This window comes from Myiozetetes cayanensis, unplaced genomic scaffold (genome assembly GCF_022539395.1).
Source record: "Myiozetetes cayanensis isolate MyiCay16 unplaced genomic scaffold, myiCay2020 scf1, whole genome shotgun sequence".
Classification (NCBI taxonomy): domain Eukaryota; kingdom Metazoa; phylum Chordata; class Aves; order Passeriformes; family Tyrannidae; genus Myiozetetes; species Myiozetetes cayanensis.
Genome location: NW_026086604.1, coordinates 73,743,593 through 73,987,385, shown reverse-complemented (window position 1 = coordinate 73,987,385; position 243,793 = coordinate 73,743,593). Strand labels below are relative to the sequence as shown.

The 243,793-nt window shown below is 39.6% G+C and overlaps 1 protein-coding gene across 1 annotated transcript; it reads right to left on the bottom strand.

Moving 5' to 3' along the window:
- Positions 1–6,992: 6,992 nt before the first annotated feature.
- Positions 6,993–183,939, bottom strand: FBXL7 (F-box and leucine rich repeat protein 7). The gene is made up of 4 exons (XM_050319658.1): positions 183,467–183,939; positions 141,805–141,894; positions 14,010–14,621; positions 6,993–9,472 (listed from the first exon to the last, which is right to left on the bottom strand). Exons 1-4 carry the CDS (start codon positions 183,501–183,503, stop codon positions 8,736–8,738), a joined length of 1,476 nt encoding a protein of 491 aa, XP_050175615.1. The 5' UTR covers positions 183,504–183,939; the 3' UTR covers positions 6,993–8,735.
- Between the last annotated feature and the right edge of the window lie 59,854 nt (positions 183,940–243,793).

Here is a 243,793-nt window from a genome sequence, read left to right as displayed (position 1 = left end):
ACCACCCAAGCAATCAAACAGGTCTGTTAGTCTCGAAAAATGGTAAGAAAATAGTGAGAAAAAGACATGATGTTTTCTTAGCTCTACTTTTAACTTAGATTGATAATGGTCTTGCTTTTCCTATTTTTCTCGTGGTTTCCCTAAAAACAATGTTGAAGAAAGAGTTAAGTTTTCTAACACTCGTGTCTTGGTTCAGCTGTGCACTTTTGGGGCATTTGTCTGAAAACCTGGGTGTACCTTGACATCCAGCCATGAAGAGAATGGACTAATTTTTTCCAATCTTGGCAAGACGAGCACTCTTAAATCAAAACAACTTAGTCATATTATGAAAGCTGAGACCCTTGAAAATTTATATTCCTTGCTGTGTTCGGGTATTTGTGTGGGCCCAGGGCCAGAAGCAGGCAAAGGGTTTGAAGAAGAAGAGAAGGAACTTTGCATTGCTGATTTGGACAGCATTTCTGCCTCCTCCAGATGATTCTGGGAATCACATATGAACTGGCACTTGTTGACGGTATAATTTCTATCAAGTCTATATTCACTGATGGTGCCCTGCCTTCCAGGCATCTAAAGGAAATTTAATTTCGATGCCAAGCATCTCAGCCAGTTGTTTAATCTGACTGAGCAGTCAACTGCCCTTCCATAGCTGCTTGCATCTGACACCTGGTAGGCCTTGTTAAAAATTAATAAAGGGAAGCAGAGATGTTTAAATTTCTTTGACTGATCAGAGGCTTCAGGCAAATTCTGGTCTTGGTTACAAAGATGTAGTACAGTCGTCTAACAGAAATCAAGAGGTTTCTTGACTTCCAGAATTCTCCCTGTAGAAGAGAGGAGCGAGAGAGACCTGGAAAAGAAGTGTGTCAAGCGACCAGCTTCCCAACTTGCAGGCATTTAAAGGAGCACAAAATTCTCTATTTCCCCTGCTGTCTCTTCCAAATAGAGATATACTTTTGTTGCAGTCTGCAGCAATAGGGCCTGAATATGCAGGGTACCAAGCCCCCAGCAAAGTTTCAAGTGCCTACTCCCATGACAGTGAAGAGATGAGGATGTTCGCTCCTGAGTAGATTGGATTTTCCGCTCTGAAGGATAAGGATTTCAGAAAAGAGGGTGCTGAAAACATTCGAGTTGGACAATCTTGAGCAACTCTAAATAATGGCATTGCAAGCAAGAAATGAGTATGTGCTCCATGTCAGGGACCTGCTGAGACAAATACCAAAATATGAAAACAGTTGCTGACAAAAGGTCCATGTAGGTGAACAGTCTGTCTGGCTGTAGCCAAAACCAGATGCCTAGAGAGAAGCACAAGAATAGAGCAAGCGTATTTTCCCAGCATAGACTGCCAGGCTCCAACACTTGGTGCCTCAGGCATTTCCTGAGCCAGAGGTTGTCTGTTGCATTTAATAGCTGCACACAGACTTTTCCTCCACAGCCCAGTCCTGTCCTTTCTCAAATGATGTGAACATCTAGCATCCACAACATGCTGTGGCAAGGGTCCAAGGCTTTAACACATTGCAAACAAAAAACTACTTTAATTTGTTATGGATCTGTTACCTACTGGTTTCACTTGATGCTCCCAACCATTTTTTTTCTTTTAAATTATTAGTCATGGTAAACATTCAGTCCCTTCATCCATTAAGCCATCCATGATTACATGACCTTTGTCATATGTGTCATATCTCACCTTAGTAAACTCTTTTCCAGATGAAGCATCCTAGGCCACCCTATGATGCCAGACACAGAAGCCATTCTCAAGCTTTCTCTGATGTCCTTGGTACCCCAGCCTGACAGGTCCCCCCAGGGATTTACTGACCCTTTGGATTTCTTGTAGAAAAAGTGTGTTGATTCTTCCCTATAGCCACATTTATCCATGTTCTCACTAGAGGTAATCTTTATGATAACTTTAATTTTACCATCCAGCTTCACAAAAGCACATTTTAGTCCCATGGCAAAAATTCTCTTATAAGCAAGAGATTACACATTATCACTTGCAGTTCAGCTTTCAGTCCTGAATTCCTTTACTCTCTTTATTGGGTATTTTGATGCAATTTTCACTTTTTTTTTTTTTTTTTTTAGTAGAAAGGAAGACTGCTTTATCATGCTTTTAAATTTAACCTGCCAGAAGTTTATGAACTCCAAAGTTCAGGCTGCAAGGCTGTCTTTTGTCTTCATCAATTTATCTTACAAAAAATAGACCAATGCTCAGAAATTAGGCACCCCTCTGATCTGAAGATAATCCAGTCTCAGTCCTTTTGAATGAGGTTGATGGTTGAATGAGGAGATGGTAAATACCAAGCAACTCTAAAAGACTATTATTTAAAAAAAAAACAAGCCATCAAAAAAACCACGCTCCCTTCTCATTTTACAAAAACAGGCTGAAGAGCCTGGAGTCTCTTCACACGTACCTGGGTGTATCTTCAAACAACCTCCCCTCAACTTATCAGGACACAGTCACCTCTGCCCCGTCACAGCTCCCTTTTCTGCTTCTGAGGAGTCCCTTCCCCAAAGCGGGTGTAGTAGTTAAGAGTTTGTTCCTGTAATCAATACTAAAGCAAACAGAAGACGATTCATGCAGTTAAGGTATAAATCACTACAAAAGTACCACAAAAGACCCACAGCAGCCACTCACCCATTAGATTCAGGCTCTGACAACTGTCATGTGTCACATACATTATGTGTTAGGCAATTCTATTTTCATGCTGAAATGCAGGTAATCACTCTGCAGTGTCATGTCACAAAACACACATCAACAACTGTAATACCATAAGAGATACATGACCATAAAGTATCAAAGAGAGTGTAATTCAAGTCCAAAAATAAGTCTTATTCTTGGAAGTATTTACACAGCATATAATAGACCAGACAACTAGAGCAAAACTGGGGTGTCAGAAAAATATAATTTGCTCTTAATAAGCATATAGAAATTTTTTTTCAGTTGTCCTGATAATGACTTAGGATATATCCTTTATATGACACATGATTAAGATGTGAAAACACTTGATAAGGCTTAAATTAAATTAAATTATAACCAATACATTAGCTACACTTATTTTTTATAGCTTTAAATTCAGTTTTTCTACAGCTTTGATGTCTGTCTACTGAGGCAATCCTGCGAACGGAGTATATTCAGGAAGTAACAGAAACTTTTCAAGAATGGTCATATACTTGATTTAAAAAAAATATTTTAAGAGCCATCGAAGGCAGACAATGCAACACGAAACTGTTAAAAATATTCATTCCTTTTGGCACAAGTCCCTCTCTGCATTCTCTCTTCTCTTTATAAGATGACATTTTCCATCCCTACCATTTATGTGAGCTTGAGGCTACAGCATGCAATGTTTCTTTAAAAAACAAAGAAAAACTAATCTATTCTAACCCAAAGAACACAGTAGCTTTAGTGCTAGAAAAAACAGCTAAGATTTCTGTTCTGCATTAAAGTATCAGGGTCATTTATAAAAGCTTGGGGGGGGGGCAGTATTTGTTTTAAAAGATCCCTCCTTCTGGTCCCTCTGGTTCTTTCTCTGGTGCCTATTTAGTAATTTTTATATTGTCTTAATTTGATGTATCTGTGGCCAACTGGCTTGTTGCACTCATAATATTTTTCAAATTTGTATTAGCAGAGCCTGCTTGGAAAAGATTTCTATGAACTCTTTAAATCTCAGTCGCGCCTCTATGATCATCCAGAGGACAAGGGAAAAATGACCTGATGTTTTTATCCGGTTTTCACAGAAGCAAAAACAAAGGAAAAACCTGGTCTGAATATTTACAGCAGGGGTGCATGAAAATAAACGTCCCTCAGCCATTTTACAGAGAAAACTGATTTAATCTGTTTAATAGCATGCAGTAATGCTGTTTAGTTAAATGAATTCTGGTGTCTACTGCTGGCAGTAACTTAAACCTACGATTATTATGCCCTTTAACAGTCATCAAAATGGCATGAATTCGGCTCCACACCGATGCCTGCACCTTAGCAAAGCCAAGCAGCTGGTGTTGCTGAAATACAATGTCAAAGAATCAGTGTTTCAAACCTGTCTCGCCTTGTTCTTCTCACTAGGCTACCTCACACAAAGGTGTAAAGGCTGGAACAAGACGCTGAGGCTCACAATCTCTCCGACCTCCACACACATTTGGTGGCAAAGGCAGAAGTTCTGCCCGTGAAGATTTCCTGGCTTCTCAAAATATGTATATATAAAAAAGGTAGATATTGGATGTATTAGACGCAAAATTACTATTTCATTTTTGGAAGGCTGTTTCAAAGTTGAGGCACTCACTCTGAAACAGTTTCTCAGCCTTTATCAGAGACTGTGCCAAGGAAGTATACTGTATTTACATGATGTTCAGTTAATTTTCTTCATGTTTCTGTTCCTACCCCAAACTTCATTCTTCAATATTTACACTTCCTCTGGACCAACTCTCCCTGCTCAACATGTCATATAAACCCATCTCTTTTAACCACAGTGACTTTGCTGAAAATCATTCAATCTTTTATCATCTCAGTCCAAGTCCCCCTTGCCCAGGAAATCTCCTTCATCCTTCGTTTTCCAGTTCTCAAAACTCCATCTTTCAACTCTGCCCTGACTTTCCAGGCAGCTTCCGTATAATTCAGGTCATTTCCTCCTTCACACTGCCAGAATGATAAACAGCTTTTAGCTTTGCCAAATTTCAGCCTTTCCAGACTACAAGCTCCAGAAGACCAGAGCGTGCCCTTTTGTCCTTGGTCACAGAGTTGGAGATGTTCAAAGACATGAAATGTAGCTTAATTTGGGTGAAATTTACTGGGAGATCAGTAAGACACATCCTTGTCCCAGAGCTGACCTCCTGGCAAGGCTCACACTTTCACTCTGAAGGCCTTAGAGGAGATGAAGAGCAATGGACCGTTTTCAAAGGAAAGGTCACCTGGAGTTTAACATGAGCAAAATGACATTTCCTCCAGCTTTATTTACAGAACCAGATGAACTATTTCAACTAACATTTTCAAAGCCCAGCATGGGAAGTTTCAGCATGAATAGCTAAACTGACAAAATTATAAAAAACTGAGGGCAGGTTACTTTCCTGGGGAATGCTGGGGGAAGAGGAGCCATGCACCAACTCTGTCAGAGAACTTTTCACCTCTAAACTAACACTGGCAGCTGAGGGGCAGCCAGCCTGCAGTCCAAATGATCACTGTGTTTCTTTTTAATAAAAGCTTGGACCTGCTTCAAGCCTAGGGCTAAAATTAGGTATTTTACTTGCTTTTTAATTTTTCAGTTCAAAGTCCAGAAGTTTTGAGAAACCACATAAGCCACTACTGAAGGTTTCTGTCTGGACCACGGTTCTGAGTCCAAGACATCCAACAGAAGCTGTTTTGCATTTTGTAAGAAGCCATATAAGCATAGCTCAAAGAGGCAAAAGTGTTGCACTTCACATCAATCTCATGCTGCTAACGGGGAAAATACAGTTCCACTTTTTAAAAAAGTCAAGGTAAGGATGAATACTCAGATATAGAGCTTTGGCTATAATCAGGGTAGTTTCAATATGTCTTTTCTAAGAGACCTCTCTCTACAGGACACAAATTATTCCAAAGACACAAACAACGTGCCAGCCTGAGTGATGTGATTCATCACTGCTTTTGTTTGATGAGATCACCATATGCTATTGCAAAGCAGAAGAAGCCTCAGTGCCTGTGGCCGAATTTTATGGTTCAAGAATCACCTCTGTTTTCACTCAGGAAATTTATGGTCTTTGCCAACCCTAAACTAGAAGACCCATCAGTCACATGTTGCAACCTTTCCAGCAAACTCAGCTCCACATACACTACTTCAGTTTCTTTTCTGGTCCTCTCATTTTGCAAGTAGAAATAGGAAAAAGGTTAGAAGTCAAAATAGGCAAGCTGCATCAATGAGTTAAATTCAAATTTTCGTGAAATAAGTAGCAGCCTCAGAGTGCCAATTCAGATCATGTAAGACTATGCATTTAAAGTTTGGCTAAGAAAAATTACCTTTATTCATTTTCCACCCAGACTAGGTTTTTTAGAGCATTCAAAAGGTAACACTGTACCAGGAAGTGCTCTATCCCATCACTAATTCCCTTTTACTTTTCACATCAAATATGTTAACTTGCCTTTAAACCAATGCAGAGGCTCTCCTGAAATTTTGTACATGTGCTTTTTATATACTGTTTTTGCTTTTACTTACACTTGCAGTTTCTGATTATGTTTCAGGGTCAAGAAGAACCACATGAGGGAAATCAAATTTTAAAGCAAGGTCATAATCTATAACAATGTTTTTTCCTTTTCTGATATAGTCATCCGCCTACCTGTTGGGCCGATGTGCTCATTCACCCATCTACCTCTCAAGGAAAGTTTTACAATTATTTACTGTTTTCTTTTTCAGTAGCAGTTATTAAATTAGTGCAAATAACGATGCATGCTCATCAGTTACCAATATACTGCTTTATTTCTTGGTAGCAAATTAAGGCTTTATAGTGAGATTTGTACAGTACAGGCCAATTTAAACATTAGAAACTTCAAAAACCATGTAGCACTATTCACTCAATTTAACATAGCCAGAAAAAGTAGCCTTTTTTTTTTTAATAAACAATTAAATGTTACTAGTGAGGCCTTATATTTCATGAGTGCAAATGGCTCAAAATCCCACCATCCTCAGGAATGGGCTCAATATTTAAATTCCTTGAGGCCATTTTTAGATAAAGGATAAACAAAGAGTATAGCTGGCTCAAATAAAATATACTGTATTATTTGCTGGAAAAGAATCTCTTATTTTAAAAATATGGAGAGGAAAACCAAAGTGAAATTAACTGTCCAAGGGATGGTACCGCCCCCTGTTAGTCACTGACCAGTAACAGTAGCAATGACAAATTCATTTTCCCTGTCCCTCTTTGCTTTAGTACAATTTGATTTATAATTCAGAGCTGATGATATCCTCCATATATACATAAGCTACAGGAATTTTGCAGCAGTAGGACAAGTTCCCTCTGCAGGGACATGTTCAAACCATTGCTTTCTTTTTTTTTTTTTTTTTTTTTTTCAATTTGAGAGAGCAGAGCATCACTGTAAGTATTTCCTCGGTGGTTATGTATTTTTCTCGAGCATATTGATTTTCACTTCATACCAATGATTTTATTAGTGTTGTCTGGAGTTGATGGAACTACTGCTTATGAAAACCAGACACAGTGCTTCCCTTCTTATGAGACACTTACAGCGTTTGAGCTGAATGTATGAATTCACCTGTCAGTCAGGCACAGGGGGCCTGCCTGAAAATATCATCACCCCTCACGTGTCTGGCTTTCAGATCTGAGCATTACACGTGAAAATGCAGAGAAACAGCTGCCAGAAAATTGTGAAGAAAGTAACCATGAATCAACCACACACTCAGGGGAAGGAGGCAATGAGATGGGGGACCTTCAAAACACTCCTGCTCATGCAAGAACAAGAGCAACCATGAGAGTACCAGGAGCTCCCAGGGTCACAGGGCAATGCTGGTGTTTAATTATTTGTTGAACCGCAACTGTATCTCCAGCCTAAGGGAACACACACAGACTAAGTTTCAAAAAAATCTAAATCTAATCTGAATAATACTGGAAACCCTTTGTCCCCAGGGGTGTTATTTAACATCAGGCTAATGTCTTAGAAGTTTTGAGATCAGCTATCTATCCTTTGAACTGGAAGGCCACAGAAAAAGTTTGGGTTTTTAAGTGTAATAAGGCACATACTGACTTTGCCTTAATGCACATGCCTGGTTTGCTCAGGGAGCATCAACTGCAGTGGTGCCACAGCTGCTGAAAAGATACAGTGAAGGAACAAAGACAGACTTTCTGTGACAACCACACAGCACAGTGATTGGGACTGCCCTGAGCAAGCTGCTCCACAATGCCTCAGACTCGCCCCAGTGTCCTACAGAACTATCTCAGATTGTTGCAGAATTACAGCAGCTTCTCAGGCTGGTTTGCCGGCTTTTCCTTTTGCCAGGCCACCAACATCCCACTTGTTCTCCTTCACTCAGGTGATACGTCATTGCTTATCAGAGCCAGAAATCCCTATCTACTACCAGGGGGTTGTACTATACATGCACAAGAGGGCAAATTTAGAAATGAAGGCAAGTAGCGATGATGCACGAGTGACTTTCCCAGAGAATCCATGCATGGGCACAATCTCCAGATTCACTCAGTAAAAGTGCTCAGCAATGGCCAGCAGGTCTTATTCTGCCTCAGTTGAGTATGTTTAAGAACATTACCTAGTATTTCCTGAGGGATTACAATGGATGACTACCAAAAGGAAACTACTTGGAGAGAAGAGGATGCGTTACCAGCCGTATCGGAAAAAGTTGGGGAACAGAGACACATATTGCATAGTCAGCTTACACGAGAACAGCTGGAATTCAGATGTATTTGACACAGTTCAGCAGCATTTCCAAAGGAGGGATTATGTGCTATTTCCTTTGGAGGCAGCTACTGTAGCCTGGGACAAGATCATGGCTCTTATGGAAATGGCACTCCAGTGGGGATGCTGAGCACTCACTGCTTTTGCATTAAGGCTACCTCTCCACAGAGACCCACGGCACCTTAAAAAGTGATCATACAAAAAGCAAACAAAACAGTCCTCTAGAAACCCCCTCACCCACAATGTACAAGAAAAGCTGACTCCCGAGAGCGACAGAAAAGACAGCATTACTGAATATGGGAGCATGTATTTATACATCAGTGTTTTTAATACTGCATTGTAATGACAGGTGTGGGGTGTCCTTTCAGAAGAAAGCAGGGTTGGTGTGCTCTATAATACAGCGCTTGCAGTGTCGTTTAACAAATCGCAGAGCATCGACAGAGACATCGCAGTCCTGCACATTCAACATCTGCAGGTCAAAACAGTTGGCAGCTACAATCTGCAGGCCCTGCCCAGTGATGCTCTCACAAGATTTCAGGCTCAGGCGCTTCAGGTTGAAGCAGTTAAGGGCTAGAAACTCCAGGCCGGTGTCTGAGACCAGAGGGCACTTGCCAATATCTAGCGATTTGAGTTTTGTGCAATTTTTGGCGAGGTACTCCACGCCGTGGTCCGTGATGCCCTCGCAGCCCCGCGCGTTGAGGTAGCGCAGCTTGCTGCAGTACTTGGCGATGTAGCGGATGCCCACGTCCGTGATCCGGCCGCAGTGAGCGATGCTAAGGTATCGGAGACGCGACTCCAGCTTGGCAATCTCCCGCATGCCGAAGTCACTGACAAAGCGACAGTCGCTCACGCTCAGTTCCTTAATGGACGTGCAGTAAATCATCAGGTAGCGGAGACCCTCGTCGGTGATGCGGACGCAGCGGCGCAGGTACAGGTGGGTCAGCTGAGTGCAGTGCGCGGCAATGGTGTGCAGTCCTTCGTCCTCCAGGACGAAGCAGTCTGTCATGTCCAAGTAGCGAATGGAGATTTGTTTCCCGTGTAAGGGAGACAGCTTGATGGAGGCTTCGCGTGTCAAACTGATGCATGTTACTTTGGAGCAGCCTAAGTGGAAAAACACAGGGAATTTAAGCAAGCAGTAAAAACAAATCACGTGGCGAGGCCAGAAAGTTGGGTGTGAAATGGCGTGTTGGATTGTGATGAAGGCGCCTTCATGCTGTAAGAGCAGAATCATCCTGACTGACTAGTCTGGATTTGCTGTGGTGAGTCCCTACACCACGGGAAAGAATAAACTCCACTGGAGTCAGTGAGGTTACTTTGAGATTTTGAACACTGGGAAAGAAAAGGACTGATTTTCTCCATATCCCAAATGTAAAGTAGTGCTCCTATGTTTATCTACAGACAGTCTGTAATGTGTTACTGCAATACAGACCCAGTGACAATTAGAGAAAATGACACTACGTGACAACCAATGCAGTTTTTGATCAGAGTCAGTCTCACTGCTGACTGCCTGAGTTTGCAAACCGACATCTGAGGCTCTTTCACCATCCAACCTCATTAAGACAACCTCGCCCACCCTCCTAGAAGCACTTGGAGAACAGATGTGAATCCAGCCCTGCAACATGGAAAGGATGCAAAACTACGGCAGGACTGTGTGCTTGCAGAAGGGTGGAGATTCAGATAACCTAAGAAGAATGGGGACATTTGGCAGGAGCCAACACTGGTAAGGTCATGGGAGGATATGGACAGATGCAGAAAAGGACTGTGTCAAGTGAGAAAGTCTGGTCATGGAGGTAATTAGACTAGAGGAGAAACACCAGACCTTGCAAGGAAAGCCAAAGAGCTAGATGAAAGGGAAAAACACGCTCACAGACTTTCCCCATTTTTAACCTCCGCTCCATACATGGTGCTGAGTAAAAGCTTTTTTTGGAAAGTGCGGTTTCTGCTGCAATGCAAACTGGCAGTCTCAGGCTCCTGAGGGAAATTTTTAGCTGTGCCAAGTTCAGCTGGGCACACTGCATTAGCATAGCTAGGAACAGCTGCAAGAAAGAAGGGAGGTTCTACCCGTTACTGACCAAAGCCCAACAGTTTTAGCCATAAATGTCCATTCAGACAAATTCTGTCAGTTATGCCTAAAGAGGTGCTCTCAGGTACAGAAAAAAATACCTTTTCTGTATTGCTGAAACACTGGTCAACCAGTTTGAAGTGATGCATAAAAATCAATGACCTTAGAATTCCATGTATCAGAAATCCTGCACAAATCCTGTAGTGCAGAAGTAAAGAGCAGTGTATGAAGACCACCTCAAAAACTTAAATGACCCAAACCTACACCAACAGGTTCTCATTCAGAGGCTTAGTAGAAGGTATGAATATGCTTCAGTTCTTAAAAAGGGAAAAAAAAAATCCCTTGAAATAACCCCGCAGACTCATAAAAATGCTGTGAGAAGTATGGGATATGAACTTGAAACAGTTTGCCACCTGCAATTAGATTTCTACATTCATCATTTGAATTTGCGCTGGACCTTTAATTTAGGCTTCAAATTTAGTTGAACAGAGGCAAATTTTACCTTAGGCCTCACACAATGAAATGGGCAAAGTGTCCACAGGTCATGAAGAAGCAAAACTTTGAAACAAAACACTGTTTAACAAACATCTTAAAACTGAATACTGTGGTGCAGTCTCTGAAAATACTTTTGTCCTCAGATAAGTACTACATACATGCTCAGTAAAGTAAAGTGATTTTTCTAAAGGGAAGCACTACAATACTAATGGTGTGAAAACTTCACCCTTATATATTCTTTGGAGCAGATGATACAAAATACACTACAGGAGTCCCCATCCTTGAGCCTTTTCCACAGAATAAGCTGGCACACAGGCAGAGCTCTGCTGAACCTGACGTAGTTGTTGCTATTGCATTTGGCCAAGGAGGTTGCTGGATTAAGGAGTCAGTCTGGATATTTTATATTCTGACCAGAATTCAAATTTAAAATTTGGCTAAGTGAGAATGATGGGTCCACGAGGCCAAGGAGAACATTCTGTCTGCTGAGAATCCAAGAAGCTTTAATGACCGTAATTAGAAAGTGAATGGGTCAGAAGTCTCACAGCAGGGCTGGAGTCACATACATCACAGTGTGATCACTGTTTTGAAAAGCTCAGCATTGCCTTGTCTACTTACTTTGGCTACACTGTAAAATATTTAATGGAAAGGATATTCAAAATGGTTTCACCAGAAAAAGAGTCCATGCTGATATAGAACTGCCTGATTTTTAGGCAAAATGACAGGTTCCTGGGTCCACAACAATTTTTCTGTCCTAAATAATACAACATGTAAAAACAAAGCTCTTGTAACAGGATTTTTCATAAAGTAAGTATAACTGATTTTTAAAAGGGAGAAGGAACTTCCAAACAGACTGAAAAAAATGTTGGCTAGTGTGTTAGATAATAACTTGCAGTCAAGCTCAAGCAACTTCTAGAGATATCTCAGACCTGCCCACAAAGTGACTACTGAGAGTGACAGAACTTACATTGTGTAAAGCTCTTAAAGTTAATATGAACATCTGGTTTTAACAGCAAAGATTTTGGTGCGTTTTTGCTGCCAAGTAGCCATCCAAGGGGGAAAGGGATTTAGCTAGATGTACAACTGTTAACTGGGATTTAATTAACTAGGAACTAGAGTCCCACCTAGCACACGTACCCTACTTCTCTTGTTCAGTATGAAACCAAACTGGTGAACCGCTTCAGTCCTCAGAATTGCTTGAGCATGTAGGTGCAAGCCTTGTCCTCACAACTACAGACAGAAGGAGGGGAAAACAATCCTGCTTTGAAAACATCCTCCAAAACTACACACACTGTAATGAAAAAAGTGGACTCAAAAATAAGAGCCCAGAGATCAATTATCCTCAGTTCATATGCAGGTGCATGCAGCTAAAGCTATATCTGAACCCAAACACCCTGACTTCTGAGCGTGTTCAAAACCAGGAATTTTTCCTTCACATGCTCCAAACAGAAAGAACAACTTAGATAAAAGTGAGATTAAAATTATTTTCCTATCCCATCAATAAGACAAAATTCAAGAAAGACAGGTATTTTATTTGCCCCCTACACACTTTGTATCAAACTGATGAGCTCTTAGGGACAGACACCGTCTTCTAGGTCTGAAAATAACAGGCTTGGAAAAACCACAAACGAAGACAAATCCCAAAAGAACCTATTTCAAGACTTGTTATCATCTTTACCTTTTCCCTGGTTTTGAAAAAGCCACCTTTGACCTACAGCATATCTATCAATAGAAGCCACCTACAAGCTCCTAGGTGCAGTCAGAGTGTGAGGTTCAAAGTTTTAGGTCTAAATCACATAGGTACATACATTTTCTCCTGGTGTTGGAGATGCTTCAACCTGAATGTGTGGTTAGCAATCCAGAACTAATGTCAGTATGTACCAACAATAAGTAATTCATATCTGAGGTCATTGCAAACAGACTCCCTGGGACAGGACTCCTGTGGAGTCCCACAGGGACTCCTTATCACCTGGTGGTTTCAGAGACCGATCACAAAAAGTGAATAATTCTGATTTGCTGCTATTTGTTTTGATGCCTTCCATGACATTCTGCCATCCTAGGAATGAGGTGAGAGAGCTGGATAAAGCAGCTTAAAAAAAAAAAAAAAAGGCAGAGAAAAGAAAGCAAATCAGTGTACTCCAGACAGGTAGCCTTGGAAAATTCAGTTTATCTGGGTACCAATGACTCAGTAGCATTGCTTTCTATCCCCACTTCATCCTGCTTATTGCCACTGGTACCCCTGCAATGGCAAATCTGTTCTGGATGATTAATAATGGCATTAGACTGATAACGAATAAGATCATAAAATAGATGTTGAACAGTAAATTTACTTCAGTTCTCTGCTTGACTTCCTCCTTTCCATTAAGTGCCAACTTATCTGCAGAGAGGAAGTTCTGTGCAGCTGACCTTGGGAAAAAACATTTTGTTTCCCCAGAGCAGGTCGGAGGAAAATTGTCTGAAACATTTCTGCTGATCTAAACTGCTGCAACTGTAGGGGTTTTTTTTGTAAAAAAAAAAAAAAAAAAAAAAAAGAAGTCCAAGCTATCTAAATCTTATTAAAATAGCAGTGGAAACAAGGGAACCTCAAAGACTAGCTCGGGATGACAATGAATATTAATACCCAGAAAAAAAGCCTAGCACTTATTCTAAGCTCCTCCTCCATTCACTTATAAGATTACAGATATATATATTACAAATATATAACCTACATATAATTATACATATGTGTGTGTGTGTGTGTGAAAGATAAATTTTGCTGAAGTAACTAGCTTTCACCACATGATGTAGCACTGACTGCAACATGGGCCCTTGTACAGGTGTTTTGCACAAAAATCTATGAAAAGTGCTCATGCTGTTTGAACAGGCCATCTCTGCTACTTCGCCTCCTTCGGAGGAGGCCTGGCCACTCCAGAGGCACTTATGGCACTGAGAATCTAGTGGTGCCTGTCTCACAGGCACTGTGCTGGGAGACAGGCATTACTACTTGGAAAGACAACAGGGAAAGGGAAAGTGTGCAGTTGTGGGGTTTGGGAAGCACGATGCTTTCAGAGTCAGAGGTATCTGTACTGAAACATTTCGTGTTACCTGACACATCAAGGTGTTCCAGGTTTGGGCACAGTGACACGACATCAAAGACTGCCTCATTGGAGATGTTGTAACACCCAGACACCTCCAGCCTCCTCAGTTCTGGACAGCACTGGGCAATGGTGTAGAGTCCTCTGTCTGTGAGCCGCCTGCAGCCACTAACAATTACCGTCTCCAACATGAGACATACGTTGGGAGTATCCTGACAAAGCCTCCGGGTCAGCACTTTAAGAGCCCTGTCTACGTTGATTGTCTCGCCAGTCAGGCGAATAGTCCTCCAAAGCCGCGGGTCCCAGGCAAGGTTGTACCAGCGGCGGCACACACGGGCACAGCGGCACAGCTGGTTGGTGGGCAGGAAGGAGAATATCTGGATCATGGAGTGGTCGGGCAGCCGGTCTATGTTGGCTTGTTCCTTCTGGTGCTTGGACGCCAGCCGGATGAGAGGATGGGTGAGGCGGGTTGGAGGTGGCGAGTGGACCATGGCAACAGTTTCCCCAGTGACTGAGGACGAAGACGTAGATGAACCTCTGCCATTTTGGAAACCAGTGGAATTCGGTGGAAATATTAATGCTGGACTGGGTGTACTGAGTGTCCGCATGCTCAGGTCGGAATCTGGAAGAATGAACACATAGTTTCAGTAAGTGGTGGACAGATGCAGAGCTCTCTTCACAGCACAACATCCCACCAGCCCATTTACTAATGGAGTATGGTGGACTTCAGCATTTGTTGAGGATTAAGCAGCCATTTTTACCAGTAAGAGTGAGGAAACATGTATTTCAAAAGCCATGTGAGCAAGGCAGAGGCTGCAGTTCTGAGTGCTGTAATGAAGAAGAGATGGCAATAGAAGTCCAGGGATTTTAATTCTTTATGCTCTCAACTAAACACTGCAAGAAATGAGTATATCTGAATCACAGGCTTTTTTTTAACAGAGTAACTGCCCATAACCTTGGCACAGCTGTGAGCTGTTAGGGGCAGAATACTGTGGTCCTTTGCCTCTCAGCTCCTTCAGCCATTCAGCAGGAGGCCAAAGAAGAGCTCACAAGGCAAATGCTGCTTCCTTTGCCACACCTGGGCAGATGAGAGAAGCACAACTCCATACAATTATTTTTATTGTGTTATTAAAGAAGTTCATGCAAACTACAATTCAGGAGTTTAACCAAGAGCCCAAGTGATTAGTTCTTCATGTGCACACAGAAAGCACTCCTTTCCAGTGGACTAAAGTGCACTTCAGTTGGAAAAAACAAGCCCAGAAAAGTAATTGACAAAGAAACAACATGTCTGGAAACTTGTCAGCCAGCTGCTGCTGCACATTTACACGCACTTACTGCTAGGCCTAATTGTCACACTAAAAGAAGTCAACCCAATTCCTGTCCCCAGAACAATTTGCTACTTATTTATTTTCTTCATTTCACTCTACTGTCAAATATCAGGCACAAAAATCAAGATCCTCTGCTACTAAGAAAGGTTACCTTTGCTGTAAGATTATTTAAACTGTTTTCCCTGTGTGCTGATATTGCTGCCTACAAGTCACTTCCACTCCTGCTTCCAGTTCTTCAAGCAAACCAAGTAAAAGACTAGAAGACTACTGGGATATCATTTTGATAGTCAAGCAAATGTCATAGGCAATACATTTAGAGACTCAGTTATTTCAGCAATACACTGCACAAGATACAAGCAGTGTATGAGACAAATGCTGCTGTTGAGCACACCCCTTCCATCTCTGACCTCTCAGATCTCAACAAAACTCTTTATAAAGGAAAGCACCACTCAGAGATGAATACAGGAACCACAATTCAGTGATGAGCAGAATAACAAATTTCACTTAATAGAGTAAGAACAGTGGTTTTAGAGCACCAAGCTTTTCTCCACATCACATCTCCTCCTCTCACGTCAGCGTTCAGGCATTTCAGGGAAGTATACAAAGGCATGTCCCTAAGTAACACCAACTGCAGCTCTGTGACTGTGACGGCACATATAAGGGCTAAGCAACAGACACCCCAGAAATGCATTCAACAAACCTGCCCAAACCTGGGTTTAGGCAGAGTTTTTAAATTAAGTCCTTTTTAGATGAATTGGATCATTACACATAAACTCCCCCATCAAGCTTTTTCCTAGTCCAGCACAGGCCTGCTCTGACCTCACTACCTACAACAGTAGCAACCACAGGCCTGCATTTTCAGCATGTCTGCAGGGGAAAGAGACACAACTATTTGGCTGAAGAGACCCAAGACACAACAAAGTCTAGCAGCTTGCTCAAGATCACCTAGATGAGTTGCAGAGAGATCAAAATCATCTTCTCACACTATGGAGGAAAAGCCTATGCTACCTAGCTCCTTCCCTCTTCCTCTTCTGCATCTTGTTTTACTTAGAAACTCATTGTTTCAGCAAGTGACAGGAAAAAAACATTTTTTCCAAGGCTTCTGAGTCTGTGCTATGGCTCCATGGTCCTAACACAAAGATTTGTGTATTTAGGAGCAAGAGCCATATCTTCATGCAGAGTGCATTTTGCAGACACTCTACTCCCTCTGAGATCTCCTAATACCCCCCTGGAAACTATTGCAAATAATTGCATAGAGGAGTGTTATTTGGAAAGCGTCTGGTATATGCTGGTATTTTAAAAATGAGATTTACAGCTGGAGAGAAAAAACCCAAAACACCAGCAGCAGCCAGGTTCCTGCAGACAAGCACTGACTCCACAGACCGGTTAGGCAACAGTCCCCAAGATAAATTTTCACAAGGACTTACCATATGTTTGACCTCCCTCACATTACCATCAAAACCAGTGAAAGTGCCTGAAGTTAAATATGCAGAAGATTGTGGCAGACTTGGAGTTTTTGCTCTTTTCTTGAGGTTTTAAGACAAGAACGTTCCTAATATAAAAGAACATGCACTTTTTTTCAAGTGCTGGATGTATCTTCTGCTATTACATATATTTGATATAGTCAGTTCCTCTCCTTTCTTTTTTCTTCTTCATTAGCTTTGGGCTCTTTGGTTGGTTGATTGTTGTTTGATTGTTTTTACACAAACAAGCCCAAAAGGAAGACAAAATTGTATAAATAAAAACACAGAACAAACATGTGCTTCTATTCCACAAAAAAGAACTAAAATCAAAAGCAAAAAGCTTAAATTTTTAACATCTGCTATAAACAATTTTTACTACTGTGGCAGCGATTACCTTCTGTAAGACCCAGAATATTTTGAAAACATACGTTTTTAATCAGTTACTGTTGAAAACACCTAAGAATTTCTGCAGGGTTACAGTTTTGCCTAGTCTTCATTTCTACCTAAGCATAAAAAAAGCACTTAATACTCCATGATTTTCCCCACTTCCCCAGTGAGCAACACACCAAGCTAATACGGCTAATCTCCGCTCCTTCTGGATCAGAAGTGGCATTCCTTCATCACTCCTGGGCACTGTGAATAATCAATACCTTAGACCTGCTGGGTGCATAATGAATTACTAAAATGTGGTTTTTAACTTAGACCTAGAGCTAAAAAAGGTCTGACCTTTTGTTTTATGGGAATGCTCCATGCTTGCTCCGTGCTGTCTTAATTCTCTCATTAGTATAGCAGTTCCAGATGTGCATCCTGTATTTCTTTTACCTTCAATCCTGAAGGTGCATCATGTGAAACTTGCTCCCTCCACCTTCAGGGCATGGGCTTCCAGACAGACACACATACATACATATGCACCCTGTCTCCCCACCACAAAGTATTTTGGAAAAAGACTGTAGTGTTGTCACTGTGTTTAAATAAGAGAGTTGAGAACACATTACTGGTCTGTTGAGCCTGTAATGCAATATGCTCTCAGACAGGAATTTTGCTGGTAGCTCAGCTGAACTTGGTAGAGATGTATTCCTGCTTACTGTTCATTGTACACCCCTAAGGGGAAAAGAAAAAAATAGCAGGTGAGTCCAGGAGCCTTTCTGCCAGGAAAAACTTGGAAAGCTTTTTGCTAGCATTTAAATCTTCAGCAAAACACTTGGTCTACTATACATTCTCCAGGCTTTTCAAGTGTTTTTGGGAGGGGCTTCCTATAGCACTATCTGAACCTCAGAGTTTCCTTCAACTTTTGTTCTTCACCATTTACTGACTGCTAGTTAACAGGCTGGGTCAGTCTGAGAAAGAGCAACTTAATGACAGTGTAACATTAATAAACACAACACTGCTAGCACAAATGAAGTTCCTGGTTACAGTTCTCAGTACACACTTTTACACACACAGGCCCTATACAAACATTCAACTTCCTGAAAAAGCACAACTGTTTACAAGACTGAAATGCAGCTTTACATTTTGGTCATCTTAGAAAGTAAAAATAAATTAGAAAGCAGCCCTGCACTTCCCTCCCTACAACCTCTTTTGTTTCCTTAGCCTCCAATGTTCTGTCCAAGATGGCTTTTATTAAAGCTTTGATTGGGCTCTGAAAGTTGCTTTTTGATGCAAGAGAAAATTTCTTAACAATCTTTAAAGAAATCTCAAAATATGTGTGCCAGAAACAGAACTATAAAAGCTGACACAAAGGGAGAAAATGCACTAGAGGAGTTTTCTTACCCCATTAGGAATCTGGTTTATTTCAAAGATTTTTTTTCCCCAGTTTGTTTCCTAATTAATACATACATCTGGGGACAAAAAACTTTTAAATATATATATTTAAATCAAGACCTAGTCTCTGTTCCTTCTGGCATTGACAACAACATGCAGTCTCTGATTTCAGAACCAGAGATGTTGTATTTTCATCACTCCAGCAATATGCACTAACACAGGATACTTGATGTCTGGATTCCAGCGTGGACTTTTTAAGATTGGACCATTTTCCATGCTTAAGGTGTGACTCCATTTATCCCCACCTTCCACTATGGTATTGCAAGTGAGTCTTTTTTAAAGTGAATCCTATATTGAGTTCTTCAAGTTAACAAAATTAAAATGCGAATTTTTATAAATATCAATGAAACTTCAGATTCTTATCCGAAAGCTAAAAAGGATCCTTTGAGTTGATCTGCTGGTACCACTGAGGTTTTTAGCAAAACTAAGGCAAGAAATAAACCAAACTGTGTTCAAGCTCTGAAAAGTCAGTATAGCTGAGAAAAATACAAAACAATTGTCATTTTTGTAAACATTACATGCAAAGCAATGCGTGCCAGAAGCATTTACTCAGAGTACCAAAACATCACTTGCTTAGCATCTCTTCAGTAAGTATTGCATAACTATTACATATTTTACTAAGTGCAATGTGGGCATAGATTTCACATTTTTACTGTGATACCATCAACTTCATGCATGCCAAGGAAGTACTCCTCTTACGGAGAGAGCGGAAAGTAATGACATGGGGAACTTAATGGTTGTAGCAGCTACAGCCAACAGGGCAAAGGGGAATAGAAGCAGCTGACAGGCTTCTACAGAGGGAACAATGCAGGCTGATTCAGGGAGAGACTTGTGAATTTGACAGACAGATTTCAAATATGGCTGTGTGCCCTTAGATGAGAGGAGGGAAAGGAGTTAGCTGGGACAGCAGGCTACAACACAGCTGTTTTCTTTCTAAGGCTGTGGGCATGGACAAAGTTCCAGAAAAAGTGATACCTACAAAAAAAAAAAAAAAGAGCATCATCCACATCAAAAACATCCTCAGGCATTTTTCTCAGGCTAAGCTACCCTACTGACCTCGGTTCCTCCCAGTCCCAGGAGGCTGGGAGGAACTGGACAGCCTGAGATAGCAAAGAGGCAGCTGGAACATAACTCACTGTGCAAACTTGTGCTGGGCTGCAGTGGTCAACCATGCCAGAAGGAAAGGGTTGCTCAGTGGGGATACCTATAGAATTGTGCATCCTTTTACAGATGAAGAATATATAGAATCAGAAATAAAGTTGGATGAGCTCTCTCATCTCTCTTCAAGAACACCAAGTACACTTAAACCATCTCCACTGTGCATGCCTGCCCTGTTCTTAACTGCCAGGGACAGCTATTACTCAGCTCACTGAGGTGCCTGGTTCAGCATTGCCACTGTATCAAGTTTCTAAGGTTTTCCTTTTATTTGGCTCATGTAAGAAGCTGTTTCTTGCCCCCTCTTCTAGAGAACGCAAAGAACGAGACATCTCCATTCTTTCTGTAAGGATTTATCACATGCATTTGCCTTTCTTCCTAGTCGTGTTACTAATATTCACAGTTTCTCTTAGTTTTTCCTTTAAATTTTCTCCAATCTGTGTGTTTTTCTCTTAAAGCACAATGCTCCAAGCTGAGCAGCACACACCACCCAACCTCACCAGCAGTGGCCACAGAGGAGTCCTTCCCACCTGTATTTCAAGGAAACGACACTGTCAACTTTCCAGATTTCAACAGCCTCAGAAGGCTGATGTATTCACTATGGATTCCATGTATTGTCTGAATTCCCAAGTGCCATACAGGTAGTTGCCTGGACATTTATTTTTTTCATCCATGTTTATAGAATCCATTCATCTTCCCTACACCTTGCCTCCTTAGAGAATGCTATGTTTTCTCTCTCTTTAATCTCCTACTTTTTCAAGAGTATTTTGAGTACTGAGCAAACTTCTCAAATTGTGTTCATTTTCAGTTTTCCAAATATACTGCAGCTCCAGTGTCATAAATTTTAACCCATTCCTCCACATGTTGGTAATTTTGGGTCTCTCAATTCAGTACAAACAGATGGCTCCTAGAGAGAAGGGGGAAGTCTAGCAACCTGTTAATGAATACTGTAAGGTATGATGAGTTCAGTTTATTGGAGGATGGTCCTAATAACACCAAGGTTGCAGGTCCAATCCCCATATGGGCCATTCACTTAATAGCTGGACTTGATGATCCTTGATGATCCCTTCCAACACACAATATTCTGTTATTCCTAAAGGGTCCTTCTTGAACCATCATCATAGTTGACAAACATTCACAATGATAATTACACAACATGCTATTCCCCTTCAGTGGCCACCTTATGATGATTTCATTTAGTCTGTATGTCACCAGCTTGTTTCCAATACACACATGCAACAGCCTAAATAAAACCGAGGTAGGTTACAGCTGCTGCTTCCCTCTCACCAGACAATTTATTCTTGCCAGTGAAGAAAATCAGACTGAAAACTGAGGTCAAAGGAATGAAAACACTTTGACAAAGGTGAAAACTAACTTCTTATCCTGTGATATCTTTTAGGTCATGCAACGTTCTTTTTGAGAGAAGAGACCTGTGACAAAGCTCGATCTGTCACTGTAAGAATGAGCAGCCTTGGACCTTATGAAGTAATCACATCCACATGCTCTTGGAAGGAACTTAAAATAACCTTTTATAGTTTTTAAAAACCTTCTATACAATGTAATAAGACTAGAGGCATTGTGGGATATGTTAACCTAAATTTGAAGCCATTTCATAGTAGTTTCTGTGTAAGATTTTAGACCTTGGATTATACTGGTGTAACTTCCCTGTGATGTCAAGCTCCAGTGTTCTTTAGCCTATAAACTCCTCCAAATACACTTGGAGACCTGATCTTGCATTCCTGGCATATTCACACTAGATACTCAAAGTCAAACAGCACTGCAACTGAAGTAAGCAAATAATTCTTCCTTACAATGTATTTGTCAAAAGCTGGAACTAATTTCCCCCTACTGACTCTGTCCCCTGCCACATGGCAAGAATTAATTTTAATCCTCATATTTTTGAATGGAGCTAAAAATACAAAGACTGAAGGGGAAAAAAGTAAAAAAGTCATTCACCATTAGTTTAGGAAGTCAAGGCATCTTAATTTTGCCATCAGTATCACTGATGATACTAGCACATCAGCTCTGAGAAAAGGGTTTTGAAGTGCATAATTTCTGGGAAATTACATAGAGATAGATTGTAAGATACATTTTTTCCATGTTCAGTAAATATGTAACCCCAAAATGAATTCCATACATGCCTGAGTACAAACTCAAACCCTTCAAGTCAGATCCTCTCCCAACTCCTAGTGGTACGCCAGGGAGCTCCTCCAGCTGAGTTAGTTTTTATTTATATTAGCAAAGAGTACAGCCCAGAAAGAGGAGCTCTGTGGAGCAAAACTAATACTGCTGAAAACCCAACATTCCCAGGCCTGGGAAGTGGGTGTTATTTTTTTAGCCAATATTTAATTTAATCCCCAAACCTGAATGCTCAGTTGCAGTTGCCTTTAGTACTTTAGGTGTCCTGCCAGAACATATTTTTTGGCTTTAGTTTTGCCTGGGGGTAAATGGGTTCATATGCATCAAGGTAGTAATTAAAACAGGGTAAGCAGGAGAGGCATTTCAAAAGTGAGCTTTGAACAAAAATGCTAATGTAGATGAACCCACTGGTGAGTGGAGAATCCCCTGTCCGTCTCCTCCAACGCAAGAGTTACCACCTCCCAACCTAATCCACACCACTTTGAGGAGAAGCACCCTGTGCCCTGCTGGGTTCTCAGGGCTGGATTATCAATGGACCGGACACATTGCATTTCATCATTCCCCATTTTCAGGATTATCACACCTATGGGAATCCATTGCAGCTTAATGCATTGCTCTGAAATGTGCAAACCAAATGTGGTTAAAAAATGAAAAAAAGCATTTACAAGATGCTTAAGTAAGACAACAAAAAGATAGCAAGTTTGCTTAATTTCCATATATTAAAAAGCCTGACATCATCTTTCCATCTTCTCTTGATAAGCTTTTAGAAGTCTTAATTAACCCAGGAGCCCCATCCTGCTGAATACAAAAAACATTCCCAGTTCATCCAAAGAATGACTTGTTTCACTGAAACAGGCTTACAACTACATTCTGCCTTTCCTTTGAGTTACTCTAACATGCTCCAAGATCAAAATTTTGTCAGGTAAAACACTTTTCCACCTTACTAGGTAACATTTACATTTCTGTGGTCCATTTTTTTTAACCTATTGTTCTTTATTTTTCATTGAATACCAACTTGACATAAACGTAGCAAAGATAACTGCATACTGCTTGATACTGGCTCTCAAGGTATACACACATGGCCAGAACCAGTCACTTAGAGTGACACTGAGCTGGGGCAAACAGATCCTACTCTGCCTTTGAATGACAGGTTGACATTAGGCTTGTGTTGACACAAATGCATCTTTGCAATTTATATAGAAAACTGGAACAAACGCCTAATGGCTCCCAACTTCAAAATGGAGAAATCCAGTCAGCTGTTCTGATCAAATGTAGATGTTCCGCTACTTCACCTCGCAAAAATGGAAGAATTTGGAATAAAAGATGCGTCAGTTTACATTATCATAGAACTTCAAGACAAGTTACTGGAACAAATTTATGGGAGGGAAGCATTTTCAAAATTTCCCGTTCACGTGGATCAAACCCAAGAGGACCCTCAGAACTCTGAAATGGAGTTCTGCTAGATGTGTGTGACTCTAAACGGAAAATAATAATATACAAAGCAGAGGAATGCTTGCCTCTGGGAAAAGCTAACAAAATAATCACTTTGTTGTGTAATCAAGATGACTCGCATCCAGTTGGTAGCAAATGCTACAGCAGACAAATAGTTCCCCCAAGAATGACTGTTTCCAGCATATTCACCATAAGTAAGTAAAAGAACATTGTTTTTCATAATCAACTGTTGGCATATTAAAAGCATGAAACTCTCAGAAATTACTGACTTTTAAATAAACAGGGGATCCAAGATTTGATCTCCAAAATTGGAGAAACAAATGGTAAGCAAATGCTAAACAGAAGAAGAAACAGTTATGAGACTTAAAGCCACAAAATTGTGCTTCTCTCTTAACACTGAAGTTTAGAACACAGAATCACAGAATGGCCTGGGTTGGAAGGGACCTTAAAGATCATCTAATTCCAATACCCCTGCTGTGAGCAGAGGCACCTTCCACTAGACCAGGTTGCTCAGAGTTCCATCCAACCTGATCTTAAACACTTCCAGGGATGGGCAATTCATAACTTCTCCGGACAACCTGTTCCAGTGCCTCACCATCCTCAAGGATGGTATTTGTTCTGTATATCTAATCTAAACCCACTCTTTCAGTCTGAAGCCATTCCCCTTGCCCTGTCATTACAAGCCCTTGCAAATAGTTTCTCTCCATATTCTAATGATTTAATATAATTTAGAATAGTCCAAATACCCTTCCTAAAATGAATGGAGGCTTTGGAAAACTAGTCTTTGCTGATAATCTGGGAAGAGATAAACCTCCAAATTATGGGGTGGAGTTGTACACAGCACAAGAAGAGGCCTCTAGATTAAAAAAAAAAACACAAAAAGCAAAACAGAAAACCAAATGAAAAGGTAAAGCCAATCCCAACTCAACTTGGTTCAGGAGGAGAGAATCTCTTTCTGGATTGTCCTGTGAGATACTTGCAAGTGCCCACCCCATGTCCCAGTTGATGAGTCCGATGTCAAAGCAGAAGACACACCCCTCTACCATCTAAGTTATCAGTAAGGGAGTGAAAATGAAACAAAACCAAAAAAATTCTGTCATTAGACAAGAGTGTATAACCTTCTTCTAAAAAAACTGCTTAATAAGTTACCATGTCATACCATGCTCCAGGGTGTGTTCAGTGAGAATTACAATGAGGCAATAACAATTTTCCTGACTTTGCAAAGGAGAAGTGTTTACTAAAAGACTAATGCTTTTGCAGACTAGAAGGGAGTCTCTCCAACAAGAGCCCTGCCTTCATCTGTAAGATGGCCATGGATGACAGAAAATCAGTAGAACTGTGCAAAGCATAACTAAAGGCCAATCTGCAACACCTGTTCCCAATCAGCTTAAATCCGTTTACACTTCAGTCTCCAAAGTTTATTTTCCTTTCCAGGAATGAGATTCCTTCAAAAGCACCTGCTAGCATCCTGGCAAGCATTCTTGTGTTTTGAGGGCAAATATCTCATTTCTAGGGTTGCATCCCTCCTCCCTTCTGACACATGGCCAAACTTAGAAAAGCAAAGCTGGTCTCCAGAGCTTTTTGAAGAAATAGTAGAAAACTTCACTTAATCCACAGTTTTACATTTCTTACAAGCCCACAGTGTTACCACTACACAGATAGACAAAAGAATGCATTCAGCCAAGAGCTGGTCAAAGCCAATTCCCTAGCGAATCACCTTTGGGACCTGGGCGATAGGAACACTCTGGAGAGGATGAAAGAAAAGAAACATAGGCCTCCAAAGCAGAAACCCAGGACACCAGCACAATCTAACTTACCCAACATCTCTCCAACAAAGATACATAAACCCAGGATTTTTCATAATAAACACTTCACGTCATGAGAGCCCTGGAGTGACAGTCAGCAGTCCCCTCTTGTTACACACACACAATATACATACAACAACACACTGAGCAAGCATGTAGTGCTTATTCAGAACCACAAGGATTAAAATTTTGTTTATGGGAAATTTGGGAGTTAAGCTGGGAAAGAGACATGGCCACTGGCAGCTTTCTCCTACTAGAAAAATGTAACTGGCTCAAGCCCAAGTGCACTAAGTTACATGGATTCCTGACCACCAGTGTGAAGCAGTCCCAGACTGTGTCAAAACAGATGGTACTTACAACTGCAAAAGCAGTGCATTAGCCACCCTCTGAAACCCAGCCCGGCCGTCTGAGGCCTCACTTGATGTGTCTGTGACTTGTGATGTATAAATTGCAGATTGGTATTTATATGGAACAGCATATGGTACTCTGACATTTGAGGAGTATCAGATGTACATACATGCAAGTAAATCAAGAATTCAGCACTCTGTATTTATGGTAACTTCAATAACTTCCCAATCTACTGAATGCCACAATAAATAATTGCCTTATTGCACATAAAATATGAACTGACTTTAATTATTCCTTTTCAATTCATTGTGATTTCAATTTACTGAAATGTGATAAACAAAATTATTTACTGTTTTGATGTCATTTTAATTTCATTAACTTAAAATCATTATTAAAAAAAAAAGAAAAGATGATGATTACATCTACACAACCACTGAGTTATTCAAAGCAAGAATGATGGCACTACCTAAATCTTTCAGCCTCTTATTTTTCATGTTAACCTAAGCTAATTATGTAAAACACCATCACTAGCTCTATATGGAATTTTACATTTATCCTCAGATTTCATATTACCAGCTTATGGCAATATCTTACGGAGTAGACTTAAAGACAGGACAGCAGGAGAAGCAGCATTTGGAACCAAGAGATATTGGGCATCTTGACAAAGAAAGAGGAATATGAAGAGAAAGGCTCTTTTCTTCACAAAGGCCAAGAGAAAATGGTAGATTGTCAGGGTGTTCTCATGAATACATATATATATATATATATACATATACACACTTGATGGGAGGTGTATAGGAGATGGAGATAGGCTTTGTTCGGTGGTGCCCAAGAACAGGACCAGAGGCAATGGGAACAAATTGAAACACAGGAGGTTTCACCTGAACACTATCAGGAAAAACTTCACGCTGTGAGAAGTGGCAGTGGTACAGGTGTCCCAAATAAGTTGTGGAGTCTCCATACTTGGAGAAACACAAAAGCCGTCTGGACGTAGTCAAAGTCAACCAGCTCTAGGTAGACCTGCTTGAGCAGGACGTTTGGACCAGATGGCCTCCAGAGGTCCCTGCCTACCTCAACCACTCTGTGATTCTATGAGATAACTCTAACACACCTCCTGCAAAGAGCACATGAAGCTTAAGTCCCACTTTCAAACAGGCATCTTCTGTATGAACTTCGCACTGTGGTTCCAGGTATCTTCAAATCTGTTCTCCCATCAAGATTCTGTCCAATTCTGGCCTCCCCAGTACAAGGCAGACATGGACATACTGGAGAGAAATGCCACAGAAATGATCAAGGGATTAGACCATCTGACATAAGAGAAGAGAATGAGAGAGCTGGGATTGGTAACCTTGGAGAGGAGAAGACTCAGGCAGCCCTCACCATTATGTATAAATACCTGAAGGGAGGGTATAAAGATGATGGAGCCAGGCTCGTCTCAGTGGTTATCCAGTGAATGGACAAGAGAATGTAGGCTCAAACTGAAATACTGGAAATTCCTATCTAAACAACATTTTTAATGGTGAGAGTGGTCAAGCATGGGATCAGGTTGCCCAGAGAGGTGGAGGGTCTCCATCTTTGAAGAAAGTGTCCTGGGCAACATGCTGTATTTGGCCCTGCTTTGAGATGCAGGTTGGATAAACTCCAAATGTCCCTTCTAAACTTGATTATTCTGTAATTACCAAGTCAATGGAACTTAACAAGACTCTCCTCTTTGAGGCCTTGTATAGAACTACAAAGTATGCCTAATTAGAGTAAATCAAACTCTTGTGAAAATGTCATAATAAATGTACTAATTCACAAACTTTGAGTGGAAAGGCTAAGTAATCTTGACCTGTGCAGATGAAGATCGAAAAAGATATGCTAATATGTAGCATTACCTCCCATGTACGTAGACAGAAGACAGAGGTGATGGAAAGGTTACTTGAAAGGTGCTTGCAAAGCTATCTAAGAAGGAGAAGCAGCCAAGTTTGACTTAGAGAAAACAAGTAGTTGAGGGCTAAAAATTATCACACAGCACACAAACAGGTCAAGGCATATGCTGAGTGAGTTGGGATTGACATCTAGAGCTTTCTAGGAAGCAGTGAGATTAAGAAAAACACAAATCCTAAACACAACAATAGAGGAATTAATCTATGAAGAAAATTCCTCTTTAAGCTGTTGTTTAAACAGGATGACTCAAGAACTTTCCCACCCTTTATCATCAGCCAGCCCTATATTGTCAGCCATCCATCTTTCTAAAACAGAGAAGTAAAACTCTTACTGAAAGAATTTGTCAGGGGGCACGAAAAATGAAGGACAGAATAGCATTGAGTAACTGATGCTTATTTTCATCAGCCACTCTTTTCCATCAGGTTGACAAAGATACACACTTTAGGCTGAGAAGAAATGCCCTTCCTGCAACTTTTTCAAGGTTGTTTCAGTACACACTTTTATAGATTTTGTACTCCTGACTTCATAACATGTAGGCCATTCTCCATTTTGAGAGAAAAAGGGATGAAGTTCACTGCAATGCACATGATCCACAGGAACATATTAAACTCAGCTCATGCAGACTCTGCTAAGACTGATGAGCTTCAGTGAAAATTTCTCCAGACACTCTTTTTTCAAACTTACATCTTGAGTTTGAGAGACAGCATTCGCTGGCCTCAGTTCTGAGACTCCTGAGGAGTCTCCATTGCCAGTCTTCCTCCTTGGCGTGGAAAAATTAGCATGTGCTCTCCTTCTTAGCAGAGTTGAGGCTACAGGTTTCTTGGTTGGATGCACTATGATAAGCTTGTAGACAACAACTACCTGAACTACTAAATTGGTACTGAAATTGCAGTGAATCCACACTCAGACAGCCTTCAGTTGAACTGACACTTATAAGTCCAGCTTCAGAAGCAAGGCTGATGGACACAAAGCACAGGAGAAAGTTGTGCTCTGTTAAGCTACAGAGAGAGCAAGGCAGTGTCCAACTGCTATACTACTATACTACTATTATATTTAAGCAGTGAAGTGATGACAAGATTGTGTTTACAGGATGTGTGACGTAAATTAAGGTACATGTAATGAGGCTCAGGTTCTAGAAAAGACACTTAACTCTGCGCTATAGTTTCACAAGGTACTGAAGCTTCAGGTGGAGAAATTATAGTAATGACTTCATCGTCTCCTTCCTGATTGCAAAAGACTTCAAGCAGAAGACTAATCCAAAAAAGAAATTTATAAAAATGTATTTCTAGCATTCCTCAGTACAATCTGGAAACATGGAACACAGCCAATAAAGAGATCACAAAGTCACATTTAAAAACTTCTAATGAGAAAGTGAAAAGAATTTTTATGAGGAAACATTTTGGAAACATTTTAGAAACATGCAGTGACTTCACATTTTCCAACTCACTGGATTTACAAGCAAAGAGGCTGATGCTGCAGAACCTGGACGCCAAGTACTTCCTGGGATGTGCAGAGTACCAATGGCTACTGCTAGTTCTGAGCAGTCAGGATCTCACAGGATCACAACTCCTTTCACTACACATTGAATCTGAAACACTGCCAGGTTAGTTCACTTTCTCTTTTCTACTTGTGGCAAAAGACATTCATAACATCAGTAATTGCGTGGAAAGTATTGTCCTCATTTCGTTATACTGAACCACACTTCACTCATGCTGTATTCATGACTATTTATAGCATGAACCATGTACAGGAAGGAATGTGACACTGCAAAAGTGTCACTATGAGAAATGCCTAAGTAAGAAGTGAGATGAGATTACAAACATTGGGCCACTAATCTACTATAATCCAGTTATACACTTAGTTGTTCTGTCATTTTAATTTCATTTACAGAATGCGTGAGCAGTGTGCAAGGCAGTGATAACACTGGTATTACACACGATTCAGGAAAATACTTTTGTAGCCCTGAGGGTGATTCAAAAACTAGTACAAAATGTTGAAGCTTTCACTATTTAATATCTTATCCAGATTGGAAGACAGTAAAATGCGTTGCCAATTCTTGATCATCCTTTAGTTTGTGGGACTGTGTCTATCACAGGACATTCCTCTTGTCCAGTTTGGACTGTTTTGACACGAGACATGGAAGGAAACAGAGGTGACAAAAGCACTGATGCAGGACATTTTCAATGACAGGAGTGCATGTGGCAGCTTAGGTTTTACAGAGGTCTCTCTAGTATTAGAGGACTGAAGTCCTTCCATTTGAATCTCAGGAGTTAACAGTTCTCTCTAGAAGCATCTCCATACCACATGAAATGGATCTTTTGATCACTACAGACTGAGATGGGATGTCTGTACATCAACCTGGAGATGGAAAACGAGGTATCCTTGATACCTGTCTCTCCACCAAGCTTCTTTCCATGTGACTTTTGCAGTATTTGAATTCTGCTACTATAGCTTCAGGCTGTGATTTAACTGCATAAAATCCCAGCACAAAAGTAGCTCATACCTTACAGAAAGGTGTCTGTTCAAGGTTCTGCTTTAGCAGAGCACAAGGACAGACTGTACAGTTCACGTGGAGTGTCATGTCTTATTGAACAAACCCTGGTCTTGACCATCCTACATTTTTAAGGGAAGGCCTTATAAAGCTTTGAGTTTACTGAAATGATGTAACAAACACATATACTGTTGAAGTGATATTTGACTCACAAGGCTTTTATGTTGAATGGCCTCTGCTGATCTAGAAAACTCTTTTTCATGAGCTCTGGAAGGTGAGAATATATTCCCAAGTGATCTGCTACGTTATGAAACAGCCAGAAGCCATCTGAACACCACACAATAAGAAAAGGTTTCAGAGAGGCAGGCAGTGCCTCCACCCATGAGGGCTCATCATTAGGCACGGACATCAGATCTTCCTTGCTCCAAAACACAGGTGGAATGCCTGACTTGGGACTGAGCCATGGTTTCTGCACACTCCAGTCTATCAGTCACTTCTCTTTATTACTTTCTATATCTACAGCACCTCACCAGTGATGCTACTGAGTCTTCTTTACTGAGTATAATGAGTCTCATGCAAGTGAAGCCATGTCTGGGGAACAATTCAGACAGAATACGTTATTTTAGCTGAGACTACAGCTGGCAGAGCCTGCTCCTTAGGCAAACTGCCTTGTAACACAACAAAACCTCATCTGTCTGCAGTACACTGCAGCAAGCTCATCAGCCTCTCTGTGAACACATATTTGTTCCTTGAAGGGAATTCAGATATTTCTTTATAGAAAAACTCCAAACTGTCAAGAGCAGAAAGCAATCCCATCACAATTTAACAGCGATTAGCAGTCTTGCTGTACACAAAGGTATGGGTGGAGGGTGTGCTTCTACACCTTGCCCATGCAGCAGAAGATTACTGATGACAACAACCTGAGATCCAGGAACAGAGGATGATGGCATGGCCCAACCTTGGCAAATGGTCGGGTAACACTACCTTTTAAGAAAGGAGTGTGAGTGAAGCGTTTGTGATGTGCATGTGTAAAAAAATGCATAAAACCAGCATGTGCTTCCCCAGATTAATCATGTTAAAATGCAAGAAAATCATCATCCTCTAACCACTCGCCTTAAGAAAGAAGAAAATCATCATCCAGACAGAGCAGCCTCCCAGTCAAAGGCCTGCATTCAGGCAGGCTGCTGCAGGCAGAGACTCACACCTCATGGGGTGTACCTGAGCTTGTGGGTGCTGCCTCACCATCTGCAGGGAGCAGCATTGTGTCCCACGAGGTGAGAGCACCCACATCTCAAGCAGGATGGGAGCGATACTTAGACAGGTGGAGAGGGACTGTAATCCACATATTCTGGTAGAGTATTTGTGTGTATTTTGAAAGACAGACTGTAACTCTTGGGCATTAGTTAAAGTTCTGTGAGTGCTTATTAATTCAGTGTTCAGTGTTGTGATTTATCTGTGGCATTACGGGTACTGATCCCAAATGAGCAGTTCATTGATTACTGATTAATTTAATGTCATTATTAAAATGCTTTGATCTTTATGTTGGCTTAAGTTATGTGAAATGAATATTACTCCACTGCAGTGAATGGCTGTGATTCATCACTCGCTGCTGTTTGTTTCTGTTATATTCTTAAGGATGAGAAAACTGATTTATATCAGGTGTTGACAAGAATTTCAAAATAAAGCTAGGGATTAAAGAGTGTTGTTTAACCAGCTGCAACAAGCCATTGCTTAAAAAAGGTGTGGACAAACTCCAAAAGCAACCTAGATGTCACTGTGGATTTGTGGAGCACTGGTAGTGCTGCATAGTGGAGCAACAGGGAGATCCTGAACACCTGCACTGAGGGATCGTGTTCTGCTTTGGCAAGGACTGCAGCTGATTCAGACTCTGGTTTCTCCTGAAGGGAATCACAACCTTGGTATAATCTAATTATCTCTGTGCATATATATATATATATATATATATGTGTGTGTGTATTATTTCCATATATGGCTATATTTGGCTATATCTATAGGCAGTTTACTATAATTACAAATGATCAGAAATGAAACAGCGGCTCTGAATTTTCTTACTAAGTATGGAAAGTACAGAAGTGGAAACCACAGAAGTGCTGTGACTGAATAAAAAGCTGATCTTTTATTTATAAAAGTGTGTGTCAGGGAAAACTTAATGCTACACACCTAATATAATTAGGAAACCAAATTAAAGACAATTAAGTAATTTAAACCATTTTTCTAGGGAAAGGTGTCAAATTCCTTATGAGAATACTCTAATCCCACAATTAAGCCAGAATGATTTTACCCTATTAACTTTCTTTCTTTTCTTTGTCTTAAAATATGTAACATCAGGAATTGGCATGCTACAACAGATGAGAATGAAAAAAAACCAAACATCACTGGTAATGACTATTTTTTAAGCCAAGTTAAATTTAGCTTATTATGCTAAAATGATTGAAAAATTAATTAGACAAGCCACATAGTATTTTTCTGACAAATATTTGATGTAACTTTACAATAAGGGGCACTTGCAGAGTTTTCATCTACTTTGTTTAAAATGGAGACACTTTGTGATAGCACTGCTCAGAAAACAGATAGATGTGGGCTGTAAACTTTAAGACAAGCTACCAAAATATTGTAACTATACATTTACACTGCAAGGAAAAGAGCTTTTAGTGTGTGTCCAGTGCATCCTTGTAACTCAGTGAGGCCATGGCCCTTCTCACTGTGCTGGGAGTAATGCTATTTGGAGCTGTAGTAACCTATGAGAGGCACAACTATACTACGGTTTTCTTCAGGCTCCTACCCATGTTTTAACCAAATTCTCCCTTATTAAACGTCTCCCCTTTCGACAGAGTGGCACAAGCACAGATAAACCATGAGAATGATTTTGGGTTGTATCAGGTCTTCAGGCAAGCTCCAGTGTAGCCTGTGAGATGATGCAGTGTGGGGATGCACTAACGCAGGGCCCAAACTCCCAACCGTGGAAAATGCAGAGCTTGGCCCAGAGCCGGGGGCAGCTGCAGCTGTGGGAGACATGCTGTGGAAAGGGGACATGTACCCAAATTATGGGAAGCACAGTGGTTTCTGAGGATACCATGTACATCAAGCTAGCTTCAGTATGATGGTGTAAAAAGATCTGCTGTTTCACTCTTTTCCCTTTTGTGTGCCCTCTGTTAAAACCCATAACTTCAATGCACAATATGTCAAAAATATCATACAGATAATGATGAGTGCAGCCAGAGGATAAAGCCAGACATTTATTATGTGTTTTAACGAGACATTTATTATGTGTTTTAACCAATATAAACTGGATTAGGAAATTCAGTTCATATTTAATTGTGCATTTTAAAATAAGCCATTATAACTATTGCACTAACCTACAAGGAATTCAGAAGCTGTTGGATGTCTTGGCAACTTTGATGCAAATTCGTATTCTGCTTCTTTTAAAAGACTGTATCCAAAAGAAACAGTGCATCAAATGTATTGTTAAGACTTTCCTTAGCACATGTTTTGACATCTAGGCAAATCTTATGAGTCAGGGTGGTTGAGAAGCTTAAGCAACAGACCTGACGCTACTGCATCTGACAGATTCATCACTGGGAGAAAGTAAGTTGCCTGTCTACTTTTGATAGCTGAACAGGACATGTCAGCCACTTGGCTCTGTGTTCCCCATCAGTACTCTCCAAGCTCTCCAACTTCAGTGCATGGCCAGCCAGGGGATACAGGAGGGCTGTGCAATCTCCTCTGCAGCTGGTGCTAAGGCGTTCCTGGTGACACAGACAGACCACCGAAGAAGCTTCAGGGCACTTTGAGACACCCATGCTCCCAAAGCAGCTGACAGGCACCTAAATTACATCAGTTATCTGTGAGCATGCCACAGTATTAACTGCCCTCTCTGCTCCCCAACAAAGCATTGGTAGTTTACTTCTATCACATCCAGTTAGGCACCAGGAGTCATTCAGCAGCCTCAGAGGCAGCTCTCAGACAATCCAACCTGGTCATAGAAGAGGTCTGTCTGTTTCTTTGCAATTGCACATTCTTGTACCAGAGCATTAGAGGCAAGTGAGGTTCACAAAGACACACAGATTTCTTTCTTCACAGGAATATTATATTCTGGCATCGTGGTGCCACCAACCTGTCTTAGGTATCCCCATGAAGATCATGCAGACTGTGACATACTGCAGCACATCTAACATTTGTGCTCACCCTGCCATGCATCTTTCTCTGTCCTGAGGTCCCTCTACTACTCTGAACATTCAGGTACAGTTGCTAAAATGCAATCTGTTGTTTTTTCCCAGTATTAGTAGTAAAAGCCATGCAGCCAGAGCCAGGCGTAACTTATCCACCATCACAGGCAGTAATTGCAGCAGACAAAATCTGAATACACAGATACAAAGTGTTCTATTTTAAAGGGAAAAAAAGCAAAAGAAAAAGCAAGCAGATTGCAGGGGCTCAGGAAAGAAGCCAGTGTATAATACAACAAAAATTTCACTAACACCTTCAGTTAGAGGTGATAGTAGACTTGAAATACTCTGGACACACCACTGTAAACAGTGTAGAATCATCAGATTCTTGCAAGCAACCCCGAAAAGCCTGGCAACCCTAAAGTTCATTATTTGCAATAGTTTCAGGTTTCAGTTCAAGTTTTGTTTGCTTGTATGACAGAATATATTCAAGCTAAGACATGCTATGAGGATTTTGCTAGTAAGTCAATAACTAGAACAAAAGTCTGTTCAAGAGGAATACTGTTTCATATTCACTAATTGTTTTGAAATCTTATGAAAAAATGTAAAAAAAAAACAAAACAAAAGAAAGAGAAAAAAAGGAGAGAAATCAAGTCAGGTAAATTAACCAGCTTCCCTTAAAACACAGAATTACCTATTGTTAGAGGCCTGTGGTGGTTAGAGCCTTTGTCACTGGTTTCTACCATCTGGCCAATACATGACACATTTTTGTTTTCTATGTACTGTACTATAAACACATACTAGGTTTAAGGCTTCCACCTGCAAACTCCAAAATGTCATGTTGCACACCACAACAGACATTTGCCATTCACAGGATGGTTTGGTTTTACCTCTACCTTCTCTCAGTGACAGCACTCTCCCACTCCTAGGAGGCTTTGCAGAGAACTCCCAGAGCTTGCTCCTCTGTGCATCTATCAGCACAAAGCACAGCCCTGCTTGCAAGGAAACTTGGCAGAGGCTCACAAAATACACAACTTAACAATCAAGAGCCTTGTTGAGTTGGACCTTTTATTGAACACAACTCTGGCCCTTGTCTCCTCTCTCTGTTTATAAGGCTTACCAAGTACATAAACTATTGCTCTTAAATTATGAGGACCCACATTTATGAGAGCAATTATCCTTTGTTTGTTTAGAAAGGCTATTTGTCTTTCTCCTGTCTTTTACATGCCTCCCTGCCTCCCTTACCCAAAACAAAGCAAAATGTTTGGATTTTTATTTGAGGGTGGGCTCCATCTGAAGTTCACTTAATGAGAGGAAATCTCTGCTATAACCATTGGCTAGGGGGAGGAGCAGGAGGAAGAGATCAAGCCTAGCTTCAGTTCAAATGAAAGCTAGGCAGGGGAATTGTTTGGAGAAATAAAGTTTTTGTTTTTATAACTCTATAAAATTAATTATAAAGTTGGGGTGATTTAGCTTTAAAGAATAATTTAAAAATCATAGTACATATAATAAGTACCTCCTTGACACCGTGCACTAGAGCAGGGTAAGGTTTGAACACTGGATTGGCCCTTCTGTAGTCTGTTCAGATAAGATGGAAAGTAAAAACTCACAGCTGGAGGTTTAAGAATACCATGTTATCCCTGGAGAATAGATTAAACTAAAACTTCCAAAAGAATAACATATGCCTTTGTAACACTGTTCTATTCAGAATTAATACTGCCAACAAAATACACATATGAGCTCTGCAAGTGAGCACACTTGGCTGTCTGACAGTGCTTCCCAGTGAGTTGTCAAGTACCAAGCATAGATGGATTTCCTTTAACAGTTTCAGAAAAATGATCCTACATATAAGCTCTGTCATTCCTGTAATTCCAACAAGAATTTAAGACCTGAACAGTCCTGTGGCCTGCAGACAAATGGCTATTACCCTGAGGACCGCTGTTCTTCCTTCCTCTTCAGAATTTGCAACATGCACCCTCTGCTACACAAGGCAACACCCAGACTGAGCCTTTGAAGTCATTTACCTAATGAAAAAGAAAGCTTAGTTGCTTGGAAAGCCACAATAGCAGTAGGGAAAGGAAACAGACACATGATGTAGCTCCTCATTTCCTCAGGCACAGACCTCCTCACCATCAGTAACAAGTGAAACTTTTCTTGCCTTCCAGGAAAGTGGCTGTTGCTCTATTCAACAGTCTGATGAGAAGATACTACAGAAGTGAAATGCATTTTCTAAATTAGAGATTCTTAATTCTATGACAGGGAAAACTCATGGCTTTGAGAAAAAAGTGGTTGCTTTGCTCTCCAGGCACTCATCCCCTAGGTGACTTTTATTCACTGGTATTTAATGGTTCAATGCAGAAAGCAGAAGCACCAGTCACTTGCAGGCTGGAAGTACATTTTTCTCTTTAGAAGCCAAAGTCACCAACATTCCCTAATACAGTTTCCATGTCAAAATATGATTAGCAGGGATCCTGAACTGGGACTTCATGTCCCTTGCCAAGTTTATAACAAAGGAGGTTATCTTGCATGATGCCGGATGCATTACACAACACACCTATGAAATAAGATCACGAGTTCCCCTTCTTATAGAACCTGCTTTCAAGGTTAAATGAATACAGTCATCTTTAGGTAGAAATATGAAGTACCATAGAATCACAGAATCATTTAGGTTGGAAAAGACCTCTAAGGTCATCAAGCTGAACCAGAAACCTAACACTTCTAAGTCCACCACTACAGGTCTTTTAAATACCACTAGGGATGGTGACTCCACTACCTCCCTGGGTAGCAGTGCTTGACAACCCTTTTGATGAAGAAATTTTTCCTAATACCCAATATCCCCTGGTGCAACTTGATGCTATTTCCTGTTTTCCTATTGCTTGCTACCTGGGAGAAGAGACTGACCCTAACCCAGCTACAACCTCCTTTCAGGCAGTTGTAGGGAGCAATAAAGTCCCCTTGAGACTCCTTTTCTCCAGGCTAAACAACCCCAGCTCCCTCAACCACTCCTCATAAGACTCATTCTCTTAATTAATCATGAAAAGCACAAAGATGAGCTCATGCAAGAGCTAAATCCCTTTCTACTTTCCAGAAGCAGTCTTTTTTCTCCCCAATTCCCTTTTTTTTTAATTGTTTTGTTTCAAACCATCAGCAACCATTTTTATGGAGTAACTTTGTACCATGTCTTAAATATGTATTTTATAGAAAGCTTTTGCTGTAAAAGAGTTGTCTGGTTTGATTAATAGTCATCTTGAACAGGAAATACTTGCATAATGTGAATACATCTTGGACACAGATCTGGCTCACAGTAGGTCTTTTGTGCTGCAGAGACTAACCTGGAACTGTTCCCACTGATACTGCTTTAAACAATCCTGCTGGACTGCAGAATATGGACACCAGCATCTCCTTCTGCAGGTTTTAAGCTATCCAGCTGGAGAGGGGAATTTATTCAAGTTCCACCAGATACAGATGAATAAGAGAAATCACCTGATTACTGAGCTGTACAAACTGGCCTTTCAGTCAGAAAGCCTCTGATCACCATCACACGGCTCAGAATTGAGCACTCAGAGAGCTCTGAATAGAGGGTCAAAATACGGAAAATCTAAGGTTACTTGTAACTGGCAAACAAAACCACTGCAGGCAGCAGTCTCAACCAAAAGAATAGTACCAAAGGACAGAGAAAGGTCTGGTAGCCATAGTCCACTCATGTTTCCAGAAGTTGCTCAATGAAGGTCGTGAAAGAAACTGGGCAGCCAAAACTAGTGGGAAGATCTCAAAGATAAACTCCTCATTTATTTATGAGAATGGGAAATAAAATAAGAGTTACCAGTTGCTTCTTGCCATTAAAGGAAGGACTCTGGACAGTTCGATATGCTCCTATGTAATCTAGATGATGTGTTTAATAGGAAAACAATAAATATCACTGTTGATAGATTGAACTGTTCAAGAAGGTGAAGACGAGGGCTTGCTCTGAAGAACTGCAGAAAAGTCTTAATCACACTCTTATTGGACATTATGTTGCCTAATAATTTAATGTAGATATGAACAAAACTCGTTTGGATAAACTTTCAGGCATGCACTCATAAATACATAATTTTCTACACAAAGTGAAGGAGTTTGAGCACCCCATTATTATTGACAAGTAAGATCTTGGGATTGCAAAAGACAGTTATGCACTGTAGTCCCAAATAAATATAGCCTCAAACAAACAAAAAAAGGTGAAATCAAAACTCTCACAAAGGAATAATGAATAGAAAAAAAGCAATCATCATCACAGAGGAAAAATACAACTCAAGTGCTGCATGCTGTCCTGGTCTTTTCCTCTCAATACACTTTGGTATAAGCAGAAGCAGTTCAGAGGAGGGTGCTGAGGAAAAGGAAAAATAAGGAATAGCTTTTGCATGAAAAAGAACTAAAGATTCTTCAGTCAGAAGAAGAGAGATTCAAAACATAATATGATGGAGATCTGTACAGTCACAAGTGGCAATAAAAAGCTACACCTCACTTATTTTCTTTTACTGGAGAACAGATGAGAGAAATCAAACTAATCAGTGACAGGTTCAAAACAGACAGACACAAGAGGGGTAACAATCTGTAGCTGGAGGACGGCAACATTTGCAAAAATCACTTCTTCTCCTATCATATTTGTACTGCTTATACTCCTTGCTCAGCTCCATCACTGTTTTAAATCTCACTCCTTTCTCTCCACATGGTTTTTCAAATCCTGTAAGAATGCCATATAAGCACTTCCAATAAGTATAGGACTGAAAACACATTATACTGCAAAGTGTTAAGAGCTGCTGTCTCTTCTACACAGAGCATTGCAAACATGATTAAAACTGATGAGTGTTCTCAAGCCCTAAGGCTGACTAGAAGGTGCAATTAAATACCTCTTTTTATATGAACAGCTGGAGCCAAATGGTGGTGAAAAACTAGTGAGGGCCATAAGTCAAGAAAGTAACTGTGAACCAGGTCAAGAAAAGGTTAAGTTGTAAACAGGCAATCTGGCATTTAGGACTAAAAAAAATTAATGTGCAGCCAATTCCTTAAGCGGGTAAATATTAGGCTTCCTAATAAACATGTCTGAGAACAAGGGAAAGAAAAAACATAGCAGGAGATGGGCATTTTCTATCAACAGCCTTACAAAGGTGAGGTAGACCTAGACGCACAGAAACGAGCAATTTTAGCCAGAAGACTGGTGGGTGTAGTGTGTAAGCAAGCTCCTCAGCTTGCTTATATTATAACTCTCTACAGTTCTCTCCACAATTACCTGAAAGGAGGTTGTAGCCAGGTCAGCCTCTTCTCCCAGACAACTAGTGAAAGTACAAGAGGACATAGTAGCAAGTTGTGCCAGGGAATGTTTAGATTGAACACTAGGAGGAATTTCTTCACAGAAGAGGTGGTTAGACATTGGAATGGGTTGCCCAGCGAGGTGGGGAGTCACCATCCCTGGAGGTGTTTAAGAAAAGACTGGATGTGGCACCCAGTGCCATGGTCTAGTTGACGTGATGGTGCTCAGTCATAGGTTGGACCTGACAATCTCAGAGGTCTTTTCCAACCTAATTGATTCCATAATTCTGCGATAATTGCTTTCCTGAAGTTCAGAGAACCATGAGAATAATTCTTAGATTAATTTTTGGAAACAATTGTCCCAGTTCCTATACATTGGTCAATGCTCAAGCTAGCATTACTCCAAGTAAATTTTTGAGTTTTGCAAAGTTGACAGAATTTTCTTGTCAGTTTTTTTAAATTTCAAAGACCATATGCAAAAAATCATACAGGAGAATTGTGATCCATGACTGACCACCTGTAGTGTCATACATGAACTCCAGTGATAACAAGGAAAATTTTATTTCCCCAGGAAGTTCTCCAGGACAAAAATATCCAGAAAATAGTTGGGTTTTGACAATACTTTTACTAAAATCTAGTCAAGGAAGAAAGGAGAATACTTTCCCAGCTATCCAAATCTCAAGATGAGTAAACAGAAGTATAATAACATATGGCAAGGAAAGACAAGGCTTAATACTATCAGGATCTAAAAGTTATTGTTTGTTATTGTCAGAGAAAACCAAACAAACAAACAGTAATACAAAAGAAACAGCTCCCCTCTGGGGCATAAGAGGCAACAGAAACTCACACAACAGGTACACACAAGCAGCTCATGTACAGAAATCCCAACCTGGGAATGACTGATGTGGATAAAGCAATTCATTTCCAGCAAAAGCTGCTGCTTTCACCTAAGGGAAAGGGAACAGGGTACTGCAGTGGGAAGGAAGAGTGATTCTCTAGTTGAGTCACCACATCTGCTCCAGGACTGCAGACAGCCATCCGGCAGCCTAAGACACAGTTGTGGTGCTTCTGCACAGTTTACAGAATAATTGTACAGTGTCATTTTTTCTGAAATATATTTTTCCCCCTTCAGCATCTCTCCACTCATGCACACACCTGAGTTTCTGCAGTAATCAGAGACACTGCTGCCACGGCCCAGAATACCATGGAAAGGCTCCCTGATATTTCCGTGCCTTGTAGCACACACCAAAACATTGCCCAGCCAGCGAGTGATTAATCTTCCTTCAGTGTACTTATGTGATGGTGTCCCTTTAGTCGAATGTAGTTACAACATCAAACAGTGCTCAAGTGCAGCAGCAACAGCTTTTGCTGCTTCACAGCTGTGAGTAGTGCTTTGGAGTGGAGCTGGATTGCTGATAAAGCAGCATAAGCGACTGAGGACGTGCTGAGAGGCAAGGGAGTGCACGCCTGTACAGGTGCTTTAATCCCAGGAAGGGAGAAGTCAGCTTGAAGTGAAGTTCAATGACTTGTTCATGCTGGGCTTTGAGACTGCCCTAATTTTGCCAGTGCAGAAAGGTCATTTCTGCAATAATGAGCAACTGTATCAAAAACATTATTTTAACAGTAGTGCTGAGAACACAGTGGGTCTGTAATTGATAAAACAAGGAAACTCCACCAAGGTGTTTTTAAAGGGTTTGGTTAGAGGAAGAAGGTAAGAAAGCAACCTAATGAAAAAGCAGCAAAACAATAGACATAATGCACAGAGGTCACTGGAGTTCAGTTTTCATATATTTAATACATTTTTTCCAACACTATTGCTGTTTCTGAAATGGTCTGCTGTATTTCAGGAACAATGAAGAGCCATATAAACAAATAAAGTAAGAACTAGGTTCCCTTTACGCTCTTTGAAAAGGAACAGGTATCATCTGACAACTTTATTCCAGGTTCATAAGAAATAGCTGTAGGGAACAGGATGAGCATTAAGAAAAGGTGGAAGAGAACTAAGCAGGAAAAAAGACATTCATGACTCAGTATCAGAAAAGGAATTACGAGTATGTTTGGATGCTCAGTCTAAATCACTAGATATACAGTACATGTAGTAAGAAGGCACACTGCCCTGACACAAAAAAACCCCCAAACTCACTCCCTTCAATGATTTATATGATAAAGTATCAGTGAGGCAAAGCACCATGATTGGGCTGACAACTGCAGTATTACCAACACACAAAGAACAGCTGTCATTGAGGGAAATCCAATGCTGCTGTCAGGAGAGGTATATTGAGCATGAAAATGTTATTCATTGACTTTTCTGCAAGAAAAGATAAAGGTAGCTTTATAGAATCCTCATCTTTTCTCACGCAAGCCTTTGGAAGGAAAGCTTCACCACCATGATTTTAGAAGCTGCAGCAGGCAGCCACCAAACACATTCAGCTGCCTAGTAGAGCAGGCAGAACCTGGCCAGCCTCATCCTCTACGTTAACGCTGCTCAGTTGCAAGGGTAGTTATAACCCATGCAGTCCCACATGCAATAGCCAAAGACACACCAGAAGTATGAGCACAAAGTCATATAAGCACGCCTCAGAGAAGAGCTTTACAAGTCTACCTGCCATTACTTAATTACAGAAAAAAAAAAAAAATCAATACTGACAAATTCCCTCTCATCTATGAGTCACTGCTTGCCTTTAGCCTCGCCCCTTCAGTTTAAGGCAATGGTCATCTTCATTCTGCATGGCTATTTAAAAATAGTTTCCTAATCAGTCTTTTTATCTTGTCTTGCTTCCTTTGACTAGCTTCGTCTTTTGAGCTTCATGCTACTTTTTCTGGTAGTTCTTTCTGAAAGACTCCTGTCATACTGTTCACCGTTGACCATCCAGCTTAAAAGTCTGTGCAAGAGAGTACTCTAATGGTATGCTTACTAATAAAATTACTCAATACCATTGTTTGATTTCCATCCCCTCTTCTCCCTGACCAGTACACCTTTTGAAAGATCTCGCACTAAGCAATTCTTGCTTATTGTCTTAATCTTCTGTAGTGTTTTCCACAATATTCCTTACTTTTCATAGCACCACCTAACACCACTTCTTCAGAATATGTATTTGATATTCTTATCATACCTTTAGTTCCCTATTGCGGAAAGATTATAGAATAGGCACAGCACTGTCTAATCTCTTTTAAGAGTTATAGATACTAAATACCACTGCTACTGCACTAGTCTTATCACTGACGCACCTCTGATTCTTTCCCAAATAAACCTCTTCCATCAGGCATAGGGGACACACTTTAGTGATGGAATTGCAGTGCTGGGTTAATGGTTGGACCTGGTGATCTGAGAGGTCTTTTCGAACCTAAATGATTCTGGGATGCTAGGAATGTGCCTTTTTCTGGGACAGGATTCTGTCATTTCATTTTCTAGCCCAGGATTTTAGTTTATGCACTGCAGGGCAGCCTCACAATCCTCATTAGGTCCAAATACCTTAGAGTACAGTCAGAAGCCAGTGACCTCAAAAAAAACTCCACCACAAATTCATGTCTTCAAATAGTTTAAGTCACCCAGAACACCAGATAAAAACCCCTGTGTTACCAACCGCTGTTTCCAAGAGCTCACAGCCCTTTTGCAGTTGCTTTCCACCCCAGTGGAGAAGAGGTAAGAATTTAAAATTTTATATATATATATATTTTTTTTTTTATTTTTTTTTTGTAGAAAGGTCAGAGACTTAGAAGGAGAAGCTCACAAACTTATCAACAGCTCAAAATTTAGACGTTATTGTGCTGGTTTACAGATTTATTTTCAAATGATTCAGGCTCAACCTTCATGTGATAAGCTAAAATTGCATAGAAATATTTAATAAGGGTTTTTTTAAATTTTATATATTTGCACAAGAGCCACTCAGTGCCAACGTAGTGCATGTTTTAATCTGGATCTCAGTATTTACAATAGCAACTTCAGTTTCTGAAATTTACATTCATACTGCAGAGCATTCTGAAAGCATTGCTTGTACTAAAGAGTGGCAAGATTCTTCCATTTTCAGTCTAATTTGATGTGACTACAAAGTTTTTCTGAACGTAGGCCTTCACTCCAATACAGAAACTTTTGATCTTCGTAAAAATGCAATGAGGAAAGGAAAGGACTCTAACATATAACCACCTTAATCCAGCCAGACGGGCATTTAACTTTTTATGTATTTTACTTAAACAAAATATAAGCAACCCTAGGGAAAGCAACATTAATAAACATGATCATATAAACTTTACAGTGAAAATTCAATTTTACCTTTAACAGTAAACTTTATTTTAAGACCAATAACTTCATCAGATCATAGCACCAAACTCAGGTGTTTCATTTTCAATTTATAATGTTTGTCCAATTGCTTCTTGGAATATTTCATGCCCTAAATAAGATAAAAAATGCCAATGAAAATGTCAGATTCTGCTGGAAACTGGACCGATGCCTCCACTCTCCTCAGTTCCAGGAAAATTTTTCTTGACCAAGAAAAGCATTCCTCTTTGGTTACTGCAAGATTCCATATCTGAGAAGCAGATATATTAATGTAAGAGATGAAATACCAAAATTTGTCTGGAAAGCTATTCTGAAATTTGGGTTAGTGGCAATTTCAGAGTCACACTACTCCCAGATGATAATTTGGTCCAAATTATGTCCAATGACAACAGGAAAGTAATTATGACACAAGCTGATCATAGGTATTTGTATTTCTTGTTTGGTTGAAGTCTCCGTAATGCTCTACACTGTTCTACACACTATCATCCTCAGCACTTATTCCTAATATTTCCATTTGAAATTTCCAGAAATGCTCCAAGGTATTTTTGCTCTGCCCTCATTGCAGCATTTGCAGCACACAAATATGCACAGCCTGGACTGTCCCATAAGTACATTTTCTGTTTTAAGATACTATTGTTCTTTACATGCAAACATATCATTTGCCAGACACTAATTTCTTTCTCAAGCCATAATGTCTTTAGCATATTTAAGGGCAACTCTACAAACTTTATATGCTAAGCTAGCGCATCATTAACTTTTTCAGGGATGCTATTTACATCTCTTTCCCAAGAACACATGGAAGAGCTTTTGCCCATTTGGAAATTCTGTGTGGAGCCAAGCTTGGCATACTTAGTGCAAGAATTCCAGTTTCTGGGAGCCTCCTGTTCTGCATTCATTCAGTTTGAGTGACTACATCCAGACTTGCAATAAACAGTTGCTTCTGCTTCTGCAATGGGGCATAGGGAAGAGAAGGAAGATGCAAGCATAACCTGCGCTAGCATTGTAACATTTCCACCAAACAGTGAAGAAAAAAAAAAAAAGACTTCCAACTGCAACTTTGTGTGGCTGAAGAATGTCTTGAAAAACAGCAATCTATTGTCTGCAAGTGCAGTTTGAAGTTAATTTTGCTGTAAAAGCAAAAAGAACACCTCTGCCCCTGCAGAGTCCAGGCTGATCATGAGCACTACCTATACAGTACAAGGAAAGAGGTGCTTCAGTTCTTCATGGTTAAGAATTTGCTAAAATACAGTAAAAGTTAATCTTTGCAGTCCTATGTACTGTCATTAAATTATGATGGGCAAGAAATTCACTGGGAACATAATTTTGTTATTACTGAATCTTCTGCACTTTTGCCTCACTACTTGCTCTGTTAGTGTTGACAGAGTCTTACAGACTGGTGTTGGTGTAGCTGCATACAAGAGCCTGCCCTAAATTCAGTACCTATCCTATGGAAATCCTAATTTATTTGCAAAGATGTGTGGTGGCTATAAAATACGTACACTTCGGTACTGTCATAAAATTATCCTATCATGTACATTTTACCCAGCCACAACAGCTATTGAAAAATTTTAATTACTGTAATGAATTTTGTACCTATTAAGGGGAAAAAATGCAAAGCTACTGCATCCTCTTTCTCTAAAAATTAAAGCTCTAAAACTTGTGCACGAAGTAATGTATTGATGGGTTTATCTCTGAAGTATATTACATCACCCATTGGCTCAAACAAACTTTTTTCACATTCTCTGGAAACAAAAACTTGAACAGCTCTTGAGAAATTCCTCCACTACCTGAGATTCCACTGCATTACCTGAGATTCTGGATGACTCACACATAGGCTTCCACTGCTTCCAATCATTTGACAGGCTCACAGGTTTCTGCATTCTCTTAAGATTACTCAGACTAGAGAAACTATATGACAAGCTGAAGGAATTACAACAGCATTACTTTGGCACACATGGGGACAGGAAGGCTCTCCAAAATCAGGAGCATTAAGGAACAGAAACGAATTACTCTTAGAGAAAGAGATTCTATAGGAATTAATCCAAGTTACTCGTTAGCCCTTAAAGGCAACCCACCTACGTCCTAAGGACCTCGCTGCCACCGTCCAAGCTCGCTTGGCCCCGGCAGATGAACCTTAGGATTAAAGGGTGGGCTCAGTTCCGTGCACACTGTGTCTCACCTAAAAAATCCAATGCGCAGGCTGGAAGGTGGAAAGACCTTCCCCGGATCTTCGCTTGCGAAGACTGGCCATTAATCCAAGTTCCTAGGGACAGACAAAGTGAAATGTTCCAGGGGATTTCTCACTATTTGCAGAACACTTAATTACTTCAAGGACAGCTTGTTTCTGCTCTTCTGGATACTGCAAACCTGTCACACCACAGGACAGATTTACAAGATATATTTCTTTCAGTGCCAAGCCAGATGCAGGAGGTCCCACCCTGTCAGCTGGGTTGATTCGACTCCACATGGAGCCGCATCATTTACTGGATTGCCAAAATGCTCTAGTTGTAAGAGCATCTTATTGTGTCACAGCACTGCATGACTCGCACAGCTGAGCCCTGCCTCTCCAAAGTTTGGCTCTAGCTCACATTTTGGGAAGGCAGCACCACAGTCTCTTCTCTTACATGCCAGAAGAAATGGATCACTAAACCCCAGGTGGGATGTGCTGTGCTGCAGCCAAAATGAGGCCAGTTTTAAGAGGCCAAAAGCAGCCCTTTGAAGTGTCAATAGATGTAGTGCTCTGCATCATCTCACATACTGGGGAGTTTTCTGCCAGGGGTCACAATGAAACCCAAGGTTTGCTGCAGAGAGATGTGATCTGTAACCCTCCTGCCATGAGTTCAAGCAAGCTGTGACAGCCACAGTGCCTTCATCATTAGTGAGGCATATTGCAGTTGGGATATATGCAACAAGAATGAAAAAGGATACAAGACCAGACCCACAAATCAAGTACCTGAAGAGACCTATGGAAAGCTAACTTATGACAATGAAACTGTAACATGAAGGTACTTACAGATATCTGGCAAAGGATTTCCAGTGTTTAACCTTTGCTTTCAAAAACAGAATATCCAGACACTGGGAAAGAGATGAAGGTGTAGGTTTTGAACCACTCTCAGCCTCTGCAGGCTTGTTAGATATATGAAATAATATATTTTTGTTCCCAAGCAAATGTCTTTTAAATGAATAGTGTTGAACCACTGTAAACTATCCACTGGGAGAAATACCTAAGAGCTCATGCCGTTGCCATATAACTACTCCAGACACTATCCTTGCTACTCATAGACAAATTCAATCGGTTAGTGAGTTTAGATGACTGTTAGAAGCAATCATTTCTGCCATCTTATTCTTAATATTAATAAAGTCTTTTTCCCTCACGTCCCATTTTCATTTTAATATAAAATATGCTCCCATGTTGAATGTGATTGCAAAGAAAATTACATGGTTTACAACAGAATTCAAGTTATATTCATAATTTTTAAATTCCGTGTCTTGAAACATGGTATATAGAATCCCAATTGCTTCCGAGAATCAAAAGGGAAAATGTGCATAAAATGCTTAGCACAAAGTGCTTAAATCCAGACTTATTTAGCAAGCACATATTCTACCCTGTTGAATGGGTTCCAGAATGAAGCTTCACATTATTTCCAAATAATCTTCACTGCCCTATAAATTGGTCCATTGTAGGAACTTTCTGGATTGGACACATAAGCAGGTAACACAGACACATTTATTTGATGCTGTAACTGAAATCAGGCATATATTCAGCACAAAACTTATCCCAAGGATGAAGGATTTCCAAATGCCTAGGTCAATGTAGTGTGAAAATGGGGTAAAATGTTGGGATTCCTGGGAAACTAGACCCAAAGGCTCCCACCCCACAAGGCACAGGATGTACCAAACTACATCTTATCACCAACTCTTCCAGCTCTGAGGGGGGCTTTAAGACATCAAATTACATTTTGTCCTGCTACTGATGGGGCATCTCACCAGCCTTTCTTAAAGATGCTGTAGAATAAATCAGAAACAGTTCCAAACAGTGACATGTGTTTGATGTTGTGAAGAAGGATGGCCTAGTTTGCTCACCAAAGTACTGACATCATCCCTGCACAGTTTCTGCATAACCCAAGGGTGACGGTGGCCAAGCAGAAGCAGACTGAACGTTTCACCCCCGACTGGCAAAGTGGTGATGTGCCACCAGTTCACTTCAGCTAAGTTCATCTGCAACCCACAAACCATACAGGCCTCAAAGGAAGGTCTTGCTAGAAACCTTTCCCCATCTCTAATTACACTTTTAAACAAGGCTTCAGTTTGCTAAATTCATACAATATCAGAAATGTATTAATGCTTTTAAACTCCACGCGTCAAAAGGAACTAAACAGTGCTTGGGCTAACATGTTTTTCTGACACACTTTTACAACCATGGTGGTAAATCCCACTTGTGATATAATCAGAAACATGACGGAAGCAGAGGTTTACACCTCCTAATAAGAAATACCTGTCATCTGGTGGGCAAAATGCCCTCAGGGAAACTATGGGTAGAAAACCACAGCCACTGGATGCCAGAACGAACTCACAGTTGATAAAGGTCAGAAATATTCAGTTACCAGAGGCAAAACCCCCTAACAACCCAGTGACTGCTCAGTCTGGATCCTTTAAGGAAATGTATAAGATCCCTTCATGTAGGTTCCACTGAACACCAAAACAAAAAGTAAAAAACATTACAGACTCAACAGGAATACTGGTCTTAAGGTATTTCCAACTCTCCTCCCTCCTCCCAGACAGCCTCTCTACAATCCACAGGCAGTATAAGTTTCAGGTCATGCTGTTTCCCACAAGAGTTTAGGATTTGTCCACCTTGCTTTATAGTCACCCATCACTCCTGCTGTCAGATGGCTGGACCAACACACTTCATCTATGCTCCAAAGAGTTGTTAAACTGTTAACGAGCTGTGAAGACTGCTGCAGCTATTTTGGATCAGCAGAACAGCTTGTGCGTCCAAAAACATGTACTCCTCCCACCCATTAATATTTTATTATTTGCTCCAACAAATAAACTACCTCTCCTCACAAATCCCACCTGTGAACCTTGAAGCACAATGCCCACAGTAAAGTGGGATGTTGCAAAGCTGCATCAAGAAGACACTGCCCAGTGTTGCCCTCCAAGCCAGCAGCAGGCTTACCTCCATCTGCTAACAGTCACTTCTAATTGTTTTCCATTCCTGATGACTTAATGCTGCCAGGCAGGGCCTCCTCAACTCCATGTGATTTACTTAGGCAAGGCTATGATTCATGCTGCACAAGATCTTTAAGGAATGTGAGTTATTTGCCATGCTTGTATTGACACTAAAACTTTCTCTACAGCTTGTATTTCCTTTCACAGACCCCAGACTGTTTATTAAGGAACGAAATAGTAACAATGTCCTCCAGGTTGGTGATGCTCTTGGCTAATCATACTAATCAGACCATGGCCAAACTGTGACTGAACTGTCAAATAAGTCTGTGGTAAGAAAGATTTTAAATCCCTTTGGGAGATATAGCTTATTCAAAAAATGCAATAAATATGGGGGTTTATTTTTATTTTTTAAAAATTTATTATGTGGTTGCTTGGTTTCACTTAACCTTAAAAAAACACAAACCAAACAATTTGATGGTTTAAGGGAAGAAAAAGTGATGTATTCTGCCAATCCTCTCTCCCTCATTCATCTATTTCCACGTTCTATTGTGCTCCAAGTGTCTGTTTTGCTTCTTAGCAATAAAGCTCAGAATTTCTATGTTTTTAGATGCCTGTGCACTGAGGTAGCATCCACATATGCCAGGAGAGAGTTAATTGTACTGTGAAATCAAGAATGGCAGTTCTCACCTGGTAAAGCTAATTCAACTCATTTCTCAGGTGCTTCAGATCCTTCTACACGTAAGTGAGGTACAGCTGAGGTGCTGCCACTGATCCACCTCAGGAACCTTTGCTCCACTCTTAGGCTTACCTCTGTCCTGGAGTCCTTGCAGTGTAGATGCAAATGAGTGCCAAGATACTGTCTATTCCAGTTGATCAAAACCAAAAACATTCTTAAAAGGTGTAAGGGAAATTAAGTGCTGCCTGCAGTTGCCTTCAGATGCTCAGATGGGATGTGGAAGCATCACATACCAGCATCCTCTCTGACATGTAGGAAAAATACTGATTCGAATTCTGAAAGTTCCCCATCTCTGTCATCAGACAAGACAGCAGTTGTTGGAAGTGGCCTTGTAAGGACTCAAGCTACACTACCTCTCACAAATCCTAATACCCTTCTCAGGATGCCCATGGAATACACCAGTAAGGAAATTCTACAAATATCCCTACATGATACATACTAAACAAGCATCTTTTCCATACTCCAACTCAGGGGATCTGCTGTTCAACCGGAAGGCAATTGAAACATTCTAGATTTTTCTCTCTTTGTTTTGTGGGGGAAAATAGTATATAATACAATATTATCATCTTTCATGAATAACCACAACAGAGTTATGGTTTGGTATGCAGATAAGGGAATAGCAAGCAGGAAGATAACACTGTCTCTACTGGCACTAACGTAACCTCAGCTAGCATACCGCTCTGTTCCGCTGTCCACAACACAAACAGGATGGTAAAAAGCAAAGAGATCAATTGGAGCCACAAGAATGACTAAAGCATATTTCAGCAGACTAGGAAATTCAAGCAGCTGAGGATATTTATCTTACAGAGAAGGTCCAGGATAACTGTTTGTAAGTGCCAGTAGGAAAAGACAATTTGATACAGGGCCACTCAACTTTGGATATAAAACATATAATTATGTATAACATTTGGAAATTGCAGTAGACATTCTTATTGGAAATAAGATTTTTTTTTTTTTAACATCAAGTCCAATGAAGGTCTGGAACAACTTATAAGATGGATTCTCTCTACCCATTTCTTTTAGCTTATTTTTAGAGTTCTAAGAAAAACATGCTGTTATGTAAGGAACCCTGTCCATGCAGGAGGTAATAAGCACTCATGACAGTTCCTTCTGCAGTGAGAAATTACTAAATTCATAGAAACTTGAAAGATATTTTGCAACATCTTCAAAGAGTTTATTCTTCTTTTAGAATCACCACCAGTCAGGTCTGGAAATAATTACCATTATGCTGAAATTTGGTTTCAAGTTTTTAAGAAAAATTATTCTGCCACCATCTTTGCAACCACTTAAGCAATATCCCTGAGTAACTACAAAGAATGAAAGAGGAATGAAGGAGGGAAAAAAAGCAATATATTACCTTGTTATTCAATTGCCTAATGCAAGAGCTAGTATAAAAGGAGGGCATCTCCCATGTCCTTAAATCATTTAATTTGCTAACTTTTTGTAAAAAGGAACGAGTACCATTTATTTTGCATTATAGTTCAGTAATATCTGGAGCCTTCGGTTGCAGGAATCAAACTATCCCCAATGCAGATCATAGAACTACAGAATCATTTAGGTTGGAAAAGATCTCAAAGATCATAAAAAGTCCAGCCTTTGACCTAATATCACCATGTCCCCTAAACCATACCATTGGGGGTCATATCTACTTGTTTTTTGAACACTTCCAGGGCTGGCAACTTCACCACTTTCCTGTGCAGCCTGTTCCAATGCTTAAACCCCACCTCGCCACAACCTCCTTTCAGGGGGCTGTAGAGGGAGATAAGGTCTCCCCTGAGCCTCCTCTTCTCCAGGCTAAACAACCCTACTACCCTCAGACACTTGTAGAACTTACGTTCAAGATCCTTCACCAGCTCCATTGCCCTTCTCTGGACACACTGCAGCACTTCACTGTCTTTCCTGCAGTGAGGGGCCCAGAACTGAACACAGGATTTGAGGTGAAGCCTCACCAGTGCTGAGTACAGGGGGACAGTCATTGCTGTGGTCCTGCTGGCCACCGTATTTCTGACACAAGCCAGGATTCCATTGGCCTTCTTGACCACCTGGACACACTGCTGGCTTATGTTTTAGATGATTGTCAATAAGCATCCCCAGGTCTTTTTCCACTGGGCCACTTTCCAGCTACTCTTCCCCAAGCCTGTAGCACTGCATAGGGTTGTTGTGACAGAACCCAACATTTGTCCTTGTTAAGCCTCATACAGTTGGCCTTGGTCCATCGATCCAGCCTGTTCAGATCCCTCTGGGAGGCCCTACTGTCCTCCAGCAGGTCAACACTCTCACCCAACTTTGCATTGTCTATGAACTCGATCCCCTCATCCAGATCATTGATAAAGGTATTAAACAGGACTGGCCCCAAAACTGAGTCCTAGGGAACACCACTTGTGACAGGCCACCAACTGCATCTAACTCCACTGACCCCAACTCTCTGGGCTCAGCCACCCAGCCAGTTTTTCACCCAGAGAAGAATACACCACATGCTCTGCAGCCAGTATCCATCCTCTCATCTCATCTTGGAGAGCACTGCCTTCCCTTCTGTGAGTTCAAAGTTGTTACTCTGGATTATCTGAAGAGTTGTGGCTGCTCACATACCCTGCACTTACCCAAGGCCATGCAATGTCACCAGCTGGTGACTCACACACAGAAAAGGAGTCTGCTCTTCTGCATTGTTCTCCTTCAACCACACCGCAGACTGCCAGTGGATCTCCCTCCTCCACATCCCAAGATGCCACGACATGTGCGGCACACGAGCCGCATTACCACAGCCTCTGGCGGGGAAGGGAACCAGGCTGCTGCTAAAAAAGGTGCCTGGGGACTGTGGGGCTGTGAGCCAGCAGATCCTGAGAGGCAGCCTGCTGCCACAGCTACAGTGCCGGCCTCACTCAGCCCCGTGGGACACCAAAAGGGGTCCCTGCTTCAAACGTTTCCTTACTGAGGGGGAAACTGCTGAGCATTTTAGTCATAGGTAAATGGTTCAGAGGCACTGTCAACAGCTGAAACCTGTTTCCAGCTCAAGGGGAAAATAAGTCCACGAGCAAACGCAGAAACTCCAGCCCCTATGGCTAGCAACCACTGAAAGGAAGTCGTTGTCATATGGTACCTCATCAGTCTCATGTCAGATCTCAACAGAATATACTGGCAAAAACCAGAGGGGTCATCAACAGGCTGGAGAGTTGCTTTTTATTAAATTTATTTTTATATATTTTCATATTGTTAAATTATTAAATATATAAATATATTATTACACAACTGGGAAACACATTTTTCATTAATTCTTATCACAAAAGTTACTGAAATAAAATGAAATAGACAAATATCTAAGTATCTCTAGATTGCACGAGGTTTTGCTTGGTTTTTAATTAAAAGTGAAGTTTGAAGTGAAGTGGATTTTATAAATTGTATGTATAAAATATTAAATCATACATTATAAAATCATGTATAATAAACATATTAAGTAGTAAATTTATATTATAAAATTAAATGTATTCCTTATAAACTTTAAAAATAATGGCGAGTGGACTTCTTTTACAGCAACAAATTTGTTAATAACAGTACCCAAGACAGCAAACTAACCCAATGAAAATTTTGAAATCCATTTATGACAGAAAGGAGTACAGGAAAGAAAAGTGTAGATGATGAAGGCTTTCCTTTACATCATGCATGTTCCCAGACAGCTGCAACTGCTACCTGCATTCTCCCTGACACCTGGAGAAAGCACCCAGCTTGGCACCCCTTTTCAGTCTCGGGAGCTCTTTGTTCACGTACAAGAAAGGATAGGCTGGCCTGCCTTTGAAGACATGCAGAGTTATAAAAACTAAAAGGAGAATCCACTAGTGACATACAAAGCCAGAAGAAGCCATGTGAAGCCAGCTCTCTGCCAGCACAATGTGGAGCACAACCCAACACCGCCGACAGAGCCAAGCAGGAGTCTGGAAGGGACCAGAGAGGCTGAGCATGCTGCTGGCTAGTCACTGGCTTATAGCTTCACTTGTTAATTTACTTGTAGGAATCCAGAAGGGAAAAGCAGGCTCATATATGGAGGCATGAACCATCTGCATGTGGAAATTACTTCACCTATTCAGAATCCAGGAGACAGTTCGAAGAATACAAACTTTATTTCAAAAAAAAAAAAAAAAAAAAAAAGACTGAAATAATCTGGCAGCTTTCTGCTCAGGAAAGAGCTGGGGGAAACATATCCCTGCTGATTATGTGTGTAATAACTACAAAAGCTGTGTTTTGTATCAAACAAATCTGTATAGCTCAAGCCTGTTTGCAAAAGGGAGGGCAGGCCTTTAATTGACCAGTTTCAGAATGATGAAAGAGTTTTACAAAGGAGCAAGAATAAAGAAAAAACAACACAGCCAAATTGATGAAATTAAGACATATGCATTGCAGTTCATAATATAAAAATATACACATGCTGTTAAAATCTAGACTGTTCCTGTACCACAGCACTTACACATGCCAAAGTGTGAGACAGCATGTGATACTGTTGGGCCATGTAAGAAAAAACACTGTGCCACCAAAATAAAAAATACGGAAAGCACAATAGATGTTTGCCTATTACTGCCCAACAGACTGCAATATTAATAAAATTACTGACCAAGGTCAAGGCTTCAGAATTTACTTTGATGGTAGAATCAGCAAGAAGCCAGAAACATTTATTCTAATACCAGATCTGACAAAGCCCACTTTGTAACTTGGCTTGGCATTTATGTAGCTTGTCTAGCATTACACTATCTAAAGCCTGGGTGATGAGTCAGAATTTACCTCCTATATATATATCTAGATTTGTCTTAGAAATCAGGCATAAACACCTAACCTTTGAATATATAATGGTGCTCATCTTTTTAATCCTAGTGACTCTCAAAATACAGAATTTTATTACAGAAAGTTCATGTCTTTGAAAAATATGTGGTGAAACAAAGACAAATTTTTAAGAGTTTAAACTTCAGCTTTGTTTCATATTTTAACAAAACATAAAAATATTCTCTAAAGAAAGTGGTTTGAAGAGGGTTTTTTTATAGGCTTAATTTTGATTTTGATAATTTATAAGAGCATAGAATAGTGAAAGCCATATAGATTCTTTGAAACTTAACCGATTTTGTGTGGGGTAAATATTGTTAAAAAATACATTTTCCAGTGTTGTTAGAAACTTATTTACATTTGCTTCCCAAATCAAAGTGCGATGTGGAAGAGTGTCAGCACTTTGTGCTGCACCTTGATTTAAAGGGAGCAGCATTCTCAGACAGAGAAGGGGGTCTATCTGTAGGAGCAGCACTTCAGGAACGTGCCAGGATAAGGAGGCCTCACAGCTCATTATAGGCAGAGCAGCACTGCTGCTCATCTCAGTGCACTTGCTCACAGTTACGCTCTATGTCTGTGCATTATCAGCTGCTGAAATAGGCCTGACTAAGGGTTCTAGAAGTTAAAAAACTGGGCCTTTGCAAATAAATGCACATCGCCTACAGCCCTTGGAGAATCAGTAAGTTTCTGAAGTCAGTCAGACCTGTGGTTCTGCTCCAGGTGAACTTTGGCCAGCTGAAATGAGATGGGACATTTTCATCTGGATCCCTATCTCAGCTGACAGGGAGGCACAACTCAAAATGTTAGAGCAACTGAGGTGATAGTCTTTCCTTGGTGCTACTACTGAGTTGCAAAAAAAAAAAAAAAAAAAATCAAAGTACAAGCTGAATAAAAGCTTTTACTTTATTTTTGTGCCCTGCAGCCTACATATACACTATCTGATGTTGGTATCTACAGACACGATGCAGGGGCTGTCCGAGCTATGTAGTGGCATGGTGCATTTCATACATAACACTGGTATAGACAAGTATGTGAGAGGAGCAGATGTCAGCTCTTAGCTTCCCTCTCCTCTGTAGCTTCCACCAGCTTTGGATGTGATTCAGGAGACCAGTGTTTCAAACAAATTTCAAGACCAGCCTGATGAATGGCACTCACAAACTGGACAAATGTAACCATCAACCTGCATGTGGGCAGTGCTACAGAGAAAGGGTGCTCTGATGTAACAAAACAAGGGAACTTCAGCAGGCGGGCCCCAGGACTAAAACTGAAATAATGGACAGCCCTAAGAAAGATCTGTATGTCTGTTGACCACCAACTCTTTGATGAATGAGGACCAAGACCTCCATGTTTTCAATTCAATATTTCCATGATCAAGCCTGTAGTTAAACTATGCTAAATGCAGTGACTACAGTTAAGAGTTCTACTAAATATTTTGTGTCTACTTTAAAGAAGTCTTGAAGACAAAAGGAAAAAAAATAATGTTTTTTTCATACTTAACGTTAAATACATCTTAACTGGTATCCAGAAAAAAAGGTTAAAAGCCTTGTAACAACCAATGCAACTTTTCATTTAACAACTTTCTTTAGTCATGGAGACAACCGTTTCTAAAACCAGATGATAAAAAGGGGTTTGATCCTTTATTTTAAGAACAAAGGCAGTGTAATCTAGTCATTAAATATCTGATGATGTAGTTTAATGACATGTGAAAAAGTGCCTTGGAACAGGCTGGGGAACATATGCTAGTAAGAGCAGAGATTTCCATCTTGTTGTGATGGAATAAAAGCCATGCCAGTCCACTAAGAGGCACTTGTAAAAATTAAGCCGTTAGCAACAGAGAGAGATCAGATGGTAAAATATCCTAAATTACAGAATCTATATTAGCAACAAAAGTATTTGTGGTAAGTTGTTAGAGAGGAAAAAACCCCCAACCAAGCAAGGCAAAGAGACATCATAAATACACAGTCATCTGAGACTTTTCTCTCCAATTTTGTGTTAACTGAAGTTACTGAAAATGAGGGATATACATGAAAAGAAAAGCTGTTGGTAACCTAATAAGCAGAGTGGTATCTACAAGCTCTATTCTTCAACACTGTATTATGTAACAGTGAAAATGCTAACACTTGGCTGGTAAAAAAAAGTGAGCAAGAAAACAAAGAAAGATATTGGGAACTAAACCATAGATGGAGATTCTATTTAATTAGAAAAATCTGAAGGAAATCTTCTAGTCACTGATCACACAGCTATACTTTCTATTGCAGCTGCAGCTTCACCAGTTGAGTCATTGTGAAAGTGGTAATTTTGGTGTTGTACTAAAAACATGATCAGAAATGTAAGCAGCAACCTTATATGACTCTGTACACACACACACACACATATACACACACACACACACATTTAGGTTTGGTAAATGTGAATTTACCAAATATATCTGCTAAAATGCAGAAGTATTTAGATAATAGAGCAGGGGAAGGAGTATTTGATTGCAAAGAAACAGCATTCCCCAGAAGATGCATTTGTTGATTGAAACCTGTCTAAACACAAATGTCCACCTGTATCTGAAATAAATAAACCATTACAATTTCAGCCTTTTATGATATTCTGCCTCCCCTCTCCATATTAAAAATTTAAAGGACATCCAAGGGAAGCATTTAGAAAGGTTTTAGATACAAAAAAATCAGTCTCTTATAGGTATTAAAACATGCACAATAAAATTATCCATAATACTAAAACTAACACTGATGAGGTTTTTTGTTTGTTTGCTCGTTTGTTTTTTTAAGTCAGCCACAAGAGGGAGTCAATAGTACTTGAATGCCATCACAACTCCCTTCCCCCAACAAAACCAAAGCATGAAGTGAAAAACAGCAGTTTAAATAAAACACATTCTAAAGATGCCAGTGAGATACTTCATATGCATATCATGAAGATTAGGAGCCCTAGCTAAAGTATAAATGGAAAGCTTCAGTTTCTTCATATGTGAATTCCTATTCACTTCTTCATACGTGAATAAGAAGGTGAAAGGTATGTTTATAGTGCACAACATAATGATCCAGACAGCACAGAAAGAACTTGCTGCAAAGTTCCAGTCACTTCACGGCACCATCCCACTCACAGCCTTCATCAGTGGTACCTCCACTGTGAACAATCCAACCTTCAGCCCTTCCACTGACTCCCAGGACTTGTGCCCAAGAGCCCTGCACAACACGGAACACCTGGCACAGAGTAACGCGCCTTTGCTCAGTCCCCTGCCATGTAAAAGCTGTGCGTGCTTGTCCTGGCATGACCAGGCAAGCAGGCAGGCCCCAAGCAGGGGAGCAGCAGGCATACTTACCAGGCTCCTCTGGCACAAGAGGAAATTCCGCTCTTTGAGTTGCACAAAGAGTAGGGGGCCTCCCTAAGAGTCAGGCTGGGACACCTCAAAAAACTTTACAGTCCCCTCTCTGTCCACACCTTCAGAGGCTGAGCAACCCGGAGGCTGATTACAAGCTGTAGATCTGGCATCCATTTCTATAAAGTAGCAATATGTTAGAAGAAAATAAAATAAAATTAATTGAAGTGTCTGAAAATCAGGTCTCTTTCTGAAAGTAAGGTAACGCCAGAAGTACTTGGCTATTTAGCCTCTTTACCACCTCTTTTTCTTGTACTTTTGCCTTACACATCAATCCTAATGAGATGTAATTGGCCTTATTAAAATAATTTCAATCCTAAGAAGAATTGAATTCTGTGGATAGCTGCTTTAAGCTGGAAACAGCACTCCAGCAAAGCAGATTTAGTATATTCTTCTCTTCAGAATTTGCCTACAGAAACAAATTTTTGTTTTGTCCATTCCTACAGTTAACTCAGGAGCTCCTAAAACAGAGAACCAAATTACAAATACCAACCTCTTTTTCAGTGACTCTTCATTTCTTACATTTTGCTTTTCTCATATTCTGTCTCCCCCACAACATTTGTGAGAAGGGTAAAACCACCACTCTTATTATGAAGTGTATTTATATTCATCTGACAAAACAACCTGCTTTCTCAGGATGTCACTCAGGATCACGTTTCATTTTCATGTTCTGCTTTTCTATCCAGATGTTCATTTTGTCCTATGAGTACGCAAATGGCTACTGACACCAGCCCTGAAGATGAGTTTGCTTTAAATGTACCAAAAAAACCTAAACAAAGAAGTCAAACAATCTCTCTCACACACAAAACAAACAAAAACCCATTGAGAGTTTCTGCTGGCTGAGGCAATGGAGGAATTTTAGCACTAATACCATTACAGTACCCAAAATAATTCTGGACAGAATTGGTACTTTGAGTTGTCTACTAGCCTGGTGATTTATGATACTGGATGGTTTTAAGTCCAGATCCCATTGAAAGACTGCTTTCATAATCATGATTTTTGTTGTGAAACTTCCTAAGTTCTCCCAGCTACAGTGTAGCTACAATAGAAGCCTTTAAAAAGTGAAGATTCATCAGTCATTGTTAAGAAGTTTTCACAAAAGATCTTTCCACTGCATAGAAGGCCACACGACATAGCCCACAATGAGTCTTAGGAGGACAGTGAAGAGGAAAGAACAGCTGGGTATGCACATCAGAGTATCCACTGCATTTAGAAATTCCCTGACAAACTATTCACACAGGAGAGGACCAAACATGTATGAGGCAAGATGCAGACAGCACCCTTTCCACCTACATTTTTCACACTAGGCTTGTTTCAGCTTTGAGTAACCTTTGAACCACCTACACACTGTGAACACGAAAGGGATCCTCTATCACTAGAGCTTAGTCCTTCTGGGAATGAACTTACCTACCCATTAATGTATTCCTAACACTTAAAGATGAAGACTACAAAAAAATCTACTAAATCTTATGCTTGATGACATCAAATGTTCCACTGCCTCAGCCAGAAACAGCTTTTTCCCCAGATCACAGCTAAGTGTACATACTGGGCACATTCCACCCCTCTTACCCGAACCTGCCAGAACACGCCAAGGCTGGGGATAAACACACACTCTGCGCTGGGGACAGAAAATCCTTTTACTCATGTGCCTGGATAGCGCCCTCTGCTTATATAGTCATGGTTACAGCTCCAAGACACTTCCACTCCTGTGTCTTGTGATGCTGGAGGACACATAGTGCAACAGACAGCACTGCCAGTGGGATGGTCAACCCATTGTCCTCCCCTGGAAAATACGCCCTGAGTTCACTCTCCCGCTTGACCTGTGTTCTGAAATAATGCCCCAAAATGCCGAATAAAGACTACAATTACAGATGTCTGTCTTTTGTGCCATATAGATTAGTGATGAGTGTTGTCCTCTTCTTCACTATACAAGGCACTGGAACCTAAATCAGCTCAGGCAAGGAGGCAGGATTATGGAGGCACAACGCAGGAAGCAGGCCACTCACTTTAGCTGTCCTGCTCACTTGGACCTCAGTGCAACTTTGTATTTTTGTATGGCTAAAAAGCTGAAACTGCATAAAACCATCAAGTTTTACGTGTTTCCATCCACCAAAAAAAAAAAAAAAAACCAAAACTGACCTAGATTCTCTCATTCTTAGATTCCCTCACAGTCCTGGCCAGGTTTTCAGAGGGTTGCTAACCTTGGCTGAGTTAAGGGTTTATAATGAAACACTAAAAACCAAGTATGTTTGAGCTGGTTTGGATTTTATTATGAATGTTTTGGATGGCTGTAATGTTAAGAGTCAATTCAGATATTCTGGGTACTTTTCATCCACAAAAAATTGCTTCTTGGAAAAAAAATCCCATGTTTACAATAAATTAAAATCAATCATTATTTTGGGCCTGATTCTCCACTTCACCGTTCCAGCACAGCATCTGGTTTAAGAGTAGGCTTCTGAACTTGCAGTGGATGTACACTGTTTTTATCTCTTCTTACTAATTAATATAAAATATTTGTGGAAAAATTTACTTGCAACTTCAAAAAAAATCAAAAATATAAGGTGACAGACATGAAGGAGATGAGTAAAGTATATCAAAAGTAGTGGAACAAGAGCCTACAGTTTAAAAGACATCATCTTTGAGCTTGTGAAATGACCCACTGTCTTGAGACACATATCAAGATGCCCCATCAAGGTAAGGCTCAAGGTAATGGCTTCTCATTCAACTGAGAGCTTCAACCTGAAAATGTTTAAGCAGCAACATACAGCTCTGGAAGAAATTGAAACAAAGAAAACTTATCTGAGGTACAGGCAATGCAAAGCAGCACTTCTAATATGCAGTACAGGCACTTCTCAGAAGGCTCAGAGTAACCGGACGTTGAGAGTATGAAGGCAAACGAAAGCTACCATGAGGACACCGTGCCATAGGCTAAGTAATGCAATGAGTATTTTCAACACCTGAAGTATTTTCATACTTTGCTTGACAGGCTCTCAGGTTCCGTTTGCATGTAACATAGACTGATTTTCACCCTTCAGTCAGAACAGTGACTTCAAGTAAGGATGCCATAGGACAGAGGGGGGGGAGGAAAAGGGTGAATGATGCTGTTAAAACACACTTTGGTGTTCTTCAGGCATCAGACCATGCACATGCTACTTTCAAAGCCTTTTCACACTTACTTTGATTGTTCTTTTTAAAGCAATATTCTTTCTCCTAAAAAAAGACCTAAACCCACTTTTTTATGTTAAACTCCCCAAAAATGAGGTTGTAAAAAGCAGTTCTAGAGCACAAATAAAATACTCTATACTATGCAAATACTGTGCATACCTTAACAATAAAGCATTAAGAGATGCCTGTTTTCATTTACAAATAGGGACAGAGTAATCCTTCGGTAATTTTGTCTGAGCTTTATTGAAATAGTTATGAAGGGAGGAGGAAAAAGCATGCTTCAAGTTTTGCCAATATCCAAACAAAACAAACAGCAGCAGGGTTTTGTTTTCACTTAAGTTTCATTATACTTCATATATAGAGAATTAGTCCAACTTAAAACTGGTTTGTATTTAAACCCATGTGTATGACAAGAGAACCCAACATGCTCATTTGGTAGTGGAAAAGTCTTATTCCTGTGTAACATATTCTTATATATTCTGGGAATCTTTTTCCTAAAATAAAAGTAGATCGTAACAAATTATCAGATTAGACCTGAACCAAAAGCCCAGTCCAGAAACCTGAACCTTCACGAATTAGCAACTGGCTTTACAATTGTATGGCTAACATTCTTCCACTATGTAACTGCACTTAGGGTGGTGAGAGAACACCAGTCACACAATCTCACTCTGGAACAGAGCAAGAGAAACAACTTTGTCAAGGTTTTTCCAGCACTCTGAAAGTCAAAAGACACAGACAAGAGCAAACTATGTTTTCCCCAAGTCAGCAGAGGTTACTCAACTGAAACCTCTTTCTATTTCACGTGCTGCTTGTGCAGTTTGGCAACTGAGCCCTTTCCAATTAATTCAAGTTATGGCCTGCTGCAGGCATCCAACATATACAACCTTAATGACAATCAGCAAGAGAAAATATTTAAATTCAGCAAAACATGACAACTGTAGGTAGCTCAGATGAAAACAACTCCCAGCCAATATGTTACTGGTGCACTGCATAAAACATCTGTGAGGGTATGGAAGCTGTCTAGAAAACATGCAGACAGACAGACAGACTTTGCAAATGTTAGCCCTACATGAGGATTCAAGGTGTCCAGTCATTTAAGAGTGATGTTCAGCACTTCAAATAAGCAGCTTAAAAAGAAATAGCATTACATGAAGGAGCTAATTAACAGTCTTCAGACGATTCATGATGGAAAATGCATGTTCAAATGCTGTGTTTCAATTCCTCGCTACCTGCTCTAGTTGCATGATCATTCCAGTTTTACACTATCCAGAGGAAGATGCTAAGGAGGAAGGTGAATGAAAGGGCAATTGGCTTCCAGTTAGCAGGAGTGACAGGATTTCATACTGAAGTGGAAAATACAGTAGAGCTTTCCTGAGTCAGTTTTCTGTTCTGTGTATATGTTGTGGTTTAGGAATGGTATTGCCCAATTTAGTGTTCCCACAGAAACACTCCGAAGTACAAACCAATAGCACACTCCCCCTTTCCCCTCTCCCTGTGGTGGGATGGAGAGGAGAACTGGAGGCACAAAAGGTAAAGATCATGAGTTGAGATAAGAACAATTTATTAGAGACAGCAACAATATTAGTAAGAATGTACAAGGGAGGCAAACGATTTGCACATGAGTGCTCACCACCAGGAATCTGGCACTGCCCTGACCCCCATACTCGGTCACCAGCCTGGTCAGAAGGGACCCTCCCCCCTCTGCATGTCATGACATGGTATAGAATAACCTCAGGGTCCTGGCCATGCTCCCCCTGGCTACTGCAAAAATTAACCCTGTCCTGGCCAGAACCAGGACAGTATATTAACAATTATTTAAGAACTTTCAAGAGCAAATCAGTCAAGAAGCCTCTATAAAGTAGCTATGACCTCAGGTAATATGACTTAGCAAGGAATCAGAGGACAGATTACAACAGTTTATCTTGATATTCCTCACTGGTATTTGTGCCATAAATTCATTGTTGAGTCATCCAACAAATATTAGATCTCTGTTCCTAAAGTTTTCATGTCAATTTTCAAAGAAAGTAAAATACTTCTCAATCTTTCTTCACACTCTGGACATCTTTCCACCAGAAATCAGACAGCAGAGAGCATAGCCAACTACTATGGTAGGCAACACATGTGACACTAATCATCAGTTTTGATCATCAGCCTAAAAGGCAAAAGGGTCCATGTTTCAACAACACTCCTACAGCACTTGCTTCCTGCCTGATTGATTAGCTTTAAAAAGAGAAACAATAGCAATCTGGGAAGGACCTTCCATGGGCAGAGTTCACCACAAAATTTACAACACACACATGATTCAAAATGATGTCTCCCTCCTCCGGTTAAAAGAAAAATCTTGGGAGCATAACATAAACCAGAAAATTACCCTATTTTATTTCCCCCAGGACTAGTGTGGTGGGAACTCCAGAGCCTTTGGGAGGACTAATAACAAAAGATGCCTTCCACTTTGGAAGCAACAGATATGCTATGAAGGGGATGGATATCAGAACAGACATGAAAGGGGCAAAGTGTTAAGACAGAAGAATCGATCAAAACTGCCAGAACATTCACAAGGCTTTTCAGAGATGGGAATAAAAATGTAATAAAATCAGAAGGGCTCTTAAGGACTATTGGAAGCAAAATACGGTGAAAAATATTGCTTAGAGTCCTGGCACTTAAAATAAAACATTCAAAACAAGAACAAAATCATCACTTTCAAGATACTAACAAACCTTTAAGAGAAAGCAAACTCCAACTAAAGGAACATGCAGGTGACATTCTCTAGATGACAGCATGCGCTATTGCAGTCTATAAATATTTGGAAAAAGCAATTTGATCTCATTTGTTCCAGCTCATTTAATCTCTAAACAGAGAAGCTTATCTTTTCAAGCCAAAACTAATGAAGAAAGAATGTCTTCAACCTAATAGGTCAAATGTAAACAGGTTTAAAATTAAACCACTTCCAATACATTAGAAATGACCTTACCCACAGGACTGTTCACACTCATCTTCCTCATGTGGAAGAGGAAATCCAGACCTGCCTCCAAGTTTACTGCCCTGAGTTTTGTTCCTCCCCAAAGCAATCACTGTTCATATGAGTTTGTGCAATCAATTAACTTGAAAGATTTAATAACACTCAGTAGTATCACTGTGACTGAAAAAGAAGTTTATAGTTGTGTGTTTTTTGGAGAGCCTTAGATAGCAAGATTCTCTTTCTTGAGAACTGAATGCTCACTCTGCTATTAATACTGTTTCCAGCCCTATGCCTGCTGCTCCATTCGATTCTACTCCACAGATTTCTGCAGTTTTACTAAGGGCTGGGTAAAAAGCTATTTTGCTTGTAGGTCCTCCAAATATTTATGTTTAGATGTTGTTTCTCCTCCCCAATCTTCTTCATTCTTTTTTCTATAACTATACAACAGAAGCACATTGTTAGAACAGGAACTGAAATGAAAATTCTTGCAATAAAATCTATAAACCCCTCACCCTAGCGTCCCAAAAACACACACAACCCCCCAGTCAGAAACCTCACAAACCCATCCCTCTTCCCCACAACCCACCCAGATAGTTACTGCAATAAATACTGAATCAGAATCAAACCACATAAGCTCTTGGTTATAGGAATGAAAAGTATTTCACAAGGAAATTTATTGAACTGGACAACAGCAGAAACAAGCTAGTTTTTGAACTAAGTTTTAGCCGAAAACTTTCCCTCTGTATCTTCTAATTTTGTACAGTCTGATATACAAGTACTTGGGTCATACTATTGCTACCAGAGATTCAAACCCTGCAAATTTCACGGCTGCTGAGCTCATTGAACAGCACAAGCCATGAGGTGCCAAATCCCTTCTGGGAAGCAATGAAGGATATCAGATTTTTCCTGAATAGTCACTGTACATTCAGTGTGTTGCTGGATAAGACCTTCTATTGCTGGCTTCAGCAAGCTTAGCTACAAGAATGAGCTGTATGCAAATAGCCCAATTATTTTCCTCTATCCATTACATCTAACCTAACCTGAATAAGGACTGATCAATTATAACTTCTTTCCGTGTTTCCAGAGGACTCCTGTTTCTAAAGAAGATTTTATATTAGAGCTATCCTTTCATGCCACAAGTGTACCTTTCATGCCACCAGTGTAAAACATTTTTTCACTCAAATTCCAAAAGTTAAAAGCTTACTAGATCATCAACTGAATCTGCAAAATCCCACTTGAATAGTGTTAAAATATCAGAAGATGTTATATAGCAGCTACCTTTATGACTGTATCACTGGATATACCTTTTGGTATAGCTCAAAGTACTTCTGGGGTAGTCAGCACTACACATGTAGTGGAAATAGTGATGGAAAGTTGGGCAGTACGATTTAACTTCAGCTACTGAGGAAAAGCAGTAGAGCCAAACACGCTCATGAGACAGCATGCTGGACAACAGTAAGTGAGGTTAACCCACCTTACTTAGTATGGCCAGAAGAGACTAGCTCCATCTCATCTTTACTCATTAAAGTAACTGTAGACAGCAACAGGACCTCCACAAGACTGCTCTGCAAGCAAAACAAGCCCTGTTCCCTGAGCCTTTGCTTACAGCCCTTGATCATCTTTGATGATGCTTCATTTGGCTGGCTTCATTAGGCCAATGTCTTTCCTGGACTGAGATACTCAAACCAAACACAGTACAGCAGGTGTGGCTTCACGGGTGCCAAATGAGGGGAAAGAACTACTTTGCTCAGTTTGTTGGCGACACTTTTGCTAATACAGCCCAACCTCAGGCCATTTTTTCCAGCCAGCTGATATTCCCCCTGACTTCAAGTAGATCAGTCACTCCACTTAGTCTGGTATTATCCATAAACTTGCTGAGAACACACTCTATACTATCCGTGTTACTAATTTGGATTTTAAATAGTGTTGGCCCCAGTATCAGTGCCCAAGGGATACCACTGGCAGTTGGCTGCTAGTTGAAATTTGTGCAGCTGTTCACCTGCTGATTCATATTGCAACCAATAATCTCACTTCTGAAATGCATTTTATAGTGTGAAAAAATAATAATAAAAAAAGAGTTAATTAAAAACCTTTTATATGAAAACACTTCCCAGTGTCTATCCTAACAGAGGCTTGTTTCCTTGAACTACAAGTCCATGTAGCACAAGTTCAGGACTTTGTGTTGCTGTAAGTTAACCAGGAAGCACCACATACTTTCAGTGATGCCACAGCTCAGGAAATTATTTACACCGAGAGCTGTTTGGAGTTGCTTTGTCCAAAGGGCAAGCTTTAGAACAGTCTGTAAAGCTTACCACAGAAAGATGGACACTTTGTCCTACCTTCAGCTCGGATAGAGGTAATTTTCTTCCTGGTAGTTGGTACAGTGCTGTGTTTTGGATTTAGGATGAGAATAATGCTGGTAACACACTGACATTATAGTTATTCCTGAGCAGTGCTTGCCCTAATTCTAAGATTTCTCAGTGTCTCATGCTCTGCCAGTGAGGAGGTGCACAAGAAGCCAGGAGGGAGTATGGCCAGGTCAGCTGACCCAGACTGGCCAAAGGGATATTCCATACCATAGAACACGGTGCCTAGTATATAAACTGAGGTGACTTGGCCAGGAGGGGATGATCGCTGCTCGAGAATGAGATGGGCATTGGTCAGCAGGTGGTGAGCAATGATGTTGTGCATCACTTGTTTTTCTTGGGCTTTATTACTCCCTCTTTTTGTTACTTCCCTTTCACAATTATTATTATTATATACTTCAATTATTAAACTGTACTTAAGCCCCAGGTTTTATCTTTTTCTGATTCTCTTTCCCAATCCACCAGGGGCGATGGGGAGAGGTGTGAGCAGCTGTGTGGTACTTAGTTGCTGTCTCAGCTTAAATCATGATAACAGCTTCACAGTCATCCCCCAATATCGTTTGAGTACGTTAAGACAGGAAGCCTGACTGCCCAGATTCCCAACTGAAGCTTGCTTTTTCTCCACAAGTAGAATGCTGCATATGCAGAACTTCTGCTGTTAGTTCCATTTGCCATTGAATATTGCTTGGGAGACCGATGATTGATGTCAAATATGGGAATTTCTTCCCAAGAAAAAACTAATTTAATAATGCTTAATCTTCAAAATTTTAATCTTCAAAAATTGATAGACCATGCCTGCAGGGGGTAGAGAGAATTTATGAATTACCTGGTTAGAATGCAAAGCCATTCCACTTCATTATTAAATTAAATTTTCTAATCTAGCCCCTCATATATTTATTCTGCTTGAGAGCTTCTTGATATGATGAAAAGCTATTAACTTTGATTATTACTTGTAGTGGATGTTTCTGCTGAAATACACTTCCACCATGTACAAACAACATTAGTTTCAGAATTTGTGCTATTAGCAAACTGTTTCAAACTGCAAAGAACGACTTCTTTGCAGTTCTTCTTTCAGAGGCCTGTGCCTTCAGCAGCAGAAAACATGAAACGTGTTTGTCTCTGTGGCTCTTAGGGCTATGAAACAGCAGACGGAAGCTTCAAGGAAGTCAGCTTTCCCTGGAGAGTTGGTCACCTTTGGGCAGTCAGCAGTCACTGTTTTTATCGGTTAAATGAATTTGGGCATCACCACAGCTCAGGGCAGCGCTGAAACAGATCAAGGCTCAGCTCCACTGTGCAGTGCTGCATCTCCTGGGCACCACAGAGCGAGGTGGCTTAGCTCCACTGCAGATCCACATCTGCAGCACTGCTGCAAATCCTCTGTCAAATGTCAAACACACACAACATGGCCCTGGCTGAGGCATTTAGTGGTGCCTGTTTTCCTGCAAGGTGCTCTTTCTGTCATTGATACTGAGTAGTCACAGCAAACTGCTCATTCAACAGAATATTATTCTACTTCACATCAGGATAAAAACACACCTCTTCAAAGACGTTTTCCTGAAAACTGAGACTGGCCTTACTCAAGGAGAGACTGGATTTGGCTGCATGTCCCCCATGTCTCAGACAAATCTTAGTAACTGAACTTCTGGCCATTCCAAAAACAGATAGTACCTCTGCTTCCCCAGACACATGCATACCTATTAAAAAGTTTTGATTCCAAAAAGTCATCATTTTCCAAAGAAAAAAATTCTCTTATCAGAAAGAGATTCTAAGTGTCATAGACAGAATAGTGCCTTTGACATCCGTCTGTGAAAATATTAGGCTACTTAAGTCCTTTATCTTCCCTCATGAAATTTCAAATGATTAAAAGAAATGCAAAAACTAGAGCTTGGTCCAGTTCTCTGACATGTCTCTTCAGACATCCTCTCTGAATCAAGATGCTTGGCTTTATCTGCACCCATGCCTTTGAGTTAAGCCCAAGGATCAAGTACCGGAACTTTGCATCCATATCTTGTATTGTTAAACCCATCCAGAAGGGAGGCGGTACTTCAATGTGAACCTTCTGCTCTCTCTCATCTCCAGTTCCACAGTATATTACTGACAAGTCTTACTGATGAATTTTCATAGCATAGGTAATTAATGTATTTAGTGTGTGTGCATAAATTATTTATTCTAAATATACATACAGGTATGCAGAGAGTTTAAAAAAGTCACTGCAGAAACAGGGAGAAGGGAAAATAGAATACACAACATTTGTAAAGAGCATGTACACTTACACAGTGTGAGACTGGACTATACAGAAGGTTTTGAATTCATTACCTCTATCAATCTGTGCCATGGCAGACAAAGAGAGGGCAATGGGAACAGCATTTGCAAGCACCTTAAGGTCATTGCCTGCTGTAAACAGATGAACTGTGGCAACCACCCGACTTCCATGAAAATAATGATTGACAGAGAAATATTAATGCTCAGAATTTAGAAAAAAAGAGGAAAATAAAAATAAAAATAAAAAAATACACCTTTGCAGAACTGTAGGAAGACCTGGGCCAAGCTTAAACACCAGACCAAACTTCCCAGAGAATTCAAGCAAACTGGAGATCATCAGACTTTGGAGCAGATGCATTACATGCTTTGTGAAGCCTGAGAGAAGGTAGAGCAGTACATGCACACCTTACCAAGCAGTGCCCAAAATGCTGGGAAAGGAGGTAAGCATGAAGAATCAGTTTTGAAGAATCAGAAGAATCAGATCTGGCCCTACTTTCTCTTCTCACTAGTGACTATCTTAAAGGTAAACATTCCCATGCTCACCTACACTAAGTTCATATCCTTCATCACAAACTCTTTTTATTTCTTCATTTATTTTCATCTTAGCTGCTGGCAGGTGACAAAATACACTAAATTGATAAACCCATTTACCATATGCTTAGCTAACAGAAGTTTGCAAGCTCTTTGTACAGCTCAGGAGATATGACCATATTTCTGTAGTCACAGCAAAATACAGGATCTGTAATAAGTCTCCAACTGCTTCTATAGCCTCCATTGTCCTTTTTATTATCCATGAGATTTAACTCCCAGGCTTCTACAATAAGTTATGCTAATAGCATATCTTACTGCTACTCAATAGAGGAACCCTCCCTCACATACCAGATTTCCAGGTAAAGAGAGATTAATCAACTTCCTGCTTTGCTTAAAACATGCATTTAACATGCAACAGCCACATGAGCATTGTTAACTGATTTAATAAATACACCAGGGTCTCCTTCTCTCATCTACTAGGATCCTTAATGCCTCCTGCAAGCAAGCAACACCTGCTGTGACGCTCCATGACTTCCATAGCAATGCACAGCATCAGGCATCTCACAGGCTCGAGCCTTTTAAAGAGCTTAACAAGTTTGCATATATAATGAGGCTAGTGAGGAATGCTATTTCCATGGAGCAAAGTTATTCCACATCTGAAAAGAGCTTAGTGTTGTTAATGTTTTCTTGCCTCTAAAGGTCATCTCACATTCACTTCTATTCATTCACACAAGCGAAGTAGCTGCAGTAATTCTCAGTGCCAAGAAAGACAAGATGTTGTCTTGAGAACTGAGAGGGGAAAAGACCCAGTGAGGGTATAAGAATGGAAAGGCCACATCAGCACCACTAGCAAAAAGATGTTGCAACGACAAACTGCACACAGATTTTCTGTATAAGTCTACACAGTGGTGCAAACTATAGACACATATAATATATACTCCTATTTGCTGTCTAAGATCAAAAGTCATCCAGTAGAGTAGACTACACCACAGGCATATTCAGAGGTTACTCCACCTCTGGGAATGCAGCACAGGAACAGAGCACCATGCCCACACAATTGTGAGATGTGGCAGGCTAGGGGTCAGGGTGGTTTGGTTTTATTTTGGTTTGGGCCGTTGGGGATTTTTCTTAGAAACGATTGACAGAAGTTGCAGAAGAGAAGCAGGATCCTGTAACAGACTTTAGGGAAGATTAGAGGGAAAGAACAATAGCTCAGGGAGAACAGAAGAACTGTTTTGTCTGATGCTCTGCCAAGCTTGTGCTAAATAACAAAACAGTGTCCTAAAAGAATTTGTTAATATGGCAACAAGTCTGTCCCAGACTGATGAAAGATAAGGCTATGTAAAGCATTGCTAACCTATTTGAACACTGGTTTCTGCTACTCAGGTTAAAGCTATAGATCTTGGCTGTTGGAAGCCTGCTGATTTGTCAGGGTCTCCCTCTCCAGTGCCAGTGATCCAGCAGTAGTCCTTGACGTCCTCCAAGTTCAGCCAAGTAATTTTTCAAAACTTTTCAGAGGACCAACTCTTTCTAAAGTCGCAAATAATTATCTGCAGCAGCTCCAGCCTCCCAAACAAACAATGACAAAAAAAATACTAGCTAACTACAGAAATCAAGATATACCTAATTAACATAGTAATTTTTTTTGGAAGAGCTCTCAACTTGTTCTGATCCTATTAAAACCAATCAAGCAATTCAAAACATTCCTTTATTGAAAGGCTCCTTTGTCCTATAAGCTATCCATCCATACCTACCCTTTCGATTCAGTATTTATGTTATTTTATGGCACTTTTTAGTGCAGTAGACAAACACAGACTCTGGACCCCAGAATTTATCCTCTTATTTTAGGCAAGACACAATGAAGTGAGATGGGGAAGGATAACTGGGAATGTGACAATAAAGCTATATGGTTATGAGAAGGAGTAAAGTTATGGATGGTAGAAAGCTGGTAAATAATTTGTTGGAGAGTGCTGCTTTACACAAGATATTGTGATATTCTAGATTGAAAAGATGGACACAATTTGGGTATGCCACAGATGAGAAACGGGCAATTTATGCTCCTTGGCTGGATTATGATGACTTGACTTTATGGATCAAAACAAAGAGAAAATCCAAGCTTGAGCAAAGCTATGCAGTTAAATCAGTGCCATGCAAAGATGCATTTTAAGTTTCCATGAACTGTCAAGAAAATGGATTAAATACAACTTCAGAGCAGTGCCTAATGAAGGATTTTTACATGCAATTGCTTTTCATGATCTTCAACATATGGTTATTGAAAATCAGATTGTTTTGTTCCCTTCCTATAACACAGATTTCTGATTACATTTGTTTTCCTTTCTCTTCTAGAACAGAACTTTTAATGCAAAAAAAACATGAAAAAAGAATCATTGCAATTAGACTTCTACATGCTCAAAGCAGCCACTCCCTTCTCTCCTGCAAGCATCCCAGGACAGCTTGTACTTATCTCAATCATCAATGTACATATGTAGCTCAAATCAAGGCTGTGAGGAACTTGGCAGCATTTATCTTCACAAGCTTGCTATTCTCAGAATTTTGTTGCTTTCTGACCTGCATTACAACACAAAAGAAGCAGCCAGAAATACCTAGTTTTGCCTTAAGGATCACAACGATGTGGAAATGCATGAGTTTGTATGGTTAAGGTGGAAACTGAATCAGTTACCTTATTTCTCAGAGCTGACTGAGACCCAGATCCCATAAAATCATTTTGGAGAAATGGGGATTTTCTGTTCCTAGGCCAAGTTTCAGGTAAGGATTGGATACCAGGCTGATGTTTGTATTCACTCCCCTGACTGCAGCTCCTTTCAAGCACAAGGAGGGAAAAAACCCACACAGTACTACCATATTTAAGTAACCTTAGCAGAATTTGGATCTTCAGTGCTTATAGTTTATGAAATAAAGCTACAAATTGAAAAGGCTATCTCATTTTTATTCTTTTTTTTTTTTTTCACCAGATTTTATGATTTCACAGAACTGTTTCTCATTTCACAGAATATTCTGAGTTGGAAGATATGTGGGACAAAGATAATTACAGGATTTCAGTTTTAGCACTTGTAAACTTTTTGTGCTGTTGCATGCAAGTTCTTCAAAATTCTAACAACTAAAGAAATTTTAAAAAAGAAAAAAGAATATAAAATTGTGGTCAGTGTTTTACAGAACCACTGCTATTACAGGTCACTAAAGGCTCTTAAAACTTTCCAAGAAAGCAGAGATGCTGGGAAAACATTAAAAAATAACAAACCTGGCCCCAAAATAAAAACAGCAGCACTTGATTAGGACTGAACCAATGCAGATATTTTCAATGTCTGTTATCTGCACAAAAAAAGAATAGGCAATTATAAACAGAGCTAGGACGGGAATATGGCAGGATGAAAAGAAGCATAAAACCAAGGAGCTCCTATTCTAAACTGTCCCTCTACGAAAAGAGAGGAAATGTGTTAAGGCAGAAGTGAGTGTATGTGAATTCTGGCTACATCTATTGCCGTGTGCTGCAGCATACAGACTCTTGGGGACCTGCCATCACAAATAAAATGAGCAGTTTGCCAACAACATACCAAACATTAGTGGTGTCTAACATACCTACAGGTTTTGCTCACAACAGCATTGCCAAAGGACAGCAGGGTTTTTGTTCAACTGCTTGCTTCACTGTCACATTGCAGAACAACTGCCTGCCTAGCTATTGAAAATTAAACTAATAAATATCCTATAAATATGTTTGTTATATGCATACTGAAAACCCACAAGGTTTTAGTCATTAGTACGCCACTCCCGGGCTTTTAATCACACAGCCATTTGTCAGAACAATTTCTGTGTGAAAAGCAGAAAAAAAATGCTATGATTTCTTGCAACATAATACTAACCAACCCAAAACTGGAGTAAAGAGTTCCACAGTAATATTCAAAGCATGTTAAAACGGAAGTTTCAAATCTAGCAGCTCTTCAGTTTCACTGGCTGGCTTTGGTTATCATTTTACGAGCCATGAACTCTTAGGTTAAGTATGGTCTTTTTGTTTCCATGTGGTCATCAAGATGTAAAGGATCAGTTAAAAATAAATACTCAAGGGCAACGAAAAGGAAAAATGGCTATAGTTCTGGTTAAATTAAGGACAACAAAATACCACCCTTTACCTGTCCAGGACTGTATCAAAGTTCATGTGAAAGCAGATGAATTTTTCCATTAAAGCACACAAAGCAGAAAAAAGAATGCCTTCTTTAGTCAGATAATGCATGCCATAAACCTTTTTAAATGCCAACTGATGTAAGAGCACAGTAAGGTCAAACTTTCTTTTGGGGCAGAAGAGCACATTAGCATCAGCGTGGAGTCTGTTTAATCACAAAATGTAAATGGTCTCCTGAAAACCACTAACAAAGAAAACTCAAGGCCAATTCAGCCTACAGATAAGGTTCAGTAGTCTAAATCCAAACTAAAAGAACTTGGCAGGACAAAATATTAGCATTTTGCCTTTGTAATTTCCAAGACAGTTGAAAACAAAACCTTTGCCATAAAGCAGTGTAAAATTATCCAAGAAACTGCTTTCCAACTACCCTGCACAAACTAGTCAGTTGTTAAAAAACACAAAAAACAAATCAAAACAAATAAAATCGATAACAAAGCTCCTCCCACGAAACTCAGCTGTAGGAGATGTTCTTTCAGAATTACTAGAAAGTGTAGAAAGTGTTGTAACAACTTTTTTCCCCAAATGAGACTGCAACTGCCTGTCATATCTGCGTTTCAGCAGGTGAGATAACCTCTGAGGATGCACCAAACTTTGCTGTTCTTGAAATGAAACTTAACTGTGGCTGGAGAAGTAAAGGATCAAAAATTGAAAGTTAAAAGAAAACAAACCAACAAACAAACAAACAAAAATTTGAGAACTTAAATAGCAAGAAAGGAAGCAACTGATACTTGACAGTTGCTTCACTGCTCTTTAACTGACTAGGCAGGGTTTTTTGGACTGTGTCCTGTGGGCCATTCTTCTCTCTCTGTGTATCTCTTCCAGACATCCGGATATCTCACTAAAATGACAGTGCTTGTCTGCACTGGAGTTGTATTCACATGTGCCTATGTCCTCGTTACAGGGGCTGGGACCAGTTTATCACTATGTTGGTATAACCAAAACTGTGTATTCTACGCCCTCTATGTCATTTCTGAGGGACTGTTAATAAATGGATCGTTTGCAGCAGCTGTCCAGGGCACACCTGACACCTCAGGCTACAAGCTGGGTGTTAAAGAAACTCTTCGAGGCAGGGGAGCGTTCTTTTGTTTTCACACCAATGACTCAGCTATGGTAACTCACCTCTGGAAAGGCATTAACACCTTCACATCAAGCCTGAGGGGTCATCTCTGCTAATGAGACACCTAGGACTTGGCGTAATAGGCAGCTGCAACACCTAGACCATCACAGATTCCAAAAACATTCCATTGTGAAACTCCCCGCCCTGGGGGAAGTACTGGGCATTGCCACCTGAACTTGAGCATGTATAAACTTCGGGTTTTGGGACTTCTGGTACCACTCGTCGGATTGTGAGGAGGACCAGAACTTCAACAGGACCGCGAGCATCATCTGGACCAAGAGGTTTTCCTTTCCTTTTACTTTGCACCCAGGGGGACGACGGGGTGCTCAGCACAAAGGCCAACAAACATGGTTCCATTCTTATCCCAGGGTGCTGGCTTATACATCTGCCTTCGGGTGTTAAAACCAGTCTTCTCTGTATAGCTGTATTTATTGTAATCTTTTCAGTAAATTGTAACTCTGACTTGTAATCTCTCGAGTTTGGTTCATTTCTCCCGCCAGTTTACTCATAGTCCAGTCCCCGCCAAAGATGTTTGAGGACCAGATTAAAAATTCACATTTGAAAACTTTCAAAAACTATTAGCAAAAACCATAAAAATCATGATTCATTAAGTTAGAATAACCAGCTCAATCTCCTAGCCATGTTAATAATCAGCACACTCAAAGAAACAAACAGAAAACCCGCTTAAGCAGCAGTGAGATGAGGCCCAACCTGTTTATATTTTCCTTCATGAAAAATATATTTATGCAAAACTGTCACAGTTGTTTTTCAAACCTAATAGGCAATGTTAATGCAGTGCTTGCTGTGGTGACACAACTCTAATGCCAAGTAAAAAGAATTTGCTTCTAGACATCACACCGGTGGGAGTTGGATGCTCTTCTTGTGGTTTAACCCCAGATGGCAGCTAAGTACCACACAGCAACTTTCACATCTCCCATATCCACACCCTGCTGGTGGGGAGGACAGTTGGAAAGAAAAGGTAAACCTCATGTACTGAGATAAGAACAGTTTAATAACTGAAACAAAACAAAATAATAACATACTACTAATAATAATAATGGCCAGTCTTCGTGAGCGAAGATCCGGGGAAGGTCTTTACACCTTCCAGCCTGCGCATTGGATTTTTTAGGTGAGACACAGTGTGCGCGGAACTGAGTCCACCCTTTAATCCTAAGGTTCATCTGCCGGGGCCAAGCGAGCTTGGACGGTGGCAGAGAGGTCCTTAGGACGTAGGTGGGTTGCCTTTTTAAGGGCTAACGAGCTCCATCTGCTCGGGGAGTGTCCCTGACCGGGAATTGAACCCGGGCCTCGGCGGTGACAGCGCCGCGCCCTTAACCACTAGACCACCAGGGGCTCAATATACTAATAGTAATAAATAGAATGAAAAAGAGAGAGAAATAAAACCAAAGAAAGACAAGTGATGCACAGTACCATTGCTCACCACCCACTGACCGATGACCAACCCATTCCTGTGCAGTGATCGACCCCTCCTGGCCAACTCCCCAGTTTATATACTGAGCGTGACCATATTCTATGGAACATCCCTTTGGCCAGTTTAGGTCAGCTGTCCTGGCTATGCTCCCTCCCAGATTCTTGTGCACCTCCTTATGGCAGAGCACAGGAAAATGAAAAGTGCTTGACCTAGGGTAAGCTCTGCTCAACAACAACTAAAACAGCAGTGTGCAATCAACATTATTCTCATCCTTAATCCAAAACACAGCACTGTACCAGCTTCTATGAAAAAATGAACTCTATCCCAGCTGAAACCAGCACAATGTAAAATTAAGGGCATCACCTAAATTGACACACCTTTTTCCATCAGTAATTCAGCACTGCTGAAAGTCTGCCCGGTCTCCCCCTATGGGGCAAAGGGAAGGCTGTCCTATTGTCTCCCTCAGTCCACAGGGAAACTGCCAGGAACGTTATCCCTATCCTGATTCTGCCTCTCTTGAACAGTCAGCAGGGCTGATGGCACAGACCAGTCACTCTAAAGCTAAGAGTGGAAGTGGCACTAGAACTAACTGTTCATCTGTATAAACCTCTCCAGCAGTCCAGCAAGGCAACAGCTGCCACATCAAGATATCAGCCAACTTGACCTCCTACTTATGAAGAGAAGTTAATCAATACCTCGGTGAGTTCTACTTCCAGAAAACAGCACTGACAGGTATCCATCAACACTTGGCTTATCACAACCCAAGAGGGACAGACTGTGGACTCTCTGGCAGCTCATTTCAGTAAGGCAGCCACAGCACCCTCCGTTTGCCTCCAGGGTGCTTACTGTTCTCCAGCTGGGCTGGAAATTACATTTCAGCAAGCTGAGAAGCAATCATGGTTCCTTGCAGAAGAAAAACCCTACTCTTCCTTCTGGTATACCTCTTATTTCAGAAGAACTTTCCTTTTCTCTCTGCACTATCTCAAGTGAATCTCTACCTCAAATTCCTTTTGAACAAAAAAAAAAATCCTTTTGGGTTTTCAGACTACTTCCTAGAATGGATCTAACTTTTCTGCTTACAAGTTTACAGTGCTTGAATATAAATTTCAGCATAAATTTTATCCCTGTCTTCACTACTTGTTCTCCTTCTTCTGGAGCATGCCACTGATTACCTAAAAAACCCCCAGCTTTACTGTATTTGGTAGCCTGCAAAGATTAGGGAGTCCAAACCCACTCCTCTTCTCCAAAACCTAGGAAGAGGAGATTTCTTAAGTTGATATGGGGGAAAAAGAGAGAAAGTTGAAACTGGGAGAATTGGAACACTGGAAAAATTGTTCTGAAAGATTTCACATTTAAAAAAGCTAAAACACAAAGTGTGGTGGTAAAACTTTGTTACATACAACAGGACACTTTATCGAAGGTATTAATAAAGTGTTCTAATTAAGTATTATCACCACCATCATTATGTACAAGAAGGCATATCCACTTTACAAGTTTTCCTCTAGAAATTCAAATTTCTCCATTATTATGCCATTATAACATTGACTCTAGCATCTCTGAGCCTTGTGGATATAATGATATAATGTTCATTTACCTAGAACTAAAATGAATACTTTCTATTTTTCCATTAGAGAAACCAACAAGGAAAAACAACTAACATGTTTCTAGCTCACTTGAAAATGCAAGATCATTTGCAATATTCAGTATGTTTGATAGCATTTAAAAGAAAAAAAAACCTCTCCCTTATTTACTAAACCTATTATTTTCTATCTGGTAATTAAATATTACTAAGTTTTCTCACTCTAGAAGTAGTCAAGTCTAGTTTCACTAAGGAATAACTGATTATTGCAGACTCCCCATAAAGTTGTTATTATTCCCGATGAAGTAGTATTTTTCTTATGCTTTCAATATAGTACTTCTCTAGGAACAAGACACCTCTTACCAAGTTAGTGCAAACCATTCAATAAAATTTAGGTTGTGCCAGAAGGTAGATTGTTAACAGCTGTTAAACACAGGCTCTGCTGAAGATCGTATTACCTGTTGAGCAGTTGATCAAAGCCACAAGAGATCTCCTCTAGAAAGGCAAGTGTCTACATGCAAACAATACAAGTGCTTCCATGAGAAACTTCTGAATAATTATTTCATAATTTTATCCCTTATTTTGTATGTGTGTATCTATCCACCCATATGTATATTGACAGTAACATATATTTGCATTTTGCTAGTACAAGCTCTGGGTGAACACCAGATAATGCTACTGACAGGAGAGGAAGACAGAGTCCAAACTAGCAATGGCAGAAGGTCAGATGTAGGAATTTTCTGTATCTGCTTCCTCCAACATGTGGATCAATAGTGAAGATGCAATCCCACCACTTGGAGTTGACCCTAGAAGTCACCATACCACGAAGTACATCTTCCCATACATATTCAACCCTGCTACACAGCCTCTTTGAACAGAGATGGAGGTGAGGAAAAATCTGACATTAGACAGAAAAAAAAAAAAATGGAGGCCAGACACTCTTTTTCTGAGTTGTGCTGACTCAAGAAAATTAGATTTGAGGTATTTTGTTCCATCAATACCTTTCAGGAGTGGATTTTCCAAGAAAAGGTCTTCATAACCGAATTTACTTAAGGAGAACCTGCCTCCCAGAAAGGACTAATGTGTACTATTTATTCTACTTTGGCAAGTCATTAGGTATTTTCTTACTCATGTACACTGTTCCTAACAAGTGTCTAAAGCCCCCTCAGTCTGACAGGGCAATGCACATACACAGAGGCATGGTTGCTCCTCCACTAGGATTTAATGATTCTAAAAACTGAACTGTAACACAGCCTGAAAAAAAAGGTCACCAATTTCCAGTGCTAGATTACTCATATCATCACCTTCCAGTCAGAAATCTACCCCACCTGATTTTGCAGTTCTATCTTCCCCAGCCACCAGTAAAACAAAATGAAACAAAAACGCAAACTGTAGAAGGCATTTCCAGCAGATAAACTCCTTGCTAGCTCTCTCCCGCCTGTTGTTAAGTCAGCCTTCTAACTAGAGGAAAGACCTTTGTGATTTTTTTCCTGCTTTATTATTATGCTGGAAACAATAGGCTTTTTGTTCTATGGCAAGAATACAGGAGCCGAAGCTCCGTGCACAATTGTGTGATCATCGCGCGGCCCTGTGTCCCAACCTTTCTGAAACATGGCAGGCACAAAGCTATCCAGCTGACTAATGAGAAGATAAAGGACAGTCCAAGGGAAACAATGAACAAAATTGTCACTTCCAACAATGCAGAAGGCCACTTCAGTATTCCCACAATCTCCTGCCAATTTTTCTTTCCTTATGCGATTTCCTCCATCAAATAACTGCTGTCACTTTTGACTGCTTAAATGATTAATTATTCTGACCATAAACATTTTTAGGAGAAATGAGAACAGTGACCTAGACCTGAAACATTTATTTGCTATAATAATCATAACTTTATACCCCTTACATGAAGGAGAGTCTGAGACACTAAGCAGTTTACTTGCTAAGCTCCAAAACCCAGATGCTGCCCTGCTTGGCATCTCTGAGGTAGGTCCAACCTACAGGGCCCAGCTCCAGATCACAGAGTCCACATGGAGGACACCTGCGTAACAAAACTACTCTACAAGCCAGGGCAGAAGTATCATTCCAGAAATGGAGAGACTTTCCTGAAAATGTTTTTGGCTGGTTACAATATAACTAGGGCCTTCTGGGTGTGCAGCAGTAGTGGCTGTGCAGATTTTCAGCTGTTTTACAGCTGTGCCTTTTCTCTGCAGCATCAAAGGATTTCAGTTTGCTGCTTCACCCTGCCACACTAACAGATATCATGGTAATATACTGTGCTCGTGTTTCATGTTTTCAGAAGGTCAGAGACCCACAAGCAAATAAGAAATTTTTGTGGTGTCCATTCATAAGAGCAAGTTGTCCCACTTGGGAAAAAATAAAAGGAGAACTAGATGATACTTCTTACTATCTCTGCAATTCTGCAACTAATTGAACAAAGGTAGCAGCAGGGCTGGAAAGTGCTGCTAGAAGCCCTATTCCTTCACTTTGCTTAAGCAAATTACACACCAAGCTTAGCGGTTAAACTTTTCACCACAATTACAAGCCTTTGCCGAAAAGTGCATCTGTTACTTCTAGATAAATTCTATGATCATTTTAGTCGTGGTCTGTTTTGCACATGGTGACCAATCATGCTAAACACCGTATATTCTATTCAGCAAAGCCATACAGATTAAGTGGCCACTGAGAACCCCAAATATACTATGAAAAGAAGCAGCTTGCTTTAACTCACACTGCTCTAACTTGACAGCTCAGCTCCTTGCCATCCAAAGCAGTCTCTGACTCACATGCTGGGCAAGAGAAGATTCATCCTAAATTGACTGCAGCTCTAAGACACACGTCGCGTGACCTCAGTCTCACTATTCTTCTTTGACCTCCATATTGTATTAAAAAAGAGGAACCAGCTAGTATTTTAGTATTTTCTTCACATCTCACTTCTTCACGTTGCAGTACTCCGCCTGGCAGACACTGGTGGAATTTTTACCTCTCGTATTGTTCATGTTCAGCTATTGAGTTATATCACATATAAAGTGTACTACTGATCTGGTACACAATACAATACATCACACACCAAAAGTATATTAAAAGCAGGCTTAACACACCTCTGTTCTTCAGACAAAAATCTTCCTCTAAGCACAGAGGTGAAAATAAATAGTCCATATTCAGAAGAAGTTCCTTGATTTCCTTCAGATCATGATAAAATGATAGAAGGATGTCCTGCTATGCATTTACTCTACTGAAAATAGACTTGAACCACATGGTAAACTAACAACAGCAGAAGAAAGCCCCAAATATTGTTAAAGAAAAATATTTTTACATAATAATGTATTTCAAGTTATTATATAATACTACATAACAATATATTTTAATGTGTTAGAATAACAGATATTATGATACTATAATGATATATCAGAATGATAATTAAGGAAATGGTAAAATACTTTATTTTTAAAATTTAACATCCAGTTCTTTTCTAGGCAACATACAGCAGCATTGACAGCATTATGGTAGATATTAGCTATCGCACCTTAAACATCAAGTATAGAATGCATGTGAAAAACTAAAGAAAGCATGTTAATGTTTTTAATGATTCAAATGTTTGTGTTTTTCTGTAATTTGCATAAGCAACTGCTTTGCCAATAGGCCCAAAGACTGCAGATGCCTCTTGCATCAGATAACATTTTCTTGGTTCAGTTGTGCATGGGTATCTTCTTAGTCTAGTGTGGTTGCACTAACTGTACCACAGAGTCAATAAAATCTCTTTTCCTTAAAAGGCAGTGCATGTTTAAGAAAGGTAATACCTCAAGGAATGGTACACTGCACAGAGAGGTTCTTCATAACTTCTACACAAACAGCCCTGGTGAATCTTTGCTTAACTTGTGGCATAACAGCACGATGAATTGCATCCAGTTCTATCAAGTAATCTTTACCACCACACGGCACAGCACACGGGAGCGTTGTGAAAACAGACAAAAGGGAAACGATCAAAAGGACAAAGCTGCCAATAGGAAAAAATCATATTTGCTGATCACTGCATTTTTCCCATTCACAAAGAGAAGGTGGAATATGCATTATATTGTGGCAAAGTCCTAACGGGACTGGCACAGGGAAATCTACAGAGAAATAAGCATGCTAACCATAGCAACTTATGTATCAATAACAGCTGAAAGTGAGACGATGACTTCATTACCTAAGCAGAATAAGCTCACTGTCATTCACTCCTTGACAGTTCAACTAGAGTTATCAGTACATCGCTCATATGAACACTGGTGAAAATCAAGAAAGTTTAACAAAAAGATGCTATTTTTTTCTCGTCCTGTCAATCCATATTAAATTTAAATCCTACTATACAAGTGTAGCCTGATCCTCACTACCAGACTACCTGTGCAGGTGGGCACAATCAAGTAAAAACTGCTGCAGACACAGCTAAGGCCACAACACAGCACAGAAAGATCTGCAGCTGAAGTGTTCAAAATGTAAATGTGGAAGAAAAGACAACAAAGTATGTGCATCAAAAAGGCATTGCAAGCCAATGCAAAACTAAGCAAAAGTTTTACACTGCTCTTCTAGAGACGAAAGAATCAGAACAGCTTGAGCTGGAAGGGACCTCCAAAGATCCCCTAGTCCAATCCCCCTGCAATGAGCAGGGACATCTTCAAACAAATCTGGTTGCTCAGAGCCCCATCCAACCTGACCTTGAATGTTCCCAAGGATGGGGCATCCACCACCTTTCTAGGTAACCTGTTACGGGTGTTTAACCACCCTTACAAGTAAAGAATTTTTTCCTCCTATCTACTCTAAATCTATACTCCTTTAGTTTAAAACCATTACCCTTTGTCCTAACACAACAGGCCTTTCTAAAAAGTCTGTCCCCATCAGAGAAAAAGTAGAATGTAGAAACAGATGTAGAGATGTATGTGACAGAAAGCAGCAGAAGGCCACACAAACTGAATCCTGAGTCTAAGGATGCCAGTTCACAGAGTCCTTCATCACACATTTTAGTGAAGTCTAAACACACCACATAACTGTGGTGACAGAAAGGTTTACTAATAAACAAAAGTTGTAGGCTCAGAGAATGAAGAGATGAGAAAACTGGAGTACATTAAACATGATCTTTCACTTCAGGGTCTTCTCCCCATCTCACTACCCCTGGGTTACAAACAGTAGTGATTTTGTTAGGCTGTGGTTGCTAGAGATGTGCTGCACAGTATTTGTAGTGCTCGCGATGTCAGCCTGTGCTGATACCAGGGGACACATAGTTCTCAAAACAGCATAAAATAATTTTGACAATTCATGACATTCTTTTAATTGTACGATCAAATTGCAAGGGTTTCTTTCAGGCTCATCAGCCTAAAATTTAGCGGTTTGACTGTTCTGCATTGGACCACTAAGCACACCAGCTGTAGCACTTACCACTGCAGCCTAATAGACAAAGCAATAGAAGAGAGTTGGCAGGCAAAAACAAAAATGTGATTTTATGGGCTAGCATATACCCACAAAAACAGTGGTGGAACACAAGCCCAATCAATATAGGACCATGGGGACCCCTGTTTATGTAACGTGAAGCCAGAACACATTAAACTCTCAAGTTCTTTCCAGTGTTAGAGGTTTGCAGCATGCTTTGTACAGACTTTGGAACAGTATCTGACTTACTCTGCCAGCAAAAACATTACAGATGGAACCGTCAAATCTTCTTGTTTAGTGGCGCCTGCTTTTCTAACACGTGACTTTTTTAAATAACAACCGTCACTCATCGGGTAAACTCAATGTCTTTTCCAGCACCTGCGAAAATGTTTTGAGGACAAAGAATAGATTTCAAAAACTGACAGTCTACAAACTGCCCTTCAAAAAGCCATTCTAGGCTATTTTAAAATATATGCTTTTCACTGTTATAATTCTGGTCTACTGTTGATGTGCAGGACTGTATCTGCCAGTTACTTACAATATATTTTGCTGTATCTTTCTTTTTTTCACAGTTAAGCAAACTGTGGGTGTGTGCTAGGTAAGATCACGCTAGAGACAAATTGGGTATGTACATGGTGTAAAAATGGCTGCAACAAACTTAAGACTCCTGTCCTACAAGCACTGCAAGGGTAACTGTGGGGAAATGAACTCCAGCTCAGCTAGACCCAATACAAAGTCTCATGCATAATTTATTTCCCCATACCAATCAGGAACCAGAGAAGGCTCAAGGGTATTTTCAGTCATGTCAATAGGAAAGCAGGAAAACCAGCATAAGGTGTATTTGAAAGGCAGCCTTGGAAGCAGGACTTCATGAAATTTCACTGGGATCAAATCCCAAAACCAGATGCTGAAAATGAGTTTGAAGTTAAAAGTCAGAGTCCGGCTCCTGCTTCTTTCGTTTCTTGTCCTTAGAAGTGAGGACTAAAAAATCATTACTATATAGTATTACATGAAGCAGTCTTTTTTTTTTAAATACAATGTTATTACAAAAAAACCCCAAACCAAACCAAAAACAAACTCCAAACAAATTTCATAACAAAGAACACTTTTTATTATTTCATAATAAACCATAAAAAAATGCTGCAGTCATACAAGTAGAGAAAGAGTTAATGAATACAGCAAAATCAAGTGGTTTTGAGGCCTCCCAAAATTATGTGGGAAGTTGCAGAAAATCATTGCTACCAAATAAAATCAGCTAACAATTAATTTTAGACCATAAACTTCCCATTATGAAAACATCACTAATAAACGCTGTAAAAAAAATCCCTCCCCAAAAAACCTAGGAGCACTGTAGTTAATCAGAATACCAGGAAGGGAATAAGCAAACTTGGAAGACTGACACTGGCACAACCCTTGCTGCTAAAAAGGAAGAAGCAGGAAGCCGACAGCTCGTGTGATACGGCTTAAGCCATACGTATGCAAAGACTTAAAGATCTGCAAGCAGAAGAAGTATTTTGTGTTTTTTATTATTTAGTTGATTGTTTCTGTGGAAGACATGTTTTTGCTAACTTAGCCTGGTTGAACTACAGGAAACTATTTCACAGTTCCTGCTTCGTTGCAGGTGCAGAATCAAGATGGGAAACATTATTTTTCTTGTAAACTTAGAAATACTCAAAGAGCAACACAAAGAAGCTGTGTATTACAAGGTAATTTCTTTAAAAAGCTTTTCTATTGCCAAGTTACATTGACTGTTCACACTAAATTTAGGGTGGGATATTAAAAAGAATCCTTGTGAAAGATGATGTTACTTGCTCAGGCTGGGAGCACTTCAGACTCTCCATGTCCCATCTAGACTTGAACGCATTAGGAAAACCATGACCATTTGCCAAAAACACCAGTGGCATTCACTGTAGTTATTATTAGAAACAACTAAAACAAACTTTATACCATCCACTTCTCTCAAAACAGGTAGCATTTAGAAATACAGACCTGAAATTTACTAAACAAATATAGTTTTAATATATATTTATTCTAGCTCTAGCATTGAAAGAAAACTGTATCAACATGGTTCTGTAACAGAGATAACCATTTACTAGGAAGAAACTGCTGACATGGTTCATTAGATTCTTACATCTAATTAACTACACACACTAGTCAACACTTTGCTCAAGTGCTCAATATTAATCTGAGTTGTTAGCTAATAAGGTCCTATATGCATATATATCCACATTTATATAAACATATGGTGTTAAACATGATACTGTCAGTCTCCTTTAAAAGAAGATTTTACATTTGTCAGTTCACTCCATGTTTCTTGCAGATGTTTTTGAGTAAGTGGGGTTTATCATATTTTGGAGGGGGTTGTCTTTGTTTCTTAGGGGTGGTTGTTTGCTTCATTTTTTAAGACTCTTCATTCCATCAAGATAATGTTGAGAAACTCCGTTCTATGGAAAATGTGCACGACAACCTGAACAGAAAAAGACTGATCTCCCATCTTTCCTACAGCAAAAAGATGGCAACAATAACAAAACACCTGTTACTCAACCTGAATGATGGGTTTCCATTCTAATCTTCAATCAGCAACACAAAATATATGTTTTCTTGCAATACTACATTGTATAAACTCATAGAGCTTCCTTGATTCCCCTGAGGTCAAATGTAGCATGTACCTGAGGAGATTCCTATAAGATTTTCATTTTAAGTAACTGGATTTGTTGCCTTTACTTTTCGCAAAGGAAGTGGTTCAAAAGTTTCAGTAACCCACAAAGCATTTCCTGAAGGCCCAAAATACTGTAGCTTTATCAATTATACCTGTCAGATCTAAAATATTCATTAACATTGCAGTTTGACAGTGTGGCAAAATGAGTGATTACATGCCTAAGAAGGCATGCAGCTCTGCCAAGTCATAAGTATTCCTCATGATGCCATGGGAAGGTGATGCTCTTAGTCAACCTAGTGCCTAATTTTGCTGTAAGAACACAAACACAGGACAAAGTCACAGAAGAGAAAGGAAGGACAGCACAGACCTAATCCTTCAGCTGCATAAAGGGCAGTAGAGGCAGTGAAAATGGAAATACACCTGAAGCCACTGCTGCCTCCACAGGAGGCTGGAAATCTGCCAGCCAAGAGGCTTGGAGTGCCTGTCCTGGTTATCTTGCTGAAGATCTGAGTAGGAATCAAACATGAATAGTGGCTGGCTTCTGCAACTGCCTTCCCTAAAGAACACAGATTTCTAACATGCTCCTGTGCCAAAGCATCTCTGATTAAAGTGAGGGTTTGAGGGTGGGCTTTATGGGTGAGGGTTTCTTGCTTGTTTAGGTTGGGTTTTTTGCATGGACATTTTTTTGTTTGTTTCGAACTTGTTTAGTAGGTTTGGTGGGGGTGTATTTTGTTGCTGTTATGAGTCTTGGAAGGTAGGCCTATAGTCAAGAAGAAAAGCAAGGAGTCTTAGGGTCAGTCTAGATGATACTTCGTAAAGAAAATACTGAAAAGAATCTGTCATCCTATGAAAAAACAGAAATTAAAGTGATGTTTTCAAGCTGTCATCACAGTACAGATTTCTATGTGTATCAGCAGAGGCTAACATCCTATGAGAGATTTAAATTCTCATACTCTTTCCCATATGAAAAGAAGTAGCAAAGTTGTCCTTTTAAATACAGAGATGATTCTTGGGGTATGGGTATGTTTTTATTTATGCAAACAACAGATTTTACACCTATGGAAAACAGATATATGTAACACTCGATTTTTGCCTCATTAGTTTTGTTTTCTTTTCTCCTGTTCTGGTAGGAACCAATTTCTCACTCCTTGCATTGGGTCAGAAGAAGACAGGAAGATCAGCCAATCATTCAACTACCAGAAAACTAACTTACTGGAAGATGTTTGAGGTTTTTTCTTCCTTTATAAATGGTTTGAGAACCATTGAGTCACAGATACCTGGCTTACCCTGTTCTGTGTCAAAGGAAGGAGAGAAAAATGTCTTTTCAACATGTGTGTTTACATGAGACATTCGCAAGAGGGAGACGTGTTAATTCCTCTCCCTCCCCTCTTGGTCTCATTGTCTTGGCCACTGCCTGATAAAAAAACATACGAAAGAAGCAATGCAACAACAAAAAATTTTCACATTCCAAGCATTAGCATCACATATGCTGAGCACCAGACTCAATTACAGTTTTAAAATTCATTACAGATGTATCTTAAACCAAATGGCTGCAAGATGTATAGTCAGATATGAGTTTACAGACCAGTGTTAGGAAATAGCTGGCAGAAGACAGGCAGTGTTGTTTGCATTTTGCCAGCCCAAATCTTCTCCCCTTTCCTCTTCTCTCTCCCTTTAGGCATTTTGGCAGCTGTGTCTCAATCTCTCCAAATTACTCTTCTGATTGGGTGTTTCTATGGAAACACACTAGAAGACACAGCACCTCTCCTTTAAAAAACTATAAAAACAAGAGGTGCAGCATGAGAAAACAAAAAGGATGAAGAAGAGTAATACAATGGGAAAAGTTCTTACCAAAAATGAGAAACTGTACAGCCTTTAAACAGTTTAACAGTACATGGCAAACCAGGACCACACTGATGCTGCCCAGTTACCACACAACCAGCCACGATTCTGCAGGGATGGCTTTTGACTGAAATAGTTAATGTTGTGCTGTTTTTCAAATAAAATCTCTCCAGGCCTCAAGTACCTGTGCCAGTGGCCTGATGTAGTCTGTGTCTGACCATACTTTTCTACAACACAAGATAAAATTATCTTACAACTTCATTATCTGCTACCATTTACTTTGACAGCCAGGGTACTTTGCAAAATTTCAGAAGGGAGATTTCGTGATACATTATAACATTAAAAGTAGAGGAGCAGAGGATGCCAGTGCACCTAGACTGTACATCATAATTTAATAAGGTTGCATAGATTAGCTCTTTGATTGGTATTTGTCTTGTATACTTACGTGGTGTTTGCAAACTGTCAGGAAAGTTTACTAAATTCAGTCTCCAACCAGAACTGGCTGTGTATGCTGTAATGACAACCACCAAGAAGCTGCAGCACCATTTTGAGAAAACACGAGGTGCTGATACCCAACAAGATGGAGCAGGTATGCTTCACACATTGCCTGGGTCTTGCAGAGGCAAGACCTGGCATTGCCTAATCTCTTAAGGACTGCAGTGGGCTGACCCTGGCTGCATGCCAGGTGCCCACCAAAGCCACTCTACCACTCCCTCCTCAGCCAGGCAGGGGAGAAAAATATAATGAAAGGCTCGTGGGTCAAGACAGGGAGAAACCACTCACCAACTACTGTAAAGGGCAAAACAGACTGACTTGGAGAAATTAGTTTAATTTATTACCAGTCAAATCATAGTAGGATAAAGAAAAATAAAGCCAAACATCCTTGACAAACTTCTGAAGTACCTTCTCCCCTTCCTTTACTAATCTTGGTGTCTGCAGAGCTACATCTCTCACACCTACTCACTCCTTTCTCCTGGCTGCTGTTGTGCAGTACCTTTTTCCCTTAAATACATTACCCCAGAGTTGCTACCACCATCAGTGATGGGCTTGGCCTTGGCCAGCTGCAGGTCTGTGTTGGAGCTGGCTGGCATTGTCTCAGTCAGACATGGAGGAAGTTTCTAGCAGCTTCTCAAAGAAGCCACTCTGGTAGCCACCTGGCTACCAAAATTTGCCACACAAACCCAATACAAGCAGTTCACTTCAAAGAATTTACACTTAGTTTAGGTATGTCCAGTCACTGATACTGAAAAAAAATTTATGTTTAGTAATTATAAAGAAACTCTACAACCCAGCAATGTGAGGTCATGGGGTCTGATCATCGAGCCCACCACTTTAGCCCACAATGAATCAGAGAATCAGCAACAGAATTTCCACCACTTCAAATCCTGCCTATTGTGAATCAGTTAAAAGGCACTGCCTGCTAGTGAAGGAATGCCACAGCAGCCTTAGCTGAAAAAGAGAGAGCATTCGAGATTTAATTAAACTGCAACATTCCCTTAATCCATAACCCATAGCAGGAAGACGGACTACATGGGAAAAAAAGACAGTTCAGAAGCATAATGGAAAATTAAAAATTAAGGACTAGGGAGGGGGAAGAAGGGAAAAGGACTTAATGCTTCTTTATTCAAGATGTCTGTTTGGCTGAATTTTTTAGGGCGAGGCTAGGAGGACTCAGTTTTGCCAACCTGAGCTTTCTGCAAACTGAAGTTGTCACTACAACATCAAGTCTCTATCAACAGCCTTTAGTGTATTCAAGCCTTGGTCACAGAACTTGGTAAAGGCTTTTATTTGTTTATTTTTTAAATGAGTCTTCAAACATTATTCTCTGTTTTAGTGATGCTGAAGGCACTAACACTTGGTAAAAATTTCTCCCAAACTGTAAAATGCAGTTATCATTTACATTATAATAAGTTTATTAACTTCTTCCCTCCAGATTATTGACTAACTTTTCCAAAAGTGCTGCTGGAAATCCAGGGAATCACCAACAACCCAACAACTGCTGTGACCCAGGTTCTGCTCTCAGCTACACTGAGGCTATGGAACCCTGTAACTGCACTGGAGTAACAAAACAATCTGTCAATATATTTTGGGAGGGTTAACAAAGAATTACACTTGTATTCCATGCAAGTTAGTAATTTATGGTACCTTCTTAGAAAGGAACATATTTGTTTCCAGGAATCAACAAAATAAAGTTAGAATTTATTAAGTCCTTGACATTAACAAGTGGTGCTTAGGACTAAACAGAGGGGTTTAACCTTGAAAAATAAATCTGAAATCCAATTATAGTTTTATGCTGTTGTAGCAATGAAGAGTGAAACAATGAAGTATTTTTCTTCAAGATCATCCTTCAGGTTGGTTTTTGGTTGAAAATCTTGTTAGAAAGCTACACCGAAGACTGCTTTATTTATCAGCCTACTGTTTTTTAAACAATATAGTAGTTAACCTAATCTGATCTCACTGTTGCCAGGCCCTAAAAGCTCAAACAGAGACCAGGGCAGACAACAATAGGTCATGAAGGAAATAAAACATTAAATAAGGTGGCCAGCTGCCAACTGTTGCCTTGGCATCAGGAGCTTATTCTTCACCTCCATGTTACTCCACCTTTCCCAAATAATTCTCTTACAGAGGACAGAGAAATCTGACCCATAATCAGAGTCGATAAGCCACCCCATAATTACAGCGCTGTCCGGACCGGTTTTCCTCCAAACTGCAACTACTGATACCTGTTCCCTCTCCCACAAAATTTCTTCACTACATTCAAAAATACAGCAACACAGGTATTTGGTAGTTTTTCTGTGAACCCCCTACTTAGATGAGCACCAGTTTGTTTCCCTGAAGGGGACAGTTATCCCTGTCTGCCTGAAGTGCAAAATACTGTAACAATTGCCCTGGTAGCAGCAAGCAGTATCCTCTAGATGCATCCAGCTAGCAGAAGATCCACATACAGAGGTATGTAAGTAAATGCTTACACTAAGTTGGGAGCAAACCCTTTACCCTCAATTCTTGTTTTCCTTCTGCTGCCCTAGGAGCACAGAAAGAACAACAAATATTTTTTTTAATCTCCTTTTAGAGCTCATATGAGCATAAACAAAGATACATAAGAACATTGTAATCTGCCACCTCAGCCCTTCAGCCACTCTTGCTTTGGGAGAGGCTTACTTATACAGCCTTTCAATAAAGAAATGCAGAGTGCTTTGGGGAACAAAAATAATTCAAACGAACCTTTACAGAGATCTGCACACTCACCTCTCATGTTAGGAAAAGGATTCACCAAATTTCAGGACAGAGAGAACTTTCACAATTAGGAAATGCTTCTTTTATTCCCCAACTAAATACATTATGTGTGACCAGATGATTTCATCTTTTATGACAGTGCTACAAAGAGCCCTTATTTTCATCGGTTTCTTGATCACTTATCCTAATTTCCCCAGTGTACTGAGAATTCAAGTTCTTAACATCTGGAGTTCTTGTCTTCATACTACAATCTGTTTGGTAAGAAAAAAGCTGAAAACAAAACCCCAAATAAGACACCTAATTACTCATTTTTAAAATCATTATATTGTTCCTCTAAGTCTGAGAATATTCTCCCTCCGTGCTCAGGAAAGTCAGTAGCACAAAAAAAAAAGTGTGTATCAATGAAAAATTTTCTGGTTCTCATTAACATGAGGAAAACCACCTGGAATTACAACAGAAATAAGAAAGTGATATCCATTTCCATGTTACTTGCAGAAGAGGAGCTTGATGTAGACTCATTCCTTACTTGAAATTACTTTTAACAGCCTGTAAGCTTGCTTCTGAGCATGGCAACATAATTTTATGAAGCTTTGTGCAGCCTCTCAAAGATGAGAGAAACAACAGGAGCTCACAGTGCTCAGTGCACACATAAATTGAAGTGTTCCAGGACTCTCACTCAGGCAGTGGGCCAAAGTCATACCTAAATACAACATGGTGTAGGCTACTGATTTACTATGAAGTCAACTGGGTTCACTGTCTAGAAAAACAAATGTTTGCATGCATGTTCCAGAAAATATGAGCTATTTTTAATGGAGAAAGTAGTCCCCATATTACCCAAGTCTCATTTACGCACAGTAATTTTTGCTGCCTCTGTGCTGGTCAGCTGCAGTATGTTATTGCCATTTTCCATCTCAATCCTAGACAGAAAGCAGAAATACTTTCAGTGCACACACTGCTACACTTATTTCAAAAAGGAGACAAAAGGACATTACCTACATAATAAATTAATGCCACATATTACTCAGCAGTCTACTGGAACAAAGGAGAGGAAACAGAAGAATCATATTATTTCCAACATCAGTGCACCTCTCATAACATCAAATTCCCTCCATGTGCACCTTCTTCTGTACCTGCCCAAAACACTACACAAAGTGGGACAGTTTTCAATTCCAGTATTTTGAAGGAGATATATAGTTACATATAAAGAGACCCTATTTGCCTGCTTGCATGATTTGCAGTTATGTACTTTACATTTTCTCATGACATCTCTGCATATCTACCCACTTCCTTAGGAAAAAAATGAAAGGGGAACAAGCAACAGAAAGTTATGTTTGTCCAGGTGAGTGCTCATTAAGCCAACAATAAGGCAGCTTCTTGGACAATTCCAGCTCTGGAGTAGGATTTGAGACTACTTGTTGCCTCCACACAATGTTCCCAGATAAGTCATTAATTCTGGTCTATTGTTTAAGACAATATTTAATATTCTTAAACATCTTGCAACAGATGAGATGTTTTTAGCAAATACTTAATAAACAAGTTAACAGAGAAATTAAATCAATACATGCAAATTTTAAACACCCACCTTTACAGTTTATTGAAAGTTGCTTGATTCATCAGGTCTACCAGATCATGACGGCTGTTTTTAAACTGCCATGAAGTTTGACAGCCCATGCCTTTTTAAGTGCTAGAATTCATTTGCTTGTAACTCTTGTGCACTGAGATGTTTTACATCTGTACCACAGAACTGAAGAGTACTTGGCATGCTACACAGTATGTTTATTTGTTTCTAAAATGCATCCCTGATATACTGCATGCATTCCAAGCCCTATAGAGTTGTCATTCAGAGCAGTGTCTTAATCCAGCCTGACAAAAATGAAGAGAATTCAGGCTTTCTAATAAGCTGCAGCTATTGCTGAGGCAATGCACATGAAGAGAACTGAATACCATTTATTACCATGTAATACCATGTATTATTTCATTCCAGATATGTATCACTGCATTTCTCTTACACCAACTGATGTAATTAATTAACTGTATAAACTTTTGAGTAAGCTTTTTGAATCACATGAAACTGTGGCTGAGGAGGTATTAAAAAAAAATATAAATCTCACTGCAACTGTCCCAAGGGTTTATATTGCCTGGAAATACTGTGGACATACCAAACCAGACTGAGAGCACCTTTCATGGAACTGTTTCCGTCAGTACAAGTGCAGGCATATCCCCTCTGAGAGATGGCTATCTACCTACCACTTACGCCTTACACTTCTTATAAGCCACAAACCTGAGCAATCCTGAATACATGCAAGAAAAAATTTACTCACAGTTCTACTCAGCATTTAGTATTTTCCTCTGGATAAAAGAAGCTTTTTTTCTCAAAAACTGTGTAGGAATTGGATTTCACAATTTGATAATCTCAAGAGCAGAATGTTAAAAATCCAAGGTAGTGGTGAAGAATTAAACAAATCCACTATTACGTGCCTACACCTGCAGGGTTCCTATCAATTTTTTTCCTTTTTATAATTTCCTTGCATTGCAGCCCTTTTGATTCCTTATTTTCTGGTCAATTTATGACAGTTTAAGAACTCCCTACACTTCTCCCAGTCTTTGGTTAAGCTAAAAAGACAAATTAGTATTTGTTCACCACAGTGGGGAGAACAGAGAACAAAACAAAAACACCTGTACATAAGCAGGTTGAGGAGAATTTGTCACTTAAAAATTAACTCTCAGTTTCATACCCATTTTCCTTGTTGGTGGCAAAATTTGCCCACAAGAATGGGTAAGCAGCTGGGTAGTTATTTTATCTTTGGCTCCTGAGAATGGTGCTGGTGTTGCTACAAAATTTACTCAGCATGGGGTTGTTTGGTGCCATCCAATACTAATTTGGTTTATAAAAGGAAAAGAAAGCATATCATCTGCAGACAACACACCATAGTCTTAAATACATCACAAATCATGTGGTTTACCTTAAAATACAACAAAATTGCTTAGATTTCACTAAGATTTTTACATGGGGGATTGTTCCTATAGGCAAAATGGGCACTGAGGTTGGACAGGGCTTAACCAGCAGCATTTCTAGAGAAAAGGTTGTGAGAACAGTTGCAGCTCCATTTGTGTCCAATGCTAAATATCAAGCTTGAAGCTCACATAAATAATTCATGGAAATGGGCGGAGGGATTTCCTATTAAAGAATTTTACAGAGAACAAAAGTAGCTTACTTGCTTAAAACAACTACATTTTTAAAGCCTGCAATTATTTTGTTTGATTGTGTGTGTGTGCAGAACAGTGCCATTTCAACCCTCTAAGTAACTTTGAATGATTTAGCCTGGTATCTTGGGCAACAAGTTGTCGCCTAACATCTTAAAGGACTGTGTGCTTTCCAAGAGAAAGAAAAATGGCTGGGCAGGGTGGGGATGAACAGTTTCCTTCATTTCCTCAGAAGGCAGTAAAGAACAGCTTCAAGCACATGGCACCCTATCAAATTCAATTTCATACCTTCCAAGTAAGGAAGGTCACAGTTTATCTGACGGAGCAGCAACTATAAACCAGTACCTGCCACATTTTAAGTGATTTCTCTAAACACTTATTGCTGCAGTGGTCACTAAAAATGTGATGATATTTTGGCAACCAGTTGGCTCTGATTGATGGCATCATGCAGTTTAATTGCTCAATTCATATTAATCTTATGCTTCACCTCTACTTACATGGTGCATATCAATTACTCATCTTAAACCAGCTAAATAATTTAAGATTAAAACTTCCAAGGGTCAATACTAACATTAATACTGCTTAACATCTTCACTAATGACTTGAATGATGGGAGTGAGTTCATCTTTCAGCAACTCTCGACAGAAGCTGGCCAGGGTTAAATGCAGAGAATAAGACTGGTATGCAGAAGGATCTTGACAGGTTGGGAAAAAAAATGGGGCAAAGCAAATCCCTTCAAGGGCAAACATAAAGGTTCTGCCCTAGGGACGATATCACACACGGCCAGGAAATCAGCTTCAGAGACACACGGTTACAGGAAGATCTGTGATGGGCACAATTAACAAAACATAAAATTCCAAATAGAAAAAGAAATATTACTTCTTCCACTATAAGGGTGGTCAGACCACTGGGTGACAATGTGCTCCCTGCCACCTCAAGCCAACCTGTATTTCCCCTAACCCTGCTCAAGTGCTAACTACCCACAGTGACTGTAATGCACATGTAGTGATGGCTGCATCCAACTCAAAGTGGATTTAAGGGAGACAAATAACAACACAACAGCCAAGGGTTAATCTGAGCAACCTGCCTGCCTAACCATACTGATGGTCAAGATCCACTTCAAGCCAAGCCTGGAAGAAATAAACATCTGTAGTTGGTATGTAAATATGACCATAATTCAGTCCCCTTACTCTATAAATACTGGACAACTTAGGGCCCACTGCGCTTGAAACTAATGTCCAGTCTATAGCAGGATTCTGCTGAAAATCCCAGTGAATCTGCACCTTCTCACAAAGCTCTGACAGTACAGCTCACCAGGAAAGCGATACCATTTACACTAGAGATAACTCCCTCTACACTTCAGCCACCCAAGGAAAAGTCACATGTCATGAGTAAACCTGGAAGGAGAGTGCTCAGTCTGAAAAGGCACAAACACTGATACAATTAAAGAACTACTTAAAGACAGTTAATGGAGCAGAAGGGCTGGCTCAGTTACAGAAGTGCTTGAACTCAGGAAGTTTTCCCACATGAGGAGTGCCCTGGAAGGAAGGAAGTCTCTAAGAAGGGACAACTGATTTCCTTGAAAGATGACATCTAGGCATCTGCTTAGAAAACAGGAGAGTGCTGTTAAGAAATAAAAAAAAAAACAAAGGAAACACTGGTCACAGTCAAGGAGGATAGGAATAAGATAGGCACTGCCAAAAAGTTAAGTTCAACTAGACCTCAAAAGATTAAAACATCTAGTATAAAATTCTTGAGCTATATTAAAAAAAAGAAAAAAGTAATATCGAAGGTAAGTACTAGAGATGTTATCCAGAAATAAATGTAGATGAAGATCATTTTGGAGCAGTCTGATAATTAGGATACAACAGTAAGAGAAGAGCTGTTTTAACTAAAGTGTTGCTTAAGAACAAGTAGGCATTTTGCCCTAGAACAATTTTAGGCTTTGAATGAAAGAAATATTCTAGATCCTTTGAGAAATAAAGCTTTGAAATTATCTCCCATAGAAGCAGAGGGGAGGGGACAAAGTGCTTTAAAGAAGAGCTCAGCAAGTTAATGAAAAGGATTGCATGAGGCAGTTGCTCCCAGAGCAGAGCAGCTGGTCCCAGTGTCCCAAGACATCCTTCAATTTTGTTGTCCTCCAGAAAAAGCCAGTAAAGTTCTTGCCTACCTTTATTACAATAGTTTGTATGATACTTACACACTGTAATGATTTGCAAACCATTGCTAAATAAAGAAAAACCATTGCTAAATAAAGAAAAAAAAAATCCAGCTGAAGAAATAACAAGTGCTAGTGCTAAAGGACAAAAGTCTTAAAGCATTTTTCTACAAAGCTCTTTCTCCTCAACACAAAGTGAATCCATCTCCAAATATCGACTGATCTATATGGGAATAAATCAAGACTGCTAAAATCCCAAAGTTACTCTACAAGTCATGAGACACAGAAAAGCATTTCCTCCATCCCTAATGACATTGGTCCCACTTCTAAGACATGCTCAGGGCACAATTTGTTAACATTTGTTAATGTTAGCTCAGTTTTACAGAAAAATGGCTGGAAAAGCTTCAGTGCAAGCGCTTCGGTGAGATGTGATTCACTTGACATGAGTGTCTTTCAGAAAAGTGGTATAATGGCTAATCACTTGCCCAGCTTTAGGAAGAAGTCAACACAATAATTGAAGATTTCCAGAAATAAATCACTTATTTTTCATTGTAAAATGAGTGCTTTCTCTTGTATCGAGTAATAGGAAAACAGTATTAAAAGTGAAAAGTGACAGGAAGAAACTGAAAATTCTGACAATCAAATGAAAATATTTTCCTGTTTGGAATAGTCTTACACTGTAAACTATCTTTACGGCAAATCTTGGCTTCTGCCTCACTGTATGTTCCCAGACCTTATAAAACCCCACACTTTTCTAACCTGGTACACTATCCTTCACCTCTTTGCAAAAAAGACAGAAGTTTTCTTTTATAAAAATTTACTAGACGTATTAGAATGGGAATATTAATTATATAAATTGAACAGAGGGAAGAAGTTGTCCCTCATAGTAAAAAAAAAACTTGACTCTCTCAGTCAATTAAATACAGACTTAAATTAGTAAACTCAAAACAGAATTTTGAAGAAAAGCAGAAATGGAGTAAGTCTTCAGGAATGTACTACTTTTTCTATGCTACCAGGCATATGTAGCTATGATGCAAGTTTAGAGGCAGAAGGAAGAGGGTTTAGGGCTTTGCAGCATGTAAAGGGCTTCTTTTCATGTGCTGGGGTGAAAAAAAGGAACAACGTAACTGAAGCCTCGATAAATTAAATACTATTTTAAACTGCAACTAAGTTGTTCTCCGCTACCAGTTTAATAGTCCCTCCTTGGTTTCATCTTCAGCTTTCTGTGGCTTACATTCCTTGCAGGGATACGTCAATCTGTATAAACCACAGCAAAAATTGTTAAAACTGCAGTGTCTAGGCAGCTGCATATACCCAGCCAACGGCAATCAAAAGCATAAAAAAATTAAGCCTTCTCCTCCTTGTATGTTTTAAAAGAACAACAGACTTTACAGGACCTCTAGAGGAGTCAAATGAAGTAAATCACTCATCTCTGCTGGAAATATTAAGTCCCACTTTGGGCACATGAGCACTATTGTGTAAACTGGCATGAGCCTTCAGTCCCAATTGACAGAGCAGATGGAAAGAGGCAGCAATGCTGTTGTGGGTTTTGAGGGCATCATCTTTGTGGAGAAGCCTAAGGGCTTGAGGGGCTGCCAGGTGCCACAGCTGAATGGGAATGACATGCCATGATGGCATGCAGCTAATGCACAGGCAACTGGGGAGAGGGCCTGTGAGGATGGAGCTTCTAAGCAGCCAAAATCTATTGTTTCCAGGACCTTGTGCTGCATTTAAAATGCAAGGATACTAACAGGAGAGGGAATACTACCCCTTTCTAAGTGCTGCTGGAACAAAGCCATAGGGGACCACTGAGGGAGGTCTTGGCAGAAGCTGCAGTGAGCCTGGATGCCTTTGCAGAAAAACAGTCTCCATGCAAGCAAGCGGTGGGGTTAGATCTAGCAGAGGTGAACAAAGCCGACAAAGCCAGGCACTGACTTTAAGTAAAAGCAACAGTGATTGCTGAGGAAATTCTTCATGCCTCCTGAACTGCAGTAGAAACATGTCTGCCAGATATTTAACACCTTCTTAGCCGTTAGGAAACCATCAGGCAATTCAATAGTTGCTTTGAAAGCTCACCAAAAGACTGTTTCTTGCACCCACCACACAAAGCATCTTCTAATGTGACACTCCATTGAATGCTTCCATCAACCTAGGGTCTGGTACTGGAACTAAGATGTGTTTCAAAACAATTTGCCTGTTCAGTATTCATTCTTACTGTGCTGTTAATCTGTATTAACTATGGGAAGCAGGAAAATTCATGGAGTTTTCACCTCTGTTGATCCATAAGAAAATCTTTACATGGCAAAGTTCTTGGTATTAGAAACTGCAGTAGAATAATTGTCCTGGAGCAAGTAACAACTCCTTGAACTGGGTCCATTCAGATACTATTCAAGCAACCTCTCCCATCTGAGACATGACTCATGTTTCAGAGTTCAAGTGGATCTCATCTAGGAAACCATTTCTGGGCACACATATGAGATTTGAAACAGTCAGCAAAGCTTTACCAATAGGAAAACATGTTTGACCCACCTGACTGCCTTCAGTGACTCAGTGACCTTTACCTTTCTAAGCCTTTTGCTATCTTCCTCAATATTTTTGTAACCAAATTGGTATATCAAGGTCTGGATGGTTGGACTAACAGATGGGCAAAAAAATGGTTCGATGATTGGTCCCAGAGGGTAGCTATTTCTTGGTTGTACTCTACCAGGCTAGTAACAAGCATCAGAGTGCTCAAGCCTGGAATCTTTCCTGTTTAACATCTTTATCAATGATCTGGAGAAACTAAGAGACTGCAGGGTCACCAAGTTTGCAGATCACACCAAACTAGGGAGAACTATCAACACAAATGAGGGCAGGACTGCTATCCTTCAGGACCTAGACAGACAGGAAGAATGGGCCAACAGGAACCTCATGACATTCATCAGTGACAAGTATAAAATCCTGCACTGAGTAGGAGTAACACCACACAGTGGTACAGGCTGGAGGCTGCCCAGGTACAAATGCTCTACTGAGCAGTCAGACTGCATCTTCCATACTTCCAAGTTTTAGACTCCCTGCTATCAGACCAACATTGAAAAACTGGAGCGAGTCCAGTAGGAAGCTCCCAGGGCTGTCAGGCTACACTTTCCCTGTGAGGATAGGCTGAGGGGTCTGGACTTCAGCCTGGAGAAAAAACATCTGAGGAAGTGGCAGGAGGAAAGGGCTAACTGCACTCTCCCATTCCTACAAAAAGGTTGTCAAGAAGAGAGAAGCAGGCTCTTCACAGAGCATGGTGTGAGGACAAGAGGCAGTGAGCATAAGTTGAAATGAGGAGTTCAGATGCTATAAAAGGGAAGGTCTTATTTACTCTAAGGAAAGTCAGTGGAAGAGGGTTCTCAGCCACTGTCCTTGGAGGTTTACAAAACCCAACTGGATAAAGACCTGGAAACCTGGTATGACATAGCAGGCAGTTGGACTTTTCCACCAAAGTTGCCTTCCAAACTGAAATATTCCATAATTTTGGAAAATGTTATTTGATTTTTTTTAATAGGAAAACAACACTGTACGATGTTATACTCAGAGACCTAATGAAGTAGACCTTCATTAATTATATGTACACAAACTTTTGCAAAGTAGCTCTTACCAGCATGGACAATCTATATCCAATCCAATGAAAAAAATACCACCTAAGTTTCACAGTATGAACTACAACCAAATCTCGAGAGTGCCTCGTGACATTAAATCCTTCATACTTTTACTCCATATAAAATTTAATTTTGTCATGGGAACAAACCATCCCAATCACTCTGTAGATCAAAAACTGCGACTGAGGTCTGTCCCCTGTGATGCCCCAGATTCCACCCTTTATGCTGCATTGAAATTAGCTTGTCCAAAGGCTTCTTATTGGCAGAAGTAATTACGAGATCTCCCTCTTATCTGCTTTTATTAACAAGGTCAAGGCTAGGCAACTACTACTTCATGTATGCAGCACTGGACTCTTAGTAATTCATTCTGCTCATATGGAATATTGAGGTTCCACAAGATATTCCCTGTAACAAACTTCGTACTGCAAGGCTTAAAGCATCCATTAATTAAATCTGCTTATTAAGATTAAATACAAAGTCATTAAGGACAAGTCTACACTCTGGAATTTAACTAGGAATATGTAAGGTGTTGACCAAATGAGTCTAGAAGAGACTAAAACAGGTTATAGCATTTTTTCCAGGTATCATCCTACAAATACTATTACATGCTTCTCTGAGTGCCTACAACCTTCAGCAACAGACTTATTCTATAGCATTTGCTGATACACTAATGCAATCATAAATGTAGGGAACCATTTCTTACTGTCATGATGAAAACTGTTGTCTTTTGGGGACAGAACAGTGTTTTACTGGAAATGGGAGGAGGGAAGAAGCTTCAGACCAAGGACTTCCAAAAGATTCCCAAATCCACCAATTTTCCACTTCCATCATTTGCAATCTTTGAACAGTCACTACAGTTTGGGAGCTATTTAGATAAATGACTCACTTTTGGAGTATTCCAGCTGTCACTGCTATCCCAGCAAGATGTCTGAACAAATGAAAACACTTCAGCAATTTTATCTGCAGCCAGAAAAATCCCACTCTAGTAACTCAGTTTTATTGTAAGTCTCAAGATACTGCTAGTATAAATGCACTTTGTCCCTTGGCTAAAAGAATCAGTGTGTCTCAATTTTTGAAAAGACTTCAACTTGCTGTACCTAACAATAAGAATTAATAGAAATTCAAACAGCTGATACTGCTCAATGTTACAGTTGAACACATCTCCACCAGTGGTTTCTAGAACCCCAACAGTGCTTTTGGAATCAGGGTTCTGAAAGCCAGTCTCCAGATTTCTATTCTGCAAGAGAACTTGACTTGCACTTCCAAGTGCAGGTGTGAGTGGTAACAGCTTTTTTTGCCATGACTGCATTCGTGCTTAATACTCTACAGCTGAAGTTCTGAAGCAACATTTAACTATTTTGTAAGGTGACAACGTGTCTTTATTTCAGAGCTGCCTACTCTGTGCAAAAAAACATTGAAAAAGCATTACTTCCATCACATGGGAGGGAGAAGGAAGCTTTCAATCATTTGTAGATTCAAGTTACTGCAGATAGTTAAACACCTGATTTATGTGTACAGGCACTGTTTGCCTCTGCATATTATGGTAGGAGGACTTCACATTTTGTTTTTTGTGGCTCCAATTTTGCTTCCACAAGTCAATTGTGGGTGGAAGTAACCAAACAGCATGGAAGATGCCAAGTAGAGGCCTCTGCAAACTTGGCCCACAGTGTGCATACTTGTTAGTCTTAAATTCGCTGTTCTCATTTTAATCCCCTGTGCTTCTAGCATCTGCAAATTGTTTAGCAAATTTAAGTCCTTCATTTATCCACTTATAATCTAGTCTGCTTTCTTACAATATTTTACCATCAGATTTGTGGAGCTGCCATTGTTTCACTTTGTATTTAATGAAGTTGGATAGTAAATGTTGCTAATCTTTAAGCAATTACCACCAAGAAGGTGCAGGTACCAATCACAGCGTGCTGGGTATTTAAAATATTGCTGACACAAAAGAACGGGCAATAGGAAATGCTAACAGCAAGTTTGAAAGAAAGTTAAATACAGACAGATATTTCAACTCCACCATATCTCCAATCACACTATTTTATTATTTTATCCTTGCAAGTTACATTGTCACAATGGGCAAACCTGTGCTAGCGAGATGTTAACAACCCAAATGATTTATGATACCTATATTACTTATCTTCAGTAGGTTTTTTTAACACAAAATTAATATCTTGGTATGTTCTTTACCAAATTTTCTGGGACACACAAGGTATCTTTCTGGTATCTTTCTTTTTCTATGATCTTTTTCTTATGATCATTTGACCTATCCTTCAATTCACAGTGATATATTAGTGGATGGAATTATCAATACATTGAAACACCAGCAATATGATAATTTCTCCCTGTAGAAAGAAACAAAGAATAAGAAGGTATTACAACAGTGTAGACAATGGTATTTTTCTGGAAAACATGATAGAAAACTATCATTAGTAAAAAGCCACACAAGCCCTAAATAAATAAGAAAAAGTGAGATAAATAAATACCAAGGGTCTGGCAAGCAGTGAAGCAAAAAGAATCTTTCCCTCACTTCAGATTTCAATGAGTTGCACGTTTCCAGAACAGCTGTTTTATTTCAAACAAACAGGCAAGGTCTGCGTCAGGATACGAAAGCTTTCTATCAATATCTTTTTGACTAGATAGGGGCAATCTGGCACAGAGTACCTATATCTGTATATCCTAATGAACTAGGATTATGTCTCCCATAACACTAAAAAGAAAAACAACAAAAAAACAAGACAACCAAAAGAACACCAACAACCAAAAAAAAAAAACAACCCTAACAACAAAAGAACCCCACACACAAAGAAACCAAAAACACAGAAATCACCAAATCACAAATTTTTAGGGAAAAAAAATGCTATTTTTAAGCAAAAAATGCTACAGGTAACTTTATTGTCATGGCATAGTATTGTTCCTCAAGAGTCTTGGCCTGCTCTGAAAGTTTCTCTTGCCTTACAGATTTGATTTCCAGTTTCTAGATGAATTGCAAAAATTAGTCCCATGGAGTTCTGGGTAATTCACTTGGCTGCTCTTCTAACCCTTCCAGGACTGCAGCCATTCCAAGGCAAGCACAAAAACCCAAGCATATTTGCCATTTGATGTACTATGTAAGCAAATAACATGCCTTTCTTCTGGAAAGAGACACAAGTCTGACAACTTATTTCATGCTGCTTAATTTATTTCAGACCTGAACAGCTAAATGACTTAATCGGTCTCAGCAGCTGACCACTATGATTTGACAAACACATATGGTCAAACCCTGAGGGGAAAAGAATGCTGTAGTTAGCATGGCAGCCAGAACTTTTAAATGCACAAACAACAGGTGAGAATACAAAATCATCTGGTTACCCAAGACAGGCAGCTGCAGACACAGAAGAAGTGAGACAGCTGCTTGCAGTTGGTAGCACTGACTGTTAGAAAGCCAGTTATCCTTACAAACTTAACATATCTGCAATAGATATCCCCAGGAAGACATCTGGAAAGGCGCATAGGGATATTAATTTCCCTTAAAAACAAAGTTTCATCGTTATTCAGCCTATCTGTAACAGATGTTCATTTTTAGAAGAAGAAAACCCAACAACGCCATGGGATTCCCCATCAAAACTCAATTAAAAGTTTTGAATGAAAAAATTATAATAATGTGTAATTTACAGCATCTTGGCCACTCAAACAGCACAGAAGAACATGCTGCTCAACACAGATGCCAGCTGAATACTGCCACCTGACAAGAAACTTGGGAATTTAAATTCACATAAAAATCTGTGCTTTAAGACTTGAATTCTGCATTTGTTTTGGACAAAGAACTACCCTCTTTCCAGGAAAAACGCATGCTACTAGTAAGAGAAAGTGTTCATATCTAACAAAAAGAACAGTAGCTGACTAGTGGGAGAGTTGGTTATTGATGTCTGAGAAATAGAAAGCAGTTTAGATATAGAAAACAAACAGCTGCAAAATTACTGTAAGACTTATTTCACTTGGTTTTGCCAGAACCAACTTTCCAATACTGAATTTCAGATCTACTTTTTTTTTTTCCTGAAGAGTGAAAGAAAATAGAAAACTAGCAAAAGACTTTAAGAGATTCACCAAAGGGATTTAAAATAACAAATAATGGCAGAGTGAACAAATGACTTAACTATGGTAACAGGCTGGAGAGATAATTTTTTGTCAACCATGAACTGTAATTTGACATGAATGTTATTTCTGGCAATAGGCATCCATAAATAGCATCATCAAGAGCATGCTAGTGTGCCAGAGAAAGTCAATGCTAGTTAAACAAATTCAGTCCTTCCTTCTTCCCTATTCCCTCACTACATTCACCAGCTCTGCAGCAGGAACACAGTGCTGTATTTTAACCAGCAGCAACATACTCAGAGAGCACCTTACTGAAACCTCCTTAAGCACAGGGCAAGTAAAAAAGCTGAGGTCTATCTTTCAGCTCATCCATGACACCTTTTAAGTGAGACAGGCACATGGAATTTCTTTCAGTTTCATTCATCCTGCTCCACAGTTCCATCCTTACGGGTGGTACCCTTCCAGGTACCACAACAATAACACAGAACTTAAGATTTCATTACAACTACAGTATCTTAAAAGAGCAGTGTTTGCCAGCTGCAGAAGTACACCCACCTCACCTGAACTAGATTTAAAATAGGCAACAGAACAGAATCAGAACATCTCACACAGAAATAAAACACACTCCCTTAAAGGCCATGGGCATCAAAAATATGAGTGAGAATCCTTCCTTCCAGTCTGCTTCCCATATTCCTACAATGCTCTGCCTAGATGCACAAATAGGGTTAGCTTCTGATGGGTCAAAACAGAAAGGATAAATTTTCTAGGATAAATAAAAATGGGAGTACTGGGGGTTAGAAGAAACCATATTTTCATATTTGAGAACAGTAGGTGCTTTTAAAACATGAATTAATTCCACACAGAAGCAGCACAGTTAGTTTAGAACTTTCAAAGCAATCTAAAGTCTTTAAGCAGCCAAATTCTGCAATGAAACACGGCCTCAGGTGAATTATTGTCATCTGACCTTTAAACAGACTAATTGGAAGCTTAATGCTCGTAAAGATGTTTTTATAACATTTAACAAACAGGGGCAAAAATTTTAAGTGATGCTTGGATGCTTGAGTTTAAAACATATGTCAAGGACTTAATTTTTGGCTCAGGTAAGTGAACCAAGTATTCTGAAACTCAGTGTCAAGCCTAACAACTGACCAGTTTAAATGTATTCAAATGGAACATACTGGCACCGTAAGAGCTCATTTACTTTTTTGCTGCTTCTTTTACCAGAGTAGAAGAAAGGGTCTGGACTTTGAACTTCATTCATTATGGCTGAGAAGCTAACACTGAAAAGAAATAGTCCAGCGTAAGGAAACCATTGATCATAACAATATTTGCTAGGTCATAAAAATCTGATTATACTGCAATAAGCCTGTTCTAAATCAATACTAAGTGTTGGGGTTTAATACTGTTTATGCAGTAAACATATTGAGAATTATGATCTACTTTGTTTATGCTAATTTTGAATGTTTATGATCTACAGTTTTATTTCTCTTTCAAGGCTCAGTTCCTAGAATTCTTAAACTGCTCCAACGTAGCCGTTTCCAGATCATCCATTAGTTGTTTCATTAATGTTGTGATCTTAAAGTGCACGCTCAGCATCATATCTCTGACTCATTTTCACATCAGCAAAAAAGTTGTGACCAGTACCTCTTTCATCCCAAAACTGAGGTCTGCATAAGGCAACCTGCCAGCATGCATGCCGGCACCAACTGTGTGTCTGGTTTTTAACCCCTTCCAGAGGCCACTTTTAGATTTATTTGGAGATTCCAGCATTTAGTCAGGCTTAGTCCTGCAGTCCTCAAGTATTCAGTCTCCTTGAAATCTCACATCAATTGGACAATACCAGGAGTGCAGGTAATACCTCTGTCTTCCTTCACATTTCCTCCTAACTTATGCAAAATATCTCCTGCCTTCAGGCAGCCTTGGAAAATCCACTCCTCCTAGAGTCAGGGAGAACTTGGAAACACTAAGCACACTCAACCTGAGAGAGACTGAATTAGATTATGTTAGTGGCATTACCACCTTGAAAACAACACTGAAAAGGGATTCCATGGTACTGCTTTCTTAACTGGCTATCACAACTGAGCAGTTTGTAAAAGGGTCACTTAAATGTTTTTTGTGTACATCACAGTTACTATAGGAAGAAAACAAACAAACTAACAACCTTGCTAGAATCACAGCTCTTTTTTCCTCAAACTTTTTATACTCTTGCCTAGAGAGTTCTTCACCAATGTGTCCAGAATATCTAACTACTGCTTTAAATTCAGGTGTTAGTTTCCAGCAGTCACTGCCTTTTAGTTTGCTAAAGACATGCTGCAGTTGCAACTGTTGCTTTTAAATTAACTTTTGTAATTTGCTATAATTTCTATTACTGTTTTCTTACACTTAAAGTCTTATATCTATTGTAAGAAAAAAAATATCAAGATGCATGTTATATTCATATAAGAAATACATAGGCTTGGACACAGGCTTCCTCACTTGAAGATGTGCTAGATGGATTTGAGCTATGATTATAAAAATCCACTGATCCCCCAATATGCTAGCAATGCACTGCTCAGCCACTTCAAAACACAGCAAAACAAACTGCATCAGATGGTGAGCACAGACTGATATCAGGGAAATTCCTGGGTTCACAAAGCAATGCAGTCAGACTCCTCCTCTTGACCATACTGCCTCTGAGAATAAGTTATCTATCATTGTTGAATAAATCACAGCTCATTACTAAGTCGTATAATTCACCTTCATGAGAAACAACAAAAATGTCATGTACAACAAAGAATAAATCTCTCTGCCTAACAGTACTTTTCTTCTGCATTACTGTATTTATGATTCATGGTTCCCCCCTAATACTTATTTCATACAGTCATTAAATTCATAGCTCATGTTTAGCTATGTCTTAATTCTTGCAGAGTGAGCACCATCGCCCTGAAGATAAAGGTCAAATTTTGCTCCCACATCAAAATGATGTCTTGGAAGTCCTGAGTTAAACTGACATAATCTGAACAAAACTGCACCAAATAATTTCATTTATTGGTAATCAGCCAATAGTCTACCAGCTGTGCCACTGAAACAAAGTAAATAATCTGGCAATTTTTGAGCAGGTATGCACTGTCAGTATGAAGAACCAAGGCTCTTGAAGCCAGAGGGTTATGTTTAGAAAGCTTCCATACTACCTTCACTAAAGTACATTTTCTCAGGCAGACTATATATGGTCAGAGAGAATTATCTGGCTGATGCACATTTAGCAACACAGATCTCCACATTAAGACAAAAAGAGTTTTTGTTAGAAGCAGCACTAACCGAAACCAATGAATTTACAGGCACACTTCATTCCAAGTATGACTGAACCTTACATGACAGGTCTTTGTGAGGTTAGTGCCTTGTACAACAATTTCTATAAAACACTGTACATTGCTCTGCAAGCAGTGGGTGAGAAAGGAGTTCACAACTTCTAGGTGATCTCAGATCAAAAAGCAATCACCAGTCAATGAAATTTTCTTTCACGTTTCCAACTAAGACATTATTTCAAAACTCACATGCAATGCCCTGAGTGAGTTGGCAGCTTTTATGTACACAGCCTGCTTTGAAATCTGACATGAGACAAATGCTCATGAATAAAATTTGTCACATAAGACATTTTTGCAATGTAATTTTGTACCGTTGGAATTCCTTGGTTTTTTACCCTGCACTCATTGACAGTTCTATTCAATTTGATGAATATGATAATTTCCATTATATGTCAGTTTCTAGTGCAACATGCCACTTTCCAGTGGTTCAAGAACTTTAGCTGTCAACTATATTTATAATTTAAACTGTACTCAAGTAGTGATACAATATTACTTCAGTATTTCAAAGATATCTTAAAACAAGATTTCTTAATTAAAAACAAAAAAAAAAACCACAAAACAACTCTTTGCATGACCAAAGTTCCATTAGAAACTCCCACTAATTAATAAATTATATTCTTAAATGAATTTTTTTAAAGTCTCAAATTTCAGACTCAGAATTGAGATAAAGCCCCAGAGGCAAACCGCAGGTTTAATCCACTGTAAGAGAGTCTCATCATCATTTTCATTAAGCATGTTATCTGGGGAGATGTTTGAGAGACAACTGACAACTTCCAGACTACTAAGCACTTGACTCTCCAGAACCTACTGTTCTGTCAAATCGCTTAGTATCACCTAGGAAAGACATAAGAGCAGGATAGATTATTGTTCCATGTCAGGGCTGCTCAAAATTTTCACTTCTCCTGGCATGCATATTTCCTCCCTACTGAATCTATTCTGAATAGGAAGCACAATTCAAGCTGACAGTGTAATTTCCTAATTATTGCAGTCTGCTTACCTTCCAAAACAAACTACTCCAAAAGAAATCAGAGGAAAACAGAAAGCAACCAATTGCATTTCATGAGTCAGAGCATCGAAAACAGCAGAATAACACAAATAAGATAATGATAAAATGATATTTTTCTAGTAGTATCAACCAGTGCCATAGAATTTATAAAATCTTAAAATTAACTTTCAGATTAGCATTTGGCAGTTTGTGCTCACGTCTTCTGCCCCCTCCTCCTCCCCCCATCTTACTCTGCAGCAATGCTGGTCTGGTAAAATTTAATCAACCATAGGTGTATACTGTATAGAAACTAATGGTGTGAATGAAAGTATTCCTAGACAACCTGAGTTAATAATAGTCACTACGGTTCTCCTGCAAGTCTTTGACCACAGCAGAACAAATCAGGAACAGTATCTTTGGTTCCATCCTGCAAGGGAAACTCCATCTAACCAACACTATCCCAGTGAGGCTGAATCCAGGTCAAATGAGATTCTTTTGTCTAGTGCTTCAGGAAGAATACACTCTACTCACTCACCATTTTTGGCCAAGTGCTGCTGTTTGCAGAATCATTCTCATTTAACCTTTTACTGAAGCTTCTGAAGAGAGGGACCATGCTGAGTAATTCTCCATTTTCTTATCACACACATAGGTTTAAGCTTTTCAAACAGTCAACTCTGCAAACTAAACTGGTCCGAACACGAAACTGCATTTGATTTTTATTGTACAACCTTCAGGAAAGGCTGAGCAAGGTAACACTATGCTCCAAGCAGTCCTCCTGCAACTCTTCTGAAAGTCACAGTAATTGGCTACTTATTAAATAAATTTCTGCAAAAATTCTTCATTTGACTAGTATAATAAAAAACTGGTAGCACATGCTTGATTAAAACATCTTTCACGCAATAGTTTAACTAACCGGTACTTCAGCGTGAGACATTATTTTTGAAAAACACACTCATCTTTCTTTAAAGCAATGCCACTAACACCACCACCCAGCAACAGGCACATGGCATAATACCTATTTGTTCTAGGTCAAAACCGCCTCCACATCAAGACATTTCCATCTCTACTGCCCAAAACAATCACAAAAACAAGTAACACTAGACCTTCTCCCTCCGAACCCCTTCTCCCAAGTGGGACAGAGGATTTACAGGCTTCAGTGTGAGGGAACTACAGGTAACACTTCTTTTAGAGCAAGGCACTCAGTGACAGTCTCAGACTGGATTGGACCCATTTCTGTGGAGAGTGGGAGAATTTGAAGAGACCAGGCAAATGGTATTCGACCTTTGCTCTTAAAGGAAAGAGAAAAAAACCCCAAAGGCCTGAAACTCACTGGGTGGCACACCTAGACCCCCTGTGCAAAGCTTTGTTTTTCTTCTTCAGTAATGCCTGAATGGTCAAAGCATGCCAGCAGGAAGTTTTATTGTCCAGCTATCCAATACTGTGCACTCGCTGGAGGCTTACACTCAGATTACCATGTCATGCTTTGTTGGGTCACAACAAGTTTGTGTAAAATATTTGACTATACTTGGGAAAAAGAGCCTTAACAGCAGTTGTTCTTGTCTCAGAGAAAAATCACCATGGTTACTTTCCCTAAAAAGTGGCAGAAATGAAATGAACCTGATAGGCAGCGTTAGAAATGCCCCATTATCGGCTAGACTGGCAGCTCTTGAGTCAAACACAGCAAATCTCTTCAAGCACTCTGCAGTTAGAGAGCCCTGAGATAATTATTACTGCTAGATTATGTCAGTGCAACCAATAAAAGAACTTTACTTGAAGCTTCTGTTTACATACAGTCCCTAAGGTATTTTCTTTTTGAAGAGGTTGCTCAAAAGTGGTGTCAGTACAGCTTCAGCATTAACATTAAGAGATACATTTTCAAGCAGGACTCCTCTGACCTGACCTAATAAAATGACTTATCCACAATGCAAGCAATATTTATAGAATCCCTATGCGATCTTAAGACAAGAGTCATTATTTCTCCATATTTGCAAAAGAGAACTGATGTTTATTTTAAATACTTAAATGCATCCTCCCTCTTCTTCTTCTCTACAGGAAAAGACTGTTATTTTCACAGCTGAAAGCAATAATTTCTAAATGGGAAAACATTTCAAAATGAGAAACTTCTGATTATCACCAAAATGCCCAATTGTTATTTTGTTTGGGTTTTTTGTTCCCCTCCTCCACAAACAACCATCTGTGAAAAGGGTGAAATTTAAGTGTGTGTAAGAACACACATTTACGAAAAACACCATTAATACAGTTAACATTTGGCACCACAAGCGTTCTTAGGACAAGAACTCTTCTAGCACTTACAAGAGGAATGTGAACATCTTTCAAAGTCTTACCTATTGAGTCATAGTAATGATCATACTGTTCTTCATGAAAGACAGAAATCAGAGGCTAGTTTCTAAAAAAAAAAACAAAACATCTTTTCCCTAAATGTTCTTAAAGGCCAAATTTTGCTAACTGAAAATAGTAGTGCTGGTTTTGTACAGCGCTTCTTCTCTGCTGGTCCCAGAGCTGTTCTTATAAGCAACCACCAAGTAGCAGCCATACAGTCAAAGATTACCTAGAATAAGCCAAACCTCTGTTCACAAATCTTTTGCCTACACAGATAAAAATATTCTGAACAGCATTCATGTCAGAGCAATGGCAAAGGATTCCTGTACTAGAATATTATTGAAAAGCTTGAGTAACTTGGCTAAGATGTATCAGAGGCAAAGGCTTGAAGGATAGAAACAAGTTAGATTGAGCACATAATGTCATAAAATATACATCCATTAATATCATGGGACAAGCAGAACACTGTCCAGAAAATAATCAGGAGGTTACATTAATTACAGCCCTCTTCTCTGCTTGACATTTCACTACAATGCAATGACTACTTTTTAAACCACTAGTAGAACCTAGATTAGATTTTCCTAAATTGAACAAAATGATAGCAAAAGTGAATTCAGCTAAGAGACTATATAACCACTTCACTTGATGTCAAGGAAGAACATGACCCCATTTTCACAAAAGATGTTCCAGGCACAACTTTCCAGGTGCAGCCAGCTAGAAAACCAGGATGGGCTGTTATCTCTTTACTTTCTAGGAGCAAGTGAGGAAAAACATTGAAGGCATTAACCCCATTAGAAAGCATCATGGCAAGCTGGTGGACTAAATCCTTCTGTTTAAGTCCTAGTCTCCTCAAAAGTAGCAGAATTGACTACGACTAAGAAAAATGCAGCCTACTATTTTTCCTGTCAGCTCAGTTTTATGGGTAACACTACCATCTACAAGTCCTGCCTGGCTAAAGTCTTTCAGTGCTTTTGTCCCTTTTCCCTGATTGCTATAAAATGGTTATTGTACAAGAGCATGTATTATTTTAGCGTAACAGTCAGAAGAGTAACATCTCCAGACTAATAACTATAATATAATCCTTATCAGATCAGAAGTCCTTCTCCTACAATATGCAGCCTTCACAGAGGAAACTGTCCAAAGAGAGTATAAACAGAGTAGAGAAAAGCTCAAGAGTTGCTATTCCTGAGAAAATGTCATTTCTTGGCTTTATCTGAAACAAATCTACCCAGAATGAAATTTCACAAACTGGATTCTTAAGACACCAGCGCACACTTGCAGGCCATTAAGTAGGTTCATGGCCTCAGTTCTAACAGACAAAAGAGGGTATTTCAAAAGCTTAACCACAACCACTTCTCAATAACTCTAACTATCACTAAGAAATGCCTGGTGACCCTCCATTCTGAAGTACACCCATTTCAAAATCCTATTCCATGACAACTGGCCACAAGGAAAAGGAATAGGATGCGTATTCTATATAGCTGGCCCAAATACACATCACCACTGGAGGAAGAACATTCAATTTTTCTACATCTACAGACATTTGGGGTGTCATTGTGGCCATGAAAGTGTCACGAGTTTATGTGGAGTATGCTTCAGTCTACCATGAAAATTAAGAGAAGAAACAGACAAATGAAAACACCCAGTTATGCTATAGAACCTGCACTACTGAAAAAATAGTTTTACCCCGAGGTCCCCTGTAAAATCCCACTGAACTGCCACCTCCAAAAGAAACCAAGTAAAACCACAGCTCGTCCTTTTGCCAAGAAATGCAGCTCTATGTAGCTTCACAAATTCCTGCACAAAGAAAGATGGATGAAGAAGGAGAGGCAAGGAGCAGGAACACCACAGAGGAGACTCCCTCTGCTCAAGCACCAGTTTTGACTTTAAAAGTTAAAAAGCAATCTTTGTTCTTGAACGTTAGATCACAGTTAACCGCTTAACTGTCTGCTAAAGAAGGGTTGTTTTTTGGGGGTAGAAGGAATTGGGTGATGGGGACTAATCATTTTGGAGATTAAGCCCCCTCTACTTCCTAAATTTTCTCAAAGCCTCACAACAAAGAACAATGAGAAACAGCACAAAGTTGCAGATTGGGGAAAGAAACAAAAAGGAGGGGCGGAGGTAGGTATGCACAGCAAATGAAATTAATTTCTACGGGTATAAGACAGAATGCAGACAAGAACAAATAAAGTTTGGGGTTTTAAGGATTCAAAAGGGCACAACTGAGTACAGTAAACATATAAGACCTATGGGAGGGAAAAACAGGCAGTGAAGACAGAGAAAAGAATGTTACATTCTATTTCTCAACACCAAGCCTAAATACCTGAAAGCAGGTATATGCTTGTCAGAGAGAATGTTTGGGGGTCATGTGAATGGCAGGGGAAAGGAAATTCAACATGTGCAACCACTCAGTAGTTTTTACACAGTTACTAACAGTCTTCCCCACCCTAAGTACTCTGTGTAGAGACCAGTAGAATTAATTCCAGCATATTTACAAGCAGGTTACTAGCCAGAGGACACATCCTACCTGAGTTAGGATAAAAGCTAGACTTTGGGAGAATTACAAGTAAATCTCCTCCACTACACCCTATAATAAATTTTCTGGAGGGTTTTGGAGCACAGCAGGAGCAGCTCCATTCTCTTCAGCTTCATATTCCTGAGTCCTGAAGGTGATCCTCACTCCTTTTCTTTCCCTGCATACTGAACAGGCAAACAGGTTTGCCAGTGGGTACCTAGCCATACATTCTGTGGCACAGTTATAGTGGTACACCACCGAAGAAACACTCTTCTGTAGATAAGAGTTTGATTCAATGACCCACCCTGAGACATAACCATAAAATGGGATGTTCCCACACAAGGGTTGACCCTCATATTACTGACTAGGTTTGATTAAACTTATGACAGCAATATCCATGCTTTACACTGAGCCAAGAATCTTGTATCTATCACAGACTATGTTGAGCTGTAAGGGACCTGTCAGGATCAAGTCCGACTCCTGGCCCTGTGCAGGACACTCCAACAAGTGTTAGTCAAATGCTTCTTGAACTCAAGACAGGCTTGGTGCTGTGACCACTTCCCTGGGGAACTGATGCTTCTGGCAGAAGAACCTTTTCCTGATATCTAACCTAAACCTTCCCAGATTCAGCTTCATGCCATTTCCTCAAGTTCTGTCACTAGTCACAAGACTGAAGAGATTGGTACTTGCTCCTCCACTTGCCCCTGTCATGAGGATGCTGAAGACCACAATGAGGTCTCCCCTCAGACTCCTCTTCTCTGGGCTGAACAAACTCAAGTGATCTCAGCTGCTCCTCATAAGGCCTCCCCCTCCAGACCCTTCACCATCTTTGTTACCCTCCTTTGGACACTCTCTAACAGCTTAATATCTTTCTTATATTGCAGTGCCCAAAACTGCACACAATATTCAAGGTGAGGCCACACCAGTGCAGAGCAGAAGGGGACAATCCCCTCCCTCAACTGGCTGGCGATGCTTTGCCTGATGTTCCCTAGGACACAGTTGGCCCTGCTGGCTGCCAGGACACTACTGACTCATATTCAACTTGCCATTGTCCAGGACCCCCAGGTGCCCTTCCATGGCACTGTTTATCAGCATCTCATTCCCCAGTCTATACATACAGCCAGGGTTGCCCCACTCCAGGTGCAGAATTCAGCACTTGCCCTTATTGAAGTTCATATGGCTGGTGACTGCCCATCTCTCTCCAAATGAGTTGGTACTAGTGCCTTTTTCATTTCCTCATGAGTCTATGTAGGAAGTAATATTTTCTCAAGAAGGGCAAATCCTCTAGGTGGAAATGAAGCCCTGACCTTACTGTTTACTGCTTACCTACTACCACCAATGAGACCTCCTTCAGACTGCATAATGTGTAGAGGGACCAATTAATTAAAAAGACTACACACATGTACATGTGTACACACACACATGACACTCCCTCCAGTCCCTCTTTCTCAAACAAAGCCATCATCAATTCATTTCTGTGGACCCTAATGACACTAAAACATGTATACACAGGAACTCTGAAGTTAGAATACAAGAAAGTATTGGATACACTCAATGCCAGAAAAATTATTCAACTGGAGCAACACAGCTAAACATCTCTGGTCAGGTCTTATTACAGAAAGGTGCTGCTTCAGTCAGTAAGTTTGTCTGTTCAAACAACATGTTGCATTTATTCAAGGTTTCACTGGTGAGAAGTCATCTTTGTCAGATAAGGAAAGGTAGCAAGGGAAGCATGAAGTGCTCTCCTTTTTGGTACAGGAGGAGATCCTCTCATTTTCCTCAGGGGTTAAAAGAGGAGTGATAAGTTAGTGCTACCCATGCTCTTAGTGCACTTAATTTATATGAAATGTCAAGCTCACAAAGAATTTTAAAAATTTTAATAGGCATTGTGAAGTAGTTTTCTATATTCAGTTCAAAAACCTAAATCTGCAGTGCTAAGGATATGAACAAATGAGACGAATTTATAAAAAAGGAGTATGTGAGTAAGTCCTAATACTGGATACTTATGTTGCATTATTGTGGTGGGGCAATTGTATTTTCCAGTGTCCAAATAAAACTGTTACATTTAAGGCTTTATAATAAAAGCTTACAAATATTACTTTTTCCTGACATTAACTCACATTTGTATTTTGCAGATTATTAAATATAAGCATAAAAATATTGAGATTAATGCTGCTGTAACAAACATTTTTGTGTATACCAGAAACTTCTAATTATTTTTATCTACATAAGTAATAAACATAGCCTACAGCAAAGTCAGTATTATCTAAAGCATTGCTGCAGTAGAATAATTCTGAATTTGGTGAACCAGCAATCCTGTGTACTGATAGTCATGTTTACAAAGATTAATCACAGCAATATATTTAAGGCATCAGTTTACAGCTGAAAAAGCAGGCCCAAAACATTTGACAAAGGTGCAAAGAGTAAGACAAGTTCACCACTTACCACTAACATGAGGGAACAGGAGAAGTCAAGCTTTATAAGCTTGACTTTTTGTAAGCTTTTTAAATAAGCTTATTTGTTTTACCAAATATGTAATTATTTTCCACAAGTGTACACCCATCTTAACATTGACCAGGTAATTATTACTATTGCAATATTTCTTCTGCACTGTCTATGATTGAGATTGAACCACACATTTCTGAAAAGAAAACTCTGCACCAGTGTTAAGAAAGTGTTGGCATGGCTTACAACCTTAACTAATTATCCATGCTTCAAGATTCAACTCTCAAAATAATGACTGCATTTCCATTTCATGTACGTGAAGATCAGGAAAACTATTTACTTACAGACACTACACAAGTAAGAAGATAGAAAATCTTTTTTCTTCACAGTGAGAAGTTAACTTTAGACCCTACACCACGAATACCAGCTTTTACCATAGCATGACTATACGTCTCTCAACTGTCAGCCCTGAAGATCAAAATGGACAAAGCTAACTCACAGCAATAGTAAATCTGAAGTACAGGTGTCAAGCTATGAACTGCTTAGCAGTTTTTCATTTGAGGGGGGTGGTGCAGGTTGGGTGGGGGAGGGGAGCAGGAATTACCACAAGCAGATTTTAATCACAGTTTAGGAACTGCATTTTCTGTTTTGCACCTCCATAAACTTCCTAATTTGGACAAGGCCACAGTTATTTTTAGCAGCTAATTCCCTACCCTTAAGTCTGACCTGATGCTACCGAAGGTCTGTAACCAGATGAAGGAAGGATGGAAGGAAGGACAGAATGAAAGAAAGACCAACCTTGAAAACTGAACTGATTAAATACTCCTTGACAGTGAAGACACTGTATTCAATCAAAATTTTTTCCCAGTTAAAACCAGAATTGTATTCAGAGTCTATGCAAAGTGGTTATTTCACATTTAAGAAATAATTAGTCCGCAACCAATTTTGGTTTTTTTAACTTAATTTTAACTTTTGAAGCCTTCAGTATTTAAGCAGTACATAACACAGGGAGGAAAGCAACACATATGTTTCACTATGTAAAATATATTTCAAATTCAACTCTGCATTCTGCATCTATATCATAAATCTCAGGTTTGCATACTTACATACCCATAAAATTATTACAGTGCAATAGTTCGTCAGTGTATCGTGATACCAATGAACAACACAATATCTGCAGCAGAGAAAAAGAAATAATTTTTTTTCTTTGAAAGATTTTAGCACTCCTTTCTCACCAAGTGATTTTAGGTTAATAAAATACTATGGAAGATCAAAACTTTGCTTGTATGTATCCTCTCAGTTATTCTTTTAGTTAAGGAGGTTTATTACTTTGTAGTTTTAAACTGTTGCTTATTGATCCTAGAGTGAAAATATACTGAAAAGTAAGTTTTAAACCATTTTGGTTTTATTGAGCAAATATAATTCAAGTCAAATTAACAGATGGTGTAATATCGCATTCAGGATTTCTGCATTTATTTTTTGTGCTTGTTAAAAAAAACCAAAAGCTTATTATTTGAAACATTTAAATGTCATGGAAAGTGATTTTGATTTGAAAAAAACCCAAAATAGTATCTTAAGATTGCCAAAAATTTATAGGTAACTGTACATTCTAGTACACTGGTGTCCCACAATCTTCAAGTTGCTTCCCAAATTAATGCGAAGAAAATAATTGGCATTAATAATTTAGGTTTGCTTCTCGCACATTTTCAGGGACGTGTTCATTCTTAAAGGAGTTGTTTCTGAACTGAAATGCGGTGATATTATGGCAATGCAATTGAACCAAATGAAGGTGGCTTACATTTGCCTAATTAAGAGTGACAGATAATCTTAGTATTCAGTATAAGCCTAAATCACACAGAGCTATCCAACAGAGTCACCCCTGCTTCTGCCTTTGACTAAGAGTGATTCCTTTAAAGGAAACATTTCACCTCAGATTTTAACAGGAACAGCTAATTCTTCAGAGTCAACTTGGTACTTCACTTTTCAGAAAGAAACTCCCACATCCTCTTTTCCTCTTCCCTCCAGTGGAATCCTCACAAGGAATGACACTGGGTATCCAAAAATGCTGCTGTTCATCTTCCCCCACTTAGCATATTTGGAGATAACAAAAAGCTCATGAGCAAATTATTTCAGAAAATTTAAGCTCTGACCTTCCATCACTCCAGGGCTGGAAGCTGGGCAATAGTCAAGTGGGGAAAGGCTTTTGCTGTCCACAACTGTGAAGTTTTACAGGTCAACTGACCATAAGACCTTAAAGCTGACAAATTTACCATCTTGCATAAAGCTGTAATATACAGGTAAGGAGAGACTGTAAAGGTTATGTAACAAAAAGATAGAATACTGGAATTAAGGGAAAGCATCTCACACCTACCTATATGTCCTTAGGAAGCTCATGTAAGCCTAGCTCCTGGGAGACAATTATCTGAAGAAATGATTATATGGATAAATGTTGCTTTAGAGACCTCATGATGGATGAGCAAAGAACCAAAATGTAGCATGTTCAGGTAATATGTAAAAATATTACACATACTCTCTTGGAAAGCTTAATGTTTTCCAAACTTGCTCTTGTTCCCAGAACCCTAAAGGCAGGCATCCACATTCTGCATGAAACAGCGCTGTTGCTGATGCTTAAACTCTCTTGTTAAATCTCTCCCATTTTATAGCTAATCACATTTTTATAGCAGGCACGAAGCACTCTACAAGGCCCTTGCTGAGCTGTTCCTGTAAATCAAAACCTTATTCCATCATTCTGCTTGCTGGCAGCAGAGCAAGGTTACTTTTACCATTTATGGTTGTAAAACCCATCCAACTTTTTCCCCCCTTCAGTTGCTGCCTTTTTTCCACTATTCTTTCCTTCTCTGTCTTGCTCCGAGAAAGATATTTCAAGTTCAGCTAAACAAGTTCAGAACTCATCTATAAGCTTTTTCTTGTCTTCCAATACACTTACAACCTCATGAAAACATCTAAGGAGAAGAAAAGTGAAACATTAATACAGTATATTTAGGTCAAGAGCCCCCTTCCCACCTTAAATTGCACAAAACACGCCAAAGCCACACAAGAACAGCAGTAACTCAGAAGCTCTTTGCATTAAGTTATTGCTATGTGGCCCATACATATGCTAGCTCATAAAATAAGGCCCAGATCAGACTGGAGGTGCTCAGAATGACAGTTTAACACTGATAGAAACACTCAATTCAATATATGAGCAAGAATGAAGAACCATAGTTAAATCTTACTATTTGACCCACCTATAAGCAGCCACCACGTTCTGCAACAAAGCAAGCTTAAGAATGAGGGAGGAAAAAAAGATATGTTGTCCCATTACAAGCACCCTTCCTGGCACGTAGGTTACTAAACTGAAACAGTCTCTATTTACAATGACCTCTATTTAAACTGACCACAGATTCAGTTTCCTGTCAGGTCTGGTTCTGTTCTTGCCCTTTCCAACTCAGAGCTGGAGCATCCTACCACAGAAACAGTCTCTACCCTTCCACACGCCTCTGCAGGGCACATGATCAACAGAGCCCTCCCTGTAAGAAGCTTGGAAGAATAAGGATGTACACTGGAAACTCCTGAATTTCCAGCTAGAAAGGACTCTAGCCCACAATGCATATGGGATCAGTCAGCACACACGCACATCATTACAGGGATGTTATAACAGGAGAACACATGCCTAGTTACAAAAGCAAAGCAACTCTGCTGCTTAGAAATGACGTTTAAGTGCTCTAGTGCTTTTTCCAACCGACTTGAAATTCATGCTGCTTCACAGAGATATGGATACATTGTAGGGACTTAATCAGATTTATCTTAACATCAATAACAGCCTCTATTTGGTTTAAAATTATCCTTTAAAAGTGTCAGCCTATTGTTTAAAATTTGATGTTCAAAAGAAATTCAAGTATAGCTCATTCTCACATTTAAGTCCTACAGTCATCACAGCATGGGATTTGCTGCAACAGAAATATCAGCACTGAAAGCTACTGGCCTTTAAGCTTAACACTTCCTGAGTCTTATAGGTGAAATGAACAAACTACACAGACCATGATGTACACATGCTCAAAGAAAGGCTTTCTAGGAGCTACTCACACATTAACTGGGTGGTTCATGACAACAAACTGGTTTGTGAACCCACATCACTCCATTCTTTTGCCTCAAGCAGAAATCTGCAAGCAATCAGTAAAAATGATGCAACCACCTGCTTATCAAGTGGGTTTGGTTCTTCTGATTTCTGGAAGCATGCCCTAAATAATGCTGCTCACTTAAAAGATGTTTGATTTTGTGCATAATTTATTGTACATATTCTATGCAGATGTGAGCATAACTAACTGTTGTTACTATTTTCCACCTGGATATTCACAAGGACTGTACTGATTAATGGTTCCATAACTATTACATCATTCCTGACTTCATCCCTCATAGTTAAGCATATTTCATGAACAATAGAACAGAGGGTAATCAAAAGAAACCAATTTTCAAGGTCATAAGTTCTCAACACACAGACCACCTGCATGAGGTGCTCAAAATATCTTTGTTTCCTGAACTCAGGGGCAGGATGAGGGAACTTAAGCGTTTGGAGTAAGAGCTGGGTGCTGGGCATTAAGGAAATGGTTGTACATTTGTACATTGTACAGAGAGAAAGGGAGGGAGAGGAGCCATGCAAAACCTCATTCTGTTTGCAGAAATTGCCTCATTCCCCTGAGCCCAGCAGGACAAGGTACTAAGAAGTGAAGCTTCCTTTCATCCAAAGAGTGAGTCCCTGGGGAAGAGCTGTAAAGATCAATGCCTATGAGGATACCTCCCTGCTTGCATTCTTTGTGGGGTTTTTTTTGCAGAACTTATAATGCTAAAGTCACTACAACAATCTTCTGCTCACTGGCTATCCAACACAGAGGTTCTCACAACTGCTACCTTTACCACTCTGCCAGGGAGAGAAGGTGGAACATCCACTGAAGCACAAGAACAGAAGAAATCAGGCTGCTTGCACTTTCTGGTAAGGAACTTCACCACAGTCATCCTCACTCATGCATGCTTAATATAATTAACTACAGATGAATGCCTTTGAGAGCTCATCAACAAAGGCAAAGAAGGAACTTGCTATAACCTTCCAGCCCTCCTATCCCAACGGCAAACCAAATCAAACACGGGTTGTTTGGTCTTCAAAAAAGAGGTCAGATTACAATTCCATGGTAAGATGAATAAGTATCTGGAGTAACACTATTAAGTCAATGGAGATACCCTGGATTTGCACACAAAACCTGGCTCTTTGTATTCCAAATTGCTAAAAATGTGGCTGACATCACAACATAGCACAGTAGCTGGAAGATTCGAAGAAAACTGTACTTGGATATGTTTTTCTGAGCAAAAAGAACAGAAGGCCAGATTCAAATCCTACTGTCAACATAGCAAGGGTCAACATTAATATTTTTTTCTCATGTAATGAATTGTCAGAACTCAGTTACACTGCTGTCCTATTATCTCCTGGGAGGAAGGATAAATTGGTTAATAAAGTTGTTTCCAAAAAAAGCCTTCAAAAGGAGAAACATCTACTATGTTCATTAGTCACTATTTGGCCTGAGTTCAGTAGTAATGCAAACTACAAACCCATTCCCTTTCTCTTACCTAGAGAAGTCATAGCAAATGGGACCCTACATTCATGGAAATCATAGCTAATTGAAAGGAAGATGGCTGTGAAGTTTACAGATACACTTTGTTTCCTATTTATTCACAACAGAACGAGAATACATTCACACACACAATCATCTAATTACCACAGAAACCAATACGATTTACAGGAGACACAGAGGTTCAGGTAGGCCAAAATACTTTTAAAAGTGGCACTTAAGAAACTCAGCACATATACATTTTTATTTAAAGTATGTTAACAATTAGTTCAAAAATTTAGGCACATAACCATGCGAAAACTAGAAAGAGATACAGAAATCAGGAAATGTGAATTAGTGCGAAACAAAGCTGGGAGCTGAAGCCACATGCAAGAAGTTTGGGTTTAACTCTTCCAGTCAGTCATCTGTGCAACTGGACTGACCACTACTGGAATCATACACTTCTTTTGCATTTAAATATACCAGTATAGTTGTAAATTCAAGCCCTCCAGAGTTGGAAAATAAACATCAAAGCCCTGTTGGATTTTCTCCTTTTCCCCCACGCTGGACCATACTAAACAGTAGCCATTTACAAGACAAAAAAATTGGTTTTTTCACCCTTCATTTAAGAGAGAGAAGTACACATAACATGCATGAGGCACATCACCCAAAAAGAGCTGTGTGATGAGATTATTAATGGGCTGGTTTAATCATAGTAAAATCCACAATAGGAGTCTGCTGTTGTGATGCTCAGTATTCTAAGACCAGGAGTCTAGATATCCCCTAAGAAAGTCCCTAAAGACTGTGGACCACCTTTCTGCACACATGTAATGTGTTTTCACACTGAATTTAAGGCAAAATTAAGGTAAAATGTAGGACACTTGAAAATGTCAAAGTTACTTATCTGTTATGTCATCGCATCACCTCCAACAACTCTTAGGCAACTGAAGAATGCTTACATGCAACCTGCCCCAAAGCTGTCCTGATACATCAAAATACAGTTCTATCTAAAATATGCTGTGAGGACTACACCTGAAATAGTGGTACCACAACTGGAGTGACTGCAAAATATAAACGGTAGCTCCTTGAACAAGCACCATCTGGTTTTAATATCAGCTAAGACAGAAAAGCTCCAAAATGAAGATTTTTAGAAGACACTACATCTAACTGGGAGGTTTCCTATCCTGTTCCACTCTTCCTGACTGGGCAAGGACTCTCACCATTCAGATTTTTACTCTTATCTTCCTTCCCCCTTCAGATACCTGTTCAGGTTCCTCTTCATGGATGGTTGTAAAACACAAACACTTCCCCATACAGTGTCTTCTTTTAAGTGTTTGGAGGTTTGGGATGTGAATGTGGGGAGGGTGAGATTTTTGTGTTGTGGTTTTTTTATTTCTTCACATGTTGTTCACCCTTGCTTGCTTATTTTCTCTGCTTTCTCAGTCCAAACCACAGCATCTGTGCAAGCAGTAGAGGGATGACACTGGGGAATTAGGAAGCAGTTTTTTGATAAGATCTAGTACTTCTGCAAACAATCCTAGGTTGTGTTCATGGTGACACTGAAGGTTTTAAAGGCACAGTTCTCATTAAACACAGTCAAAGTGAATGCTATAGGGTTTATAATTCAACATAATCTGGATCAGGCCCCTCAAGGACACAAAAAAAAAAAAAAAAAAAAAAAGCTGCAACAAGATAGCAATCAACATCAAAAAAAATGCAAAGACAAATGTACAGTAAACCACAGACAATCTTCCGTTTCCCATTCCTACATAGATTATTCTCTCATCCTAAGGTTTAACAAGTATTCTAATGTAACGGAGAACGAAATTATGACATTCAGCATCTAAAATTTGGAAGTAAATTCTAATTCTACTGAACTTTACAGTGAGGTTAATGTCCTGAGACATACACTATTTTAGTCAGAGCTCACAAACTTTGATAAGCTCATTTTACTAACTGGAGACTCTAATAGGGTATCTCCTGACCTTCATATCTATAGCAAATAGTGATCCCTTTTACTTACATGTATTTGCTCTAGCAAAATAGTTTATTCATTTAATATGCATCATACTTTCAATGAACTCTGTGACACGTTCACTACTTCCCACATACAGGAGAACGTCTAAGTTCCATTTTATGTCTCACGTTTCTACAAAGAGAAGGCCAAGTAATTTTTTTCCCCATGTGCCCTTCTGCTAAATTTTACTAGAGTTTTAATGCCTATAAAAGTTGACCCAACAACAGAACAGGTAGAACAAAAGAAGGCTTCCTAGAGACCCTTTTCCAAAAACTCTCAGCCATTTCAAGAAAACTACCTTGGCAGTTACATTGCCAGAGATGCTTTTCCAGCCTGTGAGGTAATTCAAATCCCAGTTTTCTTTAGGCTACTATTCTCTAAAGGGAAAATCCAGAATTTTGTCGTAAAACTGAAATGATGTTCTCTTTCACATAGGCAGGCATAGTCTGAGTCTGTCCACAGTATGACTACACTCAATTTATAAATGACAATCAATTTCCAATTTACAGGTTATAACTATAATAATAATAATAATAATAATGGCCAGTCTTCGCGAGCGAAGATCCGGGGAAGGTCTTTCCACCTTCCAGCCTGCGCATTGGATTTTTTAGGTGAGACACAGTGTGCGCGGAACTGAGCCCACCCTTTAATCCTAAGGTTCATCTGCCGGGGCCAAGCGAGCTTGGACGGTGGCAGTGAGGTCCTTAGGACGTAGGTGGGTTGCCTTTAAGGGCTGACGAGCCCCACCTACCCGGGAGTGGCCCTGACCGGGAATCGAACCCGGGTCTCCGCGGTGACAGCGCGGCGCCTTTCCATTAGACCACCAGGGGCTCTAGGTTATAACTAGCACTATATGAAAAATGTTCATTTGTGAACAAGTCCAGTGAGACAGCAGACAAGGGATAGAGTCTGTAAAATTCCCTTTTCATTTTTAGTTATTCTATTTCACAGCAGTGTAGCTGTTAGTTGTAAGTATATATAAGACTTAAATATTAGTCCCACAAATGTCTAGGCCAATCTTTCTTTCCTTCAAGACTCAGCAGAGACACCAGAACTTAGGACAGTCTAGCTCACAGGAAAATGTGATCTAATATTAAAATCTAATTATCTCATTCATAGCAAGCATGGACTAGATTTTAATACTTTCTCTTTGCAGTAATTTCTGTCTGTATTCCAAGACACTTGTTTCTTCTTCCTTTCCCAACCTTATCCTAGACTAAGGAAATACAAATCTCTCAGTGACTTCCCTTATAGGTCAGGTTTTCTGGACTTCAGTCTTGTATTGCCTTGAACTTACTCAAATCATTACACTTCTAATGAAACACACTCAAACCCTCAAAACTACTACCAAGATGCTGCTTAAAGGTAAATAGACAGCCTAAAGTGCAAAGTACTTCAAATTCAATCTAGGGAGGAGCTCATATATTATACTTTGGTGCTTTGAAAATGAAGGAAAGATGAAGACATTTGAAATGCCAGTGTGAAAGAACTCTGAAATACCTTTGTTTACATGAGCTTGCTTTCTTAAGACACTGTAATACTTGTTGCCACCTCTATACAAAATGGCAGATTTTACTTCAAATACCAGAAGCTTTGTGTGTCAACCAGGACGGCTGGGCCTAGCTTGGCCCCTTCTTCCTTAGCAAGATGACTGAAATGTCACCTAAGTGTTGTGGAAATGGACTTCACTGATTATAAAGGTACTTGCTTCTCATGACACCCGATGGAGTACATCTATCTGAGGGTAGAAATACCTTTAAAAAACCCCATGGTGTTGGAAAGTGCAGCACAGGACAAACTAAGCTATTTCACTCAAGTTTGTTTTGGCAGATTTTCAACTCCTTGCCTTGTTTTCACACACAAGACTTGGAGCAATTCCATTTATCAAGTCTACTTAGGTGGAGCATAAGTTGGCCCCTAAAATAAGACAGAGAAAAAGGAAAATGAACGCAATTCAATACTGTTAATAATTTTCTCACTATATTTTATGTATGCAGGACAAAAATGCAAGGTAGGTGGGGAACAAAAAAATACCATGTGAAATCTGAATACACAAGCCATACTACTTGGAATAAGACAATGTTAGCCAAATATGAAAACCTCTTTTTGTGAAAAAGTCACCACAATATCTATGATTAATTTTCAATTGAGCTAGAAAAGGCAAATAAACTTATTTCCCATAGTCTGAACCAGACTGGTGCTAGCCCTTCTTATAAGACTGAAGAGCTTCCAGTCACATACATTATATTTATATATATTAGCAGAATAGCTATAATTACATATACGCTGTATATCCAGCATATATCCACTAGATAAAAATTACTAATTAAATTACTAATAAAATTACTCTGCATTTCAAGCAAAAGCTACACTTCAGTTTACACTGTCTTTCAAGGGAAGCTTCTTTTTTACAGTTTGTGCTTGCTTTAGATACTACCAGGAAACAGTTACCATATATGTACACTTGGTGTACCTATTCATATAGCTTTCCAATTGAAGAACTTTTGTAATAGCTTAGGAAAAAAAAAAAAAAAGAAGACAAAATTGGCTAACCGCTGTCATGCAATGAACTTGAAAAATTAAAGCAAAATCCTTACTCTATTTTAGAATTTAACTTGGACAAAACTCAGCTTCCATTTTATTCTCAGACATTTCTGTAAACCATAACCAAGCTATGATCAGTTTTAATTAAGTTAATGGATTATAATAAAGTACTTAAAATTAGTTTAGTTTGGCAGACACTTATATCTACTAAATGGGAACAGCAAGAATAAAAAAGTAATGAGAATGATGATTTTTTATAACTTAAAATTATCTCCATTAATAAACATACCATGCAATACTTTTAATGGTGTACTTTACAAACCTTTAAGGAGGAAATTGCATTCTTATGATCATGAAATTCCTGAAGTAACTTTGTTGAGCATTTTTAAGTACTACCACAAAGCACATACCACCCATCCTGTTGTATTTTTTCTTTGCTACCCAGCTATCAAACAGAGCACATGCTCTAAGTCAATCTTGTGCTCCAAGCTTTTGAAGTATAATACAATCTAAGGCAGAGCCTTAACTTGATTCAGATTATCAAGCTGATGGATACCTGTTTATTCAAACTATAAGGTTATTACATATAGAACAAAACAAGTTTAGATAAACAAGCCATTAAAAATACAACTTAATATTCACCACTTGAACAAAAAAAACCCTCATCATTTTACATCTTGTTAATTTGCCTTCAATGGTAGACAGTTGCCTGCTTCATTCATGGGTGATGAAATGGACTGAAATGATAAATAACAGCTTCAAAGAATGGTTTCTAAGACTTACAAATTCCTTGATTTTCCCCAGAACAAGCCTTTTTCAGTGAAGATGTCACTATATGAGAAGTTTCTACCTGAGGTTTCAGAACTTTTACTATCAATATCAGAAAAAAAAAGAAAGTCCATTGTCAGCAAGCTCAAGTTCACTAGACTCTGTGCTTCATGGAAAAATTTCAAGGTCTGCAGATCAACAAGTTGATATTCACAGTACATTACTTCAACTCTGTTAACTGCTTTGGCAAGCAGTTAGTCCTTGTACAGTCATCAAAAAGTACAGACAATAATTCTTACACTCTCCCTTCTCGGTCTACACTATTTGCTTGATTAATGACTGACTCATTTCACCAGTAACATAAATCGACATATCTAGCAGGAAAGCCACGGAAAATTGTTTGCCTATCAGTGGAAATGAAACATACAGGATTTGTACAAAGATTAAGCTTATAAAAGATGGGACAGATAATTTGCAGCAGGACAACACACCAGTCCCTTCCCACCACAGGAGGTCTTCTGGAAAAGCTCTACTACTCTCCACAAATATCAGCTTGAACAACAGGGAGTAATAGCAAAGTCTCAGTAACAGATAGTATTGCAAGACTGCAATCAGATGCTTTTCCCTATGTTAGAGGGATAAACAGCACATTTTCAACACCTAAACTCATCTACTTGTGGTGTACTCATTTTCAAGGTTTTTCACCCACAACAGCTCAAGATTAAGCTACTCAGTTACAGCTTTACTTCTCAAAACAATTTAACCAGACATTTAAATTGTCCAAGATAGAAGTTTAACTGCTCCTAATAATTTAATAAGCTTCAGAGCACACACCAGGTAGATCATGGTGATCACTGATGGCATTCTACATTAGATCTACAATGCTGAAGTCTTTTTATGCTTATAGAAAAAACAAACAAGGTTTTTATTTCATTCTTCCCATGCACAGTATTTGGTGAAGAACAGTCACGGTTGTTACTCCCACAATCAAGCCTACTTTTTTGCTTGTGGAAGTAGATTAATTAATTTACGACTGCCATTGCTTGTTAAGGCATTTCTTTCTGAGTAAGTGTACAATATGGGCTATAATTTCATTCCAGGTGAGACTATCAAAACCCAAAGCCCATGGTTCCAGAAAAAAAGGGAAAAGTAAACAAACAAACAAAAAAGGCTTTTTTTTTTAATGAAATAACTTTCAAGTCTGATTTGCAATTGCACAAAGTTCTGCCAAGCAGTTCCATTTAATTTTCATCTCCTGCAGGCAGTCCTAACTCCTTGCTTTCATCCATGTGAAAATGGAGTAGGATAGCCAGTAGGTGGGTTTTTTTCAGAGAAAGACATCAGTGACTACTTCACACCTCCAACCCTCATGTCATCAACGCCTCCAAGATCACTGATTTCTTCTGCTGGCCAGCCAAAACCCAGCAGTACAATAGAACTAAGCACAGTCCCTAAACCAGTCCTCTCAACCAAGCAGAGCAGACAGTAGGTCTCCAACCTAACCTTCGTACTGTGTCCAAAACTGAAGACTCCAGAGCTTTGCTCAGTCTCAGCTTAAGAAGTTTTGACTGTATTACATGAAGCACATGAACAGCTCTGAGGGCTCCAAAGCAACTGGTGACTCATTTGCCTTTAATCCTATGAATGCAAACTGCCAAGAACGACCTATGGTTCTATAATTAACCATGGTTTAGCAAAGTCATTTGTCTAGCTATGATTAAAAAAATCAAGGTCTTCACACTAAGCAACTCCAGGCCAGACAAGCAATGCAACAGAACAGGGTTGTGCACACCAGTGGCTTCTGACTCCCACACAACCGATGGTCCCTCTCACTCTCAACACGTAAAACTCGGTGCAGCCATACTTTATACATCCTTGGAGAGGATTAATTTAATTTTGATTTCCTCCCTGTGTTTGCTTTGGAAGTTTGCAGCTTGAGCAATATATATACGACTGAAGTTTGGCAGCAAGCAGCATGTACTATGATGTATATCATTTCAGCCTGGCAAGCACGTTCAGGAAAATAACACGCTGGCAGTGAGGACAGCTTCATCTCACATTCAGAAAGTGGAAGACTGGTGTAGGAATAAGAAAAGGCAAGACATTTCCAGAAGGTGAATTTAAGAGGGATGGAGTCTGGTATCACCCATGTGACCAAGGGAACATCGTGCTCAGCAAAACAAGATGTCATTGTGACACAGGAGCCAGTGGCAGGCATACAGGTCTTTCAACCCATGGCCTTTCCATCATCAGACAGGTTTCAAGTACATTGGTTACTGGTATCTTCCAAAGCTTGCCAGAACAATGGTAAAACCAGGGCCATGCAAAGAGGTATTATTGCCACAGGAAAGCAGACAGAAATAAAAGAATTTTGCTGGTCTGACTCCTATGTTTTTACACAACTGAAATACATCTGCTCAGCTGAGTTCTGTGGTACATCCGTACAGTCATAAGCTCCAACTTATTCATTAAGAAGGCATTATTGCCTGGAACAAAATCATCCATTTGTCCTGACACAGACCTTGTACCAAGGATTTTCCAGCACACAAGGATTCTTCAGTGTGTACAAACTCAAAATTATCCAAAAAGTAAACCTATTACTGTTTCAGTAGTGTACCAATCTTTTGGCATTTCCAGATTTCCATGCACCTAGAATTGGCAAGGTTCCTTTTATTAGACCTCTATATTAGCTAATCAAGATTATGTTGTTGCTTCCACCAGAAGCTTTCTGTAAAGTAACACAAGTGCTAGAATGCAATGGCCTACATTTACCTTATAGTCTTGTTATCACTGCGAAGCAGTGATATGAAACCTAAACCCACACCTCTCTTTTAAATATTATACAGCACAGAAGCTTTATTTTTAAACTTCAGGTTTACTATCTTTGCTATCTTTTGTCATCGTTGTTTCCTTTGTCCAGTCTAAATTCAGTATCTTTAGTTTGAGGAGTCTCTTCCCTCCCCAAAATAAAATTCAGTTTGGCATTTCCATGATATAGAACCCAAATAACTTGTGGCAGAAGTGGCAAAAAAATTAAATCACAGTTCATTGAAACTCAACAGTCACAAGCTCAATACCAGAGCTAAGTGTGACTGTTCCATTAAAGTTAAAATTTTAGACACAAGAGAATGGGAGTTATCAGGTTCAACTCCACATTTCAGAAGCTCATTAAAAAAAAAGGGGGGGGGAAGGGGGGGATAAAATCTGTTTAAGACCATTGTAAGTTTCCTATATAGTATTTCAACACAAGATACAACATGCAATGTTCAACACAGAGAATAAGACCACGTATTTCAATATCTATATAAAAACTTATTTTTTACTTTTAAGCCTTTGCCATCAAATGATTCGTGGTTTGAATACTTGAATCTGAAGGCTATCCTACTCTGGATGTGTAAGACAGCATCATTTACAAGATGGTGCAACATAGCAAAACACCTAGTTTTCCCTGGCCTTGTTCCATCAGTGTACAATTCTTTCCTCAAGGAAAAAGAGAAAATGCTGATTTTTCAGCTACTTCCAGATGTTTAATGGCAGTCAGTCTGACCACTGCCTGATAGCTTCAAAAGCTTCAGCTAACTTGTACAATTCCCTAAGAAGAATCATCTTAAATGCATCTGACATGCTAAGCAAAGGTATTATCATATCACCCTTCCAGAGTTCTGTATAGGATGCCCCAAAATGTGGGGGCAGGAGTGTCCTTCATTTGGATCAAGTTAACACAAACATAATGTACAAACGAGGAAGTTAAACTAGCATGGTAATAAAACAGCACAGGAGCCTAATCACTTCCAAGCCTAGTAGAAGATCTAATTCTGAGCTGAGCAAGCCATTAACAGACCACAAGATTTGCCCACAAAACTGGGTCAGAACTGAAAAGATTATCCAAGGAGAAGCAAATTTTTTCCATGGATATTTGAACCACATTAGTATTAAAACATATTCAAAGTCAGAACAAAATTGATGTTACTTGTTTAATTTTCAAGAAGCAACCAAGGCAACAAAATCTTTCTAGCTTTTGAGTAAACCCATACACACCACGAACTACTGCAATATAGTGTGTAATGAGGTGAGGATTGGCAACATGTTCACAGTTTAGCATTCTCCCATGCCAAATTTCTTGAAAATTCCAATACATGCACAGATGGGAATAGTTGAAGCTCATCCAAATCTTGAATTTAGTTTCCTGGACACAAGTAAATGAACACGAACACAAATAAATAAACCCCCAACACACAAATAGCATCTTAGCACCTAAAATACACACATTTTTCTTGCTACAGAGAAATGTGTCGGGACATAAATGGAGACAAATATCACTGACAGCAGTGTATTCATATCAAAGATGATCTTGGTCCTGAGGTTAAAAGGAGCTGACAAACATACCTCAGATTTTCACCTAATTTTCAGCTATTTTCCTTTCATGGAGGCTTTGCACAATGGTTTATTACTAACACTAGGGATGTTATTTTACTATATCTCTTTAACAAAGGAATAACTTTTTTATTTTAGTCCAGTAACAGCTTCTTAAGAAAATGGGTGAAGTTTTAAACCTTACAGAGCCTCTTTTCTAGTGTGAGTTCTTTCCAAGAACAGCTCAAGAAGTTGGAAACTTCTTGATGGGATATATCTGCAAGGTTCAATGACTTCCTTGGACATTGACTGAATTCCTTCAAAGCTTTGAAGGAATATGGCCTCTCTTAGAACTTGAAATTAATGACATTCTTGAATTTGGAGTAAAAGTACAATTTAATTCAAGACAATAAGCAACATTTTCAGACTGACATGTGAACTATTTTTTAGAATCACACTCGCAATCCCAAGATAAATACCATCAAGTTTCACATAGAGTTAATGACAGCTTTTGGATCAAGGAAGCCTATCTGGTTATCCAAGTAACATCGGTTTTCCAGGCATACATCAGATTCCAAATATTCACTGTGATTACATTTGTTGTTAACTAAATCATCTACAACAAAATGCTTGCGTCTCTGACCTGACCTGGCTAACCATTCAGGCAAAGAGACAGTTTCCACAAGGGGCCCAAAGGAAACCCTTTGTCCTTTCCACAGTATCTGAGTCTGCAAAGTTTATAAGCATAGTAGATCATATTGAGCAATAGACAGTAGAATACAAAGGTTTGGTCACTCATACTTTCAACCACATTCTTTTTTTTTTTTTAATGACTTTGCAAATAATATGATATGTTTTTCAGTTTCTGTCACCTAGTTTTACTGCTTGCAGTTCCAACTACAGTCCTCTTTTCTCCACTTAGGCAAATAGTTTAGTTACTATTTAATTATGAGTTTATTATTTTTCCTTTAAAAATAGTCCAGAATGTCACATATTTAAACATGGTTGCTTCAATTTAGAACCCAGCAACCTTAAATAGCAACAAGGTCATGGCATATTGTCCTTCCACGCTTATTGTGTTTCCAAGATAAATGAGAAAAGATCTTTCTCTCAGACAGGGATATATAAGGAGTTGCTCTAGTATCGTATGTTCCAATTTCTACAAAATTAGCAAATTCAAAATATAAGCAGCTTAGAAGTAATTAAAGTTCTGAGTTAAAGCATAAAGAAAGATAATAAAAAGTTAATCAAATAGTTTTGGCATTAATTTAATACCAAATTTAAGAGGCCACCCTTGTGTTTCTTTGGCTTTAGGCTCCTGTCCATACCAGAAAAACCAATAACAGAAATTAGGACATGAGATAAATTACAGCAGTTCTGAGCTTTGTTTTTTCAGTTCACACCAGCATTTGTCTGCTGTCTAATTCAAAATGGACATCTATCAATAAACATGACAAGTAGTTTTGCAGAACCAAATCTGCGTTTTGCTGCCTTTGTTTCTGAATCCTCCTAGACTTATGAGCAATATTTTTAAAAACAACTGGTATCATCACAGCAACACATGCAAATATTAGGTGGGGGTGAGTATTTCCTGTGTGGCTTTGGGTTGGGGGTTTTTTTGTGTGTTTGTTTGGGGTTTTTTCCTCCTATATACAAAGCCACATTCTAAACAAAATTAAAAGTATGTGAAAGTGAAAACACATCAAGATAAGTAGATATCAATTCTCCTTCATCCCAAATAGCTATTTAACATGATCGGTGAAATCTGAACCCAGTGACTGAATGGTACTGCTATTATTTTGAGTTGGATACACTTTCACTGGGGGTGACATTCTCAGCATAGTCCAGCAAATATTTAGATTCCAGTAAATGCTACAGGAGTCTGTCTTCCTTATTTAGACAGTAACAGAAGTGATCTTTACAAAACATTCAAGAGTATAAGCAGATTTATCATTCATCTAATGCCATATCAGAAGAAAGAAAAATCTTCCTTGAGAATTGTTTTTCCTCAAAACGTATTTGTCAAGTAGTCTGCCAAATTAAGAGCACCAACTGACACTTACTGATGTCAGTTCTTTTAACTGGAAATAGCAAAAGTATATTCAGAATATTGTGAATTTTAGCCAGGTGCAGAATAATTTTCCATTAAAACTAGGCACATCAGCTTCTTGATTAGTGTCACATGCTTTACATGACAAAAACTTTCAAAATACAAAAGCAAGGCTGGATAGAAAATGTGTAGTACAACTGAATCTGAGGTACAAGGGTTTAAAAGAAATTTGAGAAAGTTAAATCTACAGAAACAATAAAAGGAAAATACACTCACAGTTAAAATCAGATTGAATTGTAATTTTGCCTCAGATTACAAGAAGTTACTAAAATCTTGTTTCAGAAGCAAAAGAAAAGCAAGAGTAAGAGAGCATAATGGTTTCAGAAAGCAGAGTTCAAGCTAATGATTTATCTCAGCCCACAATAAAGAAAGGTCAAAAAGCCATATTTTTCCAAGCCACAGCCCACAAAAGGCATCCTATTACAATTTTATCATTTAGACAACATTTATATCTGTTCTATAAGGAAAACTGCTATACAAGTCCTTCATTGATCAAGGTGAATGACTGCTCTGCACAGTGAACGGTTTCTGAAGTTCTCGGTGTGCCACGCTAAGGTTTTATTGCTCAAATAGGAGAACAAAACCTGTCTGACATGGCTTATATATGTTTATCTTCATAGGGTGGGGGGAACATGATTGTGTCTAATAAATAAACAAATAATCAATGCTTACACATGTCTACATGAACATATAAATACCTTCAGATTAAGCAAACATCACAGCTGGGAAGAATTTGCTGCTATTTGAGATCCCAATCCTTGAGATCTCTTAATGTTAGTCTTTCAGAGATTCCCACACAGCACTATTTACTTATAATGAACAACATAAAAAACTTTCCACAAACAACGAATACCTTATAGTGCTATAGAATTTCACTCTCTTGGATACACAAGACAGAAATGGACTTCATGTTAGGCAAAACCAAAAGCACTAAAGACTAGATTAGGAACTGGTACAACCCCAAATTTCATTATGGTAACCCTGATAAAAATTTACAATGGAGATTTATATCTAATTCATTGCAAGCAGCATGACAGGTTACAGTCATCCAGTAAAGCCAAACTTCTTCCCACCCATGCATTCACATTTGCAAGGCAGCATAAACACACCAAAGGTAGGTTACATGTCCATGAAAAGTCGCTGTACTTCACTTCATTGGAGGCTAACAAACTAGCTGATTTAAACTGACTAAAATCTTACAAACAAACATTTATAATGCATCTCTAAGGAAATCCTGCCTGCCTCCTGACAAACCTATGTACACCCAAGAGGCCAGAGTAAGCGAGTAGAAATCTCCTAGCTCAGTATGGCTGATAGGCTATGAGCACTTGTTTTCATCTACTCTGGGGGGGGGTGGTGGTGGAATCTTTTATTTAAACCATTAATATGGTAATTTTACTTCGAGGTTCAAGAGATACAACTTCCAAACCCATCACAGTTCAAGATGAAAACTACCCTTAAATATGAAAGGAAGTATCACAATGTGCAGTTGGTGAACATGCATCAGGCATACCACCACCACACTAGTTATATGTTCAAGTGTAGCTGATTAAGGCTAGAGGAATATGTGGATGGCTAATCATCAGATTATACTCAATGCTCATAACTTTTGTTTATGTTTCCTTCCAGCCTAGTCTGCTGTAACTGCCTAAACCAATGATGATCCTGCAGTCGGAATTAAGCATAAGAATTATCCATTCTTGAACTGCCATTTTCATCAGCCAATCTCAGTACATATTTCTCAAAGGAAATCTGAGGAATGCTGGCAGAAACACAGAGATGCCAAACTTGAGTAACTTGAAAAAGCATAGTAGCATCCACTGTGGTACCATAGCCAGAAAACAAGAACAGAATGAGTCAGCAACTCTTAAGCAGATATTACTCAAGCATGCTGCTAGTTTTGGCACTATCAGTCAAAAATTATGCAGTCATTTGACAAGCTGACATAAAAAGATAAGATACAGTAAAATAAGGCAGGATATTTTGTGCAATAAACTTAAACCACAGCATCTTAACAGGGATTGTCAAGCTAAAGTAAAAAAAAAAAAAATGCTGTTACAATTTTATTTCATTATTTCAATCAACTAATCTGGACAAACTTGCTAGTCTCAGTTCATAAATTCTGAAAAATGGATAAACCAAACATATTTCAGTATGTATTATCAGGTTGTATATATTCTTCAAGCAATCTTTGGAGACAGTCTAGCATTCAAGAAGGATGGGTTTTAGACTAAAAAATGCTGGGCAATCAACGGATATTTCAAGATGACTCTACACTTTTCAGAGAGGGAAACTACTTTATATTGCTGCCATAGGCAATAACAGAAGGAACAGCTAAGTGTAAGAACCTTCCTGTGATAACAGTATTTAAGTAGTTTGGTACAGCATTTTACCCAAAGAATTACATTTGGGATCTTGGATTCCTTAAAATCAGATTTACAGGTAATTGAATAAGCTGTAATCACTACCACCAAGCATCAGACCTCACTTAGAAAAGCTAGTGCCAGGTTTTTAAATTGGGATCATTTCTCTTTAACTGTACTATAAGTGCATTTGCTCTGGTAGGTCTCACATTTCAGGCAGCAGATCAAATAAGACTGCAGTTTTATGTACCTTTCCAATTTGTTCTTAGTATTGTTTGGGCAAGTCTTAAACATTTGGCTACAGCATTTCAGTACAAATTAGCCAGAATAACGTAAGGTTTCAATTTGCAGCTTTAACCTTGCCAATGTCCCAACTACTTTTGCCTCATATTTGAACTCTGATTTAAATGCTGATTGCAATTGTATTGTTATAATTAGCAGAATAGTTTTGCAGGAACACTGCCTATTAGATAGTAAACGCATACCAAAATATGCTTAAACACAAAAAAAACCCAGTGCCTAACAGCAATGTCTATACTACTTCGTACTTCCACATACTGTTTGAGGTGATTATATTTACATATGTATTCAGATATGTTGGTTAAAGGAATTTAAATAGTGAGCTCTGTCTATTCTGCCAAAGTGTTTATAGTTTTGGATTTATTGACTGTCACGCTTCTCACCCCTCTCTTATTCTTCCCCAGGTTTTTTGGCTTCAAATGATTCTGTTTTGGCACATTCAGTAGTGCAACATTTCACTTTTCTATAAAACTCTCCTGCTAGAAAAGTAACACAAAACCCCAGGAAACTTACCTGGTCTCCAGTTTCACTACCAACTCAAAACAGCCACAGTTCTCTCCAAGCCAACTGGATCTCTGCCCAGTTGCAAGCAAGCAAGGGCAAATTCAGGCATTCATATCACCTTCAGACACAGTTTAGTGTACAGAAAACCTACTCAGACAGTACTTCAGCCGTAGAACCAAAAGCCCAAATACCCAATAAGAGAGGCTGCAAAGACATGAGGACAGAGATAAAAAGAAAGAGAACTGCCATCAAAAGAATAGAAACTACACATGTTTAAAATTCATCCAGAAAGAACATCTCTCATAGGTTTTCATTTCTGATACTGGGTTAGTAAGCTTCTAATGTAAAAGAGAAAATGAAAGGAAAAATGGTAAAGAACTAAAGTGAGAAAAGATTTCTTAAGTGGATCAAAAGAGCTCTTTCCACCAAAGGGATCATCAAGAAAATCTAGGGGAAAAACTTTTCAGGAACAGTCTTTTGCCACAATACTTAGCTCAGTGCCCCAAGAGGGTACACGAACCCCTCAAAAGCTTCAGTGAAACTCCAGCATACTAAACATAGGTACCTACCTGTTTATGTAAATCATAACACACAGAAAGGATGTCTATTTGCAAACTGGTTCTCTGAGATTTTTGTCTCTCTTCAGAAAAAGATCAGTATTGCAATCACCTGAATCTCAGTTTGAGCTGATTCTCTATCAGGAACAATTTTAAATACCAAAATCATTGAGTAGCAAAGAACCTGTTCCATCTTCCCAAATTTTTCATAGTGTCCATCTTCAATGCAAGAACTCCTCCTCTTAAATTGAATAAATAAAGAATTACTCGGAGATCCAGAAGATACCCTGTCTTTTTAAAGAATGTGATTATGAAGCCAAGAGAAATTAAGAGAATTACATCCTTCCTGAAAATATCCTATAGCATGTACTTTGTTCCCTCACTTGTAAGGTGAAATGAAAGGCACACAACCCAAATAAATCTGTGTTCAAGAAATATATATTCCCAAGTAGAGCGGTGATAAATGATTTCTGATACAGAAGTCAATTTTTTCTGGAAAAAGTAATTTTTCTCTATAGACACTTCACTGGCTAGGTCCCTCAATAAAAGGATGGCTGATGGCCACAGAAACACAGTCTGACCAATCTTAGCCAAGTATCTTCTTGCACAGGGTATAAAGTAGTATTTTTACATGAGTAATTAAAGCATTACATAGTTTCGAAGTGCTACATTTTCACACAGTTGCCCCCCCAACTGATTTAATGGAGGGAATGGCTCTTAATGAACATAATTATTCCTGCCAGGCTATAGGTCTTGCTTCTCCAAGAATCATAGAATCATTTAGGTTGGAAAAGACCCTTACAACCATAAACCCAGCAGCATCAAGTCCACCAGAATCACTAAAAAGCCCAAACAAAACAGAAAGGAGGATATAACTATTAGAGTGGGGGACTTTTCTAGTACACACCTAAACTAATCTCCTCTTGAGATGCATACAAATAGGTACTGCCAAAATAAATGCATTTGATCTCCATACTAAATATATATTGCAGTGTACTCTCGAATTCTCAGAGTACTGCAGACAGAAAAAAAGACAGGGCCTTCTTGAAGGCCCCTAAAAGTCAACAACACTAAAAGCAGATAAAGTTTTAACTTCTTCAGAATACAGCAGCTGGCTTCACTGTATTTTTGCAAAATTCAAAATACAAAGATTTAACGGGATATATTCAGAGATATTTCTGCACTGAGCTGCTCTGCTAAAACAGTGTTTTGCTTCAGGCCTAATACTTCAATTTGATTTTATAGTAACTGAGAAATAAATTAGAACTTATACATGGAGCCCATACATGAGCTCTCAGTTTAAAGCTGCCTCTGGATTACTGCTTAACAGGCCTACACATGAAGTGCAAACAGGATTGATTTTTTTATTTGAAAAACAGTCAGTCAAGTTAATATGAAGCATTCAGCTTGGACATAACATTCCACGCCCTGCAGGTAAGTGTTAGAAGAAAACTCCCTGATTAAGGTAAACCCATACAAAAACAGTCGTTTAGTCTAATCTTCTAAATCAAGTTCTAGACAATAATATTCCAGCTGAGACTGTGTCTAGCAAATTGCATTTAAATAGCCCACAAAAATCCATTTAGTCTTTCACTTGCCAGAAGAGCAATGGGGGGTAGCAAAAACTCATGTGTTCTCAAGTTTCTAACTATAATTGATTGATAGGGTAAAGAATTGCAGACTATGTCCAAGAATGGAAAAGTAAAAGGCAGGGTGTATATTCAAAGGTAAAGAAAAACGTATCCTCAGAAGAGGAGACTGTGTGGAGGTATCAGTGTGCATGCACACCCAGAGGCTATCGTGCTTCCTTCTGAGCCAAGCTGTAGACAAACAAATAGTCTCTACAGTCCTTACTCTGTGATTTACAGAGAGTACCAGACATCTGTTTTTTGCCACCTGCCCTTCACGGAAGTTCACAAAGTGAGGGCCACAAGAAGAGCAACTGGACTCCAGTTTCAGCGCCAGTACATCCTCACCTTTGCACCCCTCTCAAGTGCATCACTGATATCTCACAGTTTGAATTTAGGAAGGCATGTCATCTGCCAGGTACTGTGTGCTTTCCTCTACACCTCTCCAAGGCATCACTGAGTGAAGCTTGTTTGGCTAAGGATACTAACACATACCTGTCCTTCTCAGGTGGAGGATGTGCAGGTCACTCAGGCACATTTGATAGCATGACAAACATTTTGTCTCTTTGAAACACAAAATATTCCACAACTCTACAGATGCTCTTAATCCACAGTGTGAAGCAGGGTACCATTATTTTGGCCATAACTACACCTCCTATTCCCACCAAGAAATTTAACTGATGTGGCCTTAACAGCATATCTAAGACCAGAAGAACAAATAAGTCATTTTGAGCATCTTGTTACTCATTTCTGGCACCCATTCCATAGAGAAACACCACAGCACTGAAACTTTACAAACAACATGGTTGCAGTAGTCAAGATGAAGAGTGTGGTTCATTTGATTGCCTGAACTGATGTCAAGATAACAGCTGCTGTCAGATACTTCCTGAAATGGTTTGCTCTTTCAAGTAAGAGTCCTGCTTGTCACCTTCTTGCAGTCCTTGGGAATCTGTAGCTGCCTAAGTAGTACTTTGCACAACTGCTTCTCTGCTGTAGAGTACCATAAAGCTTGAATGAATCAGTCCCACAAATTTCCTTTCTAGTTTTTTCAAGGCATTCCATTGATTCAGTTTCAACAAATGTTGTGTCAACTGCCTTACAGAAACATAAGACAAGCTGTGCAGAAATGGAAAGAGTTAGGTCTGTTTGAAAAGTTGGAAAGCTCCTACCTTGCTGTGAAAGGCCTGCAGCCCCAAACAAATTCCATGCTCTTCACAGAGCTGGGCACTTAAAAATTCAGTTGGCAATAGAAATTCAAAGGATGCAAAGAAGCTGTCTACCACTTGTTCAATTAGGATCATTTCCCATGACAACGCAGAAGAAGAAGAGTTCATCTGCAACGTTTCATAGACCTTTTCATTCCATAGCTCTGATGCACACAGCTCGCCACATACAACACATGGTGCATTCACAGGATCATAGGACAGCACACAGTGCAATGAATTTGCAGTATAGGCAGAATTGAAGCATTCTGTCCCTGCAGTAAACTGGTCTCATGGTGAAAGGCAAGATACATTTACCAATCTCTGAGGCGGGCAGATACTACTGTATCATGGCAAGTCAATACTAGAGTGGAATAGGTTAAGTTTAGCTAACAGTTAAAACAACATTAAACAAACACCCCAAAATACATAAGTGTCATTGCTCATACAGCATCTAACACAATCAGACTCGTGTACTTAGCTGGCATTACTCCATAACTGAACAGTACAAAAGCATTCAGTCTTGTAAGCACAGAACTCTAGTCATCTTGCAGAAGTTATGAGTCTTTCCGATCAGCTGAATCCTCCCTCAGCATAAGTCTACCGTTCATGGCGGAAAAGAGGCAGCATTAGTAAAGAAAACAGACATATAACAGCTGATAAATGTGCCTTACAGTAAAAGCACTAGTTTCAACAGTGCTGGTTCTCCCCCAGCATTACTTCCATGTCTCAGGTCTCACTTGCCTTTACAGAGTTCTTATGCTCCCTGGCTATGACATTCAAAATATCCACCCGATTATGCAGCAATCCATATCAAGGTAATTTATGTTAAACTGACCCACATCAGTAATTCCTCAGGAGGAAAAAAATAATTGTAGGAAAGTAGTAGTAGCACTGGCTGAGGAAGAAGCTACTTCTGCTGTTGTCAAAATTATGTTTATTGAATCCCACTCTTCTAGGGCACAGAAATGTTCAGATCATATCTGAAATTGCCTCCAGGTATAGAATACACAATTCCACAGCCCTGAACTCTTTCCGAATCTTCATGAGAACTCACAAAAACATGTCCACTACAGCATCTGCTGGTCTGCATTAAAGCCTCCCTCACTAATGAATTCTTCATCTGCAAACCAGTGAAGATTTCAGGGTCAACACTGGTATCCACTGGCTCTACAATGGGCTACAATAAGAACATAAATCTTAGAGATTAGTAAAGGATTATTTTGCATTATCTGATTTGAGAGTAAGGAAAAAAACATGCTTTACAGACTGAAGTAGAATAGAAATTTAAAGTAATTGTTACATGCTAACTTTGAATTTCTACTGTTCCTTTGTGTTTTCTTTCCCTTTTCATTCCTGGCTGTCATACAGAGAATACATTTCCTAAATTCATTTAGTGTCTTGGCAATTCACCTTTTCCAGGTACCTCAAAACTTTTGAATCAAAGGCTTAGAGAATCATGAAGTCTACTACTCAACATTACTAACCATTTCTTTATTTATTGTTAAATGTATTGCCTGAGATTCTAAAAACAGAGATTGTAAACCAGTATCTCTCATGATTCACAGGTACCAGATATTCATTCTTGGTGTGGGATTATGCATGCCTAACAATAAAACTCTGGTGATTTATATGTGGTCATTTATTACTTACATGAACTGCTTTTGCTGAACAGATTCTATAGTCATAGTCAAGACTTGTCAAACTAGAACTATTCAACAGTCTATGGTTTCTTTTAGCCATAAGAAATAAAGGTAGACTGAGAACAATCATCTTGTAAGTTCATTTTTAGTGAGAGCATTGTAAGAAATCAGAACTATTACTTGAAACCAACCAAGTATAACAAAATCATCATGACAGACTTGAGCAGAAATACTAGTTAAGGTCCATCATTATAAAAATACCAAAAAAAAATCTAAAAAATCCTTTCAGCTTACCTCACTAAAATATATATAATTATTTCCTCTCTTCCTTAGAAGACACATTTGTGAAAACTAAGGCCAAAAGACTTCTATTGAACAGAGCATACCTATTCACATATAAGAAGGCAGCAAGGAAGAATCAGCATTTCTCTGTTCATAGGCCAGTTAGTACAACATCGTACTGACACGGAAGATGTCTCCTTCCCCTCGACATTAAAAATCTAGTTGTGGGTGACAACTGTAATAACTGTAGGTGAGGTGTGTTGATCTAATTAAAGCTGTGTCAGCTCTTCATGTTCATAGATACACTTTTTTGAAAAACTTGGATCAAACAACTCATATTTTCATGGTGCTCACAGTATAAAGAGAGTGATAATTGACCTAGAATTGACCTACTGTGTTAAAAAACCTCCATTAAGTATATTCTACAAAAAACCCTGCAAAAATCAGATTATATAAAATCTTTCAGCCTTTGCTGAAAAAGTGACATGCAAAATTACTCTCAGCCCTCTATATTTGGATTCCACAGAAGTATCTTCCATCCTTTGTCACAAGCTTAAATCAGAAACTACATCAGATAGGAGTGAAAACTGTTCAAAGGAAGAACTGTTTTTAAATTTCTAGTGGACCAATGGTAATGTACACAAAAGGAATAAGGAGGAGGGGTTCCTCTTCTGAAAACTACAAAGATTCTGTTGGGAGGCCTGACCTGGGTAATAAGTACCAGCTGCCTACCTTCACTGGTAGCTGCATTCTTCTGGGCTTTGGTGGGTGTGTGATCCGTACTTGAACTCACGTCGGATGAGATGCTTGAGCTGCCCTTGCCTGCAAAGGGAGAAGAAGGTATAGAGGGTGGGAGGGAGAGAGAACAAACATGAGTATCAGCAGTGAGATAGAAAGACCTTCAATATCTGAACCTGGAACAATTCCAGGAAGCTTTAAACTATGTTTAAAGCAGCTCATGTTCATTTTGTACACACCAGCGTAGGAGTTAACTGCACTATAACTTTTAGCATGTGTATCTTCACATGTATTAAGCCTGCAAATAGCCTCCTGTGCCAAAGGGGCTCTCATTACTTATTTGCTAAGCTCCATTGTAAATGAAAAGTTTGTGATTAACAGCATTAGGGGAACCTTCACATTCAGTTTATTTATTCAAATACCTCTAACAAAGATCAGAACAAATTATTAAGTTAAATAACTTTAGATTTATGTGTTCACATCATCTATTCAAGTCATTGGGTCACATGAAAATGAAAGCAAGCTGTTATTTTCTCCTGCATCGTGCTCACTGCTTGATGTAATACACCATTTCAAAACTAACTTCTGATTGTGGGGGGGAGGGTGTTAACTGTAAATCATAATGCATGGATGTTTCTTCTCTTATTTTCTTTCTTTTTTTTTCCCCTGCAGTGTCCTCAGACCTATATGTGAGATGTCAAACCAGGTACAATTTACCAACAAAAGAAATCCAAATACAAAGAGAATATTAACCAAGATAGATACTACAGAGTTTGCTACACCAAAACTGTCCTTTTATTTACCTGTGAGGATTTAAGAAGGAGTCACTTTATTTCCCTTTACTCACTCCACTCAATCTCAGTGATTACTAACAGGGAATACATTCTACTCTGCAGCAGGAACCAGACCAACCACCCAATCAGCAATTCTAGAGAGAAGAAATGCAGTGAATACTGTTACATTTTAAGAAGTTATCTATCCCCACAAACATTGCATCAGTGAAGCCTTTAAGAGCTATGTTAGCTTTTTGACCAAAATTAGGCTATATGCAGAAAGCAAGCTGACACCATGTTTCTGTCACTTGAGTAAATCTATAATCATAGGAATGTTAGCAAGAGACTTTTCTGATCTGTTATTTCAATCAAGCATTCCTTAGGGTTCTGGGTTACAGTATGCCTGGTTTTCATAACATTTAGATGTAAGGGAGAGGTCTGCTTTTTAAAGGTGCCACAACAGAACAAGGATTTAAGTTTTAATGGGAAACGACTGGAGAATGTGCAAATGTAGGTTGCTTCACAACCAAGGTACTGCCACTTAATCCATCAGCCAGCCCTAGAGAATCATTCTCCACATAAAGCTGCTTAAGTTAACATGCTTACATTAGAGAGATGATTGTGAATTGAATTGGAGAGAAAGGATATTAAAATGGCCAGAAGGAAGTAAAAAAATAAATGGCTAAAGCTAGTAGTTGGGTGGGGTGAAGAGAAAGAAAAAAGTGTACTTTCAGAGATTCGCTAACTGCTTTTTACATTCCTTTAAGAAGTCAAGCAAAATCAAGCAGCAGTGCCTCTAAAATATCACTTCAGTTGCTCTCAAGCCATGACATGAGTCGGAATAATGGACTGTGGTCTTTACAGAAATTACTGCCCCAAAAATAGCTCTCCAGTTAAGATAATTAGGTTTGTGGTAAAAGAAAGGCAGATGAGAAAAGGATAGATGTAAAATGCTCTTTCCCAGGAAGAGGCCAGAGAACATGAAACGTCTGCAACAGCTGATAATCAAACCATTACTGATAAGAAAGATATTTAGATGGTATTGCCACTACCGGCAACTACTCATGTATCAAAAGCAGCAACTGCAGAGGCAGGAAACAAAATTCCAAGGAGTATCAGCCCTTCCTAACACATTAATAGAAAGAACACAAAAGAGAATAACTGGAAAAAATTATTTCCTCAAATCAAATAAACAGGATTTCCTCTAAAAAAGGTTTTCTTTTTTTTTGGGGGGGGGGAGGGGGGGGAAGGAAGTCAAGGATACCAAATAACAGCAGAGTTGCTAGTTGGTCATCTGTGGCATAGGTTGCTCTTTAAAAAGTGAACATTTCTCAGTCTCCATACCTCCCCCTGCTACTAAAATCAATAGTAGTTCTGTTTACTCCACATATAAGCAAGTCTTCAAGAGCACAACAGAAATATTTCATCCACTGTAGGCTGCTAATTGCCAGTACACCTAGTAGTAACGTATTTACAATTACACACTTCTGTAGAAACTGTGAAATTCAAAATATGTCTAGATATTTACCATTTAAATCTACCTGGAGTTTAAAATATTTTCACTCACTGCAAGAAGTGTATTTCATTTCCTTTTTATCACAGATGGTTATACTGACTAAAACATTAGGTTTGTTTTCTAAAAGCATTTGCATCTTTAGTTTTGCTATCAGAACAGAATAAATACCTATGATAATAAAAGAGATGCTATGTACTAACTAATGAAACACCACCAGAAGGTTGTGCATGAAACTGGATGGTCTTACTCCCCATTTCAATACCGCTGAAATAAAGCAACAGCTTTTCACTGCTGCTTGTATAGAAAGTTATAATATTTATTTCAAAGGCATACTAATTAGAGCCTGAAACACCTCTATCAATATATTTCAGGCTGTCAAAACTTGCAGGACAGAAGTAAAACAGAACACACAAGGAATCTTAGCAAAATGGAAGCAGTTGATAAATAATGGAAAGGAAACAGCATGAACTTGTGAAGAGCAAATTGAATTCTGCTGGTCACATTCACTGTTGAGAAGTGTCAAAGACTTCATAAGTCAGTCAGGACATAAAGCAATTTAAACTTACCTGGGAAAACACAGTCTACAGCTGTATGAGAGTGAAAAACCATTTTCAGAAGCACATTTGCAAAGCATATTTTGGACAGTGTTTCTGACTGTATGACTGCCACCTCTTCTGGTGCTTTTTATCATTTTCCTCATTTACTGCACTTCCAGCCAGCATAAACACGAAGCTGCTTGAGTTATGTGATGAAAATCATAAGATACACAAGGCGCACTGGCCTACATGACAGATGAAAATGTGCCCCAGCAGCAAGCCACAGAATCACAGAATACATGGAGTTGGAAGGGATGCACAAGGACCATTAAATCCAACTCCTGGCTCTGCATAAGACCATCCACAAGAGGCACACCATGTGCCTGAGAGTATCTTCCAAACACTTCTTGAACTCTGTCAGGCTTGGTGCTGTGACCACTTCCCTAGGCAGTCTGCTCCAGTGCCCAACCACCCTCTGAATGAAGAAACTCTTTCTAGTATCCAACCTAAATCTCCCCTAACACAACCCTCAGGTCCTGTCATCAGTCACCACAGAGATCATGTCTACCCATCCTCTTCCCCTCCCAAGGAAGTGTAGACTGCAATAGGTCTCTCCTCAGTCTCCTTTACTCCAGGCTGAACAGACCAAATGACCTCAGCCGCTCCTCATACAGCTTCCCCTCCAGGTCCTTCACCATCTCTGTTGCCCTCCTTTTAACACTAACAGCTTAATATCTTTCTTAGGTTGCAGTGCCCAAAACTGCACACAATATTCAAGGTGAGGCCACATCAGTGCAGAGCAGAGCAGGGCAAATCCCCTCCCTTGACCTGCTGGCGATGCTTTGCCTGATGCCACCCAGGACACGGTTGGCCCTCCTGGCTGCCAGGGCACTGCTGACTCACATTCAACTTGCTATCAACCAGGACCCCAGGTCCCTTTCTGCAGTGCTGCTTTCCAGCATCTCATTCCCCAGTCTATACATACAGCCAGGGTTGCTCCATTCCAGGTGTAGAATCCAGCACCTTCCCTTGTTGAACTTGATATGGTTGCCGATTGGCCAACCCTCTGATTTGTTGAGGTCTCTCTGCAGGGCCTGCCTGCCTTTGAGGGAGACAACAGCTCCTCCCAGTTTTGTGTCACCTGCAAACTTGCTCAGTTTCCCTTCCAGTCCTGCATCCAAGTAATCTATGAAGATGTTGAAGAGCACAGGGCCTAAGGAGGAGCCCTGTGGAACCCCACGAGTGACAGCTCACCAGTCTGATGTTACTCCATTCAGTATTGCCCTCTGTGCTTGACCCTTGAGCCACTTGCTTGCCCACCACATGATGTGTTCATCCAGCTGTGTGCTGGACAGTTTGTCCCAAAGGATCCTGTGAGAGACGGTATTGAAAGCTTTACTGAAATCCAAAAAGATTACATCAACTGGCTTCCCTTGATCATCTAGGTGGGTTACCTTGTCACAGAAGGAAATCAGGTTTGATAAGTAGGACTTTCCTCTCATGAAGCCATGTTGGCTGTGACCAGTGTCTCTATTGTCTTTCAGATGTTTTTCAATACTTCCCAGAATAATCTTCTCCGTAACGGTACCAGGCACTGAAATGAGACTGACAGGCCTGTAGTTTCTGGGATTCTCCTTCTTGCTCTTCTTGAAAATTAGGACAGTATTTGCCAGCTTCCAGTCAGCTGGGACCTCTCCAGATTCCCAAGACTGCTCAAAAAATGGTCAAGAGAGGTTTTGCAATAAAACCAGCTAGCTCTCTGAGGATTCTTGGATGAATCCCATCAGTCCCCATAGATTTATTTGGAGGGATCCAGTTAGAACAGCAGATGCCACGCAATTTCATGGTTGACCCTTCCACTTACTCTGGAATAATTTTACTAGGTTTTTTGCAGTATATTTGCTCTTGGATTCTGGTGTATGGGCATTTTTGTGTGTATTTTACACACCCTTCTAAGATCTCATACAAACAGGTTGACCTGACATTGGTTCTTACATGTCACCCTGGAAAAAAACTGCAGTATTACTCTTGACAGTAAGTTTTAATGTGATGACACCTGCCTTCAGCAAGCAGTAACAGGTACTTCAAGAGTTAATGGATAATAGGACCAAATCTACTGTTTGCCATGCTGAAGTAAAACATTAGACAAAATGCCAAAACAGAAAAACAATATAATCATTAAGAAAAAAAGAACAAAAAGCAATTAAGTCCAGAATAATAGCCATTAATCTTTTTAACTGTCCAAAAGTGTTATCCTACAATGACTTTGAAGTAAAAAAATCTGAAAATTTTGTTTATTTAAGCCATCAATTTTTATACAAATGACATTATTCAAATTAAACTTCTCAACATGGAAGGGCATATGCTCATGGTTTTCCTACCAGATGATCGTTACTCTCTTTTATATCTTCAGACAAGTTATTTTTTAAATCAAATATATGCCAACTACATCAAGAAGAGATCCAGAAAAAAAGCAGTCCAAACCTCAAAGCATCAGGGATCATGCAAAAGGAAAGAAAAATCTCTTTTCCTTCTCTTGTTTCCATGACACGCATTATGCTAGTCCAAGTCTCCAAAACCTCAAGTGTATCTCTTTTCAATCTGCACCTCCAGAGACTGCAGACTCCTACCATGTTTCCAAGTATCCCCACAGAAATCAGCAGCTCACTGCAAGACTTAGCCTTTGTGGATATACAGCATTCTTTAACGATGCAATAAATTAATTCATTTATCCAAAGTAAAAGTGAAGTTGGACTACACACTTTGGACAATCATTTTCCTTGGACTTTATATTTGTACCAATGGAAATTATATGTCATAAAACTGGTTTCCACCTATTAATTCTAAACTGCTGAGAAAACTATCACTGTTTCACTGTTGAAGTTACCTACCTACAAGCACTGTCACTGACTGAACTGCTTTCAGGATGAAATATGTTCATTTACAAATGCACATTGACCTTCTGCCCTAAAATCTTAGAAGTAGGGTTCTCAAGAGATTTTGGGGGTTCTTCCAAATCAAATTAAAATGTGTCAACATAACACATGGGCTCCAAATTTCATTCCACCCAACATTTGTCAGGATATGATAAAGCAAACAGTAATCTGCACAAACTCCAATCCCAAGGAAAGGAAATAAACTGAATGTTTCACAGGAAGTATACTGAAGTATATTTGAAGAGTTTGTAGATATTGTTCCCTTTGGGACAATATTTCCTAAAACTTCCACAAGTGAAATCTCCACAAGCATTTTATACTATCTTTTTTATTTTTAAATCACAACTCCAGCTTCCAGGATTGTGAAATTTGGCTGTGAGATTTGGCATAACTTAGCTATGAAATAGTACACTTAGTTCTGCAGCATTTCTGTAAGGTTTAAGCTAAATTTCAACTCTGGTCAAATTCACTTGTGTGACCTTCGCTGTTCTTCCAGTCAGTGCCTGCTTCAACTTTTCAAGCACCACAGGGCACTACAAAACCTCCTGCAACAGCTAACAGACTATACTAAAGTATCTCTGGTAGGGAGGCAGTCACTTTAATCAATTTTTATTTCTGTACTGGGTGCAGGTACCAGCCAGCTCCAATTGCCACCAGCCAAGGCACAGTTGACTCTCTCAGCCATGGGTGAGTGGGCACTTTGGAGTAATGAAGCCTTGAGGCACAGCCTCTTAGTATCACCTTTTTTAATTTGTGTTACAAGATACAAGCCACTTGAAAGGTGAAGCTATAACACCGAGGGCAATAAGCATTGTTCAATTCTGATGTAAATCTGACTGTGGAAGTTCTGCAGCTAGCAAGACACAATGGTTTCTCCACTATACTGTAAAAGGTTTGAATTTGAAGAACATACATAAAAGTGCAGGTGTCAGATTATATTTTTCAGAACCATTTAGCAGAATGATGTTTATTATGAGCAAGGCAAGACTATTCAGAAAGGCTGGATTAAAATGGTGAAGCTTAAGTAAAATTGTTCATACAAGCACAGATTCTAGTTGCTGTGCCTTGCTAGAAGTCTACTGGGTTTGTAGTCAGGACACCCGTAACTCACATCTTTGTGCTAAGTAACCCACTATGAGTTCAAACTGGCTAAAGGATTTATTTAATGAAGTCTTCAAGTGGACTCATCTAATAACTAAAAAGAGGCAGGGCACATATTTTACATCTCATTCTTTCGCCTCCATGTAACAGATGATAATATCAATTCCTTTTCTAGAGAACTTCAGCCCTGACTGATAAGGTTTTTAACCAAGAACTGTTAACTGGGACTTATAAAGTCACCATTATTTTTGAAGACAGTACATCTCTGGTTATAAAAGCATTTCAAAATATGGAGGAACAAACAGCATACACCACTACCGAGTTTATAAAGAAGCCATCATGTCAAATACTTTGGTACAGGGCCTCTCTGAAATGTACTAAGCAGCCTGCATGCCAGAAGGTAATGCTAATTTGCAATCAAACTTCACACCATCTCACTTGGTAGCCAAACTTTGCTCTACATCTCACACACTGACAAAAGCCTATGAACTGTTTAGTCTCGGAGGTAAATATCATTTAACTAACATTGCCTGAGAAGGAAAGAATGCAAGTACTTTTCTTACTTGAACTCAAAGTGAGAAAACATGATGAGATATCTGTAATATCCTCTTTAATACTTAACTGGACTAGTAGGTCTCATGAGTAAGTATTAAAATACTGGTTTTCATTGAAATGGCTTAGCCTGTACTCCAAAAGTGGTTCCTACTCTGTAGCGCTCTACTTTGACTAAGAAACAGGGAAATAAAACTTTAGCCTTCCTACCAATGACAGAATTTTCTTAGAAACCATTACATGAATTAAATATTGGACTTTTCATTATAAATTATCTTCCAATCATCAACATGTTTTAAAAGACACATTTACTCAAGATACAATGTTCTAACATTAAGGTAGAAACAACACTTTCTTACTATATATATTACCTAACCTTAACTACTACTTTAATCTGATAGAAAAAATAATTATTAAACCAACACAAGAAATTAATAAATACAATTGAGTCAAAACAAAATCCTTTTTCTGGCCTTATACTTTCTCTGAGAATGTCACTTCATTGCCAAGTTCTCCACTAATTGCTGCTTCAAATTTGTTTTTCCCCAATTCCACTGTAATTTAAACAAAATGCTAATCCTCTATATTCAGAAAAGCCAGTGGCTATTCAGGTCAATACCAAATATAAATTGGTAAAGACTTCATTTGCATGTCATCACATGAGCCATGCCAGAGAATGGAGGTAGCCTGAGAGCATAAACTCCAGTATAGATTCTGAAGTGGCTGCAAAACTGCCCTTGCATTGGAGTGCATCAGGTATTTGGTACAGATCTGAATTTCATTATATAGTAACATACTGTCCAAAATCAAAACAACCAAATATATTTTTGTCTTCCACAAAATACCATTAACTCTTAAGATCTCTGTTTAGATTTTCACAACAATTAGTTCCAACATCCGAACAAAAAAGGTTAATATTAAACTTAAATTATCAATTTAACTGCTCATTTTACTTTAAGCACAAAAGCTACAGTATTCTCAATGATAATTTTCATCTATTTTTTACAAATGCATCCAGTACTTGCACCAATATTCCTGTGTTCACAGTCAAAAGTAGTTGTGAATATTCTAAAATCAGGGCCCAGCTATCCTGCTTACAGCTCATGAAACATGATCAATCTCACAGATGGAGTTTTAATCAGCACTTAAAGAGGTAACTGCAGGGCTTTGCAGAACCTTTTCTTGAATAGTGTTTAGTCCTCAGTCATGTCTTCTCTCTCCATCCAAAAGGAAGTCTAAAAGCAAAATCATCCAGTCTTGCTTATCCATGAGGAGGATTCAAAACAAGTCCTGGTCACAATCCACTCCCCAGCTCCCAACCTCTATTCAGTAGTCAACTTTCATCTCTTCTCCCCACTTCTATGTCTTCTACTGCAATCCTAGTACACACTACTCTGTTAACTTCGCCAGACCTTTCCCTGGCTGGCTAAGCTTTCACTGGTCCCTGCTTTTAGCCTACCTTGTGGACTTTGTATGACTAGTTTGCACTTGGCAGAGGCTGACAAGTGAAGGCAAATTCTCCAATTCAGCAAAACGAGCACAGCAGCAGCACAGAGCATGAAGGCAACAGGTATGACATCTGTCAAGCTTGACTCAAGACTAGATTTTTACAGAAGTACAGAAGTCTTTCCACTCAAATAGAAGTTTCTACTCTGCATGTGCCAAAACCTCTCCCATGGTATCAGGATTCCCACAGACTACTTTTGACGCTATTATCTGAAATCTTGCAAAGTTTGGCTGTGATACTGAGAATATTCACACAATTTTATACTAAAGGTGTTTTACTTTCCTAGTCTGATATTAAATTGGCACAAGGTATAGCATACATTGCAGATCTGATTAAAAAAAGTAATTCCTTCAGAAAAACAGTTTCTTCCTATAACTGTAAAGGTGCTAAATTAGGTACAATGGAAGCAGGAGCAACCTGTAGTTGGAGGTGGATGCTCTTTTAGTGTAGTACATAGTAACACCGCAATAACCAACCTCACAGTAGCTCCCACATTTTAAGCTTGAATATTGACAGCTCGTTAAGTCAGAGTAAAGACACGAGGAAGTGAAATACCTTTATCAAGACATCATACAAAGTACTCTGGTATCAATGTACACTGCGAAAAGCAATGCAAAAATCTTTCACGTGGCAATACAGATCTGAAAGCCTAAGACGACTTCTTTAAGTAAAGAAGTACAAAATCTGACAGCTAAGGAAAACTAAACAAGGATCACTTTACTCCTTTAGATAAGAACAGCCACTTCCAGCTTTTCTTTACTGATAGATACAAGGAGGTGGAAAGAGGGAAGGGGGAAAGCGAAGGGTCTGACTCAAGGATGCAAGTAAACGGAGACTCTGAAAAATTGTGGGATTACAAAAACTAAATAAAACAGATTTGTAAAAAAGGCATATAGTGATAGAAGGTGGTATCTTAAAGACAATTAAAAAGAGAGAAACTACACACTTGAGAAGTATCTCTACTTTTTCAACTGACAATCAAGCTTGACAGAATTACAAGCCACATACTAGCAAGCTCAGAAGTCAAGCTCATCAGCACATGTAAGAGTATGAAAGAAGCCATACTTACAAAAGAAAATTGAATCAAACTAAGGCTTCACACTGTATATTTGACAATCAACTTTAGATTTCTTAATCCTTTTTCTCTGAAATCTGTGAAATCCAAATTTCTAACACTGCATCAGCCAAAGATGTCTGGCAATGATAGCAAGCAAAATTAAAACAAAACAAAACAAAACAACAAACACAAACCTACAAAACAAACAAGAAAAAAACAGTATCCATCTGATAAAAAAAACCAAACAAACAAAACAAAAAAGCAAACACACAATTTTATCAGATCCCTTTAGTATAAAATTCCATTGTTCCTATTGAAAACTCTGTAGTTTCAAATGTATAAATTAACCATCTTCTAGTCTTAACTCTGTACAGAGACTATGCACAGTGCTACAATTTGCTGCTGCAGTCACTGCCTAAACACTGAGAATAAGGTTTATCTGAAACAACACAGTGGCTCCCCAGAATATGAGGAGGATAGTAATTCTCCATAGAAATAATGTGACTTTCAGTGCCAATTCAGCACTTTTATTTCTTCTCCACTATTATCTATATTTCAGCTCTTTTCCACATGAAACCCTCCTTTCAGACAACATGAAAACATTGCATGGAAACTCAGAAGAGTTAAATATAAATGCATATGCCTCAAGACACTAGAATTTCCTCATCTATTTTCAGCATAACGTACTCCAAGGTATCCCAACAGACCAGCAACAAAAAGACAAAGGACACTTTTTTAGCCTACTGAAAAAGTTTTTCCATTCTCACTATTCAGTAGTATGTGTGCCACTCGCATAAAAACTGTTTATATATATATATATATAAACAAATATATATATTTGTTTTGATGATTTAAAAATCCCTTCTAAAGTATATCTGCAAAGCTTAGACTGAACTGAGGAATTCTGGAAAAAAAAAAATCAAAATGTCACAGCTTCCAAAAGTATTTTATCTAATATCTTTGTGAAAAGACATGCTTCCTTTCCTGCAGAACAAACAAGAAATAATTCTAGTCTTAGGTATAACTCATTCTTGTAGTATTCAGTATTAGCACCTCATTAAAGAAAAGCATTGAAACTAGGGTACGTCTGCAGCAGAGGTAAAGAGAGCAGAAACAACTGAAACACGATGGGTATGTGTCAATGACCATTACACATGACAGTTCAAAAAATCTCTTGCTCATGATGTTTTTGTCTGGATGGTTTCTGGAAACTCAGAAGCATACCAGGGGAAAGTCACTACCCTGATGGACTGGAGGACACTGTCAGCCCCATCTGTCCATGCCTGCTCCCCCTTCCACTGGGCCTCCCCCCACTTGCCCACAGCCTCGTGACAGACCCTCTGCCTCCAAGGGCCAGTCTCCAGCTCCAAATCATCCTGCTCTGCATCGCACCGATTCTTGCCATGTTCATTTCTTCATGCTCAGTTTCTTCCTCTGACCCAACTCATTACCTTCACAGCAGGGAGGACAGATGAAGACATGATGGTTGCATTAATACTCTGTCATTTGACACCAAATTTTCACCACACTTACTACAATGTCATGTGAGTACCCTAAAATACTCCGTGTAACCTCAGTAAATCATCTGCTTCTTGATCCCACTTTTACACATATGTTTTAACAAATCAGTACAGGTGAAAAACTAACAGAAGTCACACCAAAGAAGCACGTATCTTTTCAGAGGGTCGGGGTTTTTTTTTCCCAACAAAAAACCCCAACTAACCATTCAATCATTATTAAGCTTTGTAATAATTGAAGTAATTGTTAAAAGCTGAGAGCGGGCATATAAAGCGGTACAATTGCCTGTGGCAATGTAACAGAAATAATTACAGAAGAAACACTTTATTATAAAAAAAACCCTGCTGTCAAGAATCAGGTTGGTAACATGACAATGAAACTAGAAATCCACATGGGGCTGTCAGCTGGTCTGAGGTTAATGGTAATGCAGACCAGGCTCTGTGGTCAATAGGAGAAGGTCTAAGTACACTGCACACAAGCTCCTTCTGCTTCTCTCCTTGCATACACTTCCACTCAATTTGTAATTTTAATGGCTTTCGTATCACCCTAAAGCCAGCTAAGCTACCTATGCAGTGCAATGAAGGGAGATGGCCCAAGTAGCTCTACTAATTCCTAGTGACTTTGAAAGATGTGGCCTGATGAACCAAATTAAATTAAGCAACGCACAGAACAGCAGCCTTTATGGTAGACATGTTAGGCAAGAGTAGCCAAAAATAAGTGAATACTTCTGCCATTAAACAATGCAACTCAACTTTTTCCAGTTCTTTCAGTCTCTCTGGTTAGCTTCATTTTGCTGAAAGCAGTCACTACCACTAACTCATTTCTATGAGAACTATTCCAACTCCTTGACCACAATCTGTCTGACAAGAAACATTCTCCAAGTGTCTTTCAAGTGTGGAGTAGTGATGTTTGACAAATTATCCATTTGGGATTTATTTTGCATCTTCCTGCATTTGCTCCAACCTGTCTGATGATTTCTAGCAACTAAGTTTAATAAAATTTACAATCACGTAAGTACATTTTTGCTAGCAGACAGAGCAAGTCTGGACTTTGGCATGCAGAAGCAGAGAATGGAACAGACAAGTTATGTCCCGGGAACTTACAACATTTCCTCACGCTTCCTCCTCTTTGAAAAATCTTGTCTAGTGCCATTTGGCACCTCTCATACCCAAGCACTTCCTTAACTAGTAAGCATCTACTTTTGTAGTTGTAGGTAATAACAAGTTGCATTTTACTTCCAGGGAAGTATGCAGTTTACACGAGCCAGAGGGAAACACCTGCATCTCTCTGGTCTTGGCATGTCAACGGCTGCATATCAGATAAAAACACAGTGGATGTCAAAGAGACACAGGTGCAGGAAGCTTGCTCCAGTGCTCATTTCCACAATATCCTTTTAAAAGGATAGCTTATCCTTTGCTAACTACACTTAAGAGAGCTGCTAACTGCTCATATGATTTTTTTCCCAACATATGTTTTAACTAAATGCCACTATAAAATTACAGTTTGAGAAATACACCATGCCATGCCAAGAACCTGACTTGCTTCTCTTAAAATTTAGTCTTCAGAAACCATCTGTACTGTGACAACAGGAGCAGTACTGCTTGTCCAACCCAGTTAGAAGTTTTGTTTTGTCTCTTTTTCCACTAGGTTTTTCAAAGTCTATGAGTTGATTTATTGCTCTAACACAGAAAGGGCCTTCAGAAGGTTTTGAGATACTCCTCTACCAGTTCGTCAGTATGCAGTGCAAAATATAATTGAGTTGAAATGCAAACAATAATTCCATCTGTCAAGGAATTATTGCCAATTAATACTGAAACCCAATCACTCATTTACTAAAGCTGAATTCTCCAAAACTAAAAAACATACTGAAACTAATATTGAAGCAGTGATTTCTCATGTGACTATTTCTCATGCATTATTTCCTAGGGTACTCCTTCATTAAAGGAAATCAAAGGCTAACATTCTTCTGAACATAAGTACCAACACTATGGTGGCAGAAAGACCATCACAGTCCTGTATCAGCGTGGAAGAAGCAAACTCAGTAACTGTCCAAGGAGCACACTGAGTACCCCAGACCAGGTCCCAGCACAGCACAGTCTGTGTTACAAATACCCTCCCTTCAGCTACTGCCTCACCTGCACCAGTAGTGAGCGATACTTGCCACAAGCAGAGCAGAGCAGATCAGAGTCTTGTACACTAAGTGCCTCAGTGCAAAGTTCTCATGTTAGCTCAGGCCAACCTCAGAGGCATTTTAAACTGAACAGGCTGATTTTTCCCACTTCCACCAATAGCCGAGTGTTCAACCACTACCAGAGGGCCTGAAAGAAGGCATGAACGGTTAAAATCATCACACCTGTTTTTCCACTGCTTGTCATAACCTCTGTCAAAATAAGCAGAAAACTTTATTAGAAGTTACTGGCTCAAAACATACGCAGTGCCGGTCTGTAGGGGAAGGAGGGAAGGAAGGAAGGAAGTGAAGAATACAAAAGAAACTTGTCCTCTATGTCAGAAAACAAGTAGAAAGATATGTAAAATGTTGGGTAGGAAAGGTAAAAAATATCCTATGCTTCCAACAGTGTGGGACAGATACCTGTACTACAAAATGATTATACTACACCTCTAAAATAAAAATCAATAGCTACCAAAAGGAACTTGCCACAGGGAAATAAGTTTTAGACAGATTCCTGCTGCAACAGATCACCATTGCACAACTAGTAATTCACAATTTAACCAGAAGAATAAATGCTATTTGAACATCCATGCTGACTTAAAAACTCAGTGAGGTACCTCATTTCTGTATATAAATGCACACACAAACACATATAATCAAGAAATGTAATAGTGTGTGCATTTTTAAGATCACTTCAGAAATGGAAGGTGTACAATGCAACAACTGAACCAGTATTACTACTTTGAAATTCATGATGTGTATTTCAGATGTCAGTGAACACCTCACAGCAAACTTTCTTCATGGTTACTTCTTCATCCACAGCATTCCTTGGCAATACAGCATACTTGAACTGAAGTAAAAAACAGTCTAATTTGAGCAATAGTAGTAAAACAACTTCAGAAAGCATCACCACAAAATCTTAAGCTGTAGATAGAGGCATTTATTAATAACAAACATTTGCAGTAAGTCCACTCACAAACAACAAAATACATTTTAAATCTAATATCTAAAACATTTAAAATATACATAAGAACCTTTGCCAAAGTGGTTTTGGCACACAAGAGAAGAGATGGATGTTGAGCATGCGTCTACTGTTCTAGGTCAGACAGAAAGGTTGATACATCCCCAAGCTCTGGTTGATAATGCCAGACAGCAGACACCTTTCTGGCACAGTTATCATATCTGACTGAAGAAAAGCAGAGTCCTTTCCTCTCAGAAAGGACTACTATGACACCCTTTTCATTTTCTTTTATCTTAAAATCATATAACAACCATTAGTAAATACCTGTTTGAAAAGGAACTTTTTTTTTTTTTAAGGAAACAATCATACAGAGCTAAACCTGTCACCAGGGTGACCTTCCACTATGTAAGACTATCCCTATTTCAGAGGGATAAATCACAACCTCAGTTTTCATTATCCCACTCCACTGGTATACAACAGTGCAGAGAAACCTTTCTTAAGCACTTTGGCAGTTTCCCTTTCCAAAACAGGCATCTCTGATGAAAAACACCTTATGACAAGAACTCACATTGTGTGCACTGCTCACTTTAAAAATTAAGACAAGGAAAACTATCCCCAGGCAGTACCTCACGGAAAGGAGGTACAACTGTTGGATTCAGAATTATTCACTGTTTACTGTACCCTATCCTGCCAACTGGAAACAGCCAAACATGTCTTCCTTCACAGTCTTCCATTCCATCTACTCTCTAGCAACATCTCCAGGCACTTTCCCCATGTGTTTTTCAAGAAAATGAGATCTCTTTAAAGATATCTTGCACTTTGAGCCTCTCAGCTGAAGTTCTTCATGACTTAAGAAGTCTACTGGTAGGTAGGCAAATTTCTTTCAAGGCAAATAGCACTAAATTTTAGTTGTTTCCTTAAATCTGCCTTTCCTATATCCAACTGAGTCTTTTAACACACAAGATACGCTCTGCAGGACTGAAATTTTACTCTATTGCTGCAGTCCAGCAGCAGCAACAACCAACCCAACCAATGATTCAATTCTGGAAGAGTCCAGGGAAAACTATTTCTCCTATTCCTGGCAAGACCAAGCAGTTAATCTTCTAATTTTCACTGAAAAGAACAGCAGAGAATAAAATCTTTGCAAGTTGATCAAGTACCCACCACAGTGGGTAAAACAAACTGCCAAGTGACACATAACAGGATCCCCACAAAGGAATGTAGGGTCATGACACATGATCTTCCAATGATTTATTCTTTTAAAAAGTTGTAAAAATCAGGGGATAAAGTAGGTGGTCATGTCATTCTTGATTTAACAAGTCTGCACTGATACAGTGCACTGAACTAGATACACTTATGATCATAACAACATTGTCAAAATTCACAAAAATATCAGTAACTGATGGATGATTGACCTGTGTGCTTGCAAATGGCTATTTACTGCTTCTGCAGAGGCAGGAAAAGATTCAGTTCACTGCAAACTTTACAGTTCTGCAGATGAGCTTGTTTGCTCCCCATCTGTTCATCCCCTTTTGGTCTCTGTTCAAACTAGAACAACACCCTCTGGAGAACACAATCCCCAGGGTGCATCAGGTTTCTGATCCACACTGAATGCTTGGTCAGAGTTTGCCTGTGGAGAATGTTTTAATTACATCATGCTGGAATTTGGCAAGAGTCCTGGCATTTAATTAAACAACCACTTTTTGAAGCAAAGCTCACAGCAGGGCAGACCAGGAGACACAGAGGCCTGATGATGTGCTCCATAGGAGTGCTTTCCCTACGGCCCAGTGCCTACTTTGTAAGCAGCCCTGATCTACCAGGAATACAACATTTCACATCACTAGATGCCTAAAATCAGGCCAAATGGAGGAGTAGGAAAACCACTTATAGTTTCCAAGGACAGTCAAAATCATAGCTGACTAATTTCAGGCGCATGAAAGCTGTATAGCTAGTATTAGGAAAAGACGATTAGGGTCCTTCCCAATTGCTTTCTCCTGTGAGCAAAGGTCCACGGAGCAGCCATGCCACCATATTTCTGTAAACACTTACAAAGGTAAGGTCTAACAGGAAGATAAAAAATAGCAAGCATGATGGTTAGGATTTTTTTGGTATTTTTTTTTACCTAGAAAGTGACTTTTTCCTGATATTACCAAAGAAAGGCCAGAACCATTATAACAGTTTAAAGAACTCTTGCTTTCAAATAGAATTCCCTCCTCTGCCTCCAGTTCTAAAGGATAATTTTAGACCTTCATTCCTGGGATCAAGCATTCCAACTTCTAGTTTCAGTTGTCTTCTTTTTTTTACTCATGGGTGATTTACAACCCTCTGAACATTTGTAGAAGAACCAAGGATGACTCCCCAGAAGCACGCAGTAAGCACATCCGCCCAGAACATCTGTTCTACCCCTGGGAAACAAGACCTGTTTCGAGTTTCACAGTCCTGAACTTAACAGTTTTAAAGGAAGTCTAACATGGAAGGTAGAGTTCCCACTTCCTCCAAGTACTCTAATAGCAATTTCCTACATATGTTCTGGTTTAGATCAATATTGCCATTCTGGTCCATTTTCAAAGGTCTTCTCTACCTTACAAAATTGATTTCAATTCAGCCTAAAAAAAAAAAAAGTGTAAGAGTTGCCAACAAGAACACAAAGTCAATTGAAGTCTCATATGGTTGAGTTATGGTAAAACCCCATCAAAATTAACTTGAACTTCTAAGTTAGTCAACTAAGATTCATACTTGCACATGTAAAAATTGAAAGCTAAGCACCAAAAAAACCACCCAAACAAACAAATCCCAACAACCAAAAAAAAAAAAAAGACCCACAAACCAGTAACAGCAATAATACCTGCAGCTAAAATAATTGAAATGCCATGACTTGCTTTAAGTCTTACTCACATTTTCAAGAACACCTGATCATAGTATACAAGCCTTGCAGTGCTTCAAATTTATGATAAACTTTACGTTTGAGAAACCCTTAAATTGAACAGTTTCCAAAGCATCTTAAAGGGAAGATGTGAGGTTGGATTGTCAAGCACGCTGCACGTTCAATCAAAAGTTTATGAGAATTTGGAAGTTTTTAAAAGTTTCTATGCTGTATACAGCATGAGTTTTTCTCATTATAAGATTTTATTTCTCTAAGATATGATAGCAAACACTAAATTTCAAATTTAATCTGATATGACACACAAGTTTCTAAGTTCTTATATGCATAGTCATTTTGACTATGAATAGACAGACATTTTTAACAAGTTGAGGATAAAATTCTCCACAGAAATCCTACTGCCTGCAGGTTGTCAAAAGTCATATGACTGTAATGATTTCAACTAAGGACACCATGAAAGGACACATTGTGAAATCAATTACTCCTGTCACAATTAATAACAGCAGATTATTTTTCCCCATCTGTTTGAAAACTATACTAACTGTACTCCTAGGTCATTAGGCCAGTAATTTCCATTCTACCTCAGGGAGAGGTAAAAGGGGTGCCCTGATAACCTCAAGCAAACACTTGTTTCTGTACACCACACTGCATTTTACATAAGCCTTCTGGAACATGTTTCCAACAAAGACCACTATTAACTTGCTACCGTGGCAGGCAAGACAGCACAATGCTGAAGTAAACAGACAAATACACCTGCTTATACAAAAACCTACACCACTTAGTGCCAGGAGAGTAGAGGTGTCAGATCTCATCTCAAAAGGTCCTCCTCTCAGTCACCTTCTATTAAAGAAGTATGTAGCTACATATGTACTGATAAATGACATGCATTGGTTGGCTACCAGATATATTCTTTTGCTTAGTACTTACATTTGAGTCAGAATTCCTAAAGAAACATTGAAAGTTTTAACTACCATCTGACTTCATAATGGGTTACAGTATAGGTTTAATGTTACACATTCCTTACCTGGCTTACAAAATCAGAACCAATCACAGTGCCTGTATGCATTCCAGCGTCAAATTTTATTTTTAACATGGAGAATCTATATGCTCATATTTCTCTCATTTCAAAGGTTCAATAGTTTCATTAAAGGATAGCAACTTTTAAGCAGACTTTTTTTAAACCATAAATGGGTTACTATACGCCAATTAAGTGTTAGTAATACTAACCCTTCACAGTCTACATATCTGTCAGGAACCCAGTAATGCTATTTGCATTAAAACCTGCCCAAGAACATCTGTATAGAAAACTGTTACAATGAATGCTAATTGTTCCCTTTAACTAGTCTGACTGCCTTCAGAAAAACATACCAGTAAGATGGAGCTCTTCACTGTATTTGTAAATACTCGGGTCCATGTAGTTATCCATATCACCATAGAATCACAGAATCATTTAAGCTGGAAAAGAACCTTAAGATAACCAAGTCCAACCCTGAATCTAATGCTGCCAAGCCCACCACTAAACCATGTCCCCAACCACCACATCTATGTGTCTTTTAAATATCTCCAGGAATGGTGACTCACCACTTCCTTGGGCAGCCTGTCCCTATGATGGGCAACTCTTTCTATGAAGAAGTTTTTCCTAATATCCCATCTAAACCTCCCCTGGCATAATTTGAGGTCATCTCCTCTCATCCTGTCACTTATTACCTGGGAGAAGAGACCAACACTCACTCCACTACACCCTCCTTTCAGGCAGTTGCAGAGAGTGTTATGGTCACCCCTAAGCCTCCTTTTCTCCAGGCTGATTAATCCCAACTCCCTCAGCTGGTTCTCATAAGACTAGTGCTCCAGACCCTTCACACCAGCTCTTATTAACCTTCTCTGGACTTGCTCCAGCACCTTCATGTCTGTCTTGTAGTGAGGGGACCAGAACTGAACACCAGATTCAAGGTGTGGCCTCACCAGCACTGAGCACAGGGGGACAATCCCTACCCTGGTCCTGCTGGCCACCCTATCTTTGGTAGAGGCCAGGATGTCACTGGCCTTCTTGGCCACCTTCAGACAAAACCATACTAAAAAAAAAGCGAACCAGCCACGATTACTAGACAATATTTGTTGTGTTGGTCAATTGTGCAATGGAATAAGCAAATCCCTGGGAAAAGGGCAACTTACTCTCAGGACTTAACACAGACTCTGTTAGCTCAAATAGCAGAGGTCTTAAATAGCCCAGAAAGACTGCTTAAGATTCTGGGTCCTGTGTCTGCTATAGATGATTTGAACAAGAATATCAACAGAAGCAGAAAGATCACGACAAAAACAAGCCTCAATGCATGCACCCTCTAACAGAAGTCATAACTGAGCAGAAAAAAAAAAATTATGATTTGTTGTTAAAACCAAGTAAAATACTTTGATTTTCTCATGGCAGGAAGTGTTTGAATACCTGCTTGAAAAAAATTTCTGAAGACCTATCCACACCAGGAGCACACTGCCATATCTACTGTAGGGTGTCATTTTCCACAGGCTTTATAGAATATTCTGGATTGAAAGGGACCCACAAGAATATCAGCCCAGCTCCTGGCCCTGAACAGGACCATCCCCAAGAATCACACCATGTGCCTAGAGCACTGTTCCAATGCTTCCTGACCTCCCTCAGGATTGGTGCTGTGACCCCTGCCCTGGGGGGCCTGTTCCAGTGCACAACCACCCTTTGTGTGAAAAACCTTTTTCCAATATCTAACCTAAACTTACCCTGACAAAGATCCATGCCACTCCCTCAGGTCACTGTTCACCAGAGAGAAGAGATCAGTACCTGCCCCTTCGCTTCCCTTTATTAGGATATTGAAGGTCTCCTCTCAGTCTCCTCCAGGCTGAGCAAGCCCAGTGACCTCAATCCCTCCTCCAATTGTTTCTTAGCAATTTTGAATTTATGTATGAAGTGAGAACCATATCTTACTATTACATTTTTTGAACTTATTCTGGCAATTCTCATATTGATTTTTATTAAAACTTTATTTTCTATATGAATCAATCAATGACTGGCAAATCATGCAAGTACTTTAGCTTTTAATAAAGACCTGACATTTAATTAAAAAGTTGTTGGATTGCTTCTGTATTTCCAGAATTACAAAATCAACAGCATACCTACAATTCAACATACGTAGATGAAAAACTCCTCATGCCTAAGCTTCCTCTCTTTTTACCCTGAACAAGTTTCTCTGAAGTAAGTTTCCCCCAATTTGAATCAGCTTTTACAGCTGTTTGCCAATTTAAGATGAGGGCCATGGCACACAGAACAGTCAGTGTTTCCATGTCCAAGCTGCTCCATTTAATACAGAGCACTAACACTGATTGCCTGACATAGGAAGCTGAGCCATGTTGACGTGTCTGCGTGTATTTGACATCCAGCTACCAGAAGCTGTTACTGCCAGTAGACACAAAACATGAACAAACAGGTCAATAACAAGAACTCTCCTTGAGTAAGAAGAGCAGATGCTGACAGTATTCATCTTTTAGTAAAGTAACTAAAATATCTCGAGTACTTAGCATTCTTCTTTTAAGAGAATAGACCAGAAGACAGCAACAGTCCTCATTAGGCCCAAAGAGGAATACAAACTGAAGAATAAGTCAGAAGAAACTTAGCCATTACTACCAGACATTTGTTTAGATATGGAGCATCCTACCTTGTGATGGGAAAGGACCTCAGTTTTTGTATTAGTCCTCTATTGCAGGAAATGCTCACCATACAAAAAACAGTATTCAGGAAAAGCAAGCCTAAGCAGGATTAGATAATTACAAACAGAGAGACATGCAAGTTAGGCAGCTTTGAGTCAGAGATGTTATCAAGCTACAAAATCTGCTTTTTGCAGAATTCTGCCAATAATCACAGACAGTAAATGTATCCATTTGCCTGTCTTCTATCCTTACCAAGGAGGAAACAGACCCTGCAATTTTTTAAACCCCTGGAATGGCTTCAAGTCCATAAAGGAATTCTGCACAAGTTATTTGAAATTCACAGGCCAGATCAACTTTAGAAACTTGCTGAAAAAGCAATGTCCATGAGCAACAGAATTTTTTCCCATGTAAAGATTCTATAAGGATGAGTATCACAGTTCAGACAGTTATACTAGCAACAAATGGATTTTCCAATGGTACTTCACCTGATCTGAGGAATCCATTACAGACTACATTTGAAAATGTCCTTTCCTCTGTATAAACCAAACTAAGAGTAAGGGGGCTTACAGCTATATCCAGCAAGTAGATTAGCTCTCACTATATGTTCACCCTCAGTTTTAAAGGTAGTCTCTGAAATAGAGATTGTTCTGAAATTGTTCTGAAATAGAGACTTCCAGAAGAACAAGCAAGCTTTCTGCATGCAAACAGAGGTTTAGACTTGTAAAGTCATTCTCAGTGAAAGTCATCCCAGTTGGACCCACCAAGTCAGGCTTAGCAATCCCATGTAATATGAGCAAAGTATTTGAGAAAAGGCTATTTCAGGGTAAGATGAACTCAAATAACTATATGCTTCAAAGCTTTTACTGTAAAAATGTTTATAAAACCCATCCCTTATTGAGAGCTATTGAAAACAGATGAACAATAAAAATGCTTATGCAGGAAAACTGAAGAGCTTGGAAAAGAGCAGCTTTATTTCTTATGGTCCATAAATCCAACAGTTAGAGTGTACTATACATATGACAAAATTCCAAACCCCTAGAATAGTCAATAGTTCAATGCAATTTCATGGAGTTTCAGTTCATTTTATCATCTTGAGAGGAGTTCACACAATAGGTTCATCCATTGTCACACAACAAGGCTGCACTACTGGATGGGGCTAGCAACACTGTCTGTCTAACAGTCCATCTGTCAAATCAAAAGGCTAAGGGAACAGGGTTTGTTCAGCCTGGAAAAGAGAAGGCTTTGGGGTGACCTAGTTGTGGTCTTCTACTACTTCAAGGGAGCCTACAAGAAAGATAGAGACTGTTTACAAGGGCATGTAGTGACAGGACATGGGGAAATGGTTTCAAACTGAGAGTAGGTTTAGATTAGATATTAGGGAAGAAATTCTTAATGCAAGGCACTGGAACAGGCTGACAGGACAAGCTGTGGATGCCGCATCCCCAGAAGTGTTCAAGGTCAGGTTGGATGGAGCTGTGAACAATCTGGTCTAGTAAAAGGTGTCCCTGTCCACAGCGAGGGGTTGGAAATAGATGATCTTTAAGCTTCCTTCCAAACCAGGCCATTCTGATCATACAGCAAGGAAAAAACAGACTCATCCTCTGAAACAAAACTTTGCATATTGCTGCTGCTCTAAGGCTCAACCACAAGGTGTCAGAAACAAACATTTTCAGCTCACTGTAGTGATGAATGATTAAAATTTGCAGGATTTAACTTTTAAACACAAAACATGACTGCAGCTTTTCACATCTACTGATTAGCATAGCCAGGAGAATTGTAGTATTTTGAATAAGGTGCAGTGAAGACCTAGTAAGAAAAGCACATCCACGTATCTCTCCTTCCTATTTCAGATACCAGTCATGACCACAAAGTATAGCTCACAGGTTCTGTCGATCAGCTCTTCACGTGATTGCATTAAACTTTTCTATCTTCATAAGTCACTATGGTTTACTGCGAAGCATGGGACACCAGGCTACAGGGATCTCGTTTCAGCCAGTTCGTGTATTTTTGGCTATGCACAAATGTACTCCGAAGGAATATCTTTGGAGAGAGTGATCTTGCCCATACAGCCCCTTTCTTCCAACTCCTACTTCTGCCACTGTTGATAACTGCCATTAAGATTTTAATTTAAATCAGGGCAGACACAAAGAAGTACTGTACAAACCGTGAGTTCTGAGCCTATAGAGATGATCATCATCTGCACAATCAATAAATAACATTTGTTAGGACAGGAGCAAAGCATTAGTGTTTACCTCTATGACAGAAATACAACAAGACAACATGCAGAGTCTCCCTCTGATGAGAGCCCATACAAAAAAGCTCTGCTCTGAAGGACAAAAACTCAGATGCTCACATGTTACAGAGGAAGGCAAGTAGTCTCAAAGCAGCAAACTCTCACAGGTCGAGTACCGTCTTGGGTTAGCAGAAAACATGCCAATGAATCCCAAGGAATCAATCACCATTTGAGTTCAATATCAAATCAAGAATAAAAATGTTCAAGTCTAAATAGCATTTTTATATCACATGTGCAAACACCATTTTAAAATAAAGGTAGTACTTTGCTGTAAATGAGGCATAAAGTACTTTGCAACAATTTATTTTATTGTCATTAAACATTCAAAGAAGCAGCAATTCTGGTTTGTTTATTATGGCCAAATGCCCAGATTTATTTTTTTTTTCACACATCTGTTTAACCTAAAATTTGGACAGTTTAGGCTGCAAGAAAACAGAATGCTGAAAATGCGAACAACTTTGCCTTGAGGAGAGGGAAGTTTCAAACCTGGCAGGTAATTTATCTCTACAGAAACATAGAAGTTTTGCCAAGACTGGAGATTCCCAATTAGTTGAGATAATATGGGATTGTCCAGTATTTTACATCAATTTTCTCACAGTTAGAGAGCATATCTGTGCTTAGCATCCTCCACCATCATTTGCAACTCTAACTAGCACAAGGAAATCAAGACCATTTATTCTACTAAGTGAAAGTGGAAAAAAATTCCTGCCTAGAAATTTGCCTGCAGCTTTTGTACCTACTTGAGAAACTCACCTACATAGTTTGGAGATTTTGGGAGAGAGAAGCAGAGGTTTCTCCCTTTTCTAGTTGATAAACTGGCTTTGAAACTCTGGCTTCACTTCCCCCTCAGCTTTTCTGGAACGAAACAGCCTTGATCCAGTTCTCTCACTAGATTTATGGGGAATGTGCAACACAGACCCAGTGGGCAGCAAGGCCCAGTTCTGTTACTCCTAAATTTTCCTTTGCTTCAGAGGAGTTTGCTGGCTGCTATAATTTAGTTGGCCTTTCCTATTTCCTGTGCCTCTCACAGACAATAAACAGAAATATTCCAGACATTACTTTTTGTCTGGATCCCAAGAAGCATTTTCAAAACAACATAAGCATTTCTTATGCACAGTGCCCACTCTCCCACACTTCTCCTCAAAAATCACACACCAGAAGAGAAATACTCATCTGAAGAGACAACCGTGCCACTAAACAAGGGAAGAATAGCTTCTTAATTTACTCAAAAGTGATTAGGACATGTAATAGAAAACTCTTCAGGACATTAAAAACTTCTGGACACTATGAACTACACCAATACAGAAAAAACTGTAGCTGAGCTGCACAGTGTCAAGCAGCAGTGGCTACCAACCATCTCCACGAGGGAGCATACCCAAGGTTTTATTGGTTTTGCAGACAGTTATTGAACTGTGAGGAATTGTTGTCAGACTTTACAAGAAGGCATCAGGCAACTGGATTAACTGACTACAAGGATCAGAGAATCAGACACACCCAACTATATTCATCTCTCAGAACACATTAAGGTGAATCCAGACTGATCTTAGATTGAAGTTGGCTTTCAGCTGCAGAGAAACAATCTGCAAAGCAACTCTTGAAGGAATAATACCAGATTTGACACAAATTTACAAACAAATTCCTTTGGTAGCTTCTAAATGTATTCCTTATCTATTTTGTTTTCAACTTCATTCAAACATTCAAAGCCCTACCTGGAAAAACATCTTTGTTACCTATCCTTAAATGTCCCTAACACTGTCCCAGAGCTTCATAGCAGTTCACAGTGCAAGATAGCACAGGAAGTAATTGAAGTGGCAAGCTTTCTTTAAAAAAATTTTGAAAGCCTTTGTGCCATTCATGTAAATGGCATTATCTATCCTTACAACGTTACTACATCATAAATCCATCACTCTTCAATATAAATCTTTGTATGACAAAGCAATGACAAAACATCAGATAGGAAGAGTTGTCCATTTACTGTTCACAACTGATGCCATCTCTTCAGAGAAGTTTTCTTATGTCTACAGCAAAGAGTCAATCTTCAAAAAAAAAAAAATCAAACCAGTAATAATCTTTCCAACTTAGTTGGAAAGCACTGTAGAATGACCTGATATGCCAAGTCCTTGAGATGCCTTGGACTATTGCCAAACAGGAAAGATAATATTCAGCTACTGAACACCTTTTTACCTATTGGGAAAGGGAAAGAAGTCTTTTAATAAATGGAAGACAGCAACAAATCTGTTAAAGTTCACAAAAGTCATCATTGCACCGCTCTTCTTTATGGGAGTTACTCTGCCACTGCTCAGATGCAGCATCCCTATCTCCTCCATCACAGAACATTCCACAAAAAGTTCCAGGGGAATACTCAGCTTATTGCATCTGGTAAGCAGCAAACTAAGAACACATTATATCAGTAAAAGAATTTTAATTCACCAACTTTCCAAAGAGCATAGCCTTACCAAAAAAGAAGAGTAGCGTTGTTACATTTCACTGGGTCAATTCAATGCACTACATTAATACATATTGACACAAAGTGTTACTGTTACAGTAAATAGTTTATAAAAAATACCATTAGTTGATTTCTGGTCTGCTGGCAACTAGAATTATCAGGAGTCAGCTGATGCATTTCAGAAGATAGCCAGGATTTAATGACTTTCCTGTGTAACCGATGTGGCTAGACAGTTTCAAGTAAAGTACAGTGATCTGGTTTCCAGACTCTCACATCACTTGGGCTGGGTTGTTTGTATCATCTTCTTAAGACACAATAGTACATTGGACTGTCCTTATCCAAACACCGCATTTTAGTTTAAAATAATTAACAAAAATAGAGTTCAATTACTCAAAGGAAGTATTTCAGAAATAAGCCATAGATCACAAAGTCAGTGCTGGTCACAGAACACTGAAATTCATTTTCTTAGCCTTAACTCTTCAAAGCCATTTTACTAGAACCAGATTGACAAACTCTTTGAAGATTCTTAAAGGAATTCTAGAGCTTAAAATGTTAGAAATTCCACTAACCTGGCACATATACTAAGAAGAACTAGATGTTTGAAGAAAGTTGTGAATGCCTTTTTTTTTTTTAATACACTATGCTTGTAAACAAGAAGGCCAAAATATCAACAATATCATGTAGTATGAGTACATAATATATCTAATATATGTATAGAAATTAAAATTAAGGCCAGTTTCCTAAAGAATTCTGCTGTTCACGTTTTTTTATTCTCATCATACATTTTGGATTTCTGCAAAGCGGTTTTACTTGTGTTGCAATCTTGGTATCATTAACACAGGATCAGTATCATCAACTGCTTGGCAGGCAAACTCAAAACCTGAATGCAAGAATTAGCATATTAAGATCCAACTCCCCCAACAAATCCTCCCATGAAGGAAGATTTAAACAAAAAGATACTAAGTCCTTATTAAAAAAAGATCCAAATTTAAAAAGCAGTAACTCTGGTTCCAGAGGCAATAAGCTCAGCCACAGCACATAAGCTTCATTTCTCAAAACTCAAACAAACTTAATTTTGATATTGATGCAGAAGAGAACATTAGAGAAAACTTCATATGTTGTTACAATCAAATAAATGCTGTGAAGGAGCAATCTTCATTTTCAAATCAGCCTAGAGCGCCTGCCATTTGTAGAGCAGAGGAGAAGAGGTAGAACAATTTTATTGTCTTAATTTTGACATCCATTGCTACCAGCTAAAGAGCAGTCCCCAATTCCCCTACAACCCTACTTTATTCAAGTAGTAATAATCTGTACTGGCAACACACATCCAAACATATGAGGATGGAAAATGGATAGCAGCAGTTCTTGCTCACAACAAAAAGATTTTTCACTGAACACTAGAGAACCTCAAAGAGATCAAATGCCAGGCAGGAGAAGAACCTGCTAGAACTAAGATGAAACTATGCATACTTTTTACTCCTGTGGAAAGGTAAAAGCTCTAGAGAGATGGAAGTTGCAAAGGGCTTATGGAACAGTTGTAAAAAGCTGACTGCAAAAGTACTGCAGAGCAGCATTGCAACATTATCACACAGTATCTGGAGAGCATGATAAATCAAAGGAGAATAGAAAGCAATGGAAATCCCAAGAATTCTTTGCATTTGCCCTTGTGCTCTCATGTTGCTCATCCTGTACCTTCAGCAAGTTGCAAACATGAAAAGCAAAAGCAGATTTGTCATGTAAAAGTGAAAAAACCCCAAAACAAAACACAGCACACTTGTTAAAGTGTGGTCATCTTCCTATTAGTTAAAGATTTGTGAGAAAGACTGAGGAACTCCAGGGACACCTCCCTCTTTCTTCCCTATCCTGCCCTTCCTTACCTTATACACAAATACACAAAGGAGCAAAAAATACACAAAATATACCTTATACACTTATACACAAAGGAGCCTCCCTCATCAGCCATCTAGGACTACAGGGTTAGATTACTACATACCAATAGGTGAGCTTGATCTATTCTATTCATTACAGAGAGTTTTTATACTCCAACATGTTCATTATTTCTGGACAATGCCATCCACTTGAACACTTCACCATGCACGATAAAAGAACTCACCTTGTACTAAACAGATGCTTTGGGTATAAGCCAGCAGACTTCAGGGCTCTCCTTACAGGCCTGCCCAGTAGCCATGTACCACCACTTTCAGATCTTAGTATATACAAAATTTATTCAGCTAAAAGAAAAACTTGGAAGAATGAGTTCTACTGATTTTACAGGGATTTCATTCACACCCCACTTCCTACCCATAAGCCAGAATGTACAGGTTAAAGCACAGTTGTGTGAAGATTCTTCTTCTCCCAAGTGCATAGTTAGAGACCTGGCCTTGGCTTGAAAATACCTCCTAAATTTACAGAATCCTTCAGAATTTGTTTTAGGTTTTCTCAAAACCATGGATGGTTAAGTATTAGAAACAAGGCTGTTACCAGTACGACTCAATTAACACCAACCACATTCCTTTGAGCCGAGTGCCAATACCTCAATTAGGAAGAAAACAGAGAAAAACAGGGGTAGGATTAATCGGTGCTTAAAAGGCACAAACAGACAAACCACACAACCACTAACAGCCAACTGCTGCATGAAAGGCTTCTGCATCTGACTAGACTTGTTCTGGTTTAGATCCTAATCCTGGGGAAGCTAAACTTCACTTTCTAGGAATGTTTTTGCTCATGTAGAGTCTTCATGAAGAAACACTTCAGTGACAAACATGGTGAGGGAAGGGCAGGAGAACCTCTTATTCACAGAAGAGCAAGAATTTATTTTCTACAGAAGATGAGGTCTGGCAAAATGAAAGCAGGAAACCCAGAAAGGAATAGGTGTGCGACATTCACTGTGTACAACTTCTGCTGCCAACTCTGTGCTCAAAAAATGGTAAGTGATAAGGTTGTTCAATTCCACTTTGTTACCTGATCCACACTACAGAAACATGTACCATTTTTAGGATGCTGGGCAGTCATTAGAGTTCAGCTCTTGGAGACACAAATACAGCTTGACACCCTATGTACTTTCATGATGAGAAGCAAATTACATTATCATCAAAGCCCTAAATCAAAACAATACTTGAATCAATAAATTCCTGGACAACATTTCTGTACTACCTCTTGATAAACTGTAAGGCCACTCACAGTTGGACAGTTTCTCAGATAGGTTCTCACATAGAGCCTCTTAAAACCAGAGTCAAAGTGGGAAAAATGTAATTGTAATTGAGGGAGAGGAAGTCTCACATTCACCTTTGTTCCAGTAGTTCCTGGCAAGAGAAATAAATACTCACAACAAGTATTCATGTTTATCCATAAAGACAACCACGCAGTGCAACAAAAGATACACCCACAGGGGAGTAAAGAGCAATAATTTCCCAAGAGAAATGAAGACATAAGCAAAGTATTTTGCTCATGCCTAATGAATGCCAAAGAAAACTTCAAACTGGACTATGCTGTCTAGTCTATACATACAAACGGAAAGAAAAACCTTTTAAAAATGGCCCCTAAAATCTTATGTTGGAATGTTTTAATTCAGGCACTGTGGATATAGCTCTGATCTCAAAATCTTTCATAGACCTAATATGTCACAGGACATTTAATCTTCCACCCTTCTAGAAAGCTACCTCCTGTCCCACACAGAACAAATGTCAACAACTGAATTAACCTAAAGATAGCTTTTTGGTACTGAAACCAAAGCATAAATTCAACTGCCAAGCAGCATAAGACACAGCAATACCCCAAACCCATTGTGTTGTACATGACTTTAGCTTTATATAGAAGATTCTATACTGAGAAGGATCCATTAGCACTTTAGAGAATTAAAAATTAACCATGTCATCTAACAGTGATTGCCTTAAATTTCTTCTGAAAGCAATCACATTTCATTATTTCTTTTAGAAAAACTAAGCCATTTCTTCTAAACCTGAATACTAACCTATCCCTTGTACCATAATTTAAATGAGGGTTTTAAGTCCTTTTTTATCTCATTCTCGAGCACATGGAAAGAAGTAAATAATTACATTAAGCAGAATAAGGATTATTGTATATTCTACCAGTCATGGTTACATCAGTATGAAAATGGCAGAAATTATTTCTTATGATAACTAATACAATTTCTTTATTAATTAAAGCAACAATCTTCATTTTCCAGGAGAGAAAAAAAAAATGTGATACTGAAACAAGCAAAACTCCACTGAAGAAGCTTTTCATAAGAGTACAGGCCATTGCTGCTGCCAGAAACAGCAACAGAAAACCCAGAGCCAGATTCTACCACCACAACTCTTAGGAGGATTCTTCTATTTTATCTGTTCTCTGCCAAGAGAAAGTGCAGCCATTGAGAAAGAGCGAGTTTCTTTACACAGTGGAAATGAAGACTTTTAGCATTAATAATATAAGGTAAAAATAAATTACAGTTGAAAAACTCCAAACCAGTTGCAGACACAAGTTTAGAGAGCACTGTTTAGAGATACTCAACTACTGTAATACAGCCTTAACAACTGCCAGAACTTGCTACAGCTGAACTCTATTGCTTCTGAAAGCCTGGTAGTACTTTTTCTAAACTTAAGTAATCAGTAGAAGTACAGGAAGATCAAGTTAGAGAACATTTAAACAAACTGGACAGACAAATTCATGAGACATAATGGGATGCACTTCTAAGGGCTGTGTGATCTGGCCAATGCCATGGTAAGGTCACCCAATTATCTCAGCAAGCTCATGGCAATCAGAAGAGGTTCCCGAGAAGTGGACAAAAGCAAATCACGTCCCTATCATTAGAAGGGCTTGGAGGACAATCTAGGGACCCACAGGTCGGTCAGCCTCACTTCAATCCAAGAAAAATTGACAGAGCTTCCCAGTAAACATTTCCAAGCCAAGAAGGGGATCAGAAGTCAAGAGCGCAGATTTATAAGTGGAAGTCATGCTTGACCAACCTGACAGACATTGATAATGAAACAACAGGCTCAGTGAATGATGGGAGTACAGCAGATGTGGTCTGTCCTGACTTCAGGAAGACTTTCCAACTCTTGTTTTCCATCGCACCTTCACAGGCAGACAGAGGAAGCACAGAGAAGCTAACTGGACAGTGAAACAAAACTGAAAACTGACTAACCTGCCAGGCAGGAAGATACTTAAGAGAGCTAGGAGAGTTTACTTTGGAGAAGAGAGGGCTCAGATGGAATCTTTTCAATGTGTAAAAATACCAGGAGAGAAGAGAGAGTGGAGTAAAGAAGACAAACTCTTCTCAGCACCAGCCAGTGAACAGACAAGAGGGAATGGGCACAAAATTAAATGCAAGCATTTCCATCTTAGCACACTAAAGCTTTGGGTTTTTTACTTTTAAAATCTACAGGTGACTGAAACAGGCTGCACAGGGACACTGTAATATCTTCATCTTTGGAGGTGCTAAAAGGTCTGACTGCACAATGTTCTGGGCAACCTGCTCTGGTTGGCCTCGTTTTGAGCAGTGGGTTGGTTTGGAGATCTCCAGAGGTGCCTCTTCCAACATGTGTACTTCAGGCTCTATAAGAGACATTGAGATATGGCCAGGAGTTAACTGGAAGATGTTCTAATGTAATTTTACTGTCTCTACAGATCTCCACTGGCAATCTAGTATTCCAGAACAAGAAAAATTCTCAGCAAGAGGCTCTGCAGTAAGAGCACCTATGTTCTCAAACCCTGCTAAAAGAAGATGAGAACCTCCAAGTTTGTTGCCTACAAAAGAGTACAATCATACATGAACTTGAGAAGAAAGGTCAGCTACTAGATCTTCTTCACATAAAGAGCACACTCTTAGCTTCAGCTTAGCACGCATAATTGGAATTGAAATCCTCATGCTTCGAGGCTTTTTTTTATGCCTCTTAGTATATCCCAAAGTTCCAAAAATTCTGAAAGCATGAGTTGTAACAGTAAATCAATAATTTTCACCACATATTTCAGCAATAGCTTATTGTTTCCATCATCTTAGTGCATGACCACACCTGTACTACTGCGTCCAGCTCTGGAGACCACAGCACAGAAAAGAAGCAAGTCCATAGAAGAACCACAGAAATTATCAGGGTGCTGGAGCAGCTCTCTTATGAAGGCAGGCTGAAAGAGTTGGGGTTATTCAGCCTGGAGAAGGGTCCAGGAAGACCTTTGCAGCCTTTCATTACTTAAAAGGAGGCTTATAAGAAAGATGGGGACAGACTTCCTAGCAGGGCATGTTGCAATAGCACCAGGGTTAATGGTTTTAAACTAAAAGATTTAGACTAGATATAAAGAAAAAATTTTTTACAATGACAGTGGTGAAACACCTGGAGCAGGTTGCCCAGGGAGGTGGTGGATACCACATCCCTGCAAACACTGAAGATCAGATTGGACAGAGTTCTGAGTAACCTGATCTAGTTGAACATGTCCTTGCTCATTGCAGCAGAGTTGGAGTAAATGACATTTAAAAGGTCCTCCCCCAGCCCAAACTACTCTATGATCCCATGTCAATGTCACGAGCAAAATCCTTATAAAATGTCAGAAAAAAGGCAAATGGCAAACGGAGAATAGAAATACGTTTTACCAGGTACTACAGGAAAGAATAACAGATCTATTCAGTACTTCTCTTGGTACCGGCTGTTGCCTTTTGTCTTGCCCTACTGGGGAACTAGATCAAGTACTACCCTGATTGCACCAGTGACAACAACAACATATTTCATTTTAAGCACCATAAGAAACTCTCAAATACATGCACTTTCTGTTCATGAGTTCCCACAATAGCATTACGATCTCTCAAGGACAGGATTTAAGCAAAATACTCATGGTAAGTAATTATTATACAATTTAAGAAAAAAATCCCTCCAAGTATTCTCTATTCCATGCAGTCTTACATAGAAAGAGGATTGTGTGCAATCTGGCAACAAAATATTATCAGAGCTTTAAATAGATGGCCTGCTTCTCCACAATGCATGCAGTCATACAAGCAATAAAAGTCTGGGCTCCCCACAAACTGACAAGATTATACCTATAATATGACAGCTAGGCTTGATCCAAATTCTCCTTTTACTGTCAAACAAGGCTGTGTGACTCTTTATCAAAAGAGGTTCTTTCTAATTAATTATCAATGATATTATTCCAGTGTTTCTGGCATCTCTTCTTTCTTTTAAAAACTGACATCCTGACCTCGTAACTGATCCTTTTATAATACCACCTGCAAATTTAATGTGTTTTTTGTTTTTTTTTTTTTAATGGGAACAAAGAAGGAAATTGAGGAAGATAATTTTAAAATAGATTCACTGAAAAGAGTATTTAAACACCTTCCTCCAAGTTAGTATGCTGCTTGGGAAGACTTCAGTATAGCATTCCTGCAGCTATTACACTCGTTTGTACACAAATCCCTGGGAAAGAAAAGTGTCACATAATTTAAGGTATTGATATGACAAATTTATGTGTTGCAGACAGGAATTTCCTGATTCAAAACATGGGCATGAAAGAGAGCTTCCTGTTGCTTGCTTTACTCCAAGCAGGGTAAAAGAGGGTAAAAAAAACTCCAAGTGGTACAATTTTTCCCAATTTACTTGTTTAAGGCCAAGGTCACAAAAGTGTATAGCGTGAAGAGACCTACTTTGCCAGGAAACTACTTTTGTTGAGTTTGGATACTGGCACAGAGTTGGAAACCTTTCCTTAAATACCTGTTCAAACACAGCCAACTGAAACATAACATCAGGATGATAACACCTCCTTTATGTTTCAACTCCTCTCAGGAGGTCTCACATAAAACTGTCCTCAATGCAAAGTCTACGCTAGAAGGCACACAGGTAGACTTGGAACTAAAATGAGGGGTATTATCAGACAGAACTACTAGCTTTTCCCACAAGATCGGGAACAACACTACTAGCACTCAATCTAAATGCTACTTAAATAACAAAGTCCTGCAGCTCGTCTATCCAATCACAAGTTGCACACCTATACATACAGAAAATGTTGCATATTTCTTTTTCTTATCATTAAATAACAGATATTACTGGCAGCCCACCACTCATTTTTCAGCTTTTGAAGGTTTGTACTCCTTAATGAAATAGCTGCCCTAATTTAGCAAAGCACATGTCCTGTATTAAAAAATACAGGCATAGCTGACTATAAGACAAAGAGCAGAAATAAACCACTCATGCATTTCAACCTTCAAATGTCATCCACTGCCTTCTGCCAATCACTTTCCTAAAACAAACAAGACCCACAAAGAAGCAAACCAATTCCTAGTTAGGAATTGTTCACAGAAGTGAGGAATCCAGAAGTGGTCAAAGGACTGAAACTGCCAGAAAACCAAATTCGCTCAGGAGTTTTTTTGGGTTAACAGTTTAGACCTAAAACCACACATCCAATTCTGAATACATTTTGATTCCCCAGCCCCCAAAGAATGATACAGTATCCACTTCGTAAAATCCGTACTGAAGCCCAATTTAGTCTGAGAATGTCCAAGAAAAAAAACCTACTTGTTTCAGTTTAGGAAACCTACCAAAGCAATCTCATGTCCTTCCATGCCTATGGGGTGTGTGTAAAAGAAGGACTAGGATGTGCAAGTCCTGGACTCCTACTGAGATGGGTCTGCTGGAAACTTTCCCTGTCACGCATCCCCAGCAAAGTTTATTCAGGCTCCTGACTGGCACCAAGTTAACAATTTTTTAAAATGTACAGAAGAGTACCCAGTTAATGTTGCACCAAGCAAAGCTACCATCCAAGTCAACGAAAACTTCTTAGAGTACAGTTAGTTAGCTTCTATCTATTAACAAAATAGTAAAATAATTAGAGACTCTCCCTTACCCCAGAACTGTGTGATGAAAGAATAGCATTTTATGAAATAACATGCACCTTAGCCACTAAGTTATTGTCTAAAAAGCTATCAATAACATTAGCAACTTCTTAAAGCTTAAATCCCCCACAAATCTGTAGCTTCGTGTGTGTATAAACACGCATGTTTGAATACACACACAGGCAGTTCACTTTTCAGAAAAGAAAATTCTGTATTATGACCAGCACAGCAGCTCAGTTAAGTGCTGTGTCCAACCCTCCTCCTGCCACTGCCATGTGATCTGGACAACAACATGCAACATAAGCACTGAGCTTAGAGTAAATTTACTTTTTGGAGACAAACTGAGTAAACACACAGACACACAATCATATTGCATTGCTCAGCTGACAGTTACACAAAAAATGAGTATTATAAGCAGCATTTCTGAAGATTACTTTCCATTAACAGCAGTTGGCCGCTGTCAAAGTACAAACCCACTTCTAAAAAAAAAAAGACATTGCTTGAAGGATTGACACTTTGAATATTGCCATACTTCCTGTCCCAATCTTATTGTTAAGAGGCAAGTCTCAATGCTCTGAATGTAGGAGAGTGAAATCCAGCCACAGGTAAAATGCAAGAACCAACCCTGGCCAAGCACCAAAATGCAGAACACAATCACATAAATGGCAAGAGCAACACACAAAGCACCATTGAGTAGCACCACGTTATTTACAGTAGTCCTGCAGCATGTGCTAAGGTTCAACTGCAGCTCTCACACACTAGGGAGGTGTATGAAAGAAGACTAGCCCTGCCAGAACAAAAAAAAAAAAAAAAAAAGATACTTGTGTGAGAGCAGTAAGATACATTACCTAAACAGATCACCTAAGAGAAGATCAGAATAGTAGAGACACCAGGGTTTAACATGTCAAACAGTAATGTGTAAATACAACCCAGACATCAAAACAAAGTGAGGAAAAAAAAGCACAGCCCAGGAACTGTTTAGAACCCAACTTGATGAGACTCTTCACTTGACTCTGGAAAAGTTATGGGGTAGAAAAAAATTAATACCAAAGTGATAAACTGTCCTTGCTAATGAAGATGCAGTACACAGGGACATGTCCAGGACATGTCACAATTTTGTAATTAAATAATGCAGTAAAAGTTAATTTGCTGCCATTCCCACCCCCTCATCCTCATTAAAATGTCCTGTGAGGCTTCACAGATTCTAACAACCAGTGTAAATAACTGGTAAATGATTATGATTCAACTCTTTGAACAAATTAGCTTACCTATCACTAATACTGTTTCTCTAGTGCAAGACTAGCATGTTATATCATTCTTCACAGCTGACACAAGCACTACAAGTGAAGTAAATCCAGCAATACTTTATAGGGAAACAAATCCTAACATATGCAAAAATCTATAGGTCCTGAATGACAGGACTTTCGGATTTAAAAGATTTCCAGACACAACATCAGATGGGTCAGAACACGTCTTCACTGGATTAGCAGAGATCTAGTTTGAAACGAAAGGCAGCATTCACAAGGAGTTACCGTCCAATGGCACCTTCAAGAAAAAGGACACAAGTTTGAAAGCTTAGGTCTATAATGTAGACCTCAACCATTTTCCCGTGCTGAAGGAAGGGATTTAAGAGAGTAACATACTCCAAAATGAACACAGACTGACCTATTTCTCCACAGTGCAATATGCTGGCAATCCCTAGATAGTTTTAGCTACTGTACACCATGTCACACATAATTAAAGCTACCTTTGTGAACCATGTTGCCTGTGCTTTGTAGAACTATATCCCATGACAGAGGCAGGTTTCCCTGCTGGTGCTTACTTTACAGGACACTGGGATCTACACAGGAATTTTCCTTCGAAGTGGTTTGTGAACAGAAACCACCACAAATAAAAATCTGGAGAAGGAATATTTTCAAAACAAGAACTGAGTTTAAGTTATTCCTAAAGAGTTTGCTTTAAACTCTTACCAAATTAAATATTGAGATTCAAAGAGGAAAAAAAAGAAAAAAGTTTCTCAGCAAGGCTTATGATACAGAAAGGATGTTGATTTCCTTGTCTAAGCTGCCATTTCATCTATTTCTCCCTTGCCATCCCCTGTTCTCCACAGCACCAGGCTGCTGTACTACATCAAGTCTTTCACGATACATTTCAGATCAACTGGAGCTGCTGCACTGTCACCAATCCTCTCTAGACCAGCTTCTGGAAGAAGTAAGTGCAGCAAATATCCAAAGAAAGTTTCATCAACAACTACAGGATTCTGGACAACTAACTTACTAAAAAAGATATCCCTTCATAAGATCTGAACATTGGTACTATCAAAATTTTGTACCATTATTTAGCTCCTCTCAAATTTGACTGGTTCTCCTGTCTCAATTTAATGAAGAAGTCACTTGGGAAGAAGACAACTATTGAAAAGTTATGGTTGTTTTGCAAAGCAGCATTTGCACCCCAATGCTACAGATTCCCCTCATACAAATGAACACAGGTTGTTCCTCCAACCCACATCACAAAGCCAATTTCCTTATAATACAGAAGCCTGCAGTTTTAAAGTCCTCCCCTTGTGGATGAGAAACTTCCTCAGGTGCTAAGAGGGACAGCATCCACTTACCTTTTCACAGAATATGCTGCGTTGGAAGAGACCCACAAGGATCATCGAGTCCAGCTCCTGGCCCTCCACAGGACCATCTGCAAGAGCCACAGCATGTGCCTGAGAGCATCATCTAAACACTTCTTGAACTCTATCAGGCTTGGTGCTGTGACCACTTCCCTGGGAAGCATGTTGCACTGCCCAGCCACCCTCTGAGTGAAGAACCTTTTTCTCATGTCAAACCTAAACCTCCCCTGACACAACCACAGGCCATTTCCTCAGGTCCTGTCACTGGTCACCAGAGAGAAGAGATCAGTGCCTATCCCTCCTCTTCCCTTCACAAGGAAATCGTAGACTGCAATGAGGTCTCCCCTCAGTCTCCTCCAGGTTGAACAGGCCAACTGACTCAGTCACTCCTCATGTGGCTTCCCCTCAAGACCCTTCACCATCCTTTTGCCCTCCTTTGGACACTCTCCAGTAGCTTTATATCTTTTTTATATTGTGGGGCCCAAAACTGCACACAATATCCAAAGTGAGGCTGCACCAGTGCAAAGCAGAGTGGGACAATCCCTTCACTTGACTGGCTGGCAATGCTGTGCCTGGACACAGTTGCCCCCCAGGACACGGTTGGCCCTCCTGGGTGCCAGGGCACTGCTGACTCAGATTCAACTTGCTGTTGACCAGGACCCCCAGGTCCCCTTCCATGGCACTGCTTTTCAGCATCTCATTCCCCAGTATGTACAAACATCCAGGGTTGCCCCATCCCAGGTGCAGAATCCAGTACTTTCCCAAAGAAAGTTGGCAGATGTCAGCTGGTCCCCGTCCCACCAGCTGGCACTACAGTCAGCTCCCGCCCAGCCTTGTGCCCAGGTAATAAGGTTATTCTGGGCAGAAGCATTACAGAAACAGCACCCAGCAAAGTACAAACAGCAACTGCCAAGGTGGCTGATCAGCTTGGCAGTAGTTAAAGGGCAACATATCTCAACTCAGTCCCCTTACCTGTGATGATGAAAAGTGTCTTGTTGGGTCAGCTGCAACAGCACTGCATTTTAAGAGAGGTCCTTAAACAAACACCTGACTTTTGATAGGTTCTACAACAAAAAGCTGTTCCTTCCACTATCAGACACAAGGCCTCCCCTTATTTAAAAACAAGCAAAGAACTAAAGCAGTGACAGAAAGGTGAATGATTTATCCCCATGGTAAGAAAGGAAAGGACAGCAATAAGCACTCTTTCTAAGGTAACTGATGATACATTTCCAGTGCTTTAGAAATACTATTTCCATGATAAAATAGATTTCTTGCTCCAGTGATCTATTAGCATTGGTAGTGCTACTGAAACACAACCGCTGAAACACATTCAGAAAGACTAATTTCAAGCTTAAACACTTCAGTCTGTACCTACTGCATACTACAACAAGCCTGAAATCTCAAGTTCCATATTTTTTTTAGGAAAAAGAAAATTCCAGAAAAAAATCTGCCTTAGAAAAAGTATTTTAAAAGTCCAAATGAAAACTAGTAAATTTATACTGAGTATTTTACTTTTTAAAAGAGGTAAGCTCCTGTAAACAAAATATGGTATGTTGTATTTTTTTAAAAAAGAGTGTTATGTTCATATCCCATTTGCATGACATGATTTTTCAGATAAGCAATGTTATTCACATTTAAACTTCATTCAGAGTAAGTTTTAGCCTGCATTAGAAAATTAAATTAATGGAAAACAAATATATTCAAAGGTGCAGGAAATGATTCATCAGACTCTGTAAACAAATTTTGGACTCCTCAAACATCAACTTTCCTGTGCATCTTGACAATTGTAACTTCCAATAAAATTCTATTCAATAAAGCCTTGGACAAGGAAATAAATAAACTACACTGTACTGCCTTTATGTGGTAAGTCCCACTTAGCTGTCTGAGATTACTACGTATGTCAATTTCAAAAAAAAAAAAAACACAAACAAACCCTGTTTAGTGATTCATCAGTGTAACAATGCAGCAATTCATGTAACACCCAATTTCCTAGTAATAAAGGTTATTTCCTGATTTAAAAGTTTTATCTTAAGCAGGAGCTCTCCTTGCCCTATCTCTTCAGCTTTGAGATGAGAAAAAATTTGGGCAAATTCCTGATGTTCTGTAGTTCCACAGTGGATGGAAAGGCCCTGTGAAAAACAGCAGCCATTTTAAAAACCATTTGAAGTTGTCTTCCTGAAATCTCACTTAAGGTATCAGCAAGCAGCAAAAGAGAAAACAGCATTCAAGAAACTCAGCTAACAAAGGTACTTTTCTCCATCCCTAAAATGGCACATCGTAGTACAACATCAGCCTACAATGCCCACTGTGCTGCAAAGTATGTGCCACAGACGCCACTCTGAGAACTTCCACCCGGATATTCAGGTTGCTTTTAAAGCACACAGCAACTGGGCGATTCCTCAGAGTGCTGCCCCTCCACCGGGGATCACATTCACTTCCTACTGAAGAGTAAAGTGTTACAGCACTTAAACAGTTCAGTTGTCAAAGGCACCAAAAGCCCTAGGTGAAAAAAGGTCTCTTCAATCACTTTTTGATTCGTACTCCTCTCCATCACCCAGAGAGAAAGTAGCAAACAAGAGCTTCTCAACGTTTCTCAGTAGTTGATGATCCATAGGAGTTGCCAAGAAACACAGATCTATAAGCACATTTGTGATGCCTTGGAAAAGTTACCTAAACTGGAAGATCAAAGTTTTGGCCATGAGGTTTGGGATTTTTTTTTATTTTATTTTAAAACCATTCTTCTCCCTACTTTTCAACACAGGTAATGGTGTGTACGAAGATTAATATCCCACATATTGTCTGCATTCCCAGGATCCAATCTCCACTCTGAATGGAGGAGAGGGGTGAATTAAGAACACCCTAGTTGCCCAATCCTCCTTTTCCTCACAGTCCCTATCAGGTAGTTGGGGAACAGTAAAGCTCTTCTTCCCTTCACTAAGGGCTGCAAAAGACTCAATGTGAGTCACATTCGTTCCCAAAAGTTGTACATTTACTTAAGTGAGCACAATTCACAAGAAAGCTCGGAGATGCATCCACACCTTCCTATCATTGAGGTAAACGCCCCTCAGTAACACAGTTTTTTTGCAAGTGACCAGAACTATCAACACTCATCCTTTCAACTCGGGTGAAAAAGTAAGATTTCCCTTCTCAGAAGGAATCCAAAGAGGATTGCAACTTCTAGGTTCACCCCATATATGCAGAAGTTATTCTGGTGATGGTATCAAGTGAATGAAACCCCACAGTAGCAAGAATAGCTCAAAGCTTCTGACTCCTTCAACTCTTCACAAAGCAGAGCTCATTAGGCAATAAATGAAAGAAACTATGGAATCTGCCCTGAAAGTGGTGTTTTCCCCCTTTCCTTTTCACAATCTCAATGCATATTTTGGATGCCAGAAGTGTATTATTTGGCAATTGCCGTCTGAACTCCCAACGAATGGAGCAGACCTGAGGACCACCTCCCTCGCTCCACCTACAAACCCTCAACGACAACAAAATAAAGGGAGGAGGAGGTGGTGGTGATCCTATAGGATTGCCCAATATTTCGAGGAGAAGTCATTTTTCCTATAAAGTTGCCTAAATACTTGCAGGACAACACATATACAAGATAGCTAGAAGTTAAAGAAAGCTTAAAACTATCTGGCAGGAAGACAAACTTTCTGTAGTTGCCATTGGTTTGCCTGACACCAGCTGACTGTTCCAGTAGTCCTTCACACCAGCAGCAAAGCAGCTGAAATTCATCCCTGATGCAACTCCGGCGAGACTAATAGGTTTCCACAAGAACGAATCAGGCCCTGTATATCTAAAACCAAACCCGCTAAAGTTCCACTGAAGCGAAATTGCAGGAGTACAATGTATGGATAACAGCTGGAGAACATTAACTCTCCCCCCAACCCTTGCCGGGGTTAATTTTTTTCTTTCTGTTCAGACAGGAAGCAGTCATATACCATACTGCATAATATAAGAATCCTGGGATATAAAGACGACTAGAATAGGATTACAAAGAGCGCTCTACAAGTTTTTAGCAAAGTTAACGCTGCCATAACCCCTGAGCTGCCTTCGCATCGCAAGGCGCACCGCTGCCCCAACAGCATGAACTGAGACAGCACTTAAGCCTCATCTAGAGGAATTTAAAAAAAAAAAAAAAAATTAAGGGTGTGTTTGAGGGACGCAGCGCAGCGGGAGCCCGAGGACTGTGTTGTGGATCGTCCCGACCGGAGAGTGGACTGACTCCCCGCCCGGTCACCCCCGTCTCCGGCCGGGACGACTCCCGCTGCTACTCCAGCACCCCTCTTCCCGCCCCCCTCCACTCACCCTCGCTGCCGTACTGCTTGCCATTGTTCGCGCCCATCCTGCCGGCTTCATGCTCGTCGCCGCTTTCCCACGCCGCCGCTCAGCATTGCTGCCCCGGGGCGCCGAGCGACCGCGGGCGATGGAGTGGAGCCCTGCGGCAGTGCTGCGGGAAGAGCCCCTAAGAGTTTTCACGGCGACACGTTCAAAGCAGCCTTGTAACTTCCTCCATTTCTTCTCGGGTTGCCGACACCCTCCCTTCCCCCATCCAAAAAGATAAAAAGAAAAAAAAAAAAAAAAAAAAAAGGAATCAAAAATACGATGTCTCGGGGTGCCCTCCCCGCCCCGGTTTCCAGCCGGGGTGTCAGGACAAGGGAGGCGGCTCCAGTTATAATCCACAAGCAGGACGGGCGGGACGACCTCCGGGCGCTGCTCCTACCGCCCCGCGGCCGGCGCTGGGGCTCCTGCGATGCTTCAGCGCCGCTCCGCCTTCCTCCTCCTGGTCCTCCTCGCAGCCCTGCCGCTGTTGTCGCCTCCGCCGGGAGGCCGCCGACAGCCACTTGTTGCTCGCGGAGGGGAAAAAAAAGAGCCTCCGCCGCAGACTTTTGTTAGCGGCAGGCGCCTCCTCCCGGCGCCCAGAGCCGCAGGGCCAGGAGGAGGGAGGGGATGGAGAATGGAGAGAGGGAGGGGGGGATGGAGCCCAGAGCGGCCCCGTCCTTTAAAGACACAGCGCCCGGCACGGGGTCTCCCCTGGCCGCTGTTGCCCTGCCTTCCACGATGAATCCCATCGGAGCGCCCCACGGGCCGCCCCCTGGCTCGGCCCCCTGCACTTCTCCGTGCAGCCCCAGCCCCTCTGCCCTCCAGCCCTGCTCGGCTCGCCCCGGCCGTGCCCCGAGGCGGGGGTCTGCAGCCCCTGCCCGGGCTGCCCGGTGCGGGACGGGGGCAGAGGCCCGCCCGGGGCGGCACTGCCCGGGTGCCCTTCTGACCGACGGGTCAGGGTTGGCACCGCCGCGGCACCTCCCAGCCCTGTGCAACTCACGGGAGTTGTCAGAAATTAACCATGCGTAGAAGGAAGCCCCACACGCGGGCCATTTACTTCTCGTTCTCTCCGGCTGCTCCGGAGTTGGAGCCGTTTTCGCCTTGCAAATAGTATTCCCACAGACACTCAACTCCAGTGAATCATTCCCGGCCTTTGCCGCCATATCGAAGGAAAAGTAATGAACTGTTTAACATCCCCAAAAATTAGTTCTCCAGGTATGCTACAGGGCTGGCACTTTGGGAAGAGATGTTTCTATTTATTTCCACTTTCTTAAAAAACAGATTCTTTTTTCACCCCAAAAGACAAACTCCTAAACTCCCAAGGTCACTGAGATTGTCAGGAAATCAGAAGCAATATATGTCCATTCAGCTCTGACAGGGAACTCACCTGCCATTACCAACATCACCTAACAGGACTTCATGTATCTGAAATGGTGGAGTGTGCTCAGTGGACACCATTTATGGGATAAGTGCCTTTCTGGAGAGCAGCCCACCCAAACAACAGAATTGGGAAGCAAGGTTTTCCCTACTGCATGGGAGTCTACACCACCTCTAGCTCACAAAAGGGACTGGATATCAAGAGATGCTACCAATTGGGAGTGAGGGTAAACTGCATGTGTGAACAGGTTAATATCAAAACTGCCAGTCCTAAGAGGATGCTTGCCTTCAGTAGGCTACCAAAAAATAGCAACGAAGTTTTCTGCAGACGGTGGTTATCCAGATTAACTGGTAATCAGTGGTTTACCAAAGGCTTTTTGGAAAAAGAATCTGATTGAAAAAAGTGAAAAAGAAAGATGAAAGTTTGAAATGGGTGGAGAGGGACCCTGGAGTAGGCACAGAGGAGCAGTCCAGCCTGGTTTGACACTGGTATCTCACCTCTTTCTTGGCCAGATGGTGCTGCCTCTCTGTTTGGTGGCCGGTCAGAGTGCAACCAGCGGGGATCCACGCTCCAGGTGTGCAAAGGGTGTTGTGTCACGTACATTAGCATAGGGAGCAGCACAGGTACATGTAACTATACCTGAAATGTGAGTTACACAGGTACCTGCAGGAGGCGTGTGGAAAGAGGGGGACCCACACTTCTGGAACAGGGATGTGTACTTGTAGCCCACACAGCTTGGGAAATGGCATGCCCGCAGCCATGCATGTGTGAGACTAAGACTCTTTAGGATTAGTCATAAACGGATCTTTAGAAGTTTATAGCTCTCTACTGACATTTTGTGAGTATCTATTATTGTGTTTTATGTGCTGTATTGCTGATACTGAGCCTCAGCATACAGCTTATTGATTGCCAGGTCATTACATATCCTTGTTAAAAAGACAAAACTGCTTTAATCCTGATCTGATTTAAACCATGAGTTGGGAAGTTTTCCCTGCACTGCACTATGATCTTATGTATGAAAAAGCATCTCTTCCTAAACGGATCACAACACATACAAGATAATTACAGATTCATAGAATCACAGAATATGCCAAGTTGGAAGGGACCCACAAGGATCATCGAGTCCAGCTCCTGGCCCTCCACAGGACCATCTGCAAGAGCCACAGCATGTGCCTGAGAGTATCATCTAAATGCTTCTTGAACTCTGTCAGGCTTGATGCTGTGACCACTTCCCTGGAAAGCCTGTTCCAGTGCCCAGCCACTCTCTGGGTGAAGAACCTTTTTCTCATGTCAAACCTAAACCTCCCCTAACACAACTCCAGGCCATTCCCTCAAGTCCTGTCACTGGTTACCATAGACAAGAGACTAATGCCTGTCCTTCCTCTTCCCCTCACAAGGAAGTTGCAGACTGCAACGAGGTTTCCCCTCAGTCTCCTCTTCTCCAGGCTGAAGATCAAGTGACCTCAACCACTCCTCATACAGCTTACTGCATGTACTTCTGAGCAAATTACATCTTTGTCAACGTGCACAAATGGCATGTGGAACTGCAGAGACAAAAGTATCAACACTGAGAGCACTATAGAGAAGGTGTCTAAAAGCTGAATTTTTGAGGATGGCAGGTTAATTTTTAGAAAAAGTGCATTTTCAGTAAGAGGTGGGCTAATTACCTGAGGATGAAATGGGTACCAACTCAGTGATGGGCAGCTGTGGCTGGCACACCCAAGCCCGTACCATCTTCCCTCTGGCCAATAGTGTGGGGCAATGCTGCTCCCCAGCTGTGGGAGAGCACATGCAGGCTGAAAACAACATGTGTCCCTGCTCCATGTGCAGCCCAGCTGTGCTTAATTTAGCCTGAAATACAGTGATGGGAGTATGCACTGCAAACGACTCCTGAGGCAACCTCTCAGCTCCTCGTGTCATGGTGTGTGCTCTGTATCCCATGGCAGTCAACTACCTTAAAGTTTTCCTGTGTGGGTCATAGGGCCAGGAAAGCCAATGATCCCACTTCTAACTCCTAGAAAGCTGTGCATTTCTTGCAGCAACCTCTATCGCATAAAAGAGAGAAATTTCTCAGGCCAGTTGGAAACAGCACCTCACATAGACCAAAATGCATAGCTGTACGTAAATAATTTTATATAATTCAGAAAAAAAATCTCCCTGAGAGGGAATATAGCAGTTTCCCTCCAAATTCAACACTTGATGCACCACAACTAGAATTGCCACGTATAATTTGCTTATCAAAAATGGACTGGTGCTTTGTGAGACAGAAAGTTCAGGTGTTGAGGGAGCCCTGTAAAGAATAAAGAGATTAGACCAACAAGTTACCACTCCATCAAGTTTATGACAAATCCCAGGAATATTTCATCATGACCAGAACCAAAAGGAAAGGGGAAAAAAACCCCACAAAACAATTAGAAACAACCAACCAAACAATCCCAGCAAAGAAAACAACCAAACCAAAAAGACAAACAAACAAACAAAGAAAAACCAAACACATCCAGAAAAAAGCCTAGAGGGGAAAGAAGGTCTTGGTTTAGGAAATCTGAACACAGCTTTCTGATGAAGGACTAAAAATTGCTGCTGCATATTTTGTTAGAATCTTTTTATAAGAGAATGAGATGGAACACAAGTAGTAAAGTACCAAACTCATTTTGGTACAAAAACATAAAACTCTCGGCAGAAATGTATTCATCACAGATGATACTGCTAACAGTGGCTAATTGAGTGACAGTCAGTCTTGGAGCTTCATAAGCCCCAAAGCATCAATATGAGCAGAGAAGCTGGGAAATGCTAGTTCAAAGAGGGCCTACAATTTCCAGCTAGGACTGACTCATCTTATAGCTCTTCAGTATTTATCAAACACTTGGTTCATTGTGGGATTCACTGTGGGAGCCTGGGAGACCAATTATGCCCAGCCATATGGTTTGGGACTTAGTACCATTATGATGCCTGCAGATGAGATTAAGAAGATATTTTTCTTTTAACAATTTCAGAGATGTTTCACTAATTCTTGGCAAAGTTACGTAGTAGTCTTTTCCTTTTTTTTCTCTTTGTCTTCCAATTTGTCCATATCTTATACATGGAGTCTATTCAGCTTGAACTACATAGTATACTTATATATAAACACAGAGGAATGGTAAGACTCTCTTGGCTGTGACTGAGTTAAGCTGCCTGAACCACATCATATAATTCCTCTGAGAAACAGTTTACAATAATCCTTTAAGATACTCTCACCTTCAAAATGACGAAAAGAATCTGAAAGCACATCAGTTCTGCCATCATCAATGATCCAAAGGAGATGAAGTGCTTTCTGTATGGACAAGAATCATTTATGACAGTTTTCCCTCTTAATATAAGCAGTATGACCCCACTTAAGAGAGGAAGAGATGCTGGTTTTGCAAGGTGGAAAGATCTGTTGTTACGTATGAGACTTGCCTTCCTATATTTCCTTTCTTCATGAGGAGACATCAACGCAGTTTTTCCTATACTTGTATCCTGTCCCAGTAAGAGGAACTTAGAAATTATTACATCTGAGGAAGAATAAGAAAGCTATTGGCCAAAATGTTTCTATTTGGATGTGTTGCTACAATAATTACCGGGAATGTTTGTATTACATCTCTATTCATTATGGGCCTTCCTCTGTGGTGCATTACATGTCTCATGATGCACCATTTTTCTATTCACAAAAACCACAGCGATTTTGGAAGAAGTAGCCAAGCAAAGGGTTCTGGATAAAGAAAATAAAATAAAAAAATCTGAAAGCAGCAGAACTATTTCCATAAGGCATTATCACAGCATTTCCAAGGCTGAATATTTTGGTTCTGAGATTTTTGCCACAGTTGTTTTGGTGGGTTTTCTTTATTCAGTTTCAGTCTAGGCTTTCCTCTTTGGGGAAAAACAAAAACAAACAAATACAAACAAAAAAAAACACCAACCAAACCAACCCAAAATGAAACAACCCCCAAAACTTCCAGCTACTTACAAGTAGCCTTATGTTGAAGTTCAATTCAAAAGCCATTTGTATGCCAGAAACAATACTAGGACTAGTTTCCTATTTTGTGTAGGAAGCTTTGATTTTTCCTACTTGAGACATTTTAAGCATTTCATTTCCCAATTTGACTTTGAATAAAATGATAAAAGAAATCAGTATCCTTTTAATGACAGCAGAAGCCAAGTAATATTTTTCTAATTAAGTCTACTTTTGCATCACCATGTTCATGGGGCTGCATATATTTTGTGAATGCTTCATGATAATATCTGTGTTGACTGCTTTTGGGCATTGTAAAGTGAAAAAGAATCCAAAAGAAATTTGACTAATATGTTGCTGGCAACGCAAAGCCATTATCAAAAGCATATTGTTTCATTAACTATAAAACGATCAGTTACTACTGCAAACCTCCTAAAGGAAGAAAAAGTCTGCATTCTCTTCATCATTATAGATAAAAGGTATGGCCTCATTACCCTATGACCTGAGAGTCTGTACCATTTTATCATAATTAGCTTCAGTATAATTATGAGTGACTTGATCTACATGGTTAAAAAGCTGCAGGATCTAAGCTCAGACTGTATTTTAAGGAGGAGCTTTTAGTAGAGCCTCTTCTGCTGGCTGAGAACTCTCACAGCATCCACTTGCATGAGGTCAGGCTGCTCCAGCCAAGCAAAGGCTCTGGTCCCACAATGACTTCAGTAGGTCTGGTTGAAATGCATTAAATCAAGGTGGTGTTCAAGTTCTAGGACATCTTGGACTTCAACAAGTTTGTCTTATGATAGGTTTGTCTGATGGGATTGCAGAACAGATGAAGTACAGGCAGTTCTATCAAAAAAAGATCCACTTTTATTTTAAACTTCTTTCAAAAGTTCAACTAATTCAAGTCTTTGAAAGTTTTTAACCAACCTGAGATTTTAAGACTTTTTTGTTGATTTTTTCTTCAGTTTTATGGGAGAAAATCCTCACTCAGACCTGATTTTTCCCTTCTTCCAACAACAAAAGCAATAAATAAATTTCAGACTGTGTTGAAACATGTTTTACATTACAAATAAAATCTGTTGAAAAGAATAGGGAATTCGAAAAGTCAAGCTCCTAAGTGCTAGAAAATACAGGAATGAAGACTGTATGCAATTCCAGAACCACCACCCTGAATTCTCCTGCCTTGCCCACACTGCACCTTCCTCAACCGACAAGCCTGAGGCCTACAAACAATGTTGCAAAACCACTTCATTCCCAGGAGCAGTTTGAAATTATGTAAATTGTGGCATTTTAATGCATAGGCACAACAAGACATAGCAGGACTGTAGAGGCAAAATTAATTCTGGCATTTCACAGCTTATGTCTGACCTTGCAATTTTAACACAGGCTTTTCATTGGCTTTAAAACACAGTGTTGGCTGGTGCATTCTCCAAGAACTGAGAAAAGAATGAACTTACAAAGATACATTGCCTCATCTTGTTGACATCTAGAGCAATGATTTTCAGGGTTGGAAGCCTAAGGTCTGCTAAACAGACTGCTAGCTGGACTAAAAGAAGTACTGATGGCAACATAAGACTTTCCAAGCACCATAGTCATGTCTACACTTCTTCTTGGAAAGAAATTGTGGCATCCCTCTCAGGACTCTGGTGTGTGAAAAATGGAGCAGGGTGAGGGTTGTGCCTGGATTGTGCATAGCTGACACATTGTGGACACTCCCTAGACAGGGATGTGGACAAACTCTGGAAACCCCTGTACAGAAACAGCCTGCAGGAATTAACACTGGGGAAAGGTAAAACATTTTTTTGCGTGATGTGTATCTTCTCTCAAGAAGCAACATGTGTTGCAGGATCACAGTGTGCTTGATAAAGGATGTTGCATTAGACTGAGCTTCTTCTGACCATTGTATCTCTATAAGCATATTTCTTCTGCTTTGACCACTACCCACACAAACAGTGCCACACCCCATGCACACCAGTGACTCATTTCACATCCTTTCTTCCCATCTGGTTAGTGGTAGTCTCTGTGTCTCTAGCCCCATATATGTCAGATACTCAGCAAAGCTCCCTTTCACCCTTCTGGTCCTCCTTCCCTGCTTCCTGCCTCTACTGTCTTGCCTCCCAAGCTAGTAATCGGTAAACTCTCGCATTTCCACAAAGTCTTTCTCCTCAGAACTAATCTCCACTAACTTCCTTCTATAGTCAGTCTTTGTTAGTATTCCCTGAACCAATTTTCTTATGGTCTCTTGCCACTGCTGCTGCCAGTTCCATTCTTCTGCCTCAGACTGACACTAATGCAAAACATTCTAAGAAATTTCACAGGCAGTGGCTCTTGAATTTTTCAGCCTGATGGGCTCCCTCCCAGTTCTTTCTTCTTTTCGTAAGGAGAGGTAACAAAATTTAGCCACATGAAAGGGAGTTTGACCAAGTTTCTATCAGAAAGTTCTGTTATGTTTCAGAACTTTCTGAGACATCACACTTGAGTTGTCCAGCCTGCAGCCAAAATGCCTTCTTTTCCCTTTGTGGTATCAATCCCTGCACAACCATTCCGGACTTCCTTCAGAGCCTGGCTTGACTTTCCTCAGTTTTAGGTGAAAAATCCACAGATAGCTCTGCATGAGGCTTAGTTGGGGGGAGGCAGGAAAAAGTCAGATGCTAATGCCACTCTCACCACATCCTTCACTCTTAACCAAGAATCAGAATTTGGTTTGTAAACAGCAGTGTGTACTCTGAGAAAAATGGATGCTTGAAGAAGCATGAACAAGAAGCTCTTTCAGTGCTGCAGGCTGGACTACTGTGATACAATGCAGGAAAAGCACATGTCTACACAAACATTAGCATTTACCTGTTGAAACAAAGCCAAGGTGTGAACTTCTGCCATGAACCTGCAGAGGACACCAATGGGAGCTGCCTGGATGCAAAGGAACACTTCAAGCATCTGCCCATGAAGAGCACACATACTTCCCCTTGCACAATAGGACAGTCTTGTTTGTGTGCTCTGCTAGGAGGTTTTTCACATAACAAGAGACCAAGTTTATCTGCCTACGGCAAATGTTCCAGCAGAGTGATTCTAGCCCGCAGTACACCAGGTTTAGTGAAAAGACCCCCTGCTTTCTCCGGTTTTTATCCCCCCACAGACAGCTTGCCTTGTCCCATATGCCTATGACTAATTTGGAAATGTGCCATAAGGACAGTGTCCACATGTAAAGCCAGCACAATCAACATGCATCTGATATTTCCAGAATTTTTTTGAGCCATTATCTAGCAGGCTGATTTCTGGCTTAATTAAATCAGTCAATTGCTTCTGGGAAACAAAGTGTTATTGCTTCATTTCTAACATTCAGACCTACGATTCTAAATACTTTTACTCAAACATATTAAATCTCTTGTGCATGTCCATTGTATGTTAAGAGAAATATTATAGGGACCCTATAGTCCACCAAAGTGAGCCAAGAGCACTAAGCATTACTTTTTCACTTTGATTTTCATTGACACTTCTGTTTTGTGAGACTCCATCATTCACTACACAACATGCCCCTCCCTGATGGCTCCAGAATGGGTCTATCCATTTCATTATGACAAAACTTGGCTCAAAGAGACACTTGATGACAGTGCAAAGAGTGCAACCTCCCACCTAAGCTTTAGCCTCAGCAGATCACAGCCACAGAATATCTAGATTTACATCAGGGAGACGCAATATTCAGGGAAACAGTTTTCAAAGGCAATGGAGCTCATCTGAAGCTTCACTAAATGCGGGAAACAGGACTGCACAGTTTGTGGCAGTGGGGAAGATGTGATCACACTCATACTCAAGGTAGAAAATAAAATAAATAACCTGTTTTATGGCAGCTTGACAATTCTAAGTGGCTGTATTTTATTTATATGAACTAAAACCTAGACAGATGCTTATGTTCCTAAGTGCTTGTGCCAGCCACCTACTATAGGTGCATTCACACCCATAGTGTTTATTGTTGGAAGGGATCATAGGTACTCTCCTCAAGGTACTTCATTTTAAAGTCAGCAAGGGGGCTTAAAGGTCCAAAACAATATTCTTAACATCCACCCCAGGCTTTGCCCAAGGCCAGGTACAGAGCATCCACACAAACCCTTCCCTATCTGCAGCTGTTTATGCAGTTTTCTAGCACAGCTCATAACAGTGGAGATTGATGTAATTCAGTCATTTACAACCTTTCCCAAAGTTCACAGATGTTCCTGTCTCACCCATGCTTACCTGCCTGTAATGAAAAGAAAGGGGTTTGCCAGAGCCGTGCAAAAGTATGAGTTGAGAAGTCAAATATTGTGATAGAGAAGAAAGATGAGGGGAAAACAGTCTCCCACTCTCTTGTTTACATGGTGTGTTTTCCCTTTTCTTTCAGTATTAGAGGTTTTTTCAGCTAGGCTCTCCTTGCAGCAAGCTCTAAGGACCAACCACATCTGGTTTTATCCCTAGTGGATCAGTAGTTGACAATATATTCATGCCATGATTTGCTTTCTTATGCTATGATTTCTCTCTGAAATTACACTCAGTCTTCAACACAAAGACAGCCTTATATCAATACTTATGTCGTTTTCTGCACAGTATATCTTTGGTTTGGAAAAGCGATTTTTCAGCATTTCTTCATATGGATCATCTTTTAATATGGATTGACTGTTTTCTCCTACACCTTTGAAGCAGCTAGAGCAACTGCTTAATCAAAGATAAACAGTCAACAGTGGTAGTTTTTTGCATGGATACTTTCCCTTTTACTATAGTAAAACCTGGTAACAAACACGCATTGTGTATGGAACAAGCCTGGGCACTAGGCAATGGCCTGACCTTCATCTCTGAAGGGCTCAGTTGTCTATGCAGTTCTCTCTGTGATGGCTTCACACTTCATTCTTTGCCCAGCAGGCATATTTAGGCTGATGACAAGAATTCAACTTCGTAGGGCAAGTGTCTATGCCAGTGAATGTGCTGGATCAAAAAACACCATCACCTTTAAAACATTTTTTTTTTTTAAGTTTTCAACCATCAACAAGGCTAAACAGAATTCAAAACTGCATTTTCTAAAATAGAGGCTTCTGTGACTTTTTTCTTTTTACTGCCCCTTTCATTGATGGAGATCAAGTTAAAGAGACTCGGGAACTTTAGGCATTTCTAAATCCATTTCTTGGCATTTATGAACTCTGGTGACTGGGTTCAAAATGGTAATGAATAAATTAATGAATAATTCAGAACCACTCATGGAAATCACCCTCAGCAATTTCCCTTCACATCCCATGTACTGAACAGTGAAGACAGCTATAATGGTTGGCTTTATCTGGAAGTTAGAGTTGTTACAAGAGTTTAAAAGATAAGAATAGCAACACACGAAATTTCAAGTAGAAGTTACATTATACATGGTGATATCAAGCCAATGCTCTCTTGAAAGCATTCATTTAGTGAATTTAATGAGGGCAATTTGTCACCAATTTCACACACCATTTGCCTAGAATTCTCCAATGCAGCATTTCACTGCATGCTCCTCCCCCTCAAATAAACTGCATGTTGTATACAGTTTTGCCTATCATTAATCATCTTTTCAGCACTGCAAGTTCAATGCTGCTTTCCCAGTAGGAGACCAAAGGAGCAACCTAGCCAAAAGAGGGAAAAGTCATGGGAAAAGAAGAATATAAATGTTCGCTTAAACAAAACAAAACAAAAAAGACAAGAGCAAACCCTAGTAGGACCATCCCCTTCTGACCACAGTAGCTGCTTCTAACAGCAACTTCTGGAGCTCTACTCTTTCCTTGAGTTGAGCATACAACTATTGGACCCAAATGGTGCTTCTTTCAGCTTAAAAGTTCAAAACAGAGGCTAAGATTATCAGCCAGTTTAAAATAAAATATAAAATAAAAAAAAGAAAGCAAACCATTCCCCCCTCTCATACTGTCACCAACTTCTGGAATTGTTGTATTTTATTTTTCAACTAGATCCAATTCAGAGATAACTCTTTCTAAAAAAAAATAAATAAACAAACCATATATTCATTGAAATTGTATCTGCAAAAGGCTTGACTTAATAAATAACTAACTTAAGAAGCCATTACTCTTGATTGTCAGCATTTTTCTGCTAACCAGGATGACTGAGGGAAAAGCAGATGGAAAGTAATTAAGAAGATCAGGAGTGAGGTTTGCTGGATGTAACTGATACGGTTGGTAAATCTGGGACTCATAAATGATTCTCCTCAATGAAGAGAGACAGATGTTTCTGCTATTTCAGCAAGGAGCTAGGAGGGAGCAAGTAAAAATGAAAATAAAAATCAATAGAAGAACAATGAGCCTGTAAATAAGTGATCCAACTGGTATCGCACATTTCCTTCTTTCCTCTGACACTCCTAATAAGTTTGAAAACTTTGAGAAGTAGAGAGAAGGAATCCTCTGACACGATCTTGTTAAAAAAATTCAAGATGCCAGTAACTATAGGTTACTTCATCTTATGTGGACTTGTGCAGTAGAAATATGGGCAAGAGAAAGCATTAAGTTTACTTCTAAATATCTGAACTTTTAAAGAAGTGTAGGAAGGATTGCCAGTTCTGCAATATGTTGTATGTTATGTTTAAACAGTATTGAAAACCTGAAATGAAGTAAAACAGAAAGGGAAATAGGTGGAGCTATATATTTACATTCAACATAGGATCCCTCCCTGTTGCGGGAAAGACATTTTAGGAAGGCTGAGAGAAGGGGGATGGGGGGGAGCATGTCTGTACCGAGCATGTCTGAAGGGGCAAGGCATGACTCAAGCTACAAAGCATTTCCACAGCGACTAAGTGCTGCTATCATCTGTACTGGCAGCATTTTCAACCCAGCAGTGGTCTGTTGCACTAACTATGCTCTCTTCTGCCAGAGGCATCTGAAAGGAGGTGGTTGCTTTCCTAGGACCAGCAAATCGTGATTTTACTACTTTGGCCCTCGGCAATTATCAATAAGAAAGTTAAATGAAGTGTGAGTTTTCTGCATGTATAGGACAAAAAAACCCCACTCCTTTCAGAGGTTTTCTGTATCTGTTTAAAGATATGTGTGTTCTTCTGAATATTTAACCCCCTCCCCAAACTTTCAGAATTAAAAAAATACTTTAAAAATTTTTTCCAAATCTATGATACTGCATCTGAAGGAATTATCACGTTCCATCTCAGCTGCTCTTATCTCCCAGGCTTCTGAGAGATTTTCTTTTATGGGGAAAAAGATAAATCCATACAGAAAGATCAGGGATATATTTAATTTTAAATTAACATTCTAACAATTCTATTTTATTTCCTTTATTGACTGCTACCTGGAAGCTGCTAAAGGGCTGTCAGTAGCTGACTGTTAAAAAAACACACACACACACACACAAAAAACCCAGCCTGCCTCCCTGACCCAAGGTATCCAGGTATGAAACTGTTCAGATTAGTCAAATCGAGGCTATTACAAAAAATATACCAAATAACCAAAAGTTTTTCCTATTTATATCCAGAGTTAACCTCTATTCTGGTTGCAGTTATATCTGGTAATCTACCATCACCACTCCCAAATTTAGGAAAGTAATTGCTTAGAAGTTTCAGATTTGAGCTTTAAAAATGCACCTTGTATCATAGTTTACAGTATGGCAAGAGTTAGAAAGGTCCTATAAAAATAACATGAAGATGATGTAATATTGCCAGCCACAGAAAATTCAATTGGTTCAATTAACAAGGTCAAAGCCTTTTTCTTTCACTCCCATGCCACAAAATTCAGTGTGGTTTAAGAACTGTAGACATTGCATTTCTGTCTCATAAAATAATAGAATCACTTAGGTTGGAAAAGGCCTCTAAGATCATCGAGTCCAACTTTTAACCAAGCACTGTGAAGGTCATCACTAAACCACATGCCCAAGCGCCACATCCACCTGTCTTTTAAGTATCTCCAGGGATGATGACATCACTACTACCCTGGGCAATGCTTGACAACCATTTCTGTGAAGAAATTTTTCCTAACATACAACCTAAACCTCTGCTGGCACAACTTGAGGTCATTTTATCTTGTCATGTCTTTTGTTACCTGGCAGAAGAGACTGACTCCCAACTTGCTACACCCTCCTTTCAGGCAGCTGTAGAGAGCGATAAGGTCTCCTCTCAGCTTCCTTTTCTCCAGGCTGATCAATCCCAGCTTCCTCAGCCGATCCTCGTAAAACTTGTGTTCTGGCCCCTTCACCAGCTCCATTGCCCTTCTCTGGACACACTCCAGCACCTCAATGTCTTTCTTCTAGTGAGGGGCCCAGAACTGAACATAGCACTCGAGGTGAGGCCTCACCAGTACTGAGTATAGGGGGACAATCACTGCCCTGGTCCTGCTGGCCACACGATTGCTGACACAAGCCAGAATGCCGTTGGCCTTGGTACAACAGACTGACCTAACATTTTGCATATAAAGACAACCTGTGAACATTCAGGAGCCACTTGAAAAACTCAGGAAGCCTTGTGCCATATGGGCCTTTTCTCAGCAGAAACTTCTGAGTGCTCAAATCCTTCTGAAATGAGTATCTGGGAGGGACACAGGAAGTCCCAGTGGCTCTCTCATCACCATCAGCTTCTCCTGCCAGGATTGAGGACATTTATGGCAGTGATAGAAGCAGGATCTTCACTGGACCGGCTTCACCCCAGCTGAGAGACCAAGGATATGCCTGTACGGAGCGTAATCCTCCACACTAGATCAAATACTTTCCTTTCAAGGAGTAAAGATATACCGGGAGTAACTAACTCATCATAGTTTCTTCCCTACTATATAGCTACTCCTATACTACCAATGTTTCTGCAGAAGGATGTGATCCTGACCTGAATTAGCTTTAGGCATACATAACACTTATTGCCTAAATACTAAAACCTAGACAACTAGAGATGGGAGTGCATCAGTTTTACTTTATACTTTGACTAGTTTTGTTACTGCTCTGAAATACGGACACAACCTTAAGGAAGAAAGTGGATAAAAAATTATAAGGATGCTTTTACCTCCATGCAATCCCACAAGTAGCCAGCCAAAAGTCTACAGATATGTTCAGGAAAACTGCCCCCTTACCCCACTTCCCCTCTGCTCTCAGCTCCACAGGCCTCAAAGCTATTATTTTCAAGTGACCAAGGTGCAGAACCCAAAACTTTCTAGAAAGAAAATCAGAAAGACAGGCTCAGGAGACCCTCTGATGAGAAATCATACTATACCGCCTCATGTAAACTTTGCAGAACTTGCCACCACACGAGACTGTGGAGACAGACAACATCATCATATTCAGAAAGGACTGGGCAACTTTATGGACGGTAGATCCGTAAACAGAAAGGGAACAGGAGAGAATGCACCCCGCGACATCTCTAGTCCAACTGTGGTGGATTCAGTGCAATGCAGTGGGAATGAACCAGAGGATATTACTAAGGTTGCACAGTCTCACTGAATAGCAACCACAGTAATCCATGCTGCTGGATAGGAAATGTACTGGGCAACATAGCTAATCTGATTTTATAGAGCATTTAGAGAATTAAAGTCCTTCTTTGTAGGCAGTGAAAATCTGTCCCGCTTGCAACTGCATCAGGATTCTATGTGACATTCAGCAGACATGCCTTAAAACTATTGAAGTATGCAATCATGTTTTCTGTGGTGGGTAGACTGCGTTAACTTTGATACAATGGGCAGCCCTACAATTATTTCATTATTTAAGAAGTCTGAAGAAAAACAGCAGTGTAGTTTTGTGTTCTTTTATCCACACTCCTGCCTGCAATGACGGTGGAGTCAGGCACCAGTCTCCTGCTTAAATCTAGTGTCTCAGTCCTGTCCACCCCCAAATTACTTTTCCCTAATGCGTATTTGTGACAAACTTGGAACAACATCTGACCTTTGAGGCCTCAATCCACTTCCCTGCTGCCTGCCAACAAATTCTGGCTAACACTTAAAGAAGATATCCCACCACTGACCTGGCACCATGAGTTATCAGCCTACAGTGAGGCCCCTGTAGTTTAGTAAAACAGTGCCCCAAATACCCCAGGACTCCTAACCCTGCACACTCACACCCTATGTTTGTCTGAACAGTGCAACTGAGCTTTATTATTGCATCATTGTTAATTTGAAGTATGTGTGCTCTTTTGCCTTGAAAAACAAAAGAACAAGTCTGAATTCAAACAGTCAGAAAAGGGCAAGGGAATATAAAAAATCAGGCATAACAGTGAAGAGTTTTCTGTAGACGCTTCATTATTTCATATGAATTGTTAAGGCAAAGTAATTGGTCTCCCAAGTTATCTTAGGATTTCCTACAACTACACCTAGAGACATACTTTTTCATATTCAGGATGGCTGTCCCTGCTACAAGCCTTTCTGAAGATGTTGCTAAAACTTTGGTAATTGTATATCTTTAGATATTTATAAAGTTCTTGTAACGTTTAGAAGCTCTCACAAGAAAACAACCTGGTGTCATTAACAAATAACAAATAACTGTTGTTAACAGTAAGACTGGGTGCTTAAATAGATATCATAGAATCATAGAATTGTAGAGGTTGGATTTTAGGCTGTGTCATTGCAAGGTTTGGAAAAAAAACATTCAGGTACAGGAAAGAGGAAACTTAGGTCATTTTCCTACAGAAATCTCAAGGCTGGTAAGAGTTTCAGAAGGTCACCTGGAAAAAGCAGGAATTATGTAAACTGTTCCAGGCTGGTGTTTGTCTAATCCAGTTGCAGAGACTTTTGCAATGAAGACAATTTCTCCAGTACTTCCATATGCTTGCTGTAAGATACTTTTTACTAATATCAAGCTTGACTGTGTTGCACCTGACCAGATTTTGCTCTACCCTGAGTGTACATGAAGTGCTCTCACATACGAGCCCAGGTATCATACTTCCCCCCTCAGTCTTCCTGTCTATGAGATGAAGGAAACCACTTCATTATGTTCTTCCTTGAGAGAAATGTCGTTAAGAACCCTGATCGTCCTCACGAGTGGTCTTAGACTTTCTCTCCTTAATCTGTAAGAATTTCTAAGTGCAGCACCCAGAACTAGGCACAGTATCCAAGTTAAAACCTTATCAGAACCTGACCATCCCATGCAGTGCTGAGGGCTACTTCACAGACAACCACCACTTCATTTCTGCCTTGGATTGTGAGCTTTGCCTTTTAGGCAGCAGCTCTATATTGTTGATTTATGTTCAGCTTTTGACTCGTCTACATGCTCTGCATACAGGCACAGGCAGCTGTATTCTCTTGCCCGTTTCTGTTGTTGTAGCCTTGGTGGAAGTGATAAATAGACTGCTGGAGATTTATAGTCAGTTAGCAGATGACTCAAAATTGCATGGACTTTGCTCTTATTTCTTCTTTACTTTATCAACATACTAAAACTCCACAGGGTGTTTAAATTCCACAAACTTTTCTTTCCCTCTTGGACTTCAGAAAAGTGCAGGTCAGGCAGTGGGGGTTCTTTGTACAGGACACTGCTTATTCCTACGAGTGCTCATACTCAAAAAAAAAAGTATACATTCCCTCAGGAATATACAGTTTATACATAAATACCTCTTTCTTATTTGGAAATACTCATCAATTTTGGATTTAATGAGGATTTCAGCTACTCAAGACCAAACAGGGATCTCAGTTATGAAGATAATTAGCCACACCAAGCAACGTGCAGTAGAAGGTGACTCGAGACTACAAAGAAAAGTTCTGTCTTACACTAAGTGACTTTAGATTTACACATCAGAGGCTTAAATTCCCAAACCCAGCAATTAGCACAGCAAAGGCATTGGGACAACGTCTCTAGGAAATTATTGACAATTGTTCAGTAGATAGGAACAAGAATGGTAGAAATGGTTTTAAGAAGATCAAAAAACCTCTCAGAGTAAAAAACTACTAAAAAAAGTAAAGAAAAAAGGGAAAAGAAAAAATAAACAATATTAATATGTCTGAAAAGGTGATACTATAAATAACATAAGGCCTGGTGTTTAAATTATTCTTGAATAATTTAGATAATATTTCTTGAAATACATAAACAGGGGGAAAATGAACTGTTCACAGTATTCTACAGTCTTTGAAAACAGGAAAAAGTAAAAATATTCTTCAGCTAGAAGAGCAAACCTGCAACAATCTTTACCAAAATACAAAATAGGTATCTTAAAACTACAGTAGTTGTTCACTGCCAGTTTTAAAGTAATAGAAAAAAAGATTTATTGAATATTTTAGTATTAAACTTTTTCACTATTGTAAACATGTAAAAAGCGAGATATTAATAGGATTCATTATAGGAAAAAAAAATAACGTTATTTGTTAGAAGTCACTTTTCTTTTTTCAAAGTATGTAATTCAGAAACTTGCCTAGAGTCAAATTTAAGAAGTAAAAAAACTTATGAAACTCAATTTTACCCACTTGCCATTTTAATTTCTTATTGATGAATACTATAGTAAAAAAACCTAGCCATAAAATGCATCTCTAAAAAAGCCAAATAAAATTAGAAATTATTTTAACTAAGGGTAAAATAACTTCAGTTATTTTGTGGCACATTTAATCACCTCCGTTAGCCTCAACACTCATTAGGTTTGTGACGTGCAAGCAAGCATAGCTTAGGCTGGCCCTGCAAGAGCAGTTGCTGACACCCACCATCCATGCAGGTTGACTTACTCATGAAGTCATTCTCATACCATTAAAATATTACTCTACTATGATCTGTGGTAATGCAGGACCTGCTATACAAAAAGGTAAACCATTCATGCAGTGGACTTGGGCAGAAAACAGAATAGGAAGAGCACTGATCTTCTGTTGGAGTCACTTCTCTTCATGAGTTCGTGCCTCCACTCAAACCCTGCAGGGAGGGAATCCATCGTGCCCAGAAGAAAGACTGTGGTGAGGCAAAAAGACAGAAAGAGTTGCAGTGAAGTCATGTGTACAGGGAAGACCCACAGGCTGCCAGTGCAGCAGAGAAAGCAGACCATAGTGAGTCACAGTAACTCAGCAAATCTGAGTAAGAATAGGCACATGCTGCAACAGCTGCAGGGCTGAGAACAGTCAGAAAGAAAAAGGTACCTGGTCTTGTGGAGGGAATGCAATTTGATATCATTGCAGGAAGAATGGGCCTTTTATTTGCATTTTATTAAAGCTAAACTTCCCTCTTCAGTGATGTCTTCTTGAATTATTTTAGACCTAGCTGCCTGCTCTCCACTTCCAGTCTTTTTACTGCTCACTTTTTTCAGAGGAGTAAATGGTGAAGAGCATATGAACAGAAGAGAAGGAAAAAGGCAGAACCAAGGATACATTAACCAAGTGAGAAGTGTGCATTTGCTTTTATTATTTTAAACAAGCTCGTTAAAAAGTACATACCACCAAAATACCCACATTATTGTAAATGATTTACAGGAAGCCTCTAACTACTAGACCAACAGCCCACAGAAATAAATAGTCATTACAAAAGAATGTTCCAGTATTCCTTGCACAGCTATTATTATTATTCTAACATCAAGAAAGAAAAGGACTGACTTTTTTATTCAAGGAAATTGTCTATTAATTATTTTTTTTTCTGAGAAAACTGTTTTACTGAAGGTACCAAATCCTTTCGTTGATTAGAAATTACCTCTGTATTACCTTTCTTAAAAGCTTATGATTTAAACCACTCTGGACAACTGGCCTAGCAGGAGGTTGTGTCTGCACTTACCATCTAGTTCAACATTAGCTCCTCTAATTATGGAAAACATGTTTCATCAAGTTGTGTCAGTAAGTGTACTCCAAGCGTTAGGTGAAGAGGATCTCAGGTTAGAACTATCTCAGCCAAACTTTAATCTTCATCAATCTTATTGCCACAGAATTAAATACAACCACATATATCATCAGAAACCTTCCCCTCTGTTAAAAACTAGACATCAGACATTGATTCATTGGGTTATACCGACTCAATGATGGAAGTGTCAGCAATACATCTCAGAAAGGGAGCCAAAAGCATAAGGAATAGCTCAGTTTACAGGGTGTTGCTGTTAGAAATATAAGAATTTATGTAAATCAACCCCAGACATCACTGTGTGGGGAGAAAGGGGAACTTGAACATCACCATGCAGAATGATGTGGTCCTACCACATACTCAAGCTTGTTCAGTTTACTGTAATACCCAATCTGCCAATATTAATTTCTTAATGAAAAACTTACATCTGGGAAACTACATCACCATCAAAGTGACAAAACCCACATCCTGCTTAAATTTCATTCACTTGAATGACATGTCGATGGAAAATCACTGCGAAAGGAACCAGAGCTACAACAGAAGCAGACAAGAAAAAAACACTATGTTTATTAAAACTAAAAGCATGAGTATTTTTCCAAAGAAACAAGGCCAGCATCTTTATTGCAATATACTCAATTAAAAACAAAACAAAACAAAACAAAACAAAACAAAAAGCAAACACCAACCAACCAACCACCAAAAAAACCCACAAAAAAACCCACCAAAAAACCCCCATGAAACAAAATCTCCCCAGAAGCCCCCACATAATAGAATCACTCAGAATCACGGATGATTTTTGTTGAAAATAGAAATCACATACCTATTGAATACCTCTGATAAAGAAACAGGTCTTTCTGTTGTAGTATTGAAGGAGTTAAATTCTAGATATCCTAAATACTCCCACCTTTCCCTGCAGCTGAAGCTGTCTGCACATAATTTGAGACAGTTGAATAAAAGCAAAAGAATACTGTATACATAACACGTTAAACTATGAGTATGAAAAGAATGTATGTGAAAATCCTGAATATTTTCTGTTTGCCTTTAATTAGAGATGGATTCCTGATCTTGATTATCTAAAGCAGAAAATCAAGACCAGTCCCTGAAACCAGTCTTCCCTTTGTGGGCCTCCTCTTGATTTATGTAGGGCTTTAAACAACACAAAAAACCCCAGAGCTGGGGTTACTGTTCTTTCACATTAGTTGCTTTTTTGAGTCTGTAGATGGGCTTGTGTTTTAGGATATTTATTTCTTGTTACACCTTACACTACAAGAAAATAGAGAGCTGTAAAAGCCCACTACTGAATGTGATATACTTTCAAAATCATATTTTGCTAATAATTTTAATTTTATTTTCATTATTAGTCCTCCCATTTTAAGATGCTCCTCCTGACAACCCCTCTTGGATTTGGACACTACATGTCACTTTTCAGCAAGTCAAATGTGGTGCAGAGTATTTTGTGATAACTGTTCTTGACTCATTCAAAGTAGCACTCAGATACCTTGAATGGATCATCTGACACAATAAGGCTTCAGTCCCTTTGCCACAGGAAAGGAGGCCATGCAATGATATTTTGGGAAAAGCTACATTCTTAGGTGTGGCACACAAAAAAATGGCAAAGTAAACTTGTGAAGTAGTTGCCTGTGTGGTTCACAGCTGAGAGAAGGAGAGACAGGAAGAAGGTAAAACAAGAAAGGGAAAATTACGATGCTAGGAATAGATGGCACTAATACAGTGAATCACGCATTTTATCTGCATATTCTCTTCTTGCATGTACAGGGAAATATTTGAGGCCTACAGCTCCCCCACAGAACTTCGAATGATTTAGAGTCCTCCTTCTGCCCTGTGGCTACATAGAGGAAGACAGGGAGGCTAAAACTGATCTCTGTTACTGTCACCCTCTTAGGTAAAGCAACCCTTGTCCCTACTCTTAGAAGTGGGGAGAGACCATCTGATCTCAGATGCGCTGAGGTGCAAAATTTCATTGCCATGCAGCCCACTGCAGGGAACGATGCACAGAAAATGCTGATGTGTCCAAAGCAGGAAACTCAGATCAAGTCGAGACAGAGCAGGTTCTTGCTTCCCTGCAGAGCAGGGACAAGGTTGGCATGAGGGATGCAGCAGTCCAGCAAGTTGCTAAATTAGATGTACATGATGGAGTACAAAGCTGTTACACAAAATATCGAAATCTCAGATTGTTTTCCAAAATGAGTGAAAATAACCGGTCAGTAGGATGTAACCTTGGTCAAGCTCTCATTAGCCAAATAGAGAAAAACGGAAAACTCATTTTTGCATTTCTGTTTTCTCCTAAAGCCATAGGCTAACGCATCACTGTATGGCACCATCAGTTTCTGAAGTAATCATGAGATCAGCCATTATGTCTCATCTTTGTTTTACAACTTTTTCGTCTGTTTCACATTTCTCTGCTCTTTTACACGGTACTTTTAGCAGAAACCTGACCACCATAACCATAGTACTATACTATACAACTATCTTGTAGGATATTGACAGCTCATCAGCAAGAACATGTGAGGAACACAAGTCTTAGCAGACTGATAGAACCTTTGTACTGGCAGACTTCACTCTGCACAGCAAGAGCATGTGCATAGACATGCTATATGAGAGATTTGTACCAATGCCAGCAGAGCACACAACTCTCCTTGGCTCAGCTGGCCATCCATATTTGCTGTTCTGAGGGATCGATATGGGTGGTTTCTTCTGAAGCTCCACACACGTCTAGAGCCCAGCACTCAAATGTAATTACTGCACCCCTAAAACTTGTATGAAGTTGTTCTCTTAATTTAATTTCAAAGACCTGCAGGATGAATTATAATAATAATAATAATAATGGCCAGTCTTCATGAGCGAAGATCCAGAGAAGGTCTTTATACCTTCCAGCCTGCGCATTGGATTTTTTAGGTGAGACACAGTGTGCGCGGAACTGAGCCCACCCTTTAATCCTAAGGTTCATCTGCTGGGGCCAAGCGAGCTTGGACGGTGGCAGCGAGGTCCTCAGGACGTAGATGGATTACCTTACAGGGGATGAATTACTTAGCCAGTAAAAAACCAACCAAATAATTTTGCATATAGATAACCTTTATTCTTTTTTTTTTTAATTGAAAGTTACTTGCAGTTCAAATTGCTTTTATTAAAACTGTATTTCTGTAGATCTTTAACACTGTAACACCAGATTCTCCTTCAGTTACCTTTAATGAGGAACTAGCACCATTAATCACATCTGGATAGCTTCAATGATCTTGTATAGGCAAGTAACTGAATGCTTTTACTCTCTATCACTTCCTGACATTCGTATTACTAAGCCACTTTACAATATGGCTGTGTGAAAAAGCTTGTGTATGATTAACATTGGTGCATGGGTCCTCTGGGATGGAAGAGCAATGTTTACAAAATGGCTGATAAGAGAAAGATTTATTTGGAAAGTTGTACTGGGTGAAGGGAAAATAACAAGAGTACATTGAAAAAAGGAAGGTCCCAGTCTTCTTTCAAACTGAAGTTACTATAAACATTATGAAATCTATGTGTGAAAGCAGTAGACTATGCCTTACTCCTCTGATGGGCTGACAGAAACACACCACATAGCAGAACTTCATCTCAACTTGTATCACTCAAGGTCAGGTTGGATTGTGCTCTGAGCAACTTGTTCTAGTTGAAGATACCCATGCTTATTGCAGCAGGATTGGACTAGATGTACTTTAAAGGTCCCTTCCAACCCCAAATAATCTATGATTCTATGATTCTACTGCAGGTCTCAAGCACACAACATGATCTCAGTGATGGACAGATCTGAGTCTTCTAATTGTATTGTAGGTGTTTCCCTTTCCTGAAAAGGAAAAAAAAAAAAATCTCAAAGAAATGCCAATGTCATAGATCCTTATTAAGGCAAAGTTTAAATTACCAAGTGGTGTTTTCCATTCTTGAGGCATTTGTGAGATGAATGGTCTCAAAACTCAAACCAACTTTTTTGAGTGATTCCTGTAATGCACATACTTGCTTATCTGCTTTTGAAATCACACTAAAATGAACTGCATTCATTGTGCTATAACAAGTGCCAGTAAAAGCTAGATCCTCTAAATCATATATTCTTAGGGACATGTTGCTACTTAACGTTCTGTATTCCCTTACCCAACATTAAACTCCCAAATTCATTTCACTGCTAACAATCTCCACACTAAAATAGCCTCATGCAGTACTACTGGCATTGCACAGCCAGTAAAGAGGATCTCAAGAGGCAACACAGAGATCTATCCTTTGATGCACACAGGAGGTGGACATAAAGGTTTCCCCTGAAGAAAGGCATGGTGGACCCATAGAAGCTTTATACCAAGCTCAGAACAGGTCCAAGGTGCTCAACTTCATCTTTGCATCACCCAATGCAGGCAGATTTTATATTCCTTTTGTTGTCAGCTCAGATAAGCAGGATGGCACATAATGGAGAAAAGAAATATGGGTCCACATCATTGCTGTGGTGTCTTATTTCCATTTTGCAAATACCAAAAATGTGGTTTTACCTTAGACCAATGTTCCAGACAACAGTAGGCCTTACTAAGAAACCTTGTCTTAGTATGGTCAGTGACAAAATCTTTTCTAATGATGAAAAAAGGTGTTTAAATCTTGTCTAGAAGAGAAACACTTTTCTGTGATTTACTTTGGAGCAAAAGTGCTAGAGATCAAAAGGAACATTAAGAGAGATTCTCATCAGAGATTGTTTGGGATCATGCAACTTTTGTTTTTCCTCTAATTACTGAAGAAAAATAGATTATTTTAGTAAGATTTTGTCATGCTGTTTGAAGTAACAGTATGCTGTTAAGATCCCTAACAGTGCAGCAGAGTACACCAAAATCAATACCACACTTTTGTTCAGGGGAGTCTGGTGTGTATTTACGTTGCTGTGGATCTAGATGCTGTAAAAGCCTGCTTACCATAATAACAGTGGAGTTAGCACTCTGATACAAATCTTGGCATTTCAGCATTGGGCCCTTGCATATATTCACTGTTTTTGTGCAAAATTCCTTCGAAGGAAGTTTGTCTCTTGATAAAATAATTTTTTTCCTGTGAATAGGAAAGAGAAGAACCTATTTGTTGGTGACGTTCTTGTAGCCTTCTCACTGACTCCAAACAACTGTAAAATATTTGCAACTTCGAAAGTGAAAAAAATCCCATTTTGTTTGCAGGTTGTCAGTTGTTGAGGTAAGTCAGTTGCATTGAGAAAGTTCTGAGAATGTCTACAAGGGAGATAGGGGAGGCAGGGACATAATTTCTGGATTCTAGATAGCGACCCTAACATAGGAGTTGGCCTGACACATAGACTTGTATGGACCGAAGTGCTTATGGTCAGTGCCAAAAATAAAACAGTGTGTGAAATACAACACCTAAACATAGAGATTAGGGACAATAAAAGCAACAAGAACATCAGATTAGAAAATTACAAGTCCACATAATTCACTGGGAATATATACAGTGGAGTAGCTGCTTGAGATGACCTCCAACCACCCCACTGAAGGAAAAAGGTTTTCTCAAATCCTAACTAGGTTTCAAATTTAATTTAAATTTTCTTTAGATGAGGGAAAAATATTTCCATTTCATACTGTTCAGCTGCTATTTACAGTTAAGCATCTGACTCTATATAAAATAAACTAATTGATAATTACCAGAGAAAACCAATGAGTGCTCCCGTGAAGACACTCTCAGCTATGAGAAAAAATAGGGCTAGATATATTATTAATGATATATATTTTCACAGTCCCCAGGATGAGAAAATCTAACAGGCTTGGCAAGTGAAAATAAAGGTCAGGAGTCTGACTCAAGCATGCACTGATGACCTGCTGGCAATATACAGAACATGCTGCTTTAATGAATTCCACTGCTGGAACAAAAACTTGGTACAACCAAACAACTGTGTTTGTTTAGCACAGTTGTGGGCTTTTTTTGTAAACTATTCAACGGTGTAAGAGAAAAAGAGGTCAAAGCATACTGTACAGAAATGTAATTTTCATTGGACAAATCCATTCAAATAATTATGTTGTCTGATTAATCTAGCCCTGAATGTGTGAAGGCATTACCTAAGTATATTTTCTATGGGTTTCTTTACATTTTAATTGGCCTTGGAAGTCAGGGTTTTTTCAGGATAAAATGTTAAATATGCTGTCATAATTTCCCTTGCATAAAAATCCTTAAACCTTAGGAAAACCTTTTCAATAGCCTTGTTTAACCCACTAGTGATGCAAGACTTACGCAGAGACCTAGGAAATCAGTGTTTAAAAACTGAGAGTGTGTGGTACAGTACACCACAGCCTCAGATTCTGGACATGTCATAAACCTATTCCAGGGTTACTCAGAATTATTGTCAGTTGGGTCATGCTGATCTGAATTTGAGATGCACACCATGGCCAAAGCTTGTCTCATGGTGTGATGATAAAACCCAGACACACAAGGCATCTGACATGCTTGTGTTCAATGGCCTGATTAGCTAAGATTTCCCACTGTTGCTACAACTATCCAAAATTAAACGTGAAGACTATTTAAACAGGTTCATACTTACAGTCGTGATCAAACTACTGCATAAAGCAAAAGATTTATATGTATTAGAACTGTCATAGTGATTGGTAGTAGATAGCCTGAACAAATCCAATAAACATAGAAACCTGTATTCTCTCAATTGAACAACTGATTTGTCATTAAAAAAGCTGATGTTGCACGTGAAAAGTAAAGAACCCGAGTTGTTTTCATAGTCACTTTGAATACTGGGAATGTATTTCCAAAATAGGATGTTTCTCATCTTCAACATGCAAAACAGCCAAATTAAGATAAGGCCATGATGATCGTAATCAGCTGTGAGTTTTGGATAGCCAACAATTTTTATTGTATCAAAAAAGAGCCTCTTTCAGACATTCTCTGTTCTTGAAATATAGACACAGACACACTGGTCTGCAGGTGTTAAAGTTTGTTTTCATGATAAGTATGTTAGAAGGTAATTTCAGCCAGTTCAGCAATTAGAGATCTGTCTTTCATAAGACATAAATCTAAACCAGCACAAGAAATGACACATATTCTGTATGAAGTACCAGAGAAGCACTATGCTCTAGAAAGCATAATGAACTCTCTCCTTTGCTTCCTATTTTAATCGTTATGAACTACTGCTCTCACAGGTCAAGGAGTGTAGGGAACGTGCTAGAAGCAATTACAGTGCCAATTTGCTGGCAATAATGAGAACTTCCAATGATTTGTTAACCTATGATAATAGTATCAGCACACATGGACAGCTGTCAGCAGAAATTCAAGTTGGCACATTTTATCTACTGGCTGCTATATGACAGGGCTGCCCTTATGACTCTGGACTCAATAACCTCAAATCATCTCACTCATTCAGAGTTTTCTCACCTCCTATGTTTTCCACAAGTTTTATTTCCTAGTTGCATAACCAAAGCTAAGTTTATCACATGGAGCCTGCCACTGTGGTTCATTTGCTTCTTAAAGGGTTATCTTATGATATTTATTGAAGTAGTTTAGGCTAAAGAAGGTTTTTAGGCCTATTAAAAGAGCAAAGAATAATCGGTCTGTACAGCCACATGGGAATTTTGATCTTGGCTGCTGACTGACTGTCAAGGTACATGAAAGAGGTACAAAAAGGAGGAGAGTGCAAAAACAGGGCAGAAAGACAAAGGAAGAAACAATTGCAAAGGAATAAAAATTAGCAATTAGATGAAAAAGCAGCAAAAAAAATTACTGTAAAGGCTTAATTGCTTCTCAAATGTAAGTGTCTTCAGATTCTGAAGAAAATATTAATGCTATCTACAATTACTTGGGAGAGCTGAGATCCGTGCCACAGGCAGCTTCTTGCAGTCCTGTGCACTGGGGAGAGTGACTGGTCTTTCTCAGAATCAGAAAGCATCAGTGTCTACCCCAAAGAAAAGGGTGACATCAAACACTGAAAAAGGGACCAAAATCAAGAAATGTGTCCTGAGATTACCTCAGAAAACCAGTAATTACAGTAAACCAGCAATTAAGAAAGTTACAAGAGTGCTCGAGATGGAGCTCTGAGGGGGTCAGTGCTTGTTAATGGGACCAGTCATTTATCAATGGCTGAAGGCTGCTGCACTCTTCAAAAAAGCTGAAGATTTCTGTGAGCATGAGGAGGCATTCTGTCTTCAGCAATCCACTGAAAATGTACAATACAATATCCCATGCCAACCTCCCATGCACCATGAAAATCTTCATCTCTAAGTAAAAAACAACTGGATGAATATGCTAAGAAAAAGCAGGAAGTCGGCTGATGGGCAGGACACTCCAGTACCTGTGGTCAGAAGGGGGATCCGAAGGTGTCCCAATGGACTCAGCACCACCTATGTGTGCAGGAGAGAACTGGGATCTGCTTGGGCAAGCTGGTTTCTCCAGAGCAGCCTTTCCCTTAGGATAGACAGCAGAAGTACTTACTAATAGACAGGCCAATCCTATGGGAAAACTGAAGATGAAGCTAAGTATTACACTTTTCAGGTAGAGAATTAACACAAATGAGTTAACAAAAGCCTGGGTTTAAACTGGGGAAGAGAAGAAATATATTTTTCTACCCTTTTATAACTGTGAGGACAACCAGAAAATGCTTCCAAAATTGATACCATACGTGCAGATTAAAACCAGGCTGCAAGCCAAATCCTCCTCTTCAGTTTCACTGGCGGAGCCCAGCAGACTGCCACAGAGCTACACTGGAGCAGCAGGGGAAAGAATTTGACCCTTTGAGTGCTGCATCAGGAGCAGCTAAATTCCTACTGTACTTGGTAGCCTCAATATTAAAAGTTACAAATGGTTTTGTGCTCAGAAACACATAGATTTTCTGTTAGAATAGTTATGTGTTGATGTCCTCCTGCCCTGCTGTCTCAGAAATGACATTCTCTCTCTCCTGAGGCAGCATAACTGGCATTCATACTATTGCCCCTCTCCAGAAGTGGATGTATTGGACTGTATTGGTCCTTGGTGAAGGAAGTTCCTCCACTCCCTAATCATTTTTCCAACACAGATAATCTGTTAAAATGGTAAATAATATTTTTTAAGTTGGGCTACCATTTAACTTCTTCATTATTCTATTGGTTCTGTCTCATACCTATATGCTCAAGTACAAAATATGCTCCCAGTCATTTTCAAAGTCAGGCAATTCATATTTTAGGGTTTATCTCATTATCACAACTGGTTAAGATTTATTTTTGTGGAACAGAGACTACATATTGTATATATGATCAAGAATGTAGACTCCAAAAAGATGAATATACAGTACTTTGTGGTAAAACTAAACCTGCAATGCAAACCTTAAGTTAACAACTCCTATTTACACCAAGAAATTCTGGATTCTCTCAATAAGGACTGAAGACTAGAATATCTTACTCAAATGATATATATAAGAAGTATCCTGACTCACAGCATGAAATTTTTCTTTTCTACCAGATGTAGTAGGATCTGCACTCAAATACCCTGTAACCATCAGACCTGCTGAAGCAAAGCAATTAAAAGTTTCCTTATTTACAAAGAAACTCACACTGAGAGCAACCTGCATATGCAAACTTGATTTGTCTCTTAATATGTGAGAGAATACAGACTTAATTCAGGGCATCTGTCCAAGGAGTTTAGGAAAAAGCAGAACCCACACCAGCTGATGTTGAACTCAGTTTTCAGGTGACTACTTCAAGAAAAAGGAAAAGGGAGGGACAAGAGCAGGAAAGAGCACTTTGGTGCTCACTTTTCTAATGCTATGTCTCTGCCGCAGCTATGAAATCTCCCTCAGTTCCTTCTCCTTCCTCAGAGCTCCCTACTTCCCTGAAGCCCTTTGTTTCAGCCATAGCCTGTGTTTCTACAAGAACCCTTCCACAGGCCTGACTCCCCATGTGCTCTTTGAGTGTAGTGAGTTTGCACAGCAAGTTTTTGGTAGCAGGAGGGCTGTTGGGTGGTTTCTGTGAGAAGATGCCAGAAGCTTCCTGTATGTCCAACAGAGCCAATGTCAACCATCTTCAAGATCAAGCTGCCACTGGCCAAGGCCGAGACCATGAGCTACCTTAGTATCCCATCACCTCTGGGATAATGTATTTAAGAAGGAGTCAAAAATACCCACTACACAACAGCAGCCAAAGAAAAGAGTATGTGAGAGGAACAGCCTTGCAGACACTAAAATCGGTGAAGGAGAAGGAGAAGGACGTGCTCCAAGCACCCAAGCAAAGACTCCCTTGCAGCCCATGATGTAGCCCATGATGAGGCAGCTGTCCCCTTGCAGCCCATGGGGGAGCAGAGATCCACCTGCAGCCCATGGAGGACCACCTGCCTGAAGAAGGCTGTGACCCTGTGGGAAGTCTGCACTGGAGCAGACTTCTGGCAGGACCCGTGGCCCTTTGGAGAGAGAACCCCACATTGGAGCAGGTTTGTTGGCAGGACTTGTGACCCTGTGTGGGACCCATGCTGGAGCAGTCTGTTCCTGAAGGACTGCACCCCATGAAAGGGACTCATGCTGTTGATGCAGTTTGTGAAGAGTTGCAGTCTGTGGGAAGGACCCATACAGGAGAATTTCATAGAGGGACCCCACACAGGAGCAGGGAAAGATTGTGAGTGGTCCTTCTGAGGAGGGAGTAGCACAGACAACATGTGATGAACTAACTGCAGCCCCCACACCCTGTCCCCTTGTGCTGCTGGAGCAGAGGAGGTATTGGAAATCAGGAGTGAATTTGAGCCCAGGAAGAAGGGAGGGGTAAGGGGAAGGTGCTTTATGATTTGGGTTTATTTCCCATTATACCATTATCCCCCATCGTACTCTAATTTGATTGGTAATAAATTAAACTAATATCCCCAAGTCGAGTCTGTTTTGCCCATGACAGTAACTGGAGAAAGATCTCTCCCTGCCCTTATCTTGACACATGAGCCTTTTCTCCTATTTTCCCTCTCCTGTCCAGTTGAGGAAAGGAGTAATAGAGTGGCTTTGGTAGGCACCTGGTGTCTTACCAGGGTCAGCCCACCACACTGAGCCAGACATGCTCCCTGCTCCAGCACCAGGAAATTCTTTGCAGTTCCTAACTGGCAACATTTGAGGCAGTGCTGCTTGGATGCTCACTAGGAGCAGAGGAAGTTTGCCATTTGCCAAACAGCTTCCCAGATTCACCCAGTCCAAAAGGGCAGCGCAGAAAAACTCCAGCCTCCACCAAGAGCAAGTAGTCAATTTTCTCTAAAGCTCAAGCCTGGTATATGCTTTTCCAGAGATGGCAGATCCCACCTGAAAACAAAAACAAAACCACAAAAAAAACCAAGCAAACAAAAAACAAACAAAACCAAACAAAACCAAAACACAAACCCGAACTCACCATAATTTTATTATACTACAATGTTTATTCTTCATATGTTCTCTTTTAAGATATGATATGTTAAAGATAAGGGTTTGGCTAGTCCTGTTTTTTCTCTTTTTTGCCAGGGGCAAAACTACATATAACATCTCAAAGATGAAAACCCAGCAAACACCAATGACTGTAATGGCTGATATGCTTAATATGATATGGGGGATACAAGACATAGGACAATCTAGTAAAAGTGCATCATCAATAACTTTTAGAATCAACGGTGATATTCATAGTGTTGAGGGAATCAGTATGCATGGGGCATCTTAAGCAGCTGAGCACTGCTATGGGCACTGCAGTTGAGTAGCATTTTTGCTGGTATCTGTTCTCTTAAAGTTCCAGGAGCCTCCTGTCACACAGGAGGCCACTACAAGATGAAGTAGCCTATCCCTAGGGAATTTCTGTACAAGATAAGGTAATACAATCTCATTAGATCCTAATATAGCCAAAATAGTTTTTTAAATTTAGTTTTAGCATGGGTTTCCAAAAAAAAAAGTCATGCAGAGAGCATCAATTAAGATGACAGCAAGGCAAAAGGAACCTTATGAAGGGTGCTTGTACGTACACAAATAAGGACTGAATGAGGTGACAGAAAGGCTTATAATTGATGATTTTCCATTAGCATCTGGTGATCAAGACTTCCATAGAAAGTAGTGAAAATATTCAGGTCCTTCACAGTCTCTCCTTTTTTCCTAGTTGTTACTCTTCTGCCTCCTTAGCAAGTGCTCTTCCATCTTCAGAGAGAAGGCCTGAGCCTGAGCATCGTGCTCCATTATAGTCACTGCAGTTACAGAGTTTTACTGGTTGGAGGAATCCACAGAAAGGCAAAGAGGTCGATCAAACAGTTAGAAAATAGGACCTATGGGGAAAGATCAGAAGAATGAGATTGTTTAGACAGGGAAGAGAGAGACATAACCATTTTCAAGATATAATGGGTAGGTTTAAACAAGACAGGCAGCAATCGCAGATGCTTACATATGATTAAATGCAAAGAAGGAATTGAAATAGTGAGGAGTGGCTTGTCCAAGCCAAGAACAAAGTTCAAGCCTTTCCATGATCGATCCCATGCTTTTGCCTGCAGCCATTATTTCCTCTATACTGTTTAGGTGACAGGCTCTTTTCTGAATGGAAGATACTGAATGACTTGTCATTTTATACCAAAACAAAGTTTCTGCTGTGGAAGTCTTATCTGAGACTGTTTTATCTTTACCCTTTTCAGTTGTTTTCTTATATGCATCCAGCTATCTATATAATCTCATTTATTTCCCAAACAAATAACATTATGAAGAACAACCGGACAACCTACTTGTGAAAGACGAAGAAGGCAAGGGATAAATAGAGCAATCTAGCAGTTAGGTTTACTGTAATTTGGTAAAAATCATCCTTCCACCTTTCATTTCCTAGGACAACATGAACAATGTTCATAAATGAAGTGGTGTATCTAACGCAACTGGCACTTTGCTCACTGTGGTTTGGTATCAGGTCTGAGTTGATAGAATTACAGTGAAGAACCACAAAATAAGTTTATGAGGATCTTCACAATATTGATGGCTGCTCTATACTTTTTGAACCCCTTGTACCTCCTCCCCAGACACAAATCTGTACTTGCAAGTTTGAGTCTGGGCAGGGAGGATGCCTGCAAGCCTGTTCAATTTGCTACCAGCTTGGAATCTGCTACAACTTAAGTGAACTCCAGTAACAGTATAACTGAAGAATCACCTCAAATTCTAGAGCCATGGGATGACAAATGTCTGCCTTGTCAAAGCACAGTCCCACTCACAGGCACATCACAGATGCAGCACTTCCTGCCATCTCTTACTACTCTGGAAGTACTCACTGCTCTGTTTGCAGGAATGGCTCTTGGAACAGTTCAGCCACCAGAGCAATACTATGAGCAAAACACTACTATTCAGCTACATCTGGTTTCTACAACGGGTAGTGATTTTTTAAATTAAATCAGCATGCTGAGGGTGTGCCAGCTGGACACAGTAAAACAAGGTTAGCATTCTGTTAAGCAAAGAAAGAAGAAAGATAGATATTAAATTAAGTACATTTGACCCTCAGTCTGAAAACACCAAAATAAAATTAGTTGTTTACAGGAACATCTCAGAAAGAGAAGCTGCAAAGACCTGAAAGTCCAAATTTTTTGTTGCCCATGTGGACACCCAATGATCTCAACATGTAGCAAATAATCTGCCTGGAGTTAATGCATTCTAAATTACATTGGCTATTTAGGAGGCAAGTTGCTTTTAGTTAGGTGCCAAAAAACACCAAATCTATAGGGAGTTAGGATGCTCAAGCATTTTGGGAAGATACTCAGAAAGGAGAATCATATTATAAACTAGGCAGGACTCCCCATTTTTGTTTTTTGTTTTTTTCATTTTAGGAACCAAACTCTTATATGAGTTGAAGCGAAAAGACGGTGATTTACTAAAATGTTATTCAGAACATTGTTTCTCCAAGTGATCTCGTTAGGCACTACATGCAACAGAGAAAAATGTAAACAAGTGAGTAATAACCACAGTTTTAGTTGGCTTTCTAGAAATTTTCTTAGGCTCCACATGATTAGTGTAAGTTAATGATATATGCAGTTACTTTTCTAGTATAAACAAACACCTATGTAGATGGGACATCTTTTAATAGATGAAGCTGTCAATCAGCAGTTTCTCGGTTTTTGTTTTGGTAGAGAATAACCTCGTTGGCACTGGGAACAGTATGTAAGTGAAAATCATCATTCCGTGTCTTGAAATTTTGCACCTGTCTCTGAAAATAACTATATTTCCTTGCTTTGCACGCAAAACCATTGCCAGTTTGATATTCCATGTCTTTAAACAAACATCAAATTGTAGGCAAAGGTGAGAGTTAGAATGGTCTCTGGTTTTATAGGTAGCTGCATTCTTAATTTTTTAATACTTTCCTGGAGTTCACAAAATAGAGAGGTTATTTTTGTTCCAGTACAATGATTTTTGACAAAAGACTTAAATTCTCAAAATCTGCACACTGGGGTGAGAGCTCACTCCTTATAGGATACAACTCTACACATGAGTCTACTTCAGGCACAGAGACTTTAAAAGAAGGCATCTCTAAGGTCAAAACCTAATAATCAGAAAGGATTTGCATATAGCAGCAGGTAACAGTGAGTTGTGCATGAAACTCAAGTGATGAATCAAAAACGTATCACAGGAATATCGGAGAGTTTTCTCAAAGATATTGTACCCTCTGGCAAATCTGCCAGCCACCTCACCCAGTGCATGCACAGAATGCCACATGCTACAGAGGTTACTACTCTGTCAAAGGTATAACAAAGAATTAATAGAAAAAAGACCAGAAAATTTTCATTATTTTTTCTTAGTAAGAGTCACATATTAGACAATGTAAATATCTCAAAGTTCAAGTTCTGTAGAAACAAAACAACTCCCCCTCCCCATAACATCACATTTTGTTTTTTCTTTCCAAAAATTCTGATATAAACACTTTTTTCAGCAAGCAAGCCACAAGCCAACCAAGCATTGGAAAAGTTTTGAACCATGACAGTGTACTGATGTCAGCCAGAAAACAGAATTCATAATGAATTAATAAAGAAAGAGGGATAGGAGATATTGTCAGTTGGTTTTAATCATTTACAATGAAGCAAAAGGGGATAAAAACCATCAAGAGAATAGGAACTCTAGATTTTTTCATTCGATACTGCAAGTAATGTAGATGTACTCTGTGCTCTATAGGTCTGAAGCTCAGGAAGATTTAGCATCCAAAATGTAAGTGTACCAGGAATTCTCTGGGAAACATAGCACTTCTAAAACCAGGCCATTTCTCTCCTTTCACTGTCCACAGACATTCACCTCCAGTAATATTCTAAAGATGAATAGCTGAGATTGACATATCCCATGCTCTGTCTGCTTTTTTTTTTTTTCTTCTTCTGTGTTGTGGAAGCCACATTTGAGTGATAGAAAGTTAAATGTGGGTCCAGATTAAATTTAATAAATCTTAGCATTAATCTCAAATTTAACACAATCACTTTCCATGAAAAAAATAAAATCTCTAATACTGGGTCCTAATTAAAATAACCTTTCTGGCTTGAATGCCAACATTAGAGATGAGAGACCAAACTAATATGCTTTGCTTGGCTGATTATCTAAGTCTTTCCATTGGCACCTTCTCAAACTTACAGCAGTGGAGGAAGGCAGGGGCAGCAGCTATACTGTGGGGTTTGCTGTCAAGATGGGACACAAGAAAGCAGCATGCAGTGCTATGAAAAAGGTTGAATGTGGTTGGGAATCACTGGTGTATAACTGGCCCTGACTGAAATGTTTCATAAACATACTTAACTCAAGAAATATTTTGTAATTTCCTCCAATACGCCCCCCACTCTGCACACACACGTCTCTCATTATGGACTTAACGTGCAGTACAAGCGTCTCCCTTTCACTTGTGTGGTGAGAGGGTTTTGACATGTAAAATCTTTGGACATTATTGCAAAGTTACATGTGTGTGCATCCCTCCTGCCAGCAACAAGGATATGGTTTACATTTAAAGAAGTTTTTAAAAGAATACTGGCTTGACCCTCCTCTGGGGAAAGAGGAAATCCCAGAAGTATAACTGTAATGACAACTTTTTTTTTTTTTTTTTCTGCTGAAGAGAAACGCTAAAGCCACCTAGCTGCCATTTTGGACAAGGAGCAAGGTCCGGTGTCACTTAAGAGGATCTGTAGCCATGATACTTTCCTGCAGTGGGCCCTGTTACCTGCCTTCCTCAGCCACTCAGCCATCAATCCACTCCCCTTTCTAAAAACAGCAACAACTTCCCTGCCACTCTGCTCAATTTCTTATTTCAGCTTTTTAGAAAGTGTGGATAACTTTCTAAAAGAGAGCTGAAATATATTCCATCGGGAATCCCCCTTGAAGGTGATTCTTCAGCAGCTGCTTTTGTTTCTCGGCTCCCAGGAAAACCATGCGAAGCCTTTTCTGTGCCAGATGTTGCCAAACACTTGCAGAAAAACACCTCTCCATCTTCCTCTCCTCTCCCTTCCCTTTCTCTCTGCCTCTGCCTCTGCCTCTGCCTCTGCCTCTCCCCTCCCTTCTCTGTTTTAGCTTTCTCTGCTCTCTGCTATTTGGGCAAAGTGGGGAAGTGCAATGCAAAGGGTTAATTTTCACTTTAGGCCTCAACCAACAAGCTTATACATATATTTTACAACTTACAGGTTTTCCCAGTGAGAATAAGCTGATGTAAATAACATTTTCTGCAGTCATTCAGGTCCTCTACAGCAGTGTTCTTGACTTCTCAGCCTGAGAACCTGAGAAAAGATGGAAAATGTCTCCACAGCAGAAGAGAGAGAGGGATGATATTCACAGATCTGTGACTTTGACCAGAGCTACAAAAGAAAACAGGAGAGAAAATGGGCAGGGGAGATACATAATGTGCATGACTTCAGGCAGCAGGATGCTGGGCAGTAGAAACAGTGAGAAGAGAACATGTACATTGTCTGATGCTAGGAAAGGTAAGGAATTCCACTCAAGCAAAGTGCTGAGAAAGCCCATTCACAATGCAGTAGCAAGGAGGATTGAAGAAATTTGGATAATGGAGTGGGAGGAAACAAAGCTATAGTGAGGTTTGGCAGAAAGTTGAGCATTCAGCTGTTTTTCCCAAAACAGCGATGCCTTCATATTGCATATGATTCTTGCACAGTTGCCCTCATCATGGGTCTCTAAGAGCATGGTACCTGTTTGTGGCAACTATCCCAAAACAACCCAGTATCTGGAGCTGTAGAGTCGTGGTACCAATCCCAGCCCATTCCAATATGCACAGCCTGATCTCCTGCCACCCTTGTTCCTCTTCTCCTGTCAGGACTTCCTCAGCATTCCTTCACCCAGTGCCTCTACTTTCCACTTGTAATGAAATCTTCCCAACCTCTTTTACAAAGGCTAATAGAGGAGGTGACCGTGAATGGATCTGTGGCACCTCATTTGCAAGCAAAAGCACCACAAGCACAAAAATGTCAGGGAAGAGGCAGGCATGTGGGGGTAAGTGATGCCACATCTGTTGGTCTCAGCTCCATTAGCTAAATCCCCGATGTCCCAAGCAGAAGCAACAGGATGGGACTGTGCAGGTGTGCGCAGACACAGAAGCTCTCACTCTTTGTGTATTAAAAAAGAAAAAGGAGAGACACTAGTAAACTCCACATTTTCTCTGGTACTTTATGAATCCCAGGACTGGCAAAAATGAGTGCTTTGGGCTTATAAGCAGAAAAAAAACATCCCAGATTAATTACTGCTAAAGAGGAGAGGGGAAGGAAGGAGGAGGGTGGGCAAAGGAGAGAAGTAAGAGGCCTATCTACAGTGAATGCTAGAAGTTATATTTTACAGCATTGTTACTGAAGGTAGTACCTAATTTTCTAACTTTTTTAATTTATTTACCCACATAAGAGAATCATGCACCCTGTACACAGATCACAACCTGGTACTTCATAAGTAGATCTACAATTTCAAGTGAATTGACACACTGTTCTGTACCTCATCTTAGGTCAACCTGAAGGGGGAATCAACAAGGCCATGTTACAGAAAGGTTCAGAAATCAGGACTATTTCTTCTCCCTCAGCATCTTCTGTATTATGTAATTTCAAAACTTTCTAAAGAAGGGTAGGTTTAGCATCTTTTCAGAGTAACAATTCCCAGCTTGGTAATAGTAGATACCAAAATATTTTTTCTTGATCATCTCTTCTTCCCTACATCACTTTCATCCCTCAAAAAAGAATGACAGATCTTGCCTAATTTCTGAGAAAGTATTGTATATCCTCTCCATGTAGCTAGAAACTGACACTTTGAAACCCAGGTTAAAGATCTGGAAGATGTAACACAAATTGCCAGATAAGTAAACTGATTCAGTCACCTCACAAAGCCTACAGAGTTTATGGCAACTCTAACTCACTACAGTGAATTTCCAAACACGAAACCTGAATCCATATCACACAAGCTGAGAATGAGAAAAAACCTTTAGAAATTGATACATATCTGGATTATTTCTTCCAGGTCTGATTAAACAAACATAAAGCAAACAAAGTCTGTTTTCAGGTCCAGCTGACACCCAAGCGAAAATGTTGGCAGGAGAGTCTGTCATGAGATCCAGGTAACCCAGCTCCAACTTCCAGTGCTGCCTGGGCTAGTTTTCTGGTATTCATTTTGTTTCTAAAAAATGTTATCTTCTTCTTCAATGAAACTCCTACTTTAGAGGCCAGTGTGATTCCTCTCCTCGCAGCCTTTCCCAAAACTGGGAGTAGAGGAAGCAATGGCATGACAATGTAAAAAATAAATGCAGCTGCACTCACAAGTCCATGCGTCTCATAAAGGGGACAGTTAAGTGTTGCTGGCTGCTTCTGCCTCTTTCAGTAATCAGAGGAAGGAGGAGGGCAACTCCAAGGAGGAAGGTTCTAGGGACAGCAGCAGGAGCATGGACAGAAGTGTCTTGGGAATGGTATATGCTTGCTCAGCACATGTCAGTGGCTGTGCTGCTCAGACCCCAGGATGACAATTCTTCCCCGCTGCCACCACAAAATGAAATTACTGATTCTTCTTCTGTCTGATTTATACACAGGTAACCTTATAGCTGTCAGACTCCATCACAAATAATGAGATCCTGACAGATGAGAACATTTCCCCATGTCCCTTTCTGAGAGTGTAGCTGCCAATCAGTAGAACTCCAAACCTCCCAGCTTCATCATTAGTAATACTGTAGGAACTACCAAAATCTCAGGCAATATGTTTTGGATAAATTTAGATCATCTCTGCTGCTGAATCATTGCTTCTTTCTCCGCTTCTACCGTGATCCCTCTCCCAGCCTCTTCAACACACAGAGCCGTGACATATGGCCTGAGTTATACCTTCCTTTCGACGCAGGATTTAAATCATCTCACCTGCTCAGCAGCCTGTCATGGATCAGCCATTGGAATGAATCACCTACTGGGGACTAAGATCACACTTGAGCATGCCAGTTTATGCCACAGGGATGGCAGGGCCAAGCAGGCTCAAGAGCTGCCTCCCTGCGGTAAGCACATAAAGAAGTCAGAAATTAAATGATGACTTTATCCACTGCCCCAGCAGATTCAAACTGCTTGAAAGGACACCTAGCTTTGTTCCCCCCACCTTTTATGGTGGTTTTTCTTTGTTTGTTTTTTAGTTCAAAATATTTCTTTTCAAAGATTTGCAACCAAAAGTAAGTAGTGGTCAGGCTGCTCCTTTTATAAATAGACAGCACAGCACATTAGCCTTGATAAAGAGTGAACAGTTATTTAGGCTAAACTCATACCTTTTCCTCTCTTTTCTCTCCTTTTACTCATCTCTTCTCTGGTAAAGGAGGCAGAAAGAAGCAGTTGCAGGTACCAAATTACAGAACTGGGACCCAAGCGGAACACCAGCACAGGGACAAAAGAATGTTTTGGGCAGGAAAGATAGGAAAAAATCTATGACCTTTCATTGAATGAGGTGACATTGCTGACCTTTGTACAAATACGTTGCAGAAGCACAAATGAGGATTGTTTTCAACAATTGATGGGGCTCCATTTGTTACTGCAGGACACCAAGCACATATGTGTTCTCTCTAACATTCCTGAACAATAAATTGAGAAGAAGACAGAGTACCAAATTCAGTGAAATGGTCTAGAAGTAAATTAGGGTTAAAATAACTCAGTTCTGCTGCTTGTCTTGTATTAGGATTCTTAGGCATTTAAATAATCATATATACAGATCCAGTTGTCTGTTCCAGTGTTGTGTGCAGTGATCACGGGGAACACTGACATTCACCTTCTCACCTCAGCCATCACGGTATCAACAGCACATGTTTAACACAATGGACAAACAAACATGACATCCCACGGAAATGTTTCCTAGGTTGTCAACTCACTCAACAGAAATTAATAAACTATTCCAACATTGGATTTTTTTCCTTAAGTAGGGAAAATTTGCTGTGGGCCAATTTTTTCTCACCCCCCCCCCAGTTGTTATAAATTGAGAGAAGGTTTATGCACACAAAAGAGATCTGATGTGGGGAGAATAATACTAGGATGCATTACTAGCAAGATAAAAACTAAAGAACTATATATACAACAATTCTAACTAGGTAAAAGTGCTATGTATTTACAGAAGTATCCCTCCCCCTTGTATCAGTTCAGGAGGAGAAGCAGTCTCTGTTCCATTTCCAGATCTACAGGTCTTCTAAATAATTTTGCAGCACTTGAAAGTTCCTCTTCTATTATCTCTAGGACGACAGCTCCAATTTGTCACAGCTGGAACTGTTTCTCTTTCTCTCTCTTCTATGTTGACCTCAGGGCTGGGCCTATCCCCTCCTGGGCTAAGACCGGAGGCTGAGGGGTTACCTGGGCCCTGTGGGGTCTTCCATGGAGTGCAAGGGGACACTTGCCTTACCATGGTCTTCCCACAGTTACAGGGGATAATGGCTTTTGAGTCCACCCCTGTTTCTTGTGGGGTCCCTCCTCACAAGAGACAGTCCTTGATGGACCTCTCTAGTGTGAGTCTACTTTTGGGCAAGAGTTCTTCCATTCTCTGCTGTCCCTCAGGGTCACAAATTCATCTGTACCAGCATGGATCCCTCACTGGGATCACAAGATCCTACTCGAGCCAACTTGCTCCAGTGTAGGTCTCTCTCTCCATGGGCCACAGGTCTCCAGCAGGACTCTGCTTCATCTTAGGCCTCCCACGGAGTCACATCTTCTTCGTGCACTCCTCTGCTTTGGCATGGGCTCCTTCATGAGCTGCAGAGGGGGGTCTCTGCTCCCCAGTAGTCTTCCAGAGGTAGCAGGGATTTTTAGTTTTCAGTCTTTTCCCTGCTGAAGGGAGAGAAAGGAGGAGAGAAGGAGCCCCCACTTTGGGCTTCGCTTCTCTCTCCTCCGGCTGCCAGCTTTGACCTTGGAGGCTGCGCTATCTCTCCACCTGGAATTCCTTCTGCAGTATTTCTCATCCAGGCAGTCTTCCTTTAGAGTTTTTCCTCCACTCTGGTACATGTCTCGGTCAGGGGAGCGTCAGCGCCACACTTGCCCCCAGCCCAGGGCTGGGGAAGGAGGGAGGCCTGGCCCCACTTGGGGCCTGTCTCTCTCCCTACATGGCTCCTAATTTCATCTGCGCAACCACCTTCTCCTCTGTTTTCTTAAATATGTAATTGGCAGAGGTGTTACTAAAACTTTTGATTGGCTTTGCTCCAGAAATTCACCTGGAAAAACTATTTTTAGCCCCGGGGGGGCTGGTCAGCAAACCCACGACAATCTGATATTTGACAGGGTTTATCCTTAAGAGTAGGTCCCAGCATAAGACTTAGAAGATTCTATTAAAAAAAAACAAAAAACCAAAAAACCTCTTCAGAAATAATCTAGAATTGCAAAGATTTAAAGGGATCAATAAGTTCATTCTAAATTCAGAAAAAAAATTACTTCAGTTCAAGTTATTTTATTTTTTCTACTCAACTTCTGTTTCAGTGGCTGAGGGAGGCAAACAGAGCAATCACAAGCACAGGCACAAGCTAGAACAGTGTGCAAGAACTCAAGGAACAAAGCATCCCTCTAGAAAGCCACTACTGGACACAAAGAATAATTGCTTAAAAGTGGAACAGTCTGGTTCCCTATCTGAGGCGATCAGTCATAGACATGTTAGAGATGCATTGAGTTTTAAGGAAAGTAACATATTGACCAGAAAAATGAGAGTTACTGGCTTTACCAATGGCTCTAATGTCATGCAAACTTGGTTTACTTGCAATCTTTGTTTTATGTCACCAGGCTTCCTCTAAGTCTTGTGGATGTAATACAGCCCAAAATCTACTTTAAGGATTTAAGATTTGCTACACCAGACTCAAATTCAGTCAGCTATTTATAAATTCTGAAATGTTTGTGGCTAGTCTCATTTCAACAGCCACTTAATTAGTCTTGTTCAGTCTTTTATAGAGCTTAGAGCCTTGATCCAGGCTCCTAAGACCCCTTTTGGGAAGACTGGAATAATCTTGTGAATGCAAAGATAAGAAAATGGCAGTCCAATCAAATGACTCAAGTATTATGTAAACAGATAACTGTTTGGACTCATTTTCAAGAGTCACTATCCCTTATCCTTAGCAATATCCAAATTAAAGCAAAACACAGTGTTCTTGCATTTGTCTCAGACTAAATAGATTTCAGTCACTGCTCTACTGGGAATGAAACTATACATTAAATAAGTTAATCTTCATCTAAATGGATTCTAAAGCAGCTTTTCTCCATGAAAAAATATAAGCTACTTAAGAAATAAAGTGTTCAGGTTAATACCATGTCTGCATGTCCATGTATTTCTCCCACCACAATCTATACATTTGTTTGTGGCTTTATAAGACTTGTCAATGATATGTTAAATTACGTAATTAGAGTAAAATATCACATGTGATCATTTCTGTAATGTAAACTCTTATGTGTGGCAACAGGAAATTCTGCTTACAGTTTGAGGGCACCAGCTAGGTCTGTAGTTTCCAGTGAATCCAGTTTTCCCTGAATCACAGCCATCTTCTCTGGCCTTAAAAATTGATTGAGAGATCAATTGTGCTTAATAGCATATAACAACGAGAAGATTTCATGACAGGATAACTAGACAAATGTGACATAAAGATAACTATTTTATGCTCTTGAGGAATAAAGCAAGACAGCTTGGCTCAGCTAGAGTTTATCAACTCCTCGGGATGGAAAAGATGTGTCCAGGAGGGACTCGACAAATGGGATGATTTTGTATTTGTGATCTCCACCTGTCCTGCATTAAGTCACCATAGTAACTCGACTTCTTTTGCTCCAGGGATTGCCTACAAAAAAACAGACGGAAACCCTGGCCTAAAGATCGTGCTGCCATCTGGGAGCATGCTGTGGGGCAGCAGTCTGCTACTTTATTTATATCTATTTTTTTTTTTTAAAAGATGCTGCTGCTCATTAAACAGATCAAATCCCTCCTGTTTATCCACAATGTAGGCTACTTACATGGCTAAGACTAGTCCAGACCTGGAATGTAAGTTAATGCTGCCCTAATTTTCTGCTGACTTAAGGCTGCCTTACCTCCCACTATCCTGAGAGCGCTAATATTTCTTACTGTCCTGAGTCTCTCAGCAGCACAGCTCCCAAGTGTAAACAGGCTGTAAGAACCCAGCTGGCTCAGCAAAACTGGGATCCAGGAATTGCTATCTACTGTGCAAAAGCCAAAAATAGCTTTGGGGAACACAACAGAAATGACCGGAGTGGCTGTCAGACTGTACCACTAGTCTGTGGAACTTCTCAAATCCAGAGATCCCAGTGAGGAAATGCTTCTAAGAAAAACTAAGGGGCAGGGAGGGGAAATAATTCCATGTTTGTAGGCACATATACCTTCAGGGGGTTTTTTCCAGACTGAAAGAAAATCTGCTATTTTGATTTCTGAATGTCTGGTACTGAAGTAACAACAGAGCATGCCAGTGCCAACACAGTGCTCTTTTCATGCACTTACTAGCAGCACCCTTCTGTGCAACTTTCTTTATTTATGTAACCTGTGCAAGAGTTGCAGTTCAAATAGTCTGAGAAAAAGTGTGATATTAGATAAGGTGTGGTTATATCCTTTTACAGGCAACTAAAGGCCATAAGCATTAATAATTGAATGGACACCTAAAGTTTTCTTTCCTGACTTGGTAGTGCAGTTGATTCATCCCACGGAGAGTTTTTTTGCATTACACTAACTCTATCACCTACTTCAAAGGGTTTTTTTGCTTTGGTACAGGTTTTACAGACACATAAAACCTCACCAAATCAATCCTACCCATTCTTAATTAAAACAACAACAACAACAAAACCCAAACCAAACCAAAATAAACTTATTTAGGGCTGCCTGTAATCGTCCCAGAGGCAGAACCTTTACTGTGCCTCTACTGCCTCTGTCAGTGTTTGCATCTCATTCTAGGAACTAGTTTAAGACACAACAGCACCATCTATCGAGACGAGCCTCTGTAAATCCTAGCATACCTTGCCAAGTGTGTTAGATAAAAGGTATAATTACCGTGTTGTTAGTGACAGCTGGGAAACTTATTCTATCTTGCCATGAAAACTGTTCAACTTTATGATTGTTGCTTTTTGGTCTGTTCAATCTAGGGAAGAGAAGACTGAGAGGGAATCTCATCAATACATACAAGTGTCTCAAAAGCGGATGTCAAGAGGATGGTGCCAGACACTTCAGCGGTGCTTACCAACAGGATGAGGAGCTATGGACATAAACACAAAAATTTTCACCTCAACATGAGGAAGGACTTTTTACATTGAGGGTGACAGAACACTGGAACAGGCTGCCGCAGGGAAGCTGTGGAGTCTCCCTCTCTGGAGATATTCAAGTCACACCTGGACATGCTCCTGTTTAACCTGCTCTAGGTGACCAGAGGTCCCTTCCAACCCTAAAAATGCTATGATTCTATGATTGTCAAAACTGAGAAAAACACTGCTTCCATCTCATCACACAAGGTGAAGAACAAAATCAATTATTTGTCATATAAATTATATTTTGTGGGTGAGAGGCTGTTGAACACATAAAAACAACAGGTGAAATCAATGTAGTACTTGTTCCAAGCTGGTAATATAGAACAATCTCCTACTGAGATATACAATCATTTAAGCAAGTTTTTCACATAAGTAAATAATTAAGAAACCTCTCTTTTTTTTTTTCCCCTGGGGAGGAAGTGATTTGAACCAGCTTCTTTGTTGACTATTTAGGTGATGCACCATAGTGAAGTGTCTGAGAAGTAGCAATCAGATAGCATTCAGCCTTAGATAATGTATTAGCTTAATATTTTAGAGCATTTTTCATCACCATTTCATGACTTAAAATGTAAATTCTCTCTGACCTGCATCAAATAATCAGTCACAACTGTGGCAAGATGATCTTTCAGTATTCTTTTTTAAAAATCTCATATATATTATTTCTAGGCATCCAGATTAATATGACTTGACATTGCCTTTGAGTCAGTGCCTAAAAATGCACTCTGCCTGGCTGGCTGCCTGGATGATTTGCCTAAATCTGCTTTTAAGAAACACTGAAGACATTGAGATTCTGTCTCACTTAAACAAATAAATACAGTCTGCTTTGTAGAAAGCAGATACTGTGTACTTCCTCTTCCTCTTTTTGTTCCTGTTTAATAGGGTCTGAAGACTGATTAAAGGGGAAAAAATAAAGAAAAAAGCCCTGTAAGAGGTTTTCAAGGAGAAAAAAGCTAGATTCATGTCTATAGCAAGTTCCATGGAACTTCACCATCTCTGTTCATTGCTTTCCTACGGCTTGACGCACATTAGGCTACAGTATTAAACTGATACATACTGATACATGATGTTCAGAGACACCCTCTTTAATCAAACAACTGAAAATGCATGAGCAAAAAGAGAACCTGGACCAAGAAAGAAATCCCAACTGTTTTTGCATTTCCAGATCCACTGCGCCTTGGGTATGGTTAGCTGCAAATATGATTCTGCATTTCAACATTCAATCTCACCCTACTATCTCACTTTCCTGCCTCCTACTTGGGTCTTTGTGCTTTGGATCTGAATTTTAAGGATTGATTAATGTTAATCAAGTAGCACAACATAGGTAGAATGACACTTAACGTCTCTGTAGTTTCATATATAGCCCTGACTGCAGGGACAGCCAACAGGGTCCTGCGCTGTGTCAACACGGCATACAGCCAGAAGGGAGGGATTCTATCTTTCCACTCAGACCTTGTGAGATTCCATTTTCAATTATCTGTCTAATTTGGGCACCTGATACAGGATGGACATCAATAAACTGAAGTGAGTTCAGTATTTGGGAGCTAGAACATTGTCCTCTGAGAAGGGCAGGGGCTTTTTCAGCCTAGAGAACACAAGGCATTGGAGGGACCTCGTAGTGGTTTTCCAATACATACAAGGAGGTAATTGGGAAGACGTCAAGTTCTTCACAGTGATGCACAGTGAGAGGATGGAAAACAATGAGCGTAAACTGAAACAAGAGAGCTCTGAACTGCATATGGCAACAGTGAAGGAGTGGAACAGATTACCTATAAAGGTTGTGAAGGTACCAATCTCACTGCTTTAGAGCAGTAAGTTACTGTCCCTGTATGCACCTTCCTTAACTCAAGCACTCCACAGATTGTCATCAGTGCATCTTCACTCTTCAGCTTTACTATATAGTAAATATGAGCACTGACATCTTATAGCTATACATATGCTCACCTATGACAGTTTTAAGCTTTGTGAACACACTAAGTTTAAGCTCTAACAGTCTAATCACAGCAGGAAAACAATTTACTCCGTACTTCATTCAACACTGTCACACCTACTGACAGAAACAACAGTCACTTAGCCACTTTACACACCTGGAATTTTCCTGCAAGTTTTCTTGATGATGGATATTAAAATATTATGAAAGACTTTTATTAATCAGATCAAGTTTTGGGTTTACAATACAAAAAATCCTCTTAAACACTGTATTGTCATCAGTGTAAAATGAAACCATTATACTTCACTCATGTTTGAGAAAAACCTTCCCAAATCTGAGGTGTAGCTGAGAGAAGAAAACCTATCAGGTATCCAAACAGGTTGTGGAGGGTTGCTCTTGGGAGCAGGGAACACCTATTTGTCCTCCATTTGTGCAGAGCCTAACACAACAAACTCCTCATCCATGACAAGGTCTCTCAAGCACTGCAGCAACATAAATCCAAGGGTAGGCATAGTAGACTTACTCTAGTGTGCATTACAAATAATGGAATGTGTCCCTTGGCAATAAAACCTGTGTCAGATAACCATCAGGCCATGCATGTATATAATTATGCATACAAAACTGGATCCAAGTTGAATAGCTGCTTTAAAAATATCCTTCAAGGCCACATTTTTAAAGTTCTTCAGTTTCACATGGTAAAGCACATAAGAAAGAATACACTTTGCAACTGTGTGATTATCCAAGTCATTCCTACGTACAACTGTTTTGTTTTCCTAGCAGCATCTTGTCTGCACTATGGGCTCATTAAAGCACTAAAAGATAACTATCAGGAAGGTGAACGTGAACATTGTATGCAGGAGTGAGTTGAAGACCCTTTCAAAGTCTGGCTCAAGAAATTTTGAGAAATCCCTTCGTGTATGCTGGTTAATGTTAAGGTATGTTTTCCATTCCTGAAGGATCCTGCCAAATCTAAGGGAAGGGAGAAGGGGGGGAAGATATAAAGTTCTTATTGTTCCTGCTAAGTTTCCTTCTTCATTTTTTTCATTATATCATTTACGAAGAGTATTGTTTTACTTCAAAACTATTATACAATAGGGAAGAGAACTTGGACCCTTAATTTAGCAAGTGAATTTTATCCAAATTTTGTGCATATGAACAGTTCCTGTAACTTCTTACAGGTGTAAATTGAGACATGATAAAACATTTTGTTAACTCAGACGTGTGTCCATAATTGTCTTTGATTTTTTTTTAGTCACTTCTGCAAAGCGTTTGCCACACTCACTCAAGCATACTGGAAGAGAGGTGCCAACATTACTCAGAGATTTTTTCTGTTCGGATCATAGTTATTATTATTACTATTTCTTCTTCTCCTTCCTTCCTGTGTGCTTGGCATCCTGCACAGGAAAAGGGGGAGGGGGAAGAAAAAATGTAGAAACAACAGTATCTTTGTGGTGGGTGAGCAATGGAAGTAATGGAAACAGCAAGCGAAAGAAGTAGTCTGGTCTGAGAGCAGGCATTTTTTTCTGCCATTTTTTAAAATTATTATTATGCTAGTAAAAAGAAACATTCCTTTGGTTTTTTTCTAAAAAGGATGAGACTTAATCCATTTTACATATGTGAGGCTCGTGGTTAGGAGCTGAAAGGGAACTGGAGGAAGTTCTGACATTGGAGTTAAGGCTATGGAGAAGGACAATACCTGAGTCTGAACAATGGGACAACAATGCCAAAATGAACTGGCAGGAGGACAGAGGCAAGAAGGTGGAAGCACAGGCAAAAGCATCAGTATTATAATGGAGTGAAGGAAAGGGCAAAACAAATACAAAGAATTCAGCAGAGCCACAAAGTCAGGTTATGCAGCTATAAGATACTTCTGTCAGAGTGGCAGGATCAGTGCCCTGTCTCTACAACATCAGAAGTAAGACACCTCAATGTAGATCTTTAGATTCCATGAGATATAAAGCAGGTACTGGAATGAAATTGTTTGTAATCACACACTATTACTTTTGAGTAAATGTAACAGTCAGCAAAAATTAGTGCTAGTGAGATAAGTATAAAATTGCATCTCTCACACAACCATGGTTGCAAAACAGAAAACGAGAAAAAGCAATCTACAAAGATATTTGCTAAGGGAAAATAAAGAATACATTCTTCCCTAGTAGAGAAAAAAACTCCAAAACAATTGCAGGGAGTAACTTCTCATTTAATCTTCTTTGACTTTGACTATGAAATACATTTACCTTTACCTCACCCAGATAGTGATATTTTTGACTGTAGCAGCTGGATTGGACGTGGACCAACTGGAGGACTATAAAGGTTCCTTGCCTTGAGCAACAAGCAGTGCAGGACATGAATTTTAGCTCATGAATGAGATGCAGTTTTTCTTAGACTTCAGAACAAGGGCAAGAGTGTGTGTGGAGTGAAATCAACACCTGCTACTAGATTACACCTACTTTACTGTTTGAGAGAGCTATTTAGTTGTGTGAGACATGGCAGATAAAAATACTCAACCCTGTACAAAGGAATTCACATGTCCACTTCACCCCAAGCAAAGGAGGTTGGAAATACACTGTTTTGAAAGCTTTTGTTGCCTTAAGCATTGTATACTTTTGAAACTAAGCATTTTCTATCAGCTGTACATCTGAGTTTACTAAGTCTGGGTGGGTGGGGAGCAGATGGTAGCTATTACAGTTCACAATACAGGGTAGAAGTCTTGTGATGCTTTAGATAGATTTCTGATCATGAATCCTGCACTGATGCACACAGGCTGGACCTGCAGGAACTACACTAAGTTGATCTCAAGCTAGGAGGAGTTTGTTTGTTCAGATAAGTTCATATTATGCCAGGACTGAGGTGACCTCAACCACTTAGTGTAAGAGTCATATACAGAAGTATTCCTTATGCTGTAGACATATGCCCAAAACCAGAAAAAGAAGCTAAATATTTTTGTAGAAATTATTCTTTACCTGTTACATTTCATCCCAAAAAAATATGTGCACACATTCTCTTCAACTCCTTAAAGACACAGGCTGAATGCAGCTGATCAATCCGCCAGCCAGCTTTGCCGCTGAGCCTTCCAGCAGGAGAAAACATGGCACATGGCTCAGGAGCCAACCAGTGTGCTTCTCTTGACTGCAGCTCCCTACCACAGCCAGCTGGAGAAAGGGAGCTGCTCCCACATCACAGTCACGCCTGCACAGCTGGGCAGCCTCAGCTCAGTTTTCATGGGGCTTTCATTGCTCAAAGTTCAGAAGACTGGGGAGGGGTGGTGAGGAAAACATAGTTGTCACAATGACTTAAGTGTAAAATGGCAAATTAAATTATGGAAATATAGCCCTGTGAAACCAGTTATTTGCTTCACAGAACTTAAGCAGTAATCAGCTATCTTCTTTCTTAAATCTGTAATAATTAAATATGACATGGGAATGATAGAGATATAACACATACTTAAAAAAAATCAATAAATTCATGTTTATGTCTCTTTTCCCTTTGCAGCACACAATTTATATTGATGATTTCTTCGCAATTATGCCTGCTCCAGAGTTTGCCCAAAGTGTTCTCTAAAATTAACACTGTTATTCAAAAAAAATAAACATTTGAAACATTTCCAAGTTTATTAGGCTTCTTCCAGATATTGTTTGACAGTATGAAGGGCAGAATTAAGATGTCTAGGTACTCCTTCTGAAGAAAAACAAAACTGCATTTGAGCTAATCTACACTGACAGAAACATACCTTGGGATCAAAATTAACAGTCGCATTCTCTAACTGTAAACAGAAAGCCCTTTGTCCTCCACAGGTTAGCTGTGACCATTGTTTCAAGTTTTCAACTAATTTCTTAGAAAAGGCAAAGAATTACACAGCATGATAAAAATGTAAACAAACATAATTTTAAAACGGTGAGAAACAGTGTGGATGGCCTGACGTAACACAGGTATCACTGACATTGGTACCTCTGCATTTCTGCATAGGAATGTAGGTCACAAGGTAAGACTGGGAATTAGTGCCCGTGGCTATTCAAGTGGCACAGTTTACTCCTTAGCTGTTATATTTAGGCCAAATGTTTCATTTTCTAGACAGAATATCCCCTTGAAGAGAGAAAACAAGAATCTGTGGAGTTCACATCTATGGAGAACCTAGGCCTTACACAGACATTAAGAAAAGTAAATTATTAACGATATTTTACCAAATACAGACAGGAACATGTGGTGGGGCGTGGTAATTTCTGCTGGGGCTCCAGGGCTGTCCCTGCTGGGGTCTCTCCTCCCGCTCTGCCCTCGGGGCTCGCAGGACTGTTTCTCACCCGGTTCCCCTCCCTCAGCCCTGGCTGCCGGGCAGCGTTTTGCCCTCCCTTGCCCAGGCTTTGCCCGGGGCTCTCGCCCGTGCCCGTGGCTGAGGGGCTCAGCCCGTGCCCTGCGCTGGGAGCCGGCGGTGTCTGCCTCCATACAGGGGCCGCCCCAGCACTCACGGGTCTGCCCTCTCCCAACACGCCGAAGGCTGATCGTGAACCTGGCACACTTGCTCACATGAAATCACTTCACTACAGGAGTCTCTGTCCTCGAAAATCCTCCATTCCAAACTAGACATGGTCCTGCCAACCTCGCTGGCGCTGCTCTGAGCAGGCAGGGCGGACTTGTTGATGCAGTCGGTCCCTCCCAACCTCAACTGTTCTGCGATTCTTTGGCAAATGCTCTCTGTCTTTAAAGTTTGTACTCTTCCATCACTGCTTTTAGAAGTTGTAATACAACTGTAACAAGGTAAAGCCATATCTCCCGAGTCTGGGATGAAATACTAAACTGGAAGCTTTGCATTTTAACAGCCGAGCTCCACCATGGCAGGACTTTCAATCTGAAAGCTATGTGCTTAATCTGGATGCCTGTGGATACACACATGCCTTTCGTCTCTCTAAACAACAGTCTGCGGTATTTTGGATAGGGGGAGAAAAGGAAGTGGGCACTATGAGAAGACTCACTAGTTTTAAGTGGGAAAGTGTCCAGATACTTACTAGAAAGCAATGTATTAACCCTGCAAAGCTATTTATGCATACAAGTCAATCACAATTAAGAAGAAAATGCCTCAATTGAAAAAAATGAGCAACAGAAAAGATTATCATATTTGTCTTATAATCATGACATTAATTTAACTAGACTCCCAGGTTCAAAATACACTGTTATTTTGGGTTGGTAGTTGGATACTAGTAGGGGTTTAAATTTATCGTTACAATTTTGAAAGATGCCAAAAGCTTGGGGCAACAGCAGTACAGCCCTCACTCAGCATTTAGGACAACCTGGAAAAGGCAGTCCTTTTCCAGTTTTTGTCTTAAACTATTGCTCTGACCAACTTTACCTCATTAGTTTAACTGATTTTTTTCCTTTCTCTGAATGATTTACAAACTATTTGTGTGAGTAAGCATCTTGTATATGAAGCAATTCACCCAAGAAGAAAGAAAAATTAAGCATGCTGTAGAAATCCAGCATCTTAAGTTACTCGTTCCCAGTTTGCCAGGAGCACCATAAGGGCTGCTGCAAGGGGAAGAAGGCAGAAGGGAAATAAGTGAGCAAACAGCAGCAAACAGCACACATCAGCTTTTTGGATCTAGATTAACCTTCATCTTAGGACACGACACGTTCTGAAAACACTCTCAGGAAATTATCGTGGTTTCTTATTCAAGTAGGGTGAACAGAAACAATGAAGCATTCTGAAATCTCCATTTTGCTGGTCCTAAATTCCAGCAGATTAGGGGGAAACTTGAAAAGCTTCAAAGCTAAGGAAGCAAGTTTTTCACATTGAGCAGGTTATGACTTTTAAATATGGGGGAAAAATTTGCTTGAGGCAAACATCAGAAAAAATTAGTTTTTAAAAGCCTCAAAATGAATGGAGACCTGAAAGTTAACTTTCCTTGAGTCCAAAATTCAGTAGTGAAGTAGACTGGAGAGCACTGTGTTCATTTTAAGCCTAAGAAATTCCTGTTTTAAGGAACCCATAATAGTCACCGCTGAGGAAAAACCTCTCTGCAGCTGCATGCTCATTTATCCATTAGCCTTCAGACTACTGTTTTGGGTTAGTGTCCCAAAATTTCATATTGTAACTCTGTAACTATATATTTTACAAGGTCAAAGCCTCTACCAGTCTGAGAAACTATTATTTAGTGTCCAAATGTGAACACACATGCCACTAGAAAAGGGATCTATAAATGTAGTTATGCTCCATTTACTTTTTAAATGTTCATTTAAAGAAGTACCTATACCATGGATGTAATAAAAATTACATATGATTTTAAAATAGACATCACCTGGAAAAATGACTTACAGATTGCAGGACATTAGTGATAATATATGATACCATATGGAGACTATTTATGAACTATATTCACAGGAATGGTAATGTAGGAGAGAAGCAATTATAGTGAATTATTTTCCCTTTCACAGATATAGATAATGAAGTAATGAAGCTTGATTTCATTTACAGACTGACAAGTGTTAACTTTTATGAGATGCTCTTGCTTCCAGTGTTAAAGGAAACTGAAAGTTCATTTTGAACAGAAATGTCATTTTGAAATAAAATGACACATAGGAAATAATTTGGTATCTTAGTTGTAAGATGCAAATTGGCTTTCCCTAATGATGTAACAGACATTATGAAGAAAAATAAATTTTACTTCAATAATATGACCATGGTTCAGCTTTGAGAACTAATTAACTAAGTTAAGGGACTAACATGAATCTCATTGATAAAGTTATGTAGTAGGTGTTTTCTTCTCAAACACCAGCAGCGCAAATTCATCTCAGAACCAGAGGACCATATTTGGTTCCTTTCAGACCTCATAACTGCATCATCAAAACCACAATTGTTTCCCAGATTCTGAAGTATTGTATAAAATAGTGTGTACTTAAATTCATTGCATAAGTATACTTTTGCAGCAAAAGTTTACCACAAAACTTTTAAATGTAGAAGTACCCATTAGGGCAGTCCATATATCCCATCATTTTTCTCAGTATCCAGTTCCCAGAGGTTTTAGAGATTAAAGGGAAAAAGCAGAAGCGTGTATTGCAAACATGCTTGAAGAAAGCATTTCCCAAACATACTGTTATTCACAAGGAAATCATGTTCTAATTCTTAACAATATGTACATTTATACTGTGGTAACACTGAATATCTTCTGAAAATAAAATCTGAAACAATTTCTGGAGGCACACTATTTTCTAAACTAAAAATTTGCTGGGCTGAATGTAGCCCATTCTACCCAGGTCCTGATAGCAGGATGAACGTCAGAAAGGAGAAGAAAAGGTGAAGAAACTGAGTAATCACAAGCGGTAAGATTAAAGAAACGTCTTTGAAGAAAGATGAAGAAAATTTGGAAGAATACTTGTAGAGGTAAAGAGTGAAAATTATCAAGAATAGCCTCAACTCCTTTACCTAGAGGCTAAGTGTATATGTCAACAGACACTAATTGATGGGAATACAGGCATTGTACAGGACATAAGGAGAAAATATTTCAGAAGTGGATGACGCTTCTCAAAATGAATTTAAATCTTCCTAGGGATTAGAATTGAAATTCTTTAAAAACCTATTAAGGCTAAAGATTTCCCTCAGAAAATATACTCATCAACAGACATAACTGAAAAAGACCTGTGAAATGCTGGCAGGTGAGGGCTCTGAATTGTCTGTGTGAAGCGTTGTCTTTACAGGACACATAGGCAGTCACAAGCCACCTGCTGATGTGATTTGACAAGACACAGATTGGTGACAGGTGAGCAGAGAAACAGATTTGAACTGATTCAGGGTGTGAGGAAGTGCACAGAGGCCATCCAGCCTTATATTCACTCCTTGAATCAATTAAAATGCTAGGGTACATCATAGTGTCTGCTCAGAGAATAAATGAGGCCAGGATGAACACATGTCCTCCTGGATGAGCTCTCATGGCCAATGGTACCCAAGCAAACCAGGCTGTCAACTCCTAGGTGTAAAACAAAATTCTGTAATCATCTTTGGGAATAGAAGTAGGAAGTGCTCAACAGTGTAGAATGGTCCTGACTTTCCCATAGTAAGAAACTCCTCATCTCTATTGCAAGTACTAACAAAACAAAACAAGGGCTCAGAACAAGAACAAGTTATCTTTTCCTCAGGTTCTTCTCTAAAGGCACTGTCTAAATACTAACCTTTTATATTACAGATGTACCAACAACCCAGTAACACAGCAGGATATCAGAGTTAGCTTTCTGCAGTCACTTTATGAGATATAGTTTGTAACTTCTGTTACACTAAAATACTTATGCCAAAAAATCCATAAGAAGCCAGAGTAAGTAAAGAAAGGCAAATAACAGCTTTTTCAGACTTTTTGCCATATTGCTGTACACATCTTGCACTATTTACATTACCTCACACTAAATATTCTGGTCATATAATTCAATTAGCAAATCACAATTCAAGAAAGCTATTTGCTCTGTGACAATTTAAATATTTAAAGCAACCAGCCTCCATAGGCATAAACATCAAAAACTATGTAAATATATGGGGAACCGAAAGCATGTGAAAAATTGCAGACAGAGCTTATTTATCAAAGCAAAGAAATTCTCAAGTATCCTCAAGCTGTAACCCAAGCAAAAGTGTATCTTGGAGACTGTTCACGTAATTCCACTCCATATCTCCTTCCTCCCTTCCCCAAAACAGTGGGGACGATGGGAAAGATGATATCATACATTTTGCTTGTTGAAGAGTCCCATAGGCAGCTAGAATGTACATGGTAGTTTTACTTAACTATTGTTAAAGCCACAACAACACATTCCAAAACAGTCCCAACCACTTTTCCAACTGGAAAAGATTTTTCTTGCTCTGAGGTCATTTAAAAAGGATTTTTGTCTTCCCTTAGCACTATGTACAATCAAGCCAACATAAGACGCCTAAACAATAAGTTTTCATCTACCAGCACGGGGACATGAGAGAAAATGGACATTTAACACTAATAGCAGATAATAGGGCTGTTATATAAAATTCAGTAAGCTCAGCAGGGAGTTTTTCATGTACGGTTCCTTCAAACCACTAATTAGCAGAAGAATCGCACAGAATGTGCATGCCCCCTGTGTTCTTCCTTTAATTGGACGGAAACAATGGAGTTGATTTCTCTTTTAATATACTGAGATCAGCATCATTTATGACAAGTACCAAAATCCATTTGTTGACAACCTGCTGAACCCTTGTGCTCATTCTTGTGCCCGTCTTTGATGTTTGTGGGGAACTGCAGAACACGGAATAAAAAAAATTGTAATGATCTTGCCAGTATTTGAGTACCTCTGAATAATTTTCATGGGTTCTCAGAAGATGTTCAAGTGAGAAACCTGTACTTTTAATACTCTTCCATAAGCCAGTCAATCCTGATGGCTGAGGGGCTGCATGGAGCACAGCTGAAGTCAATAAGCCCTGCAGGGAGCCAGTGGCTGCATTTTCATGCAAAAGTATTGAATCCATGTTGTACTTTTTATAGCTATGGCATGACATACAAGATGCCATTCAACAGTGCTGTAGAAATGTAATAAAATCTCATTTTGCTGTGTTAAGCATTTCTTTCCTCAGAAGTTACTGCTGGCATGCTACTGATACCCCCAACTGCTCCTTGGACAGGCTCACCAGAAGTGACCATCAATCTTCTCTTATCTTCAACAAATCTGATAAACCTATCCAGTGATCAGGTTTACTGCTTCTCAGATAGCACAGATGGATACTAGTAAAAAAATAAATTCTATTTCTTTTTAAATGTGAAAGTTCAACCATCACATGACAAGAAACTGCATATAAAAACTTACTACTGTGGGAAAACTGAAAGTAGAGAATTTGTAAACCAATACTATTAAACATTTGATTCCTTTGAAGCTCTCAAATTCACTTAATTCTATCTCCTCTTTCCCAAATTTTCCCTTTCCAAATATCACTTTGAATATTTATATTTCAATAAGTTTGGGGTTTTTTATTTTGATAAAATAATTTTTATTGAATTTCTCAGCCAAAAGTGATTATCATGGTCTATCAGCCTACTTCAAATGCTGCATAAGGTACTACAAAGTGAATGCTAAGCAGAGAACATAGACCCTTTCACTCTCATTACCTATGTTATATAATATATAATATATAATGGCCAGTCTTCACGAGTGAAGATCCGGGGAAGGTCTTTACACCTTCCAGCCTGCGCATTGGATTTTTTAGGTGAGACACAGTGTGCGCGGAACTGAGCCCACCCTTTAATCCTAAGGTTCATCTGCCGGGGCCAAGTGAGCTTGGACGGTGGCAGCGAGGTCCTTAGGACGTAGATGGGTTGCCTTTTTAAGGGCTAACGAGCCCCACCTGCCCGGGAGTGGCCCTGACCGGGAATCGAACCCGGGTCTCCTCGGTGATAGCGCCGCGCCTTTACCACTAGACAAAAAGCCTACATATATATTAAACAGAACACATTAAATTGGAGGGTATTTTCCCTAAAGAAGTAAGCATCATTTTGCTAACCCATACTTTTTTCAGAAGTATCTGTCCTTTCTTCCATCCCTTAAGACAGGATGGGACAGGGATGCATTAATACATGCAATACTGACTGCGTGTTTGGGTGTACACAAGGAATTAAGTCTTGATCTAAATACAGTAGATTTAGTTCAATCAAAACTGATCTCGGAAAGAAAAAATCAAATATTCAACAAAAGCATGAAACCTATCATTAAAGTCAAGTATGTTCTCAGCCCATAGCTACTTTTTTTTCTTCAGTGTATTTTATAGTCAGTCTAGCTTTTCACTTTTTAATATCAAATTATGCATAATAGAACAGTGGCAGAAGACTGCATTCAAGGTAGATAATAATCTTCTGTTTGAAACTTTTCTCAATTTTCCCTTCTTCCTTCAGATACTGACCACATTCCCAGAAGATACCAAACAATATTAACCTCTCATCACTGTTTATAAAGTTGGTAAGAAGCTGAAAGAGATCTGTCAAAGTATATTAAAAATGCAACATTTCCAAAAAGCCTCAACTGAGTAACAGGAAGCAAGGCTACTAACAAGCTACTGAACTTTAAACTCTTCACATGTCATTTTTCCTGGACTGTTAGATTCTGAAAAAATCAGAAACAAAATGTAAGGATGGGATTAGGCACAACTCTTAAGTCTAGCATAGACTGATATCTGTGATATGCACTTTTGTAACTTGACTAATTTTTTGTGAGCTTTCAGAGCAATGAAGGTCTATGGACATCCCAAACCAGAAACTACTCCTTTGCAAAATTTCATGACAGGGTTATAGCACAGCATGGGAATTTCAGATCCTCAGCAATAAAATGGGGGAGAAAAAAATCGTTCCTGATAGCTAGTATATAAAGACATGCCGATTCCAGCCAGCTGCTGTGGTGAATAAAACATCCCCTTTGTGATTAACAAATTCTATATGGTTCTTGCCAGAATCTTGGACATGCATGTCCCCAAATCTCTGTTTTCCAGCCAATCCCAGCAAGTCCCAGGCAAATAACCTAATGGAAAATTCCATGTTCTTACCCAGTTAGTTGGCAGTGTTCTGCTACCTTGAAATATCCCACGTTTCACACTGACCTGTAACACCTCTCTTGGAAGGTGTCTGCAGTACTGCTATTGATGGCAGATCTTCATTAGTTTTAGACACACCACATCCTGGTACTTTTAAAGATAAATGCATTCAACAGCAAAAGCACCACCTAAAAGTAAGTTCAGGAACCAGGAAGTTCCAACAGAAACCTAATTCTGAGCAGAGGCAGCAGAACAGACAAAGGTAGCATTTATTTTGTTTGTATTCATGGGATGGGACTAGATAAGCTATTTTTGCCATGACTTTATAAATAATGCACTGGCTGTTCAAACAATGAACCAGGAAGCACACTTAGAATCCTTCCGTTGAATCATACAAATCAAAGCAGACTGGGCACTTACTGACAAGAATTTCAAATTTAAGTAAGCAATAAAACTCATGCTTCCTTACTCATCACAGGCCCTGAAAAGGACTAATGCTCTCTGTTTCATATAACCATGTTTCCTTAGGCCAAGAAAAGCACAAGAGCAGTATCTTAACTGTGCATATCAAGAGTCATCTGAACAAGGGTTTTAAAGGATAACCTGGATGGAAGACTGATGCTCTTGTCAAGATATACACAGCTGCATAACAGCAGTTATAAATATCATTTTCAGATTTATATGTGTAACTCTTTCACTTGGTAACAAAGAAATAGATCCTATGGATTACAACACATAAAAGTTCACTTTTAATTTCTTTTTGAAGAGACTATATGGAGCACATTCTGCATTGCAGAAAGACAGAGATGATGAAGAGTTAAGCAAGTGGCTGTAACCACCGGAGGTGAAGCAAGAGAACAAAAGAAGCGAAAGAAGAAGAGAAGGGAGGTAAAGATAAACAGAAAACAGGAATTGGAAGAGCAGTTTGAAGAAAGAAATAAATATACATATGCAATTCGAACTGCATTAAAAAAAACAGTGAAAAAAAAATGCTTTGAATCTAAGTAATGTAAATCCGTCTCTTACTCTGTTTGGGGTTTTATCCTCCTTTCATGGTTTATTCAAGAGCTGTGAGTAAGTAAAGGGACTGGTAGTTGCAGCCACAATAACAAATGATTTTTTGAGATTTTTGGTTTCTCTATCTCTTATTCTGCTCTGCCAAAGCCAGCCTTAAATGATTTGTCTGAAGTGCAATTATCCTGTAAAATATTTTTATATGGACAAAAATCCATAAAAGAAACTACCTGCTTAGTTTCTAACTTGCAGAATAGGCTTTCCTTATGTTCTTCAACTCTTCTTTACATAGAAATTGTAAAACCCTGATATGTTATCTGAAACCTTATCAGACATGCAGGTCTTTCAAATATGCCCAGGTAGGAGACAAGGTACATGAAACTTAGCATGCTGTATTTGGAAAGTTTGATTTAGAAAGTGGAGTAGCATTTAAATATTTTGAAGATGTTGACAACTAGGACCTGAAGCAGTCACTTTTTCCACTACAGCAAAGTTGCATACAGTGAGACATACAACTTGTCTCTGTCCTAGACCTAGATCTCCACTGGTACACTCCACACTTTATCCTGTGTTTATCAGGACTGTTGGGCTGCCTATGGAGAATTCCAATTTTCAAGTCTGTAGAAAACATAAATAAAAGTTCTACTATATTTAGCATGCATACTTAAGTAGGTCAACAATAAAATCAGTACATTAGAGCTTTTATCACTTCTGTTCCGGCTGCTTCTGCTGTTACACTGTTTTACTAAATAAAATGAATGTTGAATAATGTTACAAGACACACAAAACACTAAAGAAAAATAAATATTAATTAGAAAATCATGCACTGTTGCGTCTAGATTATAATAACATTTTACAGTTTATTTTATTTACTAAAAATAACTCCCCAAAAAGATCAAAGCAACATTAGCAAATGTTTCTTAATTTAACTTGAAACTACAAGATAAAACTAAAATTTTTAAATGAGTTACTAGCAGTGTAAATAAAAAAACTTTTTGATCTAAAAATGCTTCTTTCACAAAAACTGAAAGGACTCAGGTGTTCCCAAACCTCACCATATAATGAACTTCATGTTTCAGACACAAGAGAAAAACAAATATCAGACTAACAGAAGCTTGCTTCCAGCACAAATGTTGTCAAAACTCCAGATCTAAAATCAGACATGTTCATGGTTAGTGTTATCAGTTTGGATGTTAAACTAAAATGAAGTTGTTTTGGTTTTTTTAAAGAGAAAGAAACGTTAAATTTAGGTTTAGAATAATTCTTGAGCCAAAGAGAAATTACAGAAATAAGCAGTTCAGATCTGTTACAGCCATAGCAGAACCTCTCTTCTAATATAGATTGCTAATGAATGTTGGAAATCAGCATGCATGTATGATGAGGTAAAGCAGTGGGAGCGTTTTGAACACTACTTGTCTCCCTAGGGCACAGGCACATGTTTTAATTAATGTTGCACTCACTTCACCATTATTAGAAATCTGTCCTAGGACCAGTTGGCAATTGATGGAAATTCAGACCCTACCAGCAGTTATAAAATTTGTTCATGTTTTATTTCCACAAGAAAATAAACCTGCAGTTGAATGTTGTTCCAAGTTTAACACTGTTAGTAATTTTATACACAAAGTTACAAAACATTAACATCTCTTAAAAAAATATATTGTCTCTGAATTTTTTTCCTTTTGAAATGATATGTCTACATTTCTGCAGTATATATGTATGGACACGTGCAAAAATATTTTCATTTGGTAAAGTGGTTGAAAAGTTGATCTTAATTTGCTTTTGCCTATGTCTTTCTACACATATAGATAGGTAAATATGGTACTGCATTGCATTACATCCACTGACTGTGTTTTCTACAGGATGCTCACCAGACCAGCCATGAGTGAACAGTATTCCTTTACAGAGCAGTTATTCAACATTTTGCCTCTTTCTGTTTAAGGTACTGCCTTGGGCATATTTATTGCAGAGCACAATCATTTATTTTTTTTTTCTATAACAGGGCAGAATACTGCTACTAAAACAATAGAAACAGAACTAGAACTAATACTATTACTAGAACACAAGTGGCTCATGAAAATTAGTTTGTATCCATACCCTGCAGGAGGAATTATCCTCACCTTCCAGAGGAAAAGACAAGGTACAACCGTATGAACACTGTAAGCACCAGTTAACTC

Bases quoted from the DNA above. Each gene is read 5' to 3' on its own strand.
- FBXL7 (XM_050319658.1), bottom strand. From the start codon at position 183,503: ATGGGCGCGAACAATGGCAAGCAGTACGGCAGCGAGG. The intron at 141,895-183,466 runs GTGAGTGGAGGG...CTCCCTTTGCAG, and splicing joins CAAGCAGTACGGCAGCGAGG to GCAAGGGCAGCTCAAGCATC. The intron at 14,622-141,804 runs GTAGGCAGCTGG...TCATTCTTCCAG, and splicing joins GAATGCAGCTACCAGTGAAG to ATTCCGACCTGAGCATGCGG.